The sequence below is a fragment of the Hydra viridissima genome, unplaced genomic scaffold (assembly GCF_058129835.1).
Source record: "Hydra viridissima isolate aposymbiotic clone 2 unplaced genomic scaffold, HvirCarnegie_v1 scaffold_12, whole genome shotgun sequence".
Lineage (NCBI taxonomy): Eukaryota > Metazoa > Cnidaria > Hydrozoa > Anthoathecata > Hydridae > Hydra > Hydra viridissima.
Window position 1 is genome coordinate 10,226,428 of NW_028324311.1, and position 224,845 is coordinate 10,451,272.

The 224,845-nt window shown below is 29.7% G+C and overlaps 16 protein-coding genes, 4 long non-coding RNA genes and 5 pseudogenes across 31 annotated transcripts in view; 14 read left to right on the forward strand and 11 right to left on the reverse strand.

Moving 5' to 3' along the window:
* The window catches only part of LOC145193947 (guanine nucleotide-binding protein subunit beta-like protein 1), a 25,792-nt gene extending 15,391 nt beyond the window's left edge, over positions 1-10,401 (forward strand). The window contains exons 9-10 of one of the 4 annotated variants that reach the window (XM_090069273.1): positions 5,492-5,601; positions 5,747-6,019. In XM_090069273.1, the coding sequence (XP_089925399.1) occupies positions 5,492-5,601; positions 5,747-5,903 (267 nt within the window). In that variant the 3' untranslated portion in view covers positions 5,904-6,019. Of the gene's footprint in view, positions 1-5,491; positions 5,624-5,746; positions 6,020-8,495; positions 8,606-10,250 lie in introns of those variants that run through there. The other 3 variants (XM_090069274.1, XM_090069276.1, XM_090069275.1) reach the window with 3 other exon arrangements.
* A 2,360-nt stretch (positions 10,402-12,761) lies between these two features.
* Positions 12,762-29,481, reverse strand: LOC145193765 (vacuolar protein sorting-associated protein 29-like). Its single transcript, XM_090069279.1, has 7 exons — positions 29,240-29,481; positions 28,311-28,385; positions 28,038-28,154; positions 26,057-26,164; positions 19,922-19,972; positions 14,402-14,478; positions 12,762-13,015 (listed from the first exon to the last, which is right to left on the reverse strand). The coding sequence occupies exons 1-7, from the start codon at positions 29,243-29,245 to the stop codon at positions 12,901-12,903; spliced, it is 549 nt and encodes a 182-aa protein (XP_089925405.1). The 5' UTR covers positions 29,246-29,481; the 3' UTR covers positions 12,762-12,900.
* Positions 29,482-32,388: 2,907 nt separating this feature from the next.
* Positions 32,389-34,625, forward strand: LOC149881193 (uncharacterized). The gene is made up of 3 exons (XR_016446031.1): positions 32,389-32,670; positions 32,773-33,000; positions 33,082-34,625. It is a non-coding gene; the product is annotated as an uncharacterized LOC149881193 (long non-coding RNA).
* A 1,881-nt stretch (positions 34,626-36,506) lies between these two features.
* Positions 36,507-39,066, reverse strand: LOC149881194 (uncharacterized). The gene is made up of 2 exons (XM_090069795.1): positions 38,479-39,066; positions 36,507-38,289 (listed from the first exon to the last, which is right to left on the reverse strand). Exons 1-2 carry the CDS (start codon positions 38,820-38,822, stop codon positions 36,651-36,653), a joined length of 1,983 nt encoding a protein of 660 aa, XP_089925921.1. The 5' UTR covers positions 38,823-39,066; the 3' UTR covers positions 36,507-36,650.
* Positions 39,067-50,911: 11,845 nt separating this feature from the next.
* Positions 50,912-51,694, forward strand: LOC149881195 (uncharacterized). The gene has a single exon (XM_090068020.1). It carries the CDS (start codon positions 50,912-50,914, stop codon positions 51,692-51,694), a length of 783 nt encoding a protein of 260 aa, XP_089924146.1.
* A 7,066-nt stretch (positions 51,695-58,760) lies between these two features.
* On the forward strand, positions 58,761-60,473 carry LOC149881196 (uncharacterized). Its single transcript, XM_090067951.1, has 2 exons — positions 58,761-60,015; positions 60,148-60,473. Exons 1-2 carry the CDS (start codon positions 58,761-58,763, stop codon positions 60,471-60,473), a joined length of 1,581 nt encoding a protein of 526 aa, XP_089924077.1.
* Positions 60,474-64,557: 4,084 nt separating this feature from the next.
* On the reverse strand, positions 64,558-77,157 carry LOC145193764 (complement component 1 Q subcomponent-binding protein, mitochondrial-like). 5 transcript variants are annotated; one of them, XM_090068492.1, is made up of 9 exons: positions 77,018-77,151; positions 70,626-70,679; positions 69,116-69,150; positions 68,087-68,858; positions 67,908-67,996; positions 67,638-67,690; positions 65,966-66,068; positions 65,148-65,360; positions 64,558-64,976 (listed from the first exon to the last, which is right to left on the reverse strand). In XM_090068492.1, exons 4-9 carry the CDS (start codon positions 68,271-68,273, stop codon positions 64,827-64,829), a joined length of 795 nt encoding a protein of 264 aa, XP_089924618.1. In that variant the 5' UTR covers positions 68,274-68,858; positions 69,116-69,150; positions 70,626-70,679; positions 77,018-77,151; the 3' UTR covers positions 64,558-64,826. The 5 variants fall into 5 exon arrangements, with proteins under 5 accessions (XP_089924618.1, XP_089924617.1, XP_089924619.1 ...); XM_090068491.1 differs by lacking the exon at positions 69,116-69,150 and having other exon boundaries at positions 68,087-68,300; XM_090068493.1 differs by lacking the exons at positions 69,116-69,150; positions 70,626-70,679 and having other exon boundaries at positions 77,018-77,157.
* LOC149881197 (uncharacterized) lies at positions 64,776-70,817 on the forward strand. Its single transcript, XR_016445535.1, has 2 exons — positions 64,776-65,003; positions 69,040-70,817. It is a non-coding gene; the product is annotated as an uncharacterized LOC149881197 (long non-coding RNA).
* LOC149881198 (uncharacterized) lies at positions 72,243-75,877 on the forward strand. Its single transcript, XM_090068488.1, has 2 exons — positions 72,243-72,655; positions 72,768-75,877. The coding sequence occupies exons 1-2, from the start codon at positions 72,391-72,393 to the stop codon at positions 75,074-75,076; spliced, it is 2,574 nt and encodes an 857-aa protein (XP_089924614.1). The 5' UTR covers positions 72,243-72,390; the 3' UTR covers positions 75,077-75,877.
* A 3,706-nt stretch (positions 77,158-80,863) lies between the features above and the next one.
* LOC145188676 (uncharacterized) lies at positions 80,864-85,163 on the reverse strand (annotated as a pseudogene). The gene is made up of 8 exons (XR_016445390.1): positions 84,894-85,163; positions 84,584-84,765; positions 83,612-83,884; positions 83,103-83,377; positions 82,831-83,031; positions 81,829-81,988; positions 81,155-81,302; positions 80,864-80,991 (listed from the first exon to the last, which is right to left on the reverse strand). The product of XR_016445390.1 is annotated as an uncharacterized LOC145188676 (transcript).
* A 1,153-nt stretch (positions 85,164-86,316) lies between these two features.
* On the reverse strand, positions 86,317-220,319 carry LOC149881199 (uncharacterized). The gene is made up of 2 exons (XM_090068014.1): positions 220,300-220,319; positions 86,317-87,578 (listed from the first exon to the last, which is right to left on the reverse strand). The coding sequence occupies exon 2, from the start codon at positions 87,546-87,548 to the stop codon at positions 86,322-86,324; it is 1,227 nt and encodes a 408-aa protein (XP_089924140.1). The 5' UTR covers positions 87,549-87,578; positions 220,300-220,319; the 3' UTR covers positions 86,317-86,321.
* On the forward strand, positions 92,839-98,430 carry LOC149881200 (uncharacterized). The gene is made up of 6 exons (XM_090069091.1): positions 92,839-92,917; positions 93,354-93,733; positions 96,492-96,737; positions 96,894-97,079; positions 97,425-97,715; positions 98,137-98,430. Exons 1-6 carry the CDS (start codon positions 92,839-92,841, stop codon positions 98,428-98,430), a joined length of 1,476 nt encoding a protein of 491 aa, XP_089925217.1.
* Positions 94,259-95,881, forward strand: LOC149881201 (uncharacterized). The gene is made up of 2 exons (XM_090069092.1): positions 94,259-95,368; positions 95,429-95,881. The coding sequence occupies exons 1-2, from the start codon at positions 94,304-94,306 to the stop codon at positions 95,879-95,881; spliced, it is 1,518 nt and encodes a 505-aa protein (XP_089925218.1). The 5' UTR covers positions 94,259-94,303.
* Positions 101,238-117,506, reverse strand: LOC145193840 (FACT complex subunit SSRP1-like). The gene is made up of 16 exons (XM_090068010.1): positions 117,153-117,506; positions 114,607-114,792; positions 113,763-113,868; positions 113,351-113,428; positions 108,706-108,812; positions 108,531-108,625; positions 106,787-106,922; positions 106,034-106,137; positions 105,669-105,797; positions 104,329-104,550; positions 104,031-104,239; positions 103,899-103,947; positions 103,417-103,552; positions 103,072-103,245; positions 102,199-102,489; positions 101,238-101,593 (listed from the first exon to the last, which is right to left on the reverse strand). Exons 1-16 carry the CDS (start codon positions 117,204-117,206, stop codon positions 101,417-101,419), a joined length of 2,253 nt encoding a protein of 750 aa, XP_089924136.1. The 5' UTR covers positions 117,207-117,506; the 3' UTR covers positions 101,238-101,416.
* LOC145193938 (pre-rRNA 2'-O-ribose RNA methyltransferase FTSJ3-like) lies at positions 119,921-170,379 on the reverse strand. Of its 2 annotated transcripts, XM_090068013.1 has the most exons (24): positions 169,937-170,379; positions 169,440-169,622; positions 160,373-160,478; positions 156,457-156,503; positions 155,490-155,569; positions 148,233-148,332; positions 147,761-147,831; positions 140,985-141,065; positions 140,444-140,485; positions 140,114-140,221; positions 138,735-138,854; positions 138,337-138,437; positions 137,809-137,868; positions 137,622-137,732; positions 133,535-133,667; positions 132,024-132,238; positions 131,278-131,377; positions 129,978-130,068; positions 121,595-121,801; positions 121,399-121,489; positions 121,130-121,307; positions 120,793-120,887; positions 120,627-120,700; positions 119,921-120,096 (listed from the first exon to the last, which is right to left on the reverse strand). In XM_090068013.1, the coding sequence occupies exons 2-24, from the start codon at positions 169,504-169,506 to the stop codon at positions 119,969-119,971; spliced, it is 2,406 nt and encodes an 801-aa protein (XP_089924139.1). In that variant the 5' UTR covers positions 169,507-169,622; positions 169,937-170,379; the 3' UTR covers positions 119,921-119,968. The 2 variants fall into 2 exon arrangements, with proteins under 2 accessions (XP_089924139.1, XP_089924138.1); XM_090068012.1 differs by lacking the exon at positions 169,937-170,379 and having other exon boundaries at positions 169,440-169,624.
* Positions 122,775-123,879, forward strand: LOC149881202 (zinc finger transcription factor family protein 17-like). The gene is made up of 3 exons (XM_090068021.1): positions 122,775-123,115; positions 123,212-123,379; positions 123,618-123,879. Exons 1-3 carry the CDS (start codon positions 122,875-122,877, stop codon positions 123,824-123,826), a joined length of 618 nt encoding a protein of 205 aa, XP_089924147.1. The 5' UTR covers positions 122,775-122,874; the 3' UTR covers positions 123,827-123,879.
* On the forward strand, positions 123,903-124,893 carry LOC149881203 (uncharacterized). Its single transcript, XM_090068022.1, has 2 exons — positions 123,903-124,078; positions 124,446-124,893. Exons 1-2 carry the CDS (start codon positions 124,016-124,018, stop codon positions 124,788-124,790), a joined length of 408 nt encoding a protein of 135 aa, XP_089924148.1. The 5' UTR covers positions 123,903-124,015; the 3' UTR covers positions 124,791-124,893.
* On the reverse strand, positions 134,169-136,116 carry LOC149881204 (uncharacterized; annotated as a pseudogene).
* Positions 163,311-165,768, forward strand: LOC149881205 (uncharacterized). 2 transcript variants are annotated; one of them, XR_016446004.1, is made up of 4 exons: positions 163,404-163,772; positions 164,186-164,955; positions 165,464-165,565; positions 165,664-165,768. It is a non-coding gene; the product is annotated as an uncharacterized LOC149881205 (long non-coding RNA). The 2 variants fall into 2 exon arrangements; XR_016446003.1 differs by lacking the exons at positions 165,464-165,565; positions 165,664-165,768 and adding an exon at positions 163,311-163,371 and having other exon boundaries at positions 163,652-163,772; positions 164,186-165,455.
* Positions 174,369-179,386, reverse strand: LOC145193793 (ethanolamine-phosphate cytidylyltransferase-like). The gene is made up of 5 exons (XM_090068015.1): positions 179,059-179,386; positions 177,195-177,368; positions 175,854-176,352; positions 175,367-175,521; positions 174,369-174,820 (listed from the first exon to the last, which is right to left on the reverse strand). The coding sequence occupies exons 1-5, from the start codon at positions 179,262-179,264 to the stop codon at positions 174,715-174,717; spliced, it is 1,140 nt and encodes a 379-aa protein (XP_089924141.1). The 5' UTR covers positions 179,265-179,386; the 3' UTR covers positions 174,369-174,714.
* LOC145193925 (BTB/POZ domain-containing adapter for CUL3-mediated RhoA degradation protein 3-like) lies at positions 187,474-196,335 on the forward strand. 2 transcript variants are annotated; one of them, XM_090069465.1, is made up of 5 exons: positions 187,474-187,951; positions 189,158-189,309; positions 194,336-194,443; positions 195,153-195,205; positions 195,823-196,335. In XM_090069465.1, exons 1-5 carry the CDS (start codon positions 187,756-187,758, stop codon positions 196,220-196,222), a joined length of 909 nt encoding a protein of 302 aa, XP_089925591.1. In that variant the 5' UTR covers positions 187,474-187,755; the 3' UTR covers positions 196,223-196,335. The 2 variants fall into 2 exon arrangements, with proteins under 2 accessions (XP_089925591.1, XP_079927597.2); XM_080071471.2 differs by lacking the exon at positions 194,336-194,443.
* Positions 190,701-192,426, reverse strand: LOC149881206 (uncharacterized; annotated as a pseudogene).
* Positions 192,459-193,249, reverse strand: LOC149881207 (uncharacterized; annotated as a pseudogene).
* On the forward strand, positions 216,371-218,469 carry LOC149881208 (uncharacterized; annotated as a pseudogene).
* On the forward strand, positions 218,379-219,034 carry LOC149881209 (uncharacterized). Its single transcript, XR_016445954.1, has 2 exons — positions 218,379-218,548; positions 218,754-219,034. It is a non-coding gene; the product is annotated as an uncharacterized LOC149881209 (long non-coding RNA).
* Positions 220,320-224,845: the final 4,526 nt, after the last annotated feature.

Below are 224,845 nucleotides of genomic sequence, written 5' to 3' on the forward strand. Positions count from 1 at the left end.
TTTCCCCTAAAACTCATGAATTTTAGAGGTTTGTTTATCTCACGAAGCTAACTTCTCGATAGAATTCAGATCGGGACTTTGGGATGGCCATTCTAGAACATACGGTATGTTTTGTGTTGTTGCTATGCATTAAAATCCAAATAACAGGTAGGATCTCATCAGTATACAGCTCCATCATGTAATATATCTTTGTATCCTAATTTGCATCAGCTTTAACCAGCAGACCTTTACCATGCCAGGGAATACACTACCGTTCAAAAGTTTGCACGAGTTCTAAGAAAAGTACTATTTTATGCTTTAACGTCATAAAATCAATTTTTTTTTTGTAAAATTCAGATAAATTTAAATAAAATAATTATTTTTACGATGATTTAAAAAAAAAAAGAATTTTAAAGATGAGAATCTTAAAAAGATAAGAATTTTTATTATCTTATCCTCTTATCCTCTTTTGACTTAAAATATCTTTAACATAGCTTAGATATATGTTTTCGATCATTATCTTGCTGAAAAAAGAAACCGTGGCCAATTAAATCGAAACCTGAGGTAATTGCACTTCGTGCAAGTATTTGATGATGTTGTTCTTTTTTTATTATTCCATCGATTTTGACTAACGTACCAACACCATAATAAACATCCCCAAAACATCCCCAAATCATCACTGAGCAACTGTCATATTTCACTGTTGGTGAAATACATTCGGGCTTGTAACTTTCACCTGATTTTCTACGAACAAATTGTCGTTGCTAATTTCCGAAAATTTCAAATTTGGAATTATCAGTCCAAAGCACTGATTTCCATTGATCTGTTGTCCAAATTTCGTGTCTTGTAGCAAAAACTAAACATTTTTGTTTACTGAATGAACGAGAGGTTTTTTCACAGCAATTCTTCCAAATTGACCTTTTTTGAGCAATCCACGTTTCACTGTTGAAACTGATATAGGGTCCAGTATATTGATTTCAGTTGCAATATGAGGTGCAGTTTTGAATCGATTTTCATTGCTTACATTCAAAATTCGGCGATTATCGTGTTTATTTGTTTTTGGTGGTCTCCCAGAACGTTTTCTATTAATACTCGATTAGTTTGATGGTATTAAATCAAACAACTTCGCACTACTGCTTCTGAAATTTTTTAAATTCTTGCAATTTCACAATTTGATTTGCCGGTCTATTTCAAAATAACAATCTGGACTCTTTTCTCAATCGATATTTGTGTAGTTGGTGCCATTTTTCAACTAAAAAATAAAATTTAAAATATGAAAAATAAATAATAAAAAAAAATAAAATTAGTTTCTGTATTGTGGTAACATGCTTTGTAAAAAACTGACTTGAATTGATATTTTACATGACTCATAAACGTGTTAAAATAATAAGCATGTATAAAATGCACATTAAAATAACAGAAATTAGGTTTTTTTCAAAAAAAAATTTTTTTTTATACATATTTTGACAATCTAAAATTAAATTGATACTTGATTTAAGGTATCATAAACCTGTATGATTGAGTAAAATTTCAATAACAACATAAAAGTGTTTTTTTTTTCAAACTCACTCAAACTTATGAACATTTAGCTCTCAAAACTTTATTATTGTACCCACCATGCTTTACCGTCTTTAGAGTATAAAATGGCCTGTTTTCTTGCTATATAAGTCGCCTAAACTATACTTTCCCATCAGACTGAAAGCAATTAAACTTAGACATATCAGTCCATAAAACGTTTTTCCAAAAGGAAACATTTCTTTTTTGCTACACAGCCTCAAAGGCCGGCTTTTTGTGAACAACAATGAATTGTTGGGGCTGACACAACTATGTGATACTATCTTTTTGTTTACTTTTTTACTTTACTCAATTTTGGTTTTTATTTCTTTGGAAGTTAAAAAAGGATCTTTTTTAGACATCCTAACAATTTGGCAATCCATATTGGTTGAAGTTTTTCTCAGCAGTGGCTTTTGAATTTTATCATCAGTGTATATTTTTCAATATATTTACAACAGTTTTGAACAAATTTTCTAGAATACTCTAGTTTATGAGAAATTAGGCAAATGCAAAGTCCATTAAATAGTATATTTAAAATTCTTCTTTTTACAGAGCAATCTTTGTTTTAGTCCCATGTTCTGTTACTACAAGAAAATTAAATATGCATTACAAATAATATTTATAACTCCTTGTTCCATTCTTACTGAAGAATTTTATTAGAAAGTCTCCAGTTTTTAATAAAAACTAAATGTTTTTGTTTAGTTACTGAATGAAGCAGAGGTTTTTTCACAGCAATTCTTCCAAATTGACTTTTTTTGAGCAATCGACTAACATGTGCTATATTATGAGAACATCCGCACAACCACATTTGGCAATAAAGTTTTTATTGTCACATTGTTGTTTTTACATCCAAACAATAATGCAAGTTTCATCTTGTAAGTTCTCATAAGAAATGCCATTAAAAAATTAAATATGTAGAAACACTATAAAATCTAATTAATAGAAAATATTATGGGGTGTGCTATTTCTATGATTACCACTGTATGTTGATACATTTTTTTACTTGGATCTTTTACTAATTTTTGAAGCAAACTTTTTCCAGACTGTATAAAAATATTTTGAGTCAGCTGTTTTAATAACATATAACATTGTTGTTAACCACATTCAAGTGTATAACATTTTAAATGTTTAAAAGAATAACTTGTGCTAACATTTACAACTAATCAAAGCTGCTTTTTTATCCTTAAATTTTTGCATCTGTAAAATGACCAAAAAGATAAAATAAAAATGTTGGATTATACTCAACAATCAGTTTAATTGTTTAATTATTGAAAAATGATCAGTTAATTTTTTTGATAATAGAAAATGATAATAATTAAAGAAACCTTTCCTATAATGAATAATTCTAAGTGTTCCTTGTAAATCACTCTTGGCATATTTCTCAGGCTTTTTGTTAGTAATTATTAGTTGTTGTTAGACAGTTTCCTTAGTGCCTTGCAGTACTTTAAATAATGGTTAATTGTTTTTAGAAAGAGATATACAGTTACTTTAATGCCTTGTGGAACTTTTAAAAAAACAAAATAAAATCAAACAAAGCAATAGTCTTCGTTGTGTTTCTGTCAGACTCATTCAAAATATTCCAAATCATGTGAATGGAATATTTTGAACGAGTGCTGGTGGCTGAAAAAGTAAGCTTCTAAACAAAAGAAAAAATTCTTCTATAATATGGAATTAAAAAAACAAGTTGTCGTTTATGCTGGTAAATAATTGATCTTCTGTCTTGATTTTTATGCTGGCAAAAAATAGATCTACCATTTTGACATGGAACCAAAGCATTTAAGAAAATGGAAGAAAAATTTCTTTGGAATTATATGGTCTCCGATGCCACTTGAGAAAACAGATTCATACGAAAAACAATCAAATTGATTGACAATGATAAAGTTCGTTTTTTTGTTTGTCTGACGAGGAAAGTGTATGGAAAAAGCTTAAAACCCTTCATCTTATTTAAAGGGAGAAACAAGAGCATACTATTTACATATATATTTACAATAACTTTAACAGAAAATCTTCAGTGGCTAGCTTTACTAACAAGTGGATAAATGAGGAAATGATATTGTGTTGGTATAACAAAATTTTGAGTCATTTTTAATAAAATTCTTTATTAACATTTACTAGTTCAAGATTCTTTTAAAGCTCATGTTACAGATGATGTCAAGAAAGTGTTGACAAAATCAAAAATTGAAAGTGTGATCATGCTGGGAGGATGCATAAAAAAACATTTAAGTGCCAGTTGTTTGTGGAATAAGTTACAACATCTGGTGCTCTAAAAAAAAAAAGGAAAGTACAAATATAGAGATGCTGGAAATATGAAACCAGTCCCATGGAGACTGACAGTCAAGCAAGTGTTTAAACCTTAGCCTGCCAAAGTTTAAACACCCACTTGACTTGGCATATCAATTAGATATACCCTGGCATATCTAATGAAATAATGGCTGAGTCTATAGAATTGTGTGTATTAGCAGTTGATAGTATGCAAGATGAGTTGATTTTGTTTTAAGGTAAAAAATTTATTTTTTTACTTCATTTTTATACATAAAAGTCAGTCTGTTTATATTTAATTACTAGTGTTGAGCAAACCAAATGATAGAACTTTGAACAAAAATCCACAGAAAATCAATCTTGAATTTAAATGGAATATCAGTTTAAAATCAAAAAACTTCATTGGATGCAAACTTCAGATTTATCTGAAGTTTGCATCCAATAAAACTAATCCAAAGAAACTATTTATAGTTTCACATTAGTTTCATAGTTCTAATAGTATTTACTTGTTTTAATTGTTTGCAAACTGGTCTTCTTACATTTCGTTTAACATTGACTCATCTGACCATAATATTCGTTACCTTTGTTCTGCCGTCCAATATCTGTGACCCTTTGCAAACTCCAAAGGTGCTTTTTAGTTTTTTTCCAATTTGAATGGTTTTTTGGTGCACGATAACTAAAAAATCTTGGATTATCTAACCATTGCTGAACAGTATTTTCTAAAATATTAATTAAGTTCAAATTTTCAAATTGTATCTCTGAAACTCTGGCACTAGCCAAAGGTTTTTTTTTCACATACCTTATAATTTTACAATCAGTATGAGGAATACTTTTTTTTGGTCATCCACTTTAATGCTCAGTTTCAACAGTTATTTTGGTTTTATATTTATTAATTAATCAACTTGTAACTGCTTGTGATATTTTATACTTTATAAATAACTTTTATTTATGCAGTATTTTGTTTTTTGTTTGAAAACACTATTATATTTGCGATGTGCTATTTTTTCATAGTAAAACTTACTGTAAATTTCTACTAGACAACATTTTTAGTATCTTATAAAAGACTAATTATAAAACTTCTTAATTAAAACCCAGATTTGAAATTAAAGATTAATGATTAAATTGCAGTAATGTTCTACAATTTAAGAATCTGCAAGTGAGAACAAAACAAGAATTTCTCCCACATTTATTAGAAAATAAGTATGCCTATAAAGGTTTTTAATTTAAAACTGTTGTATAATTAATTTTGACGTTTTTGTTTCCAGGAAAGCTTTTTTTTAGAGGTCCTTTAACTTAGGAGGACAGTGTACAAGCAAAATCATTGTAATAGAGGAAGATATGGTTTCAGGTGTTCCTTTTAATGTAGTTGAGGAAGATGAAGACGATGAAATTAAGTTAGATATTGTGTAATCAAATGTTAAATGTTATTAAAAAATGATTTTTCATAAAAAAGACATCTATAACAATTTAATAAACATCTTCTTTTAAAAGTCCCCTCACAAATAGGATGCCCTTCTCTGAAAATCAAAAAAAAAAAATTTAAAAAATGCCTCAAGCGTTTATTTAAAGCAAAATAGTTCGAAGAAGTTATAATTTTTTGCGCTGAGTTTATTTGTAGCAAATATTTTTTTCTGAATTCAATTCGTATTAACTTCAACATATTTTAGTCAAATTACTTTGCAATTCTTTGGTTTTCTAGACATTTCATTTATGCCAACTTAAAAAACATGAAACTGTTAGTAGTGGCTTTAGCATTCTTTCAATAAGAGGTGATCAAAAGATTGTTGCTTGTGGAAGTTGGGATGGAATGTGAGTAGTTAGAGTTTGGGTGGTAAGAAGTTAACAGTTTTTTATTATTGGGGCATATGGTCAATTAAGTTTTAGGATATTAATTTGGTTTTAGAGTGAAAAGAGAAAAAAATATTACCATTTTAGTTTATATGATCTTTTTTAGAGTTCGTTTATTTGGTTGGAAAAGATTGAAGCCTTTAGCTATTCTTAAATATCATACTCAAAACATAAGTAGTATTGCATATAGCACTGGAAACATTATTGGCATTGCTTCGAGAGATGGAAAAGTCTCAATTTGGGATGTTTACAAAAATAACTAATTTTGTTAAAGAAAACAATTTAAAACTTAAAAAAGTCATAATTTGTAACTGAAATAACTACCTTATAACTAAAGCTTATGTGGTTTGAGCCACATTAGGAATTCTAAACCCAATGTTGACCCAATATGTATAGTTTTGGATTGATAACGATGGAAAGCTAAACACATTGGATCATATTAGATCACTGTCGAAATAATTTGCCAAATGTAACCACAACAGTTAATGGCAGCAGGTATTTTAGGCATCAGTCCAATTTTGGTTTAATGCTTATCATGCTAAAACTACATACATCATATGAATGTTGAATTGACGTTGTAACAATCTACCACTTCCAGTAATCAACATAGGTGCAATATTTCTAACCAAAATATTAGTTTATAGTATATTTCTAGTAATATACAAAACTATAAAATATTGAACTGATATACTTTCAATATTTTCCAACGTTGTAAAAGTTACATATTGCCCTCTTAATAAACAAACCTAACGAACGTTTTTCATTAAAATGACTTAAGTACATCAAAGTTTTAAATTTTCAAATATCTACATTCCATCAGAACAAACCTAACCAATATATTTAAAAGATAGTTTATTATCATATTAATGTAAAGCTAAAAAGTTTGAACTTAAAAAAGCTCTTTATCAACAATTTTATGTTTAACAATTAGGTTAGATTTACATTAACAGGGAGATATGAAGTATTACTAAATATTGACACAACATCCCAACATTCGTGTCAATCCGCAAACCTAAAGTTGGCATTGGCAAGATATTGTGCTACAACTAATTGCATGTAATTTTATCTCAGTTGTATGTAAACGTAATTATATTTTAGAAAAATGCGATGGTGGAAACTATTCTTAAAAGATTACAAAGCTGTTAGAAGAAATTGTTTCTTTAGTTTATATTGAATCCTCCACCAAAACTAATCAAAAACCAAATGTTTTTGTTTTATATGACTATTTAAACTTGGTGGAGCTGGAAAATTTTCACTACCCTTAAATTTTCTAAAATGATGTAATTCTGAACATGCCTAGTGTCGAGCTATATAAGTACTTACCAGTCTTTGGTTTTTGCGTTGTGCGATTTTAGTTTGTTTTATACGGGTTGGTGACAAATTTTACTTTTTTTAACATTCTGAGAGTATTATAGTATTGATTGAAAATTGAAAGGTTACTTTTAATTTGACGTTATAATTTATAATAAATTATTGCTTATGAAAATAATTATTTGTACAAAAAGCATTTTGAGTCTAATCTGATTGTAAAACAATCAAACATTACATTACATCATTATTTGAATTTATTTTCTTCGATGTTAAAAAAACAAACATTGATTTTAAACCCATAACGATATCTCAAAAGTTTTTAATTTCACTTTGCTAATAAATATTAAAAATACTATTATAACGATATGGGATATGCTATAGTTTATTTTACAAAGGAAATATCTGCAGCAATAGCACCAATTTGCTGGATTGGTGTGGAACCAATCATAAATTGGCTTTTGTTATTGGCCACCATAGAGAGTACACTTTCTAGCCTGACGCTACCAAAAATAAAGAAATGTCAGAAAATGATTGGGAATGTTTAACTGATACCAGTTTTAGGACACTATGGTAAGCCTAAACATAAACAAAATTTATTGGTAAAAACAATTTGCTTAGTAATAACTGTTTTAACTTTTGTGTTAAGACAATTTTTTGCCAAAAAATATTTCTGAATAATTTAACTTTTTTTTATAATATTTTATTGTTAACTTGCTGTATCAATTTATTTAAAGAACATTAAAAAGCCAGAATAAATTTTGGAAATACTGAATAGGACACATCTGCCTTTGACTCTGATCTTCTAACAAAAAATGACAGAAAAATGTGTTTTAGAAAAAGAAAATCAGGCCATTCATTTGAATGTCCAGTTATTGGCATATCTAAAAGAAGTTTCTTTTACTGAACATATGTTAGACTTTAGTGCCATAACTGATGAAGGTATTTTGGTTATTACAACAGTTTAAAGGTTTGATTTTAAGCCACATTTTAAATTTTTATCCTTTTTTACTAATGATTGTACACTTAGATATTGTTTATAAGCAGGCTTACAGCATAGTCAATGAAAGGTGAAAATTTTCAAAAATATGGCTTGTTAATGTAGCAGGACAATAAAACATTACCGTCAACCGGGGCTACTTTACTCCTACGAGGGTTACTTTGCACCGATTTTGAAAAGTTTTTGTAGTTCACCAGCTAGTTAACAATCTTGATTTTTAAATATATTTACTTATTTTTTTTTGTTTGTTGGGCCATTATCTTCAATTTTTGGAATTAATTTTGAATAATGCTGTCAACTTAAGTGTTGTTTTTTTTTATATTTATGGAAGTTATTTTTTTTACCGATTTTTTCCTCCTTTAAAAGTGGCGTGTTTCTACACAAGAACTTAATCAACTTAAGCAAAGTTTAGTCTTTTTATGCGAAGAAACTATCAGTAGTTCAAATTATGCAAAAACTAAAAAGTGGTGAAAAGCAACCTCAGACTATATATTTTTAAGCATTTTATGGTTTTAAATCTTGCTAACAGATACAAATTGTTTTTAAGGATGGTAAGGTATTACAAGAGGAAGATAGCAGCTCGTAGTTACAAAAACTATTCAACCAAAACACTAAAATTATGTTTGAATTTAATAAAAAATGGAACACTAAGTCAACGTATAGCTGCTAAACAATTTAATATACCAAGAAAGACAATTATTAATAAGTTAAACCAAAAACATTTGATGAGACCAGGTAAACAGGCTATATTTTCAAGATTTGAAGAAGAGTCGTTTGTTTTATATATTGAAGCCATGAGTGATTTTGGTTTTTCATTGACTCAGTTGGATTTGAGATTTACGGTGGGCTGCTACTTAAACAAAGTAGATGAAAAAGTTAAACAGTTTTTAAATAATGTTCCTGGCAATGATTGGGTAAAATCTTTTTTAACACGATATCCCAGACTAAAAGAACGTTTTGATGCAAAAATCAAATGCTGCAGAGCTGTAGTAAACGAGGAAACAATACGAGTATATATTGAAAATTTGAAGGAGATTGTGAAAAACTTACCTGCAGAAAACATATGTAACCTAGACGAAACTAACTTAACTGATGATCCTGGAAAAAGAAGAGTGCTATGTCGTCGTGGCATAAAGTATCCAGAGAAAGTTTGTAGTTTTTTAAAGTCCAGCACTTCCTTAATGATGTGGTTTTGCAGCTGGTGAATTGCTTCCACCATTTGTTTTGTACAAAGCCACTAAAATTTAGAATACATGGACAGAGGGAGGGCCAAAATATTGTCGCTTTCAAAGTACTAAATCAGGTTGGTTTGATTCATTTGCTTTTAATTATTGGTTTGAAAGTCTTATTTTGCCAAAACTAAACATTGGAAATGGCCCCTGAAAAAAAAAAGATTTTTTTTATAGGTGAGATACAATAATTGGAGGAATAAGTCCTCCTAAAATTTTGAGCAAAAGAGGGATCTTCTCAGTTCCAGAATTGTTTAATAGTGTAATTGTTTAATAACCTCATAATTAAATAAACTTTCAGAACTTTTTTTTTTTTTTTTTTTTTTTAAAGAGTTTAAAGACCATATATTTAAACACATAAAGTATTTTAATTATTTAAAGTAGCGTTTTATAAAATTGTTGAACTTAACTTTTTACTTAACTCAGATTTTTCCGCAATACATATATTTTTTGTTAACTTAAAAAAATATTTTTTAAAATGTGTACATTGCACCAATTTTAAAACCTCACTCAGTGCCTATTAAAAGCTTAAATTTTTTTTCTTTTGTTTATAAAGTAGTTATAACAGCATTTAAGAACTTGAAAAATCAATTTATTTTATAAAGCAAACTTTTTATTAAGCTTAAATTTAACTTCAGTGAAATAACCATAAAAAAACGGAGTAAAGTAGCCCAAACGGAGTAAAGTAGACAGTAGTTTGGTTCAAGACGTTACTTGAGTAATATTATATTTTACTAAGTGAAATTAAGAGCAGTCCATTAAAGAGGTTTTAAAGACCTCTCTTACTCTAGTAGGGGAAGGAAGGGGGTCTTCAAAATGGGAAAATAAGGAGGGACCCAAATGCTATTGACATCCTTATTACATTTTAATAAAAGTGTTAATTGTAACCTTTAGTTACAATTACAAAATATTAAGCTGTTACTTTACAAGACAATTTTATTACCATTGGTTCCTTTTTTTTTATTGTATATAGATTCTTAAGTTTTAATTTGATTTCACTTTTTTGTTTTTTATTGTAATTTATTGTTAGTGTCACAATTAATTGTTGATCTTTTTGTTTTATATTTTGACAGATATATCTAGTCCAGTCTTCAGTCTTGCACACGTAAGGTTTTTTCTCGGCTTGCTTCAATTCAGGTTGATGTTACAGAAATGAAGCAAGTACAATAGGCTAATTTTAAATGGCTTGCAAAAATATAGTGAATGTTAATACTAGAGACAAACTTGATGGTAGAATGATAAGTTCTCTATTGAAATAGAGATTGAGTTAAAGGATTTAGAACTAAAAGTTCAAAACTAAAAGAACAGAGACACCTGGGTAGCTCTGTTTATTTAACAATATTATTCTAAACTTGTATATATGTAAATATGTCTCATGTGTACTAGTTATGTTATGTAACTGATCTCTATTTATTATTTTGAATATTCTTAGAAAAACTATCTGGGAATTAAAATTACCGGAGCTAAAGATGGTGGTACGATAATCAGAATTGTGATAAAGAAAAGTTTTCATAATAGCGATAAAAATGAACTTTGCAGGGAAGCGAAAAGTGGATATTAAGTGCTTGCGAATTACAAACGCTACAAAAAAATTTCGTTATGACTTTTAAGGCATTCGTTTTAGGCGCATTTTGTCTTTAAAAGTTTAAAAATAAATATTTAAAAGAATTTTGTCTTTAAACTTTAAAAATCTTTAAAAATTTCACACAATGCACTTTTAATTACTATATTTACAGTATGCGCCCTTAAAATTTACACTAATTTTTAAAAATCATAGATCGTAAACAAGAAAATACTTTCGGCAAACTAATTTATTTCATGTCATTTTTCCATGAATTTCTAATAAATTACTCAATTGTCTCAATTTAGATTCTACTGAAAAAGATTTCATCTAAGAATAGAATTATTGGTTAACTTTTATTAAGGATGGACAAAAGCATCTTACTTCTTTCAACTCGTTTGGCCTTTACTTCTTCGGTAAAGAGGTGCCTTTTGGATCTTGCTCTAGACCTCTCCTTTAGCTGATATTTAATAACATCTTTGACTGAGTTCAATCACTGAGAGTTCACTGACCATCGTCAAATTCCCTAATTCGCCGGTCCATTAACCGATAATCTATAGTTTGGTGTAACAATAATTTAAGGATCTGCGTTTTAGCCGAATTTAATCGCTTATTCCGTTAGAATCTGAATTTTTCTATTTAATATGACTACGAAATTTAAGAAAAGAAATTCGTTTTAAGTATTGCTTTTTTCACCAAATTTCACTTTCTCTAGAACTTTCTTCTAAATTTGAGATTAAAAGCGATCAAAGTCGGCCGGAACGCAGACCCCTACGATAGTCTACCAAAGAAATACTGCAACCCTTTATTCTAACACATTTTACAAAAAGTCACAATTCTTTTTGGGTTTTTTAAAATTGAAAGATTGGCCTTAGATTTACACTGAGTATAGTACCTTACATACAACGTTTAATAAATAAAGTGTAAGAAAAGCAAAATTTATTTTTTTCGAACATAAAAAAAAATCAGCCTAGGAAGCCAATAAATATTAATGGCAAGAGTGAATCTAAATAAGTGAAGAAAATGAATATCTAATATAAGCGTTACTGTGTTAGTAGCGTAAGTATTAGGTTGCCTTTGAAAGTCTTGTTAGTTTTAGAAGGTAAACTTTAACACTAAATAACTTTAGTAATACTCAAATCAGTCGGTCGGTTGGCGCAATGTCTGGAGAGTGAGGCAGAACTTTGACGCTCAACCCATTTAATTTTCGAACGGTGATTTTTGAAACGTGTGGCCGAGCGTTGTCATTTTGTCATAAATGAAAACATCAAACACTCTTTAATATCATGAACTTTGTGAAAGACACAATTTGTAAAGCAAAACTCTAATACGCCGAGGGAAAGTACTTATTAAGCGAAAACAAGAAACAAAGAAAGGTTTTTGTTGGCTATCAAGTCAAATATTTTATGAGATCAACATTTCGATTAAATGTGAAATCAAGGAGAAAAGTGCGGAATGCAACAAGAGAAGTCAAAAAAAAGTGTTTAGGAAAACATAAAGATAAGATTAAAACAATTAGATCGTAGAAGAAATGTGATTTGAATAGTTAAAATAGTTCTGGTGTTAAAACTTTGAACACACATCTGAAATCAGCGTAAAAAATGAACAAAAAGGAGGTAAAAAAAAGATAATAAATGCATCGCTTCATTGTGTCTGAGAAAATAATTTTCAAATACTGGTAATACCGTTTTTTGGGATGTAATTTCTGCTATAAACCATTGTAACTTAAGTCATTCAAAATTGACTAAAATTAGCACCAGTGGAAACCATGTAGTGATTATTACAGTTTTATCTGGTGCCGACAATATTTTTTTTTAAAAAAAAAAAATTATTTTCTTTTAAAATATATATCAATAAATCATGTTTAGTATAAAATTAATTAGAAATGAAACATATATATATATATATATATATATATATATATATATATATATATATATATATATATATATATATATATATATATATATATATATATATATATATATATATATATATATATATATATATATATAATAAAGACTTTTTAAAATCCAGTTATCTGTTCGAAACTCTTTCGTATTAAAGTCGTGCAAATCAATAAACGTTTAGAAAAAAAAGAGTAAGAAGTGAAGTAAAAATACAATATACGTAGAATATTTACGTAAATAAATGTTGATAAGCTATTTCTTATACTCAATTCTGTCAACTTTCACGTCATCCCCATGAAGCTGGTAAACATAAGCAACAACAATACCAGCTTGTATATCCATAAGAACGAAGGAAGGCACAATACTCCTGAAACGATAAGTAAAATGAATTCTTTTTGAAATGAATGAAAATTTATTCTTAAAACGTAAAAAAATTTGAACACTATCAAATTAATGTTAGTTTGTATTCAACTAGAGATTAAAAAAACAACGAAAACATAATGAAAAGCCTTATAATAAAACAAGCCTATCTTTTGAAAATCCCAGAACGGTAAAGTGTCAGAAAGATAAAATGTCAGAACGGAAAATACTGAGTTTTGGATTTCACTTATTTCCATTTTTTTGTTGTATAAGTTGAAGTTGCTTTTAACTGCCAGTGAATTCAGTGGAGGCATGGGATACTTAACCAGTAGGATTCATTATGCTGACTCCTACCGTACGGTAAACATCACTTGACCAGTGATTTGTACACAGGTGCAAGACACTGTTCTTGGGCACCGAACACTTAACTGTTTTTTACGTTATATCATTATTAAATGAAGGAATATGCACTTGATATAGTTTATATTCAAAATTTAACTTTGATTTGTAATCTGATTGTAATGATAAAATGTTTAGAAATTCAAAAAGATATTATCATATTAGGATCATTTTCGAGTTAACACAATATATTATTATACTAACGACTTACTACTCGACAAACAGTTGTGTTAAATTATTATACACAATTTTCTTGTTTTACATATTCCCCAATGAATTCAATGTAAAAATGAATTTCAAAAATGAATTACAAATCTCTTGAATTACATCCCATACTAGTCTACACAAAGTTATGGTAATAAGTTTGGGTTGGACTATGTTTTCTAAAAACCCAAAAGGTTAGAATGGCATAGGTGTTATTACTTTTCAAATTGGGTTGAAGCAAAATTTATTTACAGAAAAAATTAATTAAAGGTAGTTAGATTTTTAATGAACTTATATGCCGCTATAGCTGCACAATAATTCATGTAAATGAACAAGCTCAAGAACTTTGAAAATTTGTTTAACCTCGCTAGAACTTTTATATTATCATCTTACCATGCACAAGCAAATCGTCTAGTTGAATAAACTAATCGAACAGGGATCTGTGATTAAAATTCTGAATAGAGAGCAAGAAAAGTAGCCCCATTTTCTAAGTGGTATATTATTTGTATTTCGAACTGCTTGCCATAAATTAACAGGGGCTAGGACCTTTAGCTTGTTATAAAAATCTAACTTCAGGTTTAAATTCAGCGTATAAATATATTACTTAATAATTAATGGAAAGGTGAACAAATAAAGACACAATACATTTTAAAATAATTGATCAACCTGCAAGTGGTCTTTTAAATTCAATATCACACAAAGGAAGATGTTTAAGTTCACAACAGTACAAAATAAAGTTTCTGATCAGATATAACATGAATTGCAAATAAAAAATTTTAAAAAAACTTACAAATCTAGTGGGTTGTAAGCACCACTGGCAGAGCCGGGATTTATGTAAAACTTGTTTTCATGTTCGAAGGCTTCAAACTATAAAAAATTATTTAAAATCGTTCATCACTCATATTAAAATATTATGCAAGATAGAGTTGTTAACCGGAATATTTCTTACAATTCCGGAAAAATAAAATTCTTTCGGAAGGATATTGAGAATCAGGAATTTTTTTTCTCGTACCGAATTTCACGAAACAAAAAAAACTGCCGATGTTCATTTCGCAAATGCTACTTACGGAATGTCGCCTTTCGCAAGTTGAATTGTGAAATAAAACTATTTTGATACATACGAAAGTAACGCTTACGGAAGTCGCACTTGCGGAACGAACTCTTTCGCTAAACGACGTTTTGAAGTCTCTAAAAAAATTTTGTTGGCCAAACGAATATAATTGTAAAAAATAAAATTTTTCGAAGTGTCTTCGTAGAGCGCAATGCGCTCTACATAGCCATAAGCTGCTCAGAGCGCAATATTGTACACGCATGCGCAATTATTTTATTATAACAGTGCGATCTATATTTCACAATAAAGCTGGTTAGATAGGCGGTTAGGGTTAGGGTTAGGGTAAGGGTTAGGGTAAGGGTTAGGGTTAGGGTAAGGGTTAGGGTAAGGGTTAGGGTAAGGGTTAGGGTAAGGGTTAGGGATGGGGATAGGGATGGGGATGGGGATAGGGATAGATATAGGGATAGGGATAGATATAGGGATAGGGATAGATATAGGGATAGATATAGGGATACGGATAGATATAGGGATAGGGATAGATATAGGGATAGGGATAGATATAGGGATAGGGATAGATATAGGGATACGGATAGATATAGGGATACGGATAGATATAGGGATAGGGATAGGGTTAACATTAATAAGATTTAAAAAAAAGAAAAAGAAAAAAAAAAAAAATTAGCGCATGCGTACAAAGTATTGCGCTCCGAGTAGCATATGGCTGCATAGAGCGCATTGCGCTTCAAGTAGCAACGGCCAAAGTTTTTATATACCAAAATGTTTATAATAAAATTTTATTTTCAGTATTGCAACATATGAACATTTTAAGGTTTTACTTTTTGAAATAATGATAAAAAACCAAATTTCTTTCGAAACGAAATTCTTTCGCACCGCAACTTGCGAAACGGTTCTTAATAGAAAAACACTTACGAAACGCGGCTAATTATAAATATTTCATTACGTTTTATGAATCAAATAAGTATAATTAACTAGGTAACTAAAATACTAATTATTATAAGTATAATGATATTGATAAGTTTCAGTAAATTTTTATAAATAAACCTAGACTTTCATAAAATATACTAAAATCGTCTTTCAATCAACAAGAGTTAAATAATGAACATAACTTGAATATCATAAACTTTCCCTTTTGGGGGAAAAAAGAAAATTTAGAGCATGTAAGTCATTTGTTTGGGATCATGTAGATTTGCCTCAAAAAAATAATACATTTGTAATATGTCAACATTGCAAAATCTCGAGGACAATAGTAAATGGAAAATAAAATGGTCCGGCGATTCCACAAGCAACATAATCTGGCATCTAAAATCTGTTCATAAAATATTTGGACCATCAAATTGTAATATCAAAAGACAAGAACTAGATGTTCTTTACGATTTAGATTTGGAAAAAAATGAAGAAATAGAAGTTGATGAAAACAGCTACATTATTAAAAGGTTTACATTAAAAAGACAAGAAGTTATAACTGAGAAATTGCTTGATTTCCTTCTGAAATACAACATGCCGATGTGCCTTGTAAATCACCAATTATTTATTGATTTTGTTCAAAGTTTAAATCAAGATTACAAACTGCCTCAACGACAAACAATATCATATACTTTAGTTCCGAAAATGGTAAGTATTTTATACAAATACATACATACATACATACATACATACATACATACATACATACATACATACATACATACATACATACATACATACATACATACATACATACATACATACAGATATATATGTAAAAACTATTGATGAGTCATTTAACAACATTATTTAAGTAATAAATAATAATATTTTTTTGTAACATAATTTAATAACAACAGTTTAATGAATGCCCTTCGAGTCTGTTCCGTAAGCTCCTTCGTAAGGAACATTCCGAAACGCTCCTTCCGTAAGGAATAGTTTCGCAAGTATTCTTTCGAAATGATTTGTTTCGCAAGTTTCTTTTCGTAAAGAGTTATTACGGAATAATAATTATTTATTTTTTTCGAATAACGCATTACGGAAGGTGAATTTGCGCAAGAACAACTTCCGCAATAGCAACTTGAAATACGGAAGATAAAAATGTGAAATTTTCGTAAGTTTTTGTTTACGGCGAACAACCCTAATGCAAGATGTGTTACCTAAAATATTAAAACCAATAATTTTGTTCCTAATTGTTAAGTAACCTTCCCTAAAAGAAAAGAAAATTGAAGTTTTCTTCCAGAAAACTTTATTTTTCTTCTCTTTAATATCTTTTTTTTTTAATTTTGGATGTTTAACATTCACCATTCTGTGTATCTACAAAAAAATTACCACGCCGTGTAACTTATCTACCAAAACTTAGCCTTATAACATATATATTTGTTTTGATAATTGAATTTAACTTGTTAAATTTTATATGAGATCGACTTATTGAAACTGAATTATCAAAGCTGTGTCATGATGGTGACTGTGGTGACTGAAAATTGTTTTGCTTTCAAATATGTGTTCATAAAGTGGTTATTGAAGTTATATTTTGTTAAATTGATGTTAATAAAATGTTTTCATGCTGTTTCCATAGCATAACATTAATTTATGATTTATAATTGCTCTTTGAATTTACATGTAACTAGAGTATAATTTAAATGGAGCGATTTTGAAGATCTCAGTTTGAATCTGATTTTGAACCTGATAATGACATTACAAACGCAGCAATAACTCCATAAATCAGACAGACAGCCCAGTTAAGTTAATGCAACATCCTAAGATGGATATTGAAGAGGATTTTGATACTGACACAAGGTTTTGAAATGACATTTAATTAAATAAATTGTTGAAGCCAAATAAAAAAAAAGATGCTGTAACAAAGTACTTTAGTAGACTAACATTAAAAGATGCTGGAATTCTTTTAAAAATATAATAACTTGACCATTTCAATTAATTTGTTAATAATTAATTGAAAATCTTTATGACCAATCTAACTTAAGCAATGTTTAGCCATCAAGTCCAAGTATTTGCATCACACAAAAGGAAAGTTATTAGTGTATTTTTGAATAGGACTTGTCAAAATACTGTTAACTAGATCTAACTGGGAAGCTTCACAGCAAAGTTCACAATTTTCAAGAAATATATTCTTAACAATTCACACATTCATTTTGTTAATAACCTGAATGACAAATGAAACTAAGAAAAACAACTAGACTTAGCAAATTTGAACATCACTGGAAATTTCAACATAGGAATATAATTAATGAAGTTATGAATTGAAGGAAGGTCTCTGTTTAATCAATATAATACACCAAATTATGTCTTAACAAGTGATATTAATCATATCGCTGCCCCCAACCCCTCCCTCTTCTGTTAATGCTAAACTAACCTAACTGTTTTATATAAATTTGTTTAGAATTTTTTTAAATTAAAATTTTTAAATTTAATATTTGATGTTATAAGTTTTAACAGCTTTAACAAGAAGATGACATACATTATTTTTTTTAACATATCTGTTAGTTTTGTTCTGAAAAAATGTATATATAATTGAAATTTTAAAATTTTGGTGTACTTAAGCCATTTTGATTTGTTTGCTCTACATTAAAGAGATGGCTTATTAATTTAAAAGAAAACATAAAATGATTGAGAATACTACATTTTCATATTACTTATGAAAGCCCTGATTATCTTATATTACCCATGAAAGCCTATGATATCAAAAGACAAGAAGTTTAAGTTTAATTTGCTGTCAGGGGGAAAAAAATATTACTATTGTTTATGGATTTGTTTGTAATGACAATTGTCCAAAGTTATGTAATTCAAAACAAAACAAAAGAAAAAAAAGTAATAAGGATTAAAATTAATGGATAGAAATAAGGTAGATATCTTTACAACTTTGATCTGTAACAAAAAAGAAAAAGTGACAGTTCTTTTATTCAAGGTGTCAGGGAATATATTGTTTTAAAATTGTGCTTCAATCTTGCCAGATGGTTGTAAATTCAAAGTTTTTGCAGATAATTCCTGTTATGTGAACTTAAAAAATGCAATATTTGGTAAGTTGGTAAAAGAAATTGCCTCTTACTTCAGAAAAAAGATCTACAAAAATAAGGGTGAGGAACCTTTATTGTATTGAGGTAAAGGCTAATAACATAATTGTGCACTGATATGACAACAAACCAGTAACATTGATTCCATTATTTGTTAGTGTTGAGGTACTATTCCTGTCATAGCATTTCAATATAGAAAAAAAGATCAATATACTTGTTGTTTATTTATTTTTACAACTTTTGGTTGATCTACTTTAGTAGACAAGCAAAAAGAGCTATTGTGGTACAATATAATCTGTCAAATGACACTAGACTAGTTGTGACTATACACCACAATATAGCAATAAATGACAATATTTTAAGCAATTCAAAAAAAACTTTCCTATATATTTTCTATGGGAAGTGTAATATCTGTTTAAGTAAAGACAGAAATTGTTGTCTTTCATAAATTTCACTAAAATACATGTCAAAGTTACAAATTGGAGAAAAACAAAAAGAAATTTTTTAATCTGGGAAATGCAACTTTTGTAAATTGTATAATTTGTATCTATAACGTTGCTAGAAAACATAAGGTCATTGAATCATTAAGAAAGGCCTTTAAACTCTCAAAACTTTTGTTTAAATGATTTATAATAAATAAAAGACAATACTTAGTGATGACTTTGACCTAAGCAATATTCTTTTGCCTTAGTATAAAAATTTCATTACTTGGAATTTAGCTTTTTTATTGGAAATCTTGATCTTTTCCAGTTGTTTCACATTTGTTTAAAATAAGTGTATATGATAAAGACATTTACTGGGGGTATGATTAGTTTTTTAATCTATTTGGTCCTTAAATTTTAGCAGAAATGCTACAAATAAATGAGGTGTAGCATGCAAAAATATCTAAACTTAACATTTTTTCTATGATTTGTATATTAAAACCTTCATATTCTATAATTGTAGAATTATTTTAAAAATTTTATACAGTAGGTGTTAATAAATTTATAAACTTTTGAAATGCTTAGACTAAAGAAAAGCTAACATAAACTCTTTAATCTTTTCTTGAAGGCTTTTTAAAAAAAACAATTTAACAAAATAAGATGCAAGAAAGTATAAAAGTAAAAAAGAAACTAAATTGCAGATTGTTTTGAACAAAATAACTGTTAAACTATGTGCAATAGTTGCACAGCTGTTGTACAACGACAGTCATAGACTATTGCAGATAGGGAAATACTAAATAATAGAGAATAAATCAGAATACCCTGTGTGTATGACCAGTAATAAGAATATCAACATCAAGCTGGCGCTGAACCTGGAATTAAAATCAAAGATTATATTAAATCAGGAAATATTAGAAATGCACAATTATGTTTATGATTACTAGTAATTATTAGTACAATTACAAATACAATTATATAATATGTAAAATTAACAGATGAGTACAAGCCTAAAAATTGTAGGATAAGAGTTATATTAGAGATTTTTAATTTAATACACTTTATGAATATGAACTCATTGCTTATTTTGAAATATGAGTACCTACAGTGGCAGAAATAAGTGTTTGTACATTAAATAAATTCTTTTAAAATTGTTGTACACAAAAACATGCTTATAAGAAAAAATATATAAATTAAAAAAAAGAAAAGAAAATGGATCCCATATAATATATTTACTGTTGACACTGAATATAACTCATTCCGAAATTCAATTGGTTTGTTTAAATTTGTTTTAGCATACTCTAGTCTTTTACGCTAAGGTTTCTCAAATGGGATCCTGGAGGTAAAAAAACCATCCTGTTATCCCAGGGTTTTAATGAAATTTCCCGGGAATCCTGGTAATTTTTTAAAACATATTTTAAACATTTATAAAGATATTAAAAATATTATTACTCAAAATTTGAGTACTAATTACTTCCTTTTCCCTTTTGTAAATTTCTATAAAAATTAGGAAGATATATTATAGAGGGCAATTAAATCACCAATATTTTGAAGTTTTGGTTTGTGTCTAAGATAGATAAAATATTATTATTGAATTTGATTTATAAATAGATTTGATTTACTTATTTAAATTTTATATGTTGTAATTACAGCATATAAAGCTTAAATAAACAAACTAAATCAATTTATAAATCAAATTCAATAATAATATTTTATCTATCTTAGACACAAACCAAAACTGAAAAAAATTGGTGGCTAATCTAATAAATAATCACAATTGCAAGAAATTACAATGAATAAAGGGGAGTCCCTGATATGTTAAATGTAAAATAACTACAGACAAGTTACAAATACTTGTATGTGCAAAAAAAGTTCTTAGTTACGCATAAAAGTTGGTAGTTAGAAAGTAAAGTAATTAGTTACGTTAAGAAAGTAGTTTGTATGTAAAAAGTGAAATAAGTGAAAAACCAAGTAAGTGAAGTTTAAAATATATATTTAGTAATTAAAACTAATTTAAAATAATTTATCTACAATCAGCACACTATTTCGGGATTTTTATTGAAGGTAATACTGTTTTATATTTTAGTATATTTTTATCTATTTAATTAATAGGATAATAAATATGCTGCATCATGTCAAGTGAATCTAAGGCGAGGCAAAATTTTACCAAAGAAAAAAACACAGAATCTGCCACTTGTAGTATATGTAAAACAACAATAATGTGTAAAGGATTTTCAACAAGTGGTCTTCTTTGTCATTCAAAAAATCTTCACAAGGAAGTCGAAATTGAAGTAAAAAAAAAAGTCCAAACAAAGAAACAAATTTTGAAGTTAGAAATGCTCAACATAAAACTACATCATTTATAAAAAAGGAATCTATAGAAGAAGTTGTTTCAAAATTGGCAGCTGTAGATGGCCTTTCTATTAATGCTATTGCAAAATCTGAATTTATAAGAAAATCTTTATCTGATAAAGAAATAATACTGCCAAAAAACTCTTCACATGTAATGAATTTGGTAAAAAATCAATACTATCTAGCAAAACAAGGAGTGCTTAAGGAAATCACAATGCAAATTCAAGGTGGCTCAAGTATTCTCTATTTCGATGGACAAATACACATCTTTAAAAAATTGTCGCTATTTGAATTTAAATATGCATTCATTTACTAGGCTTTGGAACTTGGGCATGATTCGAATAGTTGGGTTGCTTCCAGCTGAAAAAATTATTGAAATGGTTGAAAATAAGTTATCCAAAGTTAATTTATCTACAATGAAGCATATAATTTCTAGTGTAACTGACAGTGTATCAGTTATGAAAAACTATGGAAGATTAAGCGGGATGGAACATCAACTTTGTTATGCACATGGGCTATATTTAGCAGTTTGTGATGTTCTCTACAAAAAATCAGTGATTTCAAATTTATTGGGCAGTGTGTTTTATGCATCAGACAGTCAGAATTCTGATGAAAATAATAGTGAAGATGACGAGTCTGAAGAAATTGATTTTACAAACTTCAGTGGATTTACAGTCAAGCCAAAACAACGATTTATTAAATTTGCGAGACGTTGAGATCACTGACAAGTTATTCGGCCACATAAGTATTGCACAAACAATTCAAAAGGTCCGGAGAATTGTACAAATGTTTTGTAAATTACCACTCAAAAATGAAATTACACAAAAGTATGTAAAAACAACATACAATAAAAAACTCAAGTTAATACTGGATGTAAAGACAAGGTGGAATAGCCTTCTTGCAATGTTGGAGCGATTTATTGCATTAAAAACATGTATATTAAAAGCATTGATAGATTTTAATATACATATTTTTAATGCAATAAATCGCTCTAACATTGCAAGAAGACACAACAATATTAACAATATTTTGGAAGATGAGTATTTAGTGGTGCAGACTGTAGTAACAGCGTTACAACCAATTAAATTGGGAACTGAAAGACTTGGCCGACACAACGCATCCCTACTTGATGCAAAGGGTGTATTAATGTTTATATTACATGTTTTGCGCAAAAATAAAGATTGTTTTTGGCTAAAATGCTGCATTATGTGCAACAGAGAATTATTGAAAGACAGAAAAAAAATTTAGTTGGCTTGCTAAAATATTTAAATAATCCATCAAATTATAAACACGAATCAGACATAGATTCTGTATTATTATTGCCTTCCAAATCAGTCCTTCAAGCTACGGCTAAATAATTATTTTCGAAGCTATTTGTTGAGGATATGGATGGTGGTGGAAATTTCGCTGAAATTGAGGAATTAGAATGCAGTAATGATGAGGCTGAAATGTTGTTTACAGCCAAACCAAATTTGAAGACAACATCAGAATTAACACTTCATCAAAAATTGGATGCTGCCATTACGGACGTTAGTCGAATTGAGAGTCCAGAAGTTGTATTATATGACATTAAAAATATTACAAAAGAAATGGATATTTTTGATTCAACGAAAAAGTGTACAAATAATTTAGAAAAACTATAAAATGCTCTATTAACTATCCCACTGACATCAATCAATTCAGAAGGAGCATTTTCGGCGGCAGGTCTTTTTGTTACGAATATTTGGTCATCGTTAAGTGATAGCACTATTGACAGTTTATATTTTTTAAAAAATTATTTTAAAAATTAATCAATATAAAAAAATATAAAGTTATTGAAGTTTTTATTTGTTTTGTTTTAAGAGTCTTAGTTTCTAAGAAATATTTTGTATTTATTTTCTTGTTAAAGGTAATAGTATTAAAAAGGCATTTTTTTTGTGTATTTGTTTGAATTTACACAATTCCCCCACCCAATTGGATAAATTCATGCTTGTTATCTAATCCCAGTATTTCCCGGGAATTAGATTTTTTTGGGAAATGAGAAGCCCTATTTTACGCCAATTTACAGAAGTAACAAATGGTTTTCTTAGAGGAGTTTGGCCAGAATCCAGTATATTTTCTCTTGCTACAGATTATACTTTTGGTGTAACAGATGTTCCTGCAGCATTTAATAGCTGAGATGCAATTGTTGTGTAACTTTTAAACAGATTTTTGTTGAATTGTCCTGTACTTAATTTTTGTCCAGTTATATAAGTAGTATATTTCAATTATTTGCCTTCATTATGAAGTGTCATTATCATTTTTCATTCTTCAGCATCAATTTTCTAGACTAATTTTTCATCATTGCTTAGAATAGCTTAAAACTTTAGAATAAGGTAATTCCACAATAACACTACAGTACTTCCCTAATGTAAATCCCTTGAATGTAAACTATATAAACACTTTTTCCTATACTTTTAATGCATTATATATTTTTGTAAATCTATTCATTTATCACTATATATGTCATTTTCAAATGTAAATGTTAATTTAAAAACTAGATACAATTTTCTTTTCATTTGTATAACTTACATACTTATTTTTGCAAGGATGACTTTGTGTAGAACAATTTTTGACAGAACTTATTGAATGCAAAAAACAATTCTGCCACTGTATATATCTCTTTCTACGTACCAATGATGTACAAATGAAATAAAAATTTATTTTTATTTGTAAACAAGTTGAAAGCAAAGAAGGGTATAAAGCAAAGAAGCGGTCAATTTTTGGTTTTATTTATTTTTTATTGCAACAGATAATTTAAATGTATGGTAAATCAACAATTGGAGTATTTTTTAATTTCAATCTCCTGATAGGGATTTCGAATAGTTTAGATTAAAAACAATAGTTAATTTCTAAAGCAACTGACTATTGTTTTCTCTGTTTTTTGCTTTGTCAATGCTTTGTCAAATACTTGTAATTTCTCCACTTTGCAACTCCATTTAACTATACCTCACTGTGCTTTCCCACTTGAGCAAGCGTTCTTATATTTGGTAAAATTATAAAATTCATTTGGATTGTGTACCTCAAAGATATAAATCACTTCTTACAATCATCTCTGGAGTGACATGATTTCATTGATTGAATACTTGTACACCCACTCAATAGATGTCTAAGGCTTTTCATTTCAAACTTAGCTTATGTATAGTGCTGACTTCAGCTTGCATTAAATTTCAAATTAAAATTGAATTATATAATTATGGTGTTCATCATTGCCAAGTGGACATCTTTAAGGAATCTCTAAAAACTGAAAGCAGGAAAAGCTGGAAACTAAATCTATAAATCACCAAATAGTGATAACTAACTCTCAGTATTATGTTATGAAACATCCAGCTTTAAATTTGTTTGCAATGTGTATCGTATTTCTGAAATCATGTGTCAGTCAACAAATTTCTTTCTGATTTTTAAGCTGGCAAATAATATAAGAGCTTACAGGTCTCCTAAAGGTCACTTAATATATCATATCTTTTTCTTGGTACACCAAACTTTGTAGATACTTATCATCTATCGTCTTTTTTACAATTCCAACAGCATTTCAGACAGCTGAAACACTTACACTTGTGTTTTGCAGTTTAGCACTTCAAAATTCAACTCATCACTGAAAAAATTTTTTGACCAGTCTTCTACAGACCAACCTAACCTAAATTTACATCACTTATGTTGTCTGTCACTGACAAAAGTAATTTTCTGTATAATGCTGTATACAATCCTACTTTTCAGTTCTTTATTAATTTATTGTCCCAGCACATAAACTAGCACCTAATAACTTCTCATTGAACAACTGGGCTAAACTAGCATTACTCTTACCTGATTATGAAAATAGTACCTCATACCTCATTAGCTCAGGTCTTGGTGAAGCACTTAGTGTTTATAGCTTCATTTTTCACTAAATCTGTTGTTTTTTTTTTGACAAATAAGTTTTAGTTGTGTTATTCAAAAAAATACTCAATGATATTTTATAAAAAAAACAAAATTAAAAAATTAAAAAATATCCAATTAAAATAATGCGCCTAAACTAAATTGCTGGTTTTGAAGAAATTAAACATTTCTTCATAAACACAATATTTAAACAATGACAATTTTATAAATTTTTTGTGTAATTATACATCATCCTGAAGTTAACTTCAGTAAAAAAAATCAAAGCTTTGATCAATTTAACTTTTACTTGAAAAATAACTATTCAATATTCAATGGTATTTTTTCAACATTTTAAAAATTGAAATAAGACAACTTTATTTATCATGAGTTATGTTATTGTCATATTAGACAATTGAAGTATATACCTCAGAACCTGACTTGCATTATAATTTATTTATTAAGTAACACAAAAGTCATCAATTGTTTAAAACATTAACCTAAATAATTTCCAATCAATTATTATCCAATGCTAATTTGCTACTTTTAGAAAAGCAGTAGTTTTTTCTTGAATATAAATTACATTTGCTATTTGCCTTTTGTGTCAAGGAAATTTATTTAACTTACATTAAAAAATGATAAACAAAAAGGAAAATATATAATAAATATTGTCAAGATAATTCCTCAAAAAAAATTCTCTTTAATGATGAATCTTTAATAAGTTAACAAACTCTTACCATAGCTAAAGATTCGGGATCTCCCCAAGGTACAATTTGATGTCCATGACACAAACCGATTTTAAATGGGCCCACTGTTACTACCTTTTGCTCTGGGTAAGTAATATTCTGAAGAAAAAAAAAATAAGCATAAATATTTCATTATGGCTTTTAGGATTTTTTTAAAAAAAAATTATATAAAAAAAATAGTAAGGGTACAACTGAAATTTTTTTTGGAAATACTGGAAGTAATTATTATTTGAATATAATTACCATAGCTGGCTGCAACCTTTTCCTAGTTTTTTGGTAATTTATGATTACCATCAAAATGGATTTTCTCCTCTTTTGATGCACTCAAAGAATCAATCCAATTTTTAAACATTTTTATAGTTGTGTTGGAATCACTGTTCAGATAGTGATCTGAATAAGTGCTAATCTGATGGAGCAACATCTGGTGAATGCAGCGGGTGGGATAACACATCTCATTCAAGTAATCTCAACATTACTTTGAAGGGTTTTGCCACGTGGATTGTTCTGCAAAACGATCACTTTTTCATGTTTACTAACCCACTCAAGTCATTTTGCTTTTAAGGCATAATTCAATCGATTGTTGTTTGTAGCATTCACCAGTGATAGTTTCAACAGGTTTTAACAACTCATACAATATTTATTTTGATTAGAGTTATCAAAATAAATCCATTTTTCATCACTGGTTATACTGGTATGATACAAAAACTACCTTTGTTGTCTTTAAATCAAAACTTTACACATAGTTTTTTACTTTTCTTTTCTTCTTTCAATTCATTCATATGGAATCCATTTTCCTTCCTTTTGTATCTATCCAATATCTTTTCACAAATGATTAACAACTTTTTGTTAGGGTACATACTCATCCATAAGTAGATGTCCAAAAATGATGTCAGATATTTTGATATTATTTTACTTCTTTCCTACTCTATTATTTAACCCTTAAGCCAAATAAGTTTGGACACATTTTTAACTAAAATATTTGGGGATGGGTTTGTTTGAAAGATGTTAAAGTCTGATGCAGACATTTTATTTGACAATATTTTCCAACCATATTAAAGCTACCATTAACAGCAACAGCTCTATAAAAAGTGTCTAGACTTTCCTCGGTGAATTCTTTCTTAGATCCATTCAGGAAAGTGAACAAGGCCTTTTCAGCTGACAAACACTTTATCTTACCTTCAGCCGACTTTCTGGTCTGCTTTTGCATAAAGCTTAGCTCTGCTGCACAATAAGACATTCAATTTGAGAGTTTACAAAGGAATTTCCTAATTGCAGAATAACAAAACACTTTCATCCCATGGGAAACTGTCTTCATTTATTTTTCGATAGTGCATTTGTGAAGAAGTATAGTGATTGGGAAGGGCTCAAGGCCTGGATGATAAATCAGCATCCATGCTGGCAAAAATTCTTGTCCCAAATAAATAATCCTTCTGTTGATCTGACTAAGTCTGACTTTGATCTTAATGAAACTAAAAAAACAGCATTGGAGATGTCTGAAGAAGAAGTTCTGTTCAGGGTTAGAAAATCAAAAACTGAAATTGAGTTAATTACCCTCTTAAAAGAAATAACAGAACAAACTTGCAGATGGCAGAGGCTGTATTGAATACTATTTTTAACTTTGAATCATGAAATAATTATACCCATGTTTTATTGGGTTGCTTTTTTTTTGTTTTAAATTGACTATGTAATATGTTTGCGAAATAATAAACTCTCTGCTTGTTTGATTGAAAAATGAGTATATAAGTTAAAACTCTTTATACTCTAAATTTAGTGAATTATCAAACATTTGCAAATGAAAAAAATAAATTTTGTTGAGGTGAACTAATACATTTTTATTATATGATATTATCGAAAACAAAATACAGCCCATTTTTAAATACAAGTACAAAATTCAGAACCAAGAGCATTAACTAGGTATCACGTGCAAAAAACTAGGAGTTGAACATAGAATTTGAGTTAATGAAAACCATACCTCATCAAAATCTCCCCTGACAACATGGACATCGCTAGCCAGTGTTTTTAGGTAGTCATATGATTCTTTTGTACATAAGTTACCTGTGCATAATATATGTTGTATCTTACCAGGTACCTAATAGGTAAATAAGTTACTACAAGTAATACAATTTCCTTACATGTTAAATTTATGTTAGTATAAATTTTTTTAAGAATCTAAAAAAAGTAAAACAATAAATATAATATAGTTAAAATTTTAGCACTGGATTAAGATAGGAAATGCATGTGTTACCAGCAACTTCTTAAACTTTGCAGGTAATCCACTTTTTCGATAGGGAATATGCAGATCACCCAAGACAAGAACAAGCTAAACAATTGTTAAAAATGCATTAAATAATTTCCTCAAGAGGAAATAATATGAATATTGAGATACTAGAATACTTATAAAGAACTTCATGTAAAAAGGATAGAAAATTTTACTTATTTACCTTAGATTTTCTTGAAAATTATACCATAACTTATCAATAGATCCATAAAAATTTAAGAAACTATAATGTATTGGAGTTGATGATATACTCCTACTAAATATTACTACTTAATATTTAGCTTAAAAAGTGCCTTAAAAAAATTAGTATTGGTTATCCAATACCAATTTTTTCAAGGCACTCTTTAAGCTAATACTAACCAAAGTTTCATTCTTGTGTTGGTTCGGTAATATTTCTTTTTTTATTATTATTATTAATAGAAAACTCATTTTTAAAAAAAATTTACTATAATTACTTGAAATAAAAAAAAAACTTATCATCTACATCATTTTTTCAAAGCTATACTTCAGCCAATAATTTAGTTTAGCTAATATAGCATGTAATAAAATGCTTAGGTAAAACAAAGAAAAATAAATAAAAATTGGTCAAATGTAATTTGTAATGCTTTTCTAAATTAAACTAAATAAAATAAATTCTCTTTCTTTTTACATCATATTTCAAGAATATTTTCAAATAAGTTTGATAAAAATATAAAAACATAATGAAATATGCTCAGAAGAAGATTAAATTCCCAAAAGAATTAAATAAAGCCAAGTTAGTTATTGCATGTTTTTTTTTGTTTTTTTTTTTTAATATCTTCTAAAATATTTTGTTCAAAAAAGTGTGTATGTGTGAATGCATGTTTACATAAATCTATATTTGTAATAACATTAACTATTTTAAAAAAACACCTTACCACCATTTCTTCCACTCAATTCGATAGAGCGAAATAAACAGTGTTTTAATCCGGTGATATACGGAAAATATGCACTGAGCGACAGAGCACAGTGAATTAAAATCTAAAAAAAAATTAGGAATTTCTTGGAATAAATAAATTAAGTTATAATGTAACTAATACCACTAAAAGACTTTAATTAATTCCTTTTTTTAATTATTTTTAAGGATACACCAACTATTACACTTTTTCCTGAGACCTATAATATCATTTTTTTAAATTGCGAAAATCACGCACAAAATGCTCGCTCTTAATGTTGATATGGGTAAAAGCAGTTCAAAATTTAATTTGAAGAGATATGTTTGAAGACATATTTTTGAAGGCATGTTTCAAATATTTTAAAGTTATAAACAATTTTTTGATACTGCATTTTGATTTTAGATTGCCATTCCTAAGATCTTGAAAAAAGTGTCTTAATTTGATTTTTTTTATTTGAGTTCGGATGTTTTTTATTTGAGTTCGGATATTTGAGTTCAGTTTACATGAGTTCGGATGAAAAATTAAGATTCCACTAAATTCCACTGTAATTTTAACATTTTTCCATTGATAGGTATGTATTTAAGCAGAAAAAAAAATCAGTTGGAACTGGCCCCATTTCAATATACAGCCTTTTAAAAAAAAGTCAAATTTAAACAACGAAAAAGTAAAGTTTTGTGTTAATTATTTTTCACACATTTTTCATTGGTAATTTGTCATAACTCAAAAACTAACATTCAAAAATTTATGCTCAAACAAATCATGCTAATTTTCAAACCCCAAAAACCAAAATTTGCATCATTTGACGTCCTACTACCTGAATTAAACAATTAAAAATAAAACTTGTGAACAAAATAACGAATAATAGTTTTCATCGATCAAAGAGTTAGGAATTATTCATGATAATTTACTTAAGGATCCTCTACTTAAGTTTAGTAGATTGGATGGTCTAGACCCAAGATATATACACTGTTAAAAATTTCCGTTAAAAAACGGAAAAATATTCTGTTACTTGCACGGAAAGTATCCGTATATCCATGTATGGGATGTACAGATACATTATGTACGGAAATTTTCCGTATCTGCGGCCAAATTTTCAAATACGGAAGTTTCCGTTGTATTAATAACTGCAGTTATAATCAACATGTTAAACCGCCATAAGTGATGATTTTTCAAACTTATATTTGGGTACACATTTAGCTTCAAAAAGAAATAGAAATATTTATAAAAGTTGACAATTGCATCTTCTTCTTCTTCGATTATTTACTGAAAAATTTGTAATGCTTTTATCAAAAGTTGGATTTCATTCTAGATATAATATTTATAACATAACTTTTTATAAAATATAATAATATTATATATTAATTTATATAAATATCATATATATATATATATATATATATATACTGCTGCGGGATTATTCTACCAACTTGATATTTTCTTCGACAAAAAACAGATTCATCTATTTCAACAATGCACCCTGGACCGCCTATTGGATCAGGGTTATTGAGGAAATATGAGACGCAAATGTCTCTGCAAAATTGATTCCAATCAACAATGGTGCTGTCGTTTCCGATATTTAACTCTTGCCTTAAATCACTTATTGATAATCCCCGGCTCTTACCTGCACTTCTACTCCAAGCGTAAGTTAAGCCCAATATTTGCCACAATTGTAGGTGAGATTTCTCAAAGAAGCTGCCTTTTCTAATGTTAAAGGTTCTTTTGCAGCGCTTGACTGGACATCTCCAAATAACTTGATCAACTGACCCATTCTTTGTTTGCTGTGTGCAGGGCACGTTACATACACTACAATTCATGCTTTCAGCGAGTAAACCATAAGTTCTGCACCAGTGAATTGTAGCTTCGATATCGTATTTGAATTTTGCTCCTATTTCTGTCAAAGAAAGTGAGTCAAAAACGTCTATTGTTGGTCTTCGAAGAGCCATGATATGTAGATAAATGAAGAAGCAGAAAAACTATTCTGAAGCACTCCTTTTTATATGACAAACATAATGAAAATGAATTCACGGGGGGTTAACTTGAAGTTTTAAAAGAAAGTCAATAGTTTTAAAGAATTATTTTTATAATTAAAAAATTTTTATCTTGTTTTAAAGTGAATTGTAAAATATAATCAATGAAAGAATTTTTCAACTTATTTGACAAAAGTTTTAAAAGACACTCAAGCTAACAAACTAAGAATCCAGTTGAAGCAAATTGACGCGATAAGAGTAAATGCCATTGAATTTCATTACCTGGTAAGAGAAAAAAAATGCGGTCAATACACCTGATTATGAAACTTAACGCACCGGTTCTTTGTTCTTTTATTCGAAATCTTTTATATAAAAAATAAAAACCAGGCTGTTGATACTTTGAAAGGATAACTTTTAAACAAAAAAAAATCACTTTTCAAGATGGCGAATATTAGCGATTTGTGGTATATTTTTGTACTTTCGACATCAGATTAGAGCACTTTCCGTTGATTTTGAGACCCATGTTTTTATACGATTCTTAATCAGCATAAAATTCTCTATCAGAATCAATCATAAAATTAGGGGGGGGGGGGAGAAAGTGGAGTAGCGCCATATAGGCGCTATATATATATATATATATATATATAGCGCCTATATGGCGCCATATATATATATATATATATATATATATATATATATATATATATATATATATATATATATATATATATATATATATATATATATATATATATATATATATATATACTGATGTATTATCAACTCCAGGGATATTAAATTAATTATTTTTAATTATTTTGTGTTTAGCAAAAATATTAGTAATAAAGAGAGATATAGTGGTTTTGTAACAATTTTTAGCTTAAGCAAGAAAAAGTTAATTTTCAAACATTCTTAGAATAATGAAATGTTATTTCATAAATTTAGTTTTTTTTTTAGCGATGATTTAGGACCAGATGGGTTAAAGTTATTAATTTTCTGTTATAAAATATTCATTTTTCATTATATTATAATATATAACAATGGTATATAAAATAAGTAAAATAACTTAGTATAAAAAATTTAAAATTTTATTTTTTAAATGGTTTTATAATAAATCAAAATAAATTTTTATTAAAGATTAGAAAAGAACATTTAGATTGTTAAAATGTTTATTAGAATGAATAATTGTTATTAGAGTTAAAATCGAGTTTTAAACTTTTTCTTAATTTATCTGCTGCTCAAAAAATCATCGTATTATTTGGTAGGTAAATTTAGTAATTGATTATTAGAATTTGATTTCAAAGAAGTTCTAAAGATTTTTATTTACTTAATAATATAAAAAAATCTAATTTTCTAATTTTAATTTAAATCTAATTTAGTACTGGCACCAACAATGGTAAAAAATTGGCCTTCGCTAAATCAGTCATATAGAGTAACAACTTTAAAGTAATCAATCATTGCACACAATGAGTTTTTTTTTTTAATTTATTACTTTATTAAATATTAAAATGTTTCCTTACTCAAAAACTTATGCATTTTTATTTTTAGTTGATTCGAAATGGATAAGAAAGGAAATACTATATTTTTTTGCATTTGAGTTGATTTATTTATATTTTATGAAACTAATATATATATTAGATAAAAATAAATTTTTATGTACAGTGGGGTGCAAAAAAAAGCCACACTGACATTTTTTCTTGATTTCAAGTATAAATTGTATAATCAAGCAAAACAAAAAAAATTGGATGTGGCAGTGAAAAATTCAGGAAAGAAGAGGTATGCATTTATATAAACTAATATTTATATAACAAAAATCATTAAAGATACAGAATAATATGGGCACATTTAATATTTTAGAAAACAACGAACGGATATAGAAATTGGACAAATTATTGAAGCTGCTGACCGAGGAGAGTCTCATAGAAGCTATGTAGAGCGTTTTAAACTCCACTATTAGCAGATTGGTGAAGAAATATAAACAAAATGGTACAACTGAAAGCTCAATTGGATCAGGGAGAAAACCTAGAACTTCAAAAAAGGAAGATCGCTACATTCTTAATGTTGTCAAAAAAGATTGTAAAATCACATGTAGTGAGATAAAACTAGATTTGAACCTTACTAATATCTCAAAGTGGATAATATCTCATCGAATAAAAGTATCAGGTGAATTTTTTTCTGGAAAGCAAATAAAAAAACCATTTGTTAGTGAAATCAATCGCAAAAAAAGATTAAAGTGGTGCATTGAGCACAAAGATTGGACATGTGAACAATAGGCTAAAGTTATTTGGAGCGACGGGTCTCCTTTCATCTTGTTTTATAATGGTCGACCTCACTGTTGGAAATTAATTGGGGAAAATTCAACCCCCAAACATGAAACGCAACCATTAAACATGACAAAAAGGTCAATGTGTGGGGTTGTTTTAGTGCACACAAAGTTGGACAACTTTACCGGGTGAAAGACACCATGGACCAGCATTTGTATCACAAAATCTTAGTTAATCAACTTGGACCAAGTATAAAAGAATTTTTTCCTAATGGTGACTACATCTTTCAACAGGATAACGATCCCAAACATACAGCACGGTTGAATAAGAGATATCTAGAATCTAAATTGATACCAGTTATGTCTTGGCCAGCACAGTCTCCTGATTTAAATCCAATTGAAAACCTATAGTCTATATTGGATAAAAAGTTGAAAGATCGTAGGGCAACAAATGAAGATAAACTGTTCCAAACTCTTCTTGTTGGTTGAAATGCTTTGCCAAATGACTTATTAAAAAGGCATGTAGATAGTATGCCTTCTAGATGCGCAGAAGTCATAAAAAACAAAGTGTGGCCAATTAAGTACTTATACAACTAAAACTTGAAAAATACTTCACAAATCCTAATTTCTTTTTATTATATGCAATATAGAATAATGTCAAAAGCATTTCTATCAAAATTGTCTTATATCACTTTTATTATATGAGTTTGAGACATTTTTTATTGCTTTTTTTTTATTAAAAAATTGAGTGTGGCTTTTTTTTTGCACCCCACTGTAAATTTATATAGGATTATGTAATATAATTATATTATTATGTACTAATACTTTATTAACTATTTTTTTTTTTTTTAATTTGAAGTTGTTTATTTACAAATTGATTATTTAATCACGGAAAATTTAATATTTTATTGTAAATCAAAAATGATTTGTTTTAGATAATATTTTCGATAACATTCAATCTATTTTACATTTAAAATGTTCACTTTTTAAATTTTCATATGAACAACATTCCTTTCATTTACGAAAACTATACGGCAGTTGAGTTGCCACAACCTTTCTGTTGTTTAACGGGGAAAACGCATTGATTTTCAACGGAAATTTCAGTTTATATGCGGAAAATTTCCGGCAGCTACGATGACAAAACCTCCCGTTATTTAACGGAAATAAACGGAAAAAACCCATTGTATTTAAACGGAGATATCCGTTTATTTACAGAATTTCCGTTTACATGTGATGGGTTTTTCCGTAAAATAACGGGAAGTTTTGTCATCGTAGCTGCCGGAAATTTTCCGTAGAAAACGCGATATTTTTTTAACAGTGTAAGGAAATGCCGGTTCTGGCTCATGAACACTTTTCCATGGTTAAGGATGCTGACGTTGATGCGATGAGTTAACTTTTCTTCAAAAAATATGTTATCTTGAGGGATGAGGTACCCCTAAAGATCTAATTCTTATCATTCAAAAAATTTCTTGCCTTTTTCAAACCTCAGCGATAGGTCGTGTTTTGTAGTGGCCGATGGCTAGCGTATGTATTCCATCTTCCAAGATGAATCTTTTGTCGTCGTTAGCGCTGAGTGCTACTTTGTTAATTTCTTCAGTGTAAACGTCGTGAAGATGAGATCGGAAAACGTTCATGGTTGCAAGTTGTTCATTTCCGTTCATTAAGCAGTCTTTAAAATGTTGATGTCTTATTTTCTTTTCAACGACTTTCTTTTTGACCCCTTTGCATTTTTTGTGTTCATCTTTAGTGATTTTGTAAGAGTAGAGCTTTGGTCTAAGTCCAACAAACTCTTTAATTTGTTTACCAGCAGCCTCATCTTTGAACATGCCAATAACCTTTTTATTTAAGCCTACTTTGAAACCAACGTTTTCAATGGCAGGATGGTCTTTTGGAAATTCGCTTGTGTCAAATTTGGCTTCAACATCATCAGCAATGTCTTTGTAAAAATCTTCTGTTTCAATTTCAAAAAAGAGCGAGTCAGTGTCGGTCATGAGCAGCTTGGCTTTATCGCTATATTTAGGCTTGATGTAGTCGTAATAGAATTCATACATGAGAGTTTTGCTGATGTCGAGGATGCACATTCCTAAAAAAACGGGTTTGTCATAAGTGACTTGTGTTTTCTTCATATGAATCGCAGCTAGGTTTTCATCAAAAATGACGTGTCGTTCATATCGAGTTTGTTTAGTTAATTTTAAGACTTCTTTTCTTGTGGTGACAAGTTTAATATCAACATGTTTTTCAATGTTTTCCATAGTTTTCCCAAAGACGGCATTGTTCATGAGTTTGAAAAATTCTTTTCAGATTCGTTAGGAGCTTCTTTTCTTTTTTCAGTGTTGCCATCAATATATGGTTTCATCCAAGGTTCTTCTCTAAAGGTGAAGCCTCGATGAATTTTGGTGATGACTAATCCCATTCGTTCATAGAGTTTAAGATTTGTGTGATGGACGATGTATTTTACTTTATTGTTTAAATTAGGAACGAGTTTGGCTACTTTTCCAATGGTTAATCTTTCAGGAGCCAAAGGGTAGTCGTTGTGTGCTCGTGAAGCTCTTCAGGGTAATCTAAATCGACTTCAAGTATGCATGGCATGCTGCGCCAATTGTTGAGTTCTTCATCAGTCATCAATTTGAATCCTCCAACGCACTATGAATCCAAATCTCAAAAATGTGGCCAAAAGTCGTTTTTTAAAAGTATTCCAATATATAAATATTTTTTATAATTTAGAAAGAATATTTACCCAATAGCTGAAAAAAATATTTTGCAGAACTTTTTTTGAAGAAAGGAGAAAAATTTTTAAAATATGTATTTCCCCGGTTACAAAAAGTGATAAAGCTTAAAATGTCCACTTTTCACTCCTCCTAAATTTCTATCACATTATTATGAACGTATTGGGTATAAAACAAATAATTTTTTAGCTGCTCGAATTTGCTCCATTTTGGTTTTATGTCAATTGTTTCAAAAAAAGACATTAGAAAAAGCCCGGGGGGGGAGGGGTGAGAACAACAAATGCAAGACTTCATTTCAGCATTTTTATAACTTGAGATCTTTTAAAGTTTATATATATACCTTAAAAGATCTCAAATATATATACACACATACACACATGTATAAACCAATATTTGCAACATTTAGTAATATAGTAAAAATTATTTTTAAAAAATATTTATTGTTCATCAAGCAAAAGGTTTAAAACTTCAGAATCTAAGTTAACAGCACTAATAGATTTAGTTTTTTTGAAGATGAATGATGATACTATTGGATCACTACGTAACAGCAGATAATGATATTGGTTTTCCATTGCATTTTTTCTAGAAATTTTACATGTATGGTTTAGTCTTGCATTTCGAATGTATTTGTTTTGTGCTTCCTGTGCCTCTTCTGAATAAATACCTATTGGGAGTTCAAAGCAATCAGAAATTTGATAACCATGCTCTAATAGCTTGTGAACTGTAGGTGGCATTATGTACCAGTTATATTTTTTAATTATTATTTCAGAAGTAGCTAAACAATATTTTTTAAAGGCCCCCAAATCAAGGTGGTATCCACTGCACACAGCCTTCATTATATTTCTCAATCTAACAATTATTTTAACATCAACTCCTGTAATGTCTGCAAAAGTATCTGCATTGTCAAATGCTCTTCTGGCTGTGTTACCTGTGTTTGAGGAACCATAGCCATGCTTTGGCATATCGATAACAAGGCTGAGCTCGCTTCTAAATCTATTCTGAATTTCATTTTTTTGCTCAATAACAGAAAGCTTATGTTCTTTTGATCTAGCCTGATACTTTTTAATTTTCATTTTATATCCTAAGTGTAGCACATACTCAAAAAGTCTAATCCAACAATGTAAAGTAGATAGTCCCATAGTAAGAGATTTTTTATTTGGAGTAAACATTCTGATTTTTACTAGATTGTTCATCTCACTCGGTTTTGCAAAACAAATATTGCACGATTGTGATGAATTCGAAAACATGATAGCATTTACTGACTTGCCATCCAACATAGTCAAGTCAACAACAATTTTAATTTTTATGGAACAGTGCTTTTTACTACTGAGAAGATCTAGATCTAAAATATAGTCTTGCAGACTTTCGATTTGTTTTCTAAGATTTATTTCTTCTGCTGCAATGAGTTCATTTGTTTCCTTTAGGTATTGTAGTTCAAGAGGTCTACAAAAATGAGGGCTGGATGGTTTAGGATTATTCCAGATGTTTGAACCCCCAATTTTTAATTTCAAAGGAACTATTGCAGTTTGAAATACTGACTGTTCATTCTGCACTCCAGTAGTAAGATCAGTATCATCAAACCTTTGATTATAAATACTTTGTGAAGATGCACCATCCATGCCACATTTCAAATTGAATACTCCATGTGTAACTGTTTCATCTAAATTTTGAAGCTGCTCAGAATTTAGTTTCAAAATTCGAAGCAAGGTATGGTTAACCATGTTCTGCAAACTACACTTCGCAGACGTTTCTGTAATATGCAAACCCTCTGGATAACAATCTGCTTTTGATTTTAGGATTGCTTTTAATGGGGGATAAATGTCAGCATTTTGCATCAGAGATGAGTTTCGAATAATCTGGTATTGTAAATCACTCAAATCACATTGAATTTTAAGTGATAAAGCTTGATCAGCAGACATCATAATTGGCTGATAACTATCAGATTGGTAAGTTTGGCCTGGTAGATCTTTAGAAAACATTTTAACATTTTTTCCCAAATCAGATTTTCCAGGACTTGATTTTGCACGTACAACAGCAGCCTCTGCTAATTCTTCAGTTGTATGAGTTTTAGCCAAACTAAAATAAAAATAAACAACATCATTATTTGATAAACTATTTCCATTATGATAATTTCAAAAATTGATACTATGGAAAACTGCCTTAACCACACAAGTGTGGAACTGTGGGTGTATATTTTTATTAAAAATTATGTATTTAATCAGTGACTTTTAAAAACAAAAATAGCAATTCTAAACTAGAAACTACCTTGAAACTTTCCTCCTTTTTGTTCTTAATGAACACTCTATCCATTCTTTTTCTGGTCGTCCAGTTTTTAAAGTTGAATCAAGTTTAGTATTTTGATTCTGAAACAACTCACCCTCTAACCAGGCCACTTCTTGTTTAACTAATCTTTTAAAATTACGATTATGCTTTGCATATTTAACCCGAAATTTATAAATAAAAAGTCTAATTTTTTCTGAGAGTTCTGCATCAGACAGTTCTTCATTGGTTAGCAATTTATTTTTTGCTTCAGTTTCTAAAACGGCTTGCAAATTCGCATGATTAACACCAACTTCTTGAATTACGCTTATAAGTTCTAATCTTTTCATATTTAATCAACAACAAAGAAAAAACACCTGTATAATCTTCTAGATGCACTCTTTGCAATTAATATTTTATGAAAACAAAACTATAAATTTTCTTTACAGAAAACGACTCTATATTGAGTTTAAATACAGTTTACATCTGTTTAAAGTAAAAAGATTGCACAAAGTTCACTTTCTGTTAAAAAAAAAATCGGAAAAAAGTTTTGGCCACTTTTTCGCAATTTGGACTCATTGTGCAACGGGAAGAGGTTGACTCATAGCCCATCCGTAAAGATTGTTAGCGTCTAAATACATGAGGAATTTTGAGGGTTTTGAAGGGTCGTAGTCTTGCATGTATTTGTTATTAGCAGTTCCAAGTCGGTTGGAGATCATGCTAATTCCGCCGCGTATTCCTTTTTTAACCATGTTGAGCATATCAGGATCGCTTAAAAGTTCAATTTCAGCTTTAGTACTTTTATAACAGGCTTCCATACCAAGTCCAGGACAGGTGTAAAACTGAGCAGGATCAAGATCGTAATTTAGCATGCAAGCGTTTCTGAAATTTTCAATAGCGTCTTCTAGAATTAAGACATCAGACACGTTATAAATTTCTAGGTAATCTCTAAATGTTTTGCATCCAAATACTTTCCAAACGTTTTTCGCATGCGTGTATTCTTCATCAGTGATGTCTTTATCGTCTAGTCTGGAATAAAAGTCTTCTTTTGGAGGCAATTGCGTTTCAGTTAATTTTTCAATCGAGTCCATCCATTCGTAAGGGAAAATACCTTTTTTTCTTATCAAGTCGAACTTTTCCTTTTCAGGATAATATTCCCTAGCGTTTATGCATTGTTCATCGGTTAGATTTTTAGAGAGTTTGTCTAAAGTGTCAGACATGAACCTATAGCTGTCAAGAAACCTCATTTCTCTTAATACTTCTTTTGGTTCGCCTTTCTTATCGACAGTGTCTCTCAGTTTGATTTTTTTAGAGAAGCTAATATATTTCTCATCATTGTTTGGTATGCAATTGAGCTTTCCACCTAATTTTTTAATAAACAAATGACTGTCATAGGCAGACAAGCAATGTATAAATACGGGAATAAATTTTGGAATTCGATATTTTTTATTGCAAGCATCATGAGCAGCACCACGGTACTTTCCAGTCAAATGACAGTGATACCACACTTTGTCACCATTAAGATCTTTTTTGCAAATGTGACATTTGGTTTCAGCTTCAAACTTCTTTTTATCCACATCAGTCTTTATTGGCTTATTCTTCCATTCTTTTTGCAGTGAATCAATCTTATCGAAAATCTTTTTAGAGTCTTCTTCAAGACTGGTGATAAACTTTTGAGCCACATCATCCTCTTCGCTTTCTGCTGTGTACTTGACTGGTTTTTCTTTATAAATGGTTTCGTCAAAGCATTTGATATGGTAGCTGAACGAGCATGGAACATGCTTTTGATATTGTTTGGTGTATGACTGTTTTAAGTCAGGGGTGCAAGTGTTGATGGGTTTGATGAAACTTTCAAAGTCAGCAGTTACCACAAACGGAACTCTCATGGTCTTGTTATAGTTTTTAAACTGAACAGTTGTTCCTTTTTCAGGAAGATCGATTCTCATTGGAGCGTTATCATAGCAGTATTCTTGATGGATTTGAAGCTTTTCTTCTTGGTTGAAACCTTGCATACAATTTCTGCAAAAGTATTGTTTATGTTGATGTTTTGATGCTGAAGAACGAGCAAACCGACTGAAATTTTTAATGAGGCAATAATGGCTGTTTTCTTCGTTTGAAATATACAACAAATCAACACAGTGTTTTCGATCATGAAATTTGGATATTTGCATAGGTTGAGGCTTATTCATTTCGTAGTGAAAGACGTTCACGCTGATGTCAGGATTATTCACTTCAAACTTTTCGATTTGAGTTGTCTTTACAGGAAATTCCATTCCATTCCAATTAAGCTCTTTAGATTTTTCAATCAACTCATTATCAATTCTTTCGTTGTTTTTATTTTTCATGTTAAGAGCTCTGGTGACAGACCATTTAAAGCATTCATTGTCCTTGTTTACCATGTTGATGATGGCTTTTTTACTTTCCAACTCGGGAGACAGCTTCATGTAGGAATAGCCTCTGAAAGGTTCATAATCAGCAAAGTTAATATCCATTCTTAAAATCTTTGACAAGACGCAATTGGATCCCATCTTGTTGTAATTAGCACTACTTTCCAAGATTTTTTCTTCCATTTCAGTCATGAGCGCTCTCACATCATCACCCTCCAATAATCTTTTCGTGTTGGATGAAAAGTTAGCTGTCTGAGTAGTTTCCTCACCAGTCAAGATGCTTACGCGAGTCATTTCACAGACTAAAGAAATTCTTACCCTTGTGTTTCTTTCTCCTTCCATGGTTTGAATAGCAGACTCCCTTACCAATTTTAAAAAAGAAACAATGTCTTGATAACGAGAAGACGGCTCGTATGAAAACAGTCTGGTGGAGCGCTCTGCTGAATGCTTAGTCATATTAAATTTTACTGTAAAAGGCTTTGACACAGGCCGCTTATACACTGTTCTTAATACAAGTGATTTGATAGACTTTATCTTTTCATCGATTTGTTCCACTGATTCGCTTACATTCTTCTTGACTATTTCAGGAACGTAGGGTTCTATCCATTCTTTAATATCATTAAACTTATTTGCAACATATGACGTCACACTTTTTGCAACTGCCGTCAGACTTGAAAAAAATGAAGGTCTCTGTGGAATGACTGGTTTTGGTGTCATGACAGGTGATGAATCTGAAACAGGCTCATCAAGAATCTGTCTTTGCAAATGAATTGGTTTCGGAGCAATAGGAGGTTTTACCACAACAGGTCTTGGTGGAATGATTGTTGGTTTAGGAGCAATGACAGGTCTCACAACAACTGACAAAGGTCTCGCCTCAGTCGTTCGTCTATGAGTAGAAGCAGCGACAACTCTAGGAGGAGCAGCAGACTGCAAAGCCATTATAAGTTCCTCCTTTCTCATTTTATAGTACCCTTTTATTTTTTGCTCTTTAACAATTTCTTTTAATTCTTTCACCGTTTTGTTTTCCATTTTTATATAGTAAGATTTTTATTTATATCATTTTCAAATTTTTAAATTCAATATATATATAATGAATTTAAAAACTTCTCGCGCTAAAAAATCTCATACTTGTATCCATCATCTACTTTTCCATTTCGTCTCGCAAAGTACTGCCAACCATGTCCCGTCTTTTTCTTCGATTCATAAGCAGACTTGTATTCCACCACCTCACCAGTATCAACATGAGTTATTCTCAAACCTAAAGGATTATTTCTAATTAAACCAAGTCTCGCATATTTAGGATCAAGAGGTTTCTTTTCTTTTTTCTCATTTTTTCTAGGTCTTCCAACAGGTCTCACCTCTTTCGAGTTTTCCAAAAATGCATCTTTACTAATCAAGTTGTTTTCAACCGCAAGCATCATGAGAGACATTTTATTGTCAGACGTTTTGGAAACACCATTTTCTTTCAGTAATTTTTTCAAAAGCTTTCTTGTGTAAGACATCTTTTATTATGCTAAGATTTTATTTAAATCAAATTCGATTTTTTCATTTCTGACATCTGAAGTATTTTAAAGTTTTCATATACAATGTCTTTGGAACCGAGTGAATGATTTAAAATTGCGCTTTTTAGATTTCCAGAAATCTTTTTTTTCTCCTCGAAATCGCAATCCAAATCAAGCACATACTTGTCAATCATTCTTAGCTTTTCTTCTTTAGCCAAACTTTTCCAAGTACTGAGATGTTCTTTGATTTTCTTTTCCATTCGTGAATATTCTGTTTCACCACTCCATACAAGTCGGTAAAGCTTATCTCTCTCTTCATCACTGTACTCTTTTGGAATATTAAAATCTCCGTTTTCAGTGACGTAAACAGAATCACGAAAAACACCTGCTTTTCCAAATGCAAGAAGCTCAAGATGTCTTTTTTATTTGCGTCAGTCTCTTTTATACTACATTCTAGAAAAAACGGAAAAAACTGTTTCATTTTATTCTTCTTGTAACCGATTTAATCCATTTTGGATTAATGAAAATCCTTTTTTCGGTCTACCCACAGGTCTCTCTTCCTTCACGTCTTTAATCCATTCGTTTTTATCAATCAAGTTGTTTTCAACCGCAAGCATCATGAGCGACATTTTATTGTTTGACGTTTTGGAAATTCCGTTTTCTTTCAGTAATTTTTTCAAATCCTTTTTCGTATATCTCATTTTTTTATTAAAAAAAATATTATTTTGAAGAACATCAATAAACAATATTCATTCTGCTTCCATCTGATTTAAGTCTAAGCAATTTATCGGAAATGAGGACAGCAAAGGCTTGAGTGTTTGCAGGAACGTTTGCGTTAAATGTAGCTTTTATTTGCACATCTATCACTGAAGTTTTTAACCTCTCGGCCTGCTTGCTTACATCAAAAACAAAAAGAGGACAAATGTACCTATAATTCAAGGCAGACAAATTGGGTTGAGCTATAATTTCGTTTGTTCCATAAAGTCTATTGTCAAACTTAGATGCGTCTCTATAAGCTCTTGAGTATTTGTTGTTATTAAAGTCTAAATTGTAATCAACAGCAGGATACCTTTCACTGTTTAAGGTGACATACATGTTTTTCAAGTCGCAGTGATCAAAGACTGAAGGATTTAATTCTTGACTTCCAGATTTATTGGTTTGGAATCCAACAATGACATACCTCGGTCTTTCACTAGCAGATCTTGCGCTTAACCTCCAACTAAAGTTGTTTGATACAGGAACAGCGATGGTATCACATTGTCTAGATCTGAACGAAAATGGAACATTTACTTTTGATTCAATGATTTTGCAAAGATTGTTGCTAGTTACGACAGAGGGTGTGACATGAGGCATAAACAAAGACAATTTAGTCAAATCCACTTTTCCTGCAGCTGTTGCAGCTGTTCTAAAAATAGCATCACTATCGCTCTTTCTCACAAGAGCAAGTGTATGCTTAAATCCATAGAGCACTTTATCGTAATCGTCGCAAAATCCAAAAATATGCTTTAAAGGAATGCAGAACGAAAACGTTCCTTTTTCTTCAGTCTGTGCTATGATGTAATTTTGTCTTTGCTTAAATCCAGTGTTGTTGACAAGATCTGCTAAAGCTGTTATGTCTCTTTGCCACAGCTGGTTCATACCCTCTGAAATTTGAAACTCTACTGGATATTTGAGGTAACCAATCATGGTGGTAGCTTGCCCTGGCTCGTAAATGGTCTCCACCTCTTGATTCGACAACTGATAAGAAATCTGACTGAACATGTGCATGATACCGTTGTTAACCAAAGTAACGACGTCTGCATCAGCGTAAGAAGTCCCATCCGCTTTTAAAAGTCTTCCTTCAACCAAAATGTACGCCTCAGATGGAAGCGTGAACAAATCTTGCTGCTCAATATTGATTCTTATTTCTCCATCAACGTTTAGATTCTTATTCACTGGTTCGTATTCATGAAACTCAAATCTCTCAATTTCTTCATCAACAATAATCTCTTCTGTAATATTTAAAACATCGGAATTTGCCATTTTTATACATCAAAGAAAAAAAATTTTTTAGATCCTCATGCAATCAAAAGCCCATTTCCTTTTACCAGGTCTTGTATTCTAATCGCTTTGTTCTTCGACAATCCTGATCCAAGCATAGAATATTCATCTATAATCGGTGCTGCTCTGTTAACAATGCTTGAAATAATTTCTTTGCTTTTAAGGCTGAGATCATTCTTTGCAGCTTCATGTGGTTTTGGAGTTCCAGTCTTGGAATACAATTTCTCAATGGTCTTTTTACCTTTATCAATAGCTATATCTCTAGCAGTGGAAATGGCTGTAGAAGCTAGCTCTTTTCCTGCAGATTTAGTAGCCATGATTGCTTCTCTTCCCAGTTCGGTTTTTGCAATTTTATTAGCCAAAGTAGATGCTGCTCTTGAAGCGCTTGAAGCTGCTGCTCTTCTCAAGAAATTCTTAAGCGTGTCAATTATCCCACTTCCACCCACAATATGCTTCTTAACATATCTATTTCTATAAACGATCATTTTTATTTCCATAGATTTTTTTTATTTCATATCGATATACGCGATCATAGCCTTGTACTCGTCTTTATTAATCCTATTCTGTCTCAACAGCTCATCGCAAATGGAAACAGCCACATTTCTCGACTCTTTATTTCCAGCATGCCATGCAGCGATACTCAAGTTGAGCTTTTCCACAAGAGCATTTGGGTCGCTCGGAAGAATAATGACACCATGACCTTTTTTACCCTTTTTATTCATCATGAATTTTTCCCAAATAGGCTTTATAATCGTGACGTATTTTTCAGCTCTCGAAGCTTTTGGTCTGTTTGGATTTACATCAGATTCCATTGCTTGAGTGTTAATAAGTATATCTTTATAATTTTTAAGGTCGTCATCAGTGTACTTGGTTTTATCAGGCTTGGATCTTGAGATCAGCTCCCAAAGTCCTATTGTTCCATTATACTTTTCTCCACCAATAATGACGTCGTTTTCATCGATGGTTACTTCTTCTTTTCCGATATGCAATTTTCCACCTTCTGCGTGAATTCCAAAAACTCTATCGCATAATTCTTTTTTCGATGCATATTTAGCCATGTAGTAACTCGCAATACCTCCTAAATTCATTCTTTTAATTGACGACGGCTCGCTTTCTGGATAAGTCAAAGCCATCGGAGTGTTTTCAGCCTCTCTGTATGCGATGCTCTTTAGTTCGTTTTGCATCTTTTCATTGCTTTCAATCAGAGGCTTGTAAAGCTTGCTCAAATCAGTCTGAAGATTAGCATCATAAATATTTTCATTCAAACTATCTTGATAGATTCTTTTTCTTCTTTCAACAAATTCTCTCACAATTTCATCCCTCTTGTTAGGGTCTAGTATTTTAAAAAAGGACATTTTTTAAAACACAAGAAAAAAAACGTAAAACACAAACTTATCTATGTTTTTTAAATTAGTTTTTTTTAAACATATTATTGAACGCTTTTATCGCGTCTTCTCTTCCTTTTTGGATTAACGACTCTTTGGTTATCTCGTCAATGTTGATTTTTGTTTTAGTTCTTATTTCTTTCATCAGACTCTTAAACTTTTGAAGCTCGTCTAAAATCAATTCATACTCTGAATCGCTCACAACGTTGTCTACTAAAGCCTTTGAAATGTGACTGTTGATGGTGTTCAATTTCGACTCTGCCAACACTTTAATCTTTTCATGCTTCTCCGCTTTTAATGCTAGTTTTTTGTTGACTTGTCCTCCTACAATGGATAAAAACCCCATTCCAATAGCCACACCTTCACACGCAATCGCAACAGGGGCCGCAGCGATGGTGCTCAAAGTTCCAATTCCAACAACTCCAAGTGCAACACCACCTGCTTGCAACGTAGTGTCTACAAAAGAAATGATTCTGAAAGCGCGATGGTACTTTTTGCTCATATGCACTCTCTTTTTCCTCTCGTTGTCCATCTCTTTTTGGATTTCACTTATTTTCTGAAGACGGTAATTGTGCCCTTCATCTGCAGGAGCTGTTGGAAGAACTGGATAAAGTTTAGATTTAGCATCGTAATTGTATTCCATTTTATATTAAACGAAAAAAAATATTTTTTTTCACTCATTAATGAAATTGACAAAGCATAAACTTTCCCCTTTTTTAATAATGACATCTGACTTGCTGTTATTTAAAATCTCCATGATCACATTATCCACCGACTCTGATATCATCATGCTGTGGCCGAAATAATCCAGTTTTGATTTTAGGCTTTCCCTCAAATTCACTAAAGCTAATCCGCTTTTAAGTTTTATTCCAAACATAAAAGTTATTTTCTGATGACTCAGTTTATTTAGTGTAATGTCTTTTTGAGCAAATATTTCATATCTAGTTCCTACTTTTGAGGGTGGGTGCTTTAAATACATGTCGAAAAAAAGTAATGATTTATTACACGTCTTTCGATCATAATGAAAAAATTTTTTATATTGAGTCTCCATTTTTATTACAAAAAAATTATTTTTTTATGCGCCATTTTATTCTATACATGTAATAGTGTAATATGCATATATTACATTATTTTCCCTTCATAAGTTTTTGAAATAAATGTCTTAGCTGTTCTCCATTTCAATTCTGCGAATATATTCTTGTTCTTCCCAATATTTTTCTTCACAATATTGATCCTCAATTTCGTCATAATAATATTTTTCATCTTTTTTTCGTCTCTCCATTTCAAAGCTGTCAACATATTCTTGTTCTTTTTCATCTAGTTTTTCATAATGTTCATTAAGTTTATTTAGGAGTCTTCCTACATAATTAACATCTTGTTTTTTATTACTTAATACTATGTCATGAAATAACAATAAATCGAGCATATTATTTATTCTTTCTTGAGAATTCATTATTTTATAACAATAAAGAATTTATTTAAGTCATTTTAAAAAATTTTTTTCATCTATACATTAAGCGTAATAATAGACTTGTCCTAGAAGAAGGTTAAAGCTTCCAGATTGTCCGATTTGCGCATCACCAGAGTTGAGCGTGACAACGAGTCTTCTACCAGCTGCGACAGTAGGCATAGAATCTGCTTCTCCAAAATTTCTGTAAAAAGAAATGGTTGATGTAGAGCCGATGGAGGATGTGGATTGATACAGAAGTCCAGTCGATTTGTTGTTAAAAGAAGTCACATTTAATCCGTTCCATGACGATAAATAAAAATCTTCCAGTCCAGAGGATGAAAAGAAGCATGTGCTATCACCGTCATATCCTGGAAAATACGTGTAATTGTTGGTGTTGTAAGACGTCCAAGGAGTGAGAACGGTTCCGTTTCCGGGAGGTAAATTTCCATCATACATTCTGACTCTAGATTCCCACCAGTTTCCAGAGGCACCAATGATGTGCATCCTGATGTATTTCAAAAACACACCATTTCCTTTCCCTTTGGTATTTAGCAAAACATATTCACTACCGTAAGTGGTGTTCATATATCTGAACGTTGTCGCATAAAGTTTGTAAAGAGGAATGGTCGCAGGAATAGAAGCAAGTGTGGAAATGAACGGTTGAATCCAATACGTGATGGCAGTGGAATTTCTGTTCACCAGTTGAATGGAGATGTCGTTTCTGAAAGGCATGGCCAACGTGAAATATCCTCCTAAAGAAGTGGTGTTAAACATGTTGCACCCTTGCAAAGAGTTGTCGTAAAAAGCTCCTCCCAAAGGAGAAAAAAGCAAATCAGTAGCAAGACCCACTTGGTCTATACCAATTCCTTCTGATGTTTCTGCATAATTCCCAACATTGATCTCCCCGTCTGTAAAGATTCGAATGAAAACTTGGCCTGGAATATTCGTGCCAGAGGTGCTGTATAAAGCTAACCACAACCTTCTCAACACTCCAGATTTTCCAGAAAACGCAAACACAGGAGAAGTTGTTAACGCTGCTACCGTCTGAGACTTGAATCCCAAACTGGTGAAACTTGAGCTTGGAACGACACTTGTCAGACTCGATTTTTGCAACAGCAAGTCCACATAATTTTTTGTCGCTCCATCCTGTGCGTTTGAAGGATCAAGCACGTTGATTAATTTGTGCGAATTCAAATCCAAATCTGCAGTTCCCACAGTTGTTCCACCTGAAGCATGCGTGTCTACGTAATTTTTCGTAGCTGAATCTGAGGCTGATGTAGGTTCAGCTAAATTAATCAATTTATGAGCTGCCATGTTAATGTCTACGTAAGAAATAGTATTGTAAGAGACTTTGGTGTCTACATACCCTTTTGTCGCAGCGTCTTTTAAATTGGTAGGATCGCTCACATTAATCAACTTGTGAGAGTTCATGTCGATGATTCCCGTGATTGTGCTGGATCCATCTGATTTAACACACAGACTTGAGCTGATGTCTACATAATTTTTTGTGGCTGCGTCATGAAGATTGGTCGGTTCGTTCAAATTGATCGCCTTGTGAAAATTTAAATCCAAATCTGTTGTACCTACAGTCGTTCCTCCTGACGCATGCGTATCCACATAATTTTTAGTGGCGGCATCGTGTGCGTTGATGGGTTCACCCAAGTTGATGATTTTATGAGAGTTGTAATCCAAATCTGCAGTGATGGTGCTGTTTCCATCTGTTCTGACATAGAGATCACCTGTTACAGCTGTTGATGAAGAAGGATCATAAAAATACCTTCCCAATTCAGTTCTTCCAAATTTGTCAATCATTTTATATAGACACAACTTTTTTTTCACCAAAGTGTGTTAACAACGCTTTGAAAGTCATCCCCTTCCTGTAATTTTTTCGAGACGTAAAGGCACAAATGACCACAATAAGACGTATCACCAAATTGAACTCTTTCACTGTTGTAAAAGACTAGGCTTTTTAAATAATGTAAGAGCTCTACAAGAGGAGGTTGAGCATAAGAGTCAAAACTATATTTTTTGTCTCCGTCTTTAAACCAACAGACCCAATGAAATCCATCTGTGTTAGAATCTCCCGTGTTGACAATACCACATTCTTTTTTTCTTGTCTTTTTTGGTAATTCATCCCTCACAAAAACACCTCGAAAGTTTTTCATTTTGAGCTTTTTAACAGCATCTATTAATTGAAAGTTGGTAAGAGGTTTGTTCGGTAGTACAATTCCTTCAACGTTGATCATTTTAAAATTCAGAAAAATTTTAAAATTTAGAAGAATTCCATAGAGTTTACATTTCATCATCGTCCGATTCTTTAACCTCTAAATCCAAGTCTCCCATCATACTGATATGAGAAAAAGTTACATTTTTCACGATGACTACTTCTACAAGTTTAACTTGAATAGACATAATAGAGGCGCCTATATACACTCCCTCAATTCTAAGTCCTCCAATGACGTAACATTTTTGATTGAGGAAATTATGTCCAGAAGAGCATACTAAATTTCTATTATGGCGTTCTCCTTTGAGACCATTTTTTATATCAATATCTGTTTTCTTTCTATAAAATACAGAAGTAATGAGTATTTCGTCATTCTCATATTTATTTATAAGCATCTTAGCATAAAACACTGGCGCTGCTTCAGGATGATCAGGCTTATATTTTAAAATACTCAATTCATCTGAATTAATTTGCTTTTTTCTTCCTCCCTTTTTAAGTTTAGCAGACAATTTATCCACTTCACTTCTAATGAACAAAGTAATCTTTTCCATTGTGCTAATAAACTTTTCTTCTGTCTTTCCCTTTTTAGCATCAAAGCAAACAAAGGACATGGAATATCCATTCAGTTTTTGTGTCGTCGGATCTTTATTCTCACATACACCATATGAAAATAACATAGGTGTTCGTAATACAAGTGGACCATCTCCAGTTGAATAAGAATATTTTAATGGTATTTTTTGATAGGCTACTGGTTTGGTTGCTGTGTAAATTTCTCCAACTGATAATTTACTCTCATCAAAACTTTCAATTGTAATAAAACTCATTTCTTTTCTATATACAAGATTTTTATTTAACTCAAAATCAAAAATTTTTTTTCACTGTATTTTTAGATCTGTGGAAATTCTTCGAATTTGCAACACCTAATCCGAATTTAGCTTTGGCTTTGATGATGGGTTCGATGATTTTTCGCTCGCTTATTTCTCTCTGAGTTGGATTTTGTATAGAGTCCATTTCTTCAAGCATCATTCGATCTGCTAAATTTCTGTTTCGCTTGTCGTTAAAATACTTGTAAGCTAAATCGTGGTGATATGCTGCATTGTCTACTCTATCCACCGGTTTGCTCCACTCTTGATACATGTCTGTGGAAGTGAGTCTTTTGTCTAAATTTATACCAGGTCCAGCAAAGTTCATTCCTGGAACGTGCATTTCTCCTGGAAACTTTGCCCATGGAAGCTTTATTTTGTTTGAGAGTTTGTTGATCGATTCCACCAAGTTTCCTCCGCTAAGCGCATGCGCAGAAATAAATTTGTTCTTTTTTATCCCGCAGATGACGCAAGTTCCTTTAAGCATATTTCTATCGCTTTTGCTTATAGCATGGTGCAAGTTGTCTGTTTCTGTTATTCTTTTACATTTAACACAATACATTTTTTTATATTCAACATAATAAAAAAATGGAAGTGATTGATTTGTCATGGAATGTAAATAAAAGCAAAAGGAAAAACAACAAACTTTTACCTAGAAGTATACGTGGAATCATTATTGGAAAATCAGGTTGTGGTAAAACGACGCTGCTACTCAATTTACTTTTAAGACCTGGTTGGCTAGACTATAATCATTTACAAGTGTTTGGAAAATCTCTTTTTCAGCCGGAATATAAAATATTAAAAAACTCGTTCGAGAAGAAATTACCGAAAGAGGTTATTCTTGATTTGTTTAACATTCAAAGCAAAATTGAACAATTAAACGTAAGTCCTGAATGTGTTATTGATGAAATTTCAAAAAAATGGAATAACACAGAGGATATGGAGTGTCAATTTTTCGAAACTGCTGACGATGTGCCAGAACCAGAAGATCTTGATTCATCCAAAAACAATTTAATGATCTTTGACGATTTGCAATTGACCAAACAAAACAAATGTGAAAAATACTACATCCGAGGAAGACACTCTAACGTCGACTGCTTTTACCTCGCTCAAAACTATTTTATGCTGCCTAGACAAACCATACGAGAAAACGCTAATTTCATTTGCTTGTTTCCTCAAGACTCGAAAAACATTAACCACATTTACCAAGATCATGTTTCAAGCGATATGAAAATAGAAGAGTTTAAAAAGTTTTGTAAATATTGTTGGTCTCAACCTCACGGATTTGCAGTCATTGATTTATCCTCAAAAAAGGATTGTGGAAAATATCGAAGCGGATTTGACAATTTTTATTTTCCCAACTCTATATAAAAAGATGAGCGGATTTTATCTCCTTGCAAAAGCAAAAAAAGAAACTCCAACCGTAAGAAACAGCGTCATCCAAACCGAGTTTGACAACCCCATCGAATTCGAACCTAATAAAAAGTATGAAATGGCTCTTGTTGGCTTTGACACTGTTCACAGTTACACCAACATCAATTCGACAAATAATGTTTTCAGATACAGTCCCAACGCCGGTTCAAACAGCTACACCATTCTCATCGAAGAAGGAGCGTATGAAATTAGCGAGATTAATGATTATCTTCAGAATGAAATGAAAAAACAAGTTGGAAACTTGTATAGAGCGGATGGTGTTGTTATCGGTGCAAACCTAACCACTTTAAGATCTACGCTGAAATTTGGAAAACCTGGATCTACAACAAAATATTGGGTGGATTTTAACGTGAATAACAGTTTAGCCACTGTTCTTGGATTTAATAAAGCAGAATATACCTATGTAGAGAAAAAAGAAGATCCTGCAGATCCAAATAAAGTAACAAGTTATATTGATTATTACGAGTCTGAAGCACTTTCAAGAATAGACGATGTAACCATCATCAGAATCACAAACGATGTTATCGGATCATCTTATGATAACGGAAAAAGAACATCTGACATTTACTCTTTTCATCCTGACTCTCCTCCAGGCTACAAAATTAGCGAAAAACCTTTCCACTTGATATACTTACCCATCATGGTGGGTAGAATTTCAAGAATGGAAACAAGAATTGTAGATCAAAACGGAAATTTAATCGACTTTAGAGGTGAAGACATTATCCTTAGATTTCACGTTAGAGAGAGAATAACCTCTGTTCTTCAAGACCTTTTTACGAGCAGCGCAGTTTAACGATAATTTTTTTCTTTTATTTAAAAAATGAGCAACTACCAAAAAGTAAAAATAAACATTTCACAAAGTCAATCTGACAAAATAAAAAAAGCCATTCAAGAAAAGACTGATGTCAATATCAGACTATCTCATTCAGATCTAGAAGGTGAACATGTTCTCGCTATCACTAATGCGCAATTGAACAAAATTAAAAAAGCGTATGAAGCTGGAAAAGGAGTCACACTCAAACTGAGCAGAAAACAATTATCATACAACTCAACCATTGAAGGTGGATTCATCGGAGCTCTTTTACCGTTATTAGGTATGATAGGTAGCACTCTTGCCACAAGAGTAGTTCCAGCTCTAGCCACCGGATTGTTAGCAGGTGTAGGATCTTCTGCTGGTTCTGCTATGGTTGATAAAATTGCTGGAAGAGGCGTCGTTTATTTGAAAAAGAATGGAAATGGAATGAAAATGACTGCCGCAGGATCAGGAATCTTTTTAAGACCTTGGGTAAAACCTACTATTGGTGAAGGACTCTTTGTTAAAAATGGAAAAGGTTATCAATCTATTGGATCCGGATTATTGCTCGGACCTAACTCGCCCTTCTCAAGCATTCCCTTTTTAAATTTAATCTTGTAAATTGTACGGCTATTTTATATATTTTTCACTGATATATAAAATCATAGAAAATACACTTTTACCGTTCCAATCTCTCCTATCGATGAAATCATCAACGTCTCTCCTAGAAACACATCCAACACGCTTGAAAAAGAAACTATTTTTGAAACTCGATACAACTGATCAGACTGACGCACCAAATTCACCTTCAATTCATCTTCAGTTTCTTCTCCAAACTTAAAGCTCTCAGAAAATACATCACATTTATCCATTGAAAATATCAACAGCCCTTTCTCTAAACACACTCTAAATTCAGAGGCTGGCTTTATCATCTTACACATATCGCTAAACCTCGAAGCCGAAATTCTTCTCTTTGACTGAAAAGAATAGCGCTCACTCAAATTCACGTTTTGAACGCTTTCTATCGCAACCTTAATATTATACACAAACTGGTCTAAAGATCTCACAGCGATTTCCAAACTTCCCGCATTCAAAATCGACAATGTCAACTCGCAACTACTTTTCACCGTTTTAAACACCTTGCTTATATAGCTTTCAATTCCGACATACAACGGTTCCTCAAACGTAAATATGTACTCGTCAAATTGAGAAGCATTTAAATTTACTTCAAACATTAAATTTATCGTTGTTTTTGTTTTCACACAAATTCCTTCTTTACTTATCGTTTAACACACCATCTTCATGTTATTGAACAAAAGATCAAACAACGCTTTCATTTCACCTGCATGCTTTGTTCTCGCTAAAAACATTTTTTAAAGAAGAAAATGTTTTTTAAATCATTGATCTTTAATTTTACTCATATTGAAATTTGCTTTCGTATTCTTAACAATATTTTCATTATAAGCACGATAAATTCTTTTTACTGAGTTGCCATACACTAAACTTCTATTCACTGATTTTTTAATTTCAATACAATGATATGAATTAATAACAGATTTTAATCTTTTTAAAACTTCTTTGAATGGAAGCATTTGAATCATTTCTATAAATGCATTTTTAACCGACTTTGGCAGCTTTCGAACATTTTTTTCTAATTTAAGATATTTTCTAGATTTCTCATTACAATATTTCACTTCTTCACCACTAAGAATATCAATAAGGTCAAATTCATCTATTTCATCCATTTTTAATTACATAAGAAATTTATTTAACTCAAAAATCAAATAAATCTTAATCAACAAAGTAGCACTCAGCGCTAACGACGACAAAAGATTCATCTTGGAAGATGGAATACATACGCTAGCCATCGGCCACTACAAAACACGACCTATCGCTTAGGTTTGAAAAAGGCAAGAAATTTTTTGAATGATAAGAATTAGATCTTTAGGGGTACCTCATCCCTCAAGATAACATATTTTTTGAAGAAAAGTTAACTCATCGCATCAACGTTAGATCCTTAACCATGGAAAAGTGTTCATGAGCCAGAACCGGCATTTCCTTGTATATCCCAAGTTAACGAGCAAAGTCTTTTTTAGACAGTTCCACTTAAATAACCATCATAAAGGAAAAATTATGGTTGAATAAGAAGCCCTCTAGTACACATTATTGTAGACCCTTACATCTCCAATATCAAAAGGAAACGAAAGAGTTGATCAGAAATGATGATGAATATCTTAACGCTGAAATGGTGGAGTTTGAGGTAAAGTTAGAAGTAGCAGAAAGCAAACCTGATATTTTATCTAAATCTTTGATCTTAAACTAATTTCAAACTAGATTTAAAAATGTTTGATGGTAAAGTGGTGAATGCTCTTACTAACACTCTATCCTCCTAATCATGCAATGTTTGTGGAGCTATACTCAGTGAGCTTAATAATTTAGTTTTGATCAGATCTAAACTAGTCAATAAAAAAGGCTTTATCTTTGGGGCTTTCTTCTCTGTATTGCTGGCTCAGATATTTTAAGTATATTTTACATTTGGGATACAAGATGGACATAAAAACTTTGTCAAATCTTCTTCTGAAAAAGCGTTAGTAAAAAATAGAAAGAGGAATATTCAACAGAGGTTTAGAGAGGACCTAAGCCTTATACTTACTTGCTCAAACAGAGTTTTTGCAACACTAATGAACACTGCCAGAAGGGCATTCGAAGACTGCCAGAAGCAATTTGCTGATATAAGAGGAGCAGTGGTAGATTTAATTATTAGGTTTAGGATAATCTTAATATCAGTTCGCTCAATATCAATTAAAATCTGAAAGATTTGGTCAGTGTTCCTATGAAACTACTGCTCTTAATTCCCCCAACTGTTCATAAGCTCTTAAAACATGGGGCACGGATATCTGAGGAATTTGAACTGCCTATCGGTTTATACTCTGAGGAGTCACAAGAGGTTTTAAATAAAGAAATTCGCAAAGCTTGATTGAACTATACAGCGAATCAAACTGTACCTCTCGATCAACCTGTACCTCTCGATCAAAAGTGATCCTGCAATATCTAACATTAGTTTCAAAAACCACAAATCTGAAAAGGAAAACCACTTCCTTCTAAAATTTCGTTTTTGTTAATGACGTAAAAACAAAATAAGACTGTTCTTTGTCTTAGAAAAGTAAGATATGATAATGCGGTAATTGGTTTTTTGAATCCAAATTTTTTTAGTATTAGAATTAGTATTAGTAAATGCTGTAACTCGTGTGAGCCAGTGAGTGTGGTATCAACACACTATGACAGCTAATTTGCTTAACTGCTGCTCATCCAGCAATCAAGACCTGCTTTAAAACTGTTAACTGATAGTGCTTTAACCAACTCGCTTGGCAAGCTATTCCATAAATTGGCCGATCTATTAAGTAAAAAGTTTTCACGACATGCTTGCTTAGTGATCCAAATTGTTAAAACCGTTGAAGAATTTATAAAGTTGAACCATATCTCCTCGTTATCTCCTTTTTGCCAAGGGAGTTAAGTCGAGAGCTTTTAGACGAAACTCATAGTTGATTTTTTTAAGTGATGGTATTAATCGAGTTGCACGATGTTGGACTCTCTCTAATACCTCAATTTCTCCCTTTCGAATAGGTGACCAAATTTGTACTGCAAACTCTAACAGTGGTTGCACAAAAGAAACATAAAGTATTCTCAGCAGTCTAATTCTTTAAAACAGCTGAATGTAAATTATCAACACCACTTGATTTGTTATCTTTTAAGTTTTTTAATCTTAGATAGACATCTTCATATGTAAAATCTTAAATTGTCATAATGAATGTATCAGTAGTTCTTAAATCAAAAGAAGGCAGTGGACCATCATCTTCTTTCACAAATGCAGCTTGAAAATACTTGTTTAAGATATCAGCAATATCTTTTATATTTTGATTGGTTTTGCCATTTGCTCCCTTTAATGCTTTTATAGTATCTTTGACTGCTAGTTGATTGACTATGTAGCTGTAGAGAAGCTTTGGATTCTTGATGGCTCTTTTTACCAGATTAAGCTCAAAGTTTTGTCTCACTTTTTTAATCTCATCTGCTGCAGTTTTGTAAGTCATTTTGTATTTAGATTTCAAAACAGGGTCTTTCCATTTACATGAGCAGTTTTTATATTTAAATTTTGTTTGCTTCTAATAAGAAACTTTAACCTAGCATGAACCAATCCTGATCTAATTTTTAAAGAGTTTAATGTCTTTTTAATTGGAGTGAAGTGATTACATGCCACCTCAGTATAAAAAATCAGTTCATCAAACATTTCTTGTACATTTTTGTTACTGAAGCATTGTATTTAGTCAACATTTGAAATTAGGTCAGATATTTGTTCAAAATTGGAATTAGCAAACATAAATCTTTGCTTACTTTTATTTTCACGGATTGCTTTATCAGACAAGATAAAACTGAAACATATTATTAGATGGCCCCTAGTTATGTTTCGCAAAACGAATTTTGAATCTATTTCGTTAACACTTGCTGATTGAGTTGTAAAGATTAAATCTAAGGTATTCCCAAGTTGTTCATCTGATAGCTGGAAAGTTGGTATGTTAATATGCTGATAAAGAAAATTATCATTTAAAATATCTGTAAATTTATATTCGATTCCATTTCCATTTGAAATTGCAACAACACAGCCATTTGACCAGTTGATTGATGGGAAATTGAAGTCGCCCATGATAAGTAAGTCTTTGAACTTATTTTTGTCTAGGGGAGAACCTTAATAAATGGGACGATTATTGAATGGGACAAACTCAGATTTTATAGAAGCATCGATGTAAGGATATTCAAATTCCTGTAACAAAGAGTGATAGAAACAAGAATTCAACTGACCGACTCATCCATCCTATTGCTCTATGACCGTAATGGCAATGGATGTTATTGTGTTTTCGAATGTAAAAAGTAATTTTTAAAAATGTTTTTTTTTTCTGATTTTGCAGCAATTTTTGAAGTTATGGAAAATAAAATTCCATGCTTAAATAGAAAGCAGTCTCTAGTACCACAGTGAGTAAAACATTCAAGCTTAATTAATGGTGTTTTTGATGTGACTAATCATTTTTGGATAAAGTGATGCGCTTATTGAATGGGACAAAATACTACCTATTAAATGAATTTAATAAAGTATTATTTACAGCTCAGCTGAGGGATGCTGCAGTCCCTTACTTTTATCCCCATGGGTAATAGGCATTATTTACACACTTTCATACTGCAATATTTTACTTAAAAGGAAAAAAAGCCTGTCGATCCTAAATGGAAATCCTAATGTGGAATCCGGGGAAGTGACTGAATACAAGTCTCATTACCAATTAAGAAAAGAAACGGGTCACTACTGGAAATACTTTGACAATAGACACGGTTATCAAATAGAAGTAATTAGACATCATTCGACCTTATAAATTTTAATTTGCTGAAAATTAAAATTCTTTTTTGCTTGTAATAAATTTTGAAAGTAAGTTAAAGAATTTTTTCCCTTATATAAAATGGATAGACTGAATATGAAAGAATTAAAAGAGATGGCTGATGACCAAGGAGTCAAAGGCATCTCAACACTGAGAAAAGCCGAGCTCATTGAAGCTATAAAAAATACAAAACCCATCATTGGATATGGTCCTCGTAGACGCACGACTGAGGCAAGACCGCTTTCTCGTTCGATCGCTCAAAGTCCGGTTCCTACACCAAGAGCTCCTGCTGCAAGACCTGTGCCTGCTCCTCGTCCCGTTTCCAATGACTTGATTTCGTTCGGGTCTGCTCGCTTGCAAAATTGAGTGACAAGAACTGAACCATCAATCCTTGACACACCTGTTGCCGATTCAACAAACGTCATTGCACCTAAACCTGTTCCTGCACCAAGACCTGGATGGCTTTCAAGAATTGCAAAGACTGTCTACAACGGTTTTAACAAAATAAATGCTCTCGTTGATCCCTACGTTCCAACTACGGTAAAAAATGCAGTGAGCAGCGTGAGAAATGGAGTGGAAGAAACAATCAATTCTCTCAAAGGTGTCGTATTTGGTGCTCCTGTTAAGTTTGTATTGACTAATCATGCGCTAAAATACGTCACTGAGCAATTTTCTTACACCCCCTCTGTTCGATATGAAGACCCTGGCGCCTTTTTAAACATGGTCAAAGAGGCTGCCATCAAAGTCATTAAAAAAAAACACAAAAACGAACCTTGTTTTAATCTGCGAAATGACGCGTGTGAATATTGCTACTGGAGAAGAAAATCTTCGCACTGTGGTCTTTCCGTCTATATATGAAATTATTCTCGAATCAACAGACAAAGGAGAAAGCTTTGAAACATGGAAAGAAAGAATTCTTGAAAACATGTCAAATTACAACAAGGAAGGATCCAATTGGAGAGTTAACAAAATTTTAAAAGTAGAAGTTAACATGATCGATTGGATACCTTTCAGCGGTTCTTCCTACATGAAGCTATCTCCTATCTTAAAAAGTAAAAAGGCGATCATCAACATGGAAAACGACGACAATGAATGTTTCAAGTGGTGCGTCACCAGAGCTCTTAACATGAAAGCTATGCATAATTCAAGAATTGATGAAGATTTAATTCTAAAATCAGAAAAGCTCAATTGGAATGGAATAGAATTTCCTGTCTCTCTTACTCAAGGTATCAACAAGTTTGAAGCGAATAATCCAGATATTAGCATCAACGTCTTTGGGTACGAAGAAAAAATAATCCATCCTTTACGAATATCCAAAATTTTAGATCGAAAGCATAATGTTGATTTGCTGCTCATTTCAAACAAAGACACTAACCATTACTGCCTCATTAAAAACTTAGGTCGATTGGTTGGTTCTTCAGTAACAAAAGAAAAAAGAAAACAACACATTTGCAGAAATTGTATGCAAGCTTATGACCAAGAAGAAAAGCTTCAAAAACATCAAGAAGACTGCTATAAACACATCTCGGTTCGAATTGAACTTCCTAAAGAAGGTACAACCGTTCAGTTTAAAAACTACAACATGTCCATGAGAGTTCCGTTTGTGGTCAATGCCGACTTTGAATGTTTCACCAAACCTGTCAACACTTGCACCCCTGACTCAAAACAGTCATACACCAAACAATATCAAAAGCATGTTCCAAGCTCGTTCAGCTACTTCATCAAATGCTTCGACGAAACCATTTATAAAGAAAAACCAGTCATGTACACAGCAGAAAACGACGAGGATGATGTGGCTCAAAAAATTGTCACCATGCTTGAAGCAGACCTTACAAAGATTTGGAACGATAGCGATTTACGACAAAAAGAATGGAAGAATAAGAAACAAGAGACTGATGAGGATAAGAAGAATTTTGAAGCTGCAACCGAATGTCACATTTGCAAAAATGATCTTAACGGTGACAAAGTGTGGGATCACTGTCATTTGACTGGAAAGTACCGTGGAGCTGCTCACAACCAATGCAACATAGATTATCAAATTCCAAGTTTCATACCCATTTTTTTACACAATTTATCCGGTTACGATAGCCATTTGTTCATCAAGAAATTAGGCGGGAAACTCAATTGCATACCCAACAATGAAGAAAAATACATCAGCTTCTCAAAAAAAATCAAAGTGAGAGAATATATTGATGAGGAAACTGGAAAACCAAAAAAAGTAAAAAAAGAAATGAGGTTTCTTGACAGCTACAGATTCTTACCCTTCGGTTTAGACAAACTAACTAAAAATCTAACCGATAAACAATGCATAAACGTTAGAGAATATTATCCTGAAGATAAACAGTTCAACTTGATAAGAAAAAAAGGCATTTACCCTTATGATTGGGTAGACTCCATTGAAAAGTTTTCCGAAACGCAATTGCCGCCCAAAGAAGCATTCAACTCCAAACTCAATGACACTAAAATAAAAGAAGAAGACTACGCGCATGCGCAAAACGTTTAGGACGTATTTGGATGCAAAACCTTTGAAGATTACCACGAGCTATACAACATCTCAGACGTACTCATTCAAACAGATGTTATTGAAAATTTTAGAGACGTATGCATAAAATATTACGAACAAGATCCCACCTGGTATTTCACCTGCCCTGGACTCGCTATGGAGGCTTGTTATAAAAAGACTAAAGCTAAAATAGAACTTTTTAGTGATCCTGATATGCTTTGCATGACTCAAAAAGGAATACGCGGTGGAATAAGCATGATCTCAAACCGAAATGGAACTGCCAATAACAAATACATGCAAGACTATGACCCTTCACAACCATCTAAATTCCTCCAGTATTTAGACGCCAACAATTTGTACGGATGGGCCATGAGCAAACCTCTTCCCGTTGGAGGATTCAAATGGATGGCCAATGAAGAGCTTTTAAATTGGAAATCTATGCCACGCATTCTCGAAGTCGATTTAGATTACCTCGATCACCTTCACGATTTACACAATGATTACCCTTTGGCTCCTGAAAGATTAACCATTGGAAAAGTAGAAAAGCTGGTTCCCAATTTAAGCCCAAAAAAGAAATACGTCGTCCATCATGAAAACCTAAAACTCTATGAACGAATGGGATTAGTCATCACCAAAATTCATCGAGGTTTCACCTTTAGAGAAGAACCTTGGATGGAACCATACATCAGTTTCAATACCGAAAAAAGAACAGAAGCACCCTTCGAATCTGATAAGGAATTTTTCAAACTCATGAACAACTCTGTCTTTGGAAAAACCATGGAAAACATCAAAAATCATGTTGACGTTAGACTTGTCACCACAAAAAAAGAAGCCTTAAAATTATCCAAAAAACCTCAATTCGATAGCTTCACCATTTTTGATGAAAAATTAATCGCGGTTCACATGAAGAGAAAAAAGTTGGTTTACAACAAACCTGTTTACTTAGGAATGAGCATCCTCGACATCAGCAAAATTTTAATGTTTGAACACCACTATGACTACATGAAGCCTATATACGACAATAAAGCCAAACTGCTCATGACGACACTGACTCGCTCTTTTACGAAATCGAAACGGAAGATTTTTACAAAGACATTGCCGATGATGTACTTGAAAAATTTGACACGAGTGAATTTCCTAATAACCATCCTGCTATTCAAAACGTTGGATTCAAAGTGGGATTAAATAAAAAGGTTATTGGCAAGTTCAAAGATGAGGCTGCTGGTAAACAAATTAAAGAGTTTGTTGGACTTCGACCCAAGCTCTACTCTTACTACATCCCTAAAGAAAATGAAGAACACAAAAAATGCAAAGGGGTACAAAAGAACGTGGTTAATAATCACATCAAACATCAACATTACTACAACTGCTTAATGGATAAGAAAGAAAAACTTGCAACCATGAACGTTATCCGCTCTCATCTTCATGAAAATTACACCGAAGAAATTAATAAAGTCGCACTCAGCGCTAACGACGATAAGAGGATCCTATTGAATGATAGCACTCACAGAACCTTCGCCATTGGACACTACAAGACCCATGGACGGTAAGAAATATTTTGAATAAAAAGGTAAGTCAACAGAAAGACATCTTAACAAATATAGAAATAACATCATTATTTTTATACTTATTCTTCTTGAAAAAATATGATAAGAACTTAAAAAACCGCCATCTTGGATAATAATTGATCACCCCCAATATATAACGGTATCAATGGCTCAGAACCCGCATTTTACATCTACTTATATACTACGTTTATTTTCTCTATGTAACAATAAAACATGTTTGGTAAAATAATTGTTTTATTAATTACTAATGTCGGTATTACCCCAAAGTGGTATCGCAATTACCCCGGTAGCTGGGGAAACGACACTGTGCTTAAATTACGGAAAACATTCATGTAACATTTCGCGAGGTTAGAATTATTTTGTTCTATCTCCAAGTTTAAATGTTGGGAGAAAGTTTTTGATTTTTTCTAAAGGTAAAAAATTTTTAAAGTTTTTAGCTTTTATTTTTAAAGAAATAATAACTTATGCTTTAAATAATTTATGTTTAGGCAAAGTGTTGTGATCCGCTTAAGCATATAACCCTTGTATATGTTTGATTATATATATTATTTTAAGATAAGTCAATTAAGATATTTTTATACAACTTTTAATATAACGCGAATAGACATTTCTCTAATTCGATTGCGCAACTAATTTCTCAGCTTGAAAAAGAGGTCAGTAAGGACAAAAATGTAAACAAATAGCGGCAAACTATTTTTTCTTTTTCAAAATTTTGGTAGCTAAAAATATTATTTTTTAGCTGGTCGTTTATTATTTTTAAAGTTTTATATTCTTCAAGCTTCTGTAACTTTCATGACATACTTCTATTTTTTTTTCTATGATTGTTTTTTCGGATGATAAAAGTTTACAATTTTCACAATCTAAGTTTTTGGTAGAATCGATTATTGTATGAGTTTCAGTATCAATATTAGTTGTAAACTCTGGATACTTTAACTTTTTGCATTGAGATTTTCTAAGTAACTTATCTTGTGGTGTCTTAAATGAAAAAATGCTAGGAACGTCATTCCCTGATTTTAAAGTTTTTTTTACCGCATCCTGAACTAACTTTTATTTCCTCATGCCTATAGTGAAATTTCACACACTTTCGTGTGTTTCATTATTTCAAATTTATCAGCACCTCCTTTACGCTTATATTTAAATATTTCGCTACACCAAGCTCTGTAAACATCAAATTTGTTTTTCTTAATTGGGAAAGAAAATAGAGCAATGTTAGTCTTTTCCATATTGTTATTATAAAACGAACTTCCGCACAGTGGAATACAGCAATACATCCCTCTTCCACCTTTTTTCACTTCGTTTGGTCTGAAAATGCTTGGGTTGGAATGAGACATCTTTTGGAGCGAAATTATGTTTTTAATTTTATAATTTCGAGAAAGAGTTTTTATCTGTTTACATTTTTGTCCTTACTGGCCTCTTTTTCAAGCTGAGAAATTAGTTGCGCAATCGAATTAGAGAAATGTCTATTCTAATCTTTTTAATGTCTCCATTTTCTATTTTTATGCACGTTTTTATAATGCGTTCCACATGAACGCACTTACGTAATTTGTATTACATAATTACGTAGTTATCATTCTCAACACAAAGTATTTAGAAAAAAAATTAAAAAATAATGCGTATTTTAAAAGTTATTATTACTAAAATAAATAACTCATTTTCTCCCAACGTTTAAAATTGGAGATAGAACAAAATAATTCTAACCTCGCGATTTGTAATGTAACTAATTTTAAAAAACTACATATTAATTTGATGCAGAAAGTTAGGACAAATCTTTAGGTACTTTCACCAAAATCGTTACTAACCTAGAAAAAATTATAAAAATCAAATTGCATTAACCCTTTCATGCACCAATTATTTTCCCGTAACTAACATAATGCATAAAAAATCATCTACAAAATGGCAGTGGTACTATGAAATGTCAAAGTAGACTTTTTTTACAGCCTTTTTCAACTCTCTTTTATAAAATAATAGTTTTCAATCGGTTAGAATGCACCATTTGAATTGGGGAAGCTTAGTTTAATTTGTTGTTATACAACAACCCAGCGCATGAAAGAGTTAAGGTGTCGGCATTCCCCCGGTCTACCCTAAGCAATGTTTTCTATAAAGAAGAGAAAGTTAAATTACTTTGAATGACTCCACCAGGTAGATTTATTCAAATACTACATGAACTTGGAGATTTTAGAAGGAAACCTGCGTGAAATTCTGAATTGATTTATACGAAAATGGAGTAGAAAACAAGAACAGCAATTGGCTGAAAATAGTTGCTGATAATCTTATTTACAGTGTCCTTGATTTTACCATCTGCTTTTTTATTTCCACAAATAAATATCTTAATACTAATATCTGAATAATAATATCTGAATATCTTAAGACGCCTCGTTCAAATTTTTAAAATTCAAATCTTTTTTTAAATCAGTTACTTTTATCTTAACTTAGATTACTTTTATCTTAACTTAGATTTAATGTGCCAATTTTTTTTTTTTTTTTACTTTTCCATCACAGTAGAGAAAATAAAAGTCTTTGCTTTTTACATTTTCTTTTACTACCTTTTCCATTACATAATTCTAAGGAAACCACTGCATTTATATTGATGGTTACTCATCTAAAATATAACATTAAAAAAATATGATAGCTTAAATGCGCACATTTAAACCAATCAGGTTTTTTCTCTCAAAACCGATTTCACTTTATTCTTGAGTGAACGGACCACAAGAACGAAATAAACTTTAAGTGCTCTAACATTTTTTTACGAAAGCTTGCAGAGTTACACAGATTTTTTACACCAAGTTTATTTTCCAGAGGCGAAATCTTGTAAGCTCTGCAGAAATGATATGTATTGTTTGTGTTCAACTGAGGTACTCAGATCTAAAAGACTGTTTACAAAAACACCATCTACTCCACGCTCTAGTAATGTCGTCATCAGCATGCTATACAACTCCTAAAAATATATAACAAGAATTATTCAGTAAGCTTCAGTTTGATAAATAGCTTTATTTAACTTGTTACATATATTTTAAATTTATAACTATTATTCAGTACGTTTGATATGAAAAAATTTAATTATTACCATATTATATGAAAAAAGTCAAAAGTTCATTTAAAAAATTACCCCATCCATTGTTTCTGTTTCTGCTTCGTAGACATTTTTGTCGTTATCGGTGTATACCTTAACATTTTCAAAGCGAAATAATTCGAACTGCTCATCTTCTTCATTTTCCACATCCAGTTCTTCATTATGATTCGTATTGTATATACAATTAAAATGTAACACTTTACCAGAAGGTTTTGTTATCTTCACAGAAAATGACGGATAGGACGTGATCTAAAATGATGGATAGGATCCAATTAGCAACATTTACATTCAATATTTTTAATTTTTACATACTTTAACTTAAAGAAATAATTAAAAATTAAAGTTAAAACCTTTTGTGTGTAAAAGAAAAAAAAAACAATTCGTTACCTACTTTATATTTCCTAAGTTATAGCTGTAAAAATCCATTTGAGTGAACGGAGAATGCCATCCAGGAAGTGGCATCTTCCATTCATTCCAATGGATTTTTACAAAATTATCTGCCATTAAGTGTCTCCACTACTTGATTTTTAATTCAAAAGAACCATTGAAACACTGTTTCTTTCTTTAGAATGATGAAAGAGGTCTACATTTTACCATCTAAACTAGTTGTACTACAGTTGTACTGCAGCCTTAATTTTTTAAGAAAATGATTTATAGTGAATTTTTGACTTAACAACATGCTCTTGTATGTTCAATACTGCTTACCTTACTATTGCAAGAAAATCCTAATAAGATCTTGGTACTCACACTTCATTGAAAAGAAGTGAGTGCCAACAATCATTCCTTTTCAAATTGTTTATAAAATTTGATTGCCTAAACATTTGCACCTGGATACTGTAAATTTAATTTCTCACCTCGTGATCATCTAGGTCCTCTTCACTTTCACTTTCACCTTCTTCTTTTAGCACACCTTCATCAATATTCACATTTTCATTGATATCAAAAAAAACTTCAATTCTAAATGAAAAATATCAGAAAATATTACACTTTAATTTAAACACTAGTTATTTGTTTTTACACTATGACAAACCAAATTTGTGAAACATTAAATATAGCAGATTTTGCAATGCAAATAATTTAATTAGTTTAGTAGAATCAAAGAACCAACAGTCTTTTTATCCTTCTTTAAAGTTTAAAACTGCACATAAATTCTCTTTTTTATAACTATTGCATTTAATATGCCTAGCCATTTAAAACTTAATAATCTACAAAACTATGAAAAGTAGTAATCGTTTATACTTAATAAATAATAATTTAAATTTTTAATAATTGTGGTATACATTTGACACAAACATTTCTACTTAAAAGTTTATTTTATTAAGATTACTTACCAAAATAAAAAAATATTCTGCTATATGATTTATTGATGATCTAAACAATTGAGTTTAGATCTATATATAAATATTTTTTCAACATTCTGAATACACGCTTTTCAATGACAAGTTGACACAAACAGGTTCTAAACGTGCATGGTGAATTTTTTTCTTTTGCTCAATTTAAACATAAAAACTCTATAATGTATCATTACAGAACTTTTATTTTTAAATTGAGCAAATGAACAAGAATGACTTCTTTTGTGTAAAAAAAACAAGCTCTAAATGTACATGACGTAATATTACAGAGACAATTCTACAAAAAAAAGTCTTTCTTGTTTATTTGCTCAACTTAAACATATTAGTTTTGTATTTTTAACATCATGTATTTAAATAATAAAATGAAGATTTAATTTACTCTTTATTTGGATTACAATGTCAACCAAACTTTCCATTTAAAGTTATGAAATATAACAAAAATAGAAAAGAAAATTGAAAAACTAAAACTATGGCCTACACTTTGTCTACACAAAGATTTATATTGCTGAAGTAGTCAAAGGATTACAGAAGCATTATTGTTTCTTATAATTTTTTTTGCTTTCCAATTGCAAAACAGGTTTTTTAAGTATACTCTAAGTATACTAAAATAAAAAAATTCATCAAATTGAGACTAAGCCAAAAGTTCGAAAGTTCTTAGAGGTTAGCTAGTTTGTTAGTTTGATTTATATGATAGTTGTTATTTCATTATTAATTGAATGTTGAACCTTTTTTCGAATGAAAAAATTTCACAGAAGCTCCTAATTTATTGAATTTTTAACTAAAAAATCTACAGGCATCCAATCACCAAATATTTGAGAGAACTGAAATTGAAATTTGGCACTTGCTTTATTTGCAAGCCTGACCTTAACACTGTCAACTATTTTATTTTAGGAGTTACACTGGAGACCAACTAAACTAATAAATATTCACATATTGCAACTAATATACCAATAACTATTCACTATAAAGTATTTCCAGTATAATTAAATAACATAATCTGCGAGACAACACTGTCTGTCAACTACAACATACATTAGATGGCTTAAAAGAATATATATTTTTAAAAAAAGTTAGTATTTCAACTTTGAACCTTTCAGTTACTAAAATGTTAGAAAATAATATCATCATAAAACAGTGACAATATTAAAACTTTTAAATTGAACAAATAACTTACTTTTCATTGTTGAAATTTCTTACTAATCTTACTTCTGTACCTGAAATATTAACCTATAAAAAAAGAATCATTTTATTAAAAAACATGAACAACCTTTGAAAAAAGTAAAAAAAAAAAAAAAAAAATCATCACCAAATTATTGAAATAGAATATTGATGTTAAAAACAGAACATTAAAAATTTGTATATCAGAGCCCAGATAATAAATGCTTATTATTTATATATTTGATCTTAATAAATATAAAAAGTAAGACAGGAAGAATACTCATACCTTGAAATCTTTAAATTTTGGGATTTCAGACAGATTATCTTGTTCATAAGAAATCTCCTCTTGAAGGAAACTTACCAGGTCCTTGTCTCCTAAAATAAATTTCTCACTATTAAAACCTTCGATCACCACTATAAGCAAGATTGTAAAATAAAATAAAATACAAACATTTTTAAAAATACCTTCAGTTTGTTTAGTAGCCATAGTTCTGCAAAGAAATGGTTTGTTTAGCTGTTTATTTGTTAAGAGCAGAGATTTTGAGTTTAAAAATGAAGATCTAATTCTTGAGCTTTCTTTAATAAATCCACGAGAACACTGTAATGCTGATACCAACTTCTGAGAAATATTAACCAACCCTCTTGATGCCATTTTAATGCCAGGAATATTTTTTTACTACTTTACAAAAAAAAAAAAAAAAAAATTAAAAAATTAATAAGTTACAAACAGAATTTAAAAAAATATTTCATAAACCTTATTTCTTAATATTATCTAAATTTGACAAGTTTTAAGCAACATTAAATAACAGCAAAAATTTTTTACATAATTTTCAAAAATACTCTTCAACTTCATGTGATGTTCAATTTATAGCTAAAGGTAGTTAACATCATTGCAATAAAATAGATTAATATAAAAAACTATTTTGTTTTCTTTAAAAATGTTAAAGGATCTTCATCAGGAAATACTTCTAATTCACCATCATGCTCATCAGCATAGTTATTTGTTGTTGTGTCAACAGAATCAGGATTTGTTATAGTTGACCCATACCATTTCCACTCTAATTTTATAACAGTTATAAGAATAGCCAATAGGACGCAAAGAATACAACAGCCTTGCAACTGCCAGTCAGGTTGAATGAAAGCATCATAGAAACTTATAATGTCTGATTGGACTAACTGTATCACAGAAATGCTGTAATACAATCCTTCAGAAAAATTCATAACAGCTTTACTTTAACTGAAAAATGAAAAAGAAAAAACATTTTTTATCTGAAAGACAAAACTTTTCAAGAGTAGCTAAGATCATTTTAAAATTTTAACATATTTTTTTAATTTGAATTTACATTGATAGTAATCAAAATTTCTTAACATTTTGTTAATGCTAATAATGTAGTAAAATAGCCATCCACTGTATTTAGAGTATTCCACAGATAAAATCAATATTGATGCTGGTGATAATTACATATCCACACTCAAGAATTTCAACAGTCTAACCTCTAGTTTTCTTTTGGAAAGCCACTTGACCTGAACTAGGGTAAAAAATTTGTTTTTAGTAGTAATGTGTTTTTTACAAAATTTAATTTTTTATGAGGAAAACACTTTAAGCGTACATTTTCTGGCTAGCTTGCAAAATGTGTAAAAATTGTTTATAAAATCATTTTGAACAAAAATTTAACATTTAACTATTTTTAAATTTTAATGATTGAAACATTCCTTTGATAAAACAACATTTTCAATGGTTCAAGATTATCACTTATTTCAAGACATTACGGATATTAGCTTATAAAATGATGAATATACTTCAGAAATATCGCTGCTGCTCTGCTACTAGATGCAGGAGTACAAAGAACTATTCTAGGAATTCATCTAAAGTATGATTTTGCCCAATATTCAGTTGAAAGTCCATTTTTAAACTGTGGAGTATATGAAGATTTATGAAGTTTCTGTACATTTAAAGCCAGTATGTCATTTTTTGGAGGCAGCATAGACTGATGAGGTTTCTTCAGAAACATTTTGCAAGGCTGCTTTTAGAGAAAGAGCTTCATATTTCTTACATTTTTAAGACACAGGGCAATCATTACTTCCTCTTATAAATTTTTTCTTATAAATTTTACTTTATACAAAAAAATTTATACTTTACTTTTGTGAAGTTTTGTAATTCATATGTATTCATATAATTTGATTGTCAAATGTTTTAAATAATTAGTGATTCAAAAACTTTTGTTATTTAAGTAATAAGAGATAGTTTCATACAATTTTTTTTAATAGAAAATTTAATCTTTGCCATTAAGAAAACACAAAAAATAAATTCTTTACTGAATCTGGAAGGCAAAATCAACACACTTTTAAAAATTATATTCAAAGAATTGATGGGGAATTAAAAGATGTTACACATCCTGTTTTCATATTCTCAGATAATTGTCTAAGTTGTTAATGTTCATTTACTTATTGGGTTGGGGAATTCTCATCATATCTTTTTCTCTTAAATGGACACACATTTTATAAATGATAGATCAATTTTTGGACAAAGCCAATTTATGATGGATAAAGGAAGTTAACAATTGAAAAGAGAAGATCATTGCAATGAGATTGATTAGATTGAGTTCATAAAAATTTAAAAACTTATGAATGATAGAATTATTACAAAATTAAAAATAATGGTTTTGGTGGTACAGAAATTTTTCTACTGAATATTGAGAATGTTCATCTTAAGCAGTGTAATGGCATATGACTCTGAACCTGCTTCCAATTCAGCTACACAAGTTTTTAAAACAGCTTTATCCAGTATTAAAATAATACTGGATGAGGCTGTATTAAAGTTTTTTCCATCAATTTTTTAATTTAGGATTTGGGGTACTAGTTGATAAGACAACAGAAATTCTTCATTATGTCTCTAAAATACAGGAATATTGAGCTACTAGATAATCTTTTGAGCTAAACTCCAGGTGACTATGTTCTTAAATTTTTAGTTATGAAATAATAGCCTAATATACTTTCTTTTTACCTTTCATATTGAAACACAAATTACCATCAACTTCAATTCAGGACGTGCTCAAACCTTCAGAACCAAATAAGTGCAAAACAAAACAAAAAAGACAAGATAATCAATTATGGAATCTTTACAAGTAATGGAGTTTTGGAAATGTATAAAAAAAGAGAAAAAAAAAAAACAAAAAAGGAGAATGAAGAAAAGAAAGAGATTTGCAAAGAACAAAAAATAATACAAGCAGATTAAACAAATAAAAATGGACTGCAAAAAATAAATTGACAACAGATAGATTTTATACCACAAAAAATAGATTGATTAGTTAACTTCATTTTTTAGTAAGAATATTAAGGTGCAAATAAAATGGGATAGCAATATGTACAATACTTTTTTACTGCACATTTTAGTGTTTTTTTTTTTTTAAAAGAGCATGACTTAAAAGCTATTAGAGCTCAAAGTTTCTAAAAGCAGAAATACCATAAAAAATAAGTTTTTTTACCCTATTTAAAAGAGATAAAAAAATTTCTTATGGTTACAGAAAGTTTCAAACTTCTCAGACTAATTTCGATGTTTTCCTCAGTTCAAAATATTTTTTAAAACTTCTATACTAAAGGAAATACAAAAACATTTGCAGGGCTATGCCTCTGAACTGAGCAGGAGCCTAAAGTAGTGCATGATTTTAATTACTGGTCTCAGATGATCAACGCTCTTGAGCAAAACAAATAGAGGTTTTCTAATAAATAACACAAATCTTAAATTTTTCTGAGATTAAAAAAGCATATACCCAAAATAGAGTTATTTCAATTTTCCTTGCTGGTAAGTTAAATCATATTTTAACATGGAGTTAACTGCTAATCTGAACTATCTTTGACTCTTGTATTGCTTTTAGTAAATATATGAACGATTTTCAGTAAATATATATATATATATATATATATATATATATATATATATATATATATATATATATATATATATATATATATATATATATATATATATATATATATATATATATGGGTCATTCCAGCTCAATTCAATTTATGCTTGGCACCATGCCATCTCAGATTTTGCTGATTTTTGGAATACAAGCTTGAATTAATAAAAGGAAACTTCACTCCAAATTTTAGTGTCTGACTCCTTACGGTTTCAGAGATACTGATACTTGGTCCCAGTCTCTTTTTTGACTATTTTTTTCAGCGCCATTTATTTTTTAGGCTTATTGCATGACACAATTAGCTTTAACTTATAAAATACTTGTTTAATAGTGGTAAAAATTTCTATCTAACTATTTTTTAGGGTGAGGAACTCAAAAATCATGGGTAAAATACACAAAAATTTAAGCTTCTATATGAAAATTCAATTTCAAAATGGTGTAACACTTTTCGTAAGTTTTTTGATGCCCCGTACAAAAAAATGTTTATCTCCAGATGCTTAAAAGATAAAATTCTGAAATTTTTTCCTAATGTTCTATATGTAACAAACTCCATAATACAAAAAAACTGCAGGGTTTTTTTTTTAAATCAGATTTATTTTTATTCAAAGTTTTATAAAAAAATTAGGAAAAAATTGTTATTTTGTAATGAAAAAAAATTATTTGCATTTATTTTTTGCATTTTTTTAAAAGATTTTTAGAATCTTGCTGTCTCAGGTGCAGTTCTAACATATAAACTTGTTTGCATTTCACATCTAAGATCATTATGTTTAATAGCTAAAGGATTTTCTATTTTCAAATCTTCAAACAATAATTATTTTAAAATTGTTTCTTACAGAACTAAAAAATATGAATGATAAAGAAATATGTTCAATTGGAATAACAAATAAAGAAATTTGTAACAAACAAACATATGTAAAATCCCATGATATCAAGAAAGTTTCAAGTCTTAATGATGTTGAAAAAGACTTGATAATTAGTCGTTCTGGCATTCAATATGATGAAAATGCAACGGTTTGCCTACACCATGAATATGTTTATTTAAAACGTTATTCGGCAATCCACATAACTTGCTGTGATCCATTTAATTCACACAAAGGAAAAAGAAGAAAAGGTATTATTACTTAATCATGAAACGTTTTGAAAACTTTATTGTAATTTTATATAAATTATATATATTTTTACAAAATATTTACTGAAGCAGTAGTTATCACTTATGTTTTTAGGAGGATGTAAAGAAATTAATATGCAACTTGCTAGGAAATTGAAAAATATTGGTATTAATGTTATTCCTGGAGAAAAGATATGTCCTTCATGTATGATTAAATTTATGTCATTTAAGGATGATGGACAAATGGAACCAACTTGTAGCCAGGTTTATGAAGATGAAGATAATGATCCTAATATAAACGAGTTGCTAAAAAAAAATCTTAATTCTTCTTTGACGATTATGAACATAAGTCCTCTCAAAATGCATGCAGTAAATAGTCACTCTAGAGTTGCTCTTGGCAAAAAAAAATTGTTACATGTTCAAAAAACAGTAAAGTTAGGCATTGCAAGGACTTTAAATATAGATCCTGAAGAGTTAAGCCAAGAAGATTCCTTCAATAAATTATCTAAGGAAGTCAAATGTAAAGCAAATGACATGGATATACTTATTAGAAAAATCAAAGAAAAAATGTTAATTTCCAATCGTAATCAGAAAATTCAACTACTAACACTGGTTCCAATTTCTTGGTCACACAAAGATATAGAAAAAGAATTTAATGTTACTAATTACATGGTGCAGATATCACGCAAATTGCTGCAGAAAAATGGTATTTTATCTTTTCCTGAAAAAAAAAAAGGAAAGAAAACACCTCAAGAATCAGTAGATAAAATTATTGAATTTTATTGTAATGATGAAAATAGCAGACTAATGTCTGGTAAAAAAGATTTTGTTAGTATAGCTCAAAGATCTCACATGCAAAAACGTTTGATTCTCTCAAATCTAAAAGAGCTATATGCAAAGTTTAAAACCTGTTATCCAGATATAAAGACTTGTTTTTCTAACTTTTGCTCACACCGTCCAAAATGGTGCATTACAGTAGGAGCATCTGGTACGCATACAGTATGTGTGTGCACCTACCATCAAAATGTTAAGTTAATGATTAGTGCAGTTGAATTATCAAAGGATTATCACAAACTTATTGATATGCTTGTTTGTAGTAGGGCTAACAAGAATTGCATGATACATCGTTGCCCTATGTGCCCAGAAGATTCTGCATTAGTACATTATCTTGAAAATGAGTTATACTCTCAAGACGATATTGATGAAGATGATGATTATTGTATAGATTATAAACAATGGAAAACAACAGACCGATCTGAGCTATTAAGTCTAACAGAAACAACAAGTAGCTTTATTAATATTTTGAAAAATAAGTTACAAAAACTTACTGTTCATTCTTACATTGCAAAAAGTCAAGCTGCTTCTTTAAGAAAGTTAAAAAATGAGTTAAGTAGTACTGAGGTTGTTGTCCTTTTAGATTTCTCAGAAAATTATGAGTTTGTTGTACAAGACGAAATACAAAGTTTTCACTGGAACAAAATTCAAGCAACATTGCATCCAACAGTAATTTATTATAAAGAAAATAATGTCCTCAAATGTGATTCATTATGTTTCATCTCAGATGATTTACTGCATGATGTAGATATGGTTTATCATGTGATGAAGCTAGCAATTGAACATATTAAAAGCAATATTTCTCATCAAATAGAAACTGTCCATTACTTTTCAGATGGGTGTGTTGGCCAGTACAAAAACTGCAAACACTTCATAAATATATGCCACCATGAACAAGATTTTGGTATGAAATGTACATGGTCTTTCTTTGCAACAAGTCACGGTAAATCACCCTGTGATGGTATTGGCGGGACTGTAAAAAGACTAACTTCAATTGCTAGCCTTCATCGAACAACAACAAATCATATTCTTACAGCATCTGCAATGTTTAATTTTTGCCAAAACGAAATCAAAGGAATTAATTTTTATTACATATCTAAGGAGTCAAACACAATAATTCGAAGTGAAATGGAGCAACGATATGCAACTGCAAAAACATTACCAGGCACTCGCACCTATCACAATTTTGTTCCAATAAGTAACACAAAAATTGGAACTAAAATTGTTTCTGAACAATTGGAGTATTCATTTGTTTTTAATTTTCAAACTGATGAAATTATTAAAGAACTCTTGTCTAATATAAGCATTGGCGCGTTTGTATGTTTGATATATGATAACAATCCATGGATCGGACTAGTTGAGGAAACTGATGTTGAAAATAAAGACTTTCTAGTTAGATTCATGCATCCATGTTACCCTTCAAGGTCATATTATTGGCCTTCTAGAGATGATGTGTGCTGGGTTCCATCAACAAACTTATTGTTAATGATTAATATTCCAACAACTGTTACAGGAAGACAATACAAAATCAGTGAAATAGATCACCAGAGCATTGAAGATAGCTGGGCAAACTTTAAACCAGAGAACTAATTTGTTATCTTTCAAAGATTTTTTATTTTTATTAAATGTGGAAGATTGTCAATTCTTATTGCCTATTAGTTTTAGTTTTTCTCATTGCAATTTAATTATTTTCATGGTTTTAGTGTAATTTTGAAATTTTTTGGGTTTATTATTATAAGACTTTGAATGCGAATAAATCTGATTTAAAAAAAAAAAACCTTGCAGTTTTTTCAGAACATTAGGAAAAAATTTCAGAATTTTATCTTTTAAGCATCTGGAGATAAACATTTTTTTGTACGGGGCATCAAAAAACTTACGAAAAGTGTTACACCATTTTGAAATTGAATTTTCATATAGAAGCTTAAATTTTTGTGTATTTTACCCATGATTTTTGAGTTCCTCACCCTAAAAAATAGTTAGATAGAAATTTTTACCACTATTAAACAAGTATTTTATAAGTTAAAGCTAATTGTGTCATGCAATAAGCCTAAAAAATAAATGGCGCTGAAAAAAATAGTCAAAAAAGAGACTGGGACCAAGTATCAGTATCTCTGAAACCGTAAGGAGTCAGACACTAAAATTTGGAGTGAAGTTTCCTTTTATTAATTCAAGCTTGTATTCCAAAAATCAGCAAAATCTAAGATGGTATGGTGCCGAATTATTTTTTTTTTAGTTGATTTGACATGGAATGACCCATATATATATATATATATATATGCACCATTAACACTGAGGAAATGTCAAAAACTTATTTAAAAGGGCATAAACTTTATTAGCAACTATCTGGCCATTAAAGAAAAAAGTAAGTAAAAAAAAAAGAAAAAGAAAAAAGAATTACTATCATAGTAAAAGACAAAAACTTATAATAGTAGATAGTCTATTGATATAAGTTATCTGTCTTTTACTGCTTTTAATACACTTCATTTAAACAATTTCTATTTGTAAACACAATCTAAACTGTTGGGTAACAATCACATTGATCAGTTCACATTTATCAGATTCAGTATGATCAGGCTCAATGTTTTCATCATTGATCAGATCAGTTTACATTGATCAGTTAATTTGATAAAAATTTTAAAAAATTTACACTGATCACAGTGTAAACTTTTGTTTTTGTTTTAATAAAATGCAAACAAAGGCTAACCACTCATTAAAAAATCTTATTTTAGTGTGATATTTCTAATTCAGGTGCATAACAATATTTTATGATTTAGGATAAAGACAAAACAATAAAAAAAAATAATAAGCACTTGTTTCATCCAGCAGATAGCAAATATTGCTACATTTTGTATAACCAAAATAGGATGAAAACATTCTCTTGTTAGTACATACATGTTTGTGTTAATTTGAATAAACATCAAGTATACAGTGAAACAAATTTTCCTAAAAAAAGACTACCAGAAATTGAGAAAAATAAAGATAACTATGAGAAATTTATGTATCAAAAGAAAAAAATCTGATATTGTTATATTCTATATTTATCAATTATATATCAGAATTTATATAGAATTAATATCTTATTAATTCTATATAGATTCTGATATAAAATTGATAAAAAATATTGTATATAACTATATTATGTTTCAATTACTTTGAACCATTTTGCTATATGGTATAATGTAAAAAAACAATTTAAAACAATTGTTAAATTTTAAAATATTAACTGGTAACTTTAATCCACTTTGATATAAATCTTTCCAAAATAATTGCTTTATTTACAGAACAAGGAGTGAGAAAAAAAGACTAAGTATCCTCTTTAAAACAAGTTAGGAAATGATTTGCTTGTTCAACTAAATGCTTAAATATTTATTAAAGTACACATCATGAAGCAAAAGAAGACTAGAACCAATATAAAAGTTAGAAGCATTTGTCTGAAAGTGTATCGAAAAAACAGTAATAATAAAATAATTAAGTCTGAAAACTTTTCAAAGAATGTTTATCTTTTAACAACGCCTTAAAACATATACTTACTTGAACAAATTATATTTCTTTATCTTTTTCTGGCTACTTCTAAGGCTTTTACCACCTTATTAGAAGATGTCTTTTTAGATAGAGGTTTGCTCGTGTTCAAACAATCAGGCCTGACCACGTGTGTTAGACCATCGAAAAGTGCAAATTAGTTTAGACGGGTTAAAAAGAGCCATTTCTAACCCAGACTCCAATATAATAGAGTTCATATTCTTATAAACTTTGAGTTTGTGATGATGAGAAGCAAAAGAATATAAACAAATACGATACCTAAAGTCTAGAGTATTGCGCACCAAACTTTGAAAACAGAAAAATCAAAGGTAATGCATTACCTATTCTTAGGTTTCCAAAAGAAAAAGAACGAGGGAACATTTAAAATTATAAAGGATACAAAGAAAATTCAATTTTACACTAGTCTTCCTAATGTTTTAAACTGGTTATTTGTTAAATTGAAAAATATATGCCGGCTACTAATGCTTTGGCTCTAACATACAAAAGATACAAGAATTTTGCATTGTTTTGTAATATTTTGTAATATGTTGCTATAGTTATGTTTTAAAACTCCAGAACATGCTCTGAAATTTAAACTTAAGTTTTTTTATGGGCTGTAATCAGTTTAATTTCATCTTCAATTATTTCTATACCTAAAAATGTTTTATTTGAAAGTTGAAAAAGTTTATGTTATTTTAATTTCTTGAACACCATCATACCTTCGTTAGTGTTTTAGAAAAAATGCTCTGACTTGTTTGTACTACTAAAATCTATAAAAAGACCTTGGGTAATGAACAAACCTAACAAGATCACTGATTACATTGCAACTTTAATTTGTGAACTGACTAGGAATCTGGCAACTAACAATAAAAGTGAGATTAGGTTATTTGTCTTTATTAATATTTGATTCGTAGTCTTTTTCTAACAGGGTATTCTCTATCAAAAGTATTCTTTTGAACTGATAATTTCTCTTCTTATCTCCTTTTTGTTTCGAAATTAAAATTTTCATAATACTAAGATTTGAATAATTAGCCATCTTAACCTGAGCCTTCATCATCTCAACCATCCAGAATCTATGAAAGTACCACAACCACTATTAGCACCAGGAACTACACCATCTCAGCCACTCCTATCTGAATCTATATCAACAACATCTAGCATCAGCTTCATAGTCACCTCCAAAGCCAACTCGTCTGCAAACAACCTTCAATAGTCTAGTAACTCTGGCTATTCAAAATGAAATTCAAAAAGAGTTTGAAAAACAATTGAAATCGGCCCAATCGCTTGCAGCAGCTTTGCAACAAATGTTTCGCATCCAACACGTTGACATAAAAAAACGAAAAAATGTAGATGTACCAAGGTTCAATGGAGAGTGTCTCAGTTAACCTGAAATACTCGAAAGATTGAAAGATGCTGAGAGCAAAAAAGCAGCAAAGCAAGCTAAAAAACAACGTAAGTTAAGCTTTAATGACAAGCAGCAAATAAATCAAGCAACAACGGCAACTCCAACAACAATAACAGCTGCAAACCAAGTGAAGTGTAAAAAGCGCCGTAAAGTTTTAGGCGAAGCTTCAACAAGTCAATAGATGGAATGGTATCAGTGTAAAAATCGAAATGCAAGGCTTGGCTTTGTCAAACATGCATACCAAAGAGATATGTAAAAGGCCCCGTATTTTTTATTGCACCAAAAAGTGCCGCACAAGTGACAATTCAGCTCAACCTCTAGTACCTCTCTACGACTCAACATCGTCACAAAAATAAAGTTTTTTTTATTTGGTTGTTTTTAATTGTTATTATTGGTTGTTTTTTAAATTGTTATTATTGGTTGCTTTTTGTTTTTTTTTAGTTAAGTGTTGTTTTAATTACACTTAGATTTGCGTATTTCATTCTCCCCGAATGTGAGGGTAGAATGAAATAAATTTTTTTTTTCAATTAAATAAAGTTTCTTAAAAAACTAAAAACTTTTTTTACTTCATTTGTATATATTTAAACACAGCTCACATTTAGGGCTGCTAGCTCGAACGTGTTCAAGTTCGAACGTTCGAACTTTACGCCAAAATTTTAACGTTCAGGTTCGAACTTTTTTAGCTTAAAAGTTCAAACTTTCAGAAGAAATGCCTAAAAAATCAAAACATTAAGTAAAAATAAAACATGGCTACTTATTAAGTAAAAATAAAACATGGCTAATACCTTGGCCTCTGAGGCTTTCAAAATTAGTCCTAAAATACCAAGAATTGAAAACTTTTTTAGTTCTGGGATTAAAACTTTACCTGAAATCTTGAGCGGATCGACTGCTATTGATGGAATAAGTTTTACAATCATTGCCAATAGTCAAGTTTTGTGTTCAAGAATATAATTTGCCCAAAAGTCATCAAACTGTTCGTTATTTAGTGATGAAATACTTTGAAATAATCAAGAAACAAGTAATTGCTTCAATACAAAAAGTCGTTTTAACTAATGGCAAATTTAGCCTAACATTTGACGAGTAAACATCAGTTATTTTATTGGAATAAAATTAAAAGAAACTCTATAACAGATTTTGCTACCAATCTTATTCAAAGATTATTCTAGTCTAGCGAGGAAGATTCTGATGTTGATGGAGAAGTCAATAACAGTGATATAACTGATGATATGAAAATACTAACATTAAATTGTTTTTTTAGCTCAAAAACTTAAATTTAGCTCAAAAACTTAAATGTTTCATTAAAACATCTGATTTTCAAATGACAGTAGACAAAGGTGAACTTGGATCTAACCTCATTAAAAAGAAAATGGCTCTATTTGAAGCCAGCAAATTAAGATCCAAAAAATGCTTTTTAATGCTCTTAAAACTATTCCTCTGACATCTGTGGAGGCTGTAAGGGCTTTCTCTAACCTATGATTATTTGCAACAAAAATAAGGAGCTCATTATGGGATGATACATTAGATGCATTAACATTTTTAAAACAAACACTTAAAAATACTGAGTGATGTTGTTTATTCCCAATGGGCATGGGGACGTCTAAAAGACGTCCAAAAGGCGTCCTTTTTGGACGAATGGACGTCCATTATAGACGCTGAGTAGACGTCCGGTGGACGTACCAAATGTAACATAAGACGTCCGTCCGAAACGGTCTTTATATGGACCTAAATCATGATGTCAAACTGAAGTCCAAAGGATGTCCATTTGACGTCAAACTACCATAAGGACGTCTCATAGACGTCTTATGTAAGTCCCATTTAGACTTTACATGGTCGTTTACGACTGAATTCAGTTGACCTACGTATTGATTTATATACGTATATTAAACTCCACGGTTATTTAATATTTTCATTTAAGTACACTGTAGTATATATTACTGTGTTAAACTTCAACTACGATACTATATACTCGATACTATAATACTAATATAAAGTACATACTCACATATATATGTGAGTATGAGGTAAAATATTGTACTGAATAACATTCGAAGTAGTATAACTTTTTTAAAACTAATTATCTAACGGAAACAATATTAACACGTAAATATAGCAAAATAAATGTATTCTGAAATAACAATAAATTATACAAAATAAATGATTTATTTCAGATTTTTGAAATATTGTTGTCTATATATACATTGGAAATTTATCAAGTTTTGTTTTGATTTCGACGTTAATTTTTCGTGTACAGTTTCGTGTGTATTGCATACCTAGCACCTTGTGATTCGATGATAACCACGATTGCTGATTGATATTTTTATCAAATTGATAGATAATATAGATAAATAATTTAAATAAATTGATATATTAACCATTACTACTACTAGCGGTGATCATACTATTCGTAGTTTTGTATTGATCAACTAATCCTATAAAAAATTAAACTTTAAAAATAATTATCGTATAGTTTTTAAAATCAAATACTGATTGATGATCGGACAGAAAATAGAAAAAAAAAATTTTCCTTAACTATGTATGAGTTCTTGATTGCCTGATTAAATTTAATTCCATAAGACGATATCTGTAAAAAAAAATTAAGAAACTATACATAATAAGTATAAGAAACTAAACATAAGAAAATCATAAAGAACAAATTTCGGTTAAGATGAAAAATCATACATTTTTATTTCTACAAAAATAAACAAACTTATTTTTATGAAACATATTCAAAGTGATACTGCTACCTTTATTTAAGCATGCTCTTTTGAGTTAGATGATTGGTTATTCTAGACGATTAAGTGAAATAATGTCTTTTATTTGGGGAGCATTTACTATGTGACAACATTTATGATAACTAACGCCTTTATGGTAGAGAATTCACATTTTATTAAGCTAAATCAGACAAAAAAAGTACAGGTATAAAAATAATTAAATAAAACTTACTTGAAATGCTAATAATTTCAAATGTAGGACTTTAAAGTCAATCATTTCATTAAATTAAATTCCATCAAAGATTTTTTTTCAGGAATATTTCTTTTAGACAACAATTAAATACTTTTGGAATTGTAAGATATTGGCGTAACTATTTATAAACTATACACCCCATATGATGATCAACAAAAAAAAACAAAATTAATTCAAATAATTCCTTACCTTATATTATAAAACAACACCTTACAATATAAACATTTTAAACTATTTTTTAAATATAATACTTTTAGCTCTTATAAAAACTAAAAAAGTCAATTGGAACAATAGGCCTTCCTCCCAAACCTTTGTAGCATAAATAAAAAAAGCAAGATGTTTTAGAACAATTAAGAAAAAGAACTAAAAAAATTAATTGTAATAAATCCAGTACATGAGAGTTGTTCAGGTAAAAAAATAAAATAAAAAACCCTATACTAAATATAATTTTTACCTATAAGACATTTGTAATGATTTGTCTTAACAAAAGTACGTTTGCCTTTTAGGCCATCTTTGCTGAACTGTTGCTGCAGAGATCTTGTAAGCATCACACCTAAACCATTCTTGACAGAATTTCTCACACTACTGCCACCAATTGACCTTAACTGCAATTTCTATTAAAAAAAAGTATTTATTATTACAAACGGACAATATTACTTTTATCTTTGGATTATAGAAGCCGACGATGGAACCAGACAAATTTGCTTTATTTCCGAACCAAGCCCCCAGCTAAAATAGTCAAATTAGCGCAGGGTTAAAATGCTTTTTTTTATTGTTGCATTTCACATTTAACTACTTTAAAAGAGAAAACAAAAAAAAAATTGAGAAAAATTTTGACTAACTTTTTATGTTTACTAATATAAGGAATAAGCACTGCTAAAAATTAATATATATAATATCAATACTGTCGGTCCAGACTGTCGTACTACCCCAAAAATTTGCTTTTAATTTTTGATGGGCCAGATAACCCCTTGAAAATAGTAATTATTAAATTTGCACTACATCCTCACTAGATAAAGAAAAAAGTTGAAGGTGTTGATCAAAATCAGCAATCACATATTACTGGATTGTTATCTTACTGCTTCATTTTTAAAGCAAACATGTTTTTTTTTTTTTTGAACATAGCTTTTTAAAAAAAATTCTTGTGTTTTCAAATAATTTTGAATAAAAACAGTAAAATAATCATATTCAAATATAAACAAAAAATACAAAAGTAAACAGAAACATTTATATTAATCTTTTGCACAAAATTCCAATATTTCTCTATGATAATATTTATAGATTTTGTAAACTTGTTATTAGTAATTTAATAAAGTTTTTAATTAATCATTTGAGATGACAAATCACTTGAATCAACTGAATTCTCTAGAGTGAAATCAATAGAAACATCATCTTCATCATTATCATTATCAACTTATAGTGCAAACATTCATAAAACTGTTCAGGTTTTTTTTACCTTCATTTTCATATAACCTTTTTCTTTTAATTTCAATTCTTCTTCACCAAAGTCAAAAAAGAGTTTAATTTTTTTAAATTTCTTCAGAGCATTCAGGTGTAAGATGTATATCACTCTCTAAAAGTTTGTCAAGTTTTTCCAAGATCAAAGTTTGATTTTCTTGAAATGACCTTGCTTCCATCAAAGACACATACTAAAACTCTAATAGACCACAAACAAGTAATAAATGAAAAAATTTAATTTAAATCATAAAACAAAAAAATTAAACTTACGTTTATTAGACATTTCTTTAAAACTTGCCCCACCATCTTTAAATTTAAAGGAACATCGAGAGATATTTGAAGTAGTAGGCACAGATTCAAAAGATTTTTTTTGTATTTTGACTTTTGGAAGCATCACTTCAAGTTGCGTTTTTACAGATTTTCTTAGTGGAGTACTTTGACTTCTTAAATCAAAATCAATAGGAAAACATTTTTCAAGTCCTCCTGAATGTTTCTTTTTTGAAACAGGACTTGCAACATGCTCTTGCAAAGGATGTTGATGCATTCTTGGCAGGAAAAAAATTGTTAAAATTGTATTATAAAAGACTGAAGTTATTTTTGTACATTATTTATTGTACATTTGTTTTTGCACATTATTACAATACTTTTAATACTGAATGCACAATTAGATTATTGTTATAGAAAGCAAATATGAGAATAAAACTTTTTTCTCAAAAAAACCAGATTCATATTACAAATTGACTACAACTAGACAACAAGACTTTAGCAAGACAACTCACCTATTATCTTCCTCTGAATCAGAAGATTCTGTAGTTGGTGGCATTCTCATCATTTGATCTGCTTAATTTTTTGTACCAGATTCTAGTATTGTTTTGATAACTTTCAAACATTTCCAGTTGCTTCCTGGTATAGACCAATCAGCAATATATGCACCCAGAGGTTTACCTTTTGGAGGCCAGTATATACAACCCTTGATTGGATTAACTCAAATACAAGGACACATAGTTCTAGTTTGTCTTTCATTTTCTATGATAATATGCACTGACCAATATCTATGGTTAAAAAATCAGTCAGAAACCATGTATACTGCAAAAAGAGTCAAAAGAAAAGACTAATGAAACACATTGTTCAAAATATGGATAAAATAAATTATAAATTCCTTAGAAAGAAAAAATCTAAAAAGTAATACTTTTTAGATTTTTAATAACAAATTTTAATGAACAAATGAATTGAATATTTTTAAAATTCAATTTATTTATTTTATAAATAAAAAAATGCCAAATAAATTTAGAGAAAAAACTTTATAAAAATGAACAAATAAACTTTTAATTTTTCAATATTACAGGTTAAAATAGTTTTAATGTTATAAAAAGTCTTTTTATTATTTAAAACTGCAAACTATTTAAGACTAATGTCCAGTAACATTACTGAGCAATGGTATGATTACATTTCCATTTTTATATGGGAAACAACAACATTTTCTCAATAGTTCGTTCACTTTTTTTACACATTTCAAAGGCTTAATGTTTCCTTTGATCATATAAATATAAAGTTGGTTAGAGTCTATAAATAAGTCAGAAAATCTTTCTAAAATGTCTCCACCATAATAATCACATTGAAAATTTTCATTTTTGAGTTTGTTAAGAATAAAAACAACTCCTCCTTGCACTAAAAAACAACTATCCTTAGCTTTAGTGGATATTTTAGTACTAATAACATTTTTTTCTTAAGAAATTTCAATTTCACTAAACCTTTTTGTCAACTGTGCCACTGGGTTGTTTTTGCTTCTAACAAGCTGCTTTAATTTTTGAAGAAAAATTTCAAACTGAAATGCTGATATTGCATCAAGTGGATGTTAAAAAAATTCAACGTCATCAGCAATGTGAAGTAGTCCATGTAGATTGTACACACAAAATGATTTCCCATAATGCTCCTGAGATTTGGTAACAAAATAATTCAAGAGCTTTTTTGAAAAATTTAAATAATGAATTCGAGAATCTTTATTTTCCTCTCACAAAAATCTAACTGCTAAAGAGAGACTTAAAAAATATTTATACATACTAGGATTACATATGCACTTTAACACCACAATACCATAATATAAAAGGAAGCTTCGCAACTCAGTTGCTTTCCATCTATCCAGCTCAACTAAAGACCGAGGTTGTCGTATAAATTCGCTTGGTAGTTTTCCTCATAACAATAACAAATTTTTTGACACTTGCATTATTTGTGTAGAGGACAGTCGCCCATTAAATATACCTTTATTATGTCCTTTTAAAATAATTTAAAATTCTGCGTGCAACCCCTAAGCATACCATGTGCATATAGTCTAAAGGAAAAACATTTATCATGTTAACATTTAACGGAAGTAAGACAGATATAGATGTCTGATGGCATTTCCCTGATAAATCAGATAAACCATAACTAAAGGATTGAAATGCCTCAGTGGTTCTTATAAATACATTTTCCTCTGCATAACTATAGCACACACGATTTTTGAAAACAAAACCCTTACTACTAGTGAATCCATTTTTTTGTAAAAAACTGAATTCCGGATTTTCGGAATTACAGGAGATGAAATCCGGAATTTCGGTTTAATTCCGGAATTATTATAGAAGAATTTAAAAAATATAAAGAAAAGAAAGTACATTATTTTTTAACATAAATGTATTTAGTTCAAAACAACAAAATTAAAACAAATTACAAAATAAGGAAATATTTCATATTAAAATTTTTTTGAACTACATAAATAAAATTGCAAAATGAAAGTTCAATTTTTATTTTGATTTTTGAAAAAGCTTCTTAAAAAACACAAAGTATCCAATGTTTTGTCGTTGAGCCTTGATCAAATTTTTTTGAAAATGCTCCTGCAGCGGAAAAAGCGCGCTCTGACTCCACACTAGTTGGTGGAATTGTTAATAAACTTTTGTAAAGATCTTCCAAAAGCATTCCGCGGGATCCCCCTTCATCCCAAAATTTCATTCCACTGCGAATTTCGGAATGAATCAATGATTTTTGTAGAACTTTTGACCGTGATTCCGAGAGTGATTCCTTTATCTTTTGCTGAAGAATTTCCTGCAAGGATAACTGAGTTTCCAATGATTCGATAGGTTTATCGTCATCCATTTTAGTAGACTCAGATACTGTCGGGTCTATTTCTAATGCTACTTCACCACTAAGTCTTTGGATTAGGGATATGATAATTTTGGTTATTTCAGTTTTCGAGCGACGCAAAATGTTCTTGTGAATTTTGGTTTTACCCCCATTATGCAAATATTGAAGAACATCGGATACCACAGTTCTTCTTCGATTAATTTGAACTTCAAATTCTTTTTTCATTTCACGGCCAATTTCTTCATTCTCATCAAAATTTTCTAATACAAACGTAAATGTTGCATCCGCAGAAAGTAAATTTGCATCAGCACGGCATAACGCGTCTACAGCTAATTTTATAGGCTTCAAATTTCTAGAAACTGTAGATATTATATTTCATTCTGAATCATTCAAAAATGTATCCACTTTGATATCAATTATTGCCTTTTTTATTGAACTTTTCAAAAGATTAAAACGTTCTAACATGGACATCAGGCTACTCCATCTAGTCTTCGAATCAAGCAATAGCTGCAATTCCTTTCCATGATCTTCCTTCATATGTTTTTGCAACACTTCATTTTTTAAAGGGGATTGTCGAAACATTCGAACAATTACCCGAACTTTCATGATTACATTTTGCAATGTAAACTTTTTAGTAATTTCTACATCACATTCATTTCTCGTCCCCACTTGCATTCCTTCATCATCACTTAAATCTTCTTCATCAGAGTCCAGGTCTAGAACACTCTCATAATCATCTTCATCTACCTCTTTCTCTGTTTGTTTGTAGATCACATTTACAATTACAATCTGAATTGCATGAGCAAAACACAAAATTTGTTCACATGGTAATAATCTACCCACTTTTTGCATCATAGAAGCACCATCAGTTACAATACACGAAATATCGTTCCTTATATTTAACTGAAATGATTCTAACTTGTCCTCTAACAATTTTACACAATTTTCAGCCGCAAATCGACCATAAATTCGAGAAAGACCCAAATTCCAGATATTTTTCGACCCATGAACGTTAACATTCATATAACGTCTATTTCGAGAGGACGTCCACTCGTCCAACGTTAGACTAAAGCATAAATTCTTTTTTAATTGATTAATTTCAGCAATTTGCAATTGTTTAATTTTTTTAGTATAATCCATCACGACTTTCTGTATGCTGGTGGGTGATTTTGGAATATCACCAAATCCACGCATTGTTAAACATTTTCTTAAATCGTTTGACGTACAAAAAACACGAAACGGTAAACCATCAGAAGCAATCATTCTAGCTACTACGGCAGGAAAAGTTTCATCTTTTTTTGACTTGAAAAAATCAATGATTGTGTTCGTTTTTCTGGTTGTGCTCACAACACTATCGTTACTGTCAAATGTAGAAGCTGTTGTATTTTCATCAAACTTTCGCTTGTTCAAAACTGTGTTGTGTTTAGAACGAAGATGTGTGTGCATGGGAGTTGTACATCCACCCAATATCTTTAAAACTTGCTTGCATTGCATGCATTTCGCCACCTGATTTGTTTTCCCTCGTAGAAAATATTTCCACACAGAATTTGATGAGCTTTCTTTTGAAATGTCCATAAAAGTTTCTTCAGATTTATCTACCATACTTGGGTTGGGATTTAAAACAATAACAATCTAAGTCTACAAAATTTTTGAAACATAAAATTAATATAATGACTTACTTTGTCTGCTCTGCATACAATTTAATTTCTTAATGTTAATATTTCATTTAAAAAAAAAATTTTAATGCATTTGCAGTAGCCTAAGCCTACTAAAATTTAAATTTTTTGAATTTATAACAATGAAAGTACACAATGCTGCCATCTATAGTAAAAGTTCTTCTAAATTCGAAATTCTAAAAATTTCAAAAAAAAACTTTTGTTTTGTTTTTTTCCGTCATATTTTGAATTTTTAAAAATTCAAAATATGACGGAAATATTGCTTTCAAGTCTGAGAATCTTTGGCAAAACTTTACACTTTATTTGCAACATATAAATGACAAGTATCCTCTCTAATGAAATAAAATAAAAATGTTTTCAGTTTATTTTGCTTTATTAGAGTTTATAAAAAGTTTTTTCCATATAAAATTTAGTTGAAGTATGAAACTGTTTATTTATGAGTTTTTTCTTCCGTACCGTTCGAAACCCAATGCCGTTCTATTCCGATTCTGTAAAATACACCAAACCAGAAGACTCGTAACTGTCGGTTTTACCGAACTTAAGGGGGGTGCGCCGATTACATGTCCGCCGAAACATAAACTCATCTTTCGTTGTTAACAATGTTTTTTGCAGACACAAAGCGTTTCATAATTTTAAAATTCGTTGCAGAAAGTATATTTTATTAAATAGCTTAAATAAAACGATTTTGAAAGCAAATGGCAAAATTGGAAGAATATTTAATCATTTTTTAGCAAACCAATCACAACGTTTATTAAATGTCTTGGCGCAATTCCGCGTTAGAGCTGAACGCGTCTTCAGCCGATAAATAAATTGGATGACTATTGGACGTCTATTGGACGTCCGGTTCTACAAATGGACGGACGGACCTGGTTCGGACGTCCGTTAAACGTCGAAACGACGTTCGATGCCCACTGGGTTCTAAAATAGACAATTTTTTCAAGTTAAATTTAGTGAAAATGAGAAGCGGGTCTCAATAATAAACAGTTTTGTTTTTATAAATAAACAGTTTTATTAATAGATAAATAAACGGTTTTGTTTTTAACTTGTACTCTTTTATTTTGTCTTGTTTTCGAAAATGTTCGAACTTTTTTCCCAAATAGTTCAAACATGTTCAAGTTCGAGCTTCTAAAAAAAAGTTCGAATTGTCAGCCCTACTCAAATTTGTCTACAACTTTTTTTAAAAAAAAAATTAAAAAATTTTTTCTCTTAAAAAAAATTAATTAAAATTCTTAACTATTTCATTTGACCCCATTTTACTCTATGCCTTTATAAAAAATTAGATATTTGAAATAAATTTCGGTATTTCGATTAAAAAAACCGTGCTTACGAACCCAAAAACTATGCCGATTAGTTTAGAACCATTTAAACAAATAGTATGCACAATCGGATTGTAAATGTAGTTTCAACGGTTTTTTTTATGAACATATTCGAGGTATTTTTGTTAAGTATAAACTGAATGCGAAACTTTTGTAGAGAAGATACGATAGCACGTCTGATCCCGCAATTTGGATGCAGCGAACCAAGATGGTTGCGGAGTGCAAGGGGCTGGATTTGACAGTACTCTGTCCTGTGATAATGCGAAGTTAAAGTAGTCTACAATAGTTTTGGAGTGGAAGACACGAAAGATGCGAAAAAAGTTGAGGATGTCTTGTTGGAAGCTTTTTTTTTTTTGATTTTTACGCAGCATATGAGTTGTTTACGAAGCGGAAGATGAGCGATGAGGAACGATTGAACATTTTTTTGGCGGATTTGAAATGCTTAGCGTGTCCGGCGAAGTTGCCAGGTGAGGCGGCGTGACTGGAGTTTGTCGGTGGATTGTCGGAAGTACTTTTTTAAAGATTTAGGGTCGCGAAAGAGACAATTCACATCATATTACATTAGAAAAAGCAAAAGAGTTGTCAGCCAAGAACTAGGTATTTAATTTGTGACCATTTATAGTTACTTAATTGGTATAAATTACTTGTTTAATGAAATAAACGGTTTCTGTAAGCGTCTATTAGTTTTCTGTCTGTGTACTTATTGGTATATACCGAGAAGTTCTGTAAAATGTTTAAAGAGAAGAAACCCAATATACAAAAGGAAGCTGACTTCGTCATTTTTGCATGATCACTGTTCGACATCGTGCGTCTCAATGTTCTCTATGATAAAAATCGGCGAAGATACAGTTTTCCTGAATGACCAACGAGTGGAATGCAAAATGATTATGGGATATGCAGTTTAAGCTTTGAAAATGAGGGAATAAAAAGCTCAAAAACTGATGCATTGGTCGCTGGAAAGACTTGTAAAAGAAAAGGAAAAAGGTGCTCTTTTGATGTAAAGCTATGCTTGACCTCTTGCTATTAAGCAGCGGTGATAATTCAGAGGAAGATTATGAGCAGTTTGTTCCTTAGCTGGAAGTTAAGAAAACACTTCTCTGTCATGTCGTTTAGCACAACTGCAGCTAACTCAGATATATCTGCATCTTTCTTTAAAAGATACCGAATAAGAAGCTACACTGGTTAGGTTGCAGACACAATTACTTGAGAAAATAAGTGCAGTCTAAAAAAGTTTTGAGAGGTAGTAACTGAACATGAGGCTGCTCATACGCCTCAAAACATTTTGGAAAAAAAAAACTTTAGACATCTAAAGCACATTTTTAAATCATTAAAGGAAAAAGTCAATGCGCTTTGCTCCGACATTCTACAATTGAAAGGCAATTCAACAGACTTGTCACGAGCTTATTACAAAAAACTTCTTACATCAAACTTTACATTTTTTGGGGAGATTCCACCTTCAACGTTCCGTAATGCTAAAAAATTTTATAACTTTTTCTTTCGTGCCCTTCCTATTTCGCCGAGACTTTTTCCTGAATAACGCTTCTACAAGACCTATAATTTCAGAATGCAGAAGTGGTGGTATCACCTCTAAAAGTTGTAAATAAATTACGCTAAATAAAGAATTCCACTGGCATTATCCTTCATTTCATTCCTCACCAAATCAGACAAGGAAAAATAGTTTTTGCTCCAGATTGCTAAACAGCATTGGAAAGAAATCAACTGATTGTAAAGCAGGAAGAAATTCGGACAAAAGTATAAGTGAAAGAACTAAAAAGGTAAATGGGTTAATACGATACTTCATTATCTTTTAAACGTCAGACTGGAGTTCACAAAAGCAAAAGTTATGCTACTCAGTCATTTAAGTTAGAACCAGTTTTAATTTTTGGTTAAAAATTTGTGTAATGACAGTTATATGTACCTAAAAATGAATCTTAAGCATTTAAAATTCTATATTTATAACTGTAATTGAATTGCGTGAAGAAACTATTTACGGCGGATTTGATTGACGTAGTTTATTTGATATGTTGTAAATATAGTTTAAGCGGTTTATTTTATGAGCATATTTAAGATTCTTTGTATAGTATAAATTGAAGGAAAACTTTTTGTAAAGAAAATTTTAAGGAGAAGAGAAAATGTAGAGCTGAAACGTTGTGTTCGCTGCGAGAAAACAACAAGCTAACCGGGCACATGATGGAGCCATCTTCGAATAATTAGAACATCTTTGAAAAATACGATGGTATATCCGATGCCGCAATTTGGTCGCAGCGAACCAAAGTTGTTGCAGAGAAGCAACGCGTTGAGTTGACATTGCTCTTTCCAGTTTTGTTGCGAAGTAATACTTAGTCTTCGATTGTTTGTGAGTAGAAGATAAGAAGGATGTGAAGAGAATCGAAGATGTCTTTATTTATCGAGTTTTTCCTTCGGATGCCTACGTGGCATGAGTTGTGTACGAAGCAGAAGATGAGAGATGAGGAACAAATGGATGTCTCTTTTGCTGATCTAAAACGTTTCTCGTGTTTGGCAGAGTAGCCTGACGAGAGGGTGCGACTGGCGTTGTAGTTGGATTGCCAGAAGCGGTATTTGAGATTTGGATCCGCAAAAGAAACAATTGATGTGATGTTCCGCAAAGCAAGAGTTGCTTTGAATTAATTGTGATCCCGAAGGATCAAGGAGGAGTGTAATTGAATTGCGTGAAGAAACTATTTACGGCGGATTTGAGTGACGTAGTTTCGTTGATATGTTGTAAATATAGTTTAAGCGGTTTATTTTATGAGCATATTTGAGATTCTTTGTATAGTATAAATTGAAGGAAAACTTTTTGTAAAGAAAATTTTAAGGAGAAGAGAAAATGTAGAGCTGAAACGTTGTGTTCGCTGCGAGAAAACAACAATAACACTAAACTGGCTTCCACTAAATTGGCCTAAAGATAAACATTGAGGCACTTAATGCTTTATAGTGGATTAAAAGGACTGAAATTTGATATATTTAAAACTTATGTCACCGGAGAATCAAAAATGTCAATTAAAAAACAATAAATTTATCTTTTTCAATGTAAAAGTGAATCACCTTCCTGTATATCATGTAAATTAGACATTGCATAATGTAGTTTAAGTACCACATTTAATTTCATATATAATAACTTGTTAAAAGTAAATTACACTTTATAAGAATAACAAATATGTTAAAAAGCTAACACGTTTTTAAAACAGAAAAAATCGAAAATTTTCTTCAAATTCAATTGAATTATATAAATACTTGTGCAATTGATTTTCCTTTTTCGGCTGTAGGAAGAGAATAACATCAACTATAAGATTTTTTTTGGTATAGAATAAGACACTTTAAAATCCATCTTTCTCAAAAACAGTGTTTTTTTTCCCTTGTGGTCTTCATATATACCCGCTCAGCTCAAGATTCATTTTTAGTCAAAGATGCTTATTAGGATGGTTATTTTAAAAAAGACTCATTGGAAACGATTGAAATATTGTTTACTATAAAAATTTGATATATTTTAATAGTACACACTAAAAAAACTAACGGCATTATAACAGCATTTATGTACGCAGATTCTATAATGCCGTTATTAATGCTGTTATATTCACGGATCCAAAGATATAATTGGAGACCAAACAATTTTGCCGTTATAATGGTGTTATATTTGCTGTTATATTATGCTGTTATGTTATGGTGTTATATTTAAAGATTTTTGCTGTTATTTTTACTGATAGTTTTGCATTTATACTTGCTGTTATATTTAATGTCACACACGTGACAGCAAATATATCAGCAAAATATCACTGCAATGCTGCCACATTTTGGCATATTTAAATAAGATGTTTTGAAACTGCCAAATTAGTTTCTAAAGCGTTAGCACGAGCTGATAAAAGTAAAAAGTAAATAAAAATGAAAGCAATTAAAGTTAATTTTAAAGAAAATGCTGAAATAGTTGTTGCCAGTAATTTTTTAGAATTTTGTGCATCTGGTAGGTATATTTTATTTTATTTAGACTAAAAATTTTATCATTTTAATTCACCGTATCATTAACGATTTTTAATTTAAATTGAAAATTATCATTAGAAAATGCTCATGCATCTTAATATAACTAAATAACATGCTAATTTTATATTATATGTTATGTTAAATTTTGATTCGAAATAATTTTATAGTAGCACTAGGAAACTTTACTTGCTTTTATAATAACATGTTAACATGTTATTATAAAGTCAAATGTCCTAATCGTAGTATCATCTCAAATCAAAATCTAAAAATACTTTGTTACTTTTTTCAAACTGTTAAAATAAAATTATAGCACCAAAAAATTTGTCACTCCTTTTTTAGTATGATAATTTGAATTAGTAGATATGTAAAAGACAATTTTCAATAATATCAAGTTATATTTACACTATTTTATGTTTTAGCTCGTGAAACCTTTAATTTGCCCATGATTGAAGAAATCAAGTGGAACGGTTGTAAAGTAACTGCTAGTAGTTTTGCTGCTCTTCTCAATGAACAAAATTTAGAGCTTACGATTCAAGCTCCACAACTTGTTGATATTTCCAACACTCAACAAGTTGGTCTTTTATCTAATTTAAAAAAAACTGACACAGCTCAATCATCACCATTATGCCAATTTTCATCCATTTTAAATGATTATGTAGATTTTGTGGTACCATCAAAGAATATAAATCTGATTTCTGAAAAACAATATATGGCTGAAGAATGTAGTGTAAATGTTGTTCAGCCTCCAGTGAGACAACTATCTTCATCAGATCTGAAAACACCCCCGACACCACGAAAGGTAATAAACTATAACTGTTCTGTTTGTTATTGTAAAACTACAACTTATAGTTTTATGCTTCATCACTTAAAACTGCATGGCAACCAAGCAGCCGTTTTTTGTGAAATTTGTTTGTCAAATTTTAAAAGTCTTTCAGGATTCCTGAAACATTCCAAAAAATGTTCCATTAACCAGGTCAATACCTGTACTACTGAAAATGAAGTAGAAAACGAGTTTGTGGTTGAAATTGGTACTACAAAAATTAACGAAGATTATTTAGGAGCTTTGGCATTACATTTACAAGGAAAGCACAGATGTGCTCAAAATGTTTTAAACATAATTTTCAGTAATTTAAAGGAAATGCTTTCTGTATTGAATGTTGACATAGAGGCTTTAAAAGCAACTTGTGATAAACTGTCAACACAATATTTACGGGAAAAGTATTACAAGAATTATTTACAGATTCCAACCGCAAAAGTGATTGCTCTGAATAACCAAGGTTGTTTTATTCCTTTCATTGAAATATTGTCTTTCCTATCACAATCTCAAGAAATTAGTAACTTTACAGCAGTGAATGGGGACACAAACCACATGAAAATTGGAATATATTGTGATGACCTTGGAATAACAAATCCTTTAGGAAAGGCGCGTAAAAAGCAAAAAATGTTTGTATTTTACTTTCAAATTTTAAATATCCCTTCATTGTATCGCGGTAGAATGTCTACTATCTTTCCGTTAATTTTTACTTTAACTAAATGGGTAAAAGATAAAAATTTTTACAGTAATCTTTTCAGTGATTTTATTTCTTCGATAAGCCAGCTGAAAAATGGAATGGTAATTAAAGTTAAGGGTGTTCCCAAAAAAATTACAGTTGAAGTAGTATACTTCTCAGGAGACTCTCTTTCTGCAAATGCAATTGGAGGTTTTAAAGAAGGTTTTAGTGAAAAGACATTGCGTTGTTGCAGAAGTTGTAACTCAACCAGACAACAAATGAAAGATTTTTCTAACCATGAAGAATGCAGTATTCGCAATGCTCCTGAACATATGATACGTTTAAATGAACTAAACTCTGGTTTAAGCAAAGCTGATAAGTTAAAATGGTCCAAATACTACGGCGTTGTTTCAAAAAGTATACTGTCAAACATTCCAGGATTTGATGTGACAAAACAGCTTTTATTTGATCCTATGCATGATTTGTTAGAAGGTCTCATTCCACTTCAGTTAGAGTTATTTTTGTTGTACGCCATTCAGAACAATTTTTTTACTTTGCAAGAAATAAATGATTGGCTGCAGCGGTTTAGCTATGGTAATGGTATTGAAAAGCCTAATATGATTCATTCCTCAATAAAGATTCATGGTAGTTTTGGCAGTGGCCAAACATTGACCCTTTCTCGTGTGATATCATTTTTTGTCTTAGAACGCATGGGTCAAACAGATGTTCATTTCATTTGTTTGTCAAAAATTATTCAGGTGCTTCAGCTGTGCTTGTCTCCTGTTGTTACCCCCCTTTTTTTATCTGATTTAAAAGCGTTAATTCAAGATCATCATTGCTTATTTTTGTATTTGTATCCTGATAAATTCATTCCGAAGTTACACTTTCTTATTCACTACCCTGCTCAAGCTGAACGGTTTGGGGCTCTACGGGAACATATGTGTATGGCTTATGAAAGAAAACATCAGGTTGTGAAGAATTTTCGACACTTTAATTTCAAGAACATTCCCTTTTCAGCATGTAAAATGATGGTTGTTAATACCACAAGCAATTTTTTTAATGCAGCTGGAGAAAGACGTGGTGATGTATATGGACAAGTGGACGAGTTGAAGTTCAAAAAAGGCTCTATTATTTCTGCTAAAGTAAATGGCATAATTTACAAGATTAATGATATCATTTCATGCCTACATGAAGAAAAGTTGATATTCTACAAAATCCTTTCAATATCATCAGAAAATGACAAGCGTGCTTTTAAATGCTCTAAACTTATAGTACAAGCGCACTCAGCATATTTGATATGTTGTGAATCTTCTGAACAAGTTCTTATTTATCCAGATACTTTGATATTTCCTTGGTGCGTCATACAATATTCTAATTCTTCAAGTTCTGTGAATGGCAGAATCAGTATTTTTCCTTTAGCAGTGCCAAATCTAAGTTTTTTTAATATATGTTTATAATTTTATATTTTAAAGTACATAATAAAAATTTGTTAATTTTATTATATTTTTTATTTTTACAGCAGAAACACATTTAAAATGTGAAAATATTGTTTGAATAAAGATTCAAAGGAAATTCAGATTTTAACATATATCCTTTTTTGTATGTTCAGAAAATTTGGTTTGAAATACTGAAATCTATTGTATAACTCTTGCATTTTATTTTATTTTTTGGCTATTAAACTTTCATAAATGTTGGCATTTTGACATGACACAACAACACAATAAATATGTTGCAATAAAAATCACAAATAATGTTCTTAAAAAGATATGAACATTTTCTAACATGATTCTTTTATACACAATATAAATAGTTGTGACATTTAATTACAAATTATATAAAATTTATATTAAAAAATTTATCTAAACCTTATTGTAAACAATGTAATATTATTTAATGTATGTTGCTTATAATAAGCTCTGATTTTTAATATGCCACCATGAAACACCCTAAATTCTAAGTCTCAAAAACCATTTAAACAATCGCCCCACTATGATTTAGCTAATATATCACACACTTTGCTGTAATATTTATTATGTCAAACATTTTATTGTGTTAATGTTTTTTCAGATTTCAACAGTTCCTTTTGATTCAGATGAAGTTGCTCACCTGAGAACTTTTTTTAGTACATCATCTTTGAACTTCTTAAACAATGTCTCAACAAATGATATTTTGAAAAAGGAGTTAAAAAGTAGCATTCTTCAGTATTGTCATGTTGCCCTTCCTTCAGACAATGATGCATGGGCTCGGAGAGAGTTTTTTTCTAAACTTAAGTCAACACTTCGTTTTAATTTTCCAAACTGCTTGGAACACTGGGTAAGAATTATTTTAAAAATTATTTACAATCTCATGGCACTGCTATATTTTTTTAGGTGTGTTTATGACACATACATGTTTTGTTGCTGTTGTATGAAATAAGTATTTGTTTATGTACCCTTAAATGATATAGTTTTGAAAAATAAATTCTCCTAGGATTCACTTCTAACCCAGGTATCAAACATAATTAGGCAACAACGTTGGTCTAAAAGTCATCCAAATGGAAAAGCAATTAGACAATTTCAACAGGTTTCAAAACCTAAAAAGTCTCCATATATTATGGATTCAATATCCACAGCTGAACCAGTACTTTCAGAAGATCAGCTTCTTCTTGAAGTTGAGGTTATATTTTTAATTTATTTATTATGCTAACTTAATTGGAACAGCAATATGATAATCAATACTTGAAATATTTTACTGAATTAGTAAATATTATATAATTAGTAACTATTATATAGTTTTTTTTACTAATTAATACTTTTTCACAATCAAAAATACTTTAAAAAATTGTTTAATGTATAATATATCAAGTAATTTTATAACATGTGTTATACCCACCTTAGCACCATGCGCCATATCATGTTATTTTAAACGATTTTATGATAAACAATTTTTGGTTGGTTAATTGATTATGTGCACCATTGCTTATTTTTGAATTTACAATACTTTTATTTTTATATTTTTTAGAATGAAATAACAAAAACAAAACCATCTATCAATGTTCTTGCAATTTTGAATAGAAATCTTTTTAAACCAAAAATATATGAAAAACTCCCGCTTCGATTGTCACTGGCTCCATGTTTAATAATTGCTGAGTTTAAGCGCCTTTACCCACAGTATAGTTTTATTGAAGAAGCATGTACAATTTTTGTTAATAAAGCATTTGCAGGATCTTCGAATCACCTTGAAAGTTTGCTTGATTTACAATGTAAAATAGGTTCAAAAAAAGCAAAGGATGTCTTGTTTAAGAAATCTGAAGTAAGTAAAATGAAATATTTTATGAATTCTGTTTAATGATTTCAAATAATGAATTTATGAAAATGTCTACATTATTTTTGTGTTAAATAATCTACTTAATGTAGAATTTATTTGTTTATTACAAATATTTATTTGGGAATAATATTTGCATAAATATTTATTTCATTTCAGTATAAACTTATTATAAAAGAAATTAAAATAATTATACAATACCTTAATTAAAATGCAAAAATAGATTAAAAGCTGAAAGAATAAAATTCATGAAATAGCTGAAAAAATTAAAATGAAATCTGGTGTTATAAGAAAAGATTTTATAAATTTTAATCTGTTACAACGAAATCTTTTAAACTATTTGGAAAATACCTATTAAATTATATTTGTAGAAATTTTTATAATTAAAGTTTGAATATATTTCATTAAGTCTGACGATCTGCTCGATGAGTTGAAGATACCTGCAAAGTATGGTCCGCAAGTGCTTTATAACGCAACACAATATGGCGTTCGTAGTAGATCAGGATGCGAAATGATCAACACAGATATACGGACGATTAAAGAAGTTTTATGCGTTATTGTTTGCATTTACTACTTGTTAGACCTCTCTTATCCGTCTTCTTTTTCACAACTAATGGGCCTTTTCCAAGAAATGTTACTAAATGAATGTTTCGAAAAAAAATCAAAGAAGACTTACTCTTATATTACATGTATAAACAGTTAACTTTTTTTAATCAAGTAATTCTTTAAATTTTTTATAAAATATTTCATTTTATATTTAACTTTTTTATGCCTAACGATTAAGGGATATAAAGCTTTTTTTTGAAATTACAAAAATAATAAACTGATTTTATAAATTTTTGATAATTGACACGTCATTAAAAGTATGACACCTAATCCTTGGTTTAAGCGGTTACTTAAAATAAACAGATTTATTAGAAGTTCATTGATCTAAAATTATTTTTACAAGGAATATTTATGGTGTCTTTTTTACAATTATATCAAAATGTCATTGGATATATTAAAAATATTTTATAAGATATATATTATGCCTTACTAGTAGAGACCGCCGATTCGTTACTGTTTATCGGTTTGCGGATTGTGCACCGAATTAACTATGCTAAACGGTTCAAATTACTTACGGATTGATTTGATCCGAAAATAATTTATCGGAAAAAAATTCGTTAAAATTTTTTCGGATTTTTTTTTCGGATTGTAATCCGATTCGATACTTTCGGATCGGATTGCAATTCGAAAAACTTTTTTCGAATTGGAATCCGAACCGAAATTATTTTTACGGATTTATACGGGTTCAGAATAAAAAATCCTTTTGAAATAAGATTCATTTTTATTTATTTATAATATTCAAATATACAATGAAACGAAATGATTTCCTTGTTAAGAAATAAAAAAGTCAAAATCACACTGAAAGTTAATCATTTTCCAAATTCATTTCCTGGCCACACAATGTCTTGAATTTTACTGAGTTGCTTAGTGTTTTCTTTCATATATACCAACATCTCAACCTTTGAGATTGAAAGATTGGTTCTTCTAGAGCTGTATATATTCCCTGCTGTTGAGAAAACTCTTTCAGATGTTGATGATGCAGCAGGTATACAGAGGTTTTTTCTGGCTAGCCTTGACATTATTGGGTAAATATACTGGTTTTGTTTCCAGAATTCCAGTACATTTGTATTTGCTAGAACTGGTTTTGAATTCAAATACCCCTCAATTTCAGCAGAAATGGCTTTCTTGGTGCTTGTTTCACCTCCAGGATTAATGTAACCTGCACCAAACACTTTCTTCCTCAGTTGTTCAGTGAAATCAAAGTCGTCATCATCTTCATCATCCAACATTGAAGGGGAAGGAGTGCTTTGGCTGGCCAAAATTTCTTTTCTTGACAGTTCTTTCATAGCTTTCTTTCCTGCAGTTTTGACTACTTCAAATTTTCCCCCCTCATCCACAAAGCACATGCTCTTCCTGTTAGGATTTATAAAATGAGCAATAGAGAATTCAATATTCATCAACTCCCCTTCGAATCTTTTGTTTAGATCTTTATTGAATTAGTGAGCAAGCTCTAATGACACCTCGGTTTTTGGCTTGACACAAGCCTTATATTTTGCCTTGTTTTCCTCCACCTTGTTGAAGAATTCTCAAATATTAGATAGCTTAGGCATCTGAAAAGAAGAAAAAAATGAAATAAAATAAAAATGGAATAAATCAGATTGAGTTTTTCCTTTATATTTGTCTTAATAAAAAATGATATTTTTGAGGCATGCATAAAGCTTTCAATAAAAGAACTAATTATTTAAAGGTTATTTGCCTTAATTGTTGAAATGAACGTAACAACTTTTCAAACTAGTTTTTATCTCTATTTTTATTTCTACTAATATTTAAGTAGAAGAAACATAACAATATAAATTTTATAGGACCAATCCACTAATTGAAGCAATCCGCAAAGCGAAATAATTCGCAAAGGAATTTGATCCACAAAAAAAAAAAAAAAAACCGCAAAAATTTAGCTTGAAATATTCTTAACTTTTAAATCAAAATAAGATAATAATGGCTTACCGTAATAAATGTAAGTAAAGAATAGTAGACTTGATCTGTTGAACGAATTGTTGTAGGTTAAGATTTCCAAATAGGACTGATTGAAAATAAAAAAGAAATCCACTATTTATAGGACGCGCATATAATAAAAATGTAATTTTTTTGAACCACACCATTTAATGGTGACGCGAACGGAACGCGATTCGTATAATTCGCTAAGCGAATTAAAGTTAAATTGATTCGTAAAAGTTTTTCGGATTAATAATCCGAACAGCAAAGAGAATCCGCAAAAAAAAAATTCGCTAGTGGTTCGTAAATTAGTTTTCGGATTGTTAATCCGAAAAATTTTTACGAACTGACTGTTTTAATCCGCAAAATAAGTCGGATTGGCTTTTTGCGGATTTTACGAATCGAATCGGCGGTGCCTACTTACTAGTAATAATTGCATTGAAAGAACTCATATTGTTTAATAGATCAAATAACTGCTATTAATTATATTATATATAGATAATGTATTAATGATTAGTTTTTTATCTTACTTGCAAGTAATTTTTTTACACGCTTTGTTTTTATCCATGGATAAAGACAAAACGTGTCAAAAAATATATAACGGCATATTATGCCGTTAGCTTGGTTTTTGAATATAACACCAAATATAACGCCATTGGATAACGATATAACAGCATTTTGCTGTTATTTATATTTAAATAACAGCATTTTACTGTTATTTTTGCTGTTATTTATAAAAATATAACAACATAAGTGAAAAAAAAAACAGCATAATAACACCATAACAATACAAGATAACGCCATTAATGCTGTTATATCGTGTCCCAATGCTGTTATATTTTTGTTAAATATAACAGCATAATTTTTTAGTGTGTAAACAAAATAGAGAAAATATAAGATGTTACTTCATTGATAACACCATATTTACAACTTATGTAACTTTCCCAAATTTTTGAAGATAAAAAGCTTTCGGTCAGTTGCTGTTAAAACTTCAGTTCAATTAAATTACTCTTAAAACATCAAGAAGAATTTTACCAAAATTCAAACGCAAGTGACTTGTACTTTTAAAAGACTTTTAAACATTACTGCCCGATGTTTACTACCGCACACTTGTATTACGCTTTGAATGATGCAAGTTTTACTGTGCTCGTTTAATCGCTTTCTTCATCTTCGTCCTCTGTCTGTTCGCCTGAGAATTCTGCTTCTGCTTCAGAAGATAACTCTTTCAGTTCTTGAAAATCAGCTTGAGAGCTGTTGGCTTTGGATCGCATAGAGCGTTGACTTTGCTTTGGAGAACTTTCGCTGCTTTTCGAATCTGCATTGACTGTCTAAAAATCGAGGATCATTTTCTTACTATGATGAATAAACGATCAAATATAAGAAATTATCATACTTTACACTTTCTAATTATCTATCTTTTATAATCTGATGAAATATGCAAAAAATATTATAAACTGTTGTAAACAATTACATTAACTTTACAAAAATGCGAAAATTGCAACATAAATATTTAAAAATCAAGAGTCATGGATAAAGATTATATATTTTGGAATTTTCGTAGATTTACTTTAATACTTTGTATTATAAAGTTTAATGTTTAAATAGGATTTAATAAAAGGACAAAGACAAAATCTTCTTAAGATATCTATAATAGAAGCTTAATGATTAAGTAGGATTTAAAAAAACTCAAAGACAAAATGTTGTTAAGAGATCTTATATATTTTCTATAGACTTTTTTCTATAGAGATCTTATATATTTTCTATAGACTTTTGAAATTCTGTATGAGTCTTAAAGAATATTATTAGGCTTCAAAAGTGTTCAAATAGAATTCTTACACTTTTGAAATTTTATAGCTAATACAATAACGTAATAGTTAAAATAATAATAAAAATTAATCACATTAATTTACAAAACAACCAGTAAGAGAAATACCTCTGATTTTAATTTAGTAACAGGTTTTGTTCCTTTTTTAAATGTTTTACTTTTCTTTTCCTCTTCATCGGTAGAATCATCATCACTTGTATCGATGTATTCTTTACTTTTGTAAGCTGACGAATCTTTTTTGAGAGGAGATTCTTTACTTTTTAGCATATCTTTTATGTTTTTTGAATTTGACTTTTTGACAGAGGAAGGCGCCACAGCAACATCCTTTAACGTTTTAGAATAAGCAGCATAATCAACGCTATATTTATTTTTAGCTTCCTTTGCCATATTTTCCCACTTCTAAATAGAAATAACAATTTAAGAAATAAAAAAAAACATAAAAATAAAAACGTTCGATATTTAACAAAAATCAAACTGTTGTCACAAGGAAAAGTCTTGATTTTCTCGTAATCAAAAGATATTTGCCACAGTAAAATTTTGTTAATATTTTCTAAATTAACTAAAACTAACAGGTATTTTTCAGGAAAACCTTTTTCCTGGGACTTTTACTTAATAAACTCCAGGAATTTTAGTTAACTTTGTTTGAAGGATAAAAACAGTTCTACAGAAAATAAGATATTCTATATCAGATCAATTCAATACATATTTAATTTAACACACCCAACCATTCTAAAATTGACAATGTGGACAGGCCTAATTAAAACTTCTAATAATAACTTAAAATTTTAAAAAACTAAAATGAAGTTTTAAAAATGAAAGGAAAAAAAAGATAGTCAACTGTTTATGAGACCTTAAAACTAATGTAAATAAATTTTTTAAAAAGAATTTATAAAATTAAAAAAAAAAATTTTAAAAAGTTGTAAAAAGAAAACAAAATATTAACTAATTATAATTACTATTATGTAGTAAATAAACGAATACCGTTTTATCGGTAAGTGATTTCCAGAGTTCCCCTCCTTTTTTTGCAATATCTGTAAAGGCAATTCCTGGATTATCTGATTTTATCTTGTCACGCATTTCATTCATATACAGCATGAAGGCAGACATGGGGCGCTTCGGGGCATTTTCATCTTTCTTCTTTTTTTTGCCAGTTCCCTTTAAGAATATTGCAATAATCCAAAATGTTGCATTGTTGTAACAATTTAAAAAATGGTTTGAAAAAAATAGCACTGATATGAAAATTTTGTGTCAGAGTAAAGTATGATTTACTTTTAATATTTTGGAAAAATGTACCATATGTGCTGATGATGAAGTTTTAAATTATACCTCATCTTTTTTGGGACGCTTAGTTTTTGTTTCATTTTTCTTAGGGTCTAGCTTCCTTTTTTTATTTTTCACTTCTAGCATATTGCCATTATCACTATTCTCATTGCCAGTGCTGTTGCCAACATCTGAATCAAATCTAAATTTTTGAATAACTTTTTAAGATCATTTTCGGCTTAAAAAAAAAAAAAGAAAAAAAAAAAAAAATTACAAAATATAGTGTTATTGAAGTCACAAATATGTGTTTATATTTAACATCAATCCTAGAAAGTTAACATTAATTCAACTTTTTTGATAAACAAAAAGATTAATCACTACAAAAATTAACCAATACCCATATAAACCATATAAAAAATGCATATATAAAATTGTATGCAGTCATAATGAAAAATTCTTTTTGAGTTCAAAGAAAAAAATCAGGGCACAGGATATTGCCAGTTATGGTTTAAAAAATAAAGAATAATTTTGTATGAAATAAAACTCACTCTTCTCTAACATCTTCTTCCTTTTCATTTGCTGGATTGAAATCTTCATCTATTTAAATATTTAAGAAAGATTGAAAAAGGAATGAAAATAAAAGCCAAGTTAAATTATTGAAGACTATCTAAAAAACTAACCTTCGCTTTCGCTGCCGCTACCACCATCATCATTTGCATCATCATCACGTTCAGCACCTTCTGCTTTCATCCTTTGTAAATATGCATCATGCTCATCTTCATCTGATTCAATCATCTGGTCAAGGTTACTGCCTCCAGAACTTGTTGCTTTGTTCTTGATGCAAAGTTTTTTGTGGTTGACAAAGTCAAAGAGAGGTGTGTATTCATCCCTTAAAATTCATTTCATTACAAAAAATTTCATGTATATATCTCATGCTTAGTTAATCAAACAATTTCTTTTGTAACAAAATTTTCTTACTTAGGTAAACTGCTAAATACAACCAAAGTTCCATTTTTCAAGTCAATTTCAAAGTCAAATGTTCGACCTGTTGTACTACCGCGAGCAAAATTTACAGAAGATATTTCATCAAAGCGTATATGAACTGGAGGTTTATGTACAAAAATAAAACCTTTTTCCAGGGGGTATAATAAACCATTGCTTGCTTTGAATGAGCATGATATTGCACTTGTTCCAGTTTTGCTAAATAAAATTAATATTAAGAAAACTAATAAAATTATTAAAAAAATTTTTTGTCACTTTTTTTTATCTTATTTCTCCAATTTCAAAGACTAAAACTTTTTAAAATTTAATGGTCTATTTGTGGCACACAGTTCTCAACGGAATATTAATGCAGTTCATTTTGTGATGTAGCTTATTACATAAACATAATTCAACCACTATAACCACTATAATATAGCAAACTATTGTGATTTTATTCTCTAAATAAAATGTTGTAAATTGGATTTTCTCCAATATTTATGTAATTAATGGGTAAAAAGACTTGGTTTTAGAAAAATGAAGCCAAATTATTATTTTGCACAGTACTGATCATTCTCTCAATTTTATTGCAAGAACTATTGATATAAATAAATGAACAGTGTCCAGAACTATGTCCAGAAAGAATGAGCATCATGGTTATTTGTCTACTGTAACGAAAGATATGCCAAGAATCACATCTCCACAAACAGATCACCATATTCACCAATATGCAGTACAAAAGCCACTTGTAACCTCAAAGGAGATAAAAGACCAGTTTTGCCAAAGAAAAACGAAAATGGTGATAAAAAATCTCACTTCCAGCAAGATTTCACTTCAAGCTACTCCCCATACAGCCCAAATTATTACTCAATGGTTTCAACAACAATCTATTTAGCAACTCACTGGATGGACTGATAGCTCACCAGATTTAAACATTAAAAATTGTTGGGACTACATGAATGGCAGTTATGGATAGAAAGCCTACAAGTCTATCAATTATCATGCATGTCTGGATAGAAGAAACCACAGTTGACTACTGTCAGAAGCTGCTTGATTGAATGGCATATTGCTTTTTGCCTTTATACAAAATATGAACTAATCATGAACTTTTCATATGAGTTTAAAAGTTTAGCAAACCCATTTTTTTACTGGGGTTGCTAAACTTTTGTATAACATTTTGAATTGTTTTAGAAGCTTTTTTGATTTTCAACCAATTGACAGTATTTTAACAAGACAACATCAAATGTGGTAATCACACAAAAATAGAATGCAGTTTATCCCTCATTCCTCATCTTTTTCACAATTATCCATTTGAATAGACAATTAAATAAATCTCAAACCTTTTAAAAGATCCTGGGACAGTGATTTTTCTTTGACAAATTTCTTTAAGAACTCGACTAACTATCTCAAATACAGCACCTGACATCTTTTGAGTAAGTTTATTGTTATACTTACTTTCAATCTCATCTCTAAAAACATAACACTATTTTGAATTATATCTCTTATAAAATTAAAAATTAAATAACTTTTTGAATCTTTTGAAAAGAACTTTAAAAAAAAAAACTTTTCAAAGAGTTGTTGTTATAATACTAAAGTAAATGTTCTTACACTTAAAAAACTATTACATTTTAAAAAATTAAATAAATAAAAAAGGCAATAATAATAGAAGTATAAATTTATATATCAAATTTAAGATAGCTCTCACTCTGTAAGATTTAGTTCACAAGACATTTCTTCATCTCGCTCAAACTGCAGAATAAGGAATGGATATCTAGTATTTCCTTGACGGAGTGGAGGATCCATGCTTATCTAAATGTTATCAGTGTAGTTGTAATTTTTACTGTGAGAAAGTTGCAACAACTATATTTTTTCTCTTAAATTTTCTTTAAAAAAGAATTTTTTTCTACTTTGAAAAGTAATTTGAAAATAATATCAAGTACCATGGAAATGAATTTCACTTACTAACTTAAAGATTTTTAATTATTAGCATAATGAAAAATATTTAATGTGGTATAGAAGTTAGAGAGTATTAACTTAAATACCTTTTCAAAAAGTAGCTAAAATTAATTTTTAATAGTTGGCACATTTTCAGGTTTAAAATTTTTTATTAATTTTTTTTTTTACTAAAAACCTTTAGACAATTTCCTAAAAAAGTAAGTCGTCCATGAAGATCAATTTTCACCTCTTTCAAACTCTACAATTAAATCATAAAGAATTTTTATTTGATGCGCTTGATTGAATAACTTATTAAAAAACTTTGCAACTTTATTTGTTTACAAAAATAATATAACAATTGAATCAAAAGATTAATATTCTGGCAAACTTACTATTTAAAAACATACTTTTTTTTTTATTGAGAGCAATTAACAAAAATTAGGAAATTTTAAGAACTTAAGAATGATATAAGTTTTTTAAACAACCAAACCAAAGCAACGTCTTGTTATTTTTGAATACTCACAACAAAAAACATAAATCTTTGATCTTGATGAGGTAGCAAAAAAAGTCTAAGTATAGCAGTACGCGGTATCTTGTAATCATATGTCTTGCCATGAAGTTGTAGAAACTTAGGATAAACTCTAATGCTGTATCGTCCTCTGAAAAATGAAAAGAAATTAAAGTGACAAATAAGACTACACAATCAACTTTTTCTACAAAAAATCAATATACAATATATATCATATAAAATCTAAAAATATATCATATACATATATACTAAAATATATATCATATATAATCACTTTAAGTTAATAATTTAATTCCATGTTAACCAAATAACTGATTTTACTGAATTTGTTGATTTTAGTGCAGAAGGTTTTACACTGAATGCTTTTAATCAATAAAGAACACTATATGACATATACAGGGTACATCAGCTATTTGAGAACATATTTTTAATTTTTTATAAATGATAAAAAGTCAAACAGAAAATATTTTTAATCAAAATCAATTATATAAATAATATAAGATAAACTATTGTTTAATAAATTCGATTAATGAAATCCCCCTCTACTTCAATAACAGCTTTGATTCGAGACCTAAACCGACTGCAAACGCGCTTGAGATGACCCTCATCTAAGTTTCCATTACTCGGACAATGGATTTTTTCAGAGAATCTTTGGTGTTGTGGGGATGTTTATAAACATCTCTCTCAACAACGCCCCACATAATAATCCAACAGATTCAGGTCTGGAGAGTTTGGAGGCCACAAGTTTGGAGTGATGTGATCATAAAAATGGACCGCCAACCATTCCTAAATGTTTTGAGCCTTATGTGCTGGTGCAGAGTCTTGTTGAAAAATGTAGGGCCTTCTATTTCTTACTCTATTGATCTAAGGCTTAACAACAGTTCCCAAGACTTCAATGTAAGCAGCAGAGGCGACTCTTAGTCCTTGCGGAAAGAAGTGTGGTGGCATCACATGTTCTTAATTGGTAACAACCTCCAAAACCATATAAGTTGCAGGAAATTTTGTGTCTATGACTGTTGGAAATTTGCAAGGGTCATCACAGGGCCATCTGTCATTTCTTCTGTTTACTTTTTGATCTTGATCAAAGTTTTTCTCATCTGAAAAAAACCAAATAATGCCTTGCTCAGAAGAAAGTTTCAGTTTGTTTAACAGCCTCCTGGACCTTATCAAAAGATTCGCTTTGGTGGTCTCGGACATAAACTGGCCTCTCCTCATCACATAAGACTTGTAGCAAAGATTTTCATGAACAGTCCTTCAAATTGTGGCTTCTGAAGCACCCAGGTCTTTTGCGATGGACCTCATTGACTTTTAGGGGCTCTCATCAACGATATTGTGAACTTAATGAACAAATTCAGGTGTTCTAGTTGTGTCTGACTGTTGCTTGTGCTTTTTACATTTAGCAGCTTGATTACAACCACCATCATTTTCTTCTAACTCCTTGCGAACTTTAAAAACTTACACATCTCACAATTGCTTAAAGATCGAGCAACTTTAAGCAATTGTGAGATGTGTAAATTGCTATGCTCTGCCTTTAATGCTACAATTACAGCATGTCTTATCATTTCTTGTGTTAGTTTATTATCTGTCATTTTTAATTATCTGCAGAAAATCAAAAAATAAATGTAACAAAAAGAAATGGTGACACTACGCAATGTTCTCAAATAGCTGATGCACCTTGTATGTAACATTAATATCATATCAGTTAGAAAACAGCAACAGTTAAGGATTTAGAAAGTACCTTGGAGTAAGACATGCAACCTCATCAAAAGTGACAATTGCATCTCCAGTAGCTTGGATAATATCTGCTTTAGACATTATCTGATCATGAAAGTTCTAAGGAGCATACATTGAAGTCAAACATGAAAGCCAAATAAAAAAGAAAACTAGGAACCTTGTAACAATCTTTAACAAACCTTTACAGCATCTTCTTCTTCTTTTTCTGGAACAAAAAATCTCATTTCCATAAGCTGAACTTTTGCATCATCATTGCGGTGAAATTCAATTGTTACTTCATTCTTTCCTAATGATATTTAAAATATTCTTAAGCATAACTGAAAAAAACATCTTGTAACTGTTCTATCTTCTTAGGTAGCTTACTTTTTAAAGCTTAAACAATTATGGGGCATTCCACATCAAGTGGAACCACTTTTTGGTCAAATTCAACATCACCAACTCGGATTTTGATGAAAGTTGGCTCACATGTTGAGAATGTCACTCGGATTTTGATAAAAGTTGGCTCACATGGACAAAAGAAAAACATGTAAGTTTTTTTGACTTAGGTCAATTATTTCCTGAGATATGACCTTTCAAAGTTATGACCTTTTCACTTGACCTTGGTTATTTAAAATGTCACAACTTTTATTATACTTAGGAAGTTGATTTTGGTGGCAAACAGAAGCTCTTGCACAGATGAACAACTTTGTGTCTATACAAAAAAGTGATAAGTTCAATAGAAAAAAAGTTATTGGTAATTTGACCTTTAAGCCTAGTCGATGGCAAAGGTCATAATTTTTTTTTTACACGTTGCTTTTTCTATTGTGGATGTCCCATGAAAAAATCTTTTTGGGATTCCCATAAACAGCTTTGGGATTAATGTTAAAGTATAAGTAGGTTCTGAAAACTTTATATTTAAATACCTTATAATAATACAGTATTTTAAGGTAATTTATTAAACATAGGCCCTAGGTTATATAATAGCTACCGTATACCAAATATACTATAATTTGGTGATACTTGGCCTATATATATCTATATCTATATATATATATATATCAGGCTTGGTCGGGAAAGGTGTGCACTCTTAACTTGACCACGCATAAAGTATTTATTTGCGACAGCTTGGCCACGGCTCTTAAGATGTTTTGAGAATATTTCAAAATCATCTGCCAAGCCGTGGGCAAGTTGTCGCAACTAAATATTGTATGTGTGGTCAAGATTAGATTTCCCGACCAAGCCTGATATATATATATTGTTGAAAAACAACAAAAAAGCCTTATTTAGCAGTTTTAACTACATGGCAGTACAGTACTGAATGCAGTATAATATTTACACCATTACCATTGTAATACATATTTGCTAATAATGAATTAAAAAAGCTATAGTAGTTAACGATGATGGTTATTTTCTTTAGCAAACGTATATAATTGATAAGTGGTCATTACTTGGTCATGGTATGGACGTTGTAAGCTTGCTTTTGCTGCTTCACAATTAACAGTTCCTCCAACTCCATCACAAGGGCCCTTACCATGACTTGTAACAAAGAAATGCTATTCGGCTGAAATACCAAAGTCCTCTTTGTGATAGCACAGATTTACTAAATTCTTGCAGTTTTTGTAATGTGCTGCACAGCCATCACTAAAATATGTTATTTTTAATACCTCAAATTTCACTTTTAAAAAATTAAATAATTTACGCTGAAAAAGATGAATTGCAACTGTGTCATGAGTATTACATTCCAAAAGTAGCACATAACTTCCATGACATAAACTTCCTTCATATTTATAATAAAAAAACAAAAGAATGTAAAGTTGCTTGACTATTTGTCCAGTGATATCCCTGTGCTGCATCTTGTATGATAAATGCATAATTTTCTGAAAAATCACCAATAACCAGAAATTCTCCATTGTATAAATTGTTTTTCTTCCAGTCTAAATATTTTGCCTGCTCTTGAGCAATAAAATCATGTCTAGTAAGTGTTTTCAAGCTCCCTAAAAATCTTTCAATAAATTCATCAGTGGACTGTATAAAGGTTTGAAGCTGGGACCTATCTGTTGTAGTCCACTGTTTATACTCAATTTCTTCAACTCCTTTAATTTCAAAGCATTGCAACAGCCATTTCTTTAGTATAGCAACTTAGGGCAATTTTTACACTCGCCTAGAGGACATGGTGGCAAGGAGGGATTGCATTGGATTTTAGCCGAAGCATGTTTGTAGTTCTTAATAGGGGTTTCTAGTTCATCTTCTAGTTGTAAATCATCCACATGTAATCTGACTATCATGACCTTAACATTTTGATGAATGGCACACACACAGTGAGTACTACTTGCTCCTGCAAAGACACATTCTTTTGGACATAGCTCTGCAAACTTTGAAAACCTGACTCTGATATTTGGATACTTTTCTGAAAATAATTGATAAAATTCCTTCAAATTACTTAAAACTAATCTTTTCTGAATATATTTTTTTCCTCCATTTTCCATAACAGATAGAAAATCTTTTTTTCCAGGCATTACACAGCTAACAGTGTCAGAATAATAAAACTCTTTTACCATATCTTTCACATGTACAGGTAGTAATTTCCCTTTTTTTGGGTTAGGGGTTGATAAAACACCTTTGGTTATTAAAACTTTTTTTGGTTGAGATATAAGTCGATGCAAACAATTGAATTCTCTCATCAGTTTTCGATTACTCCATTGAGCAACTAATAGTGTCAAAACCATGATCTTTTCACTCTTACTTTGTGTTGATTTATACTTATCCCAGGGCACTTTAACAATGTCATCAGCACAAGTGTTGGAAGCTTTTTTTTAGTTGCTTTGTATTCATCATCCTCTGAAGTATCAATGGCAATAGCATCTGAATTAGGTGATAAAAGGTCTAACTTCCTTTTTTACAGGTTTTTTAAGTTTTTTCTTTTTCTTCAGAATATAACTTTTAAGAGTTTGTAACTTGTGTTTATCCAAGGGTGACTCACCCAATAACGACAATGATTTATTAAAAATTGAAATTTCTTCTTCCTGGCACTGATAATTTTCATCTCCCTTGTCACTACAAATATCTTGAGATCTGGAACTGCCTTGAAAATCTGACTCTGTATTACAATTTGCAGAATTTTCATCATCATATAATCCTATTTCAGAAGGTAAGCCGGTGATCCTCTTTCGGCAAGTATCACATAATTTTGCTCCAGCCGTAAGTTTTGAGGGATACATAGCTACTTGCCGACTAGTAACTACCCTTAAGGTTTTATATTGTTTTTTCTCATGGTGTTGGAAAGGATCATAACAATAGTGTTGTCTTTAACTCTTTTACTTGCGCTTGAAATGCCATTTTAAATCTAGATTTAATTTGAAACTTCTTCCTAAGTTGTCTTTTGAGGAATAATTCAATGGAAATGAATTGATTATTTTAACATAAATATATAGAGCTAGTAACTAAATTACAACCTAGAAAATAAAAGGAAGAAAGGAAATAGTAAAATATATATCTACAATAGGCTATTTACAGAAAATGACCTCAAAATATTACATTTGTGAGGCCAATAAATATTAAATTTTTAGAACCTACTTATTCTTTAATATTAATCCCAAAGCTGTTTATGGGAATCCCAAAAAGATTTTTTCATGGACATCCACAATAGAAAAAGCTATGTGTAAAAAAAAAAAATTATGACCTTTGCCATCGACTAGGGTCAAAGGTCAAATGACCAAATGACCAATTACTTTATTTCTATTGAACTTATCACTTTTTTGTATAGAAACAAAGTTGTTCATCTGAGCAAGAGCTTCTGTTTGCCACCAAAATCAACTTCTTAAGTATAATAGCAAAAAAGTTATGATATTTTAAATAACCAAGGTCAAGTGAAAAGGTCATAACTTTGAAAGGTCATATCTCAGGAAATAATTGACCTAAATCAAAAAAACTTACATGTTTTTCTTCTGTCCATATGCACAAAATGTGAGCCAACTTTCATCAAAATCTGAGCCGATGATGTCAGATGGGTGGTTCCACACGACGTGGAATACCCCTTTATGTTAAAGCATAAAGACCAAATTATTGTCATACATTAGTTTACAGTACTACAAAATTAGTTACAATGAGTTCCATAACGAGAACAACTAATTAAATGCTAGATAAATTATTAAAGCTTGAAGGAGCATAATAAACTCTTAGCTATATACTTAGTAGATACTTTCCATTTTGGTTTATTCTGCACATAACAGAGTAAATATGAATAATGAAAATGTAGTGCTTTCAGAATATTTTAACTCTATTATGTATCTTGATTTAGCATTTTCAATTTTTAATTTGGTTTACAAAAATCAGCACTCTGAATTTTTGACCAGTTGGTGCACAAATAAACTGTATAAAAAGGTAATAAAATACAGTCTCGTATGTTAAACCTTTAATGCAAATTATTTATTGAGTAAACCCATATATCAATTTTATGCAAAATTATTCTTTGAGTGAGCTCATACCATTTCTATGTAAAATAATGAAACAAAATCTAAAGTTTTCTCAGTTTTGATTTTACTATCAAAACTTAGAAAACTTTGAAGAATTGTTAAAAGGAACCCAGCCATTTATATTATTTATCAATTATATATTCATCAAATAGAATCAATCAAAATTCTTGCTTTGATTTCATGAAAAGAAATATTTTTCTTGTCCCTACTTTATAAATTTCACTTTTCTACAATAATGAGTTTATATAACTTTTATTTGATTGATTTTGACTGAAACATTTAAATTTAAACCCAACAAATTACAAAGTATAAACTTAATTAGATCAAAATTTAAAGAACAAAAATTACTCTTAATTAAAAAAAAAAAAAGAACCTGTGGTAGCTTGAGAAACATCTTGTAATGGAATTTCAAAAGCAGCTTTATTTTCAACTTCAAAAGACATTACTGATCCTAAAAAGAAATTCTTTGATTTGTAAAAATCCTTTCCCTCTTTTTCAATCACTTTAATTTTTTAAATTTATATCAAATTTATTTTTTATATCTTTAAATCAGTAGGCTTGCTGCTATTTGAAGTTGATATTAAAAGTAAGCTCTTACTAAAGCATGAGCTTTAAGTATAAAATAAAAATTAAGATATCAGGATCATACTATCTCTATCAGCAATTTTAAGTGCTGGGGCCCTGTTAAAAGTATTTATTGATAAACATGATGCAGTTTGCACTGATAACTCTAAAAAAATAAACGCCGTTTTAAATCAAATTTAAAAACAAAAAAAAATTTAAACCTTTAAATTTTGTCTCTCCCCAGTTCCAACCAGTCACACTTAAATCTTGATCTTCCAACTCCATAACAAAATGCTTTTTGTAGAACTCTTTTACCTTTTCATAATCCTAAAATTAAAGCAATTTTGAAGCCTTATAATGAGATATTCCTTGATCATTAATCTTTATCTTAAAACAATCTCAAAACAAGAGATTTAACAAAGAAACAGATAAGCAGTAATATTGAGTAGACAATAAAAAATTAATACATCTAAGATTTTTGGAGTAAAATAATCTTCAAATTAAACAATTTAAGGTTTGAGATTTATTACACTAATAACAAGTTTATATAAAATCAAAATAATAACTTAATCTGATTAAGAAAGACTACAGCATCAATGTTTATTAATATATTTGTGATAGTGAAGGTGTTTATATTTATCTGCCAAGTTTATTAAACTTGACCATTGAGAATTACATATTCATATTCATATTTAAGCAAATATTGTCATCCCCATCCAAGAAACAGAGTTTAAATCTAAGTTAAACAACAAAAAATCAGACCTAATCCTCGACGATGGTGAAAACAATCAACAACAAGAAGTTAAATTTACTTCAAGATCTCACAAGAATTTGTGGCAAAGGAAAGTAATAAAAAAAAGTTGATGAAACAAAAAGAATAGCACTCAAATGTGCTATAACTGCCACTTAATAAATTTTATAGCATAAACTCAAGAAACATTCAGTATTGGTCAGCAAAAATTTGTAATAAACTTTTAAAAATTAAAAACAATGCTGAAGAAAACATTTCGCTAGCATTTGATTTAATAGTTACATTTTTCACAAAGTAAAAAGAAAAAACATTACCACTTCTTTAAACCCATGATATTTTTCTTGATGACCATTTTTTAGAACTAATTTAAGTCCAAACCCACGAGCAACACGCATCCATTTTGAAGATTCAATCTCAGCAACAGGAGTAGAGTCTACCTTACCAGTTTTTGCTGATTTAAAAATTGTACCACTTTTGTTAAGCTTTAAACGACCAGGATTCTAAAATTAAAATAAAAAATGCATTTTATCCAACTGGTATAACTGAGTATTGATTCTAGCCACAAATTTAGGTTTCTTTTTAATACATGTTATAGTTATTATTTAGAGTTTGATAGCAGTCTATGTGTGTTTAAGTCAAAACAATAAAAATAAAACTGTTTAAGTTAAATATTCGCTCAAAAGAAAAAGGAAATAATTTTAAAGGAAGAGTAATGAATCTTTGATATAATTTTAACATTAATATCTACAAATTTAGTTATTGATTACTGCTAGTCCTTAAGCTATCATTAGGGCTTTGATGAAAAGTAATGGGCAGTTTCCATACAGTGATTAGCTGCTTAGCTTAAATATTAAAATAGAAAAGAAAATACTTTTGTAAAAATAACTTACAAAACAATTTTATGCTTTTTTTTTAATTTTCTTAAACATGTATTAATATGGTAAAAAAGTTTTCAAAATTAAATATGAAGACTGTAAATATAAAAAATATTTAAAAAGTTAAAGAAAGAAAACATACTTTCTTTGGCAAATCAAATTATACAGTAACTCTTCTCTTTGGTTAAATCCAATGTAACTTTATGAGGCTTTATTTGAAACCTACAGATGTTTGTATGGCAATTATCTTGCATCTTTAAAATTTATTTTGGACAATCTGATAAGTGTTTAAAAATTAGACAGTGTCTACTTCAAAACAGGATGCCTTTTTTTTTTTTTTTGCTTTACATCATTAAAGCATACAATAACAAAAAATAATAATTAATTTTACTGTTCAAAAAAAAAAACTTATTACTTAATTAAATAAATCAAGAAAAACCCTAATATTTATAGTTATAGAAAAAAAGTGAAATGACTTTTAAAATAACACTGAATTTGTTCATGATATTTTAAGGATAATTTTTAAAAAGTTCAAGTGGTATTTTAAGGTGTCAGAACCAAAAATTTTGTTATATACAATAATAGATTTTTTTAAACACTTTCCTAACACATTAGCAATTGATTATGTATAAGTCCAGCTTCAAAATTTTGCAAATTTATTAAGCTGTTTATTGAAGTTGTGGCTTCATTTTACATATTTTACTTTTACAATACTATTTCACTAACAATAAATCATACTACGGTAAAAGAGATAGAAAGATACAAGCAAAAACCCTGCAGTCAACCATTATGTTTTCAGTCTTAATAACTTTTAGAAGTTGCATTTTAATGCATAATAAAAATATATTTTCATTGTTAAGATACTAAAGTTAAAGTGAATGTTTTGAAAGATAACTAAATTCTTAAATTAAGTAATTTTGTTATAAATCTACTTTTAATAAAAAAACAAAAAAAAAACAAATAAAAAAAAAAAATCACCCTAGGTTTGTTTGTTATAAGTGTTAGAATAAATAAGTGATAAAAATTTAAGCAAATGTCAGAAGTCTTAACTATTTTTAATCTTTGTTGTTGCTATTTGTTACTTAAAGAGTTACTTTGTTTCTAGTAGGTGAACATGGGAAAAGGGAAACAAATTTGAGCAACTTTATTTTGTTAATTACTGTATTAGGCGTAATGCATATATTTTTGCATCTAAAAACTCATTATTACATGGTAATTCTGTGAGAACTGCTATTTTTCTTCTTCTCTTAGATATTTTTAAAACAGTTTTAATGCTTTCAGGAATAATTGAATATCTTGAGGAGATTAAGTAGGAAACTCTTTGACAAGCTTTTTTTTTCAGCAGTTGAAGGCCAAATTCAGAAGCCAACATTTCCTAAATAATTTATTTAAAGCCTTTGATTTTATTTTCCTTAATTAGTTAATTTATCGAAAGTTTTTGATTTTATTTTCCTTAAATAGATAATTTATCGAAAGCCTTATATTATATTCTCCTTAAATAGAATTAAACAGAGTCATGAACATATTTTTTGACAAAATAAAAATTGATTGAACTAAAAAATTGAAATGAAACATAAGCAGTTCAATATACAAAAACAAAACAGTTGAATAATATTATCAAAGTATTGATTACAGGCATCTGCACAGTCTTTTGCAAATTAATAAAATAATCAATACTTCGGTTCAAAATTCAGATCTCAAATATTCAAGAAAGCTATGAATGTAATAATATTATTGTACAATTACTACTCCAGTATTCCATTTTGCCCTAAGTTCCCTTAACAATCGTTATAGGGTTTCAATTTTTTTCTTTTGCTTGATGATAAATTTAACAGGTGCTGTATTTTGATACAGATGGTTTATATACACGCGTATATTTCAAAAAAAAAAAGAAAAGAAAAGAAAGAAAAAAAGAAAAACGAAAAAAAAAAAAAAAAATACTCAGTTTCAATATATATCTTTTTATATTCAAATGTCATACTTACTAGTGCACCGCGTACTAAAGAAAATACATCATTAAATTCCAAATTTTCTGCCATTTCTTTGTTATAAATTCTCCCTTTAGCTCTTTACCTTTTAATGACAAAAGAATTGTTAATCTTAATCATTGGTTAGGCGCTAGTAATTGTAACTTAATGCAAATTTCTAAACCAATTAATAAGAATTTAGAAGAACTTTGTGTTTGAAACTGTGGAAAATATTATTTGAAAATAAGTTTAACGTCCTCTTCATTTGTAATTTTACATTAAGGAATTCTTCATTTTGTATGTATTTGAATGTTTGAATGTCAGAAAAATTTAGTAGTTTTCACCACGGTTTACTTATGCTTCCTTAATGGAAGTATATCCGTTTTTTCCCGCAAAAATTTATTTGTGCCAAAAAAAAAATAAACAACTAAAATCAAAACTAGTAGGTACGTGTGTAAAATTTTCAAACCATTTATTTATTCAAGTTTTGTATATGGTTCGAAAGAGCTCTGAATTTGTAATAAAATGGTGAAAACTTTATGAAAAAAGAATCATTACAAAAAAATTTATGCTCATTTAAGTAACATTATTTTTATGAAGCATTGCTTAAGAAAAATGCAACTTTCGTATTAAACTTGCGTTCGGCTAACGGCAACTTTGTAATAGAATCATTGTTAAATTGCGCATGATTTTGCGTAGTGAAATGTGCAAAACGATTAAAAAACGTAACTAAAAAAGTTTCGAATTAAAGAAACAAAGTATTTTTAATGATTAAAACGTAATAGTAAAATTTATAATAAAATTTTATAAAACATGCATAAAAGAATATCGCGTTTTTTTGCAATATTTACAATATTTATATAATTTTGATGTATTTAAAGATCACCTCCATAAATAAATAAATAAATATATATATATATATATATATATATATATATATATATATATATATATATATATATATATATATATATATATATGGAGGTGATCTTTAAATACATTAAAAGCCTCAGCGTTTTCGCCTTATTTTTATCGTTACTAATGAATTTCAATGAAAGATAAATATATAAATAACAGTTCTAATAAAATATATCATTATAACGAATAAAAAAAACAAATATACTGAATTCTCTACTGTCAAAAACCGCCCCTCCCCCTAACACAATGTAACGGAAGTGGAAATACATACCTCCACTCCGTGGAACAATAGGGTATGTGGTCATGAATATTTTTTGATGAAATTTGGCAGGGACATAGAAAATAGATCTATACAGTTGCCTGTAAAATTTTAAATATGTACCAACATGCCTTCAATATTAATGCACCTCCGGAACAGAAACGAAATTTTAAAACCGAATGAAAATCACTGGTAACTGTAAAAAAAACAACAGAATTTATAACAAAAAGTAACAGTAACAATAGCAGAAACAGTTTTATAAAGTGTAACAGTCACAGTAACGCTAAAAGAGGTGGAAATGGTACCTCCACTGGGTCGAAAAATACGCTATGTGGTCATGAATATTTTTTAATGAAATTTGGCAGGCACATAGAAAATAGATCTATACAGTTGACTGGAAAATTTCAAATATGTAACACCATGCCTTCAATATCAATGCAGTGCCAGAACAGGAACACAATTTTAAATAGCAATAAAAAAAACTGAAAAATTTATTACACGTATAAAAAAAACCATAATTTATTCAACATAGAACATTCTACTTTTTTAATAAAGTCTAAGCTGATATAAAGTTCTAAAAAAAAAAGACAAATAAATACATCATTACCACACCGACTTCGAGCACGCTGTGAAAAAAAAGGTCACAGTTTTTGTCTTTAAAATCGGTGCCGTAAAAACCCAGATACGCACGTACCTAGTTATGGCAAAACGACTTCCGGACAAAACTCTGTAACCGCCACAATCGGGCCAGTGTTGGCTCAATAACAATGGCGTACGACTACTCGCCAGAAGCATGCCAGACTCGGGCCAGTACTGGCCCGTTACTAATCTAGTCGTTACGGCGTGCGATGATTAGCCGGAATTCTGGCCCAGTGTCGTGTGTTGTCTGGGGGTGGACTCAGACTTCGGGAAGAACGAAAAAATTCATTGAATAAATAGCACTATTTCAATCTATCAATATCTGTACAACTAAAATTATTTTTGTCAATTTGAAGCGGAATAAATTTCAAAAAATATTTATTTTTGTATTTGTTTTTTGTGCGATATCACGTTTTCTTCAGAAATGGCTAATAATAGTGTGCTAGTGTATTATATTGTTTAAGAGTAACGGGTCAGTGCTGGCATACGATTACGGACGAATGCTGGAAAATGATCCCGGACCAGTGCTGGCTAGCGATGCTGGGCCGTTGGCCGTTTTGACATTAGACCGTCATCAATTGGCGGCATCGCGCCACTGTCGCAAGCGGAACTGGGCTAACACTGGGCCTCTAACGGGAGGCTGTCTGGGGAGTTTCGAGTTAGAAAAATATTCGGAGTTTAGCAGTTTTCCTTTCAAATATGGATAAGAAAATTCTAAAATAAAATATAAAAAAAGAAGATTTAGATTCTCTCTCTCGTTAGAGTACTCAAGATATACCTGAAAATCCCGAGTTCTTGATAATCGACTTTGGACTTCCGAAAAAGATGAACTTATGTTTGTAGAAGGTTACATTACTAGATACTATTTGAAATTTTTTGCACTGTAATGAACGTTCGGTGAAATGTTGAGGAAATTTAGTTTATAGTCATTAAAATTAGGAGACTTTGTTAAAAGAAAATTACACCGTTATTTTTATATTTTTACTCGATCAAGGTAAATTACATCTTTTACTAAAATCTAACGTCTTTTTCTCCGTCCTTTAGTTTTCTCTTTATTTTTAAAAGCTCGAAGATCTTTTTTCATCCTTGGATCGACAACTTTAAACTGTCCTTTAACGCCATCGGGTCGAATGTATTTTTTTCCGGCTGAAAAGATTGTTTTTTTTTTTTTTGTTTTTTTTTTACATTAACAATAAAAATTATTTAAAAAAAATTTAAATGCTGGGCAATTCTATGGTGCCGGATGTAACACATATTGAATTTTATCAATTAAAATATATCTGTTATGAGTTCCTATTACCCTATTTTTTTCCACCAAAATACGTATTAACATCGAAAAATTTTTCGAGTTACATTCCGCACAAGTGAATTAATGGTCGCTCTTTGTAAATAAATACACCAATCGAATCGAAAATTTAGAGAAAATTATTTTTCATGTTAATACGTATTTTGGAGAAAAAAAAATTGGGTAATTGGAACTCATAACAGATATATTTTTAACACAAATTGATAAAATTCAATATGTGTTACATCTGACACCATGGAATTGCCCTGCTTTAACAATTGGTCGTGTGAGATATGACTGTCAAAATGCTACGCCAATTCGCATAGATACTATTGAAAAATTCTTACACATGTTTTTTATTACAGTTTTTCGCGAAAGCTAAAATGTTTACCTAATCCTCTTTTCGCTACAACATAAGTCGTCTCAACTTTCTTCTTGTTCAACAAACCAGCACGTTTATAAATGCTAAAATAAAATTTGCAGATTTATATTGAGATGATATTGAGCTTATAAGATAAAAAAAATATTCCCAAAGCGTATCAGTATTATGTAATTACCTTTTAATTTGATCTTGTTTTTCCTTTGATCCCGTGTCTGTTGCATCAAGAATACCTTGCGCTTTACGACGTGCCCGATCTAGCTTTTTAAGCATCTAAAATGAAGTTTCAAAACGAAAATAAAATTTGTAAAAAAATAATTTTATAATTATGCATTAATATAAGTCTTTAGTTCTTTGACTTGTTTCTTCCGAAGAATAAATTAAAATTAATTTCAAAAGAGTTTCCAACTTTAAAAGTAAAATACCAAAAGCTTTCTAAAAAAATGGTTTATATTTTATTTTAAGCTTCACTTTTTTTGCAACCGTCATTCAGACAGCGATAAAGAAAAACATACTTGTGACTTTTTCTTTGCTTTGGCTTCGACCACTTTTTTTATTGGTCGAGCGTTTAATTCTCTTACTCGTTGTTTATAAAACTCAACTTCTTCCTTAGTAATAGGAATATGCCTAACAGTGTGCTTAACTTCATCTTCAAGAAACCACTTAGGTAATCCATCATCATTGAAACTATATCTGTAAAAAAACAGTAATTCTACAATACTGAGATGGTAGAAAACTTCTCAGGACTTCGATACTTCTACTCATTATAAAACAAGTAAGTCACCTATTGTAAGCATCATCAACTATATCTCTTTTTCTTTTTTTCGAGGTCACCATTGCAGTACCCAAGGCAAGCGCTTCTGGACCAAGAATATCTGATTAAAAAATAATAGAAGAACATTAAAGAAAAAATAAACCAAGAACATTTAGTTAAAAAATAACAGGAATATTCCAAAGCCTAAGGTGCATCAAGTACTTACTATGACTTTGTGGAGCAATTGAAAAGCCTGATTTTTTATTCTCTGCGTTTTCTTTAGTAGCTGCTGCTTCTGCGACTTCTAAATTCTTTCCCTGAGAAATGCTTCGATCATCGATTTCACTTTCATGACCACTTTCATCACTCTCGCTTACTGAATCCTCTTCCTCAGCATCACAAATTTCTTTTTTAGTTAAAGATTGAGATTCTTCTGAATTAAAATAAAGAACACACATTTTTTATATTCCTCGGGTGGATTTTTTTCTAAGTTTTTTTAGTTCATTACTTAATAACTTTCCAAAGATATTTTATATTAAACTAAATAAATTGTTTTCTTATTATTTAGAGATATTATTTCAAAATGTCTCATTGAACCACAACCATAAGATCAAATAAAACTGGCCGTTTCCATTTCTCATGCCGGAAGAACTAAAAATTCATTGAGACTGCCACCCAGGATGCGCAAAACAAGAAATACACTGCAAAATGAATAGGTTTTTCAGTGGTTTTTTGAAAATCCAATCAGTTTTATGATAAATTTTTAATGTATCACGGTTTTTTAACACATTGACGGACAGTAGGAACAAGTGAAGTTCGAAAATTGACACTATGTTTTTACAACTTTTAGAATATTAGAAGTATAGTTTTACTTTTTCTGCTTAAATAAACTTAATTTTGATTAATTCAGCACCTTTAATTAAGTTGCGGCTATTGCCGTCATGCCACATAGTGAGCTTCGCTTTGACGGCTATAGACGCAAATGTCCGTCAACGGGTTAAAAAACCGAAAGCTTTTCGTAAAGTTTTTCAGTTTTGAAACGTTTTGTGAGTAAGTTACAGTATAAATTATATTCTTTAAGAATAAATACTCTTTAGTGCCTAATAGACGTCCCCCCCCCCCGCTAATTAATTTTTCAAAAATTTTCCACCCAGGACATTCTTATTCCAACCCCCCGGCTATTAAATTTTAGAAAAAATTCCATCCAAGACAAGACAATTTTTTATAAAAATTTTCTTTTTCACTACTTACTTAAGTTACGTAATATCATTCATTCAAAAAACTTTGTTTTTAAAAAAAGAACGTTCTATTTCATTACTCATTAAAAAATAAACTTTCTTCTTTTATCGTCACGTCATACCGTTTACAGTACTTATTTACAGGAGCGGTTAAATCCTGATATGCGGATGACAAAAGTAATACTTCAAAACAATGTTTTGAAAACACACCGCGTATATCTTTTTAAATGGATAATTTACGGTTGTCTACAATAACTGACAATGAAAAATGAAGACTTCTCTGTTTTCTTGTGGATATGACAATTGTAAAAGTACTTTCACACGTCGATATGATTTAAAAAGACACATGATCAAGCTCCATGGAGTCAGCGATGTTAGTCACAGTGGAAATTGTTTATGTATTCAATGTGGACATCGGTTCCATAAAATCAAAGATTTGCGAAAACACCTCAATCAAAGTCATAATATTGAATTCAGAATCGAGTTACTCAATTTTGATAATAAAGCAAGTAAGTCTGCTAATTGTGGCTAAAAATATTAGTTGAAAAATGTCAAATGCTATGTTAAATATATAGCATTAATTTGTTTGTATTTTTATTTAAAAGGTTTTGATAGCTGGAAATGTCAGTTAGAAGAAGAGAAGGGAAGTTCTTATGTTAAGACTCAAGGTGATGTTATTGGAAAAGATGGTTCCAAAACAAAGTATTGGCAATGCAATCGATGTGATATATATAAATCAAGAAGAACCGGAAAGCGCAGAATTAAGTCTTCAGGTAACATAGTTTTTTAGTTTGCTTTGTGACAAAGTCTTGTGTCTTACCATAGCATGGAATGGTTACATTTAGAAAATGAAGTTTTATTAGTTTTATATTTATATTTTAGTTGATATGTTAATTAAAATCAGATTTAAAATTATGGTAAATAAGATTTTTTTTGTGAAAGGTCTATGCATATAAATCTATTTGAAAGTCACTCGTGTGTAAGTAATACTTTAAATTTGTAATAATTTAGGAACATGCAAGATTGAGAAAAACTGCACATCAACCATCAAAGAAGTTACAAATAGTGATGAAAAAGTAAAAGTTGAAGTCTGCTATACTCATTATGGGCATAGCCAAGACTATCATCACACATGGATAACTAAACGTCAACGCCAAGAAATTGCCTCTAAACTACAACAAGGAGTTACACGCAGAAAAATTCTAGATGATATAAGGTAATTTGTTTAAATGTGTATTGTATTTATATTAATATTTTTGCAATTGAAGAGCATTTTTCTAAACAAAACTCTATTAAATCTAAAGTCTATTTTTTCTGATCTTAAAATATTGGCATACACCCTGTCACTTACAAACTATTCAAAATTTGAAGAAACAAAGTCTAAGACAGTGAACTTGCTCCATACCTTGATGCACCGTGTTAACAACTGTAGCAACTTGGATATTGAAGCTTTAAAATACATTGGAAAACAAGTGAGTAATGAACCATATCAATCTTTTTAACAGTTATTAGTTTTACATTAAACACACGCACACACTTACACACACAATTAAATATATTATATATATATGTATATATGTGTATATATTTACATATATATATATATGTGTGTGTGTGTGTGTGTGTGTGCGCGTGTGTGTGTAAATATATACACACATACATATATATAAATATATACACACATACATATATGTGTATATATTTACATATATATATGTATATATATATATATATATATATATATATATATATATATATATATATATATATATATATATATATATATATATATATATATATATATACACACGCACACATATATATTGGAATCTATTTTAGATAACAACTACAATAAACACTTTTGATGCAATGTCAAAATATCATTCAGTGAAAGAAATAAAGACGTCGTCATTAGTTGCTTCCAACAAAAGAATTAAGCCTCAAACAAATTTTGTTTCAACAAAGAAAAAAAGAAAAGAAAAAACTAATGTGCGTTTTTGTAAACCCACTACTTATGAGAAAGAAAGTATCTTTAAGACCGAAAAGCTGAATAATAATGAAGACGAAAAATCTCTTAGCACTGTTGATGGAGTAACTCACAAAAGCTGTTCCAATAAACTTGCTACAATTGGGATTTCAACTATAAACGTAACGATTCCAAATATAAGTGTAAATATAGCATAAAGATTAGTTAATAATATTCAACAGTTGAATCAATTTAACATCTAGATTTTCTTATTTATTTTACATATGTATTTCTTCCTGACCTCAAAGTTTCTTTATTTCAGATTGCGTTTGTTTGTGTTTTTTTTGTTTGAATAATATAAAAAAATAAAGTAAACAGTTCTATTATAAGACAACCTTGTCCTTGGATTTTTAAACATAGTTTAAACATATTATATAAGGTATAGATATATAAATTAACAGAGTTAATGCCAAAGTGTATCAATTATTGTTCATAATTCATTTCTAAATTTCAAAATACGTTTCTTAAAGATTTAAATCTTTAAAGGTTTTTGTGCACTTTTAAATATATAAACGTAAGTGCAAATATAAATAGTGTTTTGAAATCAGAAAAAATTGAATTTGTTGTGCAAGACAAAATTCAAAGTTATCCGTTTCACCCTTTGTTCATCCTTTGACGTTTCACAAATATACACCTTTTCAAGATGTAATTGAGAAAATGAAAGTTGTTAATAAGAAATCAAAAAAATGTAATTGAGAACATGATAGTTGTAATTAAAGAAAGTATAAAGAAGACAAAGTTCTTTGTATTTTGAATTTTGTAGTCCTAATATACATTGTAATTTATGGCTGAAAATAATATAATATCAATAGGATATATAAAGTCATGAAATGAAATGACACAAAATGAAAAAGACATTTGAGGTTTAGGCGGTAGCTGGAAAAATGTTATTGGGTGTCAATTAAAATTTTTTTTATTTTTGTGAAAAATTTAATTGAGATTTTAGATGAATAATAAATAAAACACAAATAATTTAACTGAGTCGGTGAATTTTCAAACATGTTGTGTTTCTTGATTGCATATCGCGATTTCTAAATTACATGTTGTATTTCTAAATCACGTCTTACTTTTCTGAATTACAATTTTCAAGTTCTCAATTACATTTTGAAAAGGTGTAGAGCAATTCCATGGTCTCCTTAATTGTGTTTATAATACTAATTATCACATAAACTTCTTTTAAATACAAATTACTTCTTTGATAATAGTAGCAAAAACAAAAAAATTTTAAATTAAATTGAGTATCATTTATAAAATGAATTAACAGAGAAAAATAATTATTTAAAGAACTTTAAGAATTCGAAAATTTTTAAAATTGGAGAAGCGTTTTAACACGATTTAAGTAAACAACCGTAAATTATCCATTTAAAAGGATATACGCGGTGTGTTTTCAAAACATTGTTTTGAAGTATTACTTTTGTCATCCGCATATCAGGATTTAACCGCTCCTCTTATTTACTTGTATACGTTGTAATATCAGAGTGTAAGAACGAAATGGCGACTACGAAAAGAATTTTTAAAAGGACAGAAAGAAGCCAATATAGTAACGTAGAAAAAATGGAGCTTGGAAAAATTGTGAAAAAGTTCAAAAAAGAGTACGATGCCGAAGTGATAAAAAACAAAGGAAAGACGAAATACGATGCAAAAAGAAAACGACACGTGCCAATAAAACCGACAACAGGATATGTTGCAAAGTCTGTCCGATTCTTTTATATTGATTTGGTCGATGCAAAAGGTGACGACCCTGAATTCGTAAAAGCAGTTAAACTTGCATCCCGTTCATACAACGACCTAGAGCGTTTGCAAGATCCTTCCTCTTGTCCACCGAAAAAATTGCGAGGAGCTGGTGCTGGTCGTAAAGTGAAGGCCCCAGAAGTAAGAGTAGCATTATTCCACTGGTTCGTAGACGTGAGAGAATCGTTGAAGGGACGTTTGCCGCGACGTTTGTTCAAGCTGAAAGCACAGCAACTTTATGGCGAATGGCTCATTCAAAACTCAGTTCCTGAACAAGAGAAACTCAAATTTAGTAATAAATGGATTAAATCCTGGGAAAATGAATACGGAGTCAGCTTAAGAAAGCCAAATAAACGCTATTCAATCAAGAAAGAAGATCTTCTGATAAGACTTCGTGATTATCTCCAAAATGTCTGGGCAGTTCGAAAGTTCTTTATCGAGAAATATGGGGTTGATCCTCCTATTATAAATGGGGACGAAATGCCCCTCCACAGAAATGAAAGTTCACAGGGGAAGACAATGTCGTTTAAAGGTGAAGAGACATTTGTTAAGGAAAATCATAATCTTTCCAGGGAGCGCGTTACTGTATTCACACAGGTTTCAAGCGTTTCAAACATTAAATTGCAGCCTGAATTCGTCTTCAAAGGTAAAGGAGTTTTAGCAAAGGTAGAAGTCGATAATGTCAATTACCAGTGGTCCCCAAGTGGATCTTATCGATTAGAGCACATGATTAAAACGATAAATAATCTCCCGAATCGTTTCAATCCCTTCACACAAAAGAATTTTAGAATTTACGTCCTGGATGATTACGCTGTCCACCTTATGCCAGAAGTTAGAAAAGCTCTTTATCAACGCGGCTACATTCTAATTGTGATAGGCGGAGGTATCACTGGTTTCATTCAAGCAAATGATACCGATCTACATCGCCGTCTTAAGGCATTATACAGACACGAAGAAATGGATTTGATGTTGAAAATGCTGGAAGTGGATAAAAACAAAGTCCCTTCACTGAAACGCGAAGATATGGTCAAAATGCTTTTGTCTGCTTGGAGAGACGTTCCAGATGACTTTGCTGAGGTATTCAAAAAACTGTTCGTTACCAGTTCATTGGATGGATCTGAAGATCACCTGGTCTCAGACAAACTGTTTGCGCTGATCGGCAGTGACATGCAGACATTTCGAAAGAAGCTAACAAGAATCACTTGTGTCAGTAAACCTGCAGTCGGTTATCAAGAACCTGATTCACCGAAAGGTATTCGGAGAAACCATGAGGGTTTGGAATTATTGGATTATATCGAGGACGATCATTACTTATTAGAAGACGAAAATGGAAATGAAACTGATGGCAAAAGTGACGAAAGTGGAAGTGATAGCGAACAGAACAATGCTGAAACACAGCCTGATTTAACACCAACTGTTGCGGTTGAAGCTACAGCCAATCCTTCCAATACCATTCCATCACTGACAAATATTTCTGATGATCCATTGATTAATAAGGACGCAACGTTTTTAGATGCACTGCAGAAGGTGTTTGAGGAAAATGAAACTAGTATTATTTTCAAGCCACATCTAAAAAAAATGAAATCAGCTTTTTACGAGGCTCGAAAAAGCGTCAAGAAACGAATAAAAGAGGCTCATGATAATACCGATGTTGAGCAAGAGGACGAGGGTAACATATTTGATATTTTACAAAATATGTAAAGAGAGAAACTTATTTGAACAGGACTTCGGTTGATATTTCTTCTTTGGACTTTAGTACTTCTTTATTATATATTTACTTGTTTTCAGACACTAATATATATGTTAATAATTAACAAAAACATTACTTAGTTATTGCTTTAAGTATTTAAAAAAACTCGAAATTTTCCAACCCCCCCCCCCCCCCGCTTATTCCAGCCCCCCTGCTTATTAAGTTTTAGTTTAATTTATAATAAACTACTTTATAACAGGTCTTCAATTTCTTTATGTTTATGTCTTACGTTTCTAAAATTAGGAGAAAAGCATGTAGTTACAAGCCAAGTTCATGCTGATTTGGCAAGTGACATAAGAGAAGTCTTTACTATATTCTTTTTGTCATAAAATAGTTTAATAAAGCAATTTTTTTCAATAGAATGATACCATCAGTTTAGTCTACGTATTAGATTATGACTATCTCTATGATGGATTCTCTTCTTTTTTTAGTATTAATTGATTAATTTGTGAAGTCTAATTTAAAAATAGTGTAGCCACGAGAAAAAATTGTTACAGGTTCAGATGGATTCACTTATAAATACCATTATGTTAGTATTAAAAATAATCTGGAAAGAGTTTTGGGTATAGAAGATACATTTAATGAACTTTGTCTTATACAAAAAAACTGATAGACCTTCTGGTATTATGTTTGACTATTGCAATGGTGAAATTTACAAAAGGCATTTTTGAGCCTTTTGAGACATTTAAAGTGAATTAATAAGATTATTATAAAATTTAATATTCATTTTTAATATTTTTAATTAAATGATTTAAGACTTTAAATCCTGAATTTATATTATATACGTCATTTTTTTTAAAATTGGATATACACTAATTGTGCCATTGTTGATTACTTCTGATTAGTAATTCTGTTCATTATTTTTTATAACATTTTCTATTTTAATAAACTACAGAAAATTCAAATTATCTTTTAATAAAAGTTGAACTTTCGTCATTCACCCTAAATGCTGACAGTTATAAAAAGTTTTTTAGCAAAAATTTTATTTTGGATGAAGAATCTTATTTTAATTTGTCAAACTCCAGTTTTTGGGAATGATGGTTTTTTCTCCAGTGCCACTAATTATGCTTCTCCAGACCTCATGTACAAAAAAAAAAGCTAAACTTGAAATCAAATTATTGGTATGATTAACAATTAGTACCAAATATGACTAGACCATAACACATATATGTCAAAAATGTCATCATTTTTCTGGACAGTGAAAGTATCTATTATGTTCTTAAAAAAGATAACTAAGCCAACTATCTTGAGAAAAGCTAATTGAAGGCTTTTGGCACTATTTAAAAGGTTTAGTCTAGAAGGGAAAGTGGGAAGCCAAAAATATTCAAAAATTAATTGGAAGAATCAAGTATTATTTGAAAAAGTCACTCCAGAAGTAGTACAGCAGCTAGTAAGCTTGACTAAAAGAATGAATACAGTTTGTCTTACCAGAGAAGAATTGATTAAGAATTAAATGTAGATTAACCCAGCAAAACAAACTCAACAATTAAAAAAACAACATCTTTAAACTTGTTTTTTAATTTTTTAATGTAGTTCCATTTTGGAGAGAACAATTGTTTTTAGTCACATGCTTCCTCCAATTAAAAGTATTTTTCTTAGAAGTTGTTTTTGGTAAAGTAATTTCTGAGGGTGAAGAAAATCATTTACATTGGAAACCTAACTGAAAAGTATTTAAAAGGTACTTCAAGTGTTAAAAACATTAAAACTGAGTTTGGAAACCAGAATGGTCATTTTATTTTTTTTGTTTAAAAAAAAAAAAAAATCCCAAAACATTGTTAGGTAAAATATTCCCAGAATATTATTATGTAAAACATTTAAACTATAAAACGTAAAAAATTTGGTATTATTTGATAATTTTTTTCACCTGATATTTTTGATTTATCTTTCTCATGGTTATCACCCAATTCATTATCATCCATTTCACTATCACTTTCTTCTATTCCTTTAAAAGCAAGCTGAAGAATAAAAAAATAAATAAATAAAAAGTTTACATAAAATAAACAACTTAAACTTAAGAATAGAATGTTTTATTATAAAACTAACACATGGATCCCAGGTCTAACCACCAGTTGGTGCCTCTAATGAAATATCTGTATGATATTTCAATAGTACTAACTTTCAAAAGATGACACAGCCTCATAACAATCTGAGCATTAGTTTAAAAGTTGAAGTGGATTAATGGACACTTTATTATTTTCAGATTAATAGATTCAAAGCAGTTTCATGTATTGATTTATCATTGATTTTTAATGGGGAAAAAAATACTGTTTAAGCAAAGCAATTCTTCAAAAGTGCTACCCAGACTCTTCTCCATCAACAACAACCATCAAATGATGGTTTACTGATTTTATACATGATTATACAGACACTGAAGATGCTGAATGTTTTGGACGTTCAAAATATGTCCCCATTTAATCCTGAAAATATCAAAAAAAACCTGATAAACATCATAAAGTGAAGTTACAAGACACCCTGAAGTTATCAAAAGGCAATATTTTCTGTATTATACATTTAAGGTATGTAATCACATCAACTCATTTGGGTATGAAAAGGTTTTTTTCTAAACAAGTGCAGCATCTGCTCATACCCAAACAAAAATAACAACCAATTAATCATTTAGAACACACTATTTGGACACGCTTAAGTGGAACAAGTTTGATTTTTTGCATTGATACATTTCAATACATGAAATATCCAGCATTTCACTAATAGTCCAGATCTAACCCTCAGAAAAAACTAGCTCTTTTCAGAACTCAAAAAGATACTCTCTGTTAGCAGGTTTGGCTCAAATAAGGAAGCCTATTTTGAAGGCAAAGATAAATTGTTCTACAAGTATGGCATTGAAAACTTAGGAAAGTATTTGAACAGTTGTATTACTGTCAAAGAATTTATTAATGAATAAAAATTTTTTTTTTTTACAGAAAAATATTGTTTTATTACTTAGGGCCAGGACTTTTTGACCAATCTGTTAGTTTTACAACAACTTATGTCTGTCATAATAGATTTTTTAAATTATAAATTAACAAAATAAATCTAACCACTAATATATCAATAAACAGCATCATGCTAGTAATAAAAATTTAAAATAAAAAGATCAAACGTGGAAAAAGAAAAGGAAAAAGAAAAAAAGTCCAGATACTCAAATCTAAATAAAATAGGAATACCTTTTGATACCATTCTTTGGCTTTGTTAACTGCAAACTGTTTTTTATCTATTCCTTCAATGTCATCTAGACCTACGAGAAGTGGATTCTCATTTATGGATCTGAAAAAGAGAAACCACTCATGGTTCAATCTTTTTTTAAGTTTCTGTTTTGTGAAACTTAACTTTTTTAAATGTTAATAAACTGTTAAATTGCAAAATATACTGAATAAAATAATGGTGCTATTGCAACTTTATTTTAACTATATCACTTGTAAAGGACATTTATTTATCAAAGCATTCTTTATCAAGAAAACTGGATATAGTAAGTATGTCTTCCATATTAAAACTAGGTTTAATAAAGCTAAAAAAGAAATAGAAAGTTTAGCAATATTAGTAAAAATAAACCTTTTTCTAATTTTTACTGGCTATGAAAGCAAAGGCTAAAGCCAATAAAGGCTGTGAAATAGCAGCTAATTACAGGGCATTGAGTGGCATTTTTAACTAAAACCTTTGTCTAAAATATATCATTTATGGTATTTAACTATACATTCTCTGACTGTTCAGTCATTTTCTTTACTATTTACTGGTAAAAATATCAACAAAAAAACAAAACAAAAATGCAATTTGTAAATGACTTTTTCAAAGAACTTTTGTACTTCATAGTTTTTTGTATATAGTGTTTAACATATACTGTTTTACAAAATCTTTTGCACTGAAGTTTTAAAATTTCAATATGATTTGAGATTATTGGTAAAATATGTCTCACCGTTTTTCCTTTTTAGTTGGCATCTTCTCATCTATATGATGCAACTTTTGTTTTTTTGTTGGTTTATCATACAATTCATCATCTAAGTAAATATTTTTCTCTTCACTATCAACATCTGAATCATTTTCTTGATCATCAGACTCAAACTCTAGCTCACTGCTACTTTCATAATTTGCTAAATCATCATCTACAGCTTTTTCTAAAGTTTCCAGCTCCTAAAAGAAAAAGTTATAAAATTCAACTGTTTAAACTTTTAAAAAATAGTAGAAAAAGATTTCCTTCTGCTGATTTTGACCGTTTTTTTTTTTGTTTTTTTTTTTAAATAAATATATATACAAAAGTAATTCTGTTGCCTTAAATTTGTTTCAGTACATGCAATATTAGAAAACATCACAACAAACGCTTTTGTTGAATAACACCTGTTAATTTTATAAACCACTAACTGTTTTCAATAACTTTGTTATCTTTGGACAATTTCCAAGTAAGGATGCCTTAGATAAGAAATTTTGTTATTTTTATTTGTTGTTTTTTAACTCAATGTTAATTAAAGTTTACAAAATGCAAAACAAATAAGCATAAAGTGTGTAACAAATTTTCTAAAAAGTTATAAAGGGTTTCACAATGCAAAAACTAGAATTCAAAGAAATTAGAACTATCAAACACAAGTTTAGTAAACTCAAATTAGCAACCAGTACTAAGCCTTTATTTGTACAACCAGAAGCAAGATCAATAGCTTACAGAACCAAAAATTATTCTGCAAGTGAACAAAAAATGATAAAAAGGGACTATGACAACACTTCTAATAGACTGATTGCTGTCTACTGGGCTATAAGAATTTGTTACTATAAAAAACCTTTTCCCTAAGTTGGTTCATTAACTATAAACATTATGCATGTTCACAAAAAATGTCCATAAAAAACTGGAAAAACAATTTAGCAAATTTAAATTTTTTGGGACAAACCAAAGAAATTTGTCCACAATAAAACATACAGGAAAAAAATTTAATGATTTACTGGAGAAACAATTCGAGACTTAGTGAAAGTTAATGGAATAAAGCAGAAAGGAAGATATTTGAAAGACTGCATAGAGAAGACTAAGAATTGTTGGTAAGAGCTAAATTTTTCAGCAAGATGATGACTTAAACCATACATTTAAGAGCAAGAATTTCGTTTCTCCAGAAACAGGGAAAACTTTAACTTAAATGGCTTTGAATTAAGAAAAAACTCATTTGAACTATATATTTATTACAAGTAATATATAGCAACTATAAATATGTAACTATATTTGTAATTACATAAATATAGTCACCATATATTATATTTATAGTTAGTAACTATATTTATATTTTATAAGTAACTTGTATTATTTTTCTTTTGTTGTGGTATTTATTTTGAATCAATATTGATACAAAATGATCATTTTGGTGACATCTCTAAAAACTCAAAAGAATAGTAAAAAAAAAAAAAAAAAAAAAAAAAAAAAGAAAGATTTTGTTCAACTTAATGTTTCACCTTTTTGCTTTGAATATGTTTAAGTGAAAATAAATCTTGCTCATCTGTTGCAAATTCGCCAGCATTATCAGAAAGTTTATTAGCAAGCCGTTCACGCTGTTTTTTTTTTTGTTCTCTTACATGTTTCTTTTTCCTTAACAATTGGAAAATTATATACTTCAAGTGTAAACACTTTAGAATACCAAAAACTATATCAAAATACACATTTTAAGCATATTACAGTAGGGGTGTTCAAAAAAAAAAATTTCGAAAACGTGAATACTCAACAAGCTAAATTTGGGGCAAATGTAAAAAAAATAGGATTACAAAAAAAAAAAAGTCAAAAATATTGAGATTTACCTTGTGCTCAAGCGTCAAAACCCCCCTAAAAATGCCCCAAATAGTACCCTCGTAGCAAGGCTTTGAGCACAAGGTAAATCTTAATATTTAAAAAAAAATTTTTTTTTAATGTGTTCATATTAATCTATACTTTTTTTTTAAATTGATGTGTACCCGTGATTTTTCTTAAAAGTTCTTTAAATTTAAAACGATTTTATGCAAAAAAACAAAAATATGCGCATTTAACAAAAAAGAATGCGCAATAATTCGGACTTATTTTATTTGTTTATATTCAGTGTTTGGTTTTCATTTTATTTGTATTAAGCTTTTTAGAAAAACATTTTTTTAAAGGTTGATTGAATGATACAAACTTAAATTACGTGCAACTTGTATCTTTCAAAAATATTTTTTTAATATAAATACTAAAGTTCAAGCTATCTTCTGAATTTTTGAGCGTAAGCTAAGTAATCCCTTTGCGATTCTTTTCTTGCTTATAACTTTGTCCACAGCAATAAGCCTATTTTGTTTTTCTTCCTCGTCTCTGTAGCGGTGAACAAATTGTTGCATCATTTCAATTGCCCTTTCAGCATGGTTGTTTACACAAACAATACTTTTTGCAAAATTTAAAAATAATTTATATGTTGATTGCGTGTGCCAATACTGAGGTGGCAAGGTCAGCCAATCATCAATTCGTTGATCTTTTATTCCGATCATATCAAACATTAACCAGGAGAACTCATCAACCAAAGAAGCTAAGCTAGGAATTTGCTGATGAATGTTAAGTTCAATTTTCAACAATTTTTCTATATCTTTTTTTTGCTTATTTTCAGTTTTAAAGTAACATGACTTAGGTTTTGGAAATGATAATATTGCAGCAGCAATTTTTTTCTTTTCTTTGAGTGCAACACCATCATCCAGCAAGGCTAAAGGAATCAGAGTTGAGTCAAGATACCATGTATGTTTAAATAAAGAATTCAAAACAGCATCAACAGCAAATGGCTCTGCACATACTGCTTTATACTGATGCATTTGATGAATAGCAGTTACATCCATAAAAGGAGCTTTGATTGTATTATTTGATTGCAGGTACCACTTTGCGTAAAAACAATCTATAAATTTATTACCTTAATATGTTCTCTATTTTTTTGAATAAAAAAAATTTGAGTTGAAAGAATTTGCATTTTTAAATAATACATAGATTTCCCAAGAAATCTTGCATGATAAACCGCTCCAGTTTTTCGAATTTTAACGATAGAAGGAGAAAGATAGCAGACCACTAGCTCTGCAAGTTCTTTTCTATCTTCCCTTACAATATTATTTCTCAATAAGTAAGATCTACAATACTCAAGAGATACTGTAGCAGCTTTTTCAACAATGGTTCCTTTAATTTCTTCCCAACCAAATTTTACTAACATAGATGGGTTGTACTCAAAATTAGGCTGCTCAAACAAGTTTTTGAAATGTTTAAACAAAAGGTTATTGGGGGCCGTAGTTTTTTCATTTGTTATAGCCTCACAAAAGTGTGTGATTCTCAACTCAGAAACATGATGTCTGCAAGCTAAAAGAATTAGATACTTATTTAACTCAGTAGATATTCTTATTAAAGATCCTTTATGTATTCCTGTATTGCTTGAAGTGGTATCAAAACAAAGTAATCCAATCTTTGATTCGAGATTGAACTCTTTTAGGACTTTCATTACACCATTGTACTGATCTTCTCCAGATGAAGAGGGTAATTGCGTAACTCCGAGAAGATGTGAGTCATTATCAATAGTTGCCAGAACAGCAAGTCTATCATGCTTTGATTTTTTTCCATTATTAATTTCAAAAAGTGTTTTTCCGTCCAAATGTATAATGCATGGGTAGGGAGAAGCTCACATGCTAAGTTCGACATCTTCTTTAGCAATAACTGCCATTTCTTGAGCTGTTTGTTTCATCTTTCTAGATGCTGTTGACCTACTGCAATTTACATTTGTAAGATCAACCCCAGAACTATCAAGGATTGCAGTAGTAACTTTTGTCAAAACGTTTGGAGAAATATCAGTAATTGTGGCAATTAGAGCAACATTACCAGAAATAATATCTTTTGGGATCTCAGCTTTTATTTCTCTTTCTTGTATTCTCCGAAATCTAAACAGCATACATTATAAAATAAAAATTAATGTACCCAAAATAAAAACTAATAAAAAATTGGAGAAGATGAGCAATGATAGGAGAGTTTTTAAATTCAGAAAAAGGGTTTATAGTATGGATTTATATTATAATATATAATACCTTCTCGCTATATTTTTTGTCTTCAGGCCCTAGAAATAACTTTCTGTTGTGTTCTTGATTGTATAAAAAATCTAGGTCCTCTTTCCTATCTAGGTCTGATCTATTCTTGTCCTTCTTTATCCAGTTTTGTAAGTCAGCTATTCCTGCCCAAAAGATTTTTCCCAGCTCCTTTCTAAAGTCTTGTTGCTTTTTTAATTCTAAAGGTGACCTCCTGTGCATGTTTTTTTTAAAATTCAAAGATTTTTTGTTCAACTTATTCAGCTTTTGTATCAAGTTATTATCTGATTGAAGAGGGAATCCAGCTTTAAGCCAGGGACCCTTGATTTTGCTTAGAATACACCTACAATGCAGTTCAACACATCTCTCGTATTTTCTGTCTTTTTTTACCAAGCATGCAATTATCATTGACTTTTTTTATGTTTTAGAAAGCGTCAACTTAATAAAAGCTATGTGTTGTAAAATATCTAATCCAGTTGGCAGTTGATCAACTAAAGTTAATAACAAAAATATTTAGGTTGAATTTGCTCTTGTACAATGTGAAATCTTATAGTCATAAGATTTCACATTATAAACTAAAGTCTTATATCCTAAACTAGATATTTAAAATTAAAAAAAGCTCAAAATAAATTCGTTACTTGGTATTGCTGGTTTCACTTTTTCAATAATAAAATGTTTGTTTTTTTTCATTTTTATATTTCGCTTTTCATTGCCACTTTTTAATAGTTTCTTACTTTTATTTGCACTTGAAACTTTCATTTTTTGTGACTCTCCTTTGTTTTCTATTAAATTGTCCATTATAATTTTTAAAACTATTTTAAAAGAAATGACATGTTTACTGCAGAATTTTGCAATATACATTAACGTTAATTTACAATTGTCAGCTTTTTCTTTTTACAAGTTTTAGACAGGTAATAAAATTGTTTATTAAGTGAGAACAAAAGAAAAATGCAAACAAAGTACACAAATCAAATAACAAAAGAAACATTAATAATTAAAAAACCAAACACTGTAAATATAAACAAATAAAATAAGTACGAATTATTGCGCATTCTTTTTTGTTAAATGCGCATATTTTTGTTTTTTTGCATAAAATCGTTTTAAATTTAAAGAACTTTTAAGAAAAATCACGGATACACATCAATTTAAAAAAAAAGTATAGATTATTATGAGCACATTAAAAAAAAAAAAAAATTAAAAATATTAAGATTTACCTTGTGCTCAAAGCCTTGCTACGAGGGTACTATTTGGGGCATTTTTAGGGGGGTTTTGTTGCTTGAGCACAAGGTAAATCTCAATATTTTTGACTTTTTTTTTTTGTAATCCTATTTTTTTTACATTTGCCCCAAACTTAGCTTGTTGTGTATTCGCCTTTTCGAAATTTTTTTTTTTTGAACACCCCTAATATTACAGACATGAAAAATGTTTAGTTATAAATTAGAAAACAGTTAATTGTGTTATCTTAAGATTTTGCACTAATATAACTTAATATACCCACTTTTTCAATTCATGAAGTTCTTCTTCTTTTAACTCTGCAATCATTTTATCTAAATCTTTTTGTTTCTCATCTTCAGTTCTCTCTATTTCTTCAACTACAGTTTTTTTTTTACTAAACAAAAATATTAGAAAAAGAAAAATTTTCTTTATACATGTTTAATATAAAAATTATTAATATCTTTTATCACCTGTCCTCCTGCTCGAATTTTAAGTCTCTTCTGATTTTCTTTCGCCATGTAAATAAAAGCCTAAATACAAAATAAACTTTTTAAATCTATTTTAAATGAAGATACATTTAAATTTACATATATATTGCTCCAAAAACTTTTTAGAAGTGTAAAAAAATTATAGAGATTGAAAAAAGATTGCTTTACTAATTTTGCTAAACCTAAATTTACTCATTACCTTCCTGTTAACTTAGAACAAGTTTTGGTTTTCTAACTTACTCGGAAAACTAATTTTAATCCTTAATGTAAAACCTGAACAAATAGAGATGTAATTTTGAGTGAGTTTGCTATATAGCTTGTTACACTTCAAAAATCTTTTAATCAAAAATGTAATGACATACATAATTAAATGCATGCATTTGAAAAAATAACATATTCAGAATTCTATTTCTCTGAAGCATTATTTAAAATTATAAATATTGTATGAATAATAACTAAATTTTTGAATAAAACTTAAAAAAAATTAAAGACTTTCATGATTTTACTCACTTTAACTCTCTTCTACCAAGTACTTTTATGTCTTCACAACATGCTTTAACTTCAACAGTTGTAGCATTATTTTTTAAAATTTTTTCATCTTCAATAACAATCTATAACATAGAAAAAGTAATGTAGAACCAGCAATATCTTATTTTTATTGAGAAAAAGTGTATATGGACTGAAAGACCCTGATTTTACACATATTCAAGTAGTCTCAGGCTTCTCACTTAAAAACCAGATCATTAAAAACCTTTCATCTGTAAATTTATCATATTTTAAAATTACATAAACACTGAATTTAACATTAACTTTAAATAGTTAAATGTGCATAATAATGAAATGAGTTATTATTTGATAAGTCTTTATTTTTCAAAAAATAAAAACAACAGAAAAACAAATATTTCAACCTTGTTAGTTGTTGATAGTATGTCAACAGCATCATTGGATGTGATGAACTGTAGGTCAGTTATAGAAGTATGTAAAGTAATGTTGTTCTCTGGGTAACCCTCTCTTTGTCTAGTTACTTTCTAAAATCAAATACAAATTATTTTTAAACTTTTATCATAAAATAGTTTCTATTTTTAAGACAATCATTAAGTAAATTTGAAATAATATTTCTAGAGAATTTGTAATAAATCTTTAAATCAAAAAAAAAAATTTTACTTAAAAGAAAACTGATCTTCAGCCAATTAAATTTATGCTGATGCTGTACAGTCTCCTGATACTGTTTTTAGTAGTTAACATAAGGTGAATTAAGGTTGCTTTCAAAAATCCCCCACCCCTTATTTTATTACAAGTACCTTAAAATGAGAACCAAAAAAAGACATTAAGTCCCTACATGCTTTTTTTGCAACCTATATATCTCTTTTGCAGAAAATTTATTTGATTTTTGCAAATTTTGGTAGGGAATGGCTTCCAGTTCTTGTTTCAGGCTATGTATTAAATTTTTACAGGAACTGACTTATTCTTTGTTTGTCCAAAACCAAATAGATTTGATTGGATTCAGAGCATTATATTTAGTTAACTTTCTTATATAAAGGTTTTGACTTAGAAGACATATGGGCAGGATCCCCATATTTTTGGAACTGAAACCATTCATTTCAATTGATCAGGGTGCCTGGTGACAATCATGTACTAAGGAATTCTCTTTCTTAATCATTTAAAATATTTTTTAGGGTTTTTATTAAAACTTCTTGTAAATTCAAAACTTATTCTCTTGGATTGGCTTACTTGAAAAAATATAACACTCCTGTCTATTCTATGACTTTTGGGACTATTAGAAAAGCTTCTAAAGTATTTCAACTTTGGCTTTCTAAAACCCAAGCTGGTATTGCAATGTAAATTAAAATCTGGTGGGTTGATGTATAAATTTTTTAGCTTAAATTTTTTGCTCCATAACAAAATAAAAAAATGATTAACAAGTTAATTTAACTGGGCAGCCACTTTGTAGGATTTTAAAGTGTTAAGTTTTGTAAAATTATCAACAAAATATTTGATAAGATTCTTAAACATTTAGAACAAGACTAAATAATGTTAATGGAATCAGCAAACAAATAGTAGAATAATAAAACTATTCAAGAAGTATTAAGTTGATCATAAATATTTGAGAAAAACATTTTTAAATAAACCACTTCAAAAATCTGACATGTAACATTTATAAAAAATTAAAAACAATATTCAAAACTTGAATTAGTCAATTTAAGTAATCTTGGCGTTAACTAATTAATTATGAGCAGAAAGTATATAAAATTTATTTTGCAATTAACATTTTTTTAGAAAGACTTACTTCTGGTTTCAGTATATTTAACCTGATCTTGGAATCTTGTTGTATTTCCTTGAAAACAAATTTTGGATCAAGAAACTTTTCATCAAGCTTATCTGGCTTTAAGTAACCCTAAATTTAAAAAGCAAATCTCCAACAACAATAAAAAAAATACATTTTACATGACACACATTTTATGTCAGAAAGAAATTAACTTAAAAATAAATATTAGAAATGTAATATACTTATATTCATATTCTTCTACACTTAATAACATTAAAAAACTGTAATTAACTAACTTATTTTTTTAACAAAAGAGAGAGATACTTCATTAAAAGAATGTAATAAACTCACTTGACAAACAACAAAGATTTCTGCAGATTCATTTCTTGATGCCTTAAAAAAAGTTTCATACAGTCACACTTTGGTTTTATGTTAAAATAAATCTCATTTCTTTTAAAATATGTAGATAAAGGCTCTAAATATTAATCAGAGCTAAACAATCAGATCACATGGAAAACTTTAAGTTAAAAGATTAATTATAATCATGATAAAAAGTTATCTCCTTTAGTTGATTAACTTCCATTGTTAACTCTCTATTTTTATCATGGTTAACATTTGAAAATGTTTAAACATAACCAAGATAAAAAATAAGCAATGAAAGAAAAATCTCTAACCAACTAAAGAAGATTTGTCACAATCTGCAGAATGTGCCACCTAATTGTTTCTAAAAGCCACCACTCAAATGAATACTTCTAAGAGATATTCAGTGGAAAAAAATTATTTCAGATTTTTGAAGAAATCACATAAAGCAAAAGCTAATTTTTGATCTGTATATAGTAGTATAAACATAATAATCTGTAGTTAGTAGTATGAACATCTTTAAACATTTTACCTGTGGTTTCGTAGCATGAACTTTTTTAAATAATTGCTGAAATACCCACAACAAAGCTGTATAGTCTTTAGAACGAAAAACCTGTTTGAATTGAAAAACTAACCACTAGATTTGTAAATAAAAATGTCTATATTTAAGTTAAATAGTTATTACATTAGGCACAAAAAAAACACAAAATTTTAGTACCTGAAACCAATGGAAAGATCTTATACGTAGATACTCTATATGTATCTGCACTTAAGGTCTTTCCACTATTTTCAGGGGTTGAAGAAGTGAAAACCTGTGAATTTTATTTTTACAACTCTGGTCTAACAAAAAAAAAAAAAAAAAAAAAAAAGACTTTGGTAGACCAGTGTTGTAAAAATAAAATTCAAAGGTTTTCTAAGATATATTTCTTTAAGGAACTTCATTTACTACAAACCCATAATTAGTAAATAAAGGTAAAAAAAGTAAGGCTTCTAGAAAGTCCTTAAACTTAATTTTTTCTATGACAATAGGATTTTCTAGTTTAAGGTCTGAAAAAACAAGATTATTCTTATATATAACTTTAAAACTTTCTTTTCCTTTTATATGGAAATATATCTTCAAGTTTTTCAACTTTTTATTTCATTTGGAGATTTTTTTTTTCAGCTGTTTCAAGATCATTAAGGATGCATTTTTAATACTTTATGGTTAATTTTTCTCCAACAAGATGTTTACATATCAACTCAATTTACTGCACATTAAATTTAATAATATACCGTCAACAGGGGTGACTATGAATGGCGGGGTGACTATGAACATCAGTACCAAGTTAACTAAAAGGTGAAACAACACACACAATAGATCTAAATTGTGTGTTATTTTGATCCAGTTGCATTAAATATAATATTTAAAACCTAACTTTAGGCTGTGCAAAATATTTTCCTTTTTCAGCTTTTCTTTATCGCATATCAACAGCATGAGCTACATTGTTCGGGAAGTTAGTTGACTTATCAAGCTATATCATAAGAAGCGTGCATCAAAACTCTATAAAAGTTGCTACACATCAAGTTCAGGTACATATTGTTCTAATGAATTAAACAATGAGGGTGTAACTTGTCAGTAAATGATTATCTGCTCATTTAAAAATGGCATTTTTTTAAATCAATAATTCAAGTTTTTTTTTTATTAATTTAAGGAACTATGCCTCAAAATTACAAAAGAAAGGAAAACAGCCGAGGTTACAAAACAAATTACACTTAAAAAGACTTACAAGCAGCAGTAAATAAAGTGAAAAACCATGGATTTACTATCAGAAAAGCAGCTAAAGCTTATAACGTTCCGCTAGGAACTCTCCATAAAAAAGGAAACTTGAAAATCAAGTTCCAAAAAAGCATGGTGGACAAACCAGACTTGATAGTTCTACAGAAAATTTAATTGTTCAAACAATTACTTATATGACAGATTGGAGGGTACCTCTTAATTCTTTGGGCATTCGACTTTTAGTTAAATATTGTGATAAAAAGAAAATAACAGACTTTATACAGGGTGGGGAAGAGAAATTTGCTTATTTGAAACATATATTATAACAAAAGTATTGAATATATACAAAATAATTTTGTTATAGCAGAATCAAGAACAAGTAAATTTTACAATTTGCCAGTTTTAAAGATGATATCATGCAAATGACATTCGTTATTGTCAATACATTGTGTCAGTCGTGTCCGAAAATTGGTGTCGACTCTTTCCAGCATCTCAATAGGAATGTTGGCAACGGCTTCATAAATGTTTTTCTTGAGATCGTTCAGGTTGTTGGGTCTGTCATGGTACACGATGGACTTCAGATGTCCCCACAAGAAATAATTGCAAGGTGCAAAATCAGGGGACCTGACTAGCCACTGAAGATTGCCCCTCAAAGAGATCACATGCCCAGGAAAAGCTTCATTCAAGAAAAACATGGATGCTCTTGATTTATGCGCAGCTGCACCATCTTGCTGGAACAAAACATCGTCCAAGTCCATCTTGTTCAGTTTAGGCAGGAAGAAATCCTGTAACATCGTCATGTAACGGTCAGATGTCACCAAACTATTCTCTCATTTTCTTCAAAGAACCAGGGACCGATTATTCCAACTAGGAATATTGCACACCAAACAGTCACACGTTGTGAGTGTAGAGGTTGTAGGTGAAGTTCTCATGGGTTTTCAGTGCTCCAATACCGCATGTTCTGCTTGTTCACAGCCCCAGAAAGATGGAAGTATGTCTCATCACTGAAGAACACAAGCGTGTCATCAGGCAAGTCAAGAAGGGCCCTACACGCAGCCTCACAAGCATCGAAGTCCCGAGGAATCAGTTCCTGGGCAACAACAATCTTATAGGAATGGAACTTCAATTCCTCATGAAGGATCTGTCTCAGAATGAGCTGATAACCCAAAAACTGATGCATTCTTGCACGCAGATTGTCGGGGAGACCTCAAGATGGATTGCTGCACCGCTTCAATGTTCTGCAGAGGTCTTGCAGTCCTTTGGAGACCAGGCTTCTTCTTCTTCACATCTCCAGATTCCCTGAAGTTCTTCACCCACAAAACGATTGACTGTTGTCCTGGGACACGATCACAAGGTGCAACATTGAAGTACCAATGAAATGCATACTGTGTGGCGATGATTGATTCACCACAGGAAAAATAAGCCTCAACTGTAAAAGCACATTCCACATTTGTCCATTCCATGACTACTGCAAAGAAAAATGAAAATAAACTAATGTGGCTCATCATATAAACAAAACTTTACAGTTTGCGCTCTTGATTAAGCCCCTCCTTAAAGTTATCGTAGCAAATCACAGCAAAGCACAGTAGGGCTTTAGTCAATGAAGAAGCCCTTAACCATTATTTAACAACTTGTATCAAGAGTTAAAAGGTATACCTCCAGAAAACATATATAAATATGACGAGACCAATATAACAGATAATCCAGGATCCAAAGCTGTTATTGTTCGTCATGGAACAAACAGGAACATTCAAAGCAATCAATTAGTATAATGCTTCCTGGTAACCCCACCACCCTGAGTCCAGTGTTCAAAGTTACCCTGTTTTAAAAATACGAAGATGCTTGTATAAAATAAGAAAATTGAGGTATTTACTTTATAATATTTATCAGGCCTAGAACCAATTCTGAAAGCTGGATAGTATAATGTTCTGTTTAAAAAAAAAAAGTAGCAATTAGACTAACTGTTTGTTATATGATGCAAAAATGTTTAAAAAGCGCTCATAGTCACCCTGTTTGACGGTATTCAGCCAGAGCTCTCTACATCCTAAAAATCAGGGCTGTGGTGTCGGTAAGCTGCTGTTCCAACTCCGACTCCTTGATTTTATCATGGACCGACTCCGACTCCCTACTCCGACTCCTTCATAAGTAACCAATTTGTAACAACAAATAGTTGTTTGTTTTACAAGTTATTTGTTTGTAACAATAAATAACTGTAGTAAAACGTTAACATTGGCTATTTAATCACTATGATACAAATAATCCAACCACTTAGTGCTTTAAACAATATTTATAAGAAAACAATTTCTGAACAAACAACTTTTCTGAACTCTTGTCATGCAATAAACTCTTATGTAGTCGCTAATAACATTATGAGTTTGTCAAAATCATGTTTGAAATTTTGTCAGTTGGACAATATTTCAAACATGAAAGAACTTGTTCTTCTTTAAGTTCATATTCTTTAAGAATCTTTTCTACTAAGACCTGGAGAAATTCGCTGGTGTGATAAGTTTTGGCGTCTTTTACTGCCAATGTCTTGGTAACTGCTTCATTTTTTTCAAAAAAGAATTAAACATTGTTTACAAAATAGTTCACTCTGTTAAGAAACACAAAGCGTCCCTTGAGACATTCATTTAGTTCTTCTTTTTGTTTAACAGCTTCATCAATCACTAATTTTCTAATACTCTCTCTCTCCAGAGAAACAAAGTTAATTGAATACTTACAGTCTTTCTGTTTGTGGAGCAACTCTTTGGTGCTTGGTGGTGGCACGCCTAGCTTTCTACTAAGAATATGTAGCACAGTGCCAGACAATTTAAGTCGGGAGTTAGGGGATCATGAAGTTATATAGTTTAAGGGAAGGTAGAGGAGAGCGCAAAGGAGGTGATATATGATTCTAAGTGATAAGCAGCAAAATACCCTATTGCTTATCACTGTTTTAAAGGCCTAAAAATAACATGTCAAACTCCTTGTCCTCCAGTTGTTGCAAACTACAATTTCCATTGTGTCTGGATATCCTACAGCTTTCAGACCATCCTGTGACTTGTAGTTTTGTAACGTCTATAAAATCCTTATAAAAATTATGAAGCTTTGAAAGATTTCTTTTAAACCGGAGTCGGTACAATTTTTTCTGACTCCGACTCCAGCCAAAATGAGCTCCGACTCCAACTCCACGACTCCGACTTCGACTCCACAGCCTTGCTAAAAATGACAATATAAGCTAGTTGAAAATTGATTTGACAATTTTCAAAATAAAATTTTTAAAATATCAGAAGAGATTTAAAATATTAGGACAGATTTAAAATTTCAGAACATTGTGGTAGTTGTGGCAGTTCAGTAATTCAACCTCCTTTTTATATGAATTAATTTTTTCACTCAAAAAAAAAGTGTGGCTGTCAGAATCAGACTCTAACTAGGGCTCAAGTGAGGTCAATAGTTAAATACATTGTGTATTTTTTATAGAATAAAATTTATACAGTCAATCTTTTTTATTTTGAGCTAAAATTTTTTTATAGGAGTATGTAAACTTTATGTTGTGGTTAAAACAATTGGGAAAATAATATCCTCCCTGTCACTCTCTTCAGCCTGAACTGCCAGCTCTGCGATTGGGAACAATCTGAGGAAGAATTTCACTTGGAACCATCTAGTAAAGAATACAAAGGTGACTGCTCATTATTCAATGTAATTTCTTTTGAATCCAACTCATCAGCTGATAAATAGCATAACATAATAGTGACATATTAGTATATAACTTTAGTTAAAGATATAAAAAAAAAAAGCTCTAATATGAAATTTTTTGCTATTAATTCCTGCCAATAAACCTTTTTCCTTAACATAAACTCCAGGATATGTTCAAGCAAATCCCAATTATTTTTTTATTGGTATACTTTCAATACTTATTTCTGATACTTTATTTCACTTGAAGTTTTGTAACTTTGACAAAGAACTGGAAAAACTGCATTAAGCTTGCAAAACTATCATCTTAAATGATGAGAATAGGTCAAAAGTGCTCTAAAGAATCAAAGTTTATGATGTTTAGATCTAATGGTGTTAAGGAAGTTCAGCATCAAAAAATGCTTGTAAGTATTTTTTGTTAAGGAAACAACTTCTTTAATTTCAAGTAAGGGAAGAAAGAATGGGCCCAATACCCTATAAATGAACCACTACAAGCAACATACTTTATCATGGCTTTTGCATTTTTTACTTCTTCTAAGAACCTCCTATTAGCCATCCAACATCTTAATAATTAATGCTTAATTTGGCCTTAGAGGATGATTAATTAATAAAACTTCAAGTTTTCTAAAGAAGAAACAATGATTTTAATTCCTTTTATTTTTTTGAAAGGTAATAATGCTATCTTTCAAAATAAATAACTTTTTCATGAGCTATGACAAACAGTCTTAAGTGACCCATGAACAGTGAAGTATAGAGAAAAAAATGTGGTGTGGGGCAGTTTCAGTTGAGCTTTGTTAGTCTAATGAATTGTTTAGAAGACATCATGAATCAAGTGGTGTATAAAATTGGTTAAAACTCATGCAGGCTTGCACTATGATAGATGGATTGCAAAAGTATTTCATTTACTTATTGTGTGGATGCTTCACAGTCAATTCAAACTAACAAAGTCTAAGAGTGTGTGTTTTAAATCTTTAATTGTAAAATTAGCTTTATAAAGGAAACTCAACATTTATTCATAAGAAGATTGAAAAGGCAGTAGGTTGAGTTTATAAAAAGACAACAAGGTTAAGACCTCAAAATTTACAAGTTTTTTCGGACTCATAGCTAGCCCGCTCTAAAAAAATTGGCTCTCAGACATTTGTTTCCAAACCCTGATAGAAATATAATCTAAAACAACACACTAAAGAAACTTTGTGTTCTAGAATAACAATTGCAAATACTTGACCAATAAATCCAATAAATCTAATATTAAATCCAATAAATCTAATATTAGTTTATAACTACAAAAAGAGTATGATTATTACATTTACATAGTTATTTACATAATTTCTTTTTTTCTTGACACTAAGTTAGCATAAAATACATAACAAATTAGTTAAACTTAATTTTTTTTCTTCACAATACTATTTATTCCATGCTTACTCAAAACCAAACACATATTTACTAAAATCACTATAAATAACAGACATTCTCTGTTATTTATAGTAACTTTAACAGGATTAAATTTTTTAAGAACTTTTATATTTTGCTTTTTTTAAAAGCTTGTCTAGCTGGATTTGTGTCTTGAATTCAAAAAACACCTCAATTCTAAAATTAAAACTATTTATCATGTGTATTGCTAAACTTCCATTTCAATATATCACTTACACAATCAACAAGTATACACATAGATTAAATAAATAAAAAATGTAAAATAGTATAAAAATAAGTTAAAATAAAATCTAAAAATTTTAAAAATATATAGTGTAATGTGATAATTTAAAATATAAGAAATATTTTGTTAAAAACTTAAATGCAATTATTTCATAAAAACTTTCTTTAAAAAAAATTAATAAATAATAATAGTTGTTGATTGTATTCAATGTTAAATTTCAAATACTTACTTTAGTAATAAACCATCCTCCTCTTTTTAAATGTTCAGATGCAAGCTTTAATGCAGAAAGGGCAAGTTGGGCTACAAAAATATGTTAAAAAAATCAGACAAAAATTTTTCAATCATTATTGACAAGTAGACCTGCATACTACATTATGTATGGCATATGCATTTATTAACAACATGAATTTATTAATAACATTATTCATTTATTAATAACCTATATACTCTAAAGCTTGGGGATTTTTTGACTCCCCATTATAACTTATTCCTAATTTAATTAATTAAACTTGTATATATAATATACTAAAGTTTTATATATAATATGCAAAAGTTTTATCACACATCAAATGTATGACTTTAATACTTTACAGTTAAGTACAGTTAAGATTTCAGACTATGATTTTTTACAGTGACAAGCTAGATGCACCATTAACATATTATGTAACTAACTGAAGATTTTTTTTATATTTCCATCCTACCTTGTGAGAATGCATCTTGAACCCATGCTGAGCCAACATTAGGAGCACCATCATTAAGTACAACATCAGCACTCCAAGTTTTTAATTCTTTTCGAACAAGCTAAAAACAAAAACATAAATATATTTTTTCAGTGATAGGAAAAGCAAATATAATACTTAGGATTTCCCTTATACATTAAAACTTATAAAACACAAAATTTGCCACTTTAAATTTGCCACTTTTGCAATAGGAACAAAACTTTCTTGTTCTGTGTTTTTTCCAAAACCAATATTTGAATTAGGTAAATAAGATACACATTGTTGCAATTGATTTCAAAATTAAATCTGTGCCAAAAGTATCATATACCCCATAAATTAAGTAACATTTACCAAATGGGACAATAATATACGTATTCAAATACAGCAATGTCATTATCAATTAGACACTTGTCACTGTTTCAAACTGACTTAGCTTTTAAGTATCAGCTTCTGTCTTTGGACAGAACTGATGTGGCATGTTCCTACAGTTGGTGTGTCTTTAAGACACACACAAACTGTAGCAACACACCACATGGTTTTCATTTTAAAATGGTGTGTTGAATTGTTCTAATGAAATTATCAGCACAAATAGCTTCTACATCTAAGCAGGCAATCTGATTTCAGTTTTGAACATTAGTAGTAGTATTAACAAATGCTGTAACTGGCAGACCTAGTGAATGCATTATCAGGCACTGTTAAAAGTGTTACATTACTTGGATGTAAGTTGCTGGTGTGACTCAGAGGTGGCATTGTATTGGATTAAGGGAGAGGAGAGAACATGTAAACCATGGGTGGAGAATAGAGTGAATGCCATTAAAAGTGGTTGATAGAGAAAAATGGAATCATGTTAATGGGGAGTTGAACCCAGCTGATTTTCCTACTCATACAAGTAATTTTGTTGATTTAGGAAATTGGTTGAAAGGACCAGAATTTTTGTTAAATATGAATAAAAAGATAAATGAATTTAAAGTTGATAGCAAGTTTCAGGTTGATATTATGTCTGAGTGTAAGAGAGGAGAAAATGTAGTTGTTTGTAATGTTGTTTTGGACTCAAATGCTTGAGAAGTGTTATCAATGCATGTAGATTCAGTTCATTTAAAAAATTAATTGTTATTACTGGATATGTATTTCAATTTATTAAAAATTTGTTAAAAGCAATTAAAAGGCTACCATTAAACAAACCAGTAACTTACCAGCTATATACTAAATTAATATTACTGATGTAATATTAATTTAGTATACAATACATGTATTACATAATACATATTTACATAGCATGTAAATATGTATACAGGGTACGTAAAAAGTTCAGGTCCATTTTTCCATAACGTTTTAAACAAGGTAGACGAACTTTTTACGCACCCTATGCAGTTTTTCAGATTTTACATAATGTAACCACATTTGTAAACAATATTTGTATTGTTTTTTAGGAAAAATGTCTAAACTCAGACCTGCTATTATTCGTCTATTTGAGCAAGGAAGAAGAGTGAAAGAAATTGTCCAACTTCTAAACATCAAACACCACCAAGCTGTATCCTAAGTCTTTAAGCGATATCAAGAAACTGAGAGCTATGAAGACAGACAAAGAAGTGGACGTCCTCAGACTGCCAACACTTCACCTAACCGGAGTAAGATCTTAGGTCGAATCAAAAGAAACCCACGAACACAGAAGAACTCAACGAGAAAAATGGCCAAAGCTGTTGGAATTTCTGAAGGATCAGTCTGAAATATTGTGAAAGGAGCTGGATTAAAAGCCAGGAAACATGTTACAACTCAATTACTTACAGAAAAAATGAAACGGAAACATTTGAACCAATGCAGGAAGCTTCTGAAATGTTTTGGACTGGGCAACACCGAAAAATTCTGTTTTCTGATGAGAAATGGTTCGATGTTCAGCAAGCTCATAGCAATCAAGATGACAGAAGTTGGTCTAAGGAACCCCTCCCACTCGAAAAAACAATCATTTTCCATCAACAGAAGCCACAGCAAGTGATGGTCTGGCAGGAATCACCCACAATGGTAAAACTCCTCTCTTCTTTATTCCAGATGGAGTCAAAGTTCGTGGTGCTGAATATCAAGCGATGCTTGAAGAAAAACTTTTGCCTTGGACCCAGCAGCATTTTGGAGATGAAGAATGGACATTTCAAGAGGACAGTGTACCCTCTCACAAAGCTTTACAGACTCAAACTTGGCTGGAAGAGAACTTTTCCAATTTTATCAAAGTTGACATTAGCTCTCAAAGACATATTGGAGAAAGGCCATCAAACTCACCAGACTTGAACCCGTTGGACTACTTGTATTGGAGTATTCTAGAGACCAAGGCTTGCATGAAGCCCCATTGATTGATTAAAGAGTTAAAAAAAGACCTGATTAAAGCCTGGAAAGAAATCCCAATCGAAACAATTGCTAAAGCAATGGATGATTTTCCTAAGAGGTTAAAAAAGTGTATCCAGGTAGAGGGAGGACATTTTGAGAATATGTAAATAATTATGTCTGACAAACTGTGTACATACATTCATAACCTGTTTTGCAAATGAAATATACTGTGTTTTGTAAATGAAATATACTGTGTTTTGTAAATGAAATATTGTGTTTTGCGAAATGGCCCCAAACTTTTTATGCACCCTGTAAAGTAATGTTTGTATGCATGTAATTTAGCAAGCATGTATGTACGCACGGGTGTGTGTATATATATGTATATATATTGTATAATATAATACCATTTATTATAATTGTATGAGATTTATAGTCAACTATTAAAGTTTGCATGCTATTTCTTTAAGTTGATTTTAATAATCATGGAAAGCACAAAGAGGAACAAGAAAATTAAAAAGGAAACTGTCTTTAGTTTTAACTCAAAGTTAACCCAAAAAATGACCAAAGATAAAGAGATTTCAGTGGTCCAGCATTTATATGAAAAATGCAACTGCAGCTGTTAAAAAAAGTTTAATATCATAAAAAAGTGTCTGAATATGAAAAAGCATAAAATACTGATTTGGTAAACCTTGACAATAATACTGCTTCTTTGGTATAGGATACTTATTTAACACATGAGCAGTAAGGTGGGTCAAACGCCCCTTATTTTCGAAAATCAAAAGGCACTATTTTTCTGTATGCTGTGGGCGTACTCTGTGATTAATGAAAAACAAAATTTAACTCATATACACAACTTTTAGACCCTGCTCAATAGGCTCAAAGATCAAATTTTTACCTCAAAAAATCATATCATAACAGATTAAATAACTTTAAAAATTGTTATTTTTGAGGCACTGTTTTTTATCCGAATTTGTAGGTCTATACGATCATTTTAGCCCCAACCTTATAGTTATTGAATAAATTTTAGACTGTGCTCAAGCGCTTTGGACCCTGAGTTTTGACCCGGTTTCTTAAAAATTTGACTGGTTTTCAAAATACCTTCAACTTGCTGGTCTGTTTATTTTGTTAAGATTGCAAATATTTATGACACTTTTAAGCTTTATTAAAGTAGAAAAATTGATTTTTTTTCATAGAGAAAAATCAAAAATAATTTTAATTTTTATTATTTTCCTGTTTTATGTTTTATTTTAGCAGAAAAAATAATATATACATTAACAGTAGAAACAAATATAATGTTAATAAAACATAAAGTTTTTTTGATAATGATACAATTGAGATACTACCACCATCTCAATTCCCTACTGGAGAGCAAGTTCTGCAATATTTACATGGCAAACTAGATAAAGCGAGAAAAGAAAAATTACAATATAAACTCAGTGACATTGTTTCTTGCAAATTTCCCCATGGGAGTTTTGAAATTGGTTGCAATAACCCTGAAGGATGTAATTTTCTTAAAAGCACTTGTGTTGTTTCATCACTGAAGAAAATCTGGAACAGAAGGTCAATCCCAATAGTAGCTGAGCAATATTAGGTAAATGACCCAGTATATGTTTCTTTTTAAATTTAATTTCTTAAAACAAATATATATATATATATATATATATATATATATATATATATATATATATATATATATATACAAATATATATACAAATATATATATATATATATATATATATATATATATATATATATATATATATATATATATATATATATATATATATATATATATATATATATAGATGGATAGGTAGATAGAGAATAACAGAGTAAGAATCTTATTATGTTATTCTAAGAATCTTACCATAACACTACAATATTGTTTTCTTTATATAGAAGTAAGATCTTGTGCTTGGAAGATTGTAGAAAGAAACTATCAAAAAACAGATCACGTAAAAAAATTTAAGAACTATAGAGTTAAGTACAAATGTGAAATAAAGTGCTTATTTGATATAACAAACAAATCACTAAAGAAGAAGGAAATGTTGATATAAATTTTTTGAATGATCAACAAGGAGAACGTAAAGCTGTGATGGGTGGAATAGACAAAAAGTACTTATTTACTGCTTGTAGAAAGCAAAGGGAGATTGAATCTACCAAAAAGAGGGTGAGTACTTCAAGTAGTGAAATAATAGCTTCTGAATATATAAGCGATTTAGCTGTAAATCAGGTTAGCACAATACAAAGAGGATAACTAAGATTTTGAATATCAAAAGGAAAGAAAACCAGATTTAATTGAAGTTATGCTACCTATTTTTAAAACATGATTTTAAAATAAAAATTTTAAAAAGTTGCAATTTTTATTCATAAATGTGCTAAAAAAAAGCTTTCTAAACCCACAGATGTGCATAACTATGCATAACATAATAAGAAAACTATTCCTAATTGAATATTTCTTCTGCTGTAAAAAAACTCACAAAACAACACCTAAAGCTGTCCTAATAGTCTCTATTTTGCTGAATTATTGTTTTAATTGATCACACAAATGTTTTTTTCACTTTAACAAACAAAAAAAAAATTATTAAGGGCATTTAACTACTCATATGACTTTCTGGGGAAAAATTTAACTTTTGAGCCCATTGAGCAGGGATCTAAAATTGACCCAGCAGTTTACTACTTTTAACTTAAGAATAGTTATGACATTCCATATCCTTTGTATAAAGTATATATATTCAATCTGAAAAAGAGTTCATGCACAAAGGAGGTTTTAGAAATAGATGTTCCAGTGTCAAATGGAAACACAGATCTTCCTATTCCAATTCTAAATGAAACCATTGTTCAGTCAAATCCTATGCTAAATGAAATCACAGGCCAACCTAGTTATTTGACCAATGAAACCCCACTCATTTAAATCAGATGCCAAATGAAGTTATTGTTCAGCCTATTCTGATACCAATTCAGTATTGTTCAAAGGATTCAGCTAATGATAGGGACAATGATATTTTACCTCATCCAAAGATATATACTATCAAGTCAAAAGAAAATCAAAAATATTTTGTATTAACTTCGCAAGAAGCAATCCAATCTAAAATGAATGATGAGGAAAAGAAAAAAAATCAAGTCAAAGCAACTGAAGAAAAAAAGAAAAAGAAAAAGAAAAAAGAAAAAAGAAAAAGAAAAAGAAAAAAAATCACAACAACAACAGAAGAGATCTAAAAAACTAATTTAGTTCAAAAGATTAATAGAAATTAAAAAATTTCTCAACTGATTTTTTTTATTTCCTATTTGATACACTTGCTAGATTTGAATAACAAATATACACTCTGTTAAACTACTCTATAAATCATAAAAAATTTTTTTTTAGCAAAATAGAGTATATTTTACTACACTCTTTTTTGCTAAAAAAAATATTTTTCTTAGTATATACTTTTCTTAGTATATTCATTATTAGGCTATAATCGTCTTATAAAATAATACTTTTTAATATATAAGCATTCTTAGATATGTCCATTTTAGGTTATGTAAGTGGCTCATAATAGGTACCATATTTCAATTTGCTGGCTACTATTTGGTCTACCCATCCATTAATTGGTACAAAATTGAAATCTCTGTTTAAATACATTTTTCTTTGAATGAAGCATATTTTAGTACTAACTTCAACTTTTTTTTAGGTGAAGCTATTTGTCATTAATGTAACAGTGAAAAAATAAATGCTCCGTTAGATTAAGGGATTCTTCACAGCTATCAATAAGAAATTTGTGACCATTAATTGGGCATTTTGCCTTACAAATTCTTTGTAAATATTAAAATTGAGTTCCTCATTTGCAGCATTTAATTGAGTTTCTCATTTGTAGTATTTAAAGGAAGTTTGTTAAATATAATATGGGATTCGTATAACTCATAAAATTTGTGTTCTTTTTTTAAAAAGTTAGAATTGTATTTATGCAAATAATCTACAATAATTTACCACTTGGTATGGAATTTTAATAATTATAGAAAACATAAAACTTTTCAAACTTTGTAAAAAATGTTATCTATTATTTTCAAAATAAGATGAATGCCTGAGCACTATTGTAAATACTTTCATGAAGTGCAATTGAAAGTTGTTAAGCCTTAACAGTTCATTTGAGTGATTTATGTCTGTTGAATTCAACTGATAAACATTTTTATATGAAAAAGAGTTATGGAAAAGTGTTTTCTCCAAGGACTTAGGTTCTTGGAAGAAAAATGATTTATCATAGTGATTTGTCATCAAGTATATTTAAACACTGTTATAAAAATTTACCTAAATTTAATTGTTTGCAAAAAAATTTTAAATGATTTGTTAATTTCTTATAACTCATTCAGTCCAGTAATACATTTTTTACACACAATCCAGTGTATGTATTGGGCATATAAAGTAATATTTCAAAAATTTGATTCTTTTTATCTCCTGAACCATAGGTTTTAATGCAAAATACATCTTTTTTGGCTTTTTGTTTTATAATAATTTTTTGGTTGTTTGGTATGACAAAACAATTAAGAAATTGTACAGGAAAAATCATTTTATATACATTTTTTATTTTTCTTGTTAAACTTATTGTTGACATAAAATTTTACTTTACATATTTAATCCAAAAAGAAGTGTCTTTATGAAGACTTCTTTATGTAAAAAGTAAATATAGTATAGCATAGACTATATAGAATAGTATAGACTTTTTATATAAATAGTAAACATAAAACATTTAATAAAAAAGAAAATAGCTTTAAAGTAAAATTTTTATGTTAAACACTAAAACATATGTCAAAATCGAATTTGGGGCTCCAAAATTTGATTTTGAAAAGCTAAAGATATCACTCATTCAAAAATATGTAGATTGTCAGTATAAGATTGCTCTTAAAATAATGTTCCCAATCTTAAAAGAAAAAAAGTTAATAACCTGTCTACATTTATCTGTGGTGATGTCAGCTTGTATTGTTGTAACATTTTTTATTGGTTTTATTGATACTAAGTCAATTCCTAAAAACAAAATAATTTTAAAATCATTTTTTTTTAAACAATGATTTTTAAGGTCTCACTTAAAAGGTATCAACTAATTAAAATAAATGAAAAATGATTGTTTCAGAATATTTGATGTTCATCCTCACATTTTAAGATAATTTAGAAAATGTACAAATGTTTTTGAACAACACTTAATTCTTAGGATAACTAACAGGGATTACACTAATTTATCAAACTTATACTGCCTGATCACAGAAATAACTTATAAATTTTAAATACATTTATGACTGAAATAAAAAAATTCTGGGGTTAAAAGATAATAATTTCATAATGCACCTTAAATACAGTGGTGCTCCCATATGTGAATAATTTATTTCAATTTAATTATTTATAGCATGCATATTAATGAGTGAATGATATATTAATTTTTACAACTGGGAACAACTTTTTTCCACCAAAAAAATAATATTCAAATTTTTGGAGTTCAGTTATGAACACTCAACTTGAGTGGTATCAAAACTCCAAGATTTTGTATTTTTAAGAAATTCAAAAAATATATAAATTTTTTAAAAACATTTACAAATTTGAACACTTAAGATAAAAATGACTATTTGTTATTACAAAAATATGAAATATGAGTTAATTTAAACATTTTTTTATTTATTAATTTTCAAACAATTTTCATGTGAAGGATGAATGTTAAGATTAATTCATAATCATAGTATTAAGTAGTCTGAAAACAAAGGTTACCAACTGTCAATCTCATTCTCTAAAATTATTTTTTTAGAATAACCTAATTGAGAGTGCATAAATTTTGTGAAAATCTCAAATGTATAAATGTTCAATCAGTTGTCAGTAGTATTCCATGTCTATCCCTAAAAAATTTTAAATAAATTACAGCTTACCAATAATAACACTAGACATAGGCATAAAATTTGATGCAACTTGCAACCTAAAAATGATAATAAATTTAGAATAAGTCACCCATACTATACAGTTTTTCTTCAAAAAATACTGCACAAAATAAACCTGAAAAATTTCTTGATAATTAGAGCAAAAAGTTTTTTGTAATTCTTTATATATTCTTTGTCTAACAAATAACAAGTTATAGTTTAGAAAAATGAGAAAAAAAAATCGTAAAATGAGAAACTTTAACTTGTTTTTCATAGACCTTACACTATCATAGTCTTTTGAGCCTATTTTGGGAAGACAGCATTAGTTTTCTAACAGCTGCATATAGACCAATGTTTTCCTAAGGAAACATTGGTCTATATGCAGTAATAATAATATGTTTACTATAATAAAATGTTTACTTTAATACAACTTTTTCAAGTTCAAAGTTTCTTAGAAGTTTACAATAACTAACCCTTGGATTTATTCTTACTTGACAAAATATTAGACTTTTTCTACATTTGGTAGTTTCTATATCTTTCAGACTCAGTAAGAAATTGGATGTCAATTGTCTTTAATATTTTTAGGGTCTGATATTCATTCTGAGAAAATTTCTTGCCATTGTTAAAACTGCAGCCATCCTTCATACTTATTACACAATGCAACACAAATTTAGCTTCTGAAATATTCTTAGTGCAGTATTTTTTCATTATATGATAGCTTTACACATTCAGAGATGTTTGGTTCAATGTTTTTCCTAGGTTGGCTCAAATTTTTACAATTACACAAAATTATTAAAATTAGACAATAAAAAAAGTATTTGAGGTATTAAAAGTGCTTTGAAAATTACACTTTTCTTTTATGATCAGTTGTCTTTTCTAGTCAGAGACTACATATTATAGTTTCTTATCATGGAAGCATCCCAGTGAGCTTTGTATCTCTTTTCATTTATTGAAATATCTTGGTAAAACCTCTTGCTGTACTCTTCTGTACAATGTGTTTTATTGGTACTAATGGAAATTGGTTTCTGTTATGAAGTCAAACTGCTTTAAGGTTTTGAGTTGAGCTGCCCATAAACAATTTTCAGTAGCAAATTTTTTTTAGTAAGTTTCATTTTTTAATCCTGGATTTGAAAAATTCAGTTCTGATCTGATAAGGGATTAGTGTGCCCTAAGTCTTAGTGTGCCCTAAGTCTCTCATCAGATCATCAAGTTCACTTCAATTAGGAAAGAGAGGCTGTGATCTTGTTCTTGGTATAAAAGCTTCATCAATTTCATAGTTGTCACTGCTTGTTGACTCCTCAGATTAAAAATCCATGTTATCACTTTTTGCATATGTTGGTGATTTTGGTATTTTTAAGTTATAATTGTGAGGAACCATAGGAGACAGAATATTCAAATACTGAAGCATGCCTTCTTTTAACCTTCCTTTACTTTTCAATATCAATAATGTAGAAATAGCAATCATCCTAGTAGTTTGTTGGTTCTCTCCATTTTCTGGGAATAGCAAAGGGCATAGCCTTCCTCTTAATCATTCTTCTAGAGTAGATTGGCAGCTTCCATACATTATATGAGAGGTCCAAGGCTTTCTTGGTCACCAATAGCCACTCCAATGAACTTTCTATATGGCATGCATAATTTTGAGACTGTGACAATTTTATTTAATTTGGATTTGGTCAAACATAATATCCAAAAACATAGCAGAATGCATCTGCCAATTTTTCAGATTATCTGTTGTTGGCCATTTAATAATTAAATTTCTAAAAAACAATCTGAAACAGAAAAGTGAAAAATTTTAGATACAAAAAAATGCAAACACCTAAAATCAGAACTATAAGTGAAACTTGAAAATGGTTGAAAAAAAGTAGCATTGTTGGAATCAGCACCTCAAAATTAGTAGAAAAATAGTAAAAAAAAACAATCATAAACAAAAAAATTTGAAAATTTCTTGCTCTGTGTTATCTTAGTTACTTCTCTTACTGTTTTTCAACCCATTTGATTGTATCTTAACTTTCAAATCTTTTCAAAGTCTCAAATTCTCACTCAGATGTACAATATTTCTCAGAAAATATGCATGATATGAAGAAATTATGAAAAATTTAAAAATTTTGCAAAATATGCAAAAAAATAGTTACCAGTAACAGTTGGTTTCAAAAGAGGATAGAAAATAAATCTATTTAAAACTTTGTGTATCAATTTTGCTATTATGTATTTTTAGATAAATTGATAAAACTCAAACTAAAAAAATTATACTTGAATTACTTTTAGTCACTTATTAGTGATAATGAAATTTTTTTTGTCATACAAAAAAAATAAAAATTCACCTCACGACGCTTTGAAAGAAAAAAATACCACAAGTTACATGCACCTACTTAAAAAAACCCTTACAGCTAAAAATAATTGGTTTTTAAGTTTTTTTGGTTTCAATACTTAGCAAATCCTCTTAATGAAAAGTTGTCCCACTTTTCCATCACCACTCACAATCTCTTCACAATAATATTGTGTGACACTGAAAAATGTATTAGCACATTTTTCTCAAAAACTCAATTTATACCATTAAGATTATTTTATAAGCTCTTTAAAATGGCATGGTTGCACATAAACTCTTTAAAATGGAATATTTGATTTATGCTGAGTCCTCATTAAAAACACAAGGAAATGACTTCAACCTGAAAGCAGAATGGATTTCTTAGTCACATCACATGGGAAAAATGATTGTGATGGAGTTGGTGGTTCCATTAAATATCTAGCAATCTGTACCAGTCTACAGAGGTGAATATACTACCCAGTTTTAACTTCAATGCAACTGTTTCCAAAAATTCTGAGACTTTTAATTAAACAAATCAGCTGCTTGGGTGCAAATCATCCAAATGTTCCTTGAACATCAATCACTTATAACTGCTTAGCATTTTAAATCTCATCCTTATGCGTCCTTAATTTCAAATAATTTTTTCAAAAAAATGCTTTTTTTTTAATGATTAAAATGTTATTGAAAAAGAACAAGTGCAAAGTTGTACATATAAACTTTATAAAGAAAATTTTTCTCAAGGATAATCATATAAATATACATGAAATTACCAATCATAACTACTTAGTCAATTGCTATGAAGCCAAATTAACCACAAAAAGCAAAAAAATCTAAAAATAAAAGGCAAAACTGAAACCAAAATCAAGGAGCTTAAACAATACTTTTAACAACAACCAAAAAATGGGTCAAGGTTCACTTGCTTACACTTGCGTAATTTGGCTATCTGGCTATTCAGTCAATAAAACCATATATACAAGAGAACCACATCATTAAAGATTATATCAATCTTTTAATGCCTAACATTGATCATATAAAAATTATATATTTTGGCCTGACCTAGCATCATTACAAAAGACACTATCGATTATTTCAATGATAAAAACATTAGTTTTATAGTTACAACTTAGCAAGCTGTCTAGAAATTCACAAGATTGGAAGTCAAATATATTAAGAAATTTATTGGTAGAATACAGTAATGTTTAAAGAAAATCCCATTAGGAGATTACAGAGTATAAAGCTTATTAGTTGATTTAAAAGAAGATTAGATGTCTGTCATAATGGTTTACTTGAAAAAAAAAAAAAAAAGCATTTTTTTACTATTTATAGTAACAAAATGCTTATTCTTTTTTTTTTAGAAAAGTGAATTTATCATTACTTGATATTACTAAAGTTGTTGAGGTATGGGAAAAAAGTAAGAAAGCATATAATTGCTAATTTAAGAAAATGTATTTTTAAGATATTTTGAAGGCATAAACTATTATTTACACCTTCTAATTCAGAGACCTGATTCCTTTAAAACTAATGGTAGCATATTATATAGTTCAAAATTAAAGTTCTTAATTATGAGTATACAACATATTTAGTTTAAGCAAAAACCCACATATAATTTTAAAATATAATTACCATCCTCCTGGAGCTGCACAGAGATCAATCAACACTCTGGATTCTTGTAAGAAACCAAACTTTCGGTTTAGCTGAATCAATTTAAAAGCAGATCGAGCTCTGTAACCTTTAAAAAAAAGTCAACAACTGCATGTGCATATTTTATGTTTTACATGTTACTTATTATTACTATTACTATTACTGTTGCTATCATCATCATCATCATCATCATCATCATCATCATCATCATCATCATCATCATCATCATCATCATCATCATCATCATCATCATCATCATCATCATCATCATCATCATCATCATCATCATCATCATCATCATCATCATCATCATCATCATCATCATCAATCGTCAATCGTCAATCGTCAATCGTCAATCGTCAATCGTCAATCGTCAATCGTCAATCGTCAATCGTCAATCGTCAATCGTCAATCGTCAATCGTCAATCGTCAATCGTCAATCGTCAATCGTCAATCGTCAATCGTCAATCGTCAATCGTCAATCGTCAATCGTCAATCGTCAATCGTCAATCGTCAATCTTCAATCATCAATCTTCAATCGTCAATTGTCAATCGTCAATCATCAATCACCATCCCCATCCTCATTGTTGTCATCATCCTCATCCTTGTTGTTATCATCATCATTATTATCCTCACTCTCATCTTTGTTGTCACCATCATCATCATCATCCTCATTATTATTATCATCATCATTATTATTATCATCATCATTATTATTATCATCATCATCCTCATCCTAATTGTCGTCATCATTGTCATCACTCTATTTTTTTTTAACACAAAAAAAAATAATTTGAGTTATATAATTTTTTCTAGTTTTAAATTTTTGATACTTTTTTTTATGTGTTTGATTTCTAAAAGAAGTGCCAGCTTTTGATTGCTGACATTTTTAATCAGTTTTAACAATAGAGATCATTTTTTACAAGACAATTGAACCTTCTTTCATGTTTAGATCAAGAATAGCTTTGTTGGTATTAAAGTCTGGTTTGACAGCAACATGACAATGACTTAAAAGAAAAAAATTTAACAGTAAATGCTAGTTCTATAACTTTATAAATATCAATTGTTTCAAAGAAAAAATTATCAGGTAGCATGGTGTTCAACCATAAGATATGAATTTCTCTCTAAGTAAATGCATAATCTTATCATGTTGTTGTAATGCTTTGTCACATTTAGCACATGGCAAGACATCTTTTTTTAAATGACTTCTTTTCAATGTAGTTTTAATTCTATTTGCAGGTTTAGAACAATTCCTTCAAAACAGAAGACTTTAACTTTTTGACAGATGTAGTAATGTATTAAAGAACACTGTGTTAAATAATCTTGTCAGTTTTTTTTTAAACTTGCAATAATGGTTTCTCCGGCATCTAAATTTTAACACATGAGCCAAAATGTGCTGGGTGTAACCATCAGATGGTACCTCAAATCAATATCCATATATTTCAATAGTGTTAACCTCTAAAAAACATGTGTAAACCTTTCACAACAATCTGACCATTACTTTAAAAAATGGATTCAAATCAGTTTCATGTGTTGATTTATCACTGGTTTTTAATGGGGGAAAAATGCAGTTTAAGCAAAGCAAATTCTTCAAAAGTGTATACTCAGATTCTTTTCTATCAACAACAACCATCAAATGTTGGTTTGCTGGTTTTAAAGATGACCATATAGACACCAATGATCCTAAACATTCTGGATGCCCAAAAAAAGTTAATCCTTAAAACATTGAAAAAAAAAAAAAAAAAACCTGAAAACCTTTATGGGTAACTGTAAATCAAAGTTACAAGAGATAATTGACACTGTGAAGTTATCAAAAGGCAGTGTTTTCAGTATTACAGAAAAACATTTAGGTATGAAAAAGCTGTTTTCCTAATGGGTGTAGCATTTGCTAACACCAGAAAAAAACAACAACTGATAATTCAGAACATGTTGTTAACCAGAATAAGTATATTTCTTTTGCACTGGTATATCACAATGAATGAAAATTGGATCCACCATTTCATTCCAGAATCCAGTTAGCAGTAAGTTGAGTGGTGGGCAGCCAATGGAAGCTGTCCAAGGCTATGGCTTCCATATTTTGGACACAAAAGGTATGATTTTTGTTAAAAACCTTGAACATGGAAAAATAATAATTTGTAGCTATTTTATAAGAGTATTGACAATGTTACAAGTCATTTAAAGTAACAGTACTATTTTATGATTTGGGCTTTGAATTGCTTACCCAACCACCATATACTCAAGGTCTGGCCCCCAGTGATTACCATTTATTTTCCACATTCAAAAAGATACTCCTCAGCAACAAGTTCGGCTTAGAGGAGGAAGCCATTATAGTAACTGAAGCCCATTTTAAAGACAAAGTTAGTTCATTACACAAGGGCAGCATCAAAAAGTTAGAAAAGGATTGGAATGATTTCATTGCTGTCAAAGGAGATATAGTGCAGTCGGTTGATGCTTTTTTACGTAACAATATTTCACTCCCGGACACCAACAAATCCTTTTGCACAACTAAAGTTTACATATTCCTGTATGTAAAACAATCGAGACACAAACCGTTAAGCGAATAAAATTTGTTAAATTGGTCTTTAAAGATTAGAAAAATTTGTGTCTTGTTGACGCCATTATATTACGTCACGGTCGTAGTAATAACCAAATTCGGACGAATAACGGACGAATAAATACAAACATGGCAGGTTGTTAATGATTGAACTTTGCCATGACATCGCAAACGGTGGACACTTTTTATTAACGACTATAAATAATTTTTTTAAGAGTGAAAAAAGAAAAAGAAAAATCAATAAATCAGGAGAAATTTTCCTTTAGTTTTTCAAAAATAAAATCAATTATAAAGAAAAAACGAAATATCTAAAAAGAAGAAAAAAGAACGAACTATATATAGAGAATAATATATATATAAAGAATAATATTACATAAAGAATCATATGAAGATAAATAATAATAGTTAAGATCATCTTATAATTGAAGTAAGTATATAAAATAGTTATATATACATTTTTATTAGATAAAGCAGAAAGGATTTAAATTTTATTTAGATAAAGTAGAAAGGATTTTAATTTTTTAAATCGTTTATATTTTTTTTGTTTTAGTTTTTCTTTTTGCAGTTTTGTTTTTATTATCTCATTTTTTAGAAGGGAAATAGGGGTATGTATATTATTTAAAGTTATACTAATGCTAATTCCATAAAATGGTTATTACTACATTGAAATTTCTGTGATGCTATTAACTATTTTTGTTCTTTTTTAGAAAATTTTGAAAAGTAAATTAAACTTTTGTGCCAACACTGACATGGCATGTCACATGTTATTGTATGTAAAGGTTAAATTTTGTTATGAGGATTACAGTTCTTATGAAGAAATAAAAGAAGGTAAAGAGTATTGTTTGTAAATATATATTTTGTAATTTTTAAAATTTTCTCGCATCATTTTAAAAATTTTTGTTTCCACACGTTTATTGTTTGCATATATGCTTTTTTGATATGTATCTGTATGTGGTAATAAGTGCTTTATAGTTGTTTTATCAATGTGTTTTTATAATAATGTTTTTATAATAATGTAAAGTGTTTTTTTACTCTTTGTGTATGTGTTAATATGTGTTATATAATTGTTTTAAAAATGTGTTTAAATATGTATATAAGGAATATATTTAACCTTATATACATATTTAAACACATTTATTGTGTTAATAGTTGGTACATATGCTTATATTATGTTGTTTCTGTGTTTTCAAAGTGCTGTGACTTGGTAAACATCTACCTGAAAATTAATTATTGTATTTTAGAGAAGGAGCAGAACAAATGGCTTTAGATTGTGCAGCTCAGCGTGATATGCACCTAATGGCATGGTTTAAGTTAAATACTGAAAATGAAAGAGCACATTGCTATTCTTATGTAGACATTCCTTATCACTTTATATTTGATGATAAACATTGTAAATGGAAGGTTAGACAAAGGGGTGGTAATAAGGTGATAGTAAGAATGTATAAAGTTAATCCAACTGGAAAATTATTTTTTCTTAAACTGTTACTTTTGCAATAAAAAGGAGCAACATCTTGGGAGGATGTGCGTACTGTTAATGGTATTGTCCTTGAAACGTTTCGTGAAGTATGTGTTTTGAAAGAATTGTTGTTAGATGACACTGAATGGCAGAATACTCTTTCTGAGGCGGTTTTAACACGTACGCCAAAGAAAATTAGACAGTTGTTTTCAATTATTTTGACCTTTTGTGAACCTGACAATCCTTTACATCTCTGGAATACATACATTTTTTTATGATGGAAGATTTCATTCACCACTCAGTCCCACTTCTAATAGCTGAACAAGCTACTCTTCATCAAATTGAAAAGATTATTAATCAAATGTGTTATATAAAACCATATTTGTTTATAGTTGTATATATGTTTAAATTATGCTGTTTCCATGTTTTCAAAGTGGTGTGATTTGGCATTATGTTGAGCAAGATTGATAACCTTGCCAGCCAAGCGATGTACTTATAGCAGAGTTGTGACTTGGCAGCATTTAGTGCCAGGCAGAGTAACTGCTTTGGAGCTAGGTTGTGTTGTCTAGCCTTTTTTAATTATTCTCAAAACACATAATAATGTCTGTTAAGGTTTAGCGTAATGTGTATGAGAGTATGCAACCTTGATCTTTAAGTCTAGGGTGTTTTCATGTCCTAAATTTGAAGTAATTGAATAACTAATATTGAACATAAAAACAAATATACTTTTATGTATTTATATGTTTAGTAAAAAGATAAATATAGTTAACTTTAAATTGGTTTTCTAATTTTGCCTTTCATATTTTAATTTGCTTTGTTATCTTCACTGGATTTTAGGATCAAGGATGTAAATACTCTATTGTTATGTGTTATTGTTGTGATGTTTTGTTGGTATTCATTTTTAACAATAGACACCTTCATGTTGGTGACTATTGTAAAAAATGAATAATAGGTAGTTTCATTATTGGAACTTACTGCTTTTATTTATTTACTGAAAGCCAAGACAACATTATGCTAAAAATGCAATTTATATCTTAATTTGATTTTTTTTTTTTTTAAATAGTATTGTTAATCCTTCCTTTTGTACTTCGAAACAGATTTTATTGTTACATTTTCGATAAATGTTTATATTAACTGCCATGTCAAAATGGGTTACTATAAATAGGTAAATCGATTTTCAGTTTTTATGTGGTGTTTTATTTTTGTTTGTTTTTTTTGTTGTTGTAATTATAGTATCATAATTCCATTTTTTTTTTTCTTTAGGATTTACGATTGACGCATTTATACGATTTATAAAAAGAAACCTGATTACCATTTATTGTAAATTTTGGTCAGTTAAAATGATATAAATGTATGCAATTAGTTCAATTTTTTTTAAATTTTCTCTATTTTAAGCCTAATAATTTGCTGTACGTAATTTAGGGAATCTTTTTAAATGGGTGGTGAATATTGTAGTTTAGCGCATTTTTCAAATATTGAGTTACTTAAATTTTATAAGGTTTTTAACTAATTAATTAGCTTTGTTTGGATTTGCAACACTTTTGAGGAAAGAAAATGTATATGTTTAATTCTTATAAATGTTAAAAAGAAAAAACTCTTATACACGTAAATCATTGTTTTACATTTCATTATTCTGGTAAAAGGTCTTCATCAAAAACTTGACTACTCTTAATAAAAATAATTATTCTCCTGACCACCATTAAGGCAAAAACGGGGAAGGGAGGTCCTTTATTAGTGTCAAAATATTTAAGAGAATTAAATTTCGAGTAACAAAAGGAATTTTTAGCAAATGGTAATAAGTTACCGTTTACTAAAAGCTATTGAAACAAAGAGGACATATATATAAAAATGGTCAGATTAGTGCCATAAATAGTAATGGTCAGTTATTTTTAATAAATTTATTTGGCTATGTGCATTTAACGTTTTAAAGACATTTTCCTGTTTTAAAGAAAAATGTATCAAGGGGATACCAAAAAATTAAATAATCATGTATAATTTACGTTTGCTTAATATTAATCTTATTAAAATTCATGTTATAAAAAATATAACAAGAATATAGCCTTACTTTTTCGTCAATTTAAAGCATGATAAAGTGTTATTATTTTGTGTTAGTAACCAAAAACATATTGTGTTGAACTTAGTAATGTCGAGGAAAATGGTTCTGCCCTACACTGATGTGACTTACATCAGTTGTAAATTACTTAAATAATGTTGAATAATTGGTAAATTATTTTACATCCGCATACTTTTTATTTTAATTTTACAGATAGTTTAATTTTGTCAATTTGAAGGCGTTTTTCTAAAAGGGTATAGTTAAGGTTTCGCAACTTTAAATTGTGTGCCACTATTAATATGGTCCTTCTGTTAAGTAACAGACCAACCATAACCCGTATTACGGGTTGCTTTTTGCTAGTAACTATTAATAATATAATTATTAATATTACCAAGATTAATTGTATATATGTAAATTATTTTTTTAAGGTATTTACTTGTATGCTCTGTATGTTGTATTACTCTGTATGCTTATTTCCTGATGTGCTTTTCATTTCTTTCAGTTTTAGTAACAATCATGTCTACCAGTAAAAGAAGAAAAGTAGAGCTTGTTGATGTCACACAATTTCCTGAGGTACTTGTTCCTGTGCATGATATCAATTGGGAATTGTGCATTTTGCATCAGCGTGTTTCACCGGAACCTCTTATAATTCCCAAAGAGGCAGGTTATAAAACTCTAAGTGAAAACTTGACCGAGTTCGATAATCATGAAGCTTTGCCACCAACTATTCGCTTGGATAAAATAAGTGATGGAAAGGAGTTATTGCACGCATTAATTGTTAATAAGGCAAAGTACCACAATCTTTGCCGTAACAAGTACGACTCTGAGAAACTGCAGAGAATCATTGAGAGAAACCAAAATGATACTGCTGATGAGTGCTATACACCACTTTGGTGCACTCTGCCGAAGATTTCTCGACATTGCCAGGAACTGATTTGTTGTTCGTGCAAAACTGAGTGTAAAAACTGTTCATGTAAACGACATGGTTTACCATGCACTAAGCTGTGTAACAGCTATTGTTACAAAGAAACAAATGGTGATTCATATGAAGAGCAAGAAGTTGAAGAAGACCCGGAATTCCACCATGTTCTCCAGATCTCCTTCCATGACGAATAGTTATCCAAAAGTGTATTGTAAATATGTAAATACGTAAATGTATGTAAATATGTAAATATGATTTTCTTGTTATATCATCGAACAAGACGGCGTTTATTTTAAGTGGATGTCACTACAAGTTCTAAAGTTATGACCATTTAAAAACTTTCAAGATGGCCAATGGCAGCCATCTTGAAATTTCAAAACATTGATTTCAGTCAGTTTTATGTAACTTTTCTCTTAGAACAAATCCATGTTTATTTGAAGTGGATATCACTACTGGTTCTACAGTTATGACCATTTAAATATATTCAAAATGGCCGCCATTGGCCATTTTGAATAATTCATCTGTAAAACGATTCCAGATGCATAACAAGTTTGTGTCTTGCTATTTTTTTGTTGCTCATACCGTCCACTATCACTATGCAAAGTTACACGCTGGTGTCCAGAAGTGAAATGTTTTTATGATAGCCAGCTGCACTAATAATATTGATTATAAAAGAAAATATTTTTCAAAAAAATATAAAAACTCATCTTCCCATATTTGAGAATCATAATTTAAAAAGTCTGACCTTTATCTTTTCATTTTATCTCAAATGAACTTTATTTTACAAAATCTCAAGTAAAGTCAAAATAAATCTTTGAAATCAAATATTAGTTTTATTATTATTATTATTATTATTATTATTATTATTATTATTATTATTATTATTATTATTATTATTATTATTATTATTATTATTATTATTATTATTATTATTATTATTATTATTATTATTATTATTATTATTATTATTATTATTACTATTATTATTACTATTATTATTATTATTATTACTATTATTATTATTATTATTATTATTATTATTATTATTATTATTATTATTATTATTATTATTATTATTACTATTATTATTATTATTATTATTATTATTATTATTATTATTATTATTATTATTATTATTATTATTATTATTATTATTATTATTATTATTATTATTAGTATTATTATTATTATTATTATTATTATTATTATTATTATTATTATTATTATTATTATTATTATTATTATTATTATTATTATTATTATTATTATTATTATTATTATTATTATTATTATTATTATTATTATTATTATTATTATTATTATTATTATTATTATTATTATTATTATTATTATTATTATTATTATTATTGTTATTATTATTATGATTATTATTATTATTGTTTTTATCATTTTTATCATTATCATTATTACTATTATTATTTTTATCATTTTTATTATTATCATTATTACTATAATCCATTTTGAAATTATTACTCAGCCCAAAATTAAAATTTATGGATTTAAGATTTCTGGCCAGGTGGTAAGTAGCCTGAATTTTAGACTATTATAAAAAAGTTTGTATATACAAAAAAACTTGATTTTAAAAAATGGTCTGGGACTTGAGCTACCTTGTGGGATATACCTTGCCAGATTTCACTCTTGTATTTACAATGCTCCACAAAAAAAAAATAACCATTAACTTGCCAAATACAATTTTAGGAATTCTAGCTAATTATGATCCAGCTTGCAATGGTTAAGTAGATAAATATTTTTTAATTTTAAAACAAAAAAAAAGGTTCCTTAGTTTTTCTTCTGATTTGGTTAAACTTTAGTAAAAATTTCTCTGAGTTTAATGCATTTTTTATGAGTTTTTTAAAATGCTCCTATATTCCAGGTTTTCCATGATCTGTACAAACCCAGTATGAATTAAAATTGAAAATACTAAACCACTCTAAACAAAGGTTAATAAAAATTTTATTAATAAAACTGAACAAAAGATATTTACACCTTAAATTCAAATGTGTAGAGTATATGTAATTCTTAGAAATATATATCTATTGATACCTGTTTCTTTAGCCAAATGATAAAACTTGTCTTTACGGCTTTTTCCAACTTTTCCTTTTTTACCCATATTGTATTATTGATTCTAATAACTATACTATTTTAGTAAAGCAACAAATATTTAGATGCAACTTATCCTTGATTTTATACCATACCAACAGATTGAAAGTTAGTTTAGAGACCAATCTAGATAATTAAAAACATAACTGTTATACAAATACTTTGAAATATAATATAAACACTTCACAAAGATATACAAAACACAAATATACTTATTTAATAATATATTTAAAGCATACTAGTGCAGATATTGAAAAGCAAGAAAAGGCTAAAACAAATACAAATATATATATATATATATATATATATATATATATATATATATATATATATATATATATATATATATATATATATATATGTAAACTAAATTTACTTTTAATTTAAATGCTGGAAAATGTAACAGATTTTAGTCAAGAAATTTCCTCTTATATACTTACTAATATTACTAAGGCAACTAATATTGTTTTGAAAATCATTTAGTCAAATATGTTTTATCTAAATTTATTGTAAGACCTTGTGCTAATAATTTCACGTTAAAAGTCTCACGAAGTTCGAATACACCAATTTTTGAGCATCGGGCTATTTCTCGGTTTTTAACAAATGATAAGGAATAAAGTACAGGGTGTCCCAAAAGTCACTTTCTGATTTGCTTATAGCTTTGTAACTAATCGCTCTTCAGCATTTTATTTTCAAATAATAGGAGACACTCACAAAAATGTGCTGCAATTTAGTTTATGCATGAAGTAATTATTCAATTATTTCAATACAACATGAATTTCAACGACAATTTCAAGGACGAAATTCTCCTTTAGCACCAACAATTCGGCGATTGGTTGTTCAATTCGAAGAAACAGGGAAAACGCCGATAACTTACAAGCAGGAAGACCACGGGCACGGCGTTCATTAGAAAATATATAGCATGTCAATTATGGTTTTCGAGATCATCACGCGTACGCTCCATACTATTCGAGAAACGGACTGACGTATTTCTAAATACGGTGATTTTAATTGACCTGCTCGGTCATCGGATTTAACAGTTTTCGGACTTTTTTTTGTGGAGTTATCTGAAGTCTAAAGTATACATGAACGAGCCAGCAAATTTAGATCAGTTAAAATATAATATCAGAGCCAAAAACGCTAACTTATCTCAGGATTTGCTGCGTTCTGATGAGGACAATCTGATGAAGAGCCCAAATTTGTAAGAGCTTAAGTGGGGCCTAACTATTAGACAGAGTTTTCAGAACTTAATGTAAAAAAAAACTGTAAAAATTAAATTTTCGTTTATTGTTAACACTATGCACATTAGTAAATCCAGTAAAAAGTATAGGGTACCCCATAATTTACGCAAGATTTGAATTCAATAGAAAACACTGTTTTTTTTCCTTAGATTGTGACTTTTTTATTGAATTATAAAGTACATATGATAGGGTTATGTATGAAATAGCACATCAAACAAATGGTTATGTATGAAATAGCACATAAAGTAAATGTGGTAATTATATAACACTGTTCCTAATTAAAAACAGTGTTATATAATTACCACACTTGCAGGAAAGTCACTGAAATTTAACCTGGTAAAAAATCTGATAATGCAAACTTGAAAAATCGTTTTTGGCTTTTTAGGCAGCTTCCGCACTCTGTACACGGCAAAAGCTAGCATGTACTGAGTGGTGTGATTACAGATTTGTCAGTTTTTAACTGGTCTAATTTTGGAAGATTTTTTTCTCGATTAAAGTTGTATGTGTGAATGGGGAGATCTTTCCGTTTTTCAGTTTTATTACATTCTCCGTTTAAAAAGAGAGAGAGAGAGAGAGAGAGAGAGAGAGAGAGAGAGAGAGTAGATTGACAGGTAAAGGATGGTAGATCAGGGAATTTGTTTTCCATTCAAAAAAAAATTTTGTTCTTATGTCTTTTGAGATTCCACTTCAGCAGCAGCTTTGAATGTTCTGTTAGGCTTCAGCAGCAGTTTTGATTAGCGAAATTTATTTTCAATAGGAGAAATCTTTCATTTATCATATTTTATTTATTAAATACTGACAAAAGTTACTATAAAGCTACTCCAATAATTATTGGAGTTGACCTAGTCTTGCAGATCCGAGAAAAACCTTTGGTGGATATACCAAATGGTTTTCTCGGGTCTGCCAGATTGATTTCCATCGATGGCTTTTATCAGTGATGTCCTACAACCCTAAAAAATTCTAGGGGGAGTGCAAGGTTTTCATAATCGACCAATTTTTTGATTAGCTCTTAATTTTATGCTTCAAAAAGTAAGCCAAAACTCTTGATTCTTTTTTAAAAGAAAAAATGCAAATTACTTTACTACTTTCCTAATGATTTCGTGAAGGAGACATTTTAAAAATGGAAATACGATTACTTTTTATGTTTATCCACTTGTGACATAGGTCACATTGGATTGCTGAATGATTTTTAGCTACTGCTTTAAGGCATATTCTACAAGATTATTTCAATACTGTTAAGGTTATAGAAAAGGATATTGAGAAGAAAAAAAAAGGATCCAAGAAGAAATGAGAAGATGCAAGTGAGTTACAGAAGAAAGAAATCAAGAAGAAAATATATGTAAAATAAGTAAATCATCTCAGAATGAAAATAGTATATTAACTTAATTAAATGATATAGTCTACTAATTATTAGTATATTACTATCAAAACAAATAATAAAATATGCTCTTAACTAATGTAAAATCTTTAGATAAAAAATTTAATACTTGATATTTTACGACAAATTAAGATACGACTTTCTTTTATTTTCATAGACAGCAGTTTACTCTTTAAAAGGTTTTTTGTGTGTTCTTATTTTTGTTTAAATTTTAACATTTTTTTAAAATTTACTTTAATTTTATCTTTTGGTTTTCAATATTATTATCATTCTAGTCTTTTTTTAGATTTGAAAAATTGTAAACAATACTTCAAAATAAAATATTAAATTGGTCATGAAAAAAAAAGACTCAAACATGAACAGAAATAACAACACTATAAAGGCTAAAGAAAATCAGTTTTAAATGACTTTATTATTGGTAAAATACACTAATTACTAACAAAAGGTTTCAAGTGGCATTTTTCGAGAGATTCTGGTGCGTAGTGTTGAGAAGAACAATTTTTTCAAATAAAGACAATTATTGCAAGAAGCAGTATTAGCATTCTTTTAACAATGGAAACTGTTTGTGTTCAGAGTTTATTCCATGAGTGACTTCAATATATCAGATATGCCATATTCACTTTTTTAGTTAAATGTGATGTTTCAAAATATGCATTTAAAGCCAAAGGTATTTATCAGGGCTGTGGAGTCGGTAAGCTGCTGTTCCGACTCTGACTCCTTGATTTTATCATAGACCGACTCCGACTCCGACTCCTTCATAAGTAACCAATTTGTAACAACAAATAGTTGTTTGTTTTACAAGTTATTTGTTTGTAACAATAAATAACTGTAGTAAAACGTTAACATTGGCTATTTAATCACTATGATACAAATAGTCCAACCACTTAGTGCTTTAAACAATATTTATAAGAAAACAATTTCTGAACAAACAACTTTTCTGAACTCTTGTCATGCAATAAACTCTTATGTAGTCGCTAATAACATTATGAGTTTGTCAAAATCATGTTTGAAATTTTGTCAGTTGGACAATATTTCAAACATGAAAGAACTTGTTCTTCTTTAAGTTCATATTCTTTAAGAATCTTTTCTACTAAGACCTGGAGAAATTCGCTGGTGTGATAAGTTTTGGCGTCTTTTACTGCCAATGTCTTGGTAACTGCTTCATTTTTTTCAAAAAAGAATTAAACATTGTTTACAAAATAGTTCACTCTGTTAAGAAACACAAAGCGTCCCTTGAGACATTCATTTAGTTCTTCTTTTTGTTTAACAGCTTCATCAATCACTAATTTTCTAATACTCTCTCTCTCCAGAGAAACAAAGTTAATTGAATACTTACAGTCTTTCTGTTTGTGGAGCAACTCTTTGGTGCTTGGTGGTGGCACGCCTAGCTTTCTACTAAGAATATGTAGCACAGTGCCAGACAATTTAAGTCGGGAGTTAGGGGATCATGAAGTTATATAGTTTAAGGGAAGGTAGAGGAGAGCGCAAAGGAGGTGATATATGATTCTAAGTGATAAGCAGCAAAATACCCTATTGCTTATCACTGTTTTAAAGGCCTAAAAATAACATGTCAAACTCCTTGTCCTCCAGTTGTTGCAAACTACAATTTCCATTGTGTCTGGATATCCTACAGCTTTCAGACCATCCTGTGACTTGTAGTTTTGTAACGTCTATAAAATCCTTATAAAAATTATGAAGCTTTGAAAGATTTCTTTTAAACCGGAGTCGGAGTCGGTACAATTTTTTCCGACTCCGACTCCAAATCCAGCCAAAATGAGCTCCGACTCCGACTCCACGACTCCGACTCCACAGCCCTGGTATTTATAAGTAAATCCGTTTTTATTAATTAAAACGTGATATCCCTCTGTCCTTAGATTTTTTTAAATTTTAAGTAGCAATAACTGTTCAAACAGTTTGTATTTTAAACAAAAAAATCCAAGCAATACTAGTAAATCAGAAAAAAACTAAAACAACTCAAGAGATTTAATATGAAAATTAGTATATATTTTATATACTTATTTGGTTTTAAAAATCATTACAAGTAGTTCTTGTTCTTATTATATAAAAAACTAAACAAGTAGCCTAAAGATTTTTTGAAATTAAATTGATTTTCATTTCAGCTATATATTTTTTAAATTCAAATTCCAAAAAGCATTTCATAAAATAATGGGTCATTTAGTCTGGATATTGTCCACGAGGTGTTGTAACTACGACAGAAATTAGTTATTCAAATTGAAATTAAAAGAAAACAAATAAAAGTGTTCAAAGAAGACACTGAAACTTTTACTAAAAACCAAAACTGAGAAAAATAATGCAACCAAACAGGTTTTTGATAACGCTTCGTTAAGTTCTTAATTTAGGGATCTTCTTTCAGCCTTAAAATTTACAATTTTTAGGTTTGACAAATTTGTCTGGCAGATCTATAGCCACTTTATCTGTGCACGTCGTAATTAAATGGGTAAATTTGGTACCAAGAATCAGAATTCATACAAACCTTTTCAGATGCATCATTTAGAAAACATGTACGCACGCATAAAAAGATGTGCTTCCCAACCCCTTTCCCACAATGTTCCTAAAAAAGTTTCGAAAGTTTTTTCAATCAATTTACATCTTCGCCTTTCAATGTTTCTTTTTGCTTTTGAAGCATTTCTATAACTGCGAGCTCTTTTTTTTCTTTATTTTGATTTCTAATTTCAAACTCAAGCCTAAAAATAAGTTGAAAAATTATCAGCTTATTGCATGTCTAACAGATTTACAATTAGTCTTTAAAAACATTTTTTTATTTTCGACAATTAGCAAAAACTAAAATCTATTAAAAATAGAAAAAAATTAAATTCTTAATTACAAAAAAGATTAAATTACATTAATAACAAAAAGATTAAAAAAATTTTTTAATTACAAAAAATCAAATTCTTAATTATAAAAAGGAATAAGTAAATTTGTATTTCCTTTTTACTAAAAACTGTTCATTGCATATATACACGGAGCATTTATATGCATGTATACATTTATACACATGTATACATGCATATATGCATGGAGCAAATATTTATTTTTATTTTGGGAGCAAGCGCTTTAATTATTTTTCTTTTAATCTTTTTTTTAATAAAATGTTAAAAAAAAAATTAAAAGGAAAATAAATAAAATAATTACTCCTAAACTTTTACATGTAATTGGAGAACGGATAACTAATATATTATGCACTAGCTTAAATAAAGGATGAAATAAATAATAAGTTTAGTAGGACTTACTTATGTGTAATTATCCTTTGGACAATATCAGATGTTGTCAATGGATTTCCACTATCAACTGTGCGAAATATACCTTTTTGCTTAGGATAGGCATAGGGATCAGTTCCATCAGCATCAGCCATAATTAAAGTTGCTCCATGAACAACTATATCAACCTTAGGTATTAAAAAAGATTAAAAATGTAACCAAGAAATTTACAACTTTTGGATATTGAATACATGTCTACAAATTAGTTGAGATGTATCATAAACAAACAAACAAAAAATGGAAGAAGGGATTTGGTGAACAGCATCTTAGGTTTTAGAAATTAAAATGTTTTAAAAAGTGTGGGAGCAATAGTAAATTCATTTAATATTCAAGAGTAAGTATATTAACAATTAAAATATATTAATAATTGAATGGATTTTCCTCACTTAGTAACATTTTAAAAGTTTCTCTTTACGTAATCTAACATAATGATCACCAAATTTTTGTTTGAAAAAATTACTTTAAACTGTGTAATGAGCTCTTCTGTGACTTTATAAGGAGCTCCAATAATGACTTGATTAACATAACGACAAGCAAGCACACTTAATACACGCTCATGCAAATTCATAATGGGATAGTTACTTCCTTTATATCTGTTTACTTCTGAGTCTGTGTGCAATCCAACAATGACATATTCACCTAGCTCTTTAACTTTTTCAAGAAAGTCAAGCAAGCCCACATGAAACAAATCAAAAGCTCCTGCTGCATATACAATACAATCCCCAGGCAATGGCTCCTTTCCATCTGCAAACTGAACAATCTTTTGAGAAGAAGGTAAGAAATGAGAAACACCAGTGTAAGGACTTTTACCTGTAGAATCTGATGATACTCTTTCTAGATCTTGAGGATTGACACTGCATATAGGACTGCCATGATCAAAGTGAGTTTTTGTTAATAATAACATACGGCCTACAAGGTTTGTGGTTGAAACACCCTCTGTTCGCTTGCATTCTTTATACCTGAAAATTAAAAGCTGGTAAAACATATTACAACTTTTTAAAATATAAATTTAGATTTTAACGAACAGGAACATTTCATAGTTGAAGTGCTTGAAGCAACAGTTCTAGAAAGCTTTTATGTGGTTATAAGTTTTCCTGTCTCACAGTATAAATTATACTTTTCTGTGTTACTAGATCAGAGATTTTAAATAAGACATTTTTAAATCAGAGATTTTATATTTAAAGATATTGTAAGTAAATCATGAATTTTCTAAATCTTTAGAAGAATATATTACATGCATCCTAAAGTGGAGATTAAGCTTTAAGAGTGATACAATACTGTCTTTTAAAGAAGAAGAACGCCAAAACAACCAAAAACTGAACTTTTGTTTCCAAGCTCAAAGGACTTTTTATGTGACTCATCTGAAGTTCATACTGAAATTTAACATTATTAAGCAGTTTTTATTTTTTTTAGTTATTTAACAAAAAAAAAAAAAATGCTGCTTCATTAAGCATGACTGATGTACATGAACAAATTGCTTCTTAGAAAAAAAGGGCATCCAAAATAGAGAAGCATACACTGACCAGGAAATAGCAATGACAATAAATAACATAGTAACACCTACAGCTAAATTGAATTAAACTCATTAAAACAAAACAAAACAAGACAGAAAAATTCATATATGTGTTTAAGAAACAAATCTTATTTAACATAAATCTTTGTTTAATATAAACTTATACAATATTACTTTGTATTAAAACTTTGTCACTAATATACATTAAAAAAGTACTGACGGCTATTGGATATCGAAAAAGAAAAAAAAAAAAAAGAAAGAAAGAAAAAAAGGGTTCTAAATTATTACCGCCCAGCTGCTTTGACAATATGATAAGTATCTTGCCCATCAACAGTGCAAGTAATATCATCACCATGAACACAAAATGCACAATCATACTTGTCTAATGTTTCCAGTGCTGTTACATATGGTGCATCCATAACAACTTCATCAACCCATTTTATCCCTCGTACCATTTTGTACCTGGATGGAGCATGATCATAATTAAATAATTTTTTATTAAAGTTCAGGTATACATATAAGGTATAAAAGGATAAGTTAAAAAAAAAAACTTTATAAAACTAACTTTCTTTTTCACATTCATTAATCAAATCTTTTAACTAAACTATAGCTAAGAGAGATTCAAAAAGAGGTTGTTATATATTTACAAAAAACAGCAAATTTAAAAAATCATGGGCTAACTGACCAAATTTCCAAAAAGCTAGGAACTAAGACAAAGGAAATAATAAAATAAAAAGAGGGGAAAAAAAACAACTTTTACTTAACAATACTTTATCCAAATCTAAACAATTATGAGTAATTTTTATCATATTTGATTGGAAACAGTGATTTACTGAAGAGATTTTCTAATTCTTGAATAATTACCAAATAAATTGATATATGATTAGTAATCTAATAGCAAAACAAGGCATTACATACTTGGAAATCACATGCCAAAAATCAAGAAAGCAAGTTACTACTAAAATGTCTGATGTTGGGCTTTGTGTTGCCAACATCCATGCTAAAGTTTTACCATGTTATAGCTCAACCAAACATAGCTGATATGTGTGTGTGTGTCTGTATATATATATATATATATATATATATATATATATATATATATATATATATATATATATATATATATATATATATATATATATATATAAAGGGAAAGAGAGAGAGAGAGAAAAATTTATATTTTTATCAATTGAAAGTAATACTAAATTTCAACTTCAATGGAGAACTGAAAAATTGCATCAATATGTATTGAAATTTCAATTTTTCATTCCATAGTTTCTACTAACTGCTGCTACCTTAAACAGCATATATTTTTGAAAAAAGTTTGACTTTTAAAATGAAATAATAATTTTTAAAAGAATAAGATAAAAAAGTGAAAAACTTTTTTTGTCAAGAACAAAACAAAATCAAATATACTTTGACATATAAAAACTGAGATAGACTCCAGGTCAAGCATGTGTCACTAATTACCGCTTCAAGAAGTACCAGACTTTGGTCCTTAAAAAATTAAGAACCAAGAATAGAAGTTTTGTTTATGATACAAGTTTAGTAAATAAATAGAAAAACCTATTCAAAATATTTTTGGGTAGACTTATTTAAAATTATAGGTAGGCAACTATAGCTAATGAAAAATTAAGGAGTCACACATACAAAAAAAACATAAAGAAAAGCAACAACCAAATATGTTTTGTAGTTTTGTGAACTCTAAATTTTACATTAGCGGTTCAAATTGTAAGTGATCATAAGCTAAACACATGAGATGTATGATGAATGATAACAGGAATTGTTTATAAAAAGATTTTTAACTACACGGATCCTTCGAATCTTTAAAATCGTTAAGTATCTTACTAATTTTGCAATATATTAATTCCAAATATTAACCATATACTTAAAACAAGTTTGAAAAATTAAATAACTTTGAAGCTTTTTAAAATTTCGTCATATTTATTTACCAAAAAAAACTCTTGGAGTGGTGGCAGGTTTAAAAAACTTGAAAAATTTTATTATAAGACCAAATTAACACAGAAATACAACAATTTTTTGTACACCTGTTTCAAGAGAATGTTCTTATAGTGCATTATTTTATAGACTTTTACAAAAACAAAATTGATTTTATCTTTATAAAAGCCTATAATGCTGTATTAAAAATTACCTTTCTTCTTCATTAAAAACGGGAGGTCCTTTGTGCTTTCTTACTTCTTCATCAGAATGAACACCAACTATTAAGTAGTCTCCCATAGCTTTGGCCTGGCGAATCTGGTTTGCATGGCCAAAATGCACCAGGTCATAACAACCGTCACACCAAACTTTTCTGATTTTCTTTTCTTCGTTTTTTAAAAGTTGATCTTTTTCACTCATTTTATTTCTGAGAATGAATTAAACTAGATTGCTGTTTAAATTTATTTGTAGGGATGTTTACATTGGTGTTTTAATAAAATCCTGGATGAGAGAGACAAGATCTTATTGCAAACAAAGAAAAAAGAAATTTCGCAAACGCATGCGTATGTCTACATTTTAAAAATTTAAAGACTTCTCATGGTTATCATGGATCCATGTCAAACCACGCTTTAAATAGCAAATCAATATTTTGGTCTATTTGGTCTTTGGTTCAACAAAAAGTCTACATTCCCATTTACTGTCCAAATATAAAATTAAAGTAACATCGCAATCGCAAGTACCAAGTTTATCAAAAAAAAATATTCGAAATATAGAATTAAAAAGTTTCAAGAATCATCATGGAGTTATTTTAAAGTAGGTTTTAATGGTTCGACAGGTGAAAAATTATTCGTTAGTACGTGTTTACAAAATCCCCGATCGTTAAAGTAATGCAATCACAAAAGCCATAAACGTTAGTTACCATTTAGACCAGTAGTTTAGCCCATTCGGTTATATTGAAAAAATCTGCATCGATAAATCATCTGTGATAAGATTGGAAGCTAATATTGGGAAAACGAGGTTTTAGTTGATAGAAAATCTCAAACATTTACACTAAGGTTGTTCACGGAAGCAAAAGTTGAATTTTCGATAAAAAAAAAAGTTTTCGAAACTCTATTTTTGTTTCGGTAAGTTCGAAATAATTTCAAACTAATTAATTTTGCATCGAAACGATTTTTTCATTTCGAAATTGTCAAACTTGCTTCGAAATATTTTTGCGATTTCGAAATTCTGAAAATATTACCGAAACATTTTTTCACTTTCGAAATTGTCAAACTTGCTTCGAAATATTACAGGGGTTAGAACCCTCAGGATAAGATAGGGAGTTGATATTTTGTGACGTTTTGTGGAAAAGGGAGGAGGGGGATCTGAAAAGTTTTTTGCGTGACATAATTTGCGAATGACCCCTTACATCTACAAGGTGAAATGTTTCATATTAATTATTAGCCCTCTCAAAGTGAATAAAACCTACCTACAGCAAAAGCTATTTAAGTTTTTTTGTTAACAATTTAAATTGTAAATTTTGAACATAGAATTTTATAAATTTTTATTATTGAAATTTTTACTTATTAATTATTGAATAAGAAAAATTTGAACTTCTAGTTCAAAATTAAATTCAAAACTAAAATGTGGTTAAACTATAGTTTAAACTAGTGTTGTTACGACTATTAAAGAATCAATGTTATATTATATATACTAGATGTCTAACTTCGATCCGAAAAGTGAAGCTGTGGAAGCCATTATTAATTCGGGCAAAAACATGTATTTTTAACTTTTATTTCGCACGTCGGACATAGCTTTTGCCCTTATTACAAATGGCGGATTCAATTTGTAAACATAAAAAGCGGCTTCACTTTTCGTCCAATAAAATCCCGCAAGTTAGACATCTAGTATATATAGTATATCATTGTAAAGAATTCGACTGTCGACTAAATCGACTAATATATTTTCAAAAGTCGAACAAAGTCGACTTTTGAACTTATGTTAAAATTTTTGAAATTATATTTTGAACGACTAGCACTTTTTTGAAATCGACTAAGTCGACTAAAAGTCGATTTAGTCGAGTTGTGAAAGGGTGGTGGTGGGGGGGGGGGGGGAATTGATAAAAGAAATAAAGTAATTTATGTTTGTTTTATATATTTTAAAATTATATAACTTAGATATTAATGAAACAAAACAATATAAACGCCACGCAGGATAAATTTTGCTAGGTCCCAATGATTTAATATTGTGAAAAAAGTCCCTGTGATTTCTTGATAAATATATAATTAAAAAAATAGTAAAATAAAAGTAAATATAAGTTTTAAAGTATACTACTTAGATATGGAGGGTCTCACAATTTAATTATCCTTAGAGCCCTAGTTAAAGAACGGAACGGATCGGCACTGTATATCGGATCGGCATTGTATGCAAATATTTTTAATAATCACATGCAAAGTAGATATAGACATAAAGTTTTTTAAGTATGATAATTATTGTCATATGTTATAAAGTTGTTTAATAATGCAGGGCCGTCAAGAAAAGTCTTCAGACCATAAAAAAGTAGATCTCAAAAAGTATGCGAAAAAAACCTTTTTTAGCGAGCCCTCATTAAATGATCAGTCGTAAAGCTAGAAATACGGAAGCTAACTAACAATATTTTGGATTTAAATTAAGTGGAATATCGAAAAAAGAAATTTGTAATTTTGATTATTTATTATTTATAAAAATGCTAAAGAAATGATAAAATATTTTAATATAGTAAAAATAGAGAAAACGTATACAAAAATAGCGTAAGATAAAAATAATATTATTTGTACTAACACACACCCAATGAATCTTTCCCAGCCTCTTTTCAGACCAAGATATTTGTATATTATTTTTAGATACTATGTTAGAACTAAGATTCGCCAAGTTACTTACTGTTAACATTACGCATTGCTAACGCGGAATTTAATTATAGTTACTATACATAATTACCGGAAGACGTTATGAAGCTACTTTCAGTATAAGTTTATATATATTCATTATAAGTTTCTCTTGAGTTACTTTTAGTTGTTCTCAAGTTACCGCAGATACCGGTACCGGTAACTAAAAGTAATTTTTTTGGAAGTTGCTGAAATCCCCGAACCCTTAATAGAACTTCAAGAGAGTAAACAAAAAAATTAGTGCCGGATTAGGAGATTGTTGGGATGGAGGGAGATACTATATTTGAATTTTTAATTTAATATGAAAGGAATGGGGGGTTAATATTTTATTCCTCTAAAAATACATTCTACATTCTATTCAACAGTTATTTGCTTTTGCAAACAAAATAAAATTAAAAAGATTTATAATGTTCAATCAAATAAAAAGATGTATAAGTACTATTATTCGACTAAATTGACTTTTAGTCGATTAGTAGAAAAGTCGATTAGATCGACTCTTAGATTTTTCAAAGTCGACTAATTTTGACTTTCGACTAGTCGACTTTTAGTCGATTTAGTCGAAGTCGATAACAACATTAGTTTAAAAACTTTTTAATTTTAAATTTGCATAACGTAAGTTTAAACTTTAGATTTAGAATTTACGGAAAAGTTCGTGCGCTTTCCTAAATGATAAATCACGATATTTAAAAGTTATAATATGCAATTCCCTAGACGATAATTCGTCTGACTTTTTTTCCCCGTGAACTTTGGGAAGTCAGATGAGAAAACTCTCAGGTTTAAGGACGGGGGTAATAAACTTTTTAAAAATCAGTTATTAAAAATCAACTATTTTCAACCAATTATCAACCATTTTGCCAAATTTAAATAAACGTCGAATATATTTTATAAACCTGTATTTTGTACTTTCAAATTAATGTTTTTCACAGCCTGTTGGTTGGCAAACAAAACAACCTATGCCATTGCTGAGAGCTATAAAAGCTTCTTTTTGGTAATCCTTCAAAGATTTGATAAAAAATAAATCACAAATTATTTTAAAAGCTCTAAATTATCCTTTTTGTTTGTCATATTGCTTCTGAATAGCAGTTTGTCATATTGCTTCTGAATAGCACTGATAATTTCATTAACTACATTTTGGCACAACCTTTAGTTAACCCCCCGAAACTTTACGATATTTCAATAAGATCAAAGAAAAGCCCCAGGAACATATTTGTTCTGGTAGATGATAAATTGCATTAGCACAAAAACCAAAGTTTTCTCGTCTGACTTCCCAAAGTTCACGGGAAAAAAAAGTCAGACGAATTATCGTCTAGCAATTCCCTTAAGGCCTCTAACGCACGCATATGAAATAATTGTTGCAACGTAAACGGCTAATTACTCTCTAGTGGTTAAAAATGTAAATAAAGTTATAATAACCTCCTTAATCGCTCGATAACCTAAGTGAAGTAACATGTGTCACAAGTTTACTAATAGCATAAGTAACTAATTTATTAATATTTGTTATATGCGTACGAGTAAAAAAACTACTTGCTTTTTAGTTTGAATAAACATGTCAAAAACAAATAAGTCTGTTATTATTAGTAAGAAAGGAATAAGAAAACGAAGCTTCGTTTGGACATATTTCGAAATAGACCAAAAGAATCAAACAAAATGCAGCATATGTTATAAGATTCTACCTTACAACAGTTCGACAAGTTCAATGCAATCCCATTTATCAATTGATCATTGCATTAATTCAAAAATATCTAAAAAATCAACAATTTTACTCAACGATGACGATATATCCGATATTGAGAGCGGTAATGAGTATGGTTTTGAAGAGACTGGTCATAAAAAATTAAACAAGTTATTGGTGAACTTTATCGTTGGTACTGATCAGCCGATTTCGATAGTACGTCATCCAGATTTTGTAAATTTAGTTAGTGAGTTAAACAAAAGCTACAAAATGCCATGCATAAATACGGTGAGCAAGAAATAAATTCCATCAATTACGGACAATCTAAAATCAATTTTAATGCTAGAATTGAAGGGATGCCAATTCATTACAATTACTTGTGATGGTTGGTCATCATTGAGTAAAAACAGCTACCTTGGTGTGACTTGTCATTTTATTGACAAAAATATGATTCTGGTTGACCGAAACCTGGATCTTAGGTTTATGTCTGAAATGAAAACAGCTGAATATTTATTTAGTACGTTAAACGAAATCTTCAGTGAATGGTCAATCAGTAATAAGATTTTTGCACTGGTTACTGACTCAGGTGCAAACATTTTCTCTGCAGTAAATAAATTTGATGATAATGTTCTTAAGATTCCATGTGCTGGTCACCGTTTGAATCTTGTGATTAACGATCTTCTGAACACGAGAGATATAAAAGTAAAAAAACTAAAAAATGGTTCAAAGCGTTACGAAGTAAAAGATTACGACGGTAATGGAAAATTAATTAATAAAGAAATTACGGAAAGTGAAGTTAAAGAAATTGAAAAAATTAACGAAGGCAAATTGGAAATCGCCAAGGTAATTTCATCCTGCAGGCACATTGTTGGTTTATTTAAGCATTCGGAGATGTTACAAAAAAAGTTATGAGAAATTCAAGAAACACTTCGATATGAAACTAAAATAAAGTTAGTACAGGATATAGCTATTCGCTGGAATAGCCAATTCGATATGATTGAATCTATATTAACTAATAAAACTGCGTTGGATATGATAAGCATCGAATACCAAAATATAAAAGACTCTCTTCCCACTGCTAATGAATTTAAGGTGCTGGAGGATTTATGTGATTTGTTACACCCAATTAAAGAGCTAACAAAACTTTTTAGCGGAAAGAAATATGTTACAGTAACATTTCTGTTTCCAACATTGTATTCTCTACTAAATGGAATACTTGAATCGCAACCCATTTTTACAGAACTAGTTAAGACTTTTCAAAAGGAATTGTTAAGGTCTCTAAAAGGGCGTTTTAAATACATTTTTGCTAATGACTTTTTCTTAGCAGCTACTTTTCTTGATTTCAAGTTTCGTAAATTTGAGTTTATCAAAAGTGATGTCGATAGACATGAATGCATTACAAAGGCAAAAATGTTTATAAAAACATTTTATGAAATGCATCTAAAAGAATCCGAAGAAATTGATATAACAGTTGAAACAAATTGTTTAAATAACACTTTAAACTCATCAAACAGCTCAACTGACAATACCATAAAAACATTTCAGCAATCGTCAACGCCACCGTTTGCAAATACTAATACTTTAGTTAACAACAAAAGACGAAAGCCAATTAACTTAATTGAACTAGTAACAGATAAATCATGTTTTAATTTAATTGAAAACAATGATAAACTTGAAAAAGAAATAAACGATTACAGTCTGCAATACTTTCAGAGCTACGAAAATAGTGCCATCGAATTTTTCCAAGCAAATCAAAAATTGTTTCCGATTTTGACACAAATTGCACGGGTAATATTTTCAGTTCCAGCGACATCGGTGCCATCAGAATGCTTATTTAGTTCAACCGGTTTAATAGATACGGAGCTGCGGAACCGGCTTGCGCCGAGCTTATTGAAGCAGTTAGTTTTTATTAAAGAAAACAAATAATAAAAAACATTTCTTTATCAAATAATGTTTTGTTAAAAGAGTTCGAATTGAACTTCTTAGTAATTTAAAACACTTGTATTCTTTTTTGTTTATCTGATGAAATTTTTTACAGACAGCTTAATTAATGACAAGTTGTTTTCTTTCCAGTCTTTATTTTCTTTTCCAGTCTGGAAAAAACACCAGTATTCAATCATTGCGCTAGTAGGTGTCACTTGGTGGGGTGGAAATAAAATTTTTGCGAAGTAAAAAATAAGGTTCTTGTTTTTTGAAAACACGTGTTTTACAACACATTTTTGGCCATTATGGATGGTAAAATTTAAAAAAAAAAAAAAAAATAGCTGTTTTTTATTTTATTTTAATCAAAATAATCAAAATTAATAAATAATCAAAATTATAATTTTTTCTTTTTGATGACAATAAATATAAATTTATTGTCATCAAAAAGAAAAAATCATAATTTTGATTATTTAAAAAAAAAAAACTCGTTTTCAGTTGTGTGCCACCTTATATTTACCAAAATAGTATTATTTTGTCATATATACATATATATATATATATATATATATATATATATATATATATATATATATATATATATATATATAATATATATTTTGCCAATATATACATATTATATATAATAAAAGGTCTACCTGCCGAAACACCCCGTGGTAAATTATTTAGGCACCCGGTTATTTTAATATTAAAATATAAGGTATTAAAATTACTTTTTGGAATAATTTTAAATTTACAAAATTATTTTTCTTTGTTCTTGAAATTAAATAAACTTTTCGAAATCTAATTTTGTTTTCGAAATTAATTTTGCTTATCATATATTTGGTTTTTTTCGAAATTATTTTCACATTTCGAAATTCTGTTTTTTCTTTCGAAATTAGTTTCACTTTTCGAAATTCTGTTTTTTCTTTCGAAATTAATTTCACTTTTCGAAATACACTTTTTTTTTTCGAAGTTAATTTCACATTTCGAAATTCTGTTTTTTCTTTCGAAACTAATTTCACTTTACGAAATACACTTTTTTTTTTTCGAAGTTAATTTCACATTTCGAAATTCTGTTTTTTCTTTCGAAATTAATTTCACTTTTCGAAGTGCAATTTTTTATTTCGAAAGTAATTTCACATTTCGAAATTCCTTTTTTATTTCCGAAATTAATTTGGCTAGTTCGATTATTTTCATAAGTTTTTATAGATTTCGAAAAAAAAGAAGTATTTCGGTACCGTTTTAATCGAAAATTTTCGAAATTTACAATTTCGATAATGAACCCTAATTTACACACACACACACACACACACACACACACACACACACACACACACACACACACACACACACACACACACACACACACACACACACACACACACACACACACACACACACACACACACACTGGTATGAAAATTTGAGGTTTTAGTGGAATTATAAAAATTGTATTAAGATAACAAGAAACCTTTAGAATTATTTTATAATAGATAAATCAACATTGGAATGGTTCCCCCAGTATAAATCTCTGTATTACGGAGTAAAAGAACACCGCAACGAAAACTTAAAAGAAAAAGAGAAATAAAGATAAAAAAACGCCGAGCAAAATAGTTAAGCAGAAAAAGTATTATTGTTCTAGTAAAATCAAGTTTTAGTAAAATGAAGAAAGAAGGACAAGAAATTTAGAACAAAATATTACATTACATTACCAGTTTCTGACACTCTAAACATAAATCTTTAGAGAAAATTATTTCACTTTTTACAACATTGAACTGTTTTCATACTAGCAGAGTTTTTAAAACTTTTAAAATATTCGAATGTAAGCCAATGACAGCTTATCGTTGTGTTTCTTGCTTTTTAAACTTATGAAACAAAAATGTTTTTTTAACTGAAGAAATACCTATGGCAAATAAATAGGCATCGGTTTTTCGGTTTTTAACAATAAATAACGAATAATGATCAACTTCTATATCAGTCTTGTAAGCTTTTAATTCGACTTTTCTGAAGTTTATTTAAATAAAATTCTTTATACGTTTAAAACAGCAAAGCTATTGGTGAAACAAATTCATGTTAATCCAAAAACATGTTATTTAAAACTTGTCATAAAAATTGGTTTAACGGTTTAGTCGAAAAATATTTTTACTTAATCTCGAAAGGTTAAAACAAAAAACTTATAGAAATTTATACTTTGAGCGTTTTCGTTAAAAACCGAAAAATTAAACGTCGATGCCGTTCACCATTTTTAGATTCTTCAGCAAAAAATTAAAAATAATAATATCACCCGTACTTTATATAAAATGCAATAAGCACTTCGTAATGAAGAACGTTCCGTTTAATGACATGAATCAAGCTCAAAGTGATTTAACTTGTCTACAACACCTATTATAAAACTGTTTCTTATACTTTAGTAATGTCAGGAGAGACCCAAAAGAATGTTATTTCCCTGATTGAGAACGGAAGTAACAAAGCTGTTTTGACTAAATATGTAAAATTAAATGTTGGAGGTTCACTTTTTTACACTACACTGGGAACATTAACAAAAAGAGCTGACAGTATGTTAAGAGCAATGTTTAGTGGTAGGATGGAAGTGTTAACTGATACTGAAGGTTAATATATATGCATATGTATGTATGTATGTATGTATGTATGTATGTATGTATGTATGTATGTATGTATGTATGTATGTATGTATGTATGTATGTATGTATGTATGTATGTATGTATGTATGTATGTATGTATATATGTATGTATGTATGTATATCTGTATATCTGTATGTGTTATGTTGTTAAAAACAGATGTGCAGAATTTCAAATGGGAGCTGTTGAAAACCACAATTGGAGGATGGTTTTGATTTCTTTTTGTGTTTTGTTGGCATAAGTTGTACCATGCTCTATATTATGTTTTTTTACTTCAAGTATCTAGCAGTTTTGGTTGTAATTCCAGTGTTACTTGAAAAAGACTTTGAAATATTAACTTTTGTTAAGTCTTGCTGTTTTTTTATTTAGATTCTACTTCCATAACTGTTGTCATTTTCATAATTAGGAATTACATAATACAAAGTGCATTAAGTCTATCTTTAAAAATGTAAAATCTACATTTAGTCTAGCTTGCTTTTGCACTCTTTTTAAAGGATAGATTAATTAAATAATATAGATAATTTACATTCAAGTTAAATAATATTTCTATTTCTGTTTTAAATAATTTTAATTTTTTCTATTTTTCTTATAGTCTTTAATGAGTTTCCATAGCTTTACTATTATTAATTTCTTTGCTATTATTGGAAAGCTAAATTTTCCCCATAAATAAATTTATTAATTATCATAATTATTTTTGGTTTCTCATCCTTTTTATGCTCCAAAAGTTTATGAAATCAGCTAATATTATTTTTTATTAGTAGAAGTTTAAAGTAAGATATAAGACTCCATTAAAAAAATTTGTGATATCTCGCATATCTTAAATTATTAATTTCAACCGTTCAAGAGATTGTAAAGAATGATTATTCAATTAAAATCCATTAAACTTTAAAAAATAATAAATTGTATGAATGTGTGAATTTAAACTTAACACACTGAATTTTTTTTTGTCTATTTAAATGCACTAAGAGTTCTTAAATAAACATCAGAAACTTTGATTTATTTCAAAGACTGGTTTAGAACTTAGGAAGAATTTGTATTTTATTTGTAAGTGTGCCCTCCACACAGTTAAACTGAATTGGGAAGTCTTATTTCACTGAGGCCTAGATTAGCTATCCTTTTAAAAGATAAAATTATGCTTTAAATCTTTCTAATGATATTTCAATTTTATTTCAAGGTTGGGTGTTGATTGATAGAGCTGGGAAACATTTTGGAAGAATATTAAACTACCTTCGGGATGGCCAGTGTCCTATGCCAGAAGATAAAATGGAGCTGAAAGAGCTTTTGGCTGAAGCAAAGTTCTATTGTCTACAAGAACTAATAAATTGTGTAAGAAACATATTTACATAATTAAACATGTTTTAGCATGGTTTTAGGATTTCTAACTTGGAGTTTTTCCAAAGATGATAGCATATTTAATATACTTATGAAACTTTTTTCTAAATCAAACCTGAGCTTTCTGAAGCAATCATGAGCTGGCTCAAAATGCTTTTTCTGTGGTGTATAAATAACATAAATATAAAATCAGGAGAAACTAAGTGTTTTTCTGATTGATTTATAAGATTGTTGAGAATGGTGAACTATCTCTTTTTTTATCATATTTATAAATAAAAAGTGATACGGCATACAACTAATACTCAACCATGCTTGATTCAAACTTTTTTTAGTAAAAAAATGTTAGTGACAATAATGGGCCTCAAATTTGAAAAAATTGAAATGTTTGTAAAACAGTCATTAACACTTGATATTTTTGAAACTTTTTGTACAATCACAACTACTGTAATGATAACAATGTGTTTTACAACAATATATTGTAAAACTCTTTGTATAATTACAAATATTGTAGAAAATGCATGTTTTAAAAGTTATAAAATATGAGATATTTTGATATCATGCAGTGTTTTCTAGGGGATTAATTCTTAGAGTAGAGTTGCAAAAAAAAACGTTTTTTTTTTTTTTCTCTTGCGTTTTTTTTGGTGTTTTTTTTTTAACTTTTTAAACAAGTTTTTTATTTTTCTTGGTAAATAATTTGGAAGAGTTTTTGTTTATTCTGTCTGCTTATAGTATATGATCATTATTATCACAAATACAATTTATAAACACCAATTTAAAGTAATGTTTTAATAAAAAACTTAAAAGAGCTATTTATTAGGTATATTTATTAGGCAATTTATTATTAAATTAGTTACAAATCTAGGTATATTGTATGAGAAAGTTTTATTTTACTTCTTAAATATTGTTGTACATCCTAAATATTACACTCATATACAGAAACTATACTCGTCCATGACAAAATAACCATTTTTATAATATAAATATACTAATATACAATATCATGCTTATTAAATATCAGATTTTAAATCTTTAAAGAAATAGAAAATCCTAATATTTATTATGTAATAAATTGGTCTTACATTGTTTGTTACATATGTTGAATTATATTGCCAGTGAGGCCTTATAAAAAAAGCTCTAACTTTATCTAATTTACCTATTCTAATATTTTTGAATAATAATGTTTTATTAGTTTTAATTGGTTATTAATTTAGTGCTAAGTAGTGTAGCACTGTGTAGTGTAGTATATACACAATTTAAAAAAAGTTAAAATATTTAAGCAAAAAAGTCAATAATTTAGTAATTTTAACATGTATTTAAACTATAAAAGATATTCTAAATGGATGTACTTTCTGAGTCCGAGTCTTCCCACCCTAGACTACTTTCATCTAATGATTCATAAAGTCACTGTCACTTTCTATATTAACTGCTTCAGACTCTGACTTTCCAGCCCTTTCAGTCGTTAAGAGATTTCCTTTTGCACTATGAATGTTAGAATAAGTACTAAAACTTCTTTCACATGCTGCACTTGAAGCTGGTAGCTGAAGAATTCTAGATGCAACTTTTGATAGTTCAGTAAAGGAACACAACCCTTTCCGCCAATTTATGGGTTGAGTTATTTAAACTGTAGTCCAAATAAAAGGTTTTGAAAATATGCCACCCTTTGATTGGTAATTAGCCAAATCAAATGTCATAATTTCTTTGTTTACTTCAGGCATACTTGCAGCAATGTTGTGTATTGCCTCACATGCATCAATCTATAAAAAGATTTTTCTTTCAATAATTTTACAATTACTTTAATTATTTAAATAGTATTTTCAAACTTGAAAATAGTATTTAAAATAATTCAAAATTTTTCAAAAATTTTACTTTTAATGCCCAAGGCTAAAATGTATTTGGTTTTAAGAATCATATATGAATTATGTGTAGTAAATACCATTTGTTCTCCATTCAAGACTCTGCCTTGAAATTTGGGATCTAGTAGGCAGACAAGTGAATTTCTGTTAAACAAAAATCTTTTTCTTTTCTTGAAGATCTTTGTGGCTTCTTCCTTTTTTGAGAATGGGCTAGCTGTTAAGTTTTTAAAAATGTGGTCTTCCAAGAAGTGAAAAGTTTCCACAAGAGTAGATAACATGGGAGTGTTTGATTCAGTTTTCTTTATTGCATCAGCTATTGGTGACAGCAATTTGAAAAAACCTTCAACCCTGTCCCAAAAAACATCTGATAGAAGAATATTTTTTGTTGTTGAATTAAGTCCACTGTTTTTAGAAATAGCAAATATTTTTAATGGTTGCTTATTTTTCTGTATGCTATCTAAGCATGCTACAGTTGATCCCCACCTTAAATAAAGCACAAAGAAATTACAATAACTTTGATAAATTTAGAGTAAAGTAATTTGCTAAATGAAATCTATTTTTATGAATGTATAATAAAATTAGTTGCATAGTTCAATTTTTTTTGTAATGTACAGTATATTTATACTTTTAGTTGTATTACCTAGTTTGTACTGGTAGTTTCAAGGAAATGCATGTTACTACACTAGCTGATTTTTTTTGTATATCTCTAAATGCTGCAACAGATAAATGAGAATTTTTTTATCTCTTTAACAATATTAGTTACTTGTGACATAAAAACACTTAAAGTTGTCAATTTTAAAAAATCTGTGAACAGCAAATTTAAACCATGTGAAATGCATCCATAGCAATGAAGGTGGGAATAACAATCTTTTAGACGAGTTCATGCATTTTTCATATTTGCAGCATTGTCAGTCACAATGCCGAAAACTTTGTTAGGATTTATTTCTTCTAAAACTTTCTTTTTCTCATTTGCCATATATTCACAAGAATGGCTTAATTTTCCTACAAACAGTTTGGGATATATATACTATACTATATAGATATTATAAACCTATTAACTGATATATTATTTCTGCTTACTGAAATGGTTTTCAGTGTTGTTTGTTATAAATTTAATATCAAAGTTAATTATAAAATAGTATGCATATTTTAAAAGTCTACCAGTCTGTTAAGTAAATCCATTGTATACAGTACTAGAATTATGGTTACCTGTTGGCAATGTCTTCCACAAAACAGGTGATGAAGAAAGCAATGTCATTACAAAGTTAATGATAGCTTGCATCAACAATATTATAATAAATTGTTACTGTACCTTAAATTGCTCCATCCATCACACATAAATCCAAGATAATCTGCAGTTGCTACCATTTCTTTAACATTTTCTGAAATCCTTGAAAATTCATTATCTAATAACACATTTGACACTTCATGTCTTGATGGAAGTTTGTAAGCAGGACATAACTTGTTCAAAAAGATTTTCCAATAGTTATTTTCTAATATATGGAGTGGCAATCCACTAGCATATATTGCTCTGGCTAGGTGTGTATCAATCAATTCCTGCAAAAGATAATGTCATACTGGTACATCAGTCAATCATAAAACAAATCTAAAATCTATACATCATGAACTTTTAATAAGCTAGTTGCCATATCAGTTAATTCTTCAAATAAGTCTTAAAATTTAAATATACAATACACACCTTTTCAGTTTTTGTCATGCTGTCAAAAATGGAACTTGGTATTTTACTTCTACAAATTGATTCAGAAAAGGATGTTCCAAAAGAATCAGATCGTGGATTTTTTGTTTTTGTTCAGCGTCTCCAGGAGAGTCTTGCTGTTTTTGACTATGACCTGATTTATTTGCATATAGACTTTTTACTTCATCAGGACATTTTTGACATTTTTCAAAATGCTTAGTCATTTGAGTTCTGTTTTTAGACATAATGTCAAAGCAAAAGGAACATTTAACTCTTTCCATTTTGCTAATTTGGTTCATAAGTATAAATAAATTGGCAACTACCGTTTTATTTCTCCCCCCTGTATGGCCTGCTTTATTCATTTTTATAATTAAAATTTACTATGTTAAGCAAAATATCTAAAATTTAAATATAATAAAGTAGAGAACATAATCAATTATTAAAAAGAGCTTTTAAAACTGCATATAACTTTTTATTTGCTACTCAAAACTTTATAAGTATAGTAAATTATTATTAATAATAATAGTAATAATAATAATAATAATAATAATAATAATAATGATAATAATAATAATAATAATAATAATAATAATAATAATAATAATAATAATAATAATAATAATAATAATAATAATAATAATAATGATGATAATGATAGCAATAATGATGATGATAATATTGATGATAATATATATATATATATATATATATATATATATATATGTATATATATGTATATGTATCAAATATTAAGTAAAATTGAGTAAACATAGTTAAGTATAATAAATTTAGATAAGAAGTGTTTATTGTGTCAATATATAACAGTAAAGTCAATAAAAATTAAATAGAGGAAGATAAAATTAACTAATAATTTTTTATACAGGACTGCTATAACCGTGTTAATCTAAACATTAACAATAAAACAATTATCTTTAAACATACCAAAAGAAAAACAATTTTAGTCAAATTCAGCCTTAGTTTTACTATATAAATCTGAAATGAAAATGGGTTTAATAATATTGCCATTAAAGTTAAATTTAGAAGCTTAAATGATGAGTTTTTGAATGTTTCCCAAAAAAAAAAAAAAAACGGACCCCTGCATTTTTTTCCCAAAAAAATGACCAAAAGAACAAGAACCAAAAAAATGCGTCACATCTCTATCTTAGAGGTTAAATTTTCTGGGGGCATTTTCTAGGAGAGCTTTTCCTAGTCAACTTTTTACAAGAGGGGAGAGGGGAAGGATTATTTTCTAAAACCAGTCAAATGTTAAAAATAATTCATTCATGTATTTTACTTTTTAAATTTTTATGTTCTTAACAAGTATTCTATTTATAAGATAATTCTCCAAAGTGCAGAATTGTCTGCTTTTTTAACATTTTAATTGTGTTGTTGTTTTAAAGCTAGAAATGTTTTAAAATATTTGCCAATGCTTAAAATGTTTTTGTTTTGATATAAAATTTTTTTTTTTTAGGTGGAAGATGAGTTAAAAAAAAAAGGTGATGACATTGAACCACAGTGTCGTGTACCGCTTGTCACTTCCTCAAAAGAGGAGCGAATGTTGATCATGAATGCAGAGAAAGTGAAACTTTTAATTTATGCTTTTATTTTATTTTGTGAAAAGTTTTTTGATTGTGTCCATTTACCATATATGGTAAATATTAGATTTAGCGTCATAAATTATTTCAAAAGGGTTAGGGCTAAATATATATTACCAGAGTTAGAATAAGAAAATTTAAAAACTGAAATACCTTACCCTTTAAATTTGGCACCTATATGTAACAACATGTTCTCAAAAATTTTGAGCTTAATAGGTTCACAAGTCACTCAATCCTTGTTCCAAACCATTTATTCAGAAAAAAGTCTACTTAAAAATCATCAACAGTAATTAACTTTAAGGGTCTAGGGGGGTAGGTATATAGTATATTTCTTGAAATCAGTTTTTTTCAGAAATTTTACCGGTAAATGTATGATTCCCCCTCCCTCCACCACCACTACCACCACCAAATATCAAGCTTTTTGAATTTCCTGAAATTTTTATTCAGTAATGGTGCAGTATTTTTTAAGATTCAAAATACCTGAGTAATATTATTTTTGAAAAAAATAAAGAGTATGCAATATTTTTATATATCTAACACTGTTAGCCCTGCTAAATGTTAACTTCCATTTGTCCGTTACTCTTTTATTCTCGTAATATTTGTTATGCCACTATTTTATCTGTCCACCATTTGTTTATTATTTTGTAACAGTGACAATATATATATATATATATTTTTGTTTTTGGTTTACAGCCTGTCATTAAGTTGGTATGCAACCGATACAATAATAAGTATTCTTACACAAGGTAAATGTTAAAGATATTCATTTCTATAAAAAATGTTTCATTTAAATCACAACATAACAAAAATAACAGAAACGTGTTGCTCAAAATTAAGTTGATTTTCATAACCGCATAAATTTGTATGTGTTGTTTTTATTCAATTCAACTCATGGCTTGCTGGTAGAAAATTTACTTTTTTTTTAATGATTCGCTGTTTTTGTTGTTTTGATTTTGATTGTTAACTTTCATATTACTAAAGATTACAAACTTACGATCACTCACACGCATCTACTCTTTTTCTTGTCTTTTTGTAATAACTTCTTTAAGGTATCTTAAATTTGTAATTGAAGATTTAGGTATCTTATTTATCTTGAGGTATTTTATACTTTTAAATTTTAGACTTTTAAGTTTTACGGTTAACCATTTCTTGCAAAAATTAAATCTTTCAAACATTTTTTTTCAAATATCCTTTTTTATAAAAACTTTAAGAATCTTTTCACGATAGAAAACCTAAAATGTCAAATGATATTTTTTTTCTGTTCACGATACAGATATCTTTTAGCAAAATCATCCTTCTCTTAAAGAATTGCAAGCCTAAGGTAATTTGTACGGAAAAACTACAAGTTTCTTTTATCTTTTAGCCAATCAGATGATAATATTTTAAAGAACTTGGAACTTTTTGACAAACTTTCATTGCGTTTTAATGGTAGAATACTTTTTATAAAAGATATTATTGCTAATGACGAGATATGTTGTTGGTCATTCTATGGAAATGGTAAAAAGGTCACTGAAGTTTGTTGTACTTCAATAGTATATGCTACAGAACGAAAACAAACTAAAGTAGATTTTCCTGAAGCCAGGATCTACGAGGACACGTTGAACATTTTGTTATTTGAGGGTCGTGGTGAACTTACCGCCCTAGACCAGATACTGCGTGCAAATAAGTCTTTAAATAGGAATCGTGATCGTGATCGCGAAGAAAATGATGAAGGCTCAAATATGAGAAGATCTAGACTACATCAGCTGACAAATGACTCTTGATTATTTTTATTTTTTTTTTTTTTGTATGTGTCTTTTTTACTTTAAAGTAAATCAAATTTTTACATTGGAACAAAATCCCGAAATTGAAGTTTAAAAACTGATAAAAACCCTAATTTCGTCTAATAAAGCGTTGCTTTACCTCCTTAAAACATTTGAGTCAAATAAATTTTGTTTTATTTTCATTTATTATTATTTTAATGTCATTAAAATAATAAATGAAAATAAAAAGTGTCCTACCATTTCATTTTCAGTTAGGAAAATCAGGTACCATGGGGAGCATATAGACAAAATTCTTCAGCTGAGAGAAATCTAAAATTTTAGGTTTCTAGCATGTGTAGTTTCTGAGATATGGATATCAAATAGACAGAAAAAGTGCGCTTTTTGCCATAAAAATACTGTTCACCTTAAATCAATCTTTAACCAATATTAACGCAATAAACCCAAAAACATAATACATCGTTAGACACACACCTATCCAAAAATGGTCCCAACCTCAATTTTAAGGACCAAAAAAAACGACCGATGGGGCATTAATCTGCAAGGTCTCAGATATCACCAGATGAAAAAATTAAAATGTAATCTCAATAGCCGAAGGAGAAAAACAAATTTAAAGTTTATAGCATTTTGTGCAACTCATCGCACTTGGAGCCCCTTCGTAAATCTATTTTGTTTTTTTTTTTCACTTTTGGGTTATGGAGTTTTTAAAAAATATCAACATATTTTTGTCCAAGTTTGTATAAAATATGGGGAAGAAAATACATAGTTAGAGGCATTTTTTCTAATTATTCTGAATTTAAAACACATAAAAACCTCTTTATATTTTAGTTGTTAAACCCACAGGTTTGCTTTGTTGTTTTTGTTTAAAATGAGTGAACAAATATTGGAAATACACATAAGAAATATATCTTTACTGAAATAGGTTTTAACAAGATATCAAACATGAAATTCCCATTTAAACTTAATCTCCCATTGTAAAAACACATACAGGCATGAAATGATTTCCTTTTAAAAAAAATTACTTTATGGTGGTGTTGTGATGTTTATTACTTTTTCTTCAAATTGCTTTTAAGATTTTTTTATTTAGTGCTTGCAAAATAAGATATATACTTCTGATTAATTTTTTGTAAACTTATGATATTTTATGAAAATATAAATAAATTGATACAGTGTATAATATAAACAAAAATTTTAGACAAGAACGAATTTCTAGAAATCACTGTTTAACTGTTTAAAAAAAAAAGAATTATTTAAAAAATCTGATTCAAAGATGCTTGCTGTTATCGTCAATAACACATTTCAGTAACTGGCCTTGATAACCAGGGTGATCAGGGTTTCTTTTGTACCTAGCCCATTGAGCACTGAAGATTGAATGTAAGGCTTCTGTTGATTGCTAACTAAAAATGCCCAATGCTGTACCCTTTAGAGCAATAAATTCAGGAACATGGTAGAACACTGCATGGGCTTTTGGGGTGACTGAAACTGGGAGTTGAAGATATGAGTTCTTAAAGTCTTTGATATGTTGGACATATTCAGTATTTAATGTCCTTCCAAAACAGGAGCTAACAACACTCTTAAAATGTTGGAATGTTTTCACAAAACCAAGCATATGGTCTGCCTTTTCTCTTTTAATAATTCTTTGCAAAACATCCGTGTTCTTCAAAAGCTTATGACAATCATTCCCAACAAACTCTCCACCATGATAAGTTTGTAATTTCAATTTGAGAAGTAATGGCCAATCTTTGCCTTTAGGCCATATCTTTAGCATTGATTTGTAGAGATGATTTACAATTCTAAGGAGAAGGTGAAGTTCAATTGGGGGAATAAACTCAATAACTTGTTTGACATCTTCTTGGTCAAACAATGGGTTATGAACAACATTATGAAAATCCTTTGCACACATTTTTCCATTCTCTTTCTCAATGAATGCTTTGTATTACATCCTAATGGATTTGAAGTTTCCTGGAGTTCCCTGTTCTTTGAGGTCACTAGATTTAATATCACACCAACAGCAAGGGTGTTTGCTTGAGTGAAACTGAATGCCACAGATGATATTGGCTAGCTTCATGTCACATGAAATAAAGAAAGGCACATCAATTTTCCCAAATAAACTTAAAATTTTTTTGACATTTTCATAAGTTTCTAAAACATTTTCAGCAAGCGCAACAAGAAGCTGACGCTTGGCACTTGTTTCTTTCCCATGTTCTATAGCCAGTATGCTTTTGTCATTTGAGGCTGAACTTGTTTTGACATTTTGACATTTACCATTGGAGATAACACTCAAGCTGAACTTGAGGAAAGTTCCTCCATCATCAATACCTAGTTTGATGAGAGGCGGTGCACAGTGGAAAATTTTAGAGCAACAGCATATCATAAATGTTTTTTACTAATGTCGCTACTGTCATTATATTTCAATTTTATTTAATAGTTTAGTAGTCAATCATTACTATAATGCAGGAATTTCACATAATTTTATGTAAAAATAAAAGATTTGAAGCCCTATTGTTTATTACTTTTGCGGATGTTCATTTCAAACCTATTCGCTTCATCACTTTAAAAGTTAATTTTCTATAAAACTTTCTAGAATAAGTATAAAGTATTATACATTTTTGAAAAGCTCATGTTATGGAGATTTTAAGAAAGTTATACATTTTTACTTATATGGTTCAGTTTAGGAGTAATTATTTGAACTATAAAATAAATGAAAAAAAATAATATTCTTCAAGTTCACTGAAACTTTTGGTAGTTACCCACGCTTCCCCACGCTTTACATTTAATGTAGTATTGTAGCCTAGGTGTTTATTAAAAACATGTATAAGAATGAGTTGCAGAAACGTGCGGTTTCCGAAATTATCGAGAAAAGAGTGATAAAAGTAAAAAAACAGAAAACCGCTTTTTATCGTGGTTTCAAATTTTGTTCATTTATAACAATAGCTTGGTATATGTTTTTTAATTTATTATCAATTTTTTATTGATACCATGGCATTCTTTTACTTTTGCACTCCTTTTGTGGTGAATGTACACTGCCAATATATAAAGAGTTGAAACATTTATATCAGTATAACAAATTCACAGTGGAAATTAAATCGACTCGTTTGAGTATTGAATATTACTTAAGTTACTTTTGTGACTTGTTAAAATGACAACTTTTAAGTGTTTGAAATGTAAATTATTGCTTTCCTATATTGATGGAGGAAAGACAGTTGAGGCACTGTCAACAATTTTAAAAGAAAATTATCAACTTTCTGAGGACAACTTGGTGATATTTAAAGGCACATTATTCCGTCTTTTAATAAACGATGGATACTGGAGTCACGGAAAAAGGAAGCTTTTTTATCTAAGAACAGTGATTGGTTGGATATTGTGTATCTTTACCTAACTCAGAAGAGGCAATTACCGACTCCACACCATCTACTTCTTTTGAAAAACGCGGAAGGCCGTGCGTATCTTATGGAGATTCGTCAGAATCCAGCAAAAAAAGAAAAAATTCCATGTTACTTAAGGAATATGGATTTGATCACATCTTTAATACATATCTTCAGGCGTTGCGTTCAATAGAAGAAGAAGCAGAAGCAAAACTTGTGGAATCATTAAGGATTGCTGATAAAGACAAAAAAAAATTAATATCGAGTTTTATGGAAAATGCAAGCCAGAAAAATATGCTAACGGATGAAGAATTCCGTGTACAGTATTGAATTCAAGCATTTACTTTCATATAGTAAATGGGGCTGTGATGGTTCCTCTGGCCAAAGCCAATACAAGTAGAAAACTATTTCTGATGCAAATTTGTTTACTAGTTCTTTGGTGCCTATCAAACTAATTGATAAAGTAACTGGCGCAGTTGTTTGGCAAAATCCGGCACCTTCATATGTTCGTTTTTGTCGACCTATATGCAGAGAGTTTTGCAAAGAGACTTCCAAGAAAACTAAAGCCATTGTAGATGAAGTAAAGAGCCAAATAAACTCTTTGCGTGAAATGTACAAGAACTTGATGAAGATACTCTGCAGCTTTTGAAAGTCAACGAACTAATTTCAGGAACTGAAAGTCCCTATGTAGTTATGATACAGTACCTTTAAGGTGGTACCAGGGTAAAAAACGGCTATTTTTGATAAAATTTTGAAAAATACCAAAATTAATGTTTTGAATTCTTAAATCTACCTATTTCAATATGCGTTTTGCAAAAAGTCAAAAATCTCAATTTTAATCAAATTTTTTAAAGAGCAGTTTGGTTCTTGCTTCATAACAACGACCTTAGAAACGTTTTTTTTCTCGCTAAATCTCAATTTTTCAGAAAAAATAACTTTTCATAGAAAATAGATAATGGGCTGAAATTTTGCAGGTTTAAAGATGAACATATTACGAATGTTGTCTGTTAAGCAAATTTTTGTTATTTTTTATTTAAAACTCATTTTTATCATGCTTTGGTCCCAAACTACCCTTAATTTTATATCTTAAAGTTCGAATGTCAACCTGGTAAAATTAAAAATGTTTTAAAAAATTCTGTTTCATAGACAACATTCTTAATACATTAAAGAATTCATGTTCAAATTTTCAAGCAGTTTTGACTCTTTTTGAGTTAGTTATATTAGATGAAAGAATAAGCAGTTTTGGGGGTAACATAACACTAATTATGCGCATAATTAATGACGTCATCACAAAAATTTTTTTTGGGCTACTGTTTTATATATTTTTTTTGTTCATTAATAGAAAAGAGCTAAAGTCTATTAATAGTTTTCAATTTCTTGTTAAAAAGTTACCTTTACCCTGGTACCACCTTAATATACCTATACATTATTTCATCAAAGCAACTATTTAAAAATTGTTATTAAGAAACTGTTTTAAATATTTCTATAATTAGTAGGTAAGCACTTTATGTATTTTTCGTCGTTTTTAATAATTTCAAGGTATTTTCATACATTTGTAAAGCATTGTGTAAAGTGTAAATTAACAAACTGCCAATTTTGAAGTTTTTGATTTTTATTTATTTATTTTTAATATTGTATTACAAAAAATTCTTATAAAAAGTATTTCTCAAGAAGCGTCATATACTACTTTACATTTGTGCAAAATTTCAAATCTCTATTTTTAGTAACAAAAAAGTTATCGATTTTTGGTCCGAAACACACCTTTATTTTCCACTGTGCGGTGAAGTGATTGCTCTAACTCTGAGAATTGTGTTATAAAAATCCCCTAGACTCTTGCAGTGAACAACCTTTGCCAAATAATCAGTTTTTGTTGATGGCCTTGTAAGTGAGATTTTGAAAAGTTTGAGTAAAATTTTAACTTTTCGACCAGCCATTGTAAAATTTTCCCTAAATTTTGTTTCAACAATTTTTGAATTTGTAGTCTTGTTTAATGTTACAGCCAGTTCTTGCATCTTTTTATTTGAAAGACCACTATTGATTTGAGCTTGAACCATGTCCAAAGTATTTAGAGAAGTTCTTGATATGCACTGAGCTCTGGAGGGACCTGGAGTGATTGTTAAAGCTCTACCTCTTTCTCTGCTTAACCTAATAGTGCCCTGTGGAGAAGATACCTTTTGAGTTATTATAGAGGACGCAATTTTTTCAGCAGTTCTGAAATCAGTTGCTACCATTTTCTTTAAGCTTTCAAACTTGGTGGCTTGTGAACAATTATGTGTTATTCCTCTTTTGACTGCACTGAGACAGTTTGAGCATAGTTTATCAAAGCTACTTGATGATTCTTTCAAATCTTGATCGGTTGAAAAAGTGAGCTTTGTAGAATGTCCTTTTAGTTGGCCAACCTGGCAAATTAAACAATTACAAGAATCAAATCCTCTGGTCAGTGGTCTAATAATCACTTTGTTAAAGTCATGTAACTTGGGAAGAGGCAAGTTTCTATCTCCTTTGCCATGCTTTTGTACCATTGCTCTGCAGGAATTGCATATCCCCAATGGAACTCTATCATCCTTAAAATCAATGGAATTTCCAGAAAAAATACCTATTATTCTTTTCTTGTTGAAATCAGAAATATGCCTGTCATATTTTGAAAAACAAAAGAAGCATACAGATTGCCGACAATCTTGATGAGTTTTTCTTTTATATGGCATTTCAGTGCTTAAAAAACTGATCTTTGAAAAATAAAATTCAGTACAAGCTTGTGTTGATAAAAAATCTTTTTAGTTGTTTAGACTGTTGACTGCTTAAATGTAATTACTTTGATGTTGTGTCTTTTCCCGGAAATAAGGAATATTTGTTTACACTTTTTTAAATTGTCGAAAAAAGCTTGGCCAAAGCAATGAAAGATTTTAGGAGATACTTCAATACAAGAAAAATAACACAACAAGGTTATACATATTTGATTTAAATAAAAAGAACTTGATTCTAGCATTAACTTTGAAACTATTTTATAAATTACCAGTCAATTTTGAATTTACAATTCTAAAGTAATTTTTACAATATAAAAAAAAGTTTTTATTATATCCAATATTTGTTTACTCATTTTAAACAAAAACAACAAAGCAAACCTGTGGGTTTAACAACTAAAATATAAAGAGGTTTTTATGTGTTTTAAATTCAGAATAATTAGAAAAAATGCCTTTAACTATGTGTTTTCTTCCCCATATTTTATACAAACTTGGACAAAAATAGCACTCTTTTTGCAGACAAAGCACACACAAAAGTGAAGTCTAACAACCATAGAATCCCATATCCACTAGTCACATGATGTTGTTACTAAATTAGTTATTTGATGTAACTTTGAATCTTTAAAAAGCATAAAAACCACGAAAAGCTGCTATATTTTGGCCGTTTTTTAAAAGGCGCGACTCCTACTTTAAGAGCTATGTCTTTGCACAGATAAAATATATCTTGCTTCTATTTTTTTAGCCTGAAAGATAAATGCTAAGGCTTCATTCTACTAAACTTTGAAACTTCCATAGTCGATAATATGGTTAGAATAAAAACGTAAAGCATCCGTTGTCTCTTTTTAAAGAGGTTTTTAGTGCCATACCCTATACTTTAGGTCCCTGTACACAAACCACAGGGTTAAAGAGCTGATTTTTTTGTCAGGTTATAGTCAACACATATATGTGAAGAGTTTTTGATATTTTTTAAAACTCCATAACCCAAAAGTGAAAAAAAAAACAAAATAGATTTACGAAGGGGCTCCAAGTGTGATGAGTTGCACAAAACTTTAAATATGTTTTTCTCCTTTGGCTATTGAGATTACATTTTAATTTTTTCATCTGGTGATATCTGAGACCTTGCAGATTAATGCCCCATCGGTCGTTTTTTTGGTCCTCAAAATTGAGGTTGGGACCATTTTTGGATAGGTGTGGACAGGTAATGTAATGAGGTTTCTGAAAAGTTAAAAGGCGTTGTGATTTTTGGCAAAAAAAAAATTTTCTCAAATCTTTATTGATCAGAACTTTTTCTTCCGTATTTTCCCAAGTTAAATTTTTGCTCTGGATCAAGTTTAGGGTGTATATTGACAAGTAATAAAGGGAAATTCGGCGTCAGTTTGCGCCATTTGGAAATTAAGCAATTTAAAAACTTTTGATCCTTCTTCTGTAATGTTCATCTAATCTCTGAGCGATTTGCTAAACACCTCGAAGTGCTTTGAAAATGAAAATAAGAAAAGTGGCACGAAAAAAAAAAGAAGTCTAGGAAAAGTTTAGACGTATTGGGTTTTTTAGTTGATGCACATAAACAGCAAACTGGTAATACAAATGATGGAAACTGTGCTCGTAAATTTTTCAGAAATGCTGAGATAACAGGAGTTTGCTTATATGCGATTCACACGAGGGGATATTTGATGGAACATTCCGTGGAACATGGAACATGAACAAATATTCTCTCGTGTGAACGCAACTTGAAAAAAAATTCATGGAACTTTTTAGGAACTTTTGTACCGCCCCGAAAACCCAGAACAAATAAATGTTCCGGTGTCACGTTAAATAAGTAGCCCGTTAAAAAAGTAGACAGTAAGGGTCTGCGTCTCGTTATTTTTTTAAATCGAGACGAGACGAAACGAGACGATCCTAAAAGCTTTGTCCCGATTAGCGATAAATATCGAGACAATTTTCAATTTTCACTCGAAATCCGGGACGATACCGAGACGAGACGAGATGTCCCGGACAAAATAGGAGCTTCACAATTTCCCGGAATTTACATCTTTTTAACGGGACATAACGAGACATAACGAGACATAACGAGACATACTAGTTAATCCTTAATGTGAAATTTAGTATTCTGCTGGGGGGCTCGGCCATTACAATTGTTTTAGTTACTTTATCGTAATTAAACTATTTACCGAGACTTAACAAGACAAATAAAAATTGAAATAAAAATTTGCATGTGTTTTATTTATTTTATTTGTGATTGTTGTACTGTAATACACATTAACTAAATTTTATTGGCAATAAATAAAAGTTTTTAATTACAAACTTTGTCAAACAATTCATTTACTTGTGTCACTAATTGAAGGTGCATCAGTTGGAGCTTCGGATGGTCCAGCAAAAGGAGCTGGAGCAAAACTCCTTGAACTGGTGATTAGTGGTGTAATACCTGGTACATGAGATGTTGTAGCAGTAGAGATTCTAGAGGAGGCCGTACTTGCTCGTGACATCGGCTGACTTGGCAGTCTCGGATTAAGCTGAATCTCAACCACATCATCTGATTCAAAAACATTGGCTTGATCACTCTCTTGAGACAACAAATCTGGAAGGAAATTTTCAAAATATTTTTAAACCGAGCAAAATTTCAGTTTAAAAAGAATTTAAAAATTTAAAGTTAAAACAAAAAACGTAGAAAACGATTCCGAGACGTAGCCCCTAATATCTAGTTAATATAGTTGCTCTTTTTCGTAACGTTTCGTAATTATCTGGGACACAGTTTTTAAATTCCGAGAAAAAATTTATGTCCCGATTTATAACTTTATTCCGGGATAATCGTTTCCTTTGTCTCGTTATTTTTTTCCGGGAAATTTCTCGTCTAGTTACGCTTTTCCCGGTTCATTTCTAGAAAACGATTCCGAGACGCAGACCCTTAGTAGACAGATAGCTCTGCGCATGCGATAAGCATGCGCAGATATGATGTTAAGTTTCCATTAGGTAGGTGAAATCTATCGTTAAATAAGTAGCCTTGTTCCGTTAGGTAAATGTTCAAAGTTACTTAACACTTTCGCTGCCAACTACGAGTATACTCGTAGTAAGTTGGCGTCATTTATTTGCCAACTACGAGAATACTCGTAGTAAGCTGGCGTCATGAGCTTGCCAACTACGAGTAAACTCGTAGTTATACTAACTTGTTTCAAATAACATTTGTGCATGACTGGCTTTGTCTGTTCTTTTTTTTTTTTTCTTAGCTTCACATTTGATTTCAGAAAATATTACATTCAAGTTTTTATTTTAAAAATCCAGGGAACCTAACAAAAAATGCGGATAAAGACAGAAATAGCTTAAAACAGATAAAAATAAAACATTGATATTGATTTAATTTTATTTCATGAAAATTCAAGTGTAAACCTATTCTGTTGAATGATACATTCTGAAACATTCGCCAATACATAACGGAGGTCTATTTCCACAAACAGCACATTCATATCGTGTTTCTTTACGTTTTATTTTAGAGCAGACTCGACATGGTTTGGTTGGGAATTTTTTCTTTTCATTCGGTGGTATTGAAGACAAGTAGTGGTATTGAAGACAAGTACTATTACTGGTGATTCTAGGCACAATTTCATTCAAATGTTCACTCAATAAATCTCTAAACTTAAGCAAGGAAATTGTGTTATCTACTCCATATTTGCTGTTTAGACAGTAAGCATTAAACAAAACCAAAGAGATGAAGTACTACTTTTTTATAACATCTAATTGTCTTTCTTAGGCAATCATAGTATGATACCATTTGTTCCGCCCTATCTACTCCTGACATACATTGATTGTAATCTTTAATAATGTTGGGTTTCATTTTCTTCTCTCCTCTCCTGTTTGTCACTTCAATCATTTGCAACGAATGCAAGTTGCTAATCATTAGCACGTCTCTTTTGTCATTCTATTTAGCAACCACTACACCCACTCTGCTTCTGCTTATAACGTCTCCCTGTTTCAGTTTTACTTTTGTACACTCTTTTGGATTTGACTTTCGGTCAGTTCTTAAAGTACCACAAATGTATGTTTATTGATTTATCTTCAAACCAGGATCGGCAGTAAATTGAATTTGTTTTACAATATTCGACTCATCTTTCCATTGGTTTGAATTTCTAGATGGACCACCCGTTGTTTTAGCTCTTTTCGGCGGCATTAATAAAATCTTCTGCAGTGGCTGCTAGATGAACGTCTGTTAACTGATTGTCACCACTTTCTTAAGTGTTATTATCTTCAGAATCTGATTCTGATGCAGTCAAGCTCGAAGAGGTAGTAGTATAAGCAAAAAATGAATCCGAATCTTGAATATCATCATCTTCACTGTCCTCACAATCTTCCATTATCATATGTGCAGATCCAATTGTGGAATATCTGTATTGAGCTAATAGGAGATAGATAAATTTATAAATTATCTATTTATAAAAAAAGAAATTACTCATCTATAAAACACATTAATTAGTATACTGTGTAAAAAGTTCGAAGTGCACACTAAAATGTCTATTAATGTATTAAAAAACATCTTGTTGTGTATTTCAAGTTATTTTTCACATTTTTAGTAACATATAGTATAATGTATTTATGAAATATATTTTAGCTTCTAGTCTAAAAAACACAACAATTTAGTATAAAGAAAACGAAATATAAATTACCTTTTTTACTCATGAAAACTGCCAATGTGCATGTGCATGTGTAAAAAAATTGAAACACTATTTATAATAATAATGCATCAAATAAGCCACATTACTACACCTTTTCAAGATGTAATTGAGAACTTGAAAATTGTAATTAAAAAAGGAAGAGTCCAAACATGTAAATAAGAAATCGTAATATGTAATTTGAAATATATATTATAAACTTTTCTCAATTACAACTTTCATCTTCTAAATTACATTTTTCGTTTCTTAATTACATCTTCCATGTTCTAAATTACATATTGCGACTTCTAAATTACATGTTGTATTTCTCAATTACATCTTACGTTTCTTAATTACAATTTTCAAGTTCTCAATTACATCTTGAAAAGGTGTAGTCACCGCAATGAGTTATACTCATTACGGTGTTACGAGAATTTCGGCACTGGAGAAAAAAATTCCTTCTCCATTGCCAAACTACGAGTATACTCGTAGTGCTTTTTTTTTTTTGTCAGTTATATTCAGAATAAAAAATATTATAAAATTTTTTCAGACCTATTATGGCTCGGCAAAGATATAACGCATAATTTAAAATAGCTCGGCATTTTTGAAAAATGCCTGTTCATAACTATTCTGTTGAAGATGTTAAACAATATCTCTCTGATGTAAGGATGAAATATTGCAAATCAGAGCTTAAATCTTTTTTAAAGTATGCAAAAAAATTCAAGCTATGTGGTATGTAAACGTTACATTATACTTTGTTGAATAAATAATTATTATCATTGAATTAAATCTAAATTTTTACTTACTTTAGATGGTAAACTGTATTATGTATAAAGCCTTATTTGGCGCTACTCGACTTTCTCCCCCCCCCCCCCCCCCCTAATTTTATGACTGATTCTATTAGAGAATTTTATGCTGATTCATAAAAATATAAAAACATAGACCTGAAAATCAACGGAAAGTGCTCTAATTCGAAGTCAAAGTTGTAAAAAATCCCACTATAAACCCTAATATTCGCATTTTTTTCAAAACGCTTTCATTTTTAACGAAAATTAATTACCGTTACATTGTGCAATAAATAGATCTGGTTTCCATAAGCCTTAGCGACTACTTTATCCAACCCAGAATATGTAGCTACTCTATCATTCAACATGCTTTTCATAAATTCAATATCAATATCGATGGCGTCTTGTTCAACTTTAGTTAACCCCTTTTTCTTTGCAGTTATGTCCTTTAGAACTGTGTTCTTATAAAATTTCATTGTCAAATTCAATTCTGATTTGAATTTTATTATTCTAGGTTCATCCTCTCGTCTTCTATAATCTTTCAATTTCATCAAACTAATGAATTCCTTTTCATAGTAATCTTTTATTACTCTACCAATATTGTTCTGCCTTCTAGAGTTGGGATATTGGCTTTCTGATAGTGTAAGAGCACATTTCCTATAGTTGCAGATAAAGCTTGATCCCAGTGCAAATCCTTCAGGTTTGATAAAAGGCATAACAATACTTGTCTCTGTGTTGGCAATTTAGAACCTTTAATTTTCTTATCATCATCTCTAGGATTGGTGCCAAGTAACAATTTTATATATTTTTTGTATACTTTTTTATCCATTATTGTATACTCAAAATACAATAACAGTAATATGTAATAACATATAATAATATTTATCTGAAAAAATATCAATATATATATTTTTCTGAAAGGAGTTCAAGTTACAGTTCAAAGTCATTAACAAATGGTAATAAACATCAGGGTCAAACTAGGGTCGAGGGGTTGGGAGTCTGGGGTATATTCCCCCTGGCCCCTGCCAGACACGAAGGTCCTGGGCCTAACTATAAAAAAAATGAACAAGTAAAACACGTAAAAAGACATAAATGATAATAATAAATGTTTATATGCTTCAATTTTGTAAAAACAATGCAATAAATATTGTAGTTATTTCTAGAATTAAACTGTCACATTTTACTGAATAACATTATCAGAAATATCCTCTACCCTTATCTCCAAATAACCAAAATTAAACCCTTAAGTGATTAAGAGTTTAATTTATTTTGTGCTTAATTTTTTGCTACCATAAGGGCCTTATCTATGACTTGCCTCCAGGTCCCTTACTGCCAGTCGGATCCTGCCCAATATATTGGATAAAAATGATAAAAAACAAAAACTTTGCAAGGTCGGAGCTACCACAAAAATTGCACAATCTTCTTGAAATTTCACATAAATGCTAGTTAGACCAATATGCAATACTAAAATTATGAACAGCCCTCTACAATAAAAATTTAATATTTTAGGGACAACTGTCACACCCTAAGATATATATATATATATATATATATATATATATATATATATATATATATCAGGGGCGTGTACAGGAATTTTTTTGGGTAAGTCGCAGTTTTAACCCCCCCCCCCCCCAAAAAAAAAAAAAAAAGTTAAATTTTAGCATCCCCCTCCCCCCCCTTCCTCATTCACAAACGCATATATGAGTTAAGACGGCTTAGCAATCGCCCGATATTTTATCGCACATGATGCTAACCATTATCAAACATCATCGCTTCGCACGCTATCTATTTTTAGAAGAAAATGATGATAACCATAGTCAGCACCAACGCTTAACAATTACACACGACCTATTCTTATATGAAGCAAAAAAAAATTGTTGAAAAACTGTCTAAACTTTATGTTTAAGAAATGTTTAATAAATACTCACTAAACAGGGTGTATGTACCAAAGGAAGTCCAAATTTTATTTTTAATGTTTAAAACCCTTTCTTTCTTTTTATATTTTTTAAAATGCAAGTAATTAAAAAGATACACAGCTTTGTATAAAATAGTTGGGGATGTCCATTGATATATTTTAATATATGCTTGTTGTTAATTACAGTCTTCTCCTCCTGATGATAAATATCAATAGAATTTGACTAAAACTTTACTCAGGGTGTAATTGAAAAGGGAAGTCCGGAATTTGTTCTCTAAGAAATAATTACTTTTATTTTTTTTAAATTAACAAAAGAAAATATTTAAAAAATGAAGTACCTTATAACTTAATAAAAAAAGGTATGTCCATTCAAGTTTCTTATTAATTTGTTTAAGTCAAAAATTAAAACAACCTCCGTTTAAATATATAAATCGTTTTTTTTTTTTTTTTAATAAACTTTAGACCGTTCTCGATTTGACAAGCACTATGCGCGAGGTTATAATTATTTAATTCTATCTCCTATTTTAAAAGTTGGGAGAAAATGAGTTATTAATTTTAGTAAGTAATGATTACTTCTAAAATGCGCTCTATTTTACAAGTTTTTTTCTAATTTGTTTAAACATAAATTATTTAAAGCATAAGTTATTACAGTACAATCTCTCTAATTCGAATCTCCTTAATTCGAACACCTCCGTAATTCGACTAAATGTAAAGTCACCGTGACATTCGCTTAAGAAACTCTTTTGTTTAACTTTCTATAATTCGAATCTCTATAATTCGAAAACCTCTGTAACTCGATTGGATTTTTTGACCCTTTAGTGAGAATCTCTCTGTAAATCGATTTTTTTAATTTTCTGACGTGTAAAAAGCTCGTTAACCGTTTAGTTCTTTTTTCAAATTTCGAATGTTTTGAGTTTTTGAAAAACGATTAACGTGAATTATTATCTTTTGTTTAAAAAACGTCATGGCATCAAAGAGACCGCATGAAGAAACCAATTTAAAGCGGAAACACGATGTTCTACTGGAATTGGAGAAAGGAAAAATAAATAGAGGTTTCGAAAATCTTTGATACTCCACCAAACATTCTTTTAACCTGGAAAAAGAATAAAGATAAATTCTTAGACGCTTTTCGTCAAGGAAATTTGGCTAAATGGGTGAAGGTTGATACGTATTATCATGTCAACAAAGCTCAGCTGTACAACGTCAAAATACAGTATCTGTATTTTTCATAATTTGATATGAAAATGATTTTGTAAAGTACGTTGGGCCGCCAACTTAACTTCATACTTATCACTTGAAACTTTATAATATGAAGATTCAAGTGATAAGTATGAAGTTAAGTTGGCGGCCCAACGTACTTTACAAAATCATTTTCATATTAAATTATGAAAAATACAGATACTGTGTTTTGACGTTGTACAGCTGAGCTGTACTTAAATGTTTCAAACAAATGAGCTTATATTCAAAAAAGGCGATCTACAATTACTGAGTTTTTTTTTTAAATAAAAAAGTTTACAACACATAATCTCTATTACATTTATGCTTAAGAATCACTATTTGTTTGTTTTTTCATCTCTATTTGAAGTTTGACCAGAATATTTGAAAAAAATCAACTTTCTATAATTCGAAAATCTCTCTAATTCGAACTTTTATTTTTCCCCATGAAGTTCGAATTAGAGAGATTGTACTGTATTTCTTTAAAAATTAAGACTAAGTTTTTAAATAATTATTACTTTAAGAAAAAAATCAAAAACTTTCTCCCAACATTTAAACTTGGAGATAGAACAAAATAATTCTAACTTGGCGTATAATAAAATACTAAACCGTAAATCTAACTGTTATCCCGGATTAATAACTTCTTACCATCCGTTCGAACAGTTAACCTTGTATAGTTTGCTTAATTATTGCTTTAGTTTATTATAATTATTCGCTCTGTTTGCTTTTATCTACCGACGCATCATATTTACTTAACGAAATATTGAAGTTGTGAAAAAATATGTATATATACATATTTTGGGTATGTCCAGCGACGTAGCAGACATCCCCTAGACACGCCCCTGTATATATATATATATATATATATATATATATATATATATATATATATATATATATATATATATATATATATATATATATATATATATATATATATATATATATATATATATATATATATATATATATATATATATATATATATATATATATATATATATATATATATATATATATATATATATATATATATGGTAGTACTGCAGTTAAGCGGCGTAAAATAATTTTTAATTTTCGCTTGATTAAACTCTGCGATGGTGAAAATTAAAAAAAGTTAATCTGTGAGTGACGTTGCGAAACGTGAAAGAAAACCGCATTCGAAATATGGAAAAATTCGAAATGTTTAAAAAGAAAAGAAAGGCCTCATAGAAAAGATAAGTAAAAGTAATAGTCACTGCTAAATTTTTTTATTTTTTCATTTCTATTATATATTATACGTATTGTAACTATATATACAAAAATTAATTTTAATTAATTCTGCACTGAATAAATCGTTTACATTAACTAAATAGTTATTCTTAGTTAACATGGTAAATCTTTGTTTAGATGGCTATGTAACGTGTTGGTCATGGGAAACCAAGTGCTCCAACAACTATTGTTGCTAAAGATGAAATCCTGGCTGAACCACGTGTGTTGCTGGCGTCAAACATTTAAAGGGTTTCCAATATTTTCGGCGTTTCTATCTTGTGTGTCTTGTCAGTATCCTCTGTAGTTGATAAATAAAACGGCTATTTTCATAGCCACATATTTTTTAAAAACATATTTAGCAAGAACAATTATTGTGGTACCCTATTTCCGTAATTGTAACAAAAAATTTGCCTAAAACAATCTAAAATTGTACAATCATAAAATATACAAATTTAACTTTCTTTACATAATTAATAATGTATTAAGTAAATATTAGAAATATAAATGATAAAATAGTTAAATATTAACCATAAAAACAAAAAATAAAAATATTAAACAAAAACGTATTTAAAAAAATAACCACTTTGAAATGAGGGCTTCTCATTTCCCGTAAAAATCTAATTCCCGGGATTCCGGGACAAAAATGATTAATTTCCCGGGATCCCGGGATTAGGAAAAAGCAAGAATTTACCCAATTAGGTGGGGGAAATTTGTAAATTAAAACAAATACAAAAAAAACGCCTTTTTAATGCTATTACTTTTAACAAGAAAATAAATACAAAATAATTCTTAGAAACTAAGACTCTTAAAACAAAATAAATATCAACTTCAATAACATATTTTTTATATAGATTGATTTTTAAAATAATTTTTTAAAAAACATAAATTGTCAATAGCGCTATCACTTAAAGATGACCGAATTTTCGTAACAAAGAGACCTGCCGCCGAAAATTCTCTTTCTGAATCGATTGATGTCGGTGGGAAGTTAATAGAGCATTATATAATTTTTCAAAATTATTTGTACGCTTTTTCGTTGCATCAAAAATATCCATTTCTTTTGTAATACTTTTAACGTCATATAATACATCTTCTGGACTCTCAATTCGACTAACGTTCGTAATGGCAGCATCCAATTTTTGATGAAGTGTTAATTCAGATGTTGTCTTCAAATTTGGTTCTGCCATAAACGACATTTCAGTCCCATCGTTACTGCATTCTAATTCCTCAATTTCAACGGAATTTCCACCACCATCAATAACCTCAACAAATAGCTTCAAAAATAATTTTTTAGCCGTAGCGTGAAGATTTGGAAGGTAATAATAATACAGAATCTATGTCCGATTTCTGTTTATAACTTGATGGATTATTTAAATATTTCAGCAAGCCAACTAAATTTTTATTCCGCTTTTCAACAATTCTCTGTTGCACATGATGCAGCATTTTAGCCGAAAAACAATTTTTTGCGCAAAATATCTAATATAAACACTAATACACCCTCTGCATCAAGTAGGGATGCTTTGCGTCGGCCAAGTCTTTCAATTCCCAATTTAATTGGTTGTAACGCTGTTACTACAGTCTGCACGACTAAATACTCATCTTCCGAAATATTGTTAACATCGTTGTGTTTAAAATCTATCAATGCTTTTAATATACATGTTTTTAATGCTATAAATCGCTCCAACATTGCAAGAAGGCTATTCCACCTTGTCTTTACATCCAGTATTAACTTGAGTTCTTTATTGTATGTAATTTTTACGTATTTTTGTAAAACTTCATTTTTAAGTGGTGATTTACGAAACATTCGTACAATTCTCCGGACCTTTTGAATTGTTTTTGCAATACTTATGTGGCCTAATAATTCGTCAGTGATCTCAACGTCTCGCAAATTTAATAAATCGTTGTTTTGGCTTGACTGTAAATCCACTGAAGTTGTAAAATCGATTTCTTCAGACTCGTCATCTTCACTATTATTTTCATCAGAACTTTGACTGTCTGATGCATTACACTCACTGCCCGATGAATTTGAAATCACTGATTTTTTGTATAGAACATCACAAACTACTAAATGTAGCCCATGTGCATAACAAAGTTGATGTTCCATCCCGCTTAATCTTCCATAGTTTTTCATAACTGATGCACCGTCAGTTACACTAGAAATTATATGCTTCTTTGTAGATAAATTAAATTCGGATAACTTATTTTCAACCATATCAATAGTTTTTTCAGCTGGAAGCGACCAAACTTTTCGAATCATGCCCAAGTTCCAAAGCCTAGTTAATGAATGCACATTTAAATTCAAATAGCGACAATTTTTTAAAGATGTGTATTCGTCCATCGAAATAGAGAACCTTGAATTTGCCTAGTAATTTCCTTAAGCACTCCTTGTTTTGCTAGATTTATTAACTTTTTACCAAATTCATTACATGTGAAGGGTTTTTTGGCAATATCATTCCTTTATCAGATAAAGATTTTCTTATAAATTCAGATTTTGCAATAGCATTAATAGAAAAGCCATCTACAGCCGCCGATTTTGAAACAACTCCTTCTATAGATTCCTTTTTTATAAATGACGTAATTTTAGGTTGAGCATTTCTAACTTCAAAATTTGTTTCTTCGTTTGGCCTTTTTTTCTTTACTTCAATTTCGACTTCCTTGTGAAGATTTTTTAAATGACGAAGAAGACTACTTGTTGAAAATCCTTTACACATTATTGTTGTTTTACATGTATTACAAGTGGCAGATTCTGTGTTTTTTTCTTTGGTAAAATTTTGCCTCGCCTTAGATTCACTTGACATGATGCAGCATATTTATTATCCTATTAATTAAATAGATAAAAATATACTAAAATATAACTATATTACCTACAACAAAAATCCCAAATTAGTGTACTGATTGTAGATAAATTATTTTAAATTTGTTGTAATTATTAAACATTTATTTTAAACTTCACTTACTTGGTTTTTCACTTATTTCACTTTTTACATACTAACTACTTTCTTAACGTAACTAATTACTTTACTTTCTAACTACCAACTTTTATACATAACTAAATACTTTTTTTGCACGTACAAGTATTTGTAACTTGTCCGTAGTTATTTTATACTTTTAACATATCGGGGGCTCCCCTTTATTCATTGTAATTTCTTGCAATTGTGATTATTTATTAGATTAGTCACCAATTTATTGCAGTTTTTTTGTTTGTGCCTAAGATAGATAAAATATTATTATTGAATTTGATTTATAAATTGATTTGGTTTGTTTATCTAAGCTTTATATTCTGTAAGTTACAACACAAAATTTAAATTAGTAAATCAAATCTATTTATCAATCAAATTCAATAATAATATTTTATATATCTTAGACACAAACAAAAATGCAAAATATTGGCGATTTAATTGCCCTCTATAATATATCTTCCAAATTTTTTTAGAAAAGGAAAAGGAAGTAATTTGTACTCAAGTTTTGAGTAATAATATTTTTAATATCTTTTTAAATATTCAAAATGTTTTAAAAAATTACCGGGCTTCCCGGGAAATTTCATTGAAATCCCGGGATAACAGGATGGTTTTTTACCTCCGGGATCCCGGGAAAACGGGATCCCGGGATCCCGTTTGAGAAACCCTATTTGAAATTTATCTACTTAAATTTTTAAAAATTATTTTAAAAACTTTTAGCCTCTGCGAGCGAGAGCGATAAAAGCAAAAATATTAAATTATTTTACGCCGCTTAACTGCAGTATTTCCACTGATATATTATATTGTACAATAAGTAGTACTATGTGTAATACCATTATATCGTACCATGAAAATACTAATAATAAATGAATTCAAAAATATAAGTAAGCAAATATTTAGCAATAACTAAGTATAAAGATACACAATAGCAAGTTAAACTTCCTTTTTATCTTTTGTAAATAAAAAGGCGAGTAGCAGCAGGATTAATATTTTAAGAACAGATTAGCAACGTCAATAACAAAAAAGTTAATTAATTTTTATTTAATTTTTATTTACTTTCTTCCCTCAGTGACGTCTCGCTTTAACATTTTTAAATATTACTTTCCAATCTTATAATTATTTTAACAAAAAAACTTACAAACTTACTTTTACTTTCATGCATTTTTTTAAACTTTTGAAGTAGTGTTGCGAAGGTAAAATTTACCGGTAAATACACCGGAAAATTTACCGGTAAATTTACCGAAAAATTATGAAAATTTACCCCCTGGTAAATTTTGAAATTCTCTAGTAAACTCTGCGCCTAAGATGGCAGTGTCAGTTAGATGAGTTCTGATCATAACAACATACTCATAATCATAACAACATACAATTATACTACAGCTCTTTATATATTTATTGTATATATTTATTTGAAATTTAAAAAATGGTGAATAATAAGAAAACACTTGTGTGGAATTATTTCAAATGTAAAATCACAGATAAAAAAATGCTGGGTGAGTGTATCTTCTGTGGGAAGCAGTTTGTAAATAATGCAACTCGGATGAAGCGGCACCTGGTTAAGAACTTTAAAAATGTAACAAATGATGTCAAACAGAAATTTAATATAAAAAGGAAGTTTATTGTCAACTGAACTAGTTGCAGAAATTGCTGTTAGTTCAACTGAAGATGAAGGCGACGAAGATCTTGATAACGAGAATAAAAATATAGTAAGCAATAATAGTTATACAGTTTTTCGTGATCGAGTAGATTTTTCTCTAGTAATGCCTTCTGCTAGTAGTCAATCTGTTTTGAATTCTTTATCGGTAGATGCAACTGCTACAGAACTTTTTCCAAGATCTTCTTCATTATCAGGTCATAATTTACCTGGTATAAAACGCTGGATGGATACTTGTGACCAGAAACACCAAGAGGATTTAGAAATAACTTTTGCAAAAGCAATATATGGAACTGCAACTGCATTTTTGATGACTGATAAACCATTATGGATAGAGTTTTTTAAAAAACTAAGACCTGCTTGGAATCCACCATCTCGATATAAACTTGCAGGGCCTTTGCTAAAATTGTGGCATTTACGGATTGAAAGTGAAAATGCAATTCTGATAAAAAAGTCTCTTGGGTGTGTTTTGATGTCTGATGGATGGTCAGATGTTTGTAATGATAATCATATACAATTTCTTCTTTCTACTCCAAAACCAATATTTCTCAAGTCATTTCATCCCAAATGCAACCGTCATTCAGCAGAAAATATATACAATATTACCAACTCTGTAATTAAGGAAGTTCATGTTAAACCTATTGCCTTTATATCTGACCATGCATCAAATATGACAAAGGCATGGAAGCTGTTACAACATGATCACCCAGAAATTTTTTGTTATGGCTGTGGGGCACATGCACTCGAACTCCTGGCTACAGATATACTAAAGATTCCCTCTATTCAGTTTAACCACCTTCAACACAAGAAAGTGTCTGGTTTCTTTTGAAAGAAGCAAGTTTTAAAGCATGTGATGTTAGAACATCAAATGACATTGAAAAAGTCTAAACTTGTTTGCCTACAAAGTATGCCGACAAGATGGTCATTTGCATTTACTATGATCAAAAGAAATAATGATCTTCAAGATGTTTTGCGTATTTCAATTTCAGATGCTCGAGTTTATGCTACAAGTGCACCTGATAAAGCAAAACTAAATTCTGTGAAGAATACTTTACATGATACTGTTTCATTTTGGTCAATGAGTGTGTTTTGCGAGCAATTACTGGCATCACTTCGAAATGCAGTTAAATCTGCAGAAGGAGATCTTGTTCGTGCATCTGTAATGCCTCGTTTATGGAACTACGTTGCCAACAACATTAAAGAAGTGTTATTAAATAGTGACTGTGAAATTCCTCGAGATGAAATAAAGTTAATAACTGAAGCTGTTGAAAGACGTAGAAAATTCAGTGTGCGTGATATTCAAAAAGCAGCAAATCTTTTGGATCCTAGATTCATGGGAAATGATTTGATAGAATCAGAAAAAAGCCAGGGTCTCTCAACCATTGTCAAAATAGGATTAGAATTTCAATTATTAAGTGGGGAGATAATGAAAGATTTTGTCTTTTAAATCCCAATCTGGAGAGGTTTATGGCAACAAATTGATTTGGAAAGCTGTTGATATTACCATTGAACCATTGCATTGGTGGTCTGCATTCTGTAGAGGGCAACCTTTTCAGAATATTGCATTTAAGCTACTATCATTACCTGCCTCATCAGCTGCAGTTGAGCGAAGCAATAAAGAGTACGCACTGCAAAAAACAAAGAAGTGTAACAGACTTTCAAATGATCTAAGCGCAACAGTAACAAAAGTTGCATATAACATCAAAGTACAACAACCTGTGAGAAGGAAAAAGAAGCAGACTCATACAGCGCTCCAGTTCATCGATGGTCCTATAGATATGAACTTTTCTTCCATAATAACATTAAAAGGTAACTGTGAAAGTACATAATCATCATACATATGCAAAGTCTTTGTTTTGAATAATTGTTTTTCTATATTTTGGTTCTGATGTAAAAGAGTATTATTCATTATGTAACCATTTCAATATACAATGTAAAATGTTCTTCCTTCACCTTTAATGAAAATATTATAACTTATTAAAATTAAATTATACATAAGTACAAGTTTCTTTAGATTCACAACCACCTTGTAAGATCCAGCGAATTGAACCGGTCTCAGTGGTATCTTCATTGGATAGCTCTGATTCTGAATCAGGTGGTGAATTAGTCACAGAGGGTTTCGAAGAAAGTAATTCTGACGAAGATAATAATGATCAAGCTGAAGTTGATTTTTGAATTGGCAGTTTAATATCTTTATTTTATCATATGTATTATATTTTATCATACAGATGTAAGTATATACTTTGTGAAATGTAAATTTATTTAATCTGCTGCCTATTTGTTTATACAATTCCAGATGAAGTCTTTTTTATACACATGTAATCGAAAAAGTGTTAGTAACTCCAGATTGTAGTATATAATCCAGTGCCCGATCTAGAACAACACGGACTATAGGCACAACACAATTTGGGGGCCCCCTTGTGTCCTCATTTATCGAACCCTGAGGGAGGAAAGTTTGAGTTGACATATGACCAGCTACCCAAGAATCATCGCGGCCATCAAAAGATTTAACTATTTAAAAATTGAAATAAATATTTTAAAATTCTACTGTTTCGTCACAAAATTCTGATGGGCTAAAAAATTATTAAAAGCTGAAAATTAGGGGGACCTAGGCCCGGGCCTTACGTGCCTTTTGGAAGATCAGGCCCTGGTATAGCCGGCAGAATAAACATTTAAAACCAGCAACATGAAATAAAGGCATTTGGTATAGTGTCTATTGTGAAGTATGTTTTAACAAGGCAGGGCTCTAGCCTTAAAGAATAGAGCTGTTATGCAGAGAAACAAGTTAAGGGCAGTTGTGGCGGTCATTGTACTCAGAACTAATCCCTTACGAAGCGAGCGGTCTACCACTACACCGCTATTGGTTTTTACAAATAACAAATGTTACTTGAAAAAAAAAAAATTTAAAGGAAAATTTACCCATTCTATTTAAAATTTACCGGTAAACTTACCGGTAAATTTTACCTTGTAAACTTTAAACTTACCGGTAAACTTTACCTTTACTTTGATTCAAAATTTACCGGTAAATTTACCGGTAAACTTACCGGTAAATTTTGAATCAAAGTTTACCGGAAAATTTACATCACTATTTTGAAGCACGTGCGAAATAAACGGAAACAACAACATAAGATAAGTTTACACGCAACGTTAATTAATATTAGCATGACGTAACAACAAAGTTCGCATAATTAAAACATATTTTAATTTCCTCATCATGGGTCATAGTATCTTTCGCTTACCACCTCGAGCACGCGATGAAAAAATGGTCACAGATTTTATCTTTAAAGTCGGTGCCGTAAATCGCAGATACACACATACCAAGGACTACTATACGGCAGGACGCGCAAAGTCGATTTCCTGACTCCGCTAGCGAAGGCTATTGTTTTTATCAAAGTTATAGTGTTTTTTTACGTTCCAGTAATAATTTTTGAAAATCTTTTACTTTTATTATGGTGAACAAATGTGGCATTGTAAATTGTAAAGGGAATTATAATAAATTTAATAAGTGTCGTGTTTTTAAATTACCTAAAGATGAAGTTGAGAAATAGAGATGGATTAACGGGCGCTACTGCAGTTTCTCCCCCCCCCCCCCCTTTTTTTTTTTTTATTATTATTGATTATGATAGAGACTTTTATGCTGATTCAGAAAAATATAAAAACATGGACCTGAAAATCAACGGAAAGTACTCTAATTTGAAGTCAAAGTTGTAAAAAATCCCACTAAAACCCTAATATTCGCCATTTTGAGAGTAAAAAGTTAAAAACGTTTTAACCGGACGTGGACAACATGGTTTTTACATTGAAAAGTCGTTAAAGTACGTTTATCTTGCGCAATTTGCCCAAGTTAAACTTGCGGTATTTAAACCAGCGGTTATTGCAATCAAAATTTAATTATGATTTATGTTATATATAGTACGTATTAACGACGATGGATTTTTAGGCTAAATGCCTGACTTAGAAATTGATTTTAACGGTTTTTTTTAACTGACTTAGAAACTGCCAGCAGGTAATACGAGTGGTAAATATATAAAAATTTTCAACTTCACCCTCCCTAACCTAAGTTCTTTGAAAAAATGTTTTAAACAAATTTGTGGCTATGAAAATAGCCGTTTTTTTGGTTTACTAGAGCATAAATTGTAAATGCAAGTAATGTTCTTTATGCACACAATAAGAATCATGCTGATCACACAGGATATGTTGTTGCAACTTGGTCCCAAAAATGAAAAAAACGATGTTCGTTAAATCTTTTTGCCCACATAAATTCTGATAGGTAGTCTCCAATCATCTCGCGATTAGTTGAACCCATCATAAATTTAAATTTGGCTTTAGCTCTAGACCACATAGCTTCCACGTGATTTGTGGTCACTCCGGTCTGCGGATCTACAAATTTGTAGGAGTGGTTAACTGTGCCGTGTTGATATAAAGGCCCTTGCAAACCATTGTAAGCTGCCCACATATTGCTCCAGATAGTAGTGCCAGAAAGGATCCACTGTTTAATAATTGAAAGCAATGTTGCAGCATCGCGATTTTGCACTGGAATTAAGAAACCTTTCTTAGTCGCAGGTTCGTAACCACCAAATATCCACTGCTGAGGAATTATGCGACCAACGTGGTTCTTTCTTCTGCAAAAAACGGATTCATCAATTTCAACAATGCACCCATGCCCGCCTATTGGGTCAGGGTTATTGATGAAATATTCAACGCAAATGTCTCTGCAAAATTGATTCCAATCAACAATGGTGTGATCAGATTCAATGCTGAGTTCTTGCCTGATATCGTTTAATGAGAACCTTCGACTTTTACCTGCGCCTCTACTCCAAACGTATGTCAAGCCTAAAACCTGCCATGAATGTAAATACGATTTCTCGAAGAAACTGCCTTTTCTAATACTAAGAGTTCTTTTACAGCGCTTAACGGGACATCTCCAAATTACTAAATCGATCGTGCTGTTTTTTACTTACTGCGTGCACGGAACGGCACATACACTACAGTTCATGCTTTCGGCCAGTAAACTACGAGTTCTGCACCAGCGAATAGTACCTTCTAAGTTATACTTAAATCTTGCTCCAATTTCTGTTAGAGAAAGAGAATCAAATTCGTTCATTATCGGTTTTCGAAGAGCCATGTTGCTTAGTACTTTATCACTCTTTGAAAGTGTTAATTTTATGTCGGAATTTGCGTATTTAATATATATATTAAAACGGGGGTTATATGAAAATGTAAAAAAAAAACAACTTTCAGAGAAGAAGTTAGCAGTTTTAAATTTTTTTTAAATTAAGAAATTTTGTTACTTAATTTTTTCCTAATAGAAAAATTTTCAAAATTTAATTCTTAAAGGGTTTTCAACTTTAAAGTTTTAAAAATACAACCCTTACGCCGTCTTAACCATTGTAAGATACGATCATTATTTACCGATTTGTCTACATTCTCACGTTCTAAATGCGATCTTTCTTTGAAATTTTCAATTGATTCAATTTCATTGGAACATTTTAAAATGCTGATAATAATAATGCTGATAGAAACCAGGTCTATTTATTGCGCAAAGTAACGGTAATTAATTTTCGTTATTTCGTTATTTTCGTTAACGGTAATATTCGCCATTTTTCAAGATTGTTCACAATCTTGAAAAATGGCGAATATTAGGGTTTTTAGTGGGATTTTTTACAACTTTGACTTCAAATTAGAGTACTTTCCGTTGATTTTCAGGTCCATGTTTTTATATTTTTCTGAATCAGCATAAAATTCTCTATCATAATCAATAATAAAAAAAAAAAAAAGGGGGGGAGGGAGAAACTGCAGTAGCGCCGGATTAACGTACTTCCTTCAAGTAAAAATTTTTTTATGGAGCCATCTAAATTCTTTATATGTGAAAAACATTGGCCTGAAAATACAGAAATAATAAAGGTGCCTGTTGGCTATACTTGACCAGCATGTGCACCAAGTATTTTTAATGTTCCTTTTTCTTGTTTACCAACACCAAACTCGGGTGATTTAAGGCATGTCTCGCTTTTATGAGTGTTCGGTTGCACCACTAAACATTTCTTTTGAGCATAACTATTTTTGGCAAACAATTCACTAAAATGAACGTTACCAGGCAAAAGCTGTTAAAAATTAAAATATTAATTTTTTACGACGTTATGGGTAATGACGGATTTTGTCTTTTCTGAAAAAGGGGAATATCTTTAAAAATAAACAAAATGATCACTATGCAGATCTTTGCCAGTAATGTTCAGTCTAGTACACTTCGATAATTATTATTATCCACTTGTACAATTAGTGATTTGTGGTACGATCAGAAAATCCGACGTTTTTTATAACCTTCCGGCGTCGTCCCTAATACGACTAAAAGAAGCAATTTCGTTAACGGCACTTTGAGCAATAAAGTCGATAAGAGTAATAAAGATTTTTTTGTCGGGTGAAACCATGTGATCAAAATTACATTTTATTTGGCATGAACTTTTAGATTTTTAAATACTTTGCAGCTGTTTCAAGCAAAACAAAAATCATTTTCTAGTTTGAAAGTTTTACATGAAAATATGTTAAACCAGTTGTCTTGTTGCTATGTTTATCTTTTTGTTTTTGGTTTTTACTTGAAAATGAATTTAATGTTTCACTTAATCTTTTCTAATTTTTATGATTCATTTTCTGTGTAATATACTTGGTATATGTTGGAGGTACATACATGCATACATACATACATACATACATACATACATACATACATACATACATACATACATACATACATACATACATACATACATACATACATACATACATACATACATACATACATACATACATACATACATACATACATACATACATACATACATACATACATACATAACGGGTGACAACTAAAAAACGAGACTGGATTTAAAGACACATATCTCTTTAAAGAAGTAGGATAAAACAAAAAGGAAAAATGTTCCAGAAAGTATTTTTATTCTAGTTTTTATATATATAATCAGTTGTTCTCAATTAAACCATTTCTTCTGACTTTATCAACTAGGCCTGGTATAGACCGAGCTAGGCTCCGTATGAGCTCAATATCAATTTTATTAAGGCAATAATTGATTCTAGAACGTAATTTTTTAAGATTTTCTGCATGCCAATTATTCTTGTAGACAAGGCCTTTCAAAATACTCCAAAAATTTTTGATAGGACGACATTCTGGCAAGTTTGCAGGGTTATCCGCTTTCTCAACATAATGCACGTTTTCCTTGTTTAGGTACATGATTACTGTTTTTGCATAGTGAGATGATGCTAAATCTGGCCAGAATACATATGCACCATCTGAATGATACTTATTGATGAATGGAATAAGTCTCTTCTTAATACATTTGTTTAAATAGATTTTTTGATTTACAGCCAGTCCACTTGGTACAAAATAAGGCCGAGAAATTCCATTTTCAGAAAAAGCAATCCATAGAAGTAATTTCTTTTGAAACTTTTGTTTTGTTTGGTATTTAACTGTAGATGGAGTAGATTTTACATCACTAGTATAAAATATATCATTTCCATTGATACTGGAGTGGTTTAACGTGAAATAAGACTCATCGTCAATGATTGGTTTACGATTTTTGAATTTCTGACATAATCGACTGCACTTAGTTCTAGCTGCTGCTTTTTGCTGGTCAGAGCGTTTTGGAATCGTCATTTTTTTTCTTGACTTATTATTTGTTCTTTTTTTTAATGTTTTACTAATGTGTTGCTGAGTACAGTTGAACTTTTTAGCTGCCTGTCGTTGAGAAACTCCGTCTTTATGGTCAAACATGAGTTTGAGCCTTTCAATGTTTGTCCTGGTCATTTTTTTAGCTTTTACTCCACTTCCTTGAACTCTTTGGTACCCAGATTCACTTTCAGCACGTTTAATTATCTTGTAGATAGTACTTTTAGGTATATTCTCAACTTTAAAGTGGTCATAAGTGAACTTTTTACCAGCATTTTTGTAATTTGAATAAAATTCATACACACGTTTTCTAATCTCTTCTTGTTTTGAATTTTTTTTTTTATTCATTTTTCTATAAAAACTAAAAATACATAAAATATTTAAAAACTAAAATAAAAATACCTTCTAAAACAGTTTTCCTATTTTTAAAA

Excerpts from the sequence above, each read along its gene's own strand:
- LOC149881198 (XM_090068488.1), top strand. The coding sequence starts at position 72,391 with ATGAATGATAAAGAAATATGTTCAATTGGAATAACAAATAAAGAAATT. Across the intron at positions 72,656-72,767 it reads CAAAGGAAAAAGAAGAAAAG|GAGGATGTAAAGAAATTAAT; the intron begins GTATTATTACTT and ends TTATGTTTTTAG.
- LOC145193925 (XM_090069465.1), top strand. The coding sequence starts at position 187,756 with ATGTCAGGAGAGACCCAAAAGAATGTTATTTCCCTGATTGAGAACGGA. Across the intron at positions 189,310-194,335 it reads TACAAGAACTAATAAATTGT|GTGGAAGATGAGTTAAAAAA; the intron begins GTAAGAAACATA and ends TTTTTTTTTTAG. Across the intron at positions 194,444-195,152 it reads TGATCATGAATGCAGAGAAA|CCTGTCATTAAGTTGGTATG; the intron begins GTGAAACTTTTA and ends TTTGGTTTACAG.
- LOC149881200 (XM_090069091.1), top strand. The coding sequence starts at position 92,839 with ATGAAAGCAATTAAAGTTAATTTTAAAGAAAATGCTGAAATAGTTGTT. Across the intron at positions 92,918-93,353 it reads TTTAGAATTTTGTGCATCTG|CTCGTGAAACCTTTAATTTG; the intron begins GTAGGTATATTT and ends TTTATGTTTTAG. Across the intron at positions 97,080-97,424 it reads AGCTTCTTCTTGAAGTTGAG|AATGAAATAACAAAAACAAA; the intron begins GTTATATTTTTA and ends TATATTTTTTAG.
- LOC145193840 (XM_090068010.1), bottom strand. The coding sequence starts at position 117,206 with ATGGCAGAAAATTTGGAATTTAATGATGTATTTTCTTTAGTACGCGGT. Across the intron at positions 114,793-117,152 it reads CTTTAGTACGCGGTGCACTA|AATCCTGGTCGTTTAAAGCT; the intron begins GTAAGTATGACA and ends TTTTAATTTTAG. Across the intron at positions 105,798-106,033 it reads TGTGAACTAAATCTTACAGA|AGATGAGATTGAAAGTAAGT; the intron begins GTGAGAGCTATC and ends TTATGTTTTTAG.
- LOC145193765 (XM_090069279.1), bottom strand. Across the intron at positions 28,155-28,310 it reads CAAAGTTTAAGAAGTTGCTG|GTACCTGGTAAGATACAACA; the intron begins GTAACACATGCA and ends TTTACCTATTAG. Across the intron at positions 14,479-19,921 it reads TTACTGGTCATACACACAGG|TTTGAAGCCTTCGAACATGA; the intron begins GTATTCTGATTT and ends AATTTTTTATAG.
- LOC149881201 (XM_090069092.1), top strand. The coding sequence starts at position 94,304 with ATGAAAATTGGAATATATTGTGATGACCTTGGAATAACAAATCCTTTA. Across the intron at positions 95,369-95,428 it reads CTCTACGGGAACATATGTGT|ATTCCCTTTTCAGCATGTAA; the intron begins ATGGCTTATGAA and ends AATTTCAAGAAC.
- LOC149881203 (XM_090068022.1), top strand. The coding sequence starts at position 124,016 with ATGCACCGTGTTAACAACTGTAGCAACTTGGATATTGAAGCTTTAAAA. Across the intron at positions 124,079-124,445 it reads TAAAATACATTGGAAAACAA|ATAACAACTACAATAAACAC; the intron begins GTGAGTAATGAA and ends AATCTATTTTAG.
- LOC145193938 (XM_090068013.1), bottom strand. The coding sequence starts at position 169,506 with ATGGGTAAAAAAGGAAAAGTTGGAAAAAGCCGTAAAGACAAGTTTTAT. Across the intron at positions 141,066-147,760 it reads GAGGATGGTTTATTACTAAA|GTTTTTCGTTCTAAAGACTA; the intron begins GTAAGTATTTGA and ends CAATTCAAACAG. Across the intron at positions 131,378-132,023 it reads CCAACTAAAAAGGAAAAACG|ATCCATAAATGAGAATCCAC; the intron begins GTGAGACATATT and ends TCTCTTTTTCAG.
- LOC149881194 (XM_090069795.1), bottom strand. The coding sequence starts at position 38,822 with ATGAAAAGATTAGAACTTATAAGCGTAATTCAAGAAGTTGGTGTTAAT. Across the intron at positions 38,290-38,478 it reads AAAAGGAGGAAAGTTTCAAG|TTTGGCTAAAACTCATACAA; the intron begins GTAGTTTCTAGT and ends TTTTTATTTTAG.
- LOC149881202 (XM_090068021.1), top strand. The coding sequence starts at position 122,875 with ATGAAGACTTCTCTGTTTTCTTGTGGATATGACAATTGTAAAAGTACT. Across the intron at positions 123,116-123,211 it reads CAATTTTGATAATAAAGCAA|GTTTTGATAGCTGGAAATGT; the intron begins GTAAGTCTGCTA and ends TTTATTTAAAAG. Across the intron at positions 123,380-123,617 it reads GCGCAGAATTAAGTCTTCAG|GAACATGCAAGATTGAGAAA; the intron begins GTAACATAGTTT and ends GTAATAATTTAG.
- LOC149881199 (XM_090068014.1), bottom strand. The coding sequence starts at position 87,548 with ATGGTAGATAAATCTGAAGAAACTTTTATGGACATTTCAAAAGAAAGC.
- LOC145193764 (XM_090068493.1), bottom strand. The coding sequence starts at position 68,273 with ATGGCATCAAGAGGGTTGGTTAATATTTCTCAGAAGTTGGTATCAGCA. Across the intron at positions 66,069-67,637 it reads AGAAATTTCAACAATGAAAA|AATTGAAGTTTTTTTTGATA; the intron begins GTAAGTTATTTG and ends TTTTTCATTTAG. Across the intron at positions 64,977-65,147 it reads AAACAGAAACAATGGATGGG|GAGTTGTATAGCATGCTGAT; the intron begins GTAATTTTTTAA and ends ATATATTTTTAG.
- LOC149881196 (XM_090067951.1), top strand. The coding sequence starts at position 58,761 with ATGACGCGTGTGAATATTGCTACTGGAGAAGAAAATCTTCGCACTGTG. Across the intron at positions 60,016-60,147 it reads CATAGATTATCAAATTCCAA|TGAGAGAATATATTGATGAG; the intron begins GTTTCATACCCA and ends AAAAAATCAAAG.
- LOC145193793 (XM_090068015.1), bottom strand. The coding sequence starts at position 179,264 with ATGAGTGAAAAAGATCAACTTTTAAAAAACGAAGAAAAGAAAATCAGA. Across the intron at positions 176,353-177,194 it reads ATTGTCAAAGCAGCTGGGCG|GTATAAAGAATGCAAGCGAA; the intron begins GTAATAATTTAG and ends TTTAATTTTCAG. Across the intron at positions 175,522-175,853 it reads AGCTCATTACACAGTTTAAA|GTTGATATAGTTGTTCATGG; the intron begins GTAATTTTTTCA and ends TTAATACCTAAG.
- LOC149881195 (XM_090068020.1), top strand. The coding sequence starts at position 50,912 with ATGGAAGTGATTGATTTGTCATGGAATGTAAATAAAAGCAAAAGGAAA.